Source organism: Spermophilus citellus, assembly GCF_964194105.1.
Source record: "Spermophilus citellus genome assembly, chromosome: 1".
NCBI classification, from domain to species: domain Eukaryota; kingdom Metazoa; phylum Chordata; class Mammalia; order Rodentia; family Sciuridae; genus Spermophilus; species Spermophilus citellus.
The window spans coordinates 228,733,142-229,021,499 of record NC_138182.1 but is presented as its reverse complement, the minus strand read 5'-3'; the positions used below and the strand labels follow the sequence as shown (position 1 = coordinate 229,021,499).

The window sequence follows — 288,358 nt, the reverse complement described above, 5'->3', positions numbered from 1 at the left end:
AAAAAAAAAAAAAAAAAAAAAAAAAGTTTGTTTTGAAGTCAGACATGGTGGTGCATGCCGTAATCCCAGCAATTTGGGAGGCTGAGGCAAGATCACAAGTTCAAGACCAGCCTCAGAAACTTGGTGAGTCTCTAAGCAACTATCTCAAAAAAAAAAAAAAATCAAAAAGGGCTGGGAATATAATTCAGAGGTAAAGCACCCCTAGGTTAAAAAAAATAAGGTTTATCTTGACTGAAAATCACATAAAATAATGAGTCATAATAACAGAAGCATTAAAATCTAAACATTTAGATGCTTAGATGGTGACTGACAGTGTGACCATATTAAATACTATTATCTTAAATAACAGGAATCAACAAACTACAGCTATAAGGAATCCAGGCCTGCCACTTTTCTATAAATAAGACTTTACAGGAACACAGCCACATACATTTGTGTGCACATCATCTTTGCTTGCTTTTGTTCTAGAACGGGGCCTAAGTAAAGAACCATTATGGAAAAAAGTTTAATCAACTCATGATAATATTTTGACTTTCAGCAAATCTGAGTCTTTTCTGATGAATTATGCTCTAAGTCAATTTCAATAATTTTAATGTCAAATTAAGCAATTTTTTTCAGAATATATATATTAGATCAATAATATAATTATTTTGCATTAAAAAATTTAATCAACGGGCTAAGGTGTAGCTCAGTGGCAAAGTGTGCGCTCAGCATGCACAAGGCCTTGGGTTCCATCCTCAGCAGCATCCCACACACACACACACACCCCATACAAATTTCAATCTGATAATAAATGATAATTATGAGTCTTTAGTAAATTTTCTTTCCATATTTATTAAAACTTTTATAATCATAAACAGATATATTGAAAAACTAAGCAGCCAGGTACAATGGCACCCACCTATAATCCTAGCTATTCCAGAGGCTGAGAAAGGAGGATCAGAAGTTTGAAACCAGCCTGGGCAACTTAGTGGGACCCTATCTCAAAAAGGGTCGAGGATATAGCTCAGTGGTAGAGCACCTGTAAGGATCAATTCTCAGTTCTGGAAAAAGAAAAAAGAAACTAAGTTGAATTGTGATCAATAGGATCAGGAATGCCTTTTACAGGGTTGTGTAGAAAAAGTTAGCTGAATAGTATTAGAAATCATGCAGCTAAATCCTGAAAAACAGAAATTTCCATTTTGCTTGCTCCATCTAGAGGTGAAAAAAAATAATTCCCTGTATACCCTACAAATCTTTCACATCTTTCCCTTTTTAGTTCATGAAGTTGCTAACTGTCTTAGACATATTTAATTCTCTTCGAATTCTTTGGAGGGTAGAAGGTCAGTACTGTGTACCGTTTTGGTCATTTGATCTCTATTTGTAGACACCAAAGCCATGGGACAAGGTTGGGCTCAGTGGCAACAGAGCAGTGCCATCAAAATGAACACCTCGATTGCTAAATTGGTGATATATATTTCTTTACAATTTTTAAATGTAAGGCTGTTTATTAAAATGGACAAACCATAAGATGAAAATGAAGACAATGGAAAAATACAACTTTCCACAACCCAAAACATTAGCACAACCTTAAAAATAATTTAGAAGAGTGTTGTAAAGATATGTGGCAGATTTGTATTCCATTAATCAAGGTGATGTCAATTCATGATTCTAAATAAATCTTCTTAAAGTATGAGATTAAAAAGTCATTTTCAGTGTGTTTGTAAGTAGTTTTATCACACTTTCATTCAACACTAACTTTGGAAAATGGGTCATTTAAAAAGACAAAGCAATTTTCATTCTGTAAGTTTCATTCAACTTTACTTAGGACTGAAGACACATGAAATGTATTTTTAAAAGTCTGTTTTAATTGTAAATGGACACAATACATTTATTTTTTTTAATTTTTAATTTTTATTTATTTATTTATTTTATAGTGCTGAGGATCCAAACCAGTACCTACACCTGCTAGGCAAGCGATCTACAAATGAGCTCCAACTCCAGCCCCTGAAATGTGCTTTTATTTAATATTTAATTTTTAGTTGTAATTGGACACAATACCTTTATTTTATTTATTTTTTATGTGGTGCTGAGTATCGAACCCAGAGCCTCACATGTGCTAGGTGAGTGCTCTACTGCTGAGCCACAACCCTGTCCCTGAAATGTGCTTTTAATGCATAAAAATCACAGTGGATAGCCTCAAAGGACTGAGGGTGGGGGGCATTAAGGAGAATCTGTTAATTCACAGTGTGATTATTCTGTACACTAATGAAAGATAACTCACACTTCTAGAACCTCAAGACATCCCTTTTTAAAGAACCAAAATAAACCCAAGACACCTTGCAGACAGTTCTCCACCCTAAATAAACTGATGACTCTTACACATGAAACTAAAATAGTGAGCTGGGGCTGTGGCTCAGCCATGGAGCCCACCTAGCACATGGGGGGCCCTGGGTTCAATCCTCAGCACCACATAAAAATGAATAAGTGGAATGGAGGTGTTGTGTCTAACTACAATAACAACAACAACAAATATATATATATATAAACCACGGGGCTGGGATTGTGGCTCAGAGGGAGAGCGCTTGCCTCGCATGTGTGAGGCACTGGGTTCGATCCTCAGCCCCACATAAAAATAAATAAAGATATTGTGTCCACCTATAACTAAAAAATTAAATATTAAAAAAAACACTAAAATCTTTATGGCAGCAAAAGATTCTGATGGCTGGCTGGGGTTGTGGCTCAGTGGTAAAGCACTTGTCTCCCATGCATGGGGCACTGGGTCCAATCATCAGTACCAAATAAATAAAATAAAGGTATTGTATCCATCTATAACTAAAAATAAATAAATAAATAAATAAATAAATCTGATGGCAATGAAAGTTGAAAGTTGTAAACTGTATATCAATATTTCAATCTCTTTTTCTTCTGTCATTAAACCCACATATAAATTGGCATAGCATACATGACTACAGAAAATAAGCTGAGTTCTGTTTTCATGTGGCCTGCATTGTTCTTTTGTTTACATGTTTTATCTGTGATTTCTTTAGTTTAGTCAACATTTTCTTGGGTAAACTTGATTGTACAACTAATTTTCATAAATGAACTAGATTATCTTACAATGTTAAAGTTAAAAGTTTTAAATTGGGACTGGGGATGTGGCTCAAGCGGTAGCGCACTCGCCTGGCATGCGTGCAGCGCTGGGTTTGATCCTCAGCACCACATACAAACAAAGATATTGTGTCCGCCGAGAACTAAAAAATAAATATTAAAATTCTCTTTCTCTCTCTTTAAAAAAAAAGTTTTAAATCCATTTGAATAAAAAGATAAGATTGGTTAAAAAAATGAGGAGTGCTGGCGAGGATGTGGGGAAAAGGGTACTCTTGTACATTGCTGGTTGGACTGCAAATTGGTGCGGCCAATTTGGAAAGCAATATGGAGATTCCTGGGAAAGCTGGGAATGGAACCACCATTTGACCCAGCTATTGCCCTTCTCGGACTATTCCCTGAAGACCTTAAAAGAGCGTACTACAGAGATACTGCCACATGGATGTTCATAGCAGCACAATTCACAATAGCTAGACTGTGGAACCAACCCAGATGCCCTTCAATAGATGAATGGATAAAAAAAGGGGGAATTTATACACAATGGAGTACTACGCAGCACTAAAAAATGACAAAATCATGGAATTTGCAGGGAAATGGATGGCATTCAAGCAGATTATGCTAAGTGAAGCTAGCCAATCCCTAAAAAACAAATGCCAAATGTCTTCTTTGATATAATGAGAGCAATTAAGAACAGAACAGGGAGGAAGAGCAGGAGGAAAAGATTAACATTAAACAGAGATATGAGGTGGGAGGGAAAGGGAGAGAAAAGGGAAATTGCATGGAAATGGAAGGAGACCCTCATTGTTATACAAAATTACATATAAGAGGTTGTGAGGAGAATGGGGAAAAAAACAAGGAGATAAATGAATTACAGTAGATGGGGTAGAGAGAGAAGATGGGAAGGGAGGGGAGGGGGGATAGTAGAGGATAGGAAAGGTAGCAGAATACAACAGTTACTAATATGGCATTATGTAAAAATGTGGATGTGTAACTGATGTGATTCTGCAGTCTTTGTAATGTTTTGAACAACCAATAAAAAAATTAAAAAATAAAAATAAATTTAAAAAATGAGGGCTGAGGTTGTGGCTCAGTGGTAGAGTGCTTGCCTAGCCTGTGCAAGGGACTGGGTTTAATTCTCAGCACCACATATAAATAAATAAATAAAACAAAGGTCCATAGACGGTTAAAAAAAATTTTTTTTAAATGAACACCTTGAAACAAGCTTGTGAATGTAATAGTCCCCTCTTATCCTCAAGAGACATAGTCCAAGACATCCCAGTAGGTGTGAAACAGAGAGTCCTGTACCCTTCATCTACTATATTTTCTTCTGTACACACCTACCTGGAATAAACATTTACCTTTTCACGTAAAGAAAGCTCTTTGTGACTTCTCCTTGGCATATCTGAATTGTCAGCCTCACATCCTTTGGGGCCATTAAATTTAAAAACGGTTTGAACACAAGCACTTCGATAACAGGACAGTTGATCTGATAACCCAGATGGCCACTAAATGACTAACAGGCAGATGGTGTGTATGTTGTCATGTGCTCCATAAATTCATCTCCTAAGTGAGATGGATGGGACACACAAAACTTCATCATACTCTCAGAATGGCTATGCAACTTAAAATATGAATTGTTTATTTCTAGAATTTCCCATTTACTATTTTCATATTGAGGTTGACTGAAGCCTGAGAAAGTGAAATCCAGGATAAGGGGGAACTACTGTAGAAGGATGTTTATAGCAGGATCCTGGAGGTACTGAGATTCTAATGCTGCCATTATTGTTACATTTGTTACTTTTTTATTATTTATATTTGTTACTTTTCTGGTGTTGTTTGGTCTTAGAGTCTGTTTTGTCTGATACAAGCAGCATCACCCTGATCTCTTTGGGATTTACATTTGTGTGGAATATCTCATTTTTCACTTTCAGCCTATGTGTGTCCTTAGATGTAAAGTGAGTCGTAAAGTGATCTTTTAAAAATCCACTCAGCTAATCTATGTCTTTTAATTTGGGTTTGATCTGTTTACATTAAGTAATTACTGAAGTGTCCGACAACCGAATGGATAAGCAACATGCAGCATATACACACAATGGAGTATTATTGAGCCGTAACAAGATTGATCATTCTGAGAAACTACAACATGGATAAACATTGAAAACATTATGCTAAGAAAACTAAGCCAACACAAAAGGGCAAAGATTGCAAGATTCCACTTAAGACAGGTATCTTCCAGGCAAATTCAGAGGCAGAAAGTTAAATAGCAGTGGGTTGGCTGGGGAGGGGAAGTGGGGGGTACTGCTTAAAGGTCACAGAGTTTCTGTTTCAGGTGATATGGTTTTGAAACTAGTGATAGTTGACATAACATGATGAATGTGCTTAATGCCACTTGAAATGAAGACTTGAAAATAGGTGAGCTGGGCCTGGTAGTCCCAGCTACTCGGAAGGTTGAGATGGGAGGATCATGTGAGCCCAAGAGTTTGAGACCAACCAGGGCAACACAGTGAAAATCCATCTCAAAAATAAAAAAAAAGAAAAAGAAAAGAAATAAAATAAACTTATATGCATCAAGTTATGTATAATTTGTCATGACATTTAAAACAAACCAAAGCAGAAATTTGGGGTCACAAGGGAGAAGCAGATCCCCTCAAGATAGCCCTAACTTCAGCACTTACTCCAGGACTCCCTGGGCTCCTGCCCTTCTTATATTTCCCTAACTTTTAATCTTCTCAGACATACATTAAAAAAATATATTTTATTTAGCACTTATGTTTTAATAGGAAAAAATACATTTTGGGATATCAATTTATCATATTGCCAGAAATTCAAATTTTTCCATCTTATTTTTTTAAATTATACTAAAGTCTCATTATGTTAAAAATGAAAAAGTCTAAGCCTGGCATGAAGGCACATGCCTGTAATCCCTGTGGCTCAGGAGGCTGAGGCAGGAGGATTTCAAGTTTAAAGCCAGCCTCAGCAACTCAACAAGACCCTGTCTCTAAATAAAATATAAAAAAGGGCTGGGATGTGACTCAATGGTTAAGTGCCCCTGAGTTCAAATCCCAGTGCAAAAAAAAAAAGAAAAGAAAAATCTACTAGACATCCTGTTAGATTTTTGTTAAAATTACATGACACCAAAGAGTATGTATATAGTGTGTTCTCACTTGCACCTTATTAAAAGGGGACAGATGTGTGCTGGTATTCATTAATATCAGTAAAATGTCATTGGAATACACCCACGACTGCCAGTGTAATTTCCTTTGGAGATAGAATAGAGGACTAGGCCTTTTCACATTGCTGGGATATTTTACAGTGTGTATGTGTGTGATGTCTTAATACAAAAAGCTCAAATTTTTGAAAGCATGTCCACCTTCTAGTTTTCTACTGAGGATTCATTAAGATATATATTTTGTTATAAGTTGCAACCTCACTGCTTTAGTTCTATTCAGCCTTCTCCTTTAAAGAACTCACTAACCTGCTTCCAGTTTTAGGCTTCTCAAAGGGGAGCCCAACAAGGTGCCTGAGGGTTTACCAAAGTCATGATCAAAGGTGAGTGAGCTGCACATTCTTCCCTCTGTCTCTCTCTGGTTCTCAAGCACCATAGCTCTTTATAAGATAAAATATTCTCATTAAAGAGGAAGTGACATATGCAAAGAGAAGGGGAAAAAAGAGGAAATGACTCATCTCATTATTATACTTATCTTCTTTGATGGAAATAAATATTTCCCCTGAAAGGATGTATCTGAGTGAACTGATAGGTAACAGTACATTTTCTGTTTAAAATAATAATCTCTGTCTCTAAAGTTAATATTCAAAAAAAACCAGGCATGGTAGTACACTTCTGTAATCCTGGCAACTTGAGAGGCTGAAGAGGAGGATTGCAAATTCAAAGCCAGTCTCAAGCAACTTAGTGAAACCCTGTCTCAAAATAAAAATTAAAAAGGCTGGGAATGTGGTTCAGTGGTTAAATGCCCTGGTTTCAATTCTCAGTACCAAAACCAAAATAATATAAAACAAAATTAGTATACATTTAAATTAGTTTGAACTATAAATGTTAGCACAGAAATATCTTAAAAAGATACAATGAGAAAAGCTACTTTTAGAATAAGAATAGAATGTCCTTATGTCTCTAAGTTTAAGAATGTTAATCCTAAACAAATGTTTCCTAACAAGAATATATCCTTATTTACTTGTTTATATTTTGGTAAAACTTGTATTTTGGTAAATACAGAAAAGTTTAAGGAGAAAATTTGAAAAGTACTACTAAATATTTCCCGCAGAAATAATACTTGTTAGAATTCTGGTAGATCGCCTTTCCTACCTTCTTTTTTTTTTTTTTTTTTTTTTTTTTTTTTTTTTTTTTTTTAATTTTTTAGTTGTAGATGGACACAGCATCTCCATTTTTATTTATTTATTTTACCGGGTGCTGAGAATCAAACCCAGGGCCTCACTCTACTCCTGAGCCACCACCCCAGCCCCGCTGCTGTCTTTCTTTAAATTTTCTTTTTTCTTCTGTGCAGTGTGTGTGTGTGTGTGTGTGTGTGTGTGTGTGTGTGTGTGTGTGTTGCTCGCTGTGCGCTCAGAGATACTATTAATATAGAGTCGCCACCAGAGGGCCCTAACACACAAATTATATCCAAATCTGAAGACAGGATATGGGTCCCAACAGGATCTCCACTAGTGGACAAGTTTATAATTCTGTCAAACACTTGCCTCGTCTGTATAAGAACAAAGATACTGCTGGGTGTGGTGTTGCATGCCTGCAATCCCAGCGACTTGGAAGGTTGAGGCAGGAGGATATCGAGCTCAAAGTCAGCCTCAGAAACAGACCACAGCAGGACACGGTGACACAACCCTGAGTGATAATGGTTCTGGCAGAGCGAAGACTAGAATGCAGGTCTACTGACACACGGTGCATACTGCAGATTTGTGGCAGGCACCAAGGGGCTGGTCACCGACTGACTTCAAGCCTATCTTTACCCTGTATTCTAGCCTCATTGTGCCGACATGCTACTGTCATTCCCTGTGGCTGTCCTGGCTGTCTCATGTAGGGACACTCAAGTACTTCCTTCCTTTCCCTATCTTCCTCCTCATGGGAGATTGCTCAGTCTCCCATTGTGCCTTGTGGGGGAAGCCCCATGCGTGGTATAGAGCAAAGGTGCCTCCTGGTGGAGAAAGCGGGGAAAGCCCTTCAGCCCAGGACCACATCTGGATTCATAATGCCAACCCACCACTTTTCACAGTATTTTCTACCTGCCCTCAGAGCTGAGGACCACAAAGAGCCCCTGCCCATAATCCATTGGGGAACCTCAAGCCAATAGGTTCCTGCCCTCATCATCCACAGGATGGTTCTCACTGCCTGACCCTCTATCTCTACCATCTGCCCCATGGTCTCCAGCTCACCCAGCCCCCAAAGTACCCATCAACTCTCCCCCAGGGGCTCATTCTATGAGCTGCTCTGAGGTTTGGGCAATAGGCTGGGCCAGGCCCCAGAAGCAGGGCAGCTCATGCCTGCTCCTTCACTTTTGTAAAGCCAACCCTTTCACCAGAATAGTATTAACTCCTGGTGCTGTGGACTACTTACTGGTTCAGCTGCCTTGGGCGCCTTTTCTATATTAATAAAGAAATGAGTATTTTTTTTAAAGCCTAAGCAACTTAGTGATACTCTGTCTCAAGATAAAATATTAGAAAGGGCTGGGCATGTGGCTAAGTGATGAAGTGCCCCTAGTTTCAGTTTCTGGTACAAAAAAAGAAAAGAAAAGAAAAAGAACAGAGGTGTACATTTTGTGTACATCAGGTACACATAATTTTGCTTTGCATTTCCATTAAAGATATGTGAAGTCAGATTTGGGCTGCTGGAATGTATTATTTTCTGAAATGTCTGTTCAGGTTCATTTTGAAAGGGTAAAGTTTCTAAGCTGGAAAGTTTGAATTAAAATGTAAAAGATTAGGTACTATTAAGTTCCTCTGTTACACCCAGATTCCATTCAGCCTAGGGCCCTGTGCAGTTTGTCACAGGGCCCGAACCAATCAGTTTGAATGTGTACCCAGTTTGGAAGTGACCAATCACCCCTGCCCAGCCTGTTCCCGCCAATGAATGGACTAATCATGTATCAGAGTTGTTGTTCAATTTTCCCGCGCCTCATGATGATTTGTTCTGATGTATGCAAAGCCCCCCACCCTCTCCAAGAAGTGTACTTAAGCTCTGCTTGACCTCTGCTCTGGGCTCTGGGCTGCTCTCCCTTCTTGAGTGAGCACAGAGTCCCAGCACGCTGGAACGGATCCAATAAATCCCCCTTGCAATTGCATGAAGCTAGTCTCGTGGTCTCTTTCTCCGACATTTCGCCGGACCCTTACATTTGGTGCGTTGGCCGGGAACTGCGCATCGCCGGACGGGGAGACCTAACGAACTGCTTCGGGGGTAAGTAAGGTGCCTCTCTCTCTCTCTCTTTCTCTCTCTCTCTCCCCTCTCCTTCTTCTCCTTCTCTCCCCCTTGTTCTTCTTTCGCAATTGCTCAGGTGCGATCGCTCAGGTTTGGCTCAGGTGTGATCGCTCAGGTTTGGTCTCTGGCGGCTCAATGGTGGGCATAAGTCCCCAAAGGGCATAATCTCTCAGAGCCTCGGGTGGGGTTGGCAGTGTGTGTGTGTGGCTGTCCGTGGAGAGCGTAAGCTCCCCCTGGCGGTGACTGGCAGACGTGCCTCAGGAGTCACAGGCCACGCCCCCAAGGGACGCTTTGGGGGACTCGGGGGGACGGAGGTGCTCCCCATCAGGTAGAGGGGCGGATGAACCCTCGTCGGTGTATTTTACTGCCAACCCGTCTGGTTTTGCCGGCAACTCTTTCTGTTGAATTCACTGTCTGTCTTTAATTTTTGCTTCTGAATTTGTGTTAAACGTTTACTGTGTGTCCGCGTTTGCGTCACGTTTGTGTTGTCTCCCTGCGCTTCAGAGTGGCCCACCCTCGGAGTTGAATGGCCCCCAGGAGAGTCCCTCCCGTTTCAGCCAGGGCCGCATGGCCATCCAGATCATGGTGATCTAACCTTTCAGGACCTCTGCGAATCTCCTCCTGTATGGGTGGGGTCTGCGCAGTCTGCCGGGAGGATTCCGCGGTATGGCGGATTCATCCTGTCCCTGTTCCTCCTGGCCCTTCCACCCATCTGTCCTCTCCGCCCGTGGCCGTCTCCCCTGGGGGGGGGAGGGGGAATGCTCCCGCAGGTTTGGGGGATGGGCGGACGGAATCGGGGGTGAGGTCCGCGGGGGACCGCCCCTCCTCCCCCTCCTCTGCCGGCAACCAGTTGCCACTGGGCCCATTCGCACCACAGCAGAGCGGGCGGAGTTGGCGGGGGATTGCCCCCCCCTTCCGTCCTCCCGGCGAGCAGAAAAAGCGGCTCTGGAGTACCTGGCCCTCTCCCTCCTTCATGGGGGTAGAAGGGACCGGGTCCCCAAACCCCCCCCCCCCGAATGTTACAGCCCTCCCCGGCTGCAATCACCAAATCCCGGCGCAAAAGAATCGAATGGGTCTTCCTCGAGTCGGGCTGCTTAAAAATGAAGCCCAAAGCAGATGATAGATTCCAACTAAGGTTAATACTGAGACTAGGAAAGCGATGTTTTCTCTCCCTCCCGTAATCAGCTTGAGTGCAAATAGAGATGCTTGCTGGAGATTTAACAACTTTGACATCTCGCTTTGACTTTTCTCAAAGCCCTGTCCTCATTATTAAATTGGTGTCAATTGGCTTTAGAGATGTTTTATTGGGGAAGCCTAGCACTCGAAATAACTGTAAGCAGAGGATGGGCTTTTTGGGAGCTGGCTACTAAAAAGTTAGGAAAAAAAAAGCCTAGTGCCTAAGGTCAAACCAAACTGGAGGAGCTAATCTTGCAAGTGAAAGGGAAACTGAGGAATTCCCAGCAGCTGCCAGAGCCATTTTCGCTTTGGGGAAAATTTCCTCATAATTTCCCTGCACTTAAGGATTACTCCACCTAAATGCAGTAAAGTCAGTCACACTGAGACCCTTGATTTTACACCTATAGTTGCCCCTATGTGAAAACATCTGGTCCACCTGTGGGAAAGTCTATGGTGCCACTGATGGGAGTCATAATTAAATGAGAGTTCAAAACCTGGAGAGATATATTCTTATCTGGTTGTCTGATTGTTTCTTAAAGATAAACTAGGTTAAATGTGTGTCTAAAAAATAATTTCTTTATTGTAACAATCTGGTATCTGAATGGGTTTCTAAAGCATTGCACTATCTTGCAGTTAAAAGTTGGGTTTAAGCAATTGTTTAGTTTGATTTCAGATACTTCTAAAGAGTTTCAATTTTGAACTGGGTAGTCTAAGGAGATTTCACTAGGTATACAGTGCATTGATTTGGACAAGGATAGTAAATTATGATTTGGTATCTGTTTCTCTGTGTGTAAGATTTAGGAAAAAAGTGTTGAATTAAAACGTTGGTCTAGCTTATTGAAATGACATTAATTAGTAACAGTCTTGGGAATTTTCAAAGCCTAATTTCAGATATGCATGGTAGTGTGTGGTTCTTTCTAAAATTTTTTAGGCAAATTTAATGTAACTTAATGCTACTTTAGGAACTTCAGAACAAGGAAAGTGGCTTAGAGGTCCTAAAGAAATTTCTTCTGATGGTAGAGATCCTATTTCCAGTTTTATGTGAGCAAGTTTTTCTAGTGTAAAAAGATATAAAATTTTGGGAATTGCTTCTTAAATTTGTATCATAATTTTCAACACCCAAACCTGGAAATATGACTTATGGCTAAAATGCCTTAGGCCTAAAGTATCTGTTCAAAATAGCAGTTTTTCCCTGCTCCTTCCAGACCTTAGCCAGGGCTTAAGCTGATATGCACACAGAAGCAGCTTGGAACTCAGGCCCAAGGAAAAAAAAAGGTAAAGGTATCTTTTTATGGGAACTCAAACTAGATTAAAGGACTTTTGCCTTTTCTTAGATTCTATGTTTTTTTTTGAGCTCATGATTTTTATCCTACAGACGTTAATGTTTTTCTGATAAGTTCTATTTTTTGATCAACTGGAGTTTTTTTTTTAAAACATTGCAATGGAGATTTCATCTGCGAAAAACTACGAGGCCTTTATTATTGTTATGTGTGCACACTCTTGTTATGTGTTGTATGTCGGTATGTCTGTATGTGTGTATGTCCATATATCCTGCAGTGATATGACAATTAACAGATGAGGAGCGCTCATAAAAAAATTAAAAATGGATCCAAATATCTTTGATTCACGTGATTCAAATGGTTCACTTTAAATTTGGTAAACAGATAAAAAAGGAGGTCTTAAACTAAGCTTATAAGTTTTTCTAGGTGTTCAAAAAGGCCCTAATAAAATGTTAAATCTGCTTAAATTAAAAAGTTTACAAGTATTGTTTCAAGATGTGAACAGAAGGAGGTTAACAGATAGAAAAGAAAAACTAGAAGGTTCTAGGTATGGATTTAATAGAGGGAAAATGTGTTTTTGGATAAGAGAGTCTATGTGATTAAGTAATTAAGAGGGTTTAAGTAAGTGATAAAAAAGGTCTGTACAAGTTGGTTATAAGTGTAAGTTTTTGAGCAAGTAATCTTAAAGAAATTAAGCAGCTGGTTAAACAAATGCTGTTGTTTTAGAAAATTCTGCTATGTTATTTCTTTAAAAGCCAAACTTGGTTAGCATAAAATCATCAATGTAATTGTGATGTTACTAATGTGTTCATATCTTCCAGGTATACAAGTCTGTAAGGTAGAAGCTTTACAAGCTGGTGTTCTAAAGTTGTATGGTAATTTTAGGTTCAAGAAAAAAAAAAAACAAACATGTTGGAGATTCAATTATATCATTTGTGTTCTATAACTGGACTTGTTATCAATAAGATGGATATGTAAAGTTCTATGTTGCTTTCTACACTGAGACAATTTAAATGTATTTTTAAGTTAATGAGAGCCTAATCTGGGTAAAGGTTTTATTGTAAAACACAAAAGTGCTTTGCTACTTTCCTACAAGAGGTTAAAAGCTTTCAGCCTTTTTTTTAATTCATGTTTTAGATGTGATATTATGTTGTGTTAGCTAATATTCATGTGAACTTGAGCGACAATTTATGTAAGTTTTGTAAAATGATGTCTAAAAAGCAAAGATCAGCTTTAGAACTATAGTATTTAAGACTTATGAAGAGCCCCGCCTTACTTCAGATAAGGCTCTATGTCCCAACTCACTGCGTGTGAAAGTGACTATGAAAGAAGTAGGCCAGATTTCAGTGCATTTAAAGTTGTGTCCAAAAGTTGGTTTTTGTCACGATTGCCAGGATCTCAAACAGGGGATGTACTCTGCCAAAATTCTAGGTAGCTATTACATAGACTAAATATGTTTTTATCCTAGTTAGTTTTGTTTTGAAGTTTGCTTTTAGATGGTCTAAGGATTACCTGTTAATTTTTTAAAGAGGTACTGCTCTAAGAACTCACAACCTGGGTTAACTTAAGATAAGGAGTTATCACCTACAGGATAGAGAGATAGACATATAAGACTGTTGACTTATTTGCTAGATGTTTAAGATTAAGTTTTAAAATTAAAAATTTGGCTCTTGCCCTCTGAGTCAGTCTGAATCAGGGAATAGGGAACTTTTTCAAAGGGCTCTGCAACTCTAGGCCACATAACTTCCCGAGCAGGGAGATTAATGAGACCAGTGGAGGACAGGAAGCCAGTCAGTGCATTTGCTGTGAAGAGGAGGGTCATCAGAAAAGGGAGATATCCCTGATGCTTCCGAGGGAAGCCACATGGTCAAGCAAGGTCTGGACCCATCCTAGCGCAAATGGCACTAGCAGAACTGAGAAGCTGCTGTGAAGTTCCCGAGGACTTCCCAGAGACTCAGCTGACTGTTAACAATAGGTAGAAACAGAAGTCAGTTTGACTTGCTTCATCTTAAACACTTAGCAAAGACAGTCAAAGCCAAAGCACAGCTGTTCCTGGACATCTTAAATGATAATAATAGTTAAATGTAACTTCCATAAATAAGTAGACTGGAGGCTACAAAAGAGAATCTTAGACAGAAATGCCTGATAACTGTCAAAGGGACTGCTAGAGTAGTTTTAGTCTAAGGCCTTTATTTCTAACCAACGCAGGTAGGCTTGATGTTTGCTAGTATGGTTATCCAGCCCTGAGTAGCAAAATTAAAGATTTCTCTATTAGACACAGAGGTCATACTAGTAAAAGGATTTTGCAGGATCAGATGGCATTAAATTATTAGACTATATCTTAAAGGAAAAGACATCTGTAACCCTAAATGTTGTGTTGACATCCCTGACATTTCTGACAATGTGACAAATATCCTTAAAGATTTACATGCTCAGATGGAAGCCATGTCCTCAACAACTTTGTCGTGAAAACAATATCTTAGCTCCTAGTTCTTGGTACTGCCTGAGGGAAAACATTGTTAATCTTTGTCTTGGTCATTATACTCAGAGTTCTTGTTTCTCTTATAGACCACCTATCACTCGAATGGCCCTCCAGCCTATTACTTCTCAATTGGACTTTTAGCATGGACCACTCGATAGACCCGATATTTTTAAGGGGGACTCCAAACTGCTTGCCCCACACCGTCCCTTTTCAGCCTGAAGAAGCCAGAGAGATCCTCTTCGTCCCCCTTCCTCACAGCAGTAAGGAGTTCCCAAATTAGAGGGGGGAATGAAGTCAGATTTAAAGTTAGGTAGTCAGTGTAGTTAGATAAATCGGGGTCTAATACCGAGTGAAATCTAAAATGGAGGCCATGCTAAAAATGATTCCAGGAAACACAGGACAACCCATGGTAATCAGAAGGCAATATGCTCCACTGACAGAGATGAAAAATGAAACTCCCCAATATTCATTACTTTTAAGATTAAAAGTAGTCAGAAAAAGGAGTGGGGAATGAAAGGGTAAAGTTTCTAAGCTGGAAAGTTTGAATTAAAATGTAAAAGATTAGGTACTATTAAGTTCCTCTGTTACACCCAGATTCCATTCAGCCTAGGGCCCTGTGCAGTTCGTCACAGGGCCCGAACCAATCAGTTTGAATGTGTACCCAGTTTGGAAGTGACCAATCACCCCTGCCCAGCCTGTTCCCGCCAATGAATGGACTAATCATGTATCAGAGTTGTTGTTCAATTTTCCCGCGCCTCATGATGATTTGTTCTGATGTATGCAAAGCCCCCCACCCTCTCCAAGAAGTGTACTTAAGCTCTGCTTGACCTCTGCTCTGGGCTCTGGGCTGCTCTCCCTTCTTGAGTGAGCACAGAGTCCCAGCACGCTGGAACGGATCCAATAAATCCCCCTTGCAATTGCATGAAGCTAGTCTCGTGGTCTCTTTCTCCGACGTTTCGCCGGATCTCTTTCTCCGACGTTTCGCCGGACCCTTACAATTTCACATTTTCACATTAATTTGCCCCCTTTTTCTTTTCTTTTTTTTTTCTTTTTTAGTTTTACTGAGTTTATACATATATTTTTAAATACATGACAGAAGAATGCATTACAATTCTTATTACACATATATACCACAATTTTTCATCTCTATTTATATATAAAGTATGTTGACACCCAATTCGAGTCTTCATACATGTACTTTGGATAATGATGTCCATCACATTCCACTTCCCTTGCTAATCCCCTGCACCCTCCCTTTCCTTCCCACCCCGCCTTTTTTCTTTTCTTTTTAAAAATGTATTCATTTATTTAAATAACATATAATTATATATATTAATGAAGTACAATATTTCAGCACATTCATACAGGATGCATGGATCAAATTAGGGTAATTAGCAATTCCCTCTCTTTGTCATTGCTTTATTTTTGGAGGCTTCAAGTTCCTCTCTTCTGTATTTTCATAAAATATATTATACATTATTTTCATAAATATATTATACATTATTCCACACCCCACTGTGCTGTGGAACACCAGAACATATTCCTTGTAGCTATTTTTTAGTTACCCATTATCCAACTTCCCTCTATCCTCCTTCCACTCCATTCTTCTCAAACTCTAGTAATCACTTTCCTACATTCAGGTTGACTTCCGTTAGCTTCTGCCTGTGAGAGGCAACATGCAGTATTTGTCTGTTGGCTTACTTTACTCAACATAGTGTCCTCTTCCAGTTCCGACATTTTGCCGCAGGTAACAGGATTGCATTCCTCTTTATGACTGAAAATATTAAAATGAAGGGTCAGTTCTGATACTGAAAAAAGTTACTGAAGAGAACAAAGGACAGTAGCTCTGTCTCCAGAAAGCATTTGTTTACTCTGTGCCCCACCTGTGCCCTCCTTCACTGTCCCCCACTGAAAGCTCCTATAACTTGATTCTTCCTGTTAGATATATTCACTTCCAAATAAATGAAATACATCACTTCATTCATTTGATCATCTAGTGAATTTTTATTATTCTCTTTATATTTAACCATAGAATGATAGTGAAATATTTGTCAATTATATCTGCTCCCCACCCCCTATTGGGGATTGAACCCAGGGGCACTTAATCACTGAACCACATCCCCAGCCCTTTTTGTATTTTATTTAGAGACAAGGTCTCATTGAGTTAATTAGGGCCCCCCTAAATTGCTCAGGCTGGCTTTGAATTCATGATCCTCCTGCCTCAGCCTCCCAAGTCGTTGGGATTACAGACATGTGCCACCACACCCGACTTTATTTTCTTTTAATTGAACAAATAAATATTAGCTACTATGTGCCACTGTCCCAGATTCTAAGAACATACTCATGATTATCTCATTGACCTGTCCCTTACTCATTCTCCTTACTTCTGTCCTTATAGAAGAAAACAAATGGAATGAACATCAACAAAACTCTCAGCTAAGTATCTATTTCCCATCTTCCTTGCCGTTAGGGGTGGCAGTTAGGGCAAAAGTAGAAATGTACCGGGACTTTCTAAAACAGTTCTGCTTCCCTGGTCAAGGTGTGCCCTCCCTTTTCAGCCCTTCTGTGGTAGTGGACCATAGATGAACCCTTGGAAACTTCCTTGAGCTGCTGCCCCAGCTCTGTACTGCTCATTTTTCAAATAGCTTTATTTTACTTATTTATTTTTATGCGGTGCTGAGGATCGAACCCAGTGCCTCACGCATGCTAGGCAAACTGTCTACCACTAAGCCACAATCTCAGCCCTGTACTGTTCATTTTTTCAGTTGTCCCCACTTAATCTGCATTTTCACTTTCCATGTGGTCAGAAAATATTAAATGGAAAATCCCAGAAATAAACAAGTTATCAGTTTTAAATTGTGCACTGTTCTGAGTAACGTGATGAAGTCTCACTGCCCGGATCCCTCCTGCCCAGGAAGTGAATAATTCCTTTGTCTGGGTATCCAGGCTATGTATGCCATGCACCCATTACTCAATAGCTGTATGTGTCATCAGATCAATGGTTTCAGTACCACAGTGTCTGTGTTTAAATAACCTTTATTTCACTTAATAATGGTCCTGAAGTGCAAGAGTAGTGAAGCTGGCAATTTATCACAGTATTGTAATTTTTCTATTTTATTTGTTATTGTCAATCTCTTACTATGTCTAATTTATAAATTAAACTTTATCACAGTTATGTATGTATAGGAAAAGAACATGGTATATGTAGGGTTTGTAACTATCTATGGTTTCAGGTGTCCACTGAGGGTTTTGTACATATTCCCTGTTGTAAAGGTATTAAGCTCCTGTATTTGGGTTTCTGTTACACAATCCTGATATGACTATTATAATTCAGGTAAAGAAATAATGAGAACATGATCGCCCACTCTGAAAGGAGGTGACAGGTTTGATTCACAAGCTACTAATGAGCAGAACCAATAGGACTAGGTGATTAACTGGATGTCAAGAATTGGGAATTATCAATTATCCTCTGAGACTTAGGATCACATATTCCACTGCCTTCCCTACTAGCATCTTCTTTTTCTCCCAGCACTTCTTCTTCCTCATATCAAGAATCTTGCCAGGCTTTTATGTGTCCCTTTTCAGGGGCTTTGTGTACTTGGATCTCCGAGAGATCCGGTACCTCTCCTGGCCTCTGTTTTGAAAAATCTGTATTCATTTTGGGATTGCTGATCATTCTCCAGGGAGTGTAGAGTTGCCATTCACTGCCTTCAAGCCAGGAACCACACCCCATGAGAGCAGCTGGAGGGACACCCTGAGACCAAAACAGGGATAAGGGGATGTGTTCTCTTCTGGTGTCCCTGCACCAGTGAGGGGCCCCAGCCAGGAGCGCAAGCCCCCAGTTTAGGACTTGTCCTTGACTTGTTTCTCTACTGTGATACCTCCCACATTTAGCCCATCCCCTGGTCTTTTTTATTTTACTCCATAAATATCTCCTGTGTCCTTCCATTTTTTTCTAACTCCGTTGCCACAATTCTAGTCCAAATGAACATCATCTCATCCCTGGACTGCTGCAAGTATCCAGGGTATCACCCAACCATATTCCATAAAATGGTCTTTTTAAATCTGAAATAGTTTATAAAGGAGGAAATATTTTAATAGCTTCCCTCTGCACCTCACATGTCTAGATCACCAGCTTTCTCTCCCCACTTTCCATTCTCTGCCCAAACTCCAGCTGTGGTGATTCTGCAGTGAGTAGAATGTTCTTCTCAAGACCCAAGCACCGGGCTGGGGATGTGGCTCAAGCGGTAGCGCCCTTGCCTGGCATGCGTGCGGCCAGGGTTCGATCCTCAGCACCGCATACAGAGAGGGATGTTGTGTCCGCCAAAGACTAAAAAATAAATATTAAAATTCTCTCTTTCTCTCTCTCTCTCCCTCTCTGTTTAAAAAAAAAAAAAAAGACCCTAGCCACCTTTTCCCTGCCTGATCATGTCTACTGAACTGCCACGTCACCCTGTGTGCACACACAGGCCCTGGCTAACTTCATCCTTAAGATTTCAATCCCAATGACATTCTTCCGTAACTGAACCAAGAGCTGATTTTAAGTTGTGGCCATCTTTCATAGCACTTTTCTTCATTATGTCTTTGTGATTATACAATTGTTGTGTCCCCTACCGTCTATCATAATTTCATATGAGAACGATGCACTTGTATTGTCCCTCCAGAGTCTGGTAGTATACCTGTCCACAGTGGGCATTTGGTGCAAATTTGCTGAATTAAAAAATGAAGGGAACAGAAGGAGTCTAGAATGGACTTGGGTGTTTGGCAAAAGCTTAATTCATTCTAATTCTTCATGATGTGTGTATGCATGAGGAAGTGATTTGGAAGTAGTTCAATCTCCTCTGGTTCTCTAAGGATTCCCACTGGCTTCTCTGTGAATGGAATTTGCCATTATATTACAACATGTATGCTATAGTTTGCATCTTAAATGCTCCGCTCCCTACCCCAAGCTGGGTGCCTGTAACCCCAACAGCTCAGGAGGCTGTGACAGGAAGATCCTGAGTTCAAAGCCAGCCTCAAGTAATTCGAAGGCACTAAGCGACTGTCTCTAAATAAAATACAAAAAAGGGCTGGAGATGTGGCTCAGTGGTTGAGTGCCCCTCAATCAATTCCCAGTACCTCCCCAAGAAAAAGTCCCCCCCAAAACCCATATATTAATGCCTTTGTCCTCAGCTTGGCTCTGCCTCAGCTTGGCTCAGTTGGAAGAGCCAAGCTCACCTCATCCTGAGGCCTAATGGGAAATCTTAGTTCACTGGGAGCATGCCGTTGAAGAGGATTGTGGGACACCAGTTTCTCCCTCTTTGTCTTCTGTTGTGAGGTGAGCAGCTTCTTTTGCCACACTGCCACAGGCCCCAAAGCAGTAGAACCAACTAATCATGGACTGAAATCTCAAAACTGTGAGGTAAACTAAGCCTTTTTTTAATTTTTAAGTTTTTTTTTAATCTCAGGTATTTGTTACAGTAATGGAAAGCTGTCTAACACAGTGTTAAGGCAGAATTCTGAAAGAGCAGGCTGTATTGGTTTATTTAGTGGGATGGTTTTTACAGATAGACTGTATCTAATAGAACAATACCTAGAAGTCAAAGTATTGAGACTTGATGAAGATGACAACTAGTCAAAAATCATACATTATATAGATTTTGGGTGATAATAAGGTGTCAGTGTAGGTGCATTAATTGTAACAAATGTCCTAGTCTGATGCAGGACATTGATCATGGTGGGGGGCGGTGTTTCTGTGGAAGGGGGACAAAGGGTGTATAGGAGTTTTGTACTTTCTGCTCAATTTTTCTGTGAACCTATAACTGCTCTAAAATAACTAAAAACCAGTATGGTAAAGATAATTTACTTAAAAAGGAGGAAGTTGGAGCAGTGTGGGAGGCTGAGGCAGGAGGATCACAAGTTCAAAGTCAGCCTCAGCCTCTTGGTGAGGCCCTGAGCAATTTATTAAGACCCTGTTTCAAAACAAAACAAAACTGGGGATGTGGCTCAGTGGTTAAGCAGTCCTGGGTTTAAAAAAGACGAAGTCAGTTTTGATTCTCATTCAGAAAAAGGTGAACATGTTAAAGATTTTATTATACTCAGAATTAGGGAGTCAGGTAGGTTTTAAAACTGATTCAGGGGCTGGAGTTGTAGCTCAGTGGTAGAACTGAAAGAATTCCCCACGCAAAGACACGTCACAGGGAGAATTCCAATTTTATTGCAAAAAGCTGTGTGCTTATATAGAACTAAAGGGGAGATGGTAGGGCTTAGATAAATGGCAGGCCACCCGTTTATTGGCAAGTTCTTCCAGATATCAGCTCCCGCACCCAGGAATTAGCTCTCATTGAAATTGGCGGGAGAGTTCACAAGGGTGGGAACTTTTCTGCGCCACTGCAGAGAAGAAGAAGGTAGGAAGAAGTCCTTAGGCGCCATGTTGGGGTTTTTTCTCTGGGGTACGGCTGCCGTTTATACTTTTCCCAACAAGAACACTTGCCTCATACTTGTGAGGCACTGGGTTTGATTCCCAGCACCACATATAACTAAATAAATAAATAAAGGTATTGTGTCCAATTACAACTAAAAAATAAATCTTAAAAAAAAACTGATTCAAAGAAGTCAAAGAACATTTTCATGTTAGGAATATTGCAATGAATATGCAAATGAGGTAAAACTAACCTCTTCCATTGTGGGAGAAAGAAGTCAACTGAACCTTTGCTGGAGAGGACATTATTTGCCTATCTATAGCTAAGAATCATTTTTGTATTTCTGTTACCCATGAGGTACTGAGCTGTAAAGCAGCTCCCATGGAACTAAATTCTGTAACACAGAAGGATTTGCCATGGAAGCCCACATTTTTTCCTACACATACATATGGAAAACCATTAAGGCAAGATGGCTCCACACTGAGGAGAAGTCACTGTACCTGCCCAGGCTTGGTTCAGTCCTATGTGAACTCAAGTTCTCTGAAGAAGAATTCTGAAGAAATGGTTCTCTGTGTGATTGCCACCTGTGTACTGAAGATCCTGCAAACTGTTCAGCTGACTACAACATCATGGTTATAGACCTATGGCATGTTGCAGATCAAGAGTCAAGGGGCTAATGTTAGCCCCTTTCAATAGGCGTACTACCAACCTCTATATCAGACCTAACATCCTCATGAACACTAGGTAAAGCTTTTGGAATATATTGTTAAGCTTCGCACACCTCTAGCCTCTACCAACCCTAAAGCCAAGTGTGTTACAAGATAGCATCTGAAACCTACAGAAGACGTCCCTACTCTGCTGTCTCCAGCCTACCTGAAGTCCCCACCAATGTATTTGGCAAATGTATTGATTTATAACTTTCCTTTATTTTGTGACTATGAAGGTTCATATAACCTCTTCTATAATAGAACACATTATTCAGGATAAACTAAATCTGTGTTCCTGGGCCATTGTGACTCCTATTTGGCTCAAAAAACTATCTCTTTTCCCCTTTGGAGCAAGAGCTGCGTTTTGCATTGACACCTATCAGGGTTGCTTCTTGGGTGTCCCATAGAACAGCTGTCTCACATGGTCAGATAGATGTAGGAAAAATGAATAGTGCCCAGACCTTCTTCTGAAATATCATGTTATTCCCCGGTGGTTTGGATATAAGGTGTCCTTCAATGCTCTTATGTGAAACAATGCAAGAATATTCAAAGGCAAAATGATTAAATTGAGAGGTGTAACCCAGTTAGTGGCTGTAGAGAGGTACAGAGAGGCTAGAGGAAGCAGGTCACTGGGGTTTGTGGGTTTATATTTTGTCTTTGGTGAGTGGAGCTCCCTGTTTCCTGATTGCCAAGTCCTGAGCTGTTTTCCTCCACCATGCTCTTCTGCTATGATGTTCTGCCTCACCAGGCCCAGAGCTATGGAGCTGACTGACCATGAACCTCTAAAACTGTGAGCCAAAATAAACTTTTCCTTCTTTAATTGTTCTCATCAGGGTCTTTGGACAAGCAAAAACGAATTAAAACATTCAGGAAGCAGCAAGGCTCCTACTTTTTTTGTTCTAATCTTATTTTTTTAAATAACATACCATAAAATTCATATATTTTAAGTATACAATTCAATGATGGTTAGCAAATTTGCAGTGTTGTGCAACCATTGAATTCCATCTTTAGAATATCTTCTTCCCCCAAAGAAAACTATTATGCCCACTTACAGTCAACAATTGTTCCCACTCCAAGCCCAGGCAATCGTGAATGTACTATTTTTTTTCTCTTTAGATTCATCTTTTCTGAATATTTCTATTAAAAAATCACACAGCATGTGGTCTTTTGTGCCTGGCTTCTCTCATTTTAGCATAGATATTTATAGGCTCATCCATGTTTTAGCTTCTGTCAATAGAGCAATCCTTTTATCTCTGAGTAAGTATTCTATTGTGTGGATATAGCACATATATTCATTCACCATTCAATGGGTATTGAGTTTTTCTACATTTTTGGCTATCATAAAGAATGCTGCTATGAACATCTATGTGAAATTATCTTTTCACCTCGTTTGGATAAAAACCTAGAAGTAGAATTGCTAAATTGCACGGTAAATATATTGCTTTAAAATGGTAAGTATATTGTTTTAAAATGTTGTCTTTATATTTATTCAGGCATGGTGAGACCAACAGATCAGGAGATGACTATCCTTGAAAAGATAGTTTGTTGCAGTACGCAAGAGGAAGGGGCATCCTTTACTGGGCAGGGTGACGCAACAGTGTTGGTCAGGAGGAGGCAGCAGGAGGACAGGGAAGCTAGAGCCCTTTTTGGTGGTTTCCATGAGAAAGAACAGGTGAGGCAAGTGAGCAGGTTTAGGACTTGGCTATTTCTAATTATCCTGCACCTAGTCCTGGAGCCATTAGGACAAGGGAATAGTGGTTCCCTGTGTGATTACTAAAATCAATTGGTAATTGGGTTTATGGATTGGTTGGTTGTATATGAATAGTCTACTGGGTGAGTTCATTATCAAGTTTAGGAATTGGCTAAACTTGGGAGGGGCAGTGAAGTCTATAAACCCCAAAGGTCAAAACCTCACAATAAAAAGACATCCACCATGGTGGGGGGTAGGGGAATAGAGAGAGGGCTGACAGGAGGATCAAGAGTTCAAAGCCAGCCTCAGCAACAGCGAGGTGCTAAGCAACTCAGTGAGACTCTGTCTCTAAATAAAATACAAAATACGGCTGGGGATGTGACTCAGTGGTCAAGTGCCCCCGAGTTTAATCTCTGGTACCAAAAAAAAAAAAAAAAAAATGAGAGACATCCATATAACTTGAGTACAGAGAGAAAGAGAAGGAAAGTCAACATTTAACTTTTTCAGAAATAGCCAAATTGATTTTCAAAGTAACTATTTTATATTCACCTCAGTAATATATGAAGTTCTATTTTCTCCTCAGCTTTGCAAACAGTAGCAACTGTCTTTTTGATTACAGCTTTTCTACTACATCAAAAGTAGTATTACATGGTGGTTTTAATTTTCATTTCTCTAATGATGGGTATTGTTGGGCATGTTTTCATGTGCTTATAAGCCACTCCGTAGCATCTTTGGTGAAATGTCTATTCAAATATTTGCCCTTTTTAAAAATGGAGTTGGTTGTCTTCTTATGGTTGACTTTTAGGAGTTCTTTACCATGCGGCCTGCGCAGTGGTTTCATTAATGAGGTTCTAGGCATAAAGTTAGTTAGAAGAGATCGAAATAAAACACACAGACCAGTTACCTTATTTATATTGCTAGGTCCGAGATGGCTCACCTCTCTGGTTCCCACCTCTAGCCGCCCAGCAGGGCAGCGAGGATTACTCTGGGCTAGCAGGAGAGAGAGAGCAAACACGCCTGGGAGTAGCCCTTTATTGGGGAACAAGAGATTCAGGGGAGAATTCCATCCAATGAAGGTTGGGGGGGGCTGCACTCCAAGGTCAGGGTCAGTGATTGGGTCCCTGGGGTCAGTGGTCAGGCACACCCCCACACGGATGGGCTCTCTCATCAGGAAAGGGTCGGGAAAGCTTCGACAGAGCCAAAGCGCCTCAGGCCCTTAACGGGAGTCACCCAATCACGTGTCAGAACGGCTTCCCACACTTTACATAAGATATGTTATTTGCTTCTTTATAACGTGGTACATGGATTCCAAGACAGAGAATTCCAAGAGGCAAAAAGTAGAAGCTACTGGTCCTTGTGGGTTCTGTTTTATATCCCAGAATGTCATTGGTTGGAATGTGCCCTGAAGGGTTGTTCCTCCCTGTGCCCCTTCCTCCTTCTCCCTCTTCTTCTCTCTGCTTCCTGACCCTGTCAGCATTGAGCAACTTTCTTCTCCATATCCTTCCTCCATCATGGGCTGCCTTATCTTCGGCCTAAAGCAATACAGTCAGTCATCTATGGACTGAGGCCTCTGAAACTGTGATTTCTGTAGGGAACGGTGGAAAAGCTCCATAAACTCAACAAGCCAAAACAACCTGTCCGAGATTTTATTAGCATGACCTTAGTGGCCAGTCGCAGAAGAGAAGCAGGGAAGGAGGGAGGTAGGGAGAGGGAGGGGGAGGGGGAGGGGGAGAGAGAGAGAGAGAAGAGAGGAGGAAGAGAGAGGGGGAAGAGAGAGGGAGTGAGAGGGAGAGAGAAGAGAGAGCAGAAGGGGAGAAGTGGAAGAGAGAAAAGAGAGGGAAAGAGAGAGGAGGGGGAGAGTAAGAGAGAGAGCATGAACAGGATGTTGATATTTATGGGCTTAATGCAGGATGAGGAGGAGCAAGGTGAGTGGGCTGTTACTTCTTCATTGGCTGAGAGTTTGAGCCACTTCAGGGATTGGAGGTGCGCCATTCAAAGTTCTAGCCATTCACAGGGATTGGAGGTGATGGTTTGTGCACCATTCAGTGCGTCATGGACCTGAGCTCCAGGAAGAGAAGCGCTCCAGGAAGAGAAGCGCTCCAGGCGCCATCTTTACCAACAATCTCCAAATAAACTTTCCCTCCTTTACATTGTTCTTGGGTTATGCTCGAATTCGGGACCCCCAAAAGACCACCAGAGACCAAGATCCATGTAAGCAGCAAAGAGGTGTTCATTGCGAGCTAGCTCCGTCCTCCATGTGCACACAGCAACTGGTGAGGCTGAGAGGCCCCAAGCCCAGGGTTTGCAGCAGTTTTATACACTCTTTGGGGAAGGCAGGGACAAACTACTGGGAATCCCAGGTATTTCCCTGTCTCATGCTGGAATCACAGGTATTTCCCTGTCTCATGCTGATTGGGGCTGCTAGGGGGTTGCTATGGGTCCCCACCTAGCCTGAGTCAGGGACACCTGATGCAGGGATCTCTCCTGTTATTTGTAGATAAACAACTCAGCAGGGTGAGTATGTGCCTAGGAGTGCTCTGTGGGTCTTTCCAAGGACAAGGGTCACGCCCCCCTTCCTTGGACAGGCTTTGCCCTGAGGTAGAGGCGGGTTTCTCACTAGTTGAGTATTTTGGTCACAGCAATGATACCGCCAGTTATCAGTGAGGAGTTCTGATTCCTCAAATCTCAAATGTTGAAGTTTGAACATTAGAGAAGCAGCGAAGCAAGCCTAGAAAGCAAGTTTGATTTAAAAAATAGTAACACAGACTTCTCCTGGGAGGGAGAAGAAGGCTGTGGCTGGTGTCCTGGTATCCCAAGAAGTGGAACATCCTGCCCCTTTTATACATTTTAGTTTTTTGTTCTCCTCTCCTTTCTCTATCCTGCAGGAATGCCAGTGAGATACCTAAAGGTGTGAAGTAAAAAAGCAAGGGGGAAGGACCAAAGGTGGAGTGATCTCAGTCACAAGGAGCAGCCCCGGAGGCATTAATTAACAACTTTGACAGCTCCCTGCAGGGAGGAACAATTCCTGAGACTCCTTCTCACCTTAGCAACGGGTTGGAGCTGGAGCAGGTTATCTTGGTGAGGGTGGAGGAAGGGCTCTTGGGAGGCATTTTTAATCTCCTAGAGACTGCTTTCAACTTCCCAGACCCAAACTGGCCTCCATCTTTTCTCTCTGACCCACTTACCTATCTACACTGACAGCCTGTCTTTCATTCTTGCTTCAGCAACACAAAGCTCATTGACACAATCTTCCAATTTGACAAGTTTGCTTAAACATCACAAATACTTTAATTAATTAATTAATTAATGATTTTTTTGTCTTAATTGTAAGGAAAGAACCAAATGAGGGAGAAAGAAGAGGTAAACCTGTGGAGGGTGGTCCCAGCTGAAGCTAAAGCCCATCTTCTGCTTACAGCCTCAGGAAGTTATAAGGGAGTGAGGAGTGGGGGATACTTTGCAGTTAGGCCATTGCTAGGCAATTGTCAGGGAAAGGTCCTTGTGTTCATTACCATCATTCTTTTTGGTGGTCACTATTTCATGTCAAATAAGGTGTTTCTCAGGATTTCAGTTCCAGATAGCAGTTCCCTTTCTTTGCATAATGATGGGGTGTTGTCTGGAGGTTAGGTCAGGCTGAGTCAGTTACTGTAATGCCGGATTTGGGGGTACCCAGAAAAACCACCAGGAGCCAAATCCGATGCGATCACACAAGAGTCTTTATTGCAAGCTCCAGCTGGTGTTAGACCAGGACGCAAGAAAAGACCACTGACTCCAATTAAAATCAAATTAAAGCAAGCTTATTATTTCGACTGGCCGGGCTGCCTTTCCCTCCCAAAACGGGGGGAACAAAACAGCATACCCCACCTTTCCTACAGCCCAGCTTTATAGCCCAGAAAGTTACACAAAAGGGGGGTTACAGATAACAGAACTCTGACAAGCATCACACTAATGGTAGTTTACATTTTTTTTTCTGGCCCCAACATCAGAATTTATGAAGACCATTAGAGCCTCAGAGAGGGTCGTTGTCTGGCCAGGAAAGGCCAGTATTTATGAGGTGTCACTAAAGTTTCAGAGAGGGCTGCTATCTGGTCAGAGAGCCAGGCATGGGTGAGTTCAAGGCACGGGCAGGCATTCCAAGCAGGTTCAGAATTTGCAGTAATTTATAGTAAAGCAGAAATTAGCTTTTCATGGCTTTGTGGCAAGATGGCTCCCAATTTTAATAAAAGATCAGGTTGGGTCTATCATTCCCCCCTTTTCTTATGTGTCCCTTTCAAATCTTTGATAGGGTAGGGGAAGAGCACTGAGGGAATTTTAATCCCTCAGGCAACAGTCTCTAAATTTTTAGAACTCACCCAAAACCAGTCTCCCTGATTTTACCTGACTTAATTAATTATTTGTATTGATAATTTATTTATTTTTGGCTCCATTGTTGTAAGAAGAGAGGCGTCACTCATTTTGGCTTCTTCTGAGCTGAGAGAGGGTGACGTGAGGGGGCACAGCGTGAGGGACATGAGTTGCCTTTTAGAAGTCAGTTTGGTTTGAAGTCTGGTTGGGGAAGAACAGGTTGTAAAGTCATCTGGGGATGGGTGCTTCTATGAGAGAAACAAAAAACATGAGTACTGAGTACTGAGTAATGTTGCTGCAGCTGGACCGTGTCACTGTATAGAAGTTCCCTCACCAGGCTTTAACATCTCCAGTTATCAGGACTGTAAGCATAACATTTAACTTTTAGTGTTACAGATGTCCTTCCCCATAATATACAGTTTAATAATTTAATGTCATCTGATCTTGCAAAATTATGAGTATGAGCTCTGTGTCTAATAGAGAAACCTTTAATTCTGTTACTCAGGGCTGGATAATCATACTAGCAAACACGAAGCCTACCTGGAATATCTGTAGGCCTTAAACTAAAAACTTCTGTCTCTGGCAGCTCCTCTTGATAGTCTCTTTTTATAGTTATCAGGCATTTCTGTCTGAGAATCCTTCTTTGTAGCCTCCAGTCTTACTTATTTTGGGAGGCTAACATAAAGTGTATACCTTAAATTATTATTATTATTATCATCATTATTATTTAAAATGCCCAGGAATGGCTGTATTTTGGTTTTAACTGTCTTTGCTAAGTGTTTAAGATGAAGCAGTCAAACTGACTTTTGTTTCTATCTATTGTTAACAGCTGAGCTTTTATGGGAGTCATTCCCGGGGAAACTTCTCAGTTCCGCTAGTGCCATTTGCGCTAGGATGGGTCTAGGTCTTGCTTGACCACGTGGCTTCCCTCGGAAGCGTCAGGGACGTCTCCCTTCTCTGATGACTCTCCTCTTCATAGCAAATGCACTGATTGGCTTTCTGTTCTCCAGTGGTCTCATTAGTCTCCCTGATCGGGAGGTTATGTGGCCCAGAGTTGCAAAGCTCTTTAGAGAAGTCCCCTGTTCCCTGGATTCAGACTGACTCAGAGGGCAAGAGCCAAATATTGGTTCTTCTGGCCCTTTTAATTTAATTTTAAAACTTAATCTTAAACATCCAGCAAATAAATTTTAACAGCCTTATATTAAGAGTACTGGGCTTTAATGTCTATAACTTTATAATTATTCATCTTTTTATTAATTGGGATCTGTATTATCCTATCTGTCTTGTAGGTGATGGCTTATTATCTCAAACTAACCCATGTTGTGTTCTTAAAGCAACACTTCTATAAAACACTAACAGGGAATCTTTAGATCACTTATAAGGAAATTACAAAATAAAATTAACAAGAGTAAAAACACGTAGTTCGTGTAACAGCTACCCTGAATTTTTGGCTGAGTTATACATTATATCCCCTGTTTGAGATCCTCGTAATCTTGACAGAAAAAAACAACAAAAAAACAAACTTTTGAACATAACTTTAAATGAACTAAAATCTGGCCTACTGCTTTTGTAGTCATTCTCACATGTAGTAAGATGGGACACAGAGCCTCATCTCAGGTAAGGCAGGGCTCTTTATAAATCTTAAGTGTTTTAGTTCTAAAGCTGATCTTTGTATTTTTAATTATCATTTTACAAAGTTTACATAAATTGTTTGAGGTCACATGAACATTAGCTAACACCATATGATATCACATTTAAAACATGAATTAAAGAAAGGCTGAAAGTTTTTAACCTTTACATAGATTAGGCTCTCATTAACTTAAAAATACATTTAAATTATTCCCCAATGTAAGAAGTAACAAAACTTTACATATCTTATTGATAACAGGTAAATAAATCCCTAATATATTTTTTACCATATAACTTCCGAACACCAGCTTGATATAATGTTCTTTCAAAGTTTCTACCTTACAGACTTGTATACCTGGAAGATATGAGCACATTAATAGCATCACAATTACATTGATGTTTCTACATTAACCAAGTTTAGCTTTTAAAGAAATGGCAGTACAGTGCTCTAAAATAACAGTTCTTATTTAACCAGTTGTTTAATTTTTATGGTTGCTTGCTCTAGAAAAAAATAAAACTTAATAAATGCAATGTTATGGGTAAACTTATGTTTTAAGAAATTTTTGTCTCTTTAACACATGACTGATTTTTAGAATCTTATACAGACTTTAGTACAAACTTATACAGACCTTAGTAAATCAATCAGATATCTAACAAAAGTACTCATGAATGAGTAATCCCATATCAAATTTACTTTACTTATTTATCAAAATATTAGACAAATGTATTGAACAGTGTAAACCATCTTTTTGTTGAAGGAAAAGTCCTAGAACCAAGGCATATTAGACATTTTATAGACATTAATATTTTATGAGTTTTTTGAACACCTAGAAAAACTTGTAAGCTTAAATTTAAAGACATTTATTTTTATGTGTTTATCCAATTTAAATTGAACTATTTAAATCACATGAATTAAAGATCTTTGGATCCATTTTTTAAAATTTGTTTTTATGAGCGCTCCTTATATATGTTAATTTGTATATCATATATATGATATACGGACATATGTATATATAGACATACAACACATAACAAAAGTGTGCACACATAATAATAGTAAAGGCCATTATAGCTTTTCTCAGGTGAAATCTCCATTGCAATGTTTCAAAAACTCCACAGTTGGTCAAAGATAGAACTGATCAGAAAAACATTAACCTAGGTCTGTAGGATCAAAATCAAGAGCTCAAAAAAATACAGAATCTAAGGAAAAAACAAGAGTCCTACAAAAAAAAAAAAAAAAATTCTGGCCAGTAATTAGTAAATACCATACAATTTACTTTTTTTTTTTTTTTTTTTTTTTTAGGCCTCAGATCAGTCTCCTACTGAGCTTGCAGGCTTCTTTCATTTGCATTTCAACATAAGTCCTGGCTGAGGTCTGAAGGAGCAGGGAAAAACTGCTATTTTGAGCAGACACCTCAGGCCTAAGGCATTTTAACCATAAGTCATAATTTTCAGGTTCCGATGTTGAAAATTATGATACAAGTTTAAGATACAATTCACAAAATTTTATATCTTTACATCTTGTTTTGTCAACAGATACCATACTATGATTTACTATCCTTGTCCAAATTAATGCACTGGTACACACAGTAACATTTTCCCAGGCTACCCAATTCAAAATTGGTGAAAAAAAGACTGAATGATTGGGAAGTTACTTGCCAACTTGGAAGTAGAGTTCTTTAGTTTTCCATCCTAAATATTTAAGTTCTCTGGCATGAATTATCTGAAATCATAAACTAAACAATTACCTAAACCCAACTTTTAACTGCAGCATTGTGCAATGCATCAAAAACCCATTCAGATACCAGATTGTTACAATAAAACATCATTTTTTAGACACACATTTAGCCAAGATCATTCCCAAGAAACAATTTATAATATCAACACACTATTGCACATGTCTTAAAGGGTCAGAAACAAAGACACAGGACAGACAGAGAGGAGCTCCAGACTATGGCTGACAGACAGAAACCTTTAAAACAGAGCAGATAAGAGAAAAATCTCCTACACCAGTGGCACCATAGATGTCCCCACAAGGGGACCAGATGTTTTCACAGAGGGGCAACCTGAAATATAAAATCAAGGGTCTCCATGGCGACTTTACTGCATTAAGTGTCTCCTTTTTCTTTTTCTCTTTTCAAGAAGACAGAGGTGGCATAATCCTTACAGTGCAGGGAAAGAAGGAGGGAATCCCCGAAGCAACAGGGCTTCGGCAGCTGCTGGGAGTCCCTCAGTCCCTCCTTTTACTTACAGGATTCCACCCCAAGCACGCTCCATCTCCTAACATTTCAGTAGTCAGCTCTTAAAAAGTTCCGGGGGGGGGGGGTATCAAAATTTGTAACTGAAAGTTCGGTTCCTGACCTTAGAGCCAATTAATGCCAATTTAATAATGAGGCAGGGTTTTGAGAAAAAGAAAAAGGGAGTTTTATTGCTTTGCTAACAAAGGAGAAACACCGGGGACTCTGCCCAAAGGTTGTGACTCTCTGGATCTGGAGGGACAAGGGGTTTTAAAGGAGTCTCACTTGTTAACCTGGGAGATACTCGGTTCTTAGATCCCAGCAGGCATTGCCCTCTGCAGTGGGTGTGCTCCAGTAGCCAGCCAGGGGCTTCTCTCCTCCTGCTTAACAAAGGGGGGTAAAGTTCATCACAGTTCCTTAAAACACAGTCCAAAGGGGTGTCAGGCTGACTTGCTTTATTACCCATTTTCACGTCCAATGTCCTTAAGTTTTCACCACAGAAATCACACAACAAAACGCACAAAAACAAACAAACAAAAAACATATAGAACACAAACACAAGAAACACAACACAAGAAAACAGAACAAAACACAAGAAAACAGAAACCCGGCGCCGAAACAGAAAAACAGAGGAGCAATGCAACCTCTTGCCAAAGCTCCAGGGTAGGAGCGCGTGCGTGCCCGTCGGCACCTCTCTACCCTTCCAGAGGAATTCCCTACAGAACAGAACAGAGGACAGAACGATTTCTCGTTACTGTCCGGACAGGAGTATATGTGAGCCTCGCCAGGCCACCTCTCTGTCATCAGAAGAGATCTCCCTTAACCGGATACCAGATGTTATAAAGGCGCCACTTACCTATGGAGGCCTCCTCCACCAGGTGCTTGCTGATAGTTTTAGTGCTGCAGTTCACTGCAGTGCTCTGGGGACCCAAGGCTCACTCCGAGGCCTTGGAACGTCTCAAGTTGCGCACCCCCTAGAGTGGCTCTCCAGCCCGGAGCCCTGGAGCGAAGGCCGGCTTCAGAATTTCCAGCAGTCTGGTCTTGTGGTCTGGTCGGGCAGGGTCATCTCGCTGGGGAACTCCAAAATGTTAGACCAGGACGCAAGAAAAGACCACTGACTCCAATTAAAATCAAATTAAAGCAAGCTTATTATTTCGACTGGCCGGGCTGCCTTTCCCTCCCAAAACGGGGGGAACAAAACAGCATACCCCACCTTTCCTACAGCCCAGCTTTATAGCCCAGAAAGTTACACAAAAGGGGGGTTACAGATAACAGAACTCTGACAAGCATCACACTAATGGTAGTTTACATTTTTTTTTCTGGCCCCAACATCAGAATTTATGAAGACCATTAGAGCCTCAGAGAGGGTCGTTGTCTGGCCAGGGAAGGCCAATATTTATGAGGTGTCACTAAAGTTTCAGAGAGGGCTGCTATCTGGTCAGAGAGCCAGGCATGGGTGAGTTCAAGGCACGGGCAGGCATTCCAAGCAGGTTCAGAATTTGCAGTAATTTATAGTAAAGCAGAAATTAGCTTTTCATGGCTTTGTGGCAAGATGGCTCCCAATTTTAATAAAAGATCAGGTTGGGTCTATCACTGGACTCACAACCTTTCTCGACACAGCGGTCCCAGGGAGTGAGTCCTGGTCCTTTGTTCAGTGAGATTTAATAGGTTTGGGGGGATACTCTATGTGTCACAACATCACACAGAAAATCATTCCATACCTCGGGAAAGTCAAAGGACAACTCTTAATGAAGCCAGATTTAAAGTTAGGTAGTCAGTGTAGTTAGGTAAATCGGGTCTAATACCGAGTGAAATCTAAAATGGAGGCCATGCTGAGAATGACTCAGGGAAAACAGGACAACTCATGGAATGTTAATGAAGTCCTGAAAAGGCCCTAGGCCAAAGTCCACCTCAAAGAAGTGTTAATGAACAGCCCCCAGCAAACTTAAAGATAGCCCATCACAAAGAAGTGTCCCATCCCTCGGGCCTTCCAACCTACATTCCATCCCAAAACTATAAAAAGGGGAGACAACCGCACTTCCAAGGATTCCACCTCTTGGGTCCCCTTCTTCCTCGGGAGAAGTCTTTTCTGCTGTCCTTTAATAAACTTCTAATTTCTACTCTGACCTTGCCTCGGCGTGCTTCTTTGGTGTTATTCTTCAACTTTGGGGAAGCAAGAACTCGTCACCGGTCAACAGCGGTAACAGCAACAGTCTTGGGAATTTTCAAAGCTTAATTTTGGATATACATGGTAGTGTGTGGTTCTCTTTTGGAATTTTTTTCAGATGATTTAATGTAACTTAATACTACTTTAGGAGCTTCAGAACAAAGGAAGGATCACATGTTTCTCACCCTTACACAATACATATATATTTTTCCCATTCGCTGAACTTGATCATTTGGTATCAATTTTTCCCCATTTTTCAGGTCACAATTCATGGACATATTTAAAAGGCATCTGTCTAGATTCTGTATATGAAATACTAGAAGCAAAAAATACTCAATAAAAAATTTCCAACCCGAAGGTTAGAACAAAAGAGAAAAAAAAAAAGAACTTGATGGAAGCAAATAAGAATAGAAGAAAACAAAACAACTAGCAAATAATCTTCTTGGGAAAATAATTAAAATGTTTATCCATAAAGTGAGGGAAAATTATTATAAAAAATAAAAACCAGGAAAGAATACTTGGAAATTTAAAAATATGAAAGCCAAAGTAAAACATCTTAAGAGTTGTGAAGTTAAGGTTGTTTTCAGTCAATGGGATGAAAAGACACAGACAAAAGCAAGCAAATGAACAGATATCAGAAAAGGACGGGTTACACGGACACCAAGAATCAAGCCAGGAGATCAAGAGATTCACAGAGAAGAGAAAGAGCATGGACTGAACAGACGTGTCCCAGAAGAAGAAATATGATCAGTCCACAAATATATGAAAAAATGTTCATCATCTCTGGCAATTAGAGAAATGCAAATCAAAACTACACTGAGGGCTGGGGATGTGGCTCAAGCGGTAGCGCACTCGCCTGGCATGCGTTCGGCCCGGGTTCGATCCTCAGCACCACATACAAACAAAGATGTTGTGTCTGCCAAAAACTGAAAAATAAATATTAAAATTCTCTCTATCTCTCTTTCTCTCCCCCTCTCTCTTTAAAAAAAAAAAAATCTACACTGAGATTCCATCTCACTCCATTCAGAATGGCAATGATCAAGAATACAAGTAACAGTGGCATGTGTGAGGTATTGGGTTCGATTTTCAGCACCATGTATAAATAAATAAGATAAAAACCTATCAACAATTTAAAAAAGGAATATAAGTAACAATAAATGTTGGTGAGGATGTTGGAGGGCGGGGTGGGGGGGAAGGCACACTCATACATTGCTGGTGGGACTGAAAATTGGTACAACCACTCTGGAAAGCAGTATGGAGATTCCTCAGAAAACTTGGAATGAAACTATCATTTGACCTAGTATCTCATTCCTTGGCATATACCCAAAGGACTTAAAATCAGCATTGATGCAGCCCCATCAATGTTTATAGCAGCTCAATTCAAAATAGCTAAACTCTGAAACCACTTAGGTACCCTTCAGCACAAGAATGGATAAAGAAAATGTGATACATATACACAATGGAATGTTACTTAGCCATAAAGAAAAATGAAATTATGGCTTTTGCCAGTAAATGGATGGAACTGGAGACTATCATGCTAAGTGAAGTAAGCCAATCCCCAAAAACTAAAGGTTGAATGTTTTTTTCTGATATGTGGATGCTGACTCACAATAGGCATGGGAGCATGGGGGTGGGGTGTCACTGGATTGGACAAGAGAAAGTAGGAGGAAGGGAGAGGGAATGGGAATGGGAAAGACAATAAAATGAATCAACGTAACTTTCCTATATTCATTTAGGAATACACCATCAGTGTAACTCCACATCACGTACAACCACAAGAATGGGATCAAAATTGGAATGGGTTGTACTTCAGGTATGTATAATATGTCAAAATACCCATTACTGTCATATGTGTCTAAAAACAACAAATTTGGGCTGGGATATAGCTCAGTTGGTAGAGTGCTTGCCTTGCATGCACTAGGCCAACCCCTAACACCACAATAAATAAATAGATAGATAGATAAATAGGTAAATAAAATAAAACAAAATAAAAACAACAAATTAAAAGAAAATAGAAGTTTAAAATAATTCCAGAAAAATAAAAGCTCATACAAGATAAAACATATCATTAATAGGAGCATCACTAAGCCCTGTTAACATAGCCATACTGATACAGTGACTATTGATTTATCTGGAATTTTTATATAGGGGAGAAGAAAAGGGAAAGTGGGAGTTGGTAATACAACAGATTAAGTCATCATCTACTTAACAGGAAGTTAATACTTTCAAATTGCTAAATAAAAATCAGTATATATTTCTTAGAAATACGAAGATAAATCACAGGTCTTTAAAAATATTTTGTTTATTTAGTTGTAGTTGGACACAATACCTTTATTTTATTTTTATGTAGTGCTGATGATAGAACCCAGAGCCTCACATGTGCCAGGCGAGCGCTCTACCACCGAGCCACAATTCCAGCGCATAAATCACAGGTTTTTAAAAGCTAAATTCAATGAAAATTGTTGATTCTGGGGAGAAGGGGGCAGATATTTTCTTTTTAAAAAAATTTTATGGGTTGGGCTGCCGAGGTTCAGCCCAGGCTGGAAGTAGTGGGGTTCCAGGGGTCCTGAAGGAGGAGTGGCGTCAGTGAAAGATGAAGAGTTGGGACAACACGTTGCAAGTTATGAGCAGCCTCCAGAAGAAATCTCCACTGCTCCTGAAGGGACCTTTATTTTTATACCTTTTATTAAAAAAATATTTATTTATTTATTTTAAAATATTTATTTATTTTTGTTTTCTGCGGACACAACATCTTTGTTTGTATGTGGTGCTGAGGATTGAACCAGGGCCGCACGCATGCCAGGCGAGTGCACTACCGCTTGAGCCACATCCCCAGCCCCAACCTTTAACTTTAAAGCATACTTATGACTATTGGTAATCTTTCTTACTTCTAAATTAAAATCCCAGAAAAACACACTTAAAGTAGTGAAAGTCTATTATTTAAAAGCTTACTATTCTGAAGTGCCTCTAAAATATATCTATGTTAATTTTACATTATTCTATTTTTAATTTTCAAGGTAATTTCCTTTTTTCATATGACCTATTCAACTGCTTTCTTAAAGAACTTCCTTGATCCTTGGTCAAAGCACACCTATTCTTATGTCTTTGTAATCTTTAACTAAAGGGCAGGCTTTAAACCTCAACCCATTTGTCATTTATATTAACTATATGTTTTCCATTTTCATCATAAGTTTCTGTGTAAGGCAAAGGAGGGTCTATTGGTTGGTGAATGTATTTTTAATAGTCACTTGTCCTCAAAGGGGATACCATAAGCTAAGTAAGGTGATCCTTGTACTTTTGGCACAGCAATTGTTTTTCTATAGCTAGGGTGTTGTACAGGTTGTGGCTTTAGGATGTTGGGGGGGGGGGCTAGTGTAGATTGTTAATCATGGGATAAATATTTCTTCTTGTTTAGGCTTGAGGAATAACACATTATTTGTATCCTGATGTGGGGAGCCATTCTGACACGTGATTGGGTGACTCCCGTTAAGGGCCTGAGGCACTCTGGCTGTGTCGGAGTTATCCCGACCCTTTCCTGATGAGAGAGCCCATCCGTGTGGGGGTGTGCGTAACCACTGACCCTGGAGACCCAATCACTGACCCTGACCTTGGAGTGCAGCCCCCCCTCAACCTTCATTGGATGGAATTCTCCCCTGAATCTCTTGTTTCCCCCAAATAAAAGGCTGATCCCCGGCGTGTTCGCTCTCTCTCCTGTTAGCCCAGAGTAATCCTCGCTGCCCTGCTGGGCGGCTTGAGGAGGGAAACAAAGAGGCGAGCCGTCTTGGACCTAGCATTAAAATAAGGTACTGTCTGTGTGTTTTATTTTGATCTCTTCTAACTAACTGAATGCCAGAACCTCATTAATGAAACCACTGCGCAGGCCGCGTGGTAGAATTGGCGCCCAAGAGGGGGGCATTCTGAATTAGTTAGATTGAGTGGGAGCACGCGCTAAAAAGATTAAGGGAAAAAATAAAAAGGAAGATAAGGAAAAGAAATAAAGAGAAAATAAAGGAAAGTAAGGAATAAAGAATAAAGAAAAGAAAGAGGTGACATTTGGGTCACAAAAGTAATAAAGAGGATAAGGAAAATAAGAAATAAGATAAGAGAAAGGAAAAAGTGACATTTGAGTCACAAAAGTACCGGGAGATATTGAAGGAAAGAGACGTTAATTTACTTAAAATGGGAAATTCTACTTCTTCGGATAAGGAAATGTATCTAACTATTTTAGACAGTATAATTAATCAGAAAGGAAAACAGATAAAGAAAACTCAGTTATTGCAATTCTTAAAGATTGTAGGTGAATATTGTCCTTGGTTTTGTGACCAAGAGTCTCCAAATTTACTTACTTGGGAGAAATTAGGAAGAAAGTTACAGAGAGTTTGTCTTTCTACTGAAATACCTGGAGGCATAGAGAATATACAGAAAACTTGGACAGCCCTAGAAATTTGTCTCTTTGAATACATGGACCAGAGTCCGTGGCCACCAGAAGAGCTTCTGAGAGGTATTCAAAGAGCCATTAGGTCTATTCAAATGGAAAATCAGCCTGAAGCTAAATTAATTTCCTTTCCTTTGAGCCGTTTTAAAACAAAAGCGCTAGGAGCTAAAACAAAGGTTAGAATTGTGCAAGCTAGCCCGCAGACAGATTGTACAGAACAGCATGATAAAGAAGAAGCATCTCTAATCTTGGAGAGCCCTCCAGAAGTGGTAACCAATCTTCCTGGAGAGGAAAATACAAAGGAAACTCCTAGTGAGGCTCAGGTTTCTTCTCAGCCACGTGAGTTAGAAACCCAAATTCCAAATGGCGATAGTACAGAGTCTGATAGCAGCTCACAGTCTGAGGAAGAAGAATTAGACATAGAAACTCAGGACTTAGAGAGAAATTTTAATAGATTGCATTTAGCACCACCTGCCCAAGCTTTTAAAATTCGGCCGATACCTGCTAGAAGGACCAAATTTAACAGGTGTGCTGAATTAAAGATGACTTTTCTTACCCCAGTTCAGCAAGGTATTAAGAAGGCTCAAGAAATGGGAGAGGATACTACTGGTTTTCACCTCTTTCCAGTTTTTGAGCAAACTAATGAACAAGATCAGAGAGTTAGAGTTCATGCTGTAATCCCTTTTAAAACTATCAAGGAATTGAAAAATGCATGTGAAACGTACGGCCCAAATTCGCCTTTTGTTCAGAGTCTAATAGAAAATATTTGCTCACAACCCCTTCCTCCTAGTGATTGGATTTTTTTAGCCAGATCTTGTCTGAGCGGGGGAGATTACTTGCTTTGGAAAACTTACTGGACTGATTTTTGTAATGAACAAGCAGAAAGGAACAGGAGACAGGGCATAGAAACGCCAGTAACGATGTTTTTAGGGACTGAAGATTTTGCTGATTTAGAAAGACAGTTAAATTATGATTTTGTAGTGTACAATCAAATAACTGATTGTGCAAAACGTGCCTGGAGGCAAATTGTCCCCAAGGACCAGTCCAATTTAGTTCTTACCAAAATCAGACAAGGTGCCAGTGAGACTTATTCAGATTTCGTAGCCCAACTATATCAGGCTGCGAACAGGTCCATCGGGGACCCAGGAGCTAGCGAATTTATTGTTAGGCAATTGGCTTTTGAAAACGCAAACAAAATTTGCCAGGATGTTCTCCGCCCCCATCGTAAGAAAGGAACAATTTCTGAGTATATTCGCTTGTGTTCTGACTTAGATTCCACTCAGTTGCAAACGGTGGCCTTAGCAACAGTATTAAAGGAAACTTTGGGGCCACAAAATTCAGTTCAGAAGTCCCGCGGCAAGTGTTACGTTTGCGGAAAACCCGGTCATTTCGCCCACGAATGTCGCCAACGCAAATTTAGGTTTAGGGCTCCATCTACTGGCGATAATAGATATTACAGGACTCGGCGCCACGTGGTTGATTCGGGTGGCGCGGATGAGCCCGCCTTCTCGCCACAAGTATTTCCTCCTAGCGAGGGGACAAAAAACTTCCGTTCGGCCCCTCCCCGGGCCCAGAAACAATATGGGGAAACGTCGCACAGTGTGACGTCACTAGCAGCGCCGACCAGGACAGTCCGCGATTTTTACCGGAACAGAGACATGGATCACAGACAGTTTTCTTAGGACCTTCAGAGACAGTTGAATTAGATCCTGAAACGGGACCGACACAAATCCCTACTGGGATTTTCGGGCCGCTTCCTGAGAATACTGTAGGTTTAATTTTGGGGCGTAATAATTTAAAGGGAGCTATTGAAGTAATACCTGGTGTGATAGATTCAGAATTTAAAGGGCAATTATATGTTACTGTAAGATCCAATTATGCCCTAAGACTCACCCCAAAGGATATTTTTGCTCAATTAATATTATTGCCTTGTGTCTCAGAAAGGCACCTGCCGGCAGATTCAGTTTCTAAACCGCCAGACAGAATATATTGGTCCCAGTTAGTGCGACAAGAACGCCCTTTATTAAAACTTAGAATTAATAATAAAAATTTCCTAGGAATAATTGACACAGGGGCTGATAGCTCAATATTGTCCAGCCGGTTTTGGCCCAGGACATGGCCTCTGCATACAGCCTCAGCTAATCTAGAAGGAATAGGACAAGTTTCACAGCCTGCTCAAAGTGCCAACTATCTCCGTTGGGAAGATTCTGATGGGAACAGTGGAATATTTAAGCCTTATGTGTTAGAGTCTTTACCAGCTAATCTATGGGGAAGAGATATCTTAGCCAAAATGGGACTACTACTAGTCACCCCAAATTCTATAAGGTCAGTTGAAGAAATTAATCAGAGGTATTTTCCTGGAGATGATAGGGAAACCTTTCAGGAAAAATATCTGTTTACAAGCCAGTCTCCACGGCAAGGATTAGTAAATACTTCAGGACAAAATTTTTACTAGGGGCACTGAGTACTTCCCCGATCCTTAAGACAGCTGAAAAAATTACATGGCTCACAGAAGAGCCTATTTGGATTTCTCAGTGGCCCATCTCAGGGGAAAAGCTTAAAATAATTCATAGATTAGTTGAGGAACAACTTCAAGCTGGTCATATTGAACCAACACTTAGCCCTTGGAATACACCTATTTTTGTTATTAAGAAAAAGTCAGGAAATTGGAGATTACTACAGGATTTAAGGGCAATAAACCAGGCAATTCAGCCTATGGGATCATTACAGCCAGGACTTCCCTCCCCCACAGCCATTCCTTTAGATTATAGCTTGATGGTAATAGATTTAAAGGACTGTTTTTTCTCTATAAGGTTACATCCTGAAGATTGTGAAAAATTTGCTTTCACTGTCCCAGCAGTTAATTTTAAGGAACCTGTTAAAAGATACTGCTGGAAAGTCCTTCCTCAGGGAATGCGTAATAGCCCTACACTGTGTCAAAAATATGTTGATCAGGCAATAGATCCCATTAGAAATAGCTTCCCTGATGCATACATTATTCATTTTATGGATGATATATTATTGGCCCATGCTAATCCAGAAATACTTTCAGAAATTTTTACTCAGTTAGAGGCTTCCCTTACAGCAATGGGTTTATGTCTAGCTCCTCAAAAAATTCAAAAGGTATCTCCTTTTCAATATCTAGGTCAGATAATTCAAGGGAGTACAATCCGTCCTCAAAATCTTCAGATAAGAGTTAAAGAGTTACATACCCTTAATGATTTTCAAAAACTATTAGGAGATATTAACTGGCTAAGACCATCCTTAAAGTTAACTACTTCTGAGTTAAGTCCTTTATTTCAGATATTACAAGGAAATCCTTCTCCAACCTCTCCACGTCAACTAACTTTGGAGGCCAAAGCAGCCTTAAGGAAAGTGGAAATTGCAATTAAAAATGCACAGCTTACTAGAATAGATCCTAAAGAAATACTGTATTTATTAATATTTCCAACTGAGCATACCCCAACAGGAGCCATATGGCAAAAATTAGGAGTTATTGAATGGATCTACTTATCTCATTCCCCTCAAAAAACATTACTTCTTTTTCATGATTCTATAGCTCAATTAGTAATTAAGGGTAGAACTAGGATTTTACAATTAATTGGATCTGAGCCTGATATCATAATTATTCCATTTTCTGTTCAACAGACTAATTGGCTTTTTCAAACTTCTACTTCATGGCAGATAGCTTTTGCAGATTTCCCTGGGCAGATAGATAGCCATTATCCTCGTGATAAGATTGTACAATTTGCATCATTAACATCACTTATTTTTCCAAAGATTGTACTTTCCCATCCAATAGAGGGAGCTTTATCAGTGTTCACAGATGGTTCCAGCTCTGGTAAGGCAGGTTTCTTCAGCCGTGTTCACACAGAGGTAATACAAACTTCTTATACTTCAGCTCAAAGGGCAGAACTTCAAGCCCTGATTTTGGCCTTAGATTATTTTTCAAATGAGCCTACTAATATCTATTCTGACAGCTTATATGCAGTCAGAGTTACCAAAAATATTGAAACCTCAGTTACTGGGTTTACTTCATCACAAGAGTTATTTGAATTATTTCATAATTTACAAAAGACAGTGCTAATGAGGAAGTACCCATGTTTTATTACACACATCCGTGCACATGCTGACCTCCCTGGACCTTTGGTTGCAGGTAATGATAATATTGATAAATTAGTAGCTTTTTGTCAACAGATGTCTTCATATGACTGTGCCCTAGCTTCCCATTCCTTGCATCATCAAAATGCTTCTAGCTTATGTAAAAAATTTAGTATTACCAGAGAACAAGCTCGTCAGATTGTAAGCCAATGCCCTAAGTGTGTTATTCACACTCCATCTCTGCCATCAGGGGTAAATCCCCGTGGATTAAAACCAAATCAGATATGGCAAATGGATGTAACTCATATTCCTCAATTTGGTAAACAATGTTATGTGCATGTCATAGTGGACACTTATTCTAGATTTATTTTTGCCACAGCACGTACTAAGGAAAATACTCAACATGTAATTTCTCATTGCTTAGCAGCTTTTTCCGTTTTAGGGTGTCCTATGCAGATTAAAACAGATAATGCTCCAGCTTATGTAAGCTCTGCTTTTCAACAATTTTGCCAAGAGTTTAAAATTAATCATAAAACAGGAATTCCTTATAACCCCCAAGGTCAAGCCATTGTAGAACGAGCTCATTTATCTATTAAACTTCAATTATAAAAATTAAAAAGGGGGGATAAGATAGTGACTCCCCAAAATAGCCTTAATCATGCCTTATTTGTTTTAAATTTTTTAAACTGTGACACAGAAGGTCACACTGCTGCTGAGAGGCAAATGTCTCCCTCGGTGACAGGCCCATTAGGCAGAGTTCTGTGGAAAGATTTACAGACTGGTCAGTGGAAGGGCCCAGATCCGGTAATATCATGGGGCCGAGGGCATGCTTGTATTTTTCCAGAAGGTGCTTTTCGTCCTATCTGGGTGCCTGAACGTGCTATCAGACATGGAGGAGATAGAACCCAGACTCAAGCGACTGAGGATAGACACGGAGGAGCCACAACCCAGAAGGAGGAGATATCGGAAAAAGATGAAGAAAGACCAGATTGAACCAGCCGAGAAGCTGATTTCATGGAAAGATGTGAAGAAACTGACAACCCAGGCTTCCCAAATACTTCGACGCCTAGGAAAGAACAGGACCCCAGTCTTGATGGTAGCGACAGTAATTGCCCTACTGGGCTGTCAGGTAAAAGGGAATCAAGTAGACACTTATTGGACATATTTCCCAGATCCACCCCTGGTACACCCAGCTGTGTGGACTGGAGAATCTATTCCAGTATTTACTAATGACTCATTCATGATGGGAGGATTTACAGATACTCATATTACTCCCAATCATGTGACTAGATTTAATTATTCTGGCTACAGTGCCCAATTACCTTTATGTTGGTCACGTGATAAACATGCTGGCTGTCTGAAAGTATCATTTGAAGAAAAGACAGCGATTGGTAAACCTAGACTGACAAATAATTCTATTTATGGAGACTTAAAACCTAATACTAGATCAGTAATTAAGATGGGACTTTCCCATAACAAGCCAGTCATTTCTGCAAAACCTCCACCGGTACCCCACTGTCCAAATAGTTCTATAATTGAAATTGGCACCTTTCCTAAATGGATGGATTGTGTAAATACCTTTCCTGTACAACATAAGGTGTCTAAAGCTAGTGGGTATATTTTAGACTGGTCTCCAAAAATTGATAAGAGACAATTACGAAGAAATTCTGCTATGACACCTGCAGGATTTGTTAGTAATATTTTGACTTATAGTGAAGGAGGCATTCAAAGAGATATTTGGCGTTTAATTGCTGCCTCAGAATATTTACATTTTACAGATAAACCTTTACCAAAATTTGTCGGCAAGAACTGTAAAGAGGGATCTTGCTATGGCCTAAGAGCCTGTGTCCAATCTCCTTATGTTTTAATTATTGGAAATGTAAAAGTTAAATGGATAGATGATAGATATTTTGTTACTTGTAATAAGTGCAACCTAACTAATTGTATTTCTAGGTATAATGGAGGAAAAGGAGTGCTGATACTTCATCAGCCCTCTTTTGTTTTATTACCTGCTAATATTTCAGAGCCATGGTATGCTGATGCTGGTTTACAAGTCCTGCAGCAAATTCATGCCCAGCTAACAAGACCTAAACGTGCTATTGGAGTCATAATTGTTGGTGTCTTAGCACTGGTCTCATTTATTGCCTCAACCGTCTCTGCATCTCTGACATTGTCTCAGAATATTCAGCATGCAAAATTTCTTAATAATTTAGCTCAAAATACTTCCAAGGCTCTGCGTAATCAAGTAAATATTGATGAAAGGATTGAAACTAAATTAAACGCCTTAGAGGCGACTGTTATTAACATTGGTAATGAACTTTCAGCCTTAAAATTTAAGGAAAGGCTTAAATGCCATGCTAATTATAAGTATGTATGTGTTACAGCTGCCAAGTACAATGCTTCTCTCTGGGATTGGGAGAAAATTAAAAACCATTTATTAGGTATTTGGCAAAATAGTAATAATAGCTTGGATATTCTGGAACTTCATCACCATATCCAAGACATTCAAAATAATAGAGCTAATTTTTCAGATCCTTCTTCTTTGGCTAACCAAATATTGAAGGAATTAAATGGATTCAACCCTGGTAATATTCTTAAACACTCCGCTTGGTACCTTATTGGATTATTCTCTTTGCTGTTAATTCTCTTTTGTATTGTAACTATAGGATGGCGAGTCTTCCAATCAAGAATCCGGGGACTCCAGAGAGTGAACCGCCGCCTCATTGTTAAGAATAGAAAGGGGGAATATGTGGGGAGCCATTCTGACACGTGATTGGGTGACTCCCGTTAAGGGCCTGAGGCACTCTGGCTGTGTCGGAGTTATCCCGACCCTTTCCTGATGAGAGAGCCCATCCGTGTGGGGGTGTGCGTAACCACTGACCCTGGAGACCCAATCACTGACCCTGACCTTGGAGTGCAGCCCCCCCTCAACCTTCATTGGATGGAATTCTCCCCTGAATCTCTTGTTTCCCCCAAATAAAAGGCTGATCCCCGGCGTGTTCGCTCTCTCTCTCTCCTGTTAGCCCAGAGTAATCCTCGCTGCCCTGCTGGGCGGCTTGAGGAGGGAAACAAAGAGGTGAGCCGTCTTGGACCTAGCATTAAAATAAGGTACTGTCTGTGTGTTTTATTTTGATCTCTTCTAACTAACTGAATGCCAGAACCTCATTAATGAAACCACTGCGCAGGCCGCGTGGTAGATCCTGAGAGATATTGAAATGCACCTCATGACATGTCTCAATTGTATCCTTAGTCTCATTCTGGGAATTTTCCTGCAATCTCAGGCAATACATACTTTTATTATTGATTGACATATGCCCTGTTATCCATATCATGAGAATCATAAACAACACACTTAACATTCCTAATGGTTCTGGTTTCTAGATGGTGCGGCCCTGCCGCAGCATCCCCCACACTGTGACCCTGTCAGAAAGTGGGTGCAGGAACATATTCACCATTGGGCATGGTAATTCCAGCAGCTTGGAAGGCTGAGGCAGGAGGATCACGAGTTCAAAGCCAGTCTCAGCAAAAAGAGAGGCTCTAAGCAACTCAGTGAGACCTATCTCTAAATAAAATACAAAATAGGGGTGGGGATGTGGCTCAGTGGTGGAGTGAGCCTCACTTTTGTATATACAAATACATCTAACATTATAGGAGTGAAGTACTTTGACCTATTTTACAAAGAGATTGACCTCTTAAAATGTTCTTCATATTCAGTCGCAATGGCTACTCCTGCCATCCTGGCAACTTGAGAAGCCAAGGCAGGAGGATTGCAAGTTCAAGGCTAGCTTCAGTGACCTAATGAGATCTCTCTCCAAATTTAAAGGGCTGAGGATGTGACTCTATGATTTAAAGTTCCCCTGGGTTCAATCCCTAGTACCTCAAAAATAAATAAGGCTTCAATGGATAAACTAAAATATCCTCATTTCTTGAGTTGGTGTCTAACTATAGGGGAAAGTACAGAAAATCCAGAACCAAAGTATAGAGTCATCAGAGTCAGGAATTGCTATTTGTTTGCTATTGAAAATGGCAAGTTCCGGCTGGGGCTGGGGCTCAGTGGTAGAGCGCTCGCCTGGCACATGCGAGATCCTAGGTTTGATCCTCAGCACCACATAAAAATAAATAAAAATAAAGGTATTCTGTCCAATTACAACTAAAAAATAAATATTAAAAAAAGAAAATGGCAAGTTCTTCTTCAGCCTCTTGAGGACCAGAAGCTGTGAACGTGCATGCTCTGTACCACCACAGCGCTGTGGGAAGCTCTGGAAAGATGCAGAGATGGAAAGCAGGAGAACAAACCACACAGCACTAGGTCTTCACTTTCCTCATCCATCCTCCCCTGTGTGCTGAGATTTTGCAGCAGGAATTCCTAGGAGATGCCAGTGGGCTGGTTTAAGGATTTTACTTTGAGTAGTAAAGTGTGTCTACGTGCTCAAATAATATAGTCCTGACTTATAATGATTTTACTTATGATTTTTCTCCTTTATAAGGATATGCATATATGCATCCCGTAGAAATCCTTCTCATCGTTTTGAACTTTCTCCGGGCTAGCAATAATGCAGTACCATCCTCTCCCTCATAGGGGTGGTGGCCATGCAGGAGCAGTAAGGAGGTAAGCTCCCCATCAGCAGGGTGATCATGTTACCATATATAAAACTGATTTGTGTTAGATGATTTTGCCCAGCTGTAAATTAATGTTGGTGTTCTGAGCATGTTTAATGTAGACAGGGCTAAGCTAGGATGTTCAGTTGGATGGGTGCACTTTTTTTTTTTAATCTTCAGCATTTTTATTCAGACATATATAAAAACAAAACCAAAAACTTTAATGATGCAACAGATACTTTCCCCAATTTCCATCCAAGAGGACAGAGGTCTGAAGAGGGGTACTCTTTCTATCCCATCTGGAAGCTTCTCGTCACTGGATAAGAATAGTGCCTAAAACTGGGTCTTGGGGACCTTTGTGGATCTGCTCATAGGTACTGAAGATCACTGACAGCACATGTGGGCTGTGGTTTACACAAAGCCATGTGGTTCCTTCTCCTTCTGACCCTGCCTCCCACTTCTTGAGAACAGAAGTCTGTGCGGAGGAGGAGGCTGTGGGCTGGGTACACTTTTAACTGGAGATATTTTTCAGTTCAGCACAGGTTTACTAGGATGCCTTCAGCTGTGGAACATCTGTATCAGATAAAATTATTGGCTCTGCAGAACCCAGGGATCCGATTAGTGGGCAGAGAAGATGAAGGTGGAAGAGATGGGTGTGGCCATCCCAGGATCTACTTAAGTCTCCACGCTGCTCTTGCCACTTCTTACTGAGGGAGCTGAACAAAGGAACACAGGAGAGTTCCAAGATTTCGGGTTCACAGGCCCCTCCTGAAGGTAAACTAGAGGTCTGAGGACTGAAGAGGGAGCTATGGACAGCTCTGCTGGGATTCAGGCAGGGAGGACAACGCTGCTGTGGCCCTGCTTCATCCTCGTGGGTGTGAGCAGATTCAAACAGGGAAACCCAGTTCTGTCTTTGAATTCCCAATCTTCCTCCTTGTTAAGTGTGTCATAATTCCATTGATCCTGGATGTTCCCTCTTGAGTAAGGATGGCCCTGATGCTGTATCATGCCTCCGTCCAATTTCAGAACGTCAAGTTTGTTCTCCAACCTTCAGTCCTACTCCTCTCGACTCCTTATAGTTTTGGAGGCTCCAAGTCCAGCGTTGATCTGGCCAGGTCACCTCTGTCTCATCAGAGCAAATGGCAAGAGAGGCTGCTACAGGAAGCGATCACCCCAGGGCAGCCAGGCCTTGAGGATTTTCCAGGAATGCCTTTTTGTGCCCCAGCTGGAAGGGTTTCAGACCAGTGAGAGAAGATAGCCAACCTACCAAGAAGAGATGAGGGAATTCAACTTCCAGATTTGCTGCCCAGTCTCTGCATCCTGACTCTGGGGCAGATATTTTCATTAAGAACATTCAGTACTATTTGAATACCTACTATATGCCAGGGATACATCTCCTTCCTGAGAGCCCCATCATCAAAGCCAGCTCTCTCCCAAAGATATGCATGGTGATGCCTTTCATGACACCCCCAGAACACTGCTCCACCCATGACTGCTTCTTTCAGGTCTTTCCATCAGGTCAGTCTCTTGTGTTCTAGTGGCTTCTTTCCCTTGGCTTATAATCATGTCCAAGAACTTCCCACTTGGCAAACTGACCAGCCAACTTTGGCTTCATTCCTGGATTCTGATCTCATTCTTGGCACACAGTGTCATTGGAATGCTACCCACTACTAATGAGCCCTCTTTGGGCATGGCTCCAGGACCTCCCATATACTGGTACTTGTCAGGTACTCTGTATACCACAGCTGGGGACATGTGAAGCCAGCCCTACCCACACTGATGGGCACTTAGGAGTCAGAAGTGTGACAACCGTGAAAATAAGATGAATAGAGAGAGGGAAGAAGGAAGAGTCAAGCAAAGGGTGGCAGGGCCATACTGACCCTGGAAACTCAGGAGCAGGGACATTTGGTGAGGGAGGTAAGGAAGATGATAAATTCAGCTTTAAACAAATTGAATTTGAAGCTTAATGGAATTGAGGAGTAAGACAAAGCAGGCAGATTAATCATGAACCAGAAACATTGAAATATCATGGGAAAGGCTTTTATAATATATATGAATATTTAATATATATATTAGAATTGTAATCTGGCTCTGCTAGTGACTAACTGAATGACCGAACAAGTTACTTAACTTTGTTTTCCTGATCTTCAGGTTTTATGTCTGTAAAATAGGGGTTGTATCTTGAATAAAAAGGATGCATGACAAATTTGAGGTATCACCAGGGAAAGGCCACATGGATAAAAAAGTACAACTTGGCTATAGTGTGAAGACTAGATTAGAGATATCAAGTGTACAGGACAGTCCATGTGTGGTGGTGCACTCTTGTAATCCCAGCAACATGGGAGGCTGAGACAGGAGGATCACAAGTTTGAGGATAGCCTCAATAACTTAGCAAGGTCCTCAGTAACTTAATGAGACCCTGTCTCAAAATAGAAAATAAAAAAGGGCTGGGAATGGGGGTGGGGTTGTGGCGCAGTGGTAGAGCACTTGCCTAGCATGTGAGGCACTGGGTTTGATCCTCAGCACCACATAAAAATAAATAAATAAAGGGTGGGGCACAGTGGCTCAGGAGGCTGAGACAAGAGGATTGCGACTTCAAAGCCAGCCTCAGCAAAAGCGAGGCCCTATGTAACTCAGCAAGATCTTGTCTTTAAATAAAATACAAAATATCAAGTGTACAAGACAAGGACATTTGGTGAGGGAGGTAAGGAAGATGATACATTCACTTGGCTTATAAATTCCCTTGGGATGTGGTTCAAGTGCCCCTGAGTTCAATCCCCAGTATCAAATAAACTTTCTAATAAATAAATAAATAAACAAATAAAGGTATTGTGTCCATCTACAATTAAAAAAAAAAAAGTTTAGGGATGTAGCTCAGTGGTAAAGTGCCCCTGGGTTAAATCCCTAGTATCCCCCAACCCCCACTCCCCCAAAAAACAGTAAAGTACAGGTCAGTATCCTTGTTGCAATGGTCTGGAAGATCATCAAGGATGATAGGTTTAAGGGGTACTTGTGAGGAATGGCAGCTGGAAGATAGAGAGAAATGGAATAACTTAAGAAATGTTTGGGGCTGGGGTTGTGGCTCAGTGATAGAGCACTCACCTAGCGTGTGCAAGGCCCTGGGTTCGATCCTTAGCACCACATAAAAATAAATAAAATAAAGGTATTGTGTGCAACTATAACTAAAAAAGAAATATTAAAAAAAAAAAAGAAAGAAATGTTTGGGACATAGAACTAGTAGGGTGATGTGATTTCCTGGATTGAAGGATTTGTGAAGCAGATGTTATTAATGCTCCATCTTTATGCTTCCAGATTTCTCTCTTGTTTCCATGCTGTGTCTTCACTTCCAACAGCCAACATCTTCAAGGAGAGCCAGAAACATTTAAGATTTGTGTGTTCCTGGAGAGAGCCCTAGCAAATGACTTCTAATACAGACCTACAAATATTCCAACTTCCTTCTTCAGCCAGACTGCTCTAAGGTAGTATGACTGCCTCCAGAATTCCTCTGTGGGATTCAGCCTACATTACTTCTATGAGACTTTGATACTGACCACATGCTTGGCTTCTTCCTCTTTCTCTTACAGTTTTTTTCATAGTGACACTTCCTAATGGATCATTTCACAAGAATCCTCAACTCAAGGACCGCTTCTGGGGAGTCCATCCTAAGACAGCACAAGAGTCACTAATGCTGCTTATTCATTTTCTTCCAGCATAGGTACATGGTAGCATTGTAATTCCTGGCCACCTATGCTTGTGAGGAGGGCAGAGTTAATAGCACTAGCAGAAGTGATAACTGTCATTTCTGGGATGTGTATCAAATTGCCAAGATAAAACTCTTTAGAGCTCTTTTTCTTCTCTTATGCTGACATATAATGCTGCAAATTGTGGCCATTCTGTCATCCTAGATCCTAGAATTCATTTGGCAAAGTAGAGCAGGGCCTCTAGCTCTAACTTAATAGAGTACGAAATAAGCTTCTATTCTTTGAAGTCACTGAGAATTAGGGATTGGTGGTTATTGTAGCACAACCTAGCACACCCTGACAGATGTAGATAGTTAGAAAAAGAGAAGAATCAAGGATGACTAACATCCTATTTGGGCTATTGGATGGATGGTATTAACATTTTGGAAGATTACCTATACTTTGGAAGTGGGGAGAAAAGAGCTGGGTTTGTTTTTGTTTTTAGGTGGGAATTTAAATGCAATTTTAGGCATTTTGAGTGTGAAAATGAATATCCCAATAGAAATTTTGAGAAGACAGTTGGTAAGTGATTCTGAATCTTTAAGGAGTGATCAGGACTGGAGATAGTCATTTGATACATAAATATTTAGTTAGGAAAATGGAGATAGAAAATCAGGTCCAAGGGAAAAATAGAATGTATATATGCTACTGGTAAACATTACAGAACCTATGAGTGAAATTTAAGTTGGGAGTTGAGCTTCCCGACCAGGGAAATATAGTGTATATATATTCTATTATATGATTTTCAGTTTTGGAAATATATAAGAAAATACATTCCTTTATGAAATGTCCCCTTCCCATTTCTACTAGAGAAACTTCTGAATAATACTGCCTTAGTATAAGGATTTCATGACCAGACAATTTTTGGAAAACTATAGGTAATCTTCCCTGAATTTTACTTCTTTAATACTGGATTTCTGATATAAATTGAAGGGCATAAAGTGCTACATATATTCTCTGAGGAGGACTTGGGATACAAACATTCTTTGTAAATCCCAAGAAATTTATCCAGTTTAATCATGAGAGCTAAAATGCTTAATCAACATTCCTGCTGGGCAAAAGACCAGTGGAACTCCATGGAAAAGGGAGTCCCAGGGCTACCTAGGCCAACCAGGACTCTTCTCCATGAAGCAGCTTTGGAACTTGCCCAGCATTTGCTTTAGCTATCTAAGTTGTCCTGTGTCCGTGGCTTACAGCACATCTTGATCTCCATGTGTTTGGACAGGGCTGCTCTGTTGCCAGCACTTTTATTGTAGTGTGACTATGTCTCCTTTTGTAACCATGAAGCTTTCCCAACAAGTATAACAATGTCCTCAATAGAGCAGAAGGGGCCTGGAAGTGATTTTAATCACTACGAGTGACATTGCAAGATGACTACAAACTTAGCTAATGTGATGTGTAAGGTTTTATTTCACAGAATAGCAAATCAGCTCAGTTCACTTGAACAGACATGGTCTTTGGTAAAACAATCATTCATGTGTTGGGGCCAGTAGCTTTGTGAGAGTGAAAGAAAAATAGTTCTGGAATATGTGTAAATATCAGCATTTAAAAAAAAAGAAGTAGAAATAGGAGGTAGGAGGGAGGGGGAAAGTGCTGGGGAGTGATATTAGCCAAATTATATTGTTATATTGTATGCATGTACTAACATGTAACAACAAATCCAATCTGTATGTACAACTATAATGTACCATTAAAATGTGGGGAAAAAATAAAATAAAACTGTGTAAGAAAAGAAGAAGTTTGGGCTCAGTGGCCCACGCTTGTAATCCGAGTGGCTCGGGAAGCTGAGGCAGGAAGATCTAGAGTTCAAAGCCAGCCTCAGTAACAGTGAGGCACTAAGGAACTCAGTGAGACCCTGTCTCTAAATAAAATACAAAATAGGGCTGGGGATATGGCTCAGTGGTTGAGTGCCCCTGGGTTCAATCCCGGGTACCAAAAAAAAAAAAAAAAAAGAGGAAGAAGAGGAGGAAGAAGAAACAATCATAAGAAAGAAAATGGGGAAAAATAAATAACAAAAATTAAAATATAATTTAAGGTTTGTAGTGCTCTCTGCATGTTAGGCACTATTGTTTTGTTTTGCTGCAGTACTGGGGATTGAACCCAGGGCCCTGTCCATGCTAGGTAGGTACTCCATTACTGAGCTACATTCCTGCCCTTTTTATATTTTTATTTTTTGTTACCAGAGATTGAACCCAGGGTCACTTAACCACTGAGCCATATCCCCAATGCTTTTTTATAAATTATTTAGAGACAGGGTCTCACTGAGTTACTTAAGGCCTCACAAGGTTGGTTTTGAACTTGTGATCCTCCTGCCTTAGCCTTCCCAGTAGCTGGAATCACAGGTATGTGACACTATGCCTGGCTTTGCTTTTGTGTGTGTGTGTGTGTGTGTGTGTGTGTGTGTGTGTGTGTGGCAATGCTGGAGATCAAACCTAGAGTCTCAAGCATGCTAGGTAAGGACTCTACACTGAGCTACACCTCCAGCCCTCCATAACTATTTTGAGTTATATATACTTGTATGTGTATGTGTATGTGCAAGCACACATATACTTTGATAATCTTCATTCTACCCATAAGGAAACTAAGAAAGTAAAATAAGCAAGCCATGGACCAGGAAAACATATCCTCTCCGCCAACACAGAATTCCGGCAAAATAATACATAGAATACTAAGAACTCGATAGAAAAATGGGCAAAGTATATGAAAAGAAGAGGAAACTCAAGTGGCCAATAAACATAAAAAGAAAAATGGGAAATCTTACTGCTAATCACAGAAATAAAAAGTAAAATGATAATGAGATAGTATTTCTGTTGCATCTGACTCTCAAATATTTAAGTCTTACAATATCAAGTGCAGAACAACTTGAACACTATCACATTGGTGGTGGCTGTATTAATTGCCACAACCACTTTGAGGAGCAATTTGCCCTTCTCTAGTAATGTTGAATGGACTCACACTTTATGTTTCAGTAATCCCACTCCTAAACATACATCTAGAAAATATGAGCTTGTGAGTACAAGGACACCTGGACAAATGCACATACAGCCTGTTTATGATGGATAGATAATGGAAACCCTCTTAATTTGTACTAATAGAAGACAAATTATAATTGATTCACATGCTAGGATAATTTATAATAATGGTAAAAATTAATGATGTGTAATTTTTCAACCTGCCAACCTTTGCCTCTATGTTCCCACCCATTCTCCATCCCACTCCCTATGGCCCTTGGGTTTCCTGGACGAATTGTATATGGTATTACTGTAAATAGGCCAATGTAATTAATTATGTGTCTGTTTGCTAAATTACAGTTATTTTCATCCCTGTTCCTAAGATTACCCAACATCACTCTCTCTTTTTAATTTGAGAGCTACTATATGATTCAGTCACATATTTATACACAATTGCTTGGTTTTCTTCTCCAGAGGACTAATTCCACTAAACCGTGGCCCATGGTTTAGTGCTACATCTATATCACTGCGTGACATTTTACTGTGATCTCCATACAGAAAAAAAAAAAACAGTTTTGGAAGCTGGGCGTGGTGGTACATGCCTCTAACCTCAGCAGTTCAGGAGGCTGAGGCAAGAGGATTGCGAGTTCAAACCCAGCCTCAGCAACTGTAAGGCTAAGCTAAGCTACTCAGTGAGAACCTGTCTCTAAATAAAATACAAAATAGAGCTGGGGATGTAGCTCAGTGGTTGAGTGCTCCTGAGTTCAATACCTGGTACCAAAAAAAAAAAAAAAAGAAAGAAAGAAAGAAAGAAAGAAAGAAAGAAAGAAAAGAAAGAAAGAAAGAGAAGGAGAGAATAAACAGTTTTGCACAACCTCAGTTTTGAAAGACAATCAGAGTTTGCCTAGCAGATCCTGGCAGTTAACACCTAACCAGTCTGAGCAATGAAAATATCTAAAAGCACAGAGATGTGAAACCACTGGGATTGTGCAAGGACAATTGAGCCATTTGTAAAGCTCTCAATGACTGCAGCAGTGTCAAAGCAACAGGAGGGAGTCCACCTGGGAGGGGTGGTCTTAGTCTCTGGGTAGTGGGGGAGGGAGAACTGACCTTTGATTCCCTCTCAGCATGGTTACACTCTTGCTTTTGCATTGCTCCCCTGTGGTCTTTTTGCTATCACCCTGAGGAGAGTCAAGTTGACATATCAATCTTAAATAATAATAATAATACTGAAAGGATTCCAGTTTGTAGGAAAGTGTGCAGGAAGAGCATGCTTTCTCTGGCTCCCCCTATTGTAGATCCTTCTGAAAAATGGCCAGAGTGGCTGAAAAGGCTGCCAGAGATGTAGGTAAGTAGAGGCCTGAGCACAGAGGTTTGTACAGCAGGTGAAAAGCTAGCACCTAACGGGGAATGTGATGCAGAGGAAGCAAAAGGTGCTACTCAAGGAGCACTTCAATTTATGAACAAAAGAGCATGTTTGAGAGCAAACACACAGCTCCCCAATAGACACACTGTGTGTATATATATATATATGTGTGTGTGTATAGCTAATAGATATATGTGTGTATATATATATATGTGTGTATATAGCTAATAGACACACTGTGTATTTAGATATTATATAGAAATATTTTCAAACCTACGCATAAACAATTGCTTAGATCACTCCTCTGAGCTGAGTGTATATATATTATATATATGTGTGTGTGTGTGTGTGTATATATATATATATATATATATATATATATATGCATACCTACAATGTAACATATGTATATATAAACACACATGCATATATGAATATATATATATATATATATATATATATATATATACAGTCTGGTGAGTATGTATATACAAAAATGTGATATACATGCATGTGTATACATATGTGTGTTTGCCTATAATATACATATATTATAGAGAGAAATCACCACAGAGAAACAGAGAGAGATAAAAAACCTGAATGGATACTTCCCCAAACTAAATCTGATACAAGAGTACACATTAATTTTATTATATAAAAAACTCAGCCAGCTTTAGTAGCATGGAAGGCTAAGGCAGGAGAATTGCAAGTTCAAAGACAGCTTCAGCAATTTAGCAAGTTAGCAAGACCCTGTCTCAAAATAAAAAATAAAAAGGACAGGGGAAGCACCTTGGTGGTAAAGTGCTTCTGGCTTCAGTCCCTTGTACCAACAAAAAACAAAAAAACTCAGAAGTATAAAAATTTAGGGACTATTATGCAGATTCAGGTTTAATAAATTCTGTAATCTTAATGAAATGTCCAATGTTTTATGGAAATCTGGGAGCCATGGCAGCAGTCTAGGACTGAGAATGGCAGCGAGGGGCTGGCCTGCAGGAAGGTGGAGGGGAGATCAGGCTGGAGTTCCTTGCAGTAGATCCAGGAGAAAATACTGTGTGGATTGTATGCACTCTTTCTTTGCTGAGCCTTTGCGCAAACCTGGAAACTGCCCACTGCCTCAATTTCTTCACCTACTGAAATACTGCTCATCCTTCAAGGCTGAGTCTGAATCCTGGTTTCTCCATAAAGCCTCCCCATTCCTGGCCTCTGCTAGAGTTAGCTCCTCAGTGTTCCCAATCCACTTTGTTTTAGGGATGGCATTTCTTTTTGACCTGTTCTATCCTTTGTCAATTATATTTCTTAACTGGACTGAACAACTTTGAGGGTAAAAGCCCCTTAAAAAAAAACTCACAATTTTAGCACAAGACTACTCTTTCATGGTATATATAGATTCTTTTTTTTTTTTTTTTTTTGTACCAGGGATTGAACCCAGGGGTGCTTAACCACTGAGCCACATGCCCAAACCGTTTTTTCAGGGTCTCACTGAGTTGCTTAGGGCCTGGCTAAATTGCTGAGGCTGGCTTTGAACTTGCAATCCTCCTGCCTCAGCCTCCAGAGCTGCTGAGATTATAGGTGTGTGCCACTGTGTCCGGCTTATAGATTCGTAATAAATGAACATTGAATGAAAATCATTCAAAGAATCTTATTGTGGGATAGATAGCTTTTTAGAACTATAATTGCTGAACATAGTGGAGTATGCATGTAGTTCCAGCTACTACTTAGGAAGCTGGGGTGAGAGGATTGATTGAATCAAGTAGTTCAAGGCCAGCCTGGGCAATACAGGGAGAGTCTGTCTCAACAAACAAACAAAAATAAACCCAACAAAACAAAACAAAAACCCAAACAAGCAGAAACCTGTAATTCCTTTTTCCCCCCTCTGTTGATATCACTTGTCATAAAGCTATAACTTTTCCCTAATTTCATTGTACTTAATTTTTTAAAAAAGACTGGTAATAATGACTGCATGCCAAAAACAAAAACACAACCAAAAAACTTATTTTCCTAAATAGTCTTATTTGATGTTCTGTACTACTTTGGGGGATTTCAACTTAAATCTGCCTATAAGAATCACCTAGAGAATTAAAAACAAAAACAATTCTCACAGCCACTTCCAGAGATGTTCACTCAATTGGTTTGAAGTGGAGCCCAGCTGTACTTATTTTTATTTGTAAAGTTCCTCAGGTGATGTTAGCAGGCAGCTAGGAGAGAAGATTTACTGATGGAGTTCATTGACTTACACCCCAGGGGCATTTCCTTTGACCTTTCTTTTAACAGGAAGATCAAGATTTCCTAGGGATTCATTGGTAATCAATCTCTTTTGGCCATCTGGCTGCCTCCCTGGGTCTTCCTCCAAAATTCTAGCAATATATAAATGTCTCTACCCCTGACACTGAGAATTTTACCCTTCACTTTCATCACTTTTTGAAAAACTATCCTTAAAGTTTTACAAATAATAATTTTTTTGTAATTTTGCCTTTACGGCTTACTATAAATGTCTTTTAAACAATCTTTCCAAATTTACTGTTTAATATTAAATATATATTTATATTATACATATAAACACATATATTGAATGATGAAAATCATTCAAAGAATCTTATTGTGGGATAGATAACTTTTATTACACATTGCAAATATATAAGGGCACACACACACACACACACACACACACAAGAAATTGACAGCCGATATATAGAAGCATAAACCCAAATGGCCAATTAACATGCGAAAATATTCTTAATCTCATGGTAATTAGATAAATACACACTCAAATAAAAGTAAAAGTGTATCTTGCATCTTTTGTCAGAAGTCTGACAAAGGACCATGAAAGCTATGGGAATGTTCAAACACTGCTGATTTGAGGATAAGTTGGTACCATCACTGTTGAGAACAAGTTGGCAGCACTGAGTGTATTAGTTAGCCATTGCCATAATAATGGTGTGTAAAAATCATGCCAAGGAAGCAAAGATTTCTTAAATAGGACACAAGAGGGGGGAAAGAAAAGGAATGAAAGAAAACTTAATGAAAGAAAACTTAATGAAAGAAACTTCTAATAAATTAAACATCATTAAGTATTCATTAACACCATTAAAGAAATGAAAAGACTCTTCAGACTAGTGAAAACATGAACAATACTATATTGTACATAGGACTTGTATCCAGAACACATAAAGAACTTCTACAAATCAATAAGAAAAAGACAAAAAGAAATTAAAAGAAAAATGTGAACAGGTGCTTCAAAAAAGAGGATACAAAAAAGAGGATACTCAAATGTCTAATAAGTACATTAAAAAAGATATGCTATTAAATACCAAAATAAAAGTAAAAGGATTAAAAAAGATACTATACAAACAACAAAAGGGAACAAGAAAGGCTTAAATGTCAAAGTAGACTTTCATATAAGAACGTTACTAGAGGGGCTGGAGTTGTAGCTCAGTGGTAGAGCACTTCCCTAGCACATTTGAGGCACTGGGTTCGATTCTCAGCACCACATAAAAATAAATAATAAAGGTATTGTGTCTACAATAATCTACAACTAAAATTTTTTTAATTAAAAAAAGTTACTAGAGATAAACAGACAATTTTTAATGATAAAATGGTCAATCAGTCAGAAAACTATAACAACCATATACATACATCCCTAAAACGGAATCCTAAAATATAAGAAACAAAATCTGACAGAATTGAGTAAAGAAATAGACAAGACAATGACCATGGATTTAAATATCCCACATTCAATAATCCAACAACAGAAAAATACACATTCCTCTCACATGCACATGCAACATTCTAAGATAGACTATGTTTTAGGCCATAAAACTCATTTCAATAAATTTTAAAAGATCAAAATCATACAAACTATATTCTCTGATGGCAATGGAATGAAACTAGAAAAATAATGTACAAAAATTCTGAAAATTTGTGAATATATAAAAATTAAACAGGCTCCTAAATAAATAAGGAGAGAGACATTACTATTGTTTTTACAGAAATGAAATGGACTATGAAGGGATACTATGAATAATTGTACACCAATATGTTAGATAAACAGATGTTTTTAATGATAAAATGGTTCATTGTTCAGAAAGATACAATAATTATATACCCCTAAAAATAAGTCCCAAGATATAAGAAGCAAAACCTGTTAAAACAGAAAAATTTTTATTTATTTATTTTTTTGAAGTGAAAGTCAGCCCCTTGGTGGTTGTTTATTGCTTTATTAGAGCAGAGGAAAGTAATACCCATTGCTTTTATAGGCTTCTGTGAAATTATATGCATAGTCTTCCAAATTATCACATTAAAGTAACCTCTGTGTTTAAGTGCTTTTACTTTGCAAATAACTACAACTTTTTTTTCTTTTTTGGTATTGGGAACTGAACCCAGGAGCACTCTATCACTGAGTTATACTCCCAGCCTTTCTTGAAAATTTTTGAGACAGGGTCTCACTAAGTTGCTCAGGTTAGCCTCAAACTTGCAATTCTCCTGCTTCAGCATCTTGAGTAGCTGGGATTACATGTGTCACCACACCCAGCTATAATAATAATTTATAACTAAGAATTTCACATATTATCAAAAAGGGCTCATCCTTCCCTCCAAGTCCACTTATAAATAGCATGACTGAAAATCTACTCTAAGATTATTATTACTATTTCCCTTTCAAAACAGATGAAATTCCTAAGTACAGGTACTAAGAAGACAGTAGCAGCCCTCCTAAAACGGTGAGAATTGATGCCCATGGGGACAATTTTGCAACCCTGTTTCTGGAAGCCAGAGCTCAAGAGATTTGTCTTAGTGATGAATGTATATTCCTCTGCCTTCAGATAGGAAGACTGTCAAAATAAGGCTCTGAAGTCCCTTGTTGCTCATCAATGACATAAAAATGGAGCAGAGGAGAACAAGGTCTTGGTTTTCCCCAACAATGCTCAATAGGACCGCAGTGGTTTGGCATAGATTGGTTCCAGGATATGATGAGTTAGAACCAAGAAGAGACCTTCAAGGAAGACAGCGCTGAGGAAAGCCAGCAGGACATAGCGCCCAATGAAAAAGGCATCCACAATCTTCGTTTCGACCTCTGGGGCTGGAAATTCACTGGCTCGGGGAAAAAGTAACAGAACAGACGTGATGATCACAGCACCAAGGAATACAAAAATGACAGAGAACCTAGCTATCCCGGAGGCTCTGGATAACAGCACACACAGCAGCAGCACCAACACCCAGAGCAGGGCTAAGATGAACACGCCAGCACCCACTCCTAGCACCGTGCCAGCCATCTGTCCGGGACAAATATGGACTCCGTAGAGGGTAATAAAGCTTAATAGCTGCTGGTGATGGGTGATACCTCACCCATTGCCCGATTTTCACGTGGACTCAAGCCCTCAATGTCCTGCTGGTTCCAGTCCCCCGAGGCTTTGATCCAGAAAAATTTTTTAAAAACACACAAACCAGCAATAAATAAAATAAAGATCTATCAACAACTAAAAACATATATATATTTTTTTGAGAGAGAGAGAGAAAGAGAGAGAATTTTAATATTTATTTCCTAGTTTTTGGCGGACATAACATGTTTGTTTGTATGTGGTGCTGAGGATCGAACCCTGGCTGCACGCATGCCAGGCGAGCACGCTACTGCTTGAGCCACATCCCCAGCCCCTAAAAACATATTTTTAAAAAATTAGTAATCAAAACTACTTGCAAAATAGCCCAGGCACAGATGACTCTACCTCTGAATTCTGCCCTGTTTAAAGAAAAATTAACACTAGATCTTAAACTAGTGTTAATTTAAACTGCCAAAAAACAGAAGAGGGAATCATTCTCTGAGGCCAGTTTTGCTCTGATAACAAAGCCAAAGACACCACAAGGAAAGAAAGCTTTATGAAAATAGGTGTAAAAATGCTCAGCAAATACTGGAAAACCAAGTTTCTTTCTTTCTCTCTGTACTGGGGAATGAACATGGGGTACTTTAAGAGTGAGCTATATCCCCAGACCTTTGTATTTTTTCCTTTGAGGTAGGGTCTCACTTAGTTGCTTAGGACTTCATTAACTTACTGAGGCTGGCTTTGAACATTTGATCCTCCTGCCTCAGTCTCCTGAGTCACTGGGATTACAGATGTGTACCACCACACCCTGCTGGAAAACCAAATTTCTGTATCATATAAAAAGCATCATATGGGGGCTGGGGATATAGCTCAGTTGGTAGAGTGCTTGCCTCACATGCACAAGGCCCTGTGCACCAAAAAAAAAAAAAAAAAAAAAAAGCATCATACCCTTTGATCAAATGGAATTTATCCCACAAACACAAGGTTGGTTTAGACACTTAAGTTAGTCAATATAATGTAGTTTATGAATAGAGTAAAAGAATAGACAAGGAAAAATCCAACACATTTTCATGATTAAAAACACACAAAAAATGTTATAGGAGGGAACTTACTTAACCTACTAAAGGGATCTGTTAAAAACCCAGAGCTAACATCATAGTGAAAAACTGAAATAGACACACACACATACACACACACACACACACACAAAAAAAAAAACAAAACTGAAAGCTTTTCCCCTAATATCAGGAACAAAATAAAGATGTTGGGCTGGGGATGTGGCTCAAGTGGTAGCGCGCTCGCCTGGCATGCGTGCGGCCTGGGTTCGATCCTCAGCAACACTTACAAAGTTGTTGTGTCCGCCGAAAACTAAAAAATAAATATTAAAATTCTCTCTCTCTCTCTTTCTCTCTAAAAAAAAAAAATGATTTAAAAAAGAAAAAAAAAGATGTTTGCTCTCATCATTTCTATTAAATTTTGTACTAGATATTCTAGTCAGAGCAAATAGGCATAAGAAAGAAAAGGAATCAAAATTGCAAAGGAGAGCCAGGCACACACCTATAATCCCTGTGACTCAGGAGGCTGAGGGAGGAAGATTGCAAGTTCAAAATCAGCTTCACCAATTTAGCAAGTCTGTAAGCAAAATGAAATATAAAAAAAGCTGGGCTGGGCGTGGTGGCACACACCTGTAATCCTAACAACTTGGGAGTCTGAGGCAGGAAAACCATGAGTTCAAAGCCAGCCTCAGAAGATTAGTGAGGCACTTAGCAACTCAGCAAGACCCTGTCTCTAAATAAAATATAAAAAAAGGCTGGGGATGAGGCTCAGTGGTTAAGTACCCTGATTCAATTCCTGGTACCAAAAAAAAAAAAAAAAAAGATTGCAAAGAAGGAAATAAAATCTATATTTGCAAGTGCAATGATCTTGTACATAGAAAATTCTAACGAACAACACACACAAATTTTTTTTGAGGTAATAAATAATAAAAATTTCGGAATAAGAGATCAATATTTGCCAAATATGATGGTGCACATTTGTTGTGTCAGGGACTGGGGAGGCTGAGTCAGAAGGATCTCAAGTTCAAAGCCAGCCTCAGCAAAAGTGAGGCACTAAGCAACTCAGTAAGTCCCTTCTCTAAATAAAATACAAAATAGGGTTGAGGATATTGCTCAGTGGTTGAGTGCCCCTAGGTTCAATCCCTGGCACACAAAAAAAAAAAAAAAAAAAAAAAAAAAAACAAAGAAAAGAGAAATCAATATTCAAAAATCAGTTGCGTTTTTATAAACCAGCAGCAATAAACAACCTGACAATTAGACTGAGAAAACAATGTCACATACAATAGCCTCAAAAGGATCAAAAGACTTAGAAATAATCTGAAGGAATTTGCACACTAAAAACTATAATACTTAAAAAAATAAGTAAAATGCAGATTTTTCATTTGTATTCTAGATCTCTTGGTTTGGAATCTTTAGAGGGAGAAGATATAAAATTCTGAATTTTAATTATTAATACATACTAATTATAGAAATTAATGGGTTTATTGGGACATTTCAGTATCACACTTTCAATACATCAAGACTCTGAATTTTTTTCCCCCCCAGTACTGGGGAATGAACCCAGCGTAAGTGATCTACCACTGAGCTACATCCACAGTACTTTCTGCAATTTTATTTTGAGACAGAGCCTTGCTAAGTTGCAATGGCTGGCTCCTAACTTGTGAACCTCTTGAGCCTCAGCTTCCTAAGTAGCTGGGATTTACAGGAGTGTGGCAGGAGTCTGAATTTTAATACTGAAGTTTGCAATATGTCTGGAGAGGCAAGGAGGCAGGCCCCTCAACGAAGGCCTCTTTCCACTCCATCCCCCACCCCAGCTCTAATCAGTTCTCTGGGAGCATTTTCAGAACAAGGACAGGCTGAAAAATTGAAAGGCATTGTGCATTGTTTCAGCCTTGGTATGGGGGAAGCAGGAGACTGTCCTTCCGGAACCCTTGACAGGACAGGCCTTTCTCAGTGGGGTGTGTTTTGTTTGCCTTGAAAGTTCATTTCTGTTCTTGTCTATCCTTTTTGCTCCTTTCCAGTATAAAAGGATTCAAGTGTGTTGCTTGATGTTTTTTCTCCCCACTAGTCATCCTTGTAGATCTGGAGAATTCAGTTTCACGGGTTTTTGTGTGTCTGACTGATTTTGTAGTTGAAGTCAGAGTCAATGAGTCTTTGCTTTGTTTTTTATTGATTACAGCATCTATTGCTTCTGTATGCAGATTTTTTACTTTGAAAGCATGTTATATTAGCTACAAGACAGATTTGGATGTTAATCTAATCCTTTGTTTGGGAAACTAAGTGACTTGAAGGGGTCAGCCAGTAATGTCGCTCCCTTCTGCATTGCAATATTTTTTAAGTTAGTAAATGAAGCTGGTGCAGGGAATGTTGCCCAAAGCTTGGTCCTTGTCCCTGATGCCAATTCAATAATGAGGACATGGTTTTGAGAAAAAGGAAAAAGATGGTTTATTGCTTGACTAACAAAGGAGAAGCACAAGGGATTCCTGTCCCAGAGGTTGTGATTCTGCCCATCAGGGGGAACGGGTTTTTTAAAGAGTGATTCAAAGGCTACATTCCACATGTTCTCTGTCCTGAGTTGTAATTCACATAGTCATTTCTGAGATCTTCTGGTGCTATCCCCAAGCCCGAATGAATTACTTTTTCCTGTAGTGGGTATGTGTTCAAGGACAGATAACTCTGCCTAGGATGCCAAAGAAAGGTAATCTTGTTTCCTCTGGGATTAGGGATAAAGAGAGATTAGGGAGGAGGAGAAAGTGAGAGAAAACAACATGCCCTGTTTAACAAAAGTCTCAGTGGAAGGGCTATATTTAAAGTATAGGGCTGAGGATATAGCTCAGTTGGTAGAGTGCTTGCTTTACATGCACAGGCCCTGGGTTCAATTCCCAGCACCACAAAACAAACAAAAAAATAAAGTATAAAGTAGCCCACTGTTTCAGGGGCATTAGAGGGATAGGGAGAAGGATGAATGGGAGAGGGGTGGGATTATAATGTTTTTCAAACATTAGTAAACACACGTGTTTATAGTACATATGCTTTGGTTAAAGGGGTACTTGTATAAAACTTTCTATAACAATGTTATAGCACATTTTTTTCAGGTTGATATCTAGTTTCTATTAAGTATAATAAGTAATCATTGCATATTATGTGTTACATATCATAAGTTTCTTAAATAAAAAAAATTACAATTTTTCTTATTAAAAAAAGTATAACAGTGACCCAGCTATCCCATTCCTTGGTTTATATCTCAAAAACTTAAAATCAGCATACTATAGTAATGCAGCCACATCAATGTTCGTAGCAGCCCAATTCACAATAGCTAAACTGTGGAAGCAACCTAGATGCCCTTCAATAAGTGAATGGATATAGAAACTGTGGTATATATATATATATATACACACACAATGGACTATTACTCAGCATTAAAAGAGAATAAAATTATGGCATTTTGCAGGTAAATGGATGGAGTTAGAGAATATCATGCTAAGCAAAGTAAGCCAACCCCTAAAAAACAAGCCTAATGTTCTCTCTGATAAGTGGATGCTATTCCATAACGGGGGAGGGGGGGAAATGAAGGAACTTCGGGGAAAGGGAGGAAGGATAGGGAAAGTGCATGGGGGCAGGAAAGATGGTAGAATGAGATAGACATCATTACTTTAGGTACATGTATGACTGCACATATGGTATGATGCTACATTGTGTACAACCAGAGAATGTAAAGTTGTGCTGCATTGTGTACAATGAATCAAAATGAATTCTGCTGTCACATATACTTAATTAAAATAAATAAATTAATTTTTAAAATTAATTTTTATTTATTTTTTTAGTTTTAGGTGGACACAATTTTATGTGGTGCTGAGAATCGAACCCAGTGCCTCACGCATGCTAGGCAAGCATACTACCACTTGAGCCACATCCCCAGCCCTTAATTTTTTAAAAAAGTATAACAGTGGTCCACTGTGCCTTTAGAATATAGCCCTTGATATTAGATATAGAAATAACAAACCCCCAAATAGTAAGGCCTGGGAAAAGAGTGTGAGAAAGAAAGCCATACAATGAGGGCATTGATCTTCTCCCAATACATTCTTTCCCAGTGATACAGTGATAAACCAAATCCTAGGGAGGAGGTGTCCATCAAACCTAGAAGGGCAGTCTCTGGGAAGAGGCCAAAGCATTGATCCTTCCCTAAACAAATTCTTTCTGGATATCAACCACTGATCCCAGGCCCTCCACCTAGTCTTGAATAAAAGGCTGAGATGATCCCTGAAGTTTGTGTAGGGCCCAGTATTTATATGCTAACACTTGCTGCTTATTTTTTTTTAATTGGTTGTTCACAACATTACAAAGCTCATGACATATCATCTTTCATACATTTGATTCAAGTGGGTTATGAACTCCCATTTTTACCCCAAATACAAGTTGCAGAATCACATCGGTTACACATCCACATTTTTACATAATGCCATATTAGTGACTGTTGAATTCTGCTACCTTTCCTATTCCCTACTATCCCCCCTCCCCTTCCCTCCCATCTTCCCTCTCTACCCCATCTGCTGTTATTCAATTCTCTCCCTTGTTTTTTTCCCCCTTTCCCCTCACCATCTCTTATATGTAATTTTGTGTAACAATGAGGGTCTCCTTCCCTTTCCATACAGTTTCGCTTCTCTCTCCCTTTCCCTCCCACCACTCATCTCGGTTTAATGTTAGTCTTTTCCTCATGCTCTTCCTCCCAGCTCTGTTCTTAGTTGCTCTCCTTATATCAAAGAAGACATTTGGAATTTGTTTTTTAAGGATTGGCTAGCTTCACTTAGCATAATCTGCTCTAATGCCATCCATTTCCCTGCAAATTCCATGATTTTGTTGTTTTTTAGTGCTGCGTAATACTCCATTGTGTATAAAGGCCACATTTATTTTTATTTTTAAATTTTTTTATTGTTGGTCGTTCAAAACATTACATAGTTCTTAATATATCATATTTCACAGTTTGATTCAAGTGGGCTATGAACTCCCATTTTTACCCCGCATTCAGATTGCTGTATCACATCAGTTACACTTCCATTGATTTACATATTGCCATTCTAGTGTCTGATGTATTCTGCTATCTATCCTATTCTCTACTATCCTCCTTCCTCTCCCCCCCTCCCCTCCCCTTTTCTCTCTCTACCCCCTCTACTGTAAATCATTTCTTCCACTTGTATTATTCTTCTCTTACCCCTCCTTTCCTCTTATATGTAATTTTGTATAACCCTGAAGATCACCTTCCATTTCCATGCGATTTCCCTTCTCACTCCCTTTCCCTCCCACCTCTCGTCCCTGTTTAATGTTAATCTTCTTCTCAAGCTCTTAGTCCCTACCCTGTCCTTGGTTACTCCCCTTATATCAAAGAAGTCATTTGGCATTTGTTTTTTAAGGATTGGCTAGCTTCACTTAGCATAATCTGCTCTAATGCCATCCATTTCCCTCCAAATTCTATGATTTTGTCATTTTTTAATGCAGAGTAATACTCCATTGTGTATAAATGCCACATTTTTTTTATCCATTCATCTATTGAAGGGCATCTAGGTTGATTCCAGAGTCTAGCTAGTGTGAATTGTGCTGCTATGATCATTGATGTGGCAGTATCCCTATACTATGCTCTTTTAAGGTCCTCAGGGAATAGTCCAACAAGGGTGATAGCTGTGTCAAATGGTGGTTCCATTCCCAGCTTTCCCAGGAATCTCCATACTGCTTTCCATATTGGCCACACCAATTTGCAGTCCCACCAGCAATGTACAAGTGTATCCTTTTCCCCACATCCTCACCAGCACTTATTTTTTTTTTTTAGAATTTTTTAATATTTATTTTTTAGTTCTCGGCGGACACAACATCTTTGTATGTGGTGCTGAGGATCGAACCCGGGCCGCACGCATGCCAGGCGAGCGCGCTACCGCTTGAGCCACATCCCCAGCCCTCACCAGCACTTATTGTTGTTTGACTTCATAATGGCTGCCAATCTTAGTGGAGTGAGATGGTATCTTAGGGTGGTTTTGATTTGCATTTCTCTCACTGCTAGAGATGGTGAGCATTTTTTCATGTACTTATTGATTGATTGTATGTCCTCCTCTGAGAAGTGTCTGTTCAGGTCCTTGGCCCATTTGTTGATTGGGTTATTTGTTATCTTATTGTTTAATTTTTGAGTTCTTTGTATATTCTGGATATTAGGGCTCTATCTGAGGTGTGAGGAGTAAAAATTTGTTCCCAGGATGTAGGCTCCCTATTTACCTCTCTTATTGTTTCTCTTGCTGAGAAAAAACTTTTCAGTTTAAGTAAGTCCCATTTGTTGATTCTTGTATTTAACTCTTGGGCTATGGGTGTCCTATTAAGGAATTTGGAGCCCGACCCCACAATATGTAGATAGGAGCCAACTTTTTCTTCTATCAGACGCAGAGTCTCTGATTTGATATCAAGCTCTTTGATCCATTTTGAGTTAACTTTTGTGCATGGCGAGAGAAAGGGGTTCAGCTTCATTTTGTTGCATATGGATTTCCAGTTTTCCCAACACCATTTGTTGAAGATGCTATCCTTCCTCCATTGCATGCTTTTAGCCCCTTTATCAAATATAAGATAGTTGTAACTTTGTGGACTAGTCTCTGTGTCCTCTATTCTATACCATTGGTCCACCCGCCTGTTTTGGTACCAGTACCATGCTGTTTTTGTCACTATTGCTCTGTAATATAGTTTGAACTCTGGTATCGCTATACTTCCAGATTCACACTTCCTGCTTAGAATTGCTTTTGCTATTCTGGGTCTTTTGTTTTTCCATATGAATTTCATGATAGCTGTATCTATTTCTACAAGAAATGCCGTTGGAATTTTGATTGGCATTGCGTTGAACCTGTAGAGAACTTTGGGTAATATCACCATTTTGATGATGTTGGTTCTGCCTATCCATGAACAGGGTACATTTTTCCATCTTCTAAGATCTTCTTCTATCTCTCTCTTTAGGGTTCTGTAGTTTTCATTGTATAAATCTTTCACCTCTTTTGTTAGGTTGATTCCCAAGTATTTTATTTTTTTTGAGGATATTGTGAATGGGGTGGTTTTCCTCATTTCCATTTCAGAAGTTTTGTTGCTGATATACAGGAATGCCTTTGATTTATGCGTGTTGATTTTATATCCTGCCACTTTGCTGAATTCATTTATTAGTTCTAGCAGTTTCTTTGTAGACCCTTTTGGGTCTTCTAGGTATAGGATCATGTCGCCCGCAAATAGTGATATTTTAAGTTCTTCTTTTCCTATTTTTATGCCTTTAATTTCTTTTGTCTGTCTAATTGCTCTGGCTAGTATTTCAAGGACTAAATTGAATAGAAGTGGTGATAGAAGGCATCCCTGTCTTGTTCCTGATTTTAGAGGGAATGCTTTCAGTTTTTCTCCATTTAGAATGATGCTAGCCTGAGGCTTAGCATATATAGCTTTTACAATGTTGAGGTAAGTTCCTGTTATCCCTAGTTTTTCTAGTGTTTTGAACATAAAGGGATGCTGTACTTTGTCAAATGCTTTTTCTGCATCTATCGAGACGATCATATGGTTCTTATCTTTAAGTCTATTGATGTGGTGAATAACATTTATTGATTTCCATTTATTGAACCAGCCTTGCATCCCAGGGATGAATCCTACTTGATCATGGTGCACAATTTTTTTGATATGGTTTTGTATTCGATTCGCCAGGATTTTATTGAGAATTTTTGCATCTATGTTCATTAGAGATATTGGTCTGTAGTTTTCTTTCTTTGAAGTGTCTTTGTCTGGTTTCGGGATCAGGGTGATGTGGGCCTCATAGAATGAATTTGGAAGAGCTCCTTCTTTTTCTATTTCTTGAAATAGCTTGAAAAGTATCGGTATTAATTCTTCTCTGAAGGTTTTGTAGAACTCCGCTGTATACCCATCCAGTCCAGGGCTTTTCTTGGCTTCTTCTATTTCTTCCTTTGTTATTGGTCTGTTTAAATTGTGTGTGTCTTCCTGACTCAATCTGGGCAGATCATAGGACTTAAGAAATTTATCGATATCTTCACTGTCTTCTATTTTATTAGAATATAGGGTTTCAAAATACTTTCTAATTATCTTCTGTATTTCTGTAGTGTCTGTTGTGATATTGCCTTTTTCATCCCATATGTTAGTAATTTGGGTTTTCTCTCTTCTTCTCTTCGTTAGCATGGCTAAGGGTCTGTCAATCTTATTTTTTTTTTCAAAGAACCAACTTTTAGTTTTATCAATTTTTCAATGGTTTTTTTTGTTTCAATTTCGTTGATTTCTGCTCTGATTTTAATTATTTCTTGTCTTCTGTTATATTTGCTGTTGTTTTGCTCTTCATTTTTTAGGGTTTTGAGATGTAGTGTGAGTTCATTTATTTGTTGTTTTTTTCTTTTTTTGAGGAATGAACTCCAGGAAATGAATTTCCCTCTTAAAACTGCTTTCATTGTGTCCCATAGATTCTGGTATGTTGTGTCTGTATTGTTGTTTATCTCTAAGAATTTTTTGATTTACTTTTTTATGTCTTCTGTAACCCATTGATCATTCAGTAACATATTGTTTATTTTCCATGTGATGCAGGATTTTTCCTTCCTTCTTTTATCATTGATTTCCAGTTTCATTCCATTATGATCAGATATGGTGCATGGTATTATCACCACACCTTTATGTTTACTAAGAGTTGCCCTATGGCATAATATATGATCTATCTTTGAGTAAGATCCATGTGCTGCTGAGAAGAACGTATATCCACTTGATGATGGTTGATATATTCTATATATGTCGGTTAAGTCTAGGTTATTGATTGTATTATTGAGTTCTATAGTTTCTTTATTCAGCTTTTGTCTGGAGGATCTGTCTAATGGCGAGAGCGGTGTGTTGAAGTCACCCATAATTATTGTGTTGTGGTCTATTTGACTCTTGAACTTGAGGAGAGTTTGTTTTATGAACGTTGCCGCACCATTGTTTGGTGCATACAAATTGATAATTGTTATGTCTTGTTGGTGGATGGTTCCTTTTAACAGTATATCATGTCCTTCATTATCCCTTTTGATTAACTTAGATTTGAAGTTGATTTTATTCGATATGAGTATGGCCACTCCTGCTTGCTTTCGAGGGCCATGTGAGTGGTATGATTTTCCCCAACTTTTCACCTTCAGCCTGTGTATGATCCAGGTTACTAGCTTATGTCTCTTGATTGGTGAGTTTAGGCCATTAACATTTAAGGTTACAATTGAAATATGATTTGTACTTCCAGTCATGTTTATTTATTTATTTATTTTAGTTTGGCTAGTTTTTACTTTTTGGTTATTTTCCTCCCCCTTTACTGAGATACCTCCCGCTGTTAGTTTGGGGCACTATTTTTCAATTCCTTTTCTTGTAGTATTTTGCTCAAAATGCTTTGCAGTGCTGGTTTTCTGGCTGCAAATTCTTTTAGCTTTTGTTTATCGTGAAAGATTTTAATTTCATTGTCAAATCTGAAGCTTAATTTTGCTGGATACAGTATTCTTGGTTGGAATCCATTATTTTTCAGCGTTTGAAATACATTGTTCCAGGATCTTCTCGCTTTCAAAGTCTTTGATGAAAAATCAGTCGTTAACCTAATTGGTTTGCCCCTGAATGTAATCTGCCTCCTTTCTCTCATAGCTTTTAATATTCTCTCCTTGTTCTGTATGTTGGCCATCTTCATAATTATATGTCTTGGAGTTGGTCTATTATGGTTTTGAATGTTTGGGGTCCTGTAGGCTTCCAGGATTTGGCAATCTATTCCATCTTTCATCTCTGGGAAGTTTTCTAGAATTATTTCATTTAATATTTGTCCATTCCTTTGGTTTGAATCTCAATGCCTTCTTCTATCCCGATGACTCTCAAATTTGTTTTTTTTATGACATCCCATATCTATTGAATAGATTGCTCGTGGGATTTAAAGCAAATATATGATGTATGGCACCTTTGGTTGTAAAGTGACGCCAGCTAGCCACTGAGATATGATTATGTTAAGATTTACATTCATATGCAAATTGGGCTCCTGCTGTTCACCTTGGCCTGCTACCGGACTCAAGTTACGGGACTCCTGGAGAGTTCCCATTGGTTGGGGAAGGATAGTAGGAGGAAATTCCGGGGGAGGTCCGGGCCCCCCGGTTCCGGGGTAACGCGCGCCGGGAGAGGCCCGCGTGGGAGGACCGGGTTTGGCTTGCCAGCGCCTAGAGAGTATCGGCGGCTTTTTCAAAATAAAGTTTTGTTCCTGCTTGAGTGGCTTGTGATTCTGTGCCCAGCCAAAACTGCGGCAGGTTTGAATCTCAATGCCTTCTTCTATCCCGATGACTCTCAAATTTGTTTTTTTTATGACATCCCATATCTCTTGAATAGATTGCTGGTGGGATTTAAGCATCTTTTCTGTGTTGACTATATTCTTTTCAAGTTGATAAACTTTGTCTTCATTATCTGATGTTCTGACTTCTACTTGATCTAGTCTATTTGTAATATTCTCGTTTGAATTTTTAATTTGGTTTATAGTTTCCTGCATTTATAGGATTACTGTTTGATTTTTTTATCTCTATCTCCTGGTAAAGCTCTTCTTTGCCATTTGAATTTGTTTGTTTAATTCATTTTCAAAATATACTTTTATTGCTTGGACTTGCTGTCTCATGTCTTCTTTAATATTCCTTTCCATCTGAGTTAGGTATGCCTTGAGTTCTTTCCCTCTCCATGCTTTTGATGCTTCTACGTCCTCCTGTAGATTTAAATTGTCCTGCATTGTTTGTACTCCTTTTTTCCCTTGTTTTTTCATGATATTCATGTTACTTTCCAGCTCTGTTTGACTGCTGTGTTTTTGCTTTCTCCTATAAATTTGTTTTGGCTTTGTATATCTCTGTTGTCTCTCCTTTGTGGTGGGAGATTATGCCTAGAGATGTTGGGCTTTATTATACTTTAAAGCTGATTCATTCAGTTTATAAAGGGCTTCCGGATTCTGTATGCATATAGTGATTTGTTGTTTGTTCTTAGGACTTTATGTTTAGGTTAGGTGGTATGAAGGTATAAGGGTTAGTATGTCTTGGCTACTTTAGAAGGTTGCTCTACTGAAGGGGGATACTAACCGTTGATTGGATCAGGGTGTTGGTAGTAGCTAGGTATTTAGGAGCCCTATAGACAGCCTTGAAACATTCACCTATTTGCATTTAGACAGTTATACATAATGGAGGACGTAATGCTTAGGATGAAAGTTGGGGGGAAGGGGAAGGAAGGTGCTCTTAAAAAGAAAGAAGGAGAGGGAGATAGATAGAATAGAGGAGAATGGAAAGAACAATAAAACTTGAAAGGGGAAAGAAAGAAGGAAAAGGGGAGAGAAAAAATAGAATAATATAAAATAAGAAACTAAATTAGGTCTCAGAGATCCATTTTCTTCTCTTCCCGTAGGCAGAGCTGTGCCCTCCGAGCTGAGTTTTGCCCTCTATGTGTCGACAGTAATCCCTGTAAGGTGGCTCCTGGGAGTCTCTCAATCCTGTTTGTCCAGAGCCGTTTCACTTATCTGGCCCTTACTCCCCTTCCTCCTCCCAGCCAGCCGGTCCTGCTCACCAGAGGCGGTTCCCCAAGGATCTGGTTACACTTTCAGCCCCACTGTGTGCCCTATTTCCCGAACGACTGAGCACTCTCTCTATCATTCATCTAAGCCCCAGTGCTGTGGAGCTGTGATCTGGGAGTCAATAGTTTAATTTTTCCGGACCCCTTTGATGGGCACGCCCTCGGAAGCTGGCGGCTAAGACCTTGGGTGTGGCCACTGGTGGTAATGTGAATTGGGGGTGGGGAATCCCCTCTGTTTCCCTCAGCCCCTACAATCACGACCACTCCGCTGGCGGTAGGAGGAGTTGGGGGTCAGGAGTGTCCTCTGTTTCCCTCCACCCCTACCGTCACATCCTCTCCGTTGGCGGTTGGGGGAGTTGGGGGTGGGGAGTCTTCTCTGCTTGCCTCCGCCCCTAGAGTCACGCCCACGTCACTGGTGGTCGGGGGGAGTTGGGGGTTGGGAGTCCTTTGGCCCTTACAGTCACGCCCACGGAGAGATTTTTGAAGTTTCCCGGTTGTTTGTATCTTGTGTGGGTGGGAGTCACACACCTGCTAAAGTAGATGCCGCTGAGAAGGAATCTCGTTGGCCGAACTCTGGTGACTTCCCCTCTCTGCTATGGCGGGCCCCTGGCTCCTTACCGGAGTGTCCGAAGGGAAGGGTGGGACTGGCTTGTCTCTGGTCTGACTCAATCTCTGGTTTTAGTTCCCAGTTCGCTATTTCATAAAGGCTTGGTTAGGGGCTGGGGATGTGGCTCAAGTGGTAGCGCGCTCGCCTGGCATGCGTGTGGCCTGGGTTTGATCCTCAGCACCACATACCAACAAAGATGTTGTGTCTGCCGAGAACTAAAAAATAAATATTAAAAATTCTCTCTCTCTCTCTCTCTCCCCTCTCTCACTCTCTCTTTTAAAAAAAGGAAAAAAAAAGTCTTGGTTAGAGTCCCTTCATGTCTCCTCCTGCGCTGGGCGGGCGGGAGCTATTCACCCAAGCTGGGCGGGGCGGGGGCCGTTTGCAGCGCCGGGCCGCCGGGGGCGGTTCACAGAGCCGGGCCAGCGGGGGCCGTTTGCAGAGCCGGGCAGGCAGCGGCCGTTCGAATGTTCGCCGCATCGGGCGGGTGGCGGCCGTTCGGCGGCAGCCAGCGGGACTGGACATCTGCACCGCGTGGCCGAGATTCACTCGTCTGGGACAAACTGACACCTCCAATAAACTTACCAATTCCTGGCAGGTCTCCTTTCAGCGGAATTTTGCTAGAAGTTTCTCAGCAGGTAGAATCTAGGCGTATTAATGGATCTCTCTGATCCCGTTACTGTGGAGGTATTGAAAGTGCTGCCTCCTCGCCGGCCGCCATGTTGGGTCCACTTGCTGCTTATTTTGAAAGGGACTTGTTTTATTCTCTTCCTTTTGAAGCCAGATTTTTTTTTTTTTTTGGCAGTTCTGGGGATTGAATCTTGTGCATGTGAAGCAAGGATTCTACCAACTGAGCTATATCCCTAGCACTTGAAGTCAGATTTAAAGGCAGGTTGTCAGTGTAGCCAGGTAAATCGGGTCTGATGGAGAAAATGGAGTCCAATTACAGTCCAGGAAATTGGAAACAGCCCCTGGGAGAATGGAATATAATACCTCTCCCCAAAACTTTGTTAATGAAGCAACTCCTGAGCAGACTGCGAGCTGCTAATCTATACCCCCTGGGCTGCGGAGCATTCCACCTAGGCCCCTCCAGCCCACCTGCTCATCCCCTGGCCATTCCACCAACATCCCCCAGTCATTAAGCAGGATGAGGGGAAATGAACCAGATAAAGGAGAAGAATGCAAGAGACTAAGGGAAACTTTACAGGTAAAAAAAGGACAGGACTTCCTCATCCCAGGATTCTGCCTGTGGGTCCCCTTCTTCCACCAGGGGGAAGTCTGGTTTACTATCCTTTAATAAAGCTTTTTTTTTCTTAAGCTTCTTTTTTTTTTAATATTTATTTTTTAATTATCGGCAGACACAACACCTTTGTTTGTATGTGGTGCTGAGGATCAAACCTGGGCCGCACGCATGCCAGGCGAGCGCGCTACCACTTGAGCCACATCCCCAGCCCAAGCTTCTTCTTTTCTACTCCACACTTGCCTTAGTGTGCTTCCCTGGTGTTATACTTCAAGACTTGAGGAAGCAGGACAAGGTACTGCACTGTTCCCCTCCCTAACCTGGGAGTGGGGAACAAGACAACCTTGAGTTATCTGTTCTCCATAGGAAGGAGATGTCACCAGAAGAACAAGGAAATGACTATGTCCCAAATTAACAAGTTAATTTCAACACACCATCAGGGTGCTCCTGGGATGCCCTGTCAGAGCACACCTGAAATGTAGCCTTTGAAGAGCGTCTTTAAAAGCTCTCAGGTTTTTCTGATGGGTAGAATCACAGCCTCTAGGACAGGAGTCCCCTGTGTTTCTCCTTTGCTAGCAAAACAATAAAACTTCTTTTTTTCCTTTTCTCAAAATCATTTCCTCTTATTAGATTGATGTTGTGGACAAGGACTGAAATTTCAATAACAAAAGGACAATATAGAAAAAGGAGAAAAATATAATAAACAAAATACCATCATCCACCCAGCAACTCACTACCCTATCTTGCTTGTTTCTAATCCATCTCCAACTTCTGATGTTAAGATTTTTATATAAATCTTTGTGATCTAAATATTCTGTGAATATATCTGCATAATTACGCATAATTTTAAAAGCAAAAGTGGAATCATTATTTTTAAATGGATGCCTTTTCTCTTTAACATTTTCCCATGTCATTCTTCAGAAATATGATTTAAAGACTGTATAACATTCTATGATATGGATGTTCCAACATTTATTTAACAACTGTCTTATCATTTGGTTTTCCCTTCCTTTCCTTGCCACGAATGTTTTCTCATTACAAACAATATTGAAATAGTCTTGCAGACAAATCTTTGTGTTTATCCTTAATTAGTTCTTTGGACAAATTCTAAAAGGAGCATTTTACTCCATTGAGGACTTTGTCCCTCTTTATGTATTCCTTCATTGGGCCCTTTTAGATTTTGCTTGGGTCTGTGTTTTCTCCTCCTTCCTCTTTAAGCAAGGTCCCTTATTCCATGGCTTCAGTTACCATCCCTGTACTGATGACTCCCTTTCTGTATGCTTTAGTCTGGCATCACCCTTGAGTGAGGTCCTAAAGACTTCACTATATTGGATGTCCCACCCAGATGTCCCATAAGTACATAAAATTCTACATAAACAAAAGGGAATTCATGAATTTAACTCCCCTCCCATTCTCCTTCTAAAGGAATTCCTATTTCAATAAATAACAACACTATGTATCCAGTGGCTGGAGCCAGAAATGTAGCAGGCTTCCCTGTTACATTGAACATTCTGCCAAGTCCTTGATTTGACCTTCTACTTTTGAGCTCTTTACTTTTCTCCATCCTCACTGTCACTTCTAGACCACACTGCCATTTCTTTGCTAACATACAAATGTGGTCCTATCACTCTGAAATTTGAATTCCTTAAATGGCTCCCTATTGTCTTGGACTTATGTCCATGTTCCTTACCATGGCCTATCAGGACTTTTAAAAAGAAGATAACTGGTCTTACTGGTCATGGTTGCTCACTCCTGTAATCCCAGCAGCTCAGGAGGCTGAGGCAAGAGGATTGCGATTTCAAAGCCAGCCTCAGCAAAAGCAAGGCCCTAAGCAACTCACTGAGACCATGTCTCTAAATAAAATACAAAATAGGGCTGGGGATGTGGCTCAGTGCTCAAGTGCCCCTGAGTTCAATCCCTGGTACTGAGAAACTGATGTGACTCCATTTTTGAGAAACCAGCTTCTACCTCAAGGCCTGTCCTCAGGAAAGGGGCATGACTCTTGTCCTGGGAAAAAAACACAGAGCACTCCTAAGCACATACCCACCCTGCTGAGTTGTTTGTCTGTAAATAACAGGAGAAATCTGCTGCACCAGGTGTCCCTGAATCAGTTAAGCTAGGTGAGGACCCATAGCAACCCCCTAGCAACCTCCAATCAGCATAAGACAGGGAAAATACCTGGGATGTCAAATGACCCCCCAGTAGTTTATGGTGGTTGATAACATGTTTGGAAACCATGTAGTTTAGCACGTATACCCCTTGTGGCCTAAACCAATCAGTTCAAAGGAATCCCCCTCTTGAACTAACCAATCACCCCTACCCAACTTGTTTCCGCCAGTGAATGTGCTAATCAATGTTAAGTGTTGTTGTTTGATTTTCCTGTGGTATGGGATGATTTGCTGTGTGATGTTATGATGCATAGAGTATCCCCCCAAACCTATAAAATCTCACTCAACAAAGGACCAGGACTCACTCCCTGGGACCCTTGTGAATCCAGGCTCGAACTTGCAATAAAGACTCTTATGTGATTGCATTGGATTTGGCACCTGGAGGTCTATTGGGGTCCCCCAAATCTGTCATTACAGTACCAAAAACAAAAAAAAACAGATAGATAATTGGTCTCGCCTGTTTCTCCAGCTTCATTTCTTGACATCCCACACTCTGCTATAAGCCATCATTCCACCGGCCAAGTTCTTATTGGCTCTACCCATCCTGTTCATCACATTATCCTAGCACAGGATCTATCCATCTAGCATAGTGTCTGGCATAACAGACATTTCAAAAGCCATGTGTTTAAAAAAGCAGAAACATAGTATGGCAATGTTTTAATATAAATACTTTCTAGAAGCTGGATATGCAATGGTTGAGAAACTGTATAGTTAAGCCAATAATCCAGTCTCTAAAAGTGTAGAGTAATTCAGAACAAGGGTCAAATTCCTTCTCCACAAACTTAGGTCAAATTCTTTACCTCTATAAATCTGTTTCCTCACCTGTAAAATGAGGATAATATACTCTACCTTAAATTAGACATTTTGAAGATCAACTAAGATCCCTAACCTAAGTGCAATATTTAGAACCTCTGGTATAAAAGTGTTTGATAAATGTAGTCCAATGATCATGACAATGGTGATCAGGATACATCACCTCCATACAGGGGTTCTGCTTTACATACCAAACTGTTACAGGGTGCGTAGTTTTTCCAATAAGACTTGCAGTTTGCTATAAGCAATTTTTAAAATGCCTCTGGTTGCATGCAATAATATAGGTGAGATTTTTTATTTCTTTGATTAATAGCAGTATACCTAATATAATATATTCAAGGTATTTGCACATTTTGACTTTCTTTTGAAAAAAGTTCCAGTGATATCTTTGTGCACTTAACTTTTTTTCTTCTGACAAGATTCCTTTGAATAAATTTACAGGAATGATATGATAGGTAATATATTTGCATTTTCATCATTTTCACATGTATTGCCAGGTTTCTGTCTATAATATAGACTACGTAATTTTAGAATCCAGTCTACACTCTGATTCTTTGTCTTGCTTTTAACTAAAAATGAAAGGTGTAGCTGGGTGCAGTGGTGCATACCTGTAATCCCAGTGGCTTGGGAGTCTGATCATGAGTTCAAAGCCAGGCTCAGCAATTTAGTGAGGTCCTAAGCAACTCAGTGAGACTTTGTCTCTAAATAAAATGTAAAAAAAGGATGGGCTGGGGTACTGGCTCAGTGACAGAGCACATGCCTACCATGTCTGAGGCACTGGGTTCAATTCCCAGCACCACATATAAATAAATGAATAAAATAAAGGTCCATCAATGTCTAAAAAATATTTTTTAAAAAAGGGGGGCTGGGGGGCTGGGGATGTGGCTCAAGTGGTAGCGTGCTTGCCCGGCATGTGTGCGGCCTGGGTTCAATCCTCAGCACCACATACAAACAAAGATGTTGTGTCCGCTGAAAACTAAAAATAAATATTAAAATTTCAAAAAAAAAGGGGGGGTGGGCTGGGGATGTGGCTCAGTGGTTCAGTGCCTCTGGGTTTAATCCCCAGTACCAAAATAAATAAATAAAGGTATAATTACATTTTTTTTGGTTTATTCTTTATCTACTTGGTATGGTGATGACTTATAGTAACTTGTTCTGGACTCTTGCAGTCATTTGAAATCCTTTCTCCCAGTAATATTGGAGACTAACTGAAGCAATGTCTGAGATGAATAATGCACTATGCGAAGAACCAGAAGATATTCTTTTCATAGACAGAGATCTGTATGTCTTCATCAAACCCTAGGTAGGTGAGGCAAAGGGCAGTTGTCTAATATAAGAGCAAAATCAAAGGATACTATGTGTGTAGGACATAGATACTACAGAAGGGTGCTTTTCCCCCCCCTTAGCTATATGAAGAAACAGTTTTAAACTTTGAATATTAGCTAGGATTGCAATTGCTAGCAAGCAACAAATAGGACAGCAGGTCCATGATATCATTATTGTCCCAGGTTCCCATCTCTGGCCTCCAGCATGCTTAGTAGATAAATTTCATTCTCAGGATCACAAAATGGTCACTCTGCTCCCAGACCTGGTAGGAAGGAGGAGAAAGTACAAAAGGCAGTTATATGCCACTTGAGTCCTTCCATCCATCCTTCCTTCTTTCTTTCCAGGAAAGCAAAAACTTTCTTGGAATCCATTCTAATCACCCTTTGCTTACATCTCATTGGCTAAAATGACCATATTGCTATCACAGTTGCAGGAGGAGCCTGGGGAGGAAAACAGTCTCTAAGTGGGGCACATTGCCACGCTGAATGAAATTGAATGTCTTAAAAAACAGGAGAAGAGATAACTAGATAATTTGTAGTATTTATAGTGGATGTAAATCTGAATGTAATTTTTTTATTAGTAACATGGAACGTACCATGTTCTTTCTCTTCAACCCCAACTAAACTTACCGGGGCTGGGGATGTGGCTCAAGCGGTAGCGCGCTCGCCTGGCATGCCGCACGTGCGGACCGGGTTCGATCCTCAGCACCACATACCAACAAGGATGTTGTGTCCGCCGAGAACTAGAAAATAAATATTGAAAATTCTCTCTCTCTCTCTCTCTCTCTCTCTCTCTCTCCTCTCTCTTAAAAAAAAATAAATGTTTTTTAAAAAAAATTAAAAAAATAAACTTACCAAGGACTCTGTCCTTAAACTTTCTTCAAAGGCAAAAGAAATAAATGCAGCTGGGCTTCTCAAACCTGTTATTTTTCTTGTTTTTCAGATTCTTCTTCTCCCATGCATAGTATTACTCAGGAATTTGAAATCTGAAGATATTAATAATTGACAGAGAAAACCAAGTCAGAAAACTGCTTTGAATCCTGAAAGTATTACTGTTTCCTTATACAATAGGGGAAGATATAAAGCATTCTTCTTTTAATGCTAGGAGAAATGATTGTTTTCTCGGTTTCTCATTACCACCACTGAGAGTATTAGTTCATTAGTTGGTTGATTGGCAGATAATATAGATCTAGAAGTCTCTGGGCTGCCTCAGTCATCAAAACTTTCTTAATGTGATTTTAAGAATTTATTTTTATTTATTTATTTATTTTTTAAAAGCATACTATCATTTATTTTATTTTATTTTTTAATTTTATTGTGTGTTTTTAATATTGTAGGAAACTAGAGGGTTATTTTTTTTTGAGAGAGAGGGGAGGGGGAGATAATTTTTTAATATTTGTTTTTTAGTTCTCTGTGGACACAACATCTTTGTATGTGGTGCTGAGGATTGAACCCGATCCACAAGCATGCCAGAGGAGCGCGCTACCGCTTGAGCCACAACCCCAGCCTGATTTTAAGAATTTAAAACATATATAAAGGATCCCAATTCTACCCTATTATGTTTCAAAATAATAAATAAATAAATAAAAGGGCTGAGCATGTAGCTCAGTGGTTAAGTGCCTCTGGGTTCAATTCCCAGATTCCTCCCCCTCAAAAAAATTAACCATGATTTTAGTTATTAGGAATTCCTCATCCCCAGTATAACTAAAGGGCTCTTTTTTGAATTATCTGTATAAACACCAAAATCCAGTGTTGTGACAACTCTTATTTAAGATGGTTCCATTGTTATTTAAACATATAATAAAAATGCAATGAAAATTCTTAACATGTTTCCTTCTGCTTACACCATAACAATTAAAGCAAGCATATGCAAAAACAAACAAAAAAGCAATAACCTTTTTCATCCTTTACAAACTTTTCAGATGAAAGCCTCAAAGCATTTTTCAAAATATTTAGATAGTGATTTACAGCATGTAATAATCTGATAAAGACCCATTTTTTAGCCCCTCCCCACTAAGATTTAATATATCTCAGGCAAAGAGGGAAGTAAATGGTGACTTTTTTTTTTTTTTAAACTCTTAAAGCAGGGTCATGTTACAAGTAGAGAAAAGAGGATTCAGATAGTGCCCTAATAGAAGATGGGTCGTTGATTCACATAGGCAAGAGAGAGAACTTCTTGAGTAGGTCTAAACAGGATGGTTGCTCTAGGAAGGGGGCTGGGTTTAGCTACCCTGACATGTGCTGTTGAACCCAGTCTTTTGTCTAGCTGGGTGAACTAGTTCTGAGTCCTACTAGAGGGACCAGACATTTGGGAGCAAGGTCTGCAGGGGACAAATTAACAAAGGTTTCTAAAAGAATGGCTAAAAGCCAACCACATATTGGCATTTCAAACTTTATAAACAAGGCACATTTGCTAGCTTTACACTAAGACCTGAGGTTTCAAAACCCACAGGGAATAGTTTACCTGCCAAAAAACCATTATCTTTCCAAAATGGCAATTGTTTGGGATTACCCAGTGAACTCCTTACATACAGCTTTAGAAATATGTTCAGAAATTATGTAACTTCATTCTTCCATGATTAGCTGTGGATAGAACTATTCAAAATTCTTGTTCAATTATGTCTAGCTCAGTTACGCTACACTAAAAATGGTAAATGTTTGATGTGTAATATTCAAGATCTCTAATTAAATATTACACTTTAAACACAATAGCTATAAGGTTGATTCTTACGTGCAACTAGGGGCAGAAAGCCCATTTGTAAAAACAACAACAAAATTGGAGACAAATATGGCTATGTCAAAAAGTATTTTTTGAGATATTTATTGATCTTACTGATCAGTAAATTTGTGAAACTTTGGCGTTGTGATTGCTGAATATATCCTGAGAATGATAAGCCATTTAAAACTTTTATATGGATGAACTGAAAATAACTCCATGGCCCTTGGACGATTAATTTTTTTTCCCCAGAGTTTATGTGTAAGAAGTCTTAAGATTATTCAAATAGAGTACTTTTTCTCAGCACATTTATTTAGTTAAACCATGCGTTCATTGCTTAAAGAAAATTGACCATGCTTTCAATGCTTGCCAGCTTATTTTTCCTCAGTGGGAGTGTAATTAGCAAAAAGGCCCTGGACCTCGTGGTGAAGTGAGGTGGGAGGATTAGGGGAGTAAACAAGAGTGGAGCCTTTTCTCCAGTCTAAGGATCGTTTATATTCATTAGGTTCTGAAATAGGAAAGGTCAACGTCGAAATTGATGGCTCCTTATCTCAAGATAAAGTCAGGGGTGTAGGACTTCTCCAGATTGTGACTGGAGTCCATGATATATTCTCTCCCTTGAGAGTTGCTAGGTGGCAGTGGGATGTTTAGGAGGGAGGTGTTGGGGCGGAGGGAGGTCCGGGGTCCTAGCAGGCGCCCTCAGCATCCGCGTCCCCAGGCCTTATCAGGCCCAGATGGCCGCGCCCACCAGGGGGAAATTTCTCGAGGTCCTGCTTGGGGCTGGAGGCGGAGTCGGCAGGGCTGTGCAAACGGGATTCTACAAAGTCTGACAATAAAGAAATACGCAAATTCAGCACCGTATCCCCCGCGGCTTATCGCATCTATTTTTATATAAGAGCCAAGGTCATTCTTTAACGCCAGGCCGTAGCCCTGAAGGGTAGCGCTGCCAGGTGACAGCGCCCGACGCGGGGAGGGGGTCACCTAGTCGTTCCCGGGCCTGTCTGGCGCACACCTGCGGGGCGGGCGCCTGACAGCCGGCCCGGAGGGAGGGAGGCTGGGCGGCGTCCCCGGCGCGGGGGAGGGGCCTCGTCGCGCGGGCTGACGGGGGGATTCGCGGTGGGCGCGGCTGCGAGGGCTGGAGGCGCTGCGGCGCGAGTGCGTCACGCCGGCGGAGGGCACGGTGGGCTGCGGCCGACCCGCGACGAGGAGCCCGGCGTCGCGGGCTAGGGGCAGAAGGCGCCGTACCCGCCCTGGCAGCGCGGCCGGGAATCGGCCGGGGGTCGCCAGCGAGCAGCCGCAGGCTCCATTCATTCGCGCGGCTCCGCCTCCTTGCTCGGGCACCGGCGGCTCGCAGGACGCGTCAGAGGTGAGTGCGCTGCCCGTCCCGGGGGGGGGGGCGAGTGAGGCTGAGTCTCCCGCGCCGACCCCACGTCCCCGTCCGCACCCGACCCCGCGCCCACCGGGCGGCGACTCAGGCCGCGAGCTGCGGGCGCCTCGCGGACTCGGTCCGGCGCAGGCCCGCGCGGCCGCCCGGGCCTGGGGCGCTTGTCCAGCTGGTGGCTGCCGGCGGGGGCCCGCAGGGTCGCGTGGCGCCCCCAGGTGCGCCGGCGTCCGCGTCGGCGCCACCATTTTGTGTGAGGGAATGCCTCCCTCGCCTGCCTTCGCTCGGCGGCGGTCGCATTCCGTGTCGCAGCTGCTGCTGGCGGAGCCCCCTCCCCTCCTACGCTTCCCACCTGGAGTCCGTGCGTTTTCGCTGACTGCCTGGGCGGGTGGAACGCAGAGCTGGTGAGGTGCGGAGCTTACGCGTGTGGGCTCGGGGTCTGCCGCGCAGGTGGCCTCCCAGGATGCTCTGACCACCCCCTTACCTTTAACTACTCTGCCCTACCGAGGTATTGTATGGAATCTGCCCCCTCTGGAATTCGGGTCACTGCAATCTTGTACTAATTTCGTTCTCAGCGGTCCGGTCCGTTATGCAGTTTTTGCAGAGGCCTATGCCTCTGGAAATGGAAGGATGAAACCTTGAGCCCTGGATGGTTTATGGCCCAGGGGTCTAGATTAGATTTGATCCCAGTATTGTCCTTGGGGAGAAATGATGAGACATTTCATCATTTCAGCTTCAGGAAGTTGGTTTGGGTATATAACCAGTAGATTCCAAGATAACCACCTGATGCAGGCCCCCTCCTCCTCTGGGAAATCCTTTCGAAGCCCAAATTTAAACGCTTCTTGTGGATGTTTGAGGGGGTTGGGAAGTGCTGAACGGGCTCCTAGAGGAAAAGTTTGGTGGTGCTCCCAACTGTTACACGATTCGTCATTGTCAAGATTTCTGAGAATTTGGTAATTCTTGTTTTGGTTCGTTGTTTTCTTGTGAACTTATTACTTAAGTACTTAGTGGATTATGTCTTCCCCATTGATATTTTATCTCTGCATCACAGACTGGGATTAACATCTGGAATGGAGGCTGTTGCATAATACCTAGATTTGAGCTCTGGAGGGAATTCTCCAAAATGAATTTGGGTTTGGTGTACCATATTTTTATTAATTTTTTTTTTTTTTGCGCATTGTAGGATGTAAAGGTAATCTTGGCGAACTCTGTTATTTTACAATGAAGTATTTACAAGAGGAAAGACTTTTAATGACTAATGTAGAATGGACCACACTCATTTGTATTTTTTTTTTTAAACCTTGTTTGGGGTTGGAGATAAGGAGTGAGAAGCACCTGGAAAAGCCCATTTGTAATAAGACTTTCAGTACAAACAGAGGTAACAGTCTTTCACAGGAAACTTGTAGTTGTTATAGTGTATTGTTTTTAAAATTTATGAGCTCATCAGTTTGGGAACTTAGAAATAGCTTATTTGAGTAGCGACATGGATTTTCCACGTGAATGATCATAAATTAGGATGTTTTGCCCATGGATTTTAGATTTTCAAAGGTTTCCTATTAGTCTGACTTTCGAAATAGTATTCAAATTGTTACAAGTAGTATCATTTCTTTAATAAATATATATTTTAAAAATATGTATTATTGTATATTGTTATTATTATTTAATAAGTATATATTAGAAAACTCTGAATTGGAGAAAACAAAGTATTTAATAATTGAATGCTTTTGAGTAAAATTATCACATTACTCTCCTTATAAAATTATCTTAACCTTTTTTTTTTTTCCTGTTCAGTCAGGGACCCTCCCATTAATTTTGTCTACAAACAAGTGATTGCATATCCTTTACCATCCATGGCATAATAAATACCATGCTTCCCATTAATGATATGTTTGCTCCATAGGGAGGATTACTGACTGTGGAAGGGTCCTTGACATTTAGTGATGTCTTGATATAGGGAATTTAAATAAGCAAAGACTACCTGCTCCAGATTGCCAGTGATCTGTCTGGCCCTATTGTAGGTCCTTGGGGAATGGGTTGTTCTGGCAAAGGCAGCTTGGAGTCAAACACAACTCTTACACCTTCACAGTGATTCTGTTACTATGGAAGTCAGAGAGGTTCATTGACTTGGAACAATTGTATTTCATTGACTTGGAATTTGGAAATGATGTTGGTGTTCTTATTATTTTTAAAGTAGGTTGAGATTTTGAGCATTATTTTACTACTTGAGAAATTGGAAGAAAAAAAATCTAATATTTTTCTCCATAAGCTCCTACCTAGATAGCTCTTCAAGTCTTGTTATGTTCAGTCCTCTGCCTAAAAATACAAAAAGATTTACTTTAAAAAAAAGTAATATGAGTATAAAATAATTAAATATTCAGGTGGAGGTTGAGAAATCTGTCAATGATTCTGTAGAAAGGATTGTTGGTTGGGTAGGAAGTTAAATGAGTATTCATATTCTGTCTTTTTTCTTTTATGATTCTAAGTGAAAAAAAAGGAATGGAGTGATGATTATTGTGTTCTCTTCACACACTGTTAGGCTTCTGCTTTGTTTATCTGGCCTTGAAATTTAAATTCTAAATTTGGTATGCCTCATTGGTAGAGGGATATTTCACAGTTCCTTCAAAGACAACAACTTAATGTAGAGTTCCATGAAGGGAAATATGTGCTTTAAAGATACTCAGGGAAAAACTGACAATTTACTAAAGACAGCATAAAATAATCATTAGACAGATGGAGTTTTAGAGCTGGTATATGAGGGCAGAGGTTGTGGCTCAATGGTAGAGTGCTCGCCTCCCACATGTGAGGCCCTGGGTTCGATCCTCAGCACCACATAAAAATAAATAAGTAAAATAGAGCAGGTATATGATACCTTAAGGTTAATGTACTGTAAATAAGGATCTTTTATTCATCTAGCTTAAGGTATTACAAAATTTGTAACTACCTGGGTTTCATTCACATGGACTTTTTTTTTCTTTTCTTTTTTTTTTTTTTTTGTACTGGGGATTCACAAATGCCAGGCAAGTGCTGAGCTACATCCTCAGCCTCTGTATGTTTTTTTTTTTTTAATAGTTTTTTAGTTGTAGATGGAGACAATACCTTTATTTTATTTATTTTGATATGGTGCTGAGAATCGAATCCAGTGCCTCACACTTGCTAGGCAAGCGCTCTACCACTGAGCTACAACCCCAGTCCATGTACATTTTTTTAAGACTCATTTTGTTTAGTTTTATGCTAAGCCAAAGGTTGTATTTATTTACTCAACAAACATATGTTATAGGACACAAAGAAATAGGCCTTTCTATCATGTCTGTTGTTTAGAGAAGTAGTGTGGATTAAAATGTTAGAGGTTTTCTTAAAATTGAAATGTACAAAGAATTTTGAAAAATGAATGGGAACAAATCAGTTTTGTAAATTTCATTTTTTAAAAAAGTGTCAAATTGCATGTTGTCGTACTTTGTTACTTGTGAGGTATGAAAAGATTTTAATTTGGAAAATTCATTCTAGTAAGATTTTTTTTCTTTTTTGGTATTGGGGATTGAACCCAGGGGCACTCAACCACTGAGCCACATCCCCAGCCCATTTTTGTATTTTATTTACAGACAGGGTTTCCTGAGTTGCTTAGGGCCTAGCTAAATAGCTGAGGCTGGCTCTGAATCTCCACCTGCTCCCTTAGCCTCCTGAGCCACTGGGATTACAGGTGGGCACCACTGCACCGGCCTCAAGTAAGATTTTAACGTGAGCCAGACACTCTTGGTCTGGGGATCAAATCCTGAATGTGCTAGGTAATCTAGAAATTTGCTCTTATATGTGGGACATGCATTCAACACTCTCTCCTGTGAATGAACTTATCAAAGTGATATGGACATGGAGAAAATGGGTGCATTAATTCTGTCTGAATGAGTCCGGAAGGGCTTTACAAAATAACAGTTGAACTTGGTCTTGAACAATAGAAGAATGAGAATTTTCCAGAAGTTTTTGGAGGTGTGGGACATGATGAGAAATGGTCCCAGCAAACACTGTAGCAGTTACAACTGGTTTCCTTCCACAGCATTGAGGTCCAATGGTGGGTTGGAGCCTGCTTGTGAATAGATGTGTGTGACCTTATGAGTTTTGCTCAGCGATGATGGGAACCACTGATGGATTTTAGAAGAGTTGACAGGATTTTTTCTTTTTTAAAAAAATCATCCCAACAGCAATTGAAAGGCTATATTGTGATGAAGAAACCAGTTAGGAACTCTTGTGATCTCTGTAAGGCTCTGAAACAAGGCAGTGGCAGTGATAACAGGAGGGGCTAGTTCTAAGAGACATTTGCTGAAGTAGGAAGGCAGCATATTTGATGGAAAGGGCTGTGCTTAGGTGTCAGAAAAATTGGGTTCAAATCAGGGTATCAGGGTCCTGCTACTTATGGTTGTATAAATGTGGGACAGTTAGCTATGCTTTTTTGAGACTTGACTTTAGCTATAAAATGAGTGTGAGACATCCCTTGTAAGCATTTTCTAAAAAACTTTCTTTTGTACTTGCAGATGGACAGAATGCCTTTATTTTATTTGTTTATTTTTATGTGGTGCTAAGTATTGAACTCAGTGCTGTACACATGCTAGGCAAGTGCTCTGTTACTGAGCTACAGCCCCTATCCCCCACCCCACTTTTCTTTTCCTTTTTTTCACATATGAGAGAAAATATGTGACTCTTGACTTCTGAGTTTGGCTTATTTTGCTTAACATAATGTTCTCAAATTCCATACACTTTCCTGCATATGACATAATTACATTTTTCTTATTACTGAATAAAACTCCATTGAGTACATACACCACATTTTCTTTTATCCACTTGTTCTTGGACACCTAGGCTGATCCTATAATTTGGCTGTTTCGAATTGTGCTATTATAAACATGGATATGTATCACTGCAGTATGAATACTAATTCAGTAGAATAAATACTGAGGAGTAGTATAGCTGAGTCATGTGGTGGTTCCATGTCTTTTGAGGAACCTCCATACTGATTTCCATAGTGGCTGTACTAATTTACACTCCCTCCAACAGTGCAAAAGTGTTCCTTTTGTCTCTACAGTCTATCATTTATTATTGTTTGTATTTTTTTTGGGGGGGGTTATTGGGCATTGAACTCAGTGGCCAAGTGTCTCTGAGCCACATCCCAGCCCTATTTTTTGTATTTTATTTAAAGACAGGGTCTCACTGAGTTGCTTAGCACCTTGCTGAGTTGCTGAGGCTGACTTTGAACTTGTGTTCTTCCTTCCTCAGCCTTCCCAGCTGCTGGGATTACAGGCATGCACCACAGTGTCCAGCAATAGGCAATAGCTTATTTCTTTTATGCACTGAGTATTATTATTTATCCATTAACTGAAGGATATTTTAAGCAACTATGAATAAAGCTTCTATAGATAACTTGTTCTTTGGCTCTTTTAATGAACAAACTTTATTTTGATTCAGGGTATGCTGTCTTTTATATGAAAGTATGGCTAATGAGCTACTCTTGGCAGTAAAGTGGACATTTGGACTGCAATACACATTCTTTTACATAATTCACTTTTGGAAACATGGTCTATATGTTTTTATCATGTAGTGGCTAGAGATGTGGTTTCATGGTGTTTCAATGGTTTATCTGTAATTCTGAAATCCAAAAAGTTCTCGAAATTGTAAGCAACAAGTGATCCTCCTCCCAAGCCACTGGGATTATAGGCATGAGCCAGGATTCGTGGCTATTGTTTATATTTTTAATGATTGCCATTCTGACTAGATTGAGATGAAATATCAATGTAGTTCTGATTTGCATTTCCCTTATTGCTAATTATGTTGGACATTTGCTGGTTATTTGTAATTCTTCTTTTAAGAAGTGCCTGTGTAGTTCAGTTGCTCATTTATTAATTTGATTTTTAAAAAAGTTTTTTGAGGGCTGGGGATGTGGCTCAAGCGGTAGCGTGCTCACCTGGCATGCGTGTGGCCCGGGTTCGATCCTCAGCACCACATACCAACAAAGATGTTGTGTCCGCCGAGAACTAAAAAATAAATATTAAAAATTCTCTCTCTCTCTCTCTCTCTCTCTCTCTCTCTCTCTCTCCCCTCTCTCACTCTCTCTTTTAAAAAAAAAGTTTTTTTGAGTTCTTTATATATTCTGGATATTAGTCCTCTATCAGATCAAGTATATTGAAATGATTAGAAATAACATAATAACTCACTGCCTGACATCTGTGATCTGTATGTAATAATAACGTCATCAAATTTTGTTTATGGTGATGATAAATGGTTATGATCATAAAGGAAAGGAATGATTGAGTGTAGGATGATTCCAACAGGTCTTAGCATACAGTAGGGTCAATATATGTTTAGTTAACGTAGATTGTGGAAAGGGGAAGAAGAATTACGTTTAGAGAGGGAGAGATTCAACTTTGACATTATTTAGCATTTTCTGAGGAAGAATCTAGGTAGAGGTATGGAGTGAGCTGTTGCAAATAGAATAACTTCTGCCTGATTTATCTTTCTGGGTCTCAATTTTCTCATGTGTAAAAGAATAGTTAGAATCTATCTGAAAATGTTATTGACAGAATTAAATGTGATGACATATCTAAAGGAGAAGCTAGTATTATCTGTGACATTAGGCTACTTCTTAGAATCTAGTTCAGTGGTTCTCATCTATTTTTCTCCCTTTTATTAAAAAAATATTTTTTAGTTGTCAATGGATCTTTATTTTATTTATTTATATGTGGTGTTGAGAATCTAACCCAGGGCCTCACACATGCTAGGTATATGCTCTACCACTGAGCCACAACCCCAGCCTCTTTTTCTCCCTTTTGTTATCTCCTCACTACCACCCCATGCACAACATTTTGTTGAGGTACATTTCTAAGTAGTATTTTACTTTCTCATTTTAAAAATTAAGCTTTTGATGTGCATGAGAATGAAGTGTGGGGATATAGCTCAGTTGGTAGAGTGCTTGCCTTGCATGCACAAGGCCCTGGGTTCATTCCCCAGCACCACCACCAAAAAAAAATTAAGAAAACCTTTAGTCATTGCTATTGTTTATGTTAATATAGGGGAAATGTACTTTATTTGAAAAATTGAAATAATTCATGTTAGTCCCTTAATATGTATCCTCAGATAAACAGCCAATCTTATGTTAGATTTGGTACTGTTTTTTTTCACTATTTCTACTCATGAATGGAAAATATACGCAAAGTAGCAAAAAGCACTGAAATTTTAGGTGTTTTAATATTTGGCTTTGGAACATATAAAAATATTGACATTAATTTCATGAGAGAAGAAATTAAAACAATTCTGGAAAAATTTTGTCTGGACATATTAACTTTTTGTATCAGGGTGGCTTTCAAGAGTGGGGGAAAAAGCACATTTTATTTTATAATATGATTCATATAGTTTTACAGTTTCATGTACAAGTGACCTCAGTTGAAGTCTAGGGATTCTTGGTCCTGCTTTTCAGAACTGTCTCATATTGGCTTGGATGGAGTCAAGAGAAGTTCTTGTGCTTTTGAGAATACTGAAAATGGGAAGTTTCTCTGATCCTAGTTGGAAACAAACCAGCTATAACTAATAGTATTTCTTGCCTAGCTACTGGTTGGTCTATGTTTTTATGTAGTGTGATTCATTTGTGGGTGAAATCAGTTGTTGGGAAGTGCTAGTTCTCTTATGTTTTAAAGATTGGTAGAATATACTTTTTTTCATTTGCATATTAATTCTTCAGATATTTGAAGGGTAGCTTTCTTGCTACCCTTCAGCAAGAATTATTTTTCCCAATTTCTGTTCTTCATCTATAGTGCCATGGTTTAGAGCTTCTTGGCCACCTTGGTGTTTTCCATTGGAGGCATTCCAGTTTTTCAGTGTTGAGTTCTCTTATAATGTATCCTTGAGAAGGGGGTAAATATTGCAGAACTGGATCATCATAACACTGATAATGAAGCTCAATTCTGTATTTATTTTGCCTTAATTTTAAAAAAATTTGGTTATGTTTCATAATGAATCTAGTATCACTAGATATCAAGATCTTCTTTAGTAGTGGACATTTAAAAGACCAAATGAGGTCCTATGATGGATGCCTGTAATCCCAGCGACTCAGAAGGCCGAGATAAGGATTGTATTTTCAAGATGAACCTCAGCAACATATTGAGACCCTAAGGAGTTAGTGAGACCCTGTCTCAAAATAAAACATTAGGGCTAGGGATATAGCTCAGCTGGTAGAGTGTTTGCCTAGCATGCATAAAGCCCTGGGTTCAGTTCCCAGCACCACAAAAAACAAACAAACAAACAAACAAAAAAAGCAATAAAAAAGGACTGGGAGGGAAGCATGGGGCAGAGGCTTGGGGAGCTGAGGCAGGAGGATTGTGAGTTCAAACCCAGCCTTGGGAATTTAGCAAGGCCCTAGGCAATTTAGGTAGCTCCTGCACTAAATAAAACATAAAAAGGGCTGGGTATGTGATTCAGTGGTTAAGCACTCTCGGGTTCAATCCCTAGTTACACCACCCCCAAAACAAAAACAAAAACAAAAAAGCAAACCAAAAAGAAGCTACAAGAATTATAGTGAATTCTATTGTTTTCCTTAGCCCTTTTTATTTATTTTGGGCGGGGGGCTACTGGGGATTGAACTCTGAGGCACTTGACCACTGAGCCACAACCCCAGCCCTATTTTGTATTTTATTTTAGAGATAGGGTCTTGCTGAGTTGCTTAGTGCCTCACAGTTGCTGAGGCTGGCTTTGAACTCGTAATCCTCAGCCTCCTAAACTGCTGGGATTACAGGTGTGCACCACTGCGCTGGCTCTTTAGCTCTATTTTGAAGTAACTTGTTACGTATTTGGTAGGCATTTTGCTTTCTCAGATTTTATGTTCCCCTTCGTTTTTTAAGCTTAAGGGTTAAGATACTTGGCCTTGTTTTTGGTTGCCAGTTTGGGAGGTGGAGGTAAGGAAGATTGCCAAGTTCAAAGTTAGCCAGCCTCAGCAACTCAAGGCCCTAAGCAATTTAGTGAGACTCTTTCACAAAATAAAAAAAGGGTGGAAATGTGGCTCAATGGTTAAGCATCCTTGGGTCAATCCCTGGTACAAAAATAAATAAATAAATAAAATTAAAAAAAAAACCCTCAGAAAATGTATCTAGTGATTAGACTGATCAACAGTAGACAGTCTGAAGAAATTATTGCAAGGTTTTAAAAATCTTAACTCCTCAGGAGTTAGATTGGTTGTCTTCTATAATAATTGTATTTCACTTAGATACATTATGGTTCATATGACTTTTGGTTTTTACGGGGGAACCTGCACATCAGGTTAAAACTTACTGGAGATAGGTCTCTTAGGTTCCGAGCCTGCCTCTGCCCCTTGGGCAGTGTGCTTAAGTGCTCATCATCTGGAAAATGAGCATAGGAATGCCTGTCTCATAGGCTTGTTTTGAGGAATAAGTGAGATATGTAGGATGTTCAACCCTATACAAGGTAAGCAATCAGTAAATGGTGCTTCGCTTATCATCAGAACATACCTTCTGAGTTTAAAAAAATCCTTACAAATGAAATTTTGGCCCTTTGTAAATTAAGACCTTTCTTCCCAGCTTCGGTCTCTAAATAAGCTATAAGTGCTTTGAAGGAAAGTAATCAAGTGTAGAACTCTGTTATTAATTAGAAAGGAAATCAGAGATCATTCCTACTTTTTACACGTGTGGAAAAAAATGGTTTTGCTTTCCTGGAGTTTGAGCTTTGTAGAATAGACAAAAATGAATCACAGTTTTGTGTGTTAAGTATTGGTACATGATAAGTATATTAAAAGAAGTGTAGTCCACCCTCTTTTTCTATGGGTTCTGCATCTGCCCATTCAACCAAACTCCAGTCAGCAATATTTTGGGAAAAAATTTTGTCTATTGAACATGTACAGACTTTTTTCTTGTCATTTCCTAAACAGTATAATAAAACGACTATTTACATAGCTTTTAAATTGTATTCAGTATTTTATAATTTTTGTGGTGCTGGGAATTGAACCCAGGACCTCACAAATGCTAGGCAAGCGCTTTGCCACTGAGCTACACCCTGGTCCTTTATTTGGTATTACAAGTAATCTAGGGATGATTTAAAGTGTATCAGAGGATGTACATAATTATATGCAAATACCGTGCCATTTTATGTAAGGGACATAAGCATCTGTGGATATTTGGGATGGGATTGGGTCTGTGAACCAATTGACTGGACACTGAGGGACAAGTAAGTGTGGAGGGTCCTTAATGCCATTCAGTTCTTTCTGTCCATCCATGCTATACATGACTGCTACATAAATTGTCTTAAAGCATACTCTTGAATGTTTCTTCCCTTCTCAAGTTCCATTAACAGCCTTTTGCTTGTATAGCAAATAAAACCCAGATTTTTTTTTTTTTTTTTTTTGGTACCTGGGATTGAACCTAGGGGTATTCAATCACTGAGCCACATCCCTAGCCCTTTTTAAAAAATATTTTATTTTTAGATGGGGGCTCACTAAATTGTTTAGGGCCTTGCTGAGTTGCTAAGGCTGGCTTCAAACTTGCTATCCTCCTACCTCAGCCTCCCAATCTGCTTGGATTACAGGTGTGCTCCACTATGCCCCAAAAGCCCAGACTCTTTTAGTCTGGTATTCTTGATCTGCTGTCTTCTGTCCTCAATTTATTTTCCTTTTATTTCTGCTACTATTTGTCTTTTTGTAAATCCAATGACTAACCATTCTCAGTATGCTTTCTGGGTTTCATTTATCATCTTCCCTCCTTCCCTCCTTTTAAAGGGCTTCCCCACTGCCGAAAAGCCATCTGTTGCTATTTATCTAACAGAAAATCTTTGTTCATCTGTAGCAGCTCTTCCTCCTAGTACCAGAATGGTTTATTTATTACAAAATTTTATTTGTTCATTCGTTCATTCATTCATTTTTCTCAGCATATATGTTTGGAATTTAGGAAATCTAGCTCTCCTTTTGTTTTGTACCAAGGATTGAACCTAGGGGCACTTTACCACTGGGCTACAACCCCATTCCCAGCCCTTTTTATTTTTATTTTGTGACAGGTCTTGCTAAGTTGTTTAAGGCTTCACTAAGTTACTGAGGCTGGCCTCCAATTTGTAATCCTCCTGCCTCAGCCTCTGAGGTGCTGGGATTACAGGTGTGTGCAGTGTTGGAGAGGTCTGGAAAGGAAAAAGAAATGACAAAACTGTGCTTCAGAGATTGCTGTTTTTCCAAATTGGTGTTGTACTCTGCAGATAGTGGTAACCCTGGTTGCATTTCTTAGTTAATGTGTTAAGTAGCTTTGTATTGTTGTGACAAAATGCCTGAGATAATCAACTTAAAAAGAAGAAAGGTTTATTTTGACACACAGATTCAGTAGTTTCATTCCATGGTTGCTGGCTCCCTTGCCTTTCACTTAAGGTGGTATATCATGGTGAGAACTAGCAGAATAAAGCTGCTCACCTCACGTGAGGTTAGGAAGCAAAGAGAGAGGAAGGAGTTGGGCTCTAATGCCCTCTTCAAGAACTGCTTCAAGTGACTTAACTTCCTCTCAAATAGGCCATACCTTTCAATTCCAGCACTGCCCCCATATCACCATAGGCTGGCATCCAAGCCTTTAACACTTGGGCTTTGGGGGGAAATTATCCACACCATAACAGTTACCCAGTAGAAATGGTAGAAATGAGGAATGCAGTCCAGTGGTGGTGATTGTGACTAAACAGATTCTTTTTTTTTTTTTTTTTTTTTTTTGGTATGGGGGATTGAACTCAAGGACCCACATCCCCAGCCCTATTTTATATTTGTTAGAGACAGGGTCTGAGTTGCTTAGTGCCTCGCTTTTGCTGAGGCTGGCTTTGAACTCGATCCTTCTGTCTCAGCCTCCCAAGCTGCTATTGGGATTATAGGCGTTTGCCATAATGCCCAGCTCTTTTTTTTTTTTTTTTTTTTTTTTGAGGCAAGATCTCACCACATTGCCTGGGCTGGTTTTAAACTCCTGGGCTCAAGGGATCCTTCTGTCTCAGCTTCCTGAATAGCTAGGACTATAGGCAATGAGTGCTATCATGCCCATCACAAATGCAAACTTTTTTAAAAATATTTTTTTGTTGATTTTTAAATTTTGTTTATATATGCGGTGTTGAGAATTGAACCCACTGCCTCACAAGCCAGGCAAGTGTGCTACTGCTGAGCCACGTCCCCTAGCCGCAAACACTTTTAATATATATTAGCAATTAGTTGCAGTTTACTTCTTTCTCAACCTGAAATCTTTGCTTCTACTTAAAAAATTTTTTTTATTCGTTCTTTTTAGTTATACATCACAGTAGAATGTATTTTGACATACATACAGGGAGTATAATTTCCTGTTTTTGTGATTGTATATGATATGGAGTTATACTGATCCTATATTCATTTATGAACATAGGAATGTTATGTTCCATTTATTTTATTGTCTTTCCCATTCCCATCTCCCCTCCTTTCTCTCCACTCCCTACCCCCATTGTGAGTCAGCATCTGCATATCAGAGAGAACTTTCAGCCTTTGGTGTTTTGGGATTGGCTTATTTCACTTAGCATGATAGTCTCCAGTTCCATCCATTTACTGGCAAATTCCCTAATTTTAATCTTCATGGCTGAGTAATATTTGACTGCATATATGTACCACATTTTCTTTATCATTTGTCTGTTGAAGGGCACCTAGGTTGGTATCATAGCTTAGCTATTGCCTCCACTTGTTCTTGTATTGTCCAGTAATTTGCCCCCAATCACAAAACTAGTAATCCTGTCAGTTTGGCTCAAGAGCACACAACCTTTTATTTTTATTTTTTTTTACTTTGAAAATAATATAATTTATAAAAGTTATTTTGTAAATTATATTTGGTTACAAATTTCAGAATGTTAATTATGACAAGTTTCAAAGACTTTTTAAAAAGCTGTTAAAACTGAGTAAATAAGACATTTTCTTAAAAGTTGATATTTTGGGCACTAATTATTTTAGAAGGAAGGCTCTTTTGTGAGGGCTTGTAGTTCATCATGAAGAGCACACACACCCTTAATGAGCATTTTATACTACCTTCACACCTACAAAATCCTATGTCATACGTCTCTGGATTTTGTTTTTGAAACTCTATAACATCAAATGCTCAGTACATATATATTTAAATGGTTTCTTATCTAAAAGGGTTTATCTGGACATGAAGAGAGAATTAAAGCTTTAGTTAGAAAAATCACCTGCAAATGCCCTTTGAGAAATATTAAGCAATCTTTAGCCATCCTAGGGCTCCTAAAAAGCTATGCTTTTAGTTGTACCATTGTATCAACAGAATAGATATTGGAGTTAAATACTAGCTCCACTGCTTACTAGTTTTGTACAAGTTATTCAACTGCTTTGTGTCTTAGTTTCCTTGTCTGACAAGCGAAAATAATTAAATTACCCACCTCATGGAATTGCAATAAAAATTATATCAAGGAATTCATATCAAATGTTTAGAGTCTGACACATAGTCCACTATTGGATTAGTGATTATTACTTCAAAAGATGGTTTTGCTTCCTACTTGAATAAAAGAAGCAACCTTTTTTTTTTTGAACCTTGTGTAACTTTCCCATCTTTTACCTACAAACTTATAGAGAGTTTTCAGCTATATATAATTAAATCTTTTTCCCTTCACAGAGAGCAGAAAGAGATTGCTGACGAGGTTGAGACCTTCCTGAAATTTGGATAGTTGTAGCAGTCTGTTCAGTTACTTCATTTTGGTCATACTCAACCTCAGCTCAGAGTGGAGGTGAGTGGTTGGATGAACCTAAGATTTGGGGCCTTTTATCTGACAAGAGGGCTAGATGAATAAGAGGTAAGTAAGATGAAGAGATGAATTGATATATTGCAGGGCCTACATTATAGAAGAAAATGTTAGGGGGGAAAAGGAGAGGAATTATAGTAAAGGTTCAGAAACAAGCTTTCTGTGTAAAGCTTGAGAGTGTTGCTGATTGTGTTGCCTGAATACCTAGCTTGTCCCCCACAGTGGAGTAATAGTCCTTAGAGGTAGGATCACGGCTTGAATTGGTCAAGATCATTATATTTTTTCCGAGAATCCTTTCAGCTCTCCAATATTCACACGTTTGTTTTGGATCTGTTCCTCCCCTTAAATAATCCCAGACAATAATCTAGGGAATTGTGCAGGAATTTAAGAACTGAACATATAGATTCCTCTTTTTAGAATACAGTTGACAACTAGTAATCAACAACAACAACAAAAAGGTAAAAATAAAAAAATAGCAATTTATTTCCCAACTCTTTTTCATGTTATTTTTAGAGCATTCTTTTTTTTTTTTCAAATAGTTATAATTCCTGGGCAAAAGGGGTGAAATTATTAAAAGATGGATACAATCAGCTGGTGCTAGTGGTGCTGTCAGGTTCTTATATAAGAGGTCTGCTTATTACGTTTTTATACAGGTTAACCAGGATTTAATGAGCATACCATTTGCTTAATTTATAAATTAATTTGGACACTTTTTACACTTCGATATCCATTCTGTGTCAATTTTTTGATGAATTAGGTGGCTTAAGGCTATATTAAGCTTTCTCAGCTATGTAGAATGTAGTTAGGCCTTTTGCTTTATCTCAGGGGCAGAGTATACAGTACTTGACAAAATTTGATCTGACAGCTTTATAGTTACATAACCTAGAAGAGAAGTTTAAAAACAACAAAAAGAGGAAGAATTGGGAATTTATCTTGGCAGCGGTATCTAGAGAGAGATCTAGACTTTATACCCTTCCCTTGCCTCTCTAAACTAGGGCAAAACCATCATAAGTCTAATAATTTACATAGTCTTAAGTTCACCAAGATTTAAAGAACCAATTATCCTAAAGAGGTGAAAAGGTCTTTAGGATAATCCTGTCCAGTTGCATCACCTTACCAATGAGAATACAGAAGCCTAAAGAGTAAAGAGGGTAAGTAATTTGACTGCAGTCATAAAGCTGGTTAGTGGCAGAGCAGACCCAGGACCAAGGTCACAGAATTCTAGTTCTAGTGTTCTTTCGGGTAATATGTGAATAGAAGATCTGTTAATAAGATAATTATTAGAATATTTTACAAAAATAAATTTTATATAACCATAACAAAATACAATAATATTTGATTTTGCATATTGAATAAAAATATTTATATTAGAAAATGTATCTGACTACCTAGGTTCATATTCTTGCTTCACTAGTGGTATGATATGGGTCAACTTTCTTAAACTCTAAAGCTGAGTTTCTTCATCAATATAATAGAGCTAATCAAAGTATTTTGTTATATGTTAAATGTAAAAATCTCCTTAAAGCGTGGCATATGGACAATTCTCAGTAAATATTTCCTGATTTTGCTACTGATACATAATCATTTCTAGTTCTTTCAACATTCCTTTAAATTTAATAAAATTTAGCATTGAGAATGACTGGTAAAGAAAATAATGGTGGATATAAGGACAGATTTACCTTTTTTCCTTCTAAAATATTTTAGAAGGTAGGTGTGTGTGGGGGTGGATTTAGACTTGAAATTAGGGAAATATTTTTTTGTATTAAGAACTTAGGATGGATTTTTTTTTTTTTAGAGGGGGGGAGAGAGAGAGAGAATTTTTTAATATTTATTTTTTAGTTTTCGGTGGACACAACATCTTTGTATGTGGTGCTGAGGATGGAACCCGGGCCTCACGCATGCCAGGCGAGCACGCTACCGCTTGAGCCACATCCCCAGCCCGGATTTTTTTTTTTTTTTTGTACTAGGGATTGAACCTGGGGTACTTTGCCACTGAGCTATATACCTACCCTTGTTTCTTTAAAAATTTTTTGAGTGAATGATCTGTGTTGCTTAGGGACTTGCTAAACTATTGGGGCTGGCCTTGAGCTTGTGATCCTCTTGTTTCAGCCTCCTGAATTGCTGGATTACATGTGTGCACCACTGTGCCCTGTGATATGGTTGTTTTTATGTATTCATAACTTTTGTTTTTTCCCCCAGTGCTCTTCTGTATGAGAATTGAGGGTATCTAAATTCCAGACTCAAGAAATAAGTTATTTCTATCTAAAAACAAGTTATTTTTCTACTTTAAAACCTTAATCTAGGGCTGGGATTATAGCTCAATGGTACTAGCACATGTATGGCATTGATTCAATCTCCAGCACCACATTAAAAATATAAATAAATAAAACAAAGGTATTGTGTCCATCTCCAAACAACTAATATATATTAATATATATAATAAATGCTTAATCTACAAAGATTTAAGAATGAAGGATAATGAGTTGTTTTCACACTTGAGGCACGGTTCACTTACTTTTGACCTGTGGGAAAGTGGAGGGAGAGAGCTGACTTGTGATGAGCAACCTCATAGGGACAGGGCATTGTTTTCTAAAATGTGCTGTTATTCACATGATGTAGTGGTTTAGGAGGTGTTTATAAATGGTATTTGAGTGACCATTTAAATTATGGTTAGGTCTTTTAATGCCAGTTAGGAAAGTTTATAATATATCAGATTGGTTGTCATAGGTCTTAATATTTAAGGAGCATACAATGTTTCCAAAAAAAGCAAATTGAAACTCTGATACACAATATCACATAGATGGACCTTGAAAGTGTTATGCCAAGTGAAAAAAGTGTGTCCATTTCACTTTTTGTATGATTCCACTTGAAAGGTTCTTAGAATAGTCAGATTCATAGAAGCAGGTTATCAGAGGCTAAAAAGAGGGAGGAATGGGAAGTTACTGTTTAATGAGCACAGATTTTCTATGTGAGGTAATAAAAAAGTTCTGGAAATGGATAGTTCACTTACTTTTGAACTTACTTTTGGTGGTTGCAAACATTGTGAATGTACTTTCTGTGAATGAATTGAACACTTTAAATTGGCTAAAATGATACATTTTGTTATGTATACTTTACCACAAGGGAGATAGCATTATGATGAGATGTGTATGTGTGTATAGATTATTAAAATAAATGGTTAAGAAGAATATTAAATAGTGACATAGGCACTTGGCAATAGAAAAAGGTTGAGGTAGTACGGAAATTATCGAAGTTTGGGCAGCACTGGGATAGAGATCAGTGGACTGGGGAGACCTGTAGCCTATGTCTCCAGTCTTCCCCTTGCCATGAACTAGGAAGGTGGGCCTATATACATGACTTACATACACCATATTAGTGAGAAGCCAAGACCTCTGAGATTGCTTGGTATCCTGAAGTTCTCTGATTTTTGTGTTATGTCGTTGAGTTCTTTATTCAGAATTCCTATTTTACCTATTTCATAGAATTTTGTCCTTTTTAATAAAATTTAAGAAAGAAATGCATATTTAGAACTTCAAATGTGGTATTAGCATTTAATCTCTTAAGAACCATAATATTAAAGCAAAACATGAAAAAGAGAAAAATCATGTAAACTTGTTTGGTTGCACTTTTTTTTAAAAAATATCTTTGTTTATTCATTTATTTTTTATGTTGTGCTGAGGATGGAACCCGTGCCTCACATATGCTAGGCAAGTGCTCTGCTGCTAAGCTACAGACCCCGCCCCCTTGATTGCACGCTTGTTACAGTGGGTCCATCTTGTATTTCTTGCTTAGGCTGCCATATTGTTGTTGATTTTTTTTAAATTTATTTTTTAGTTTTAGGTGGACACAGTATCTTCATTTTTTATTTTTATGTGTTGCTGAGGATCTAACCCAGTGCCTCATGCAAGCTAGGCGAGCACTCTACCACTAAGCCACAACCCCAGCCCCCCATATTATTTTAAAATATATATTTAGTTGTAGATGTACACAATATTTTTATTTTATTTATTTTTATGTGGTGCTGAGGATTGGACCCAGTGCCTTACGCATGAGAGGCAAGCACTCTACCACTGAGCTACAACCCCAGCCCATGCCATATTGTTTTTATGTGGTGTAATCAACTTTGCTTTTTAGACTTTGGTCTGCAAATATTAATTTACAGTTCACCCTTTAGATTATAATCACTCTTAGCAAATGAAAATCTTAAATGTGTTTAAAATTTAAAATTTTTAAGTAAAATTTTTAATTTTAAACATGTACCTTATTTTGGTAGGTGTTATTCAAGTGAATCTTGTGAATTGTTTTAATATTAATCCTCTTGTGCTTTATGTAGTCAATATAGAATATTAAACGCCTCAGTATTTTACTAGGATATTTGGATCTTTGTTATAAATATTTAGGCAGTTGGATATTTGATATTTGGAATCCCATCTATAAGAGGGGAGAAACACATAATAACATTCTCTTAACTAGGGTCCTAAACAGTGCTTCTTTTTATCTGCTGTTGGCCATTTGTTCTATGTTTATGGTTTCATCTAAAATTTCCGTCAATTGCTGGATCTGACTCTGGAACATAATGTGTTTCCTTAGTTTGCTTTCACATATTGAATTTATTTTATTTATTTTTAACCTTCTTTTTAGTTGTAGATGGACACAATACCTTTATTTTATTTATTTAGTTTTATGTGTGCTGAGGATTGAACCCAGTCAAGACTGAGCTACAACCCCAGCTCCACATGTTGAATTTATGATTCAGATATGAAAGAGTTGCCCAGAATAACACTTAAGTTTCTTTTACCACGGACCTACTATTGCATTTTGTGTCCTTTCCGAACTGATACATCTTACCTTATCCACACTTCTGCCATGCTCCTGCTCTCTCTTGAAATTCATTAGTGTTTTCCTTTTCCTTCTTCTTAAAATTTGGCTAGAAATCTTGTTTCATAGGGATTTCCACAATCATTTAATAAATTTGTTTGTTTGTTTGTTTCCCCTAAAAGGGAAAATTTAGACATTTACATTTATTAACAGCGGGACTGAATTTGGGTATTTTGACTTTACGTTTTTATATCAAGGTATTTTAGCAAATTGTTTCCAATTTAGTATATTTGCAAATAGTAATGATAATTCCTTCTTCCCTGCTGCCCCACCCTATCCCCTTCCATCAATCAGTACTAATTGCTTTCCCTTGTCTGGTTGCATTGGCCAATACCTACATAATGTTCTGTAGTGGCAGGGGAGTCTGTATTTTTCTTAAATTTATAATTTTCTTTATCGTAGTGCAAAAGCCTATAGTGTTTCCTCATAAAACTAAACTATAAAACATTCCAAAATGAAATAAAAGAATAACAGGTTGGTTTTGTGTGTGCATGTTTTTATATATATTTATGAGATATAATTTTCATACAATATTTATCCACTGCACTGTACAATATAATTAATTTTTTAGTACATTTATGGGGTTGATTTTTTTAAAAAAATATATATTTTAGTAGATGAAAACAGTATTTTTATTTTATTTTTATATGGTGCTAAGAATTGAACCTAGTACCTCACACATGCTAGGCATGTGCTCTAATAACTGAACTATAACCCCAGCTGTGAGTTTTTTGAAGTAAGTCTGTAGGTTGTGTAACTATCACCACAGTCTAGTTGTGGAGCATTTGCATCATTCCACAAAGTTTCCATGTGTCCTTTTACATTGACTTATGTTGAAGGGTATAAGAGGATATATTTACATGGATATTTTTGTGTGTATCTGCATATTGTATGTTTTATACCTGTGTAAATCATTTATTTTTATCATTTAAGGTAGTGTCCAATAATTTCTCTTTCATTGCCTGCTTTTAGTTAAAAGGAATAACATTAGACAGTTTTCTTTTTCACATACATGGTTAAATCATGTGTATCTTGTTATAGTGAAATAGGAGGGTTTTGTTACAATAAAATGTGGCAGTATTACAATAGAATTTGTAAAGGAAAGTGGCATTTTATATTCTGAAATGTGTTGTTCCATGTTGTTTGTTAAAGAGGATGGCATTCCCTGTGGATTTACTGAATAATTGCAGTCATGAGGAATTGGAAAATGCTGCTGAAGATTACATGTCAGATTTAAGGTGTGGGGACCCTGAAAATCCAGAGTATTTTTCTTTTCTCAATATTACGGTAAGGCATTTTGCAGTGATTTTTTTTTTTTTTTAATCAGTCTTTTCAGTCCAGTTTTTACATGACCTCAATATCCTTTTTAAAAAGATCATTTAAGAGTTTTAATCATTCGGTTTTGTCCAGTAAAATGTATTAACATTGGTTGATTAATAGAGCATCATGATCAAGTTTGGCTTTTTTTTTTTCCTTTGATATTAGACACTGAACCCAGGAGTGCCCAGCCACTGAGCTACATCTCCAGCCTTTTTATATTTTATTTTGAAACAGGGTGTTACTAAGTTGTTTAAAGCCTCACTTAGTTGCTGAGGCTTGCCTCAAACTTGGGATTCTTCCACCTTAGCCCTCCTAAATTGCTGGGATTACAGGTATACACTACTCAAGTCCAGTGATAATCAGTTTTTTTGGTACCAGGGATTAAATCTATGGGTGCTTAACCACTGAGCCAGAACCCCAGCCCTTTTTTTGTTTTATTTAGTGACAGGGTCTTGCTGAGTTGCTTAGTGCCTCATTAAGTTGACGAGGCTGGCTTTAACTTGGGATCCTCCTGCCTCAGCCTCCCTAGCCATTGGGATTACAGGTGTGCGCCACTGTGCCTGGCTATGATCAGTTTTTAAAAGACAAAATCCTCAGGTTTTCACAGGTTATTGCTTAATGTTTTTCTTTTGATCTTTAAAATCAAATGTAAGAAGTTTATCAATTTTGCTTAGAATGGTTATCATATTGGAGCTGACTCAATTAAATTTACTTTAGATTTAGAATTTGTGAGTTTAGACATTTGTTTATAATTAAAAGAATCAGCAAAGTCAGCATTGGTGATAAATTCCTGTAATTCTAGCGAATAAGGAGGCTGAGGCAAGAGATCACAAGTCCAAGGCCAGCATTAGTAGAATAGTGAGAGACCCAGTCTCAAAGTTGTAGATAAAATTCCCAGTACAATAAAACAAGACTGGAAAAAAAATCAGGAAAATACTACATTACATTATTGTGTAATGAATCTTTTCTTCCTCTTTTGAAAAATAGTAAAATCAGATTTTCTTGTCAGTAAGCCATGGTACATTATGACACAAAGATCATTAGACTTTGAATCATTTGAATTCCATTGTGAACTGAGGTAAGCAGATTCCTTTAATCTCTGCACCCCAGTTTTTCCTTCTGGAAATAATGTTGATTTAAAGGATTTGTAATTCTTCCCTACCATCATAATGATCAACATTGAGATATTCACTTTAAGTGAAGAATTAGTGTTAGATTAATGCAAACAGAAAAATGTAATTATATGTAACTTGCTGAAAAATGAATTACCAAACTGGTTTATTTTACTAGAAAATGAAATGTATCCCCCTGATGTAGTCTATTTTAAATAAAGATAATAAATTATCTTTATTTAATTATCTTGATTTTCAGTGACTTTTGGGGGCCTATTGTATACGGCTTTTGTTTTTATTCAGTGATATGACTAGAGCCTAGTAATATTTATTGAAATAAATTTTTGTTTTTATTCCCCCAAGACAATATAATTCTTTCAAAAGGTATTGATTTTACTTTTTTTTTTTTTTTTTTTTTAAATAAGAGACTAGGAGGGGCTGGGGCTGTGACTCAGTGGTAGAGCGCTCCCCTAGCATGCATGAAGCACTGGGTTCGATCCTCAGCACTACATAAATGTAAAATAAAGATATTGTGTCCACCTAAAACTAAAAAAATAATGTTAAAAAAATAAGAGGCTAGGAATATTGTCTTCTGTCAAATGAAATTATATAATTAAAATTAATATAAGAAAAGTTTGATACTTTGATGAACACTTTGGTGTTTTTGTCATGTATTTTCTTAACAGACTTTAAAAAAATTCTTTTCAGTTATACATGACAGTAAAAGATATTTTGATGAATTATACATACATGGAGTACAACTTCCCATTTTTCTGGTTGTGCATCTTGTGGAATTACATTGGTTAACAAACTCTTCACTAATCTTCTCTCAATTGTCATTTCAGATACCTATTAGCCTGTCAAACGTAGGCTTTGTACCTCTTTATGGTGGAAATCAGACCCAGAAAATTCTTGCTCTTTTTGCACCTGAAGATTCACTCACAGGTCACTCTTTTGCTTCATTTTTGTAAATCGAGGAGTTTTTCAACAAACTATTAGAAATTTATAAACATGATAGTGTCATGAAGGAATTTGTTTTTGAAAACTTGTTTCAAATTTTAATTTTAGAAAAATGTAACTCTTAATTGCTTATAATTAAATAAGTGTTTAATGGATGAAATAAAATAAATGGCATAAATTGGACTGTATTATGTTATAAAGTAGAATGTATGGGTCTATTTAAGAGTATCTATAAACCTTATCAGATAATAATATTATAGACTTTAACACTTAAAATTTAAATGTTCATGATTGTTTATTCTGTTTTAGCTGTGGCACTTTACCTTGCTGATCAGTGGTGGGCTATTGATGATATTGTGAAAACATCTGTCCCTTCTAGAGAGGGTCTTAAGCAGGTAATGATCCTGTAAATCAATATTTTCTATAAACAGTGCTTGTTTTTGAAGTTATGGAACTCTTTTCCATTTTAATATAATCTGGTTATATTAAGACCTTAGAGTTTTATTTTATGATCAAACCAGCACTCAGGTTGGGTTTCTTCTATTTTATGTGATTCTGAAAATTTCTGTGAATTGGGTTAGGGAGACTGAATACCTGTGGGTTAGTTGAGCTGTGGCATTCTTTATCCACTTTAGTTTCTGATTTTCTTATTTGGAAGAGGAAAGCCTAATTCTTTTCATGTGGTTACTTTACTTCTCTGACTCTAGGAGACATTGACCAGGAAACTTGTTCTATTAGTTGGGCCTCCTCTAGTGACCTGTTTCGGGTTCTGAACAGTGGAGTAACCAGGCTCTGGTGAGAACAAGCTTCAAAAGCCTCTGTGGGGTGTGGAGTATAGGCCAGCCAGAAGCCATCCACTGCAGTGTTTGTTACAGAAGGAACCCTGGCTTGCATGCTGGTGTTGAAAAGGTTTAAGAGACATTTCAGGTACTATGGTTTTTAGAAGATAACTAGGTCAGGAGGGGAAAGTCCACAGACACCAGTTGTAAAAATATTTGAGGAATCAAGGTCAAAGATTGTAGACATGTTTGGTGGCTGGAAGAGTGCCATTTACAATGAAAGAGAAGAGGCCCCTTCACTGGCTAAGGTACATCAGACCCTTCTTACTTAAGGAGAATACTGACTTTATAGGTAAGCACTACTATTCAATAATAGGTACAGAGATCCTTGTTAGTTATGCCTAAGAGGAAGAGAGTTTTGCTGAGAGGAATGAAGTTAACATATACAAATATGTATCCTGATAATTCTTCCTTTAGAAGGTTTTTAGGATAGGCCAAGTGTCTAAAAACTTGTCAAATCTGGAAGGTGTCAGCTATTTCTGTTTACTTTTGTGGGATCATTGGACTATTCAGAAGAAACAAGGAAAGCATGAAAGCATGTCAAGAAACTTCAAAATCTGGGAAAAGAAAGCAAGAATCTTGCAGGTTACTGAGGTGTTCTCATTTCTTCCTTTTGGGTTTAAAATTTTTTTTTTTTCTTTTCAATATTGGGGATTGAACCCAGGGTACAGTACTACTTTACTACATTCCCAGCCCTTTTTATTTATTTATTTAGAATTTTGAGATAAGGTCTTTCGAAGTTGCCTGGGCTAGCCTTGAACTTGTGACCCTCCTGCCTTGGCATCCTGCTTAGCTGGGGTCATAGACATGCACCGCTGCATCTGGCTTGAGATTACAGCTTTGAAAGTGATCACGCTTGTGATTGTAGGAGGAGTATAATACAGTCAGCATTTATCCTTTTGGATATTAATTTTTGAATTTGTCTTGAAATTTCAGAGCAATAGGCACCTCTCACAAAAGCTGGGAGAATGTGTATACGTGGGCATCTGCCAGTCTGATAAAGAACTTTGAACCAAAAATGAAGGGAAGGAGGGAATTCATAACCTGCATAAAGCCATCAGATGGAAGGAGTAGATAGTAATAGAGGAGAATAATTTCTTCTCAGGAATAGCCCCGATAGATAGAGGAAATGTACATGTTAAGAAAGGTGTATAAAAACTTGACTGAAGTTTGACATATTATACAGGAATGTTAAAGGCTGGAGAAGGGGAAATCTTACGCAGACCATGTAGCCTCTCCTACACAAGTAAAGAAACTATGAAACCTTCAGGTATGAATTGGATTCCTATAGTAGGTTTCCTCTAACCTAATTACTTTATGACAGCAGCATCTTTTGAGAAAGTAGGAACATGAGTGAAGTAGCACTGCTGCTGTTGCCAAATCCTGACCACTATGGAAAAATAGGTTGGTAAAGTCACAGGAGGGCATAATCGTTGTTTTTAATGAACTCATGACCTCAAGTAAATGACTTTACTTGAAAACTAGGAACCTCATTTCCCTCTGTCTCATATATTGTGGTAAAATTAAATGGGATTATAAAGATCATAACTCTGTTCCTGAAACTAAGTGCTCATTTATATGAAAAGGAAGTCTTCAGTTACATACTGCAAAAGTTTGTCCCTTTTTCTGTCCTAGTCATCATTACTGGGAGGAAGACATAGGTGGCATACTTATCAATTCTGCCTGTCACAGCACCCGATAGGGGATCTAACCTTTGAAAGGTAGCATTAAGAAACACAGAGAAGGGGCTAACATGATGAAATTAAATAGGAAAATATGTAAAGAAATACCTTAGTTTAAAAAAAAATAAGCTATGTATACACACCATGAATACCAAATTGAAACAGCAGCTCATGTGAAAAAGACTTTGGCTTTAGTTAATTAGTAAAATGAAGCTAGCAGAAACCTTAAATCCTATTGCCTCACTGGCATCTTCAGTATTTATTTCTACAGTTCCTGTGTGCCAAACATGAAGAGAGATTTAGGGATATGGAGCACTTCCAAGAGAGGACTAGAATGGCAGAAGTACCACACATTGTATTAGATTAGCTTTTTCCTTTAGTTGTTCCATTGTGTAGCTTTGGTGTGAAAGTTAGGGGAATATCATGGCCATCTTTAAATATTGGTGGTCTGTATGGCTGCAGAATAACAAAGTATAGTCTTTGGGAGCTAGATTTCAGCTTAGTATGGGAAAGAATTTTGATCAGAGCTGGGCAAGGAAAGAACAGGTTGCTGACTATGTTAGTGTTAGTCAATGCTGTCATTTCTTGTTGTTTGGTATGGGAGATCTCCTGCCAGGGATATTTTTGAAAGTAGTGTGTGCATATGGTTAATTCTTTCTTCTCTTCAATTGACTAATCAGAGGATGAACTTGTTCTTATTTAAGGAGACTTAAGGGAAAGTAGACTTTATGTAGAGAACTCTTTTGTTTTTAGCATGAAGTTCTATGAGGGGTGGTGAGAAACTGACTCCTTTATGTTAGAAGGTTGTTGGTATTATTAGGGTACCTGTGACCATGTGGTCCTGTGTGTATGAGGTGAGGCTGTTTCCATTCTGTCTTTGCCCCAAGAATGTTTCACTGGATGTTTTTGGTGTTAGTGTCCTCACTCATCTGGTCTAGGAGAGGGACATGGGGAGTGGTATGGAATATTCTTACAGTTACAGTAAGAAGAATTGTTAAATGAACATTCACCTGGAACAGGTGGGACAGATGTCTTTCCCAAGGGCTTAATTATGGCTTCCTTCATCAAATGAGGTAATTGTTCTTAAAATCTTTAGGGAATAACACTTTTTCCCCCCCTTTTTTTTCCCTTTTTCCTCATTTTATGTGGAGGATGGAATGGGGTAAAAGGGTTGAAGCAGGATATATTGGGGGAGGGGGCTGCAGTTAGGGCTGGGAGACCGTGGATCTGCGTGGCTGGAAGCATAAAGACAACACTGAGCCCTGAAAGAGATGCTGGGTGTTTGGTGTGTTGGGAACCTGTTTTGCCTGTTTTAGAATTTGCTAAGAGGCTGTATTCCATGCATAAAATGTGTCTATGAAAATAGATTGTCTCATCTCTGTGATATAAAATGTTTTATAAATTGTTTTAAATGTATTTGAGGTGCTCTGGATACCAGTGTGAGATGTGGGAGCAGGAGCAAGGTGACTAGCCGTACTAATGGCTGCATATTGTAACTGCTGTGCCTGCTGTTTGACTTTCTTTGTAGGTGAGCACTCTTGGGGAGAGAGTGGTTCTATATGTTCTGAATCGAATTATTTATAGAAAACAGGAAATGGAGAGAAATGAGATCCCATTCCTGTGTCATAGCAGTTCTGATTATGCTAAGATTCTGTGGAAGAAAGGAGAGGCCATTGGGTTTTATTCAGTTAAGCCTACAGGTGAGTCTTTATAAGTTATTTAAATGTATATAATGGAAATCTCCATTTTAGAACCCTACTGTGTCAGTACTGTTAAATTAGTTTCTACAGTGCGAATTGAGGTGATTTTATTTAGTATTTATTTCTTGGGAGTGCTTTGATTCTACTATCCCATCAAAGTGAAAGTTATTGGGAAAGTCTTTTGGAAAAATAAATAAATAAAAATAAACATTTGGTAAAGGAGGGACAGTTTTTCCACATACACAGAGAAAGGGGTGTAGTTGAGCCTCAAATTTTTCTTTCTTACCCTTGCACTTCCTTTCCTTCACAGGTGGTTTTTTACTTTGATTTCTGCTGCTGTGACTATTACTGGCTCCTTCTAAAACCCCTGGGACCTAACTAAATGCATTGTTCATTTCTGCTTAGAATGATTCATTCAGTTTGACATATTAATGAACACCCTAATTGTCAAGAGAAACATAGGGTTTTAAAATATATAGAGGATATAAACAGCTTCAAAGTTGTCAGTCTCCTAAAACCCAGCTCTTCCCTGCTGTTGAAAGCCTAGTGTGGCTTCACACTTGTTCATTCAGTTCCCTCCAGCCCCTGAGCAGGAAGGTTGAGTCTGTTTCCTCTATGTGCATGTACACCCATGCTTTCTTACCTCCAAGTCACCCAGTCTACCTTGTTCTGTCTGCACCTTGATCAAAAGACTGTTTGCAGAGATCAGTTGTTAGTTTCTTTCTTTTTTTTCATTACCAATATTCCAAATAGAGCTCTTCTGGTCAGATCCAGTCTAAAGATCATACTGAATTAACTGCTGAGTTGAAGGACAGTTGTGACTAATACCTTAATCCCATAATCACTACACATGTGTGACTAGAGTTAACATTTAAAGCAAGGCCACTTTTTTCCAATAATAAACTATTGTGATTATAATTTTAAATGTTCTTTGCTTTATAGTAAATACTTTGAGTCTCTTTTATATGTTATATTATTCTTGTGTACCTTTGAAATAAACCAAGGATTTGTGGAACTTCAAAATAATATTGAGTATGCACGAGGAAACAAGAATGTTGAATGGAAGTATAGTGCTCTTTTGGACAAAAGGCATCGGTTTAAATGTTTTAATGGTTAGAGTTGAGGTGTCATTTAATTGCTTTATGTTTTATTTTATGTGAGGTAATTCCTATGGGAATTGGAGGTTTTTTTTTTTTTTTTTCTCCTTTACCCCTAATAGTGGCTCTAGGGGTTTCCTACCTGAAATCAGCTAATAGACATTTGGAACACAGATTAGTTTATACCCTTTTTTATTGAGAACTTGCTTTCTATGCAAAACACACAGTTAACTAGTATTTCTGATCAGTATTTGACTCCAGAAGTGTGTTTCTCTTTGTTTCATGTGAATATTGGGCTCCTTCTCTTTTGGGATCTGACCTTTGTTCCATGTTATGATAGTTTACTCCATTTTATATCCTGGAGCTTCCAAGCATTTTCCATGCTTTCTTCTAATTGCCTTATATTCTTAGTTTTGTCTCTCTGGACCAGGTAACAATAGAATTAGGTATGCTTGTATTAGTCTTTGAATCATTTTCCTAAGACTGATTTGTTTTCTATTTGTTGCCAAATGTACATTGTATTCATTAAGTCATATACTACTGGTACAAAGGAAAGTAATAACGAGATTCCCTTCCTTAAATAGACAACTAAAATGACTTTCCAAAAGATAACCTAAGTCAGGCGTGGTAGCACATGCCTGTAATCCCAGTGACTCAGGAGGCCAAGACAGAGGATCGAGTGTTCAAACCCAGTGTCCACAATTTAGCAAGGCCATAAGCAACTCAACAAAACCCTGTCTCTAATAAAATATAAAAAAAGATGTGGATCATTGGTTAAGAAATTGTCTTTTTATAAAAATCAAGATTTAACATGTAGAACACTTGATTAGTTTCCAATAGATTTTGGGTTTAGTTGTATTGCTGCTATTTTGTAAGTTGTTACAGTCTATTTGCCTTTCAGTTTTATCCTTTAAGATATTTGGATTGACCAGGCTCTGAAGTTCTTTGAATCTGCAGTTAGAAGTTGGAATATCCATGGGCAGAAATCCATGGACTCAGGGCTGCCTTTAAATGAAAAAGCTGAATTTAAAAGAAATATAGTTCAGACCTTAAAGTTGAAAGACTGTGTTGGGAAAGGGTGAGTTATTTCCTGTAGTCTTGTGAAGAGAAGGCTCATCAAGAATAAATGAAGAGCTGGGCATGGTGGTGCACGCCTATAATCCCAGCTTCAGGAGGCTGAGACAGGAGGATCTCAAGTTCAAAAGCCAATCCCAGCAAAAGCAAGGTGCTAAGCAACTCAGTGAGACTGTGTCTCTAAATAAAATACAAAATAAGGCTGGGGATGTGGCTTAGTGGCTGAGTGCTCCGGAGTGCAATCCCTGGTTACCTGTGCCCCCCCCCCCCCCAAAAAAAAAAAAAAAAGGAAATGAAGAGTGTTTCATCATCTAAGCTCCAGGGCTTGACTGTGAGGCCATTCTAGGGTGAAGGTTACTTCTCAGTGGGCAAAGTTATGAGAACAGCCTTAAAGCTTTTCACCTACTCAGATTAACATTTAGAGTCAAGTGCTTTCTTTAACTCATTTCATTTTCTTATATTTTATTCTCAGTAGTTAAAACTCAGAAGTTAGGGCATTCTCTTGGTTTTACTTCCTATATGTAGACTGACCAAAGTCTAGATTCCCAGACATTAAAAAAAAAAAAAAAGAAGTAAAATAGGTCTGTAGTGGGAACCCAGTCTGTGTCAAGCTGGGATATATACATTGTTTTTTGAGTAATATTTCCATGGCTAAGTTAATTATTAAGCCTAATAATAAGCAGCAGTTTTTCATGTACTTTACATAATCTTCTATGTCTATTGGTACAGCCCTTACAGACCACTTGGATAGTATTTGTTTTCTTTCTGTATCTGTCATTATTACTTATTGGGATAGATCACATCTTCTCAGCATCTATAGTTATCAGTGCCCTCTGTTAAGTTTGGTTTTGATTATGCTTGTCCTCTAACAACAGATCATGAATAGCAATAAAAGGTATTTATCGAGCTCTGGACTAGGCACTTGGGAATTAATTTCTTTCATAGCTGCACTATAGCGTACATCCACATCACAAAGGACTTCTTTTTCTCTTCTCATGCTATCTTGTGGGAGGGGTTCTTATCTTGGTAAATGGAATTATTTAATTTTTATAATATTGTGCTTTTACCTTTTTTCAAAGGGCCCAATACATACCAAGTTGCTCCAGCATTTACCATGGTATTAGAATACTCATAGTGCTTTCTCCTCAGAGATTAACCATCAGACCATCTTCATTTTCTTTCTTAATGACTGACAATGTGTCTTTGGAAATTCTAAAAGGACCAATTCCTCTTTCTTTCTGGTTATCAGCAATAGATTTTAATATGTAGTTTACTCTAGTTTTACTGCAGGGTCTCTCATGTGCCCTTTAGAGTGCTCTGAATAAAGTTACTGTGATGTAAAAGCTACAGTGCCATAGACTCCCATCATCATCTTAATGATTGTGAATTTTTTAAAAGCACATGTTCTGTTTCCTTACCTTCCAGTTTCCGGAGCAAATTCAAAACAGGCGGGCATTTATTTCAGTGTTAAATCCAACACCACTGATTTCTTTTGTCTTAGAATAGGTGTTTATAGGGGTTTCTTCATGAAATTTAGTAATCTTACTTTGAAAGTTTAATTTTAAACCATGTATTATCAAAGTAAGCATATTTGCAATGTATCATATTAAAACTTACATTATATTTTAAAATCCTAAATTCTTAGAAACCTTATTTTCCCACTAACACCAGTCTAGCTATATGCACAGACCTTATATTTAATAGGTAATGATATTAGCAATAATGATAATATTTCAGAGCATAGATGTTGCCACTATGTAAATGGTCTTAATTTCTTGATGTTTCACAGTTTGACATTTTTGTTCGTAAATAATAATTTTGTCAGTCTCTTAGTTTTTTAAGTATGATTCCATTGTATATCTGTAAGTACTATATTTTTTAAGTTACAATTCCAAATTTTTGGAAGTCATCTATTTATAAAATAATGTACCTAAGGAGCAACCAGAAATTTAATTTAGAATTAACTAGAAAGAGTAAGAATTGCTCAAGAAAAGAATAAGAGAAGTTAAATTATTTTTCTTTATTTGGTACCAGAGGTTGAGCCAGGGGCACTTAACCACTGAGTCACATCCCCAGACCCTATTTTTATTTTTTATTTTGAGACAGGATCTTGTTTAGTTACTTAGGGCCTCGATAAGTTGCTGAGGCTGGCTTTGAATTTCAGCCTCCTGCTTTAGCCTCCCAAATTGCTGGGATTATAGTTGTGTGCCACCACACCTGGCTACAGAGGCTATTTCTTAAGTTAGAAAATTTTATATCCTTGTTGACTTTATTTTCCTTCTTTTGAGGATTCAGAAGGAAAATAGTGTATCTCTATTTTAAATGTTGGTATCAACATTTAAGTGGAAATTTAGAAAAATAAATATGGAAAAATAGGCTAAGAAATAAAGATGATTACATATAGTGGATATATGAATATTTAGCTTTCTTTTTTCAAATATAAATATATTTGAGGTTGGTGTTGTGGCTCAGTGAGGGAGCATGTGTGAGGCACTGGGTTTGATCCTCAGCACCACATAAGTAAATAAATAAATAAATAAAATAATTATGTCTATCTACAACTAAAAATATTAGTATATGTTTTAGTATTTTTAGTTGTAGATAGACATAATTATTTTATATGTCTATATTTGGAAACTTAATTCTATTAAAAGAATTATTATTCCACGTTTAAAAAAATTATGGTTTGGTGGACAAGTTTGTTTACTTAATAATATTGTTAAAGGAATTATTATTACACATTTTTAAAAAATTATGGCTTGATTTTATTTCTATTTTATTGCATAATTCCCAACCAGCTTTTTATCATTGTGAGGATTATTATTAACTTTAATTTTTAATTAGTAGACTGTAACCTGTAATTATATCACTGAAATATATTATGGTTGTTTTGTTTTCAGTCAGTTGTAGGGCTCACAGACTAAAATTATATTTCTTTCTTTTTTTTTAAACAAAACAACAAGCAGATTGGTCAAAAATAACAGTTTACCACAAAAAGATGTCTGAGAAAATACATTCTCTTTTGTTTTTAGAGATAAATATATTAGTAATATCTTCCAAGTTTAAAAATGTTTCTTATAATAGAGGATTCTTTTAAAAGAACAGACACTCCCCTAACATTAAGAAAAATATTGCTTCCAAATGAAGAGCAACCAAACATATTTTCTACATTTCAAGTCAAAATCTGTGATTGACTTGAAATGTAGAAAACAAAACAAAAAACAAAACTGCAGACTACTTTAAGCTTGTAACTTTTTTTTTGGTGGGGGGAGAGGTACCGTACCAGGGATTGAACTCAGGGACACTCGACCAGTGAGCCACATCTCCAGCCTTATTTTGTATTTTATTTAGAGACAAGGTCTCACTGAGTTGCTTATTAATGCCTCACTATTTCCTGAGGCTGACTTTGAACTCAAGATCCTCCTGTCTCACCTCCTGAATCCCTGGGATTATAGGCATGCGCCACTGCCTTCGGCTTAATGTATTTTTAAGATAATAATTTTTACAAGGATTCATTCATAATTAAAAACATTCCACTGCAAAATACTAGTAAAGTCTTCAGGAAGCTAGACCAAACACTTGTTCTCTGACTTCATATCTTCCCCAGATGCCTACAAGATTTTATTTAAACAGTTTTGAGGGACAGTAAGTTTTCCTGTCTCTGTTTAGATATATTACAAATTTATATTTAGGTTATCTTTTATATTTTTTTCCAATTTTTATTTATTTATTTATTTTTGGTACCAGGATTGAACCCAGGGACACTTAACCACTGATCCACAACTTTTTTAAAATATTTTTTTTAGAGATAGGGTTTTGCTGAGTTGCTTATGGCCTCGCCAAGTTGCTGAGGCTGGGTTTGAACACTCGATCCTCCTGTCTAGGTCTCCTGAGTATTTTTCATGGGTATTAACTTTCGCTGGGATTACAGGTGTGTGCCACCCATGCCTGACTTAGGTTGCCTTTTAGAAAGTCATTTTAGTTGTCTATTTAAGGGGAGGAATCTCATTCTTACTTTCCTTTGTACCAGTAGTATATAACTTAATGAATACAATGTACATTTGGCAACAAATGGAAAACAAATCTGTTTAGGAAAATTAGATTACTACCTTTCCTGAACCAGTACGTTCCCTGGTATTCACAGTAACCATAGATGCTAAAGCCACAGGTAACATTTGTCTTGGACTTGTCTTTGGCATAGTACTGAAGAGTTAAAAGAAGGCACTTAATGAAAAGTAATTGAAAATGCTCCTGCTTGCAAAATCACACACTTTGTAATCTTTCCATTTGGGGGTTTGTTATGTGATAAAAATCTGTCTGCAACAATAGTTTACAAAAGGATAAAAATTGCAGAAAAAGGTTTCTTATGCCAAAGAAAGAGTAAAAGAATTCTAGATCAATGTTAATATTTTTAGCTCATGCATGATACCATTCAAAATTCATTCACATGAGGTACAGAACTTTGTATTCAAAGTTTCCATCCAAGTTGCATTTATAACTGGGAGTTGAGACACATATCTTAGTCATATTCTGTTGATAATAATACCATACTGCAGAATGAGTAAATTTTAAAGAAAAGATGTTTTTTTTGGCTCACAGTTCTGTTCCAGGGGTTACATCAGGTGATGGAATAATCCCAGGGTGGCACAGGCATTACATGGTGAGAAACAGGGAGCATGAGAGACTTATCCTGACTGGCTTTTTTTTTAAGCAGACGCAACTCTCAACCCATTAATCCATTCATGAGGATAGAGCCCTGATCACCTCTTAAAGGGTCCATCTGGATCCACCTCTTAGTATCTCATGGGTATTAACTTTCAACATGAGTTTTGGATGAGACATATTATCCTCAAACCATTGCAACCTCCTTTTTTTTTTTTTTTTTTTACAAACTCAGAAGAGTTTTATAGTTAAAATTTATATGCTGGCCCAGTAGTAGAGCTTATGCCTTGCGTGTATGAGACCCTGGGTTCAATCCCCAGTACTACAGAATCAAATCAAAACAAATAAAGAAAATTGGGTGGCATGTTGAAGAACTTTGATTGGCAGGGCATTGGGTCAAGATATGACTATAGTGATGATGCTTTGGTTAAAGCTGAGGATTGGTTCTTCATAGAACCAAGTCTTAAAATTCACTAGGAACATTAAAAGACACAGAACAGTGAAAGCAGTACTGAGCAAGAAGAGCAGTGGTGGAGGCATCACAATTCCTGATTTCAAAATAATAGTAATACAAAAAAAATAAAACAATATAAAAATGTTAAAATATATAAATACAGTAACAGAGCTATAGTAAAAAACAGCATGGTATTGACAGCAAAACAGACATAAAGACCAATGAGGGATAGAATAGAAGACGGAGACCCACATGCTTACAGTCATCTGATACTCAACAAAGGTGCCAGAAATATATGTTGGAGAAAATATAGCCCTTTAAACAAATGGTTCTGGGAAAACTTGATATCCATGTGTTAGAAGAATTAAACTAAACCTTATCTTTGACCCTGTACAGAAGTCAAATCAAAGTGGATCAAAGTACCTAGTAATTGAGCCAGAAACTATTGAAATGCTAGAAGAAAACAGGGCGAACATTCCCAACATATTGATTCAGGCACCAACTTCCTTAACAAGACATCTAAACCTCAAGAAATAAAAACAAGAATCAGTAAGTGGGGTGATATCAAATTAAAAAGATAATGCAAAGGAAATAGTTTAGAGCATAAAGGGAGAGTCTACAGAGTATAAGGAAAATCTTTGCCAGCTGTTCCTCTCATAGGAGATTAATATCCAGAATACATGAAGAACTCAACACCAAAACAAACAAACAAAACAAAACAAAACCTCCTCATCTAATTAATAAATGGGTAAAAGAGCTAAAGAGACATTTTCTTAAAAGAAGAAATAAAAACAGCCAACAAATACATGAAAAAAATGTTCAACATCCTTAGCAGTCAGGAAATGCAAATGAATACTGCATTGAGATTTCATCTCCAGTTAGAGTGACAGTGATAAAAATACAAATAGTAAATGCTGGCATGGATGTCGGATGTGAGGGAAAAGCAATACTCATACATTGTTGTTGGGACTACAAATTAGTAGGATCACTTTTTTTTTTTTAAGAGAGAGAGATTTTTTTTTTTTAATATTTATTTTTCAGTTTTTGGCGGACACAACATCTTTGTTTGTATGTGGTGCTGAGGATCGAACCCGGGTCGCATGCATGCCAGGCGAGCCCGCTACCGCTTGAGCCACATCCCCAGCCCCATAGTAGGATCACTTTGGGAAGCAGTTTATAGATTCTTCAGAAGACTAGGAATAGAACTACTGTATGACCCAGCTATACTACTTCTTAGTGTTTATCCAAAAGAACTAAAATTAGCATACTTCTGTGATACAGGCACATCAGTGTTTGTAGCAGCACAACTAATAATAACCAAGTTATGGCACCATCCTAGGTGTCTGTCGAGATGAATGGATAAAGAAAATGTGGCATATATACACAAGAGAGTTTATCCATAAAGAATAATGAAAGTAAGACATTTGCTGGGAAATGTGGACCTAGAGAACATTGTGCTAAGTGAAATAATCCTGATTCATTTAAGGGTCAAATATTTTCTCATGTGGAAGCTAGAGAAAAATAAGGAGAAAAATGCATGTGTGTGGGGGGTATACTGTGAATATAGGTGAAAGATCGGTACTAGAGGAAGGGTATTATGGGGGGAGGTAGGAGGGTCAGGAGAAGGAAGGAATTGTGGAATGAAATTGACCAAATTATTCTGTTGTACATATATGAATATTCCATAGTGAATTCCATCTTTGTGTATCTGTAAAACACCACTTTAAAAAACAATATATTTGAAGGAAAACCAGTAGAGGAGAGAAGTGAACAGGGGGAGGTTGGAGGGGAGGAAAAGAAGAAGTACTAGGGACTGAAATGGAGCAAATTATATTCCATGCAGGTATGATCATGTCAAAATGAGCCCCACATTATATATAACTATAATGCACTAATAAAATAAGCAAAAAAAAAAAAAAAGGATGGTGTTTTGAACACATGCACCATCCTCTGTTCCCATTTTCATTACCACTAAAGAGACAACAAAAACATAAAGGAATATTCATTGAGGGCTGTGTTACTTTACTTGAAGGAATTATCAAACTGAACTCTGTAGTGCAGTGTATTTTCATGGTTCTTTATTGCCCTTTGTTATCAATGCCTTTAAATTCTATTAAAAGGAGTTTACATGGACATCTTGAAACATGATTCTGAGACTCTCTTTAAAAATAGAACATAAACAGCATAAATCCAAAATGGCATAGTGAAAAAGAGGGTAGGTGTAACAGCAAATATTATAGTCTGGGAAAAGGTTAAACTTGTGGAAATGGAATGCTGAAATCTGAATCTGGAAGTCCGGAAGCAACCAAACTTAAAAAGGTTTCTGCAACAAAAAAAGGATATTAGTGGAAAATTTGTTGAAATTCGAATAAAGTCCATAGTAAATGGTTTAATATCAGCTTTCTGGTTTTGATAATAGTATTTGGCTATGGAAGATGTTAATATTAGGGGAAGTTTGGGAACAGAGGTCTTTGTAATAGTTTTGTAATTTTTGTGAGTTTAAAATTATCTTAAATATATTTTCAAAAAGTTAATATTGACAATATGCAAAAATTTACATCCTTTGTAATCATTGAAACTTAAGATGGAAATGTTAGATGTGTGAATATGTGATATTTAAATTATTTTAATGGTTACATGACCAAAAAACTTTCTTTTGAGGAATTTGACAAGGTTAAGAAGAAAATAAAAGTCTAAAAATATTAAGTGCTTCTGCTGGGAAAGGCCCCAGGGCCAGATTAGCCTGCCTTGGTGCTCATGGTCAGTATGCCCCACTATACATTTCATGAAAATGAAAACAAGATATATTAAAAGGATGTTCATTGACCTCTTGGATATTAAAATTTAATGCAAAAATCAGGTGCACTGGTGCAAGCCTGTAATCGCACCAGCTTGGTAAGCTGAGGAAGGAGGATAGGGAATTCAAAGCAGCCTCAGCAATGGTGATGTGCTAAGCAACTCAATGAGACCCTGTTTCTAAATAAAATACAAAATAGGGCTAGGGATGTGGCTTAGGGGTTGAGTACCCCTGAGTTCAAATCTTGTTACCCAAAAAAAAAAAAAAAAAAAAATCAGTACAAGGAAGATAAAATTGAGCAATTAAGTAGAACAGAGAGCAAAACAACAATAAAGCCCTAAATGACGGACCATACAAAAGAAAAAAATAGAGGAACAATGTGAATAATAGATGTTTGAAGAAGAGAACAGAGAAACTAAAAGAAATTACCAATGAAATAATTTAAGAAAATTTCTCAGAATTATAGAACATTAGAACATTTCCAGATTGAGCATCCATCATGATGAAGAGCAGTAGACCTATATTAAGATTATTATAAAATTTCCGAAGATTTGGGATAAAGAAAAGACAGTGGGTTTCCAGAGAGTGAAAGATTTATATGAAAGATCTAAAATCAGAATAATAATAATTTCTCAAGTGCAGCACTTTAAGATATTGAGAAAATATTTCTAGGGTAATTCTGTGCCTCAAGTTTCAGTGAAGTGTGAAAGATAAAAATTTCTAGTTGACCAGTCTCAATAATTTAGCCTTCATGCATTTTTCTTTTAGAAATGAGTAGGGTTTGTGCTCTACCAAAATAAGAAAGCAATAAAGAAAAATAGAAAGATTAGGAAACTAAGGAGAGAAAAGGGACCCCCAGATCCAGAGCTGTGATATAATTCTGGACCTGTTGTTTCCAGTGTGGCCAAATGCAGCTTTACATGGCAAATGCAGAAAGGAAGAAACAATTACAACACATGGCTTAGTTGTCTGAAGTATTTACATAGATATGACTAACTAAAATTAGAAATTACTATTTTGGAATGACTGTATAGGGGCATGTGTAGGAGGTATGTTTATGGTAGAGCTGAGATCAGGGTCTGTGAATCTATTTAAGAGTTAAGTTCTCTTCCATACTGGGAAGTCAGTTGATTTTGCTTAAAATGAAAGAAGTAGCAGCAAGTCATTGGGAGGGGTTGATGTAAATAAGAGAAAGACCAGGTAAGTATCTGGAGGATAGGAAGTATATTTAGGAATCTGGATCAGAGAGGGGGTTGGGTCACAGAACAGCTTTTTTTCCTAAAAAGTGTTCTAGGGCTATTGTACCTGTGTAACTTTAATTAAAATAAGACCTAAATATTTTCTTTTTTAAATTTGTTCTTTTTAGTTATACATGACAGTAGAATCTGTTTTGATATTTATGCAAGTATGGAAAACCAAAATCTTTCAAAAGATGGAACTATGCCCAGAGTCTAATCAATGTCTACCACAAAACTCGCTGAACTTTAATAATAATCTTCAGCCGTCCCATTAATTACGAGGGCTGTTAAAAGGGCTATGCTGACTAGAAAACAATGAAAGTCTTATATTGTTATTAATACTAAAAATCTCACTTTTGAGATGGCTTTCATATTCTCTTTGAGTGCATAATTCTTGCTTTCCTAAATTTTACGACTTTTTGCCTTGTCAGGAAATGTATAAATAATATACATTCATATAAGCTGACACCACACTTTAATGTGGACAAGCTGAGAGAAACAAACAAAACCCCAAAAACCAAAATTAGCATTTTGGAAATTCACTTGATTATTTGGCTTCAACTGAACCATTTGGATCTACTCTGAAGACCCATACTTTGGGGAAGCACAATTCAAACAACAACTATTGTAAGGTTAATTCACTAAAGGGATTTGTAATTGGAACTACGGGTGTACTTGTTCGTTTTTTGCCAGTTTTTAAAAATATGTTTTTAGTTGTCAGCAGATTATCTATCTATCTATCTATCTATCTATCTATCTATCTATCTATGGTGCTGGGGATTGAACCCAGGGCTTCACACATGCCAGGCAGGTGCTTTACCACTGAATAGCAACTCCAGCCCCATGCGTTTTTTAAATAGTTTTGTTTTTTTTTTTTTGTATTTGGGCACAACACCTCCATTTTATTATTTTTATGTGGTGCTGAGGATCGAATCCAGCGCCTTGCACATGCAAGGCAAGCACTCTACCATTGAGCCACAACCCCAACCCCAACCCCTTATTTGCTTTCTGTAGTCTCCATTTGAAATACCAAATATAATGGAAGTGCTTTTCCCCCCTCCTCATCTGAGAGTCGGTTTTCCTCATGACTTTTGGTCTTTTTTGAGGGAGATTTCCCGTCTTCCTATATTTTTGGACACATTACTTACTTTCTGTTTACTAAAATTAAGATTTCTGGTCTATTTTAAGATTATTTTTATATTGAATGATAGACTGATGATACAGCTAAAGGCAAAATGTAGCTGAAGTTTATTGGTGGTTATATGTTAGGGACTTAGCATCTTCCCAGGTCATAGTCATTTTCCTAGGGAATAGAGCAAGCCAAGTGGGAGTCTGGGGCTCCTGAAATGTGCTGTTAGAAATGAAATAGGTTTTTTATTCAGGTAAAGATCTAGCTATCTAAAAAGCATACCTCCTTTAAGGGCTTTGTTTATTGAGGAGATAGTATTGAGACACAAAGATGACCAACTGGTTATGGGTTCATCCCTCAAAGTACCAAAAATCTAGTGAGCAAGGCAGAAAACTTTAGTCAGTAAACATCTAATTACAGTCCAGTTTGTTAAGTGGTATGTTTGAGGTGTCAATAATAGCATTCATTGAAGAGTTAATTCTAGCTGGAGAAATGTGTCACTGAGAAAATGATATTTAAAAGGGATAAGTAGGTTGTCAATAGTTAGAGAATATAGAAAGGGAAAGAATAGTCTTATTAAATAAACACAGGCTATTTCTATATAAAGTCATGAAAGTTTAGGGTGTATCTGGGCAACACCTGAATAAGCTGTGAGACTAAAAAGTAAGGGAGGTATAGATGAAGATTTCATTGTGAACAGTCTTAAATGCTCTAACATGTTTGGCAATTTATTGGCAACCAACCTCTCAAAGAATTTTATATATGGAGAAACATGATTGAATATTTTGGGGACATAATTTTTGTAGGCCTTGGATGATGAGTAGAAAAATTGTCTTTGGAAGTCAAGGCTGTCATTAGCAGTAGGAATAGAGATGGAAACAGATTTTTCAGTGGACAGTACAGTGACTCCATTGCCTGTGTGTGGGGAGGGAGTGGTGGAGCAGGGTTATCTAGTTGATTTGGCGTGGGTACCTAGGTATTGGCCATTGATTAAGACTGGGAGTACAAAAGGAGGAGCAGTTTTGGTGATATTTGTGTTCAAGTCTGACATGGAAAGGTCAGTGTTCCTGTGGGACATGCAGGTAGACATACATACTTGGAAATGTAAACTGGTGGATGTGGGAGAGGCATGCATATGTATGTGGACCCCAGAACTCAGTATAATTTTTTCAGTGTGGATGAGCTCAGTCAAAACTATTGATTAAAGGGCTGGGACTGTAGCTCAGTGGTAGAGCGCCTGCCTCACATGTGTGAGGCACTGGGTTCGATCCTCAGCATCACATAAAAATAAATAAATAAAGATATTGTGTCCATCTACAACTAAAAAAAATATGTTAAAAAAACACTATTGTTTAAAGAGTGTGTAAGTGTGAATATTGATGTAGGGATGTCAGTTACTGAAAACAGCCTAAGGTTAGCAGACATAACCAGGAAATGGGCTGGCAAAAGGTACTCCCCTCAGATGTGATCATTGATTTTCTGAAAGTTTAAAAGGAAATGTTAATTTGCTGACAGATTAAAGTCACCTGAGGCTGACAGGAAGTTAGAAGAGAGAGCTAAGAGGGAGAAATTGAGAGATAGTAAAAATTTCATAAGCTCTGTCCTTAGGAAATTTTAGATTTTAGAGGAGATAGCAATGAATGGACAAGCCGATGATATTCTGTCAGGTGCTATGAAGAAAAGTCTAGTGGATTAAAAGATTAGAGTGTGTATGAGTGGATATCATTTTAAAAATAATGGCTAGGGAAGCCTTTCTGAAGGAAGGAAGTGACAGAATAATGAAATGTATGAAATTTCAGAAGAGACTTGCAGATAAGAACTAATGAAGAAGCCCTGAGGCAGAGATAAGTTTGGAGTGCTTCAGTAATAGGGAGAAGGCTGGTGTGGTTAGAGTACAGGGAATGAATGACAGGGAGTTGGAGAGAGTCAGGAGCTGTATCCTGAAAGGTCTCTAGGCCAAAGAAGGAGTTTGAAATCTGTCCTGTGGATGATGGGAAACCATGAAGAGTTCTAAGAATGGGGGTGGAATTATCTTATAACCCCAGCCCCCAAAAGGTCCCTGGTTGGGGGCTGGGGTTATGGCTCAGTTGTAGAGGCACTGGGTTCAATCCTTAGCACCACACAAAAATAAATAAATAAGGGTATTGTGTCCAACTGCAACATATATATATATATATATATATATATATATATATATATATATATATATTTTTTTTTTTTTTTTTTTTTTTTTTTTTTTTAAACAAGGTCCCTGGCTGCTGTGTGGGAAACCAGGTGAAGGCATGCAGAGATATGGCAGGTTGAAAATTCGGTTGGTTGTTGTGGAAACCCTTAGTGAATGGTGATGGTGAGCTTGGGCAAAAGGAGTTAGGATAGGAGTATTGTTATTACTTCCTCAGACTTTCTGATAGATGTACATGGACTGGAAAGGAGTCAAGGACGGGTTCTAGACTTTTTGCTCTGGGTAACTAGGCAAATGGTGGTGAGGTTTTCTGAGAAATTGGTGAACTGGTGGAGGAACTGTTTTTAGAACAGTCTATGAAAAATCTGACTAAAGGGTTTATTGGAGTCACGTGTATAAATTGCTATTTTGTTTTATTAACATCTATGATGGATTTTGAGACATTCATATATGGCACCATTTGCCCATTTAAGGTGTATGATTCAATTTTTTTAGTGCATTTACACAATTGTGCAACTGCTACCACAACCAATTCTAGGTAGTTTTCATCACCCCCAAAGAAACTTTGTACTATTTAGAACATTTCAAATAAATGAAATAATATAATATGAGCCTAGTTGGGTCTGAATTCTTTTACTTAGCATAGTGTTTTCAAGTCTCATTTGCATTACAGCATGTATCAGCACTTCATTCCTTTTCATGATTAAATAATATTTTCTTATATGATTCAACAGTTTTGTCTTTAATTAGTTGATTAACTTTTTGATTTTAAAGCTATTTTGAATGGTGCTGCTGTGATGTTTAAAGATGTGTACATGTCTTCATTTCTCATTCTATTTTCAGTTACTATCTAATTCCAGAGCATTTTCTTTCTTCCTTTTTTTTTTTTAATTCTTAATGGGGATCCAATCCAGAATCACGTGCCGCATTCACTCACTCACTCACTCACTCACTTATTTATTTATTTATTTATTTGGTGCTGGGGATCGAACCAGGGCCTTGTGCTTACGTGGCAAGCACTCTGCCAACTGAGCTATATCCCCAGCTCCCAGAACATTTTCATTACTTGAAAAAAAGAAAAAAAGAGAATCCTTGTGTTCATTAGCATTCATTCCCTTTTCTCATACACACAGTCCCTGGAAATAGCTAATCTAGTTGTTGTCTTTGAGTTGTAAGAGTTCTTTAAGTATTTGGAATACAGTTATTCTGATATGTAATTTGGAAGTAATTTTTCCCATTCTGTGGGTTGTGTTTTTATTTTCTGGATGGTTTTCTTTGAACCATGTAAGTTTTTCATCTTGATACGGTCCATTGTATCCACTTTTTCTTTTGTCATTTGTGCTTTTAGTGTTCTGAGAAGACTTTGTCTAACTCAAGGTGATGAAGGCTTACACCTTTGCTTTCTTCTAAGATATTTATAGTTTAGCTCATTAATTTAAATTTATGGTCTGTTTGCTGTTATGATTTGTATATGGTTCAAGGAAGGGTCTAACATCATTCTTTTGAGTTTGTGAACATTCAGTCGTTCTGGCACTGTTCATTGGAAAGACTTCCCTCTATCAAATTGTCTTGTTCCTCTATGGGAATATTAATTGACCATAAAAGAGTGTTTGTTTCTGTACCCTCACTTCTGTTCTGTTGAATCCTGTATCTATATTCCTGCCATTAGTGCACTGTCTTGATGACCATAGATTTTTAGTAAGTTTTGAAATTGGGAAGTTTTTTGCCATAATTGTTCTGGTATTTAGGATCTTTTTTATGTCCATGTGAATTTTTGGATTAGCAAGTTAGTTTTGCAAAGAAATCTAGCTCAGAGTTTAAACCTATAGGTCAGTTTGGGAAATTTATTTTTTATTTTTAATTTTAATTTTTTTTTTTTTAGTTGTAGATGGACACATTACCTTTATTTTTTATTTATTTCTTTTTATATGGTGCTGAGGCATGAACCCAGTGCTTTATGCATGCTAGGCAAGCGCTCCACCACTGAGCTACAACCCTAGCCCAGTTTGGGAAATTTTGACATTTTAATGTCAAATTTTCTTTTCAGCTCCATGTGCATAGAATCACTTTTCTTTTACTTACGTGTTTTTGATTTCTTTTAACAATGTTTGTAGTTTTTTAGTTTTCATAGTTTATTAATGGATTCCTTAATATTTTTGCTCATACAAAATTATATCATGTACATGTAGGTAGTAAGAGTGACCATCCTTGTCTCATTTCTGATTAGGCAGAAATATCTAGTCTTTTACTATTTACTATGATGTTAGCAGTATATTTTTTGTAGGTTATTGTGAGTATTTTTATCATGGTTATTGGGCTTTGTCATGTTTTTTTCCTCTGGCTGTAGAAATGTTCATGTGTCTTTTGCTTTCTTTACATTTATCCTGCATTGTAGAAGTTAAAGATAGACATTAGTGTTTGCATAAATGGCAGAAACCTTGGGAATGGATAAGATTACCCATAGAGAGCATTTGTAGAGAGGAGCTCAAAGATGGAATTTTGAGGAATGCAAATATTCAGTTTATCATATGTGCTATGAAATTTTATTTAAGTTAATAATTAAAATGAAATCTTCACCTGGTACCACAGGTTGTGTTTTTTTTTTTTTTTTTTTTTTAACTAGGTAATTATACTTTCTGCAACTGTTGATATTTCTGGTAACATGTACATTGAACCCTGGAGAGGTTTAAGTATTTAAAGTATAGGCAAATGAAGAGAACCAGAATGCTATTTTTAAGATGAACATGTATGTGATGAGTTGATAGTAGTAAGAACTTTAAACTTCATGAACACTATAAGTGAGCATTTTAGATTGAAGAATTTACCTTTTCTCACCTAGAAGTAATATTAGTGTGAAATAAGACAACTTATAGGAAAGTTCCTTCATGTAATTAGTATTCTCTTAAAAGAAACTCAAGGCATACACAATTAACAATTATAGATCTTTGGGTTTTGTATTGAAAACCAGGTAGATAGTGCCTTTTCTTATTTGTCCTTCTTGTGTACTTTGAACTTGAACTGCTACTAATAATAATGTCTCTTTTGCTATGAGAAAACTCTGTTTTCAAGGCATTAAAAACTAGTAATGGTCATTTAAGCGTGTTGATGGAACTACTTTTAAGTTAATGTAAGATACTTAGTCCCCTAGAAACATTCTAAGTCCATGTTGGTAATTAAGATCTAAGTATATTATAAAATATTCATTATGTATTCTAAATTTATTTATTGTTTATTTATTTTTTAAATTTTTTTTTAGTTGTAGATGGACATAGTACCTTTATTTTATTTGTTTATTTTTTTATGGAGTGCCGGGGATCGAATCCAGGGCCACATGCATCCTAGGCAAGCGCTCTACCAATGAGCCACAACCCCAGCCCTCTACATTTACATTAATTGATTGTCTTGGAGATTGTTATAAGAAGTTATTGAAATTCTCCAATTAAATCATAAATCATAAATTAAATCATAAATAATTCAATATTATTTGGTTGAACTGTAAAGTCTTGTTTTATCAGTCAACTCATCAAATGATTTGATTGGTAGAAGTCAGTGAGATATTATCTGACATTTTGTTTCTTATTGGAACTACATTGTTAGAATTTTCCAAAATACTATGAATTAGTTTATTTGAGGCAAGAGGGAGAATATTGATTTTTTTAATTATGAATTCTAAAAGTAATGGAAAGTGGGAAACCGTGTCATCTGTCCTCAACTTGCAGACTGTCTTCATGCATATTAAAGGAGTTCAGATATCCATTTGGGGTGGTAAGAACCCAAATGTATATACCAAGATTCTTAAAAGAAATTAGCCATACTTTACAATAGAGACATACTTGGAGACCACAAATTATTTCATGACATATAAAATGTATTTAGAAATATATTCACAGAAAAAGTTTGCCGACTTAGCCATTTCTAATGTCCCCAATTAGTCTAATTCAGAGTTCTTTAAAGTTTGAGAACTGAATATTTTCTGTCATTAACAAGTAGATCAAATGAGATGATACTCATTAGGGAGAAAGTGAAGGGCAGTGTTGAATGTTCAGGTTCTAAGGTTTGAAGTAAATACTTAAGGTTACAAAATCATCAAATACTGTTTTGAATTTGAAATTTTGATATTTGAGTCTGAAAGTTGTATGTCTATAGACAATGATAGTACATATAGTACATATAGTCAAGTATACTGTTGACTATATGTATACTGTTTACATGTCAGTAAACAGTATTTATCTTATGTTACATAATGCTGTTGGCAAAGAAAATACATAGTTCTCCTTGTATGTATACATTGTGATAAGTAGTAAAAGCTGGAAAACACGTTATAAAATTCATACATTGCTTTAACCTTCTTGATGTAGAAAAAAATAAATGTTTTTGGGAAGATTGTTAACTCAGTTTCACTAAATATATATGTACTTTTTAATGTGAAAAATTGTTGGGTTTCTGTTCTTACTACCACAGGAAGCATATGTGCCTCATTTCTTACCCAAAGTTACCAACTACCAGTTCTTGATACAATGTTCATAAGAAAGAAATTCAGAGGCAAAGATTTTGGGCTTCATATCCTGGAGGACTTCGTAGATTCCTTCACAGAAGATGCACTTGGTTTGCGGTATCCACTGTCTTCTCTCATGTATACAGGTCAGTGGAGTAAGTTGAAAAGGGTGAGCTGGTCTTATTGTCACTTCCAGCTTGTTTCTCCTGAATGTTATATAAGTGTATATTAGCAATATTAAATAGATTTGGAATTTTTTACTCTTTTAATTTTATAAATGTGCCTTGATCTCAGATATATGACTTTTGGGGATTGTGGAGGCTCATACCATAAAGTTCACCATGTTAACATGTACAATTCAGTGATTGTTCACAGCTGTGCAGCTCTAAGTACTAACTCTAGAACATTCTCATCACCCCCAAAGAAACCTTGTACCAATTAGAAGCCTTGCTGTATTCCCCTCAACCCCCCTTTTTTTTAACATCCCATGATAGGCAACCTCTTATCTATTTTCTGTCTCTGGATTTAGCCATTCTAGAGATTTCATTTAAATGAAATCACGTAGTATATGACCTTTTGTATTTGGCTTTTTCTTAGCATAATGCTTTCAGAGTTCATCCATGTTGTAGCCTGAATTTACTTCATTTCTTTTTATGGCTGAATAATATTCCATTGTATAGATGTACAACATTTTGATCCAGAATGATTGCAGTATTTTGTATTTCCATAAACAGTATGTGAGTGTTTTAGTCAGCTTTTTCATCACTGTGACCAAAAGACCTGACAAGAACAATTTTAAGGAGGAAAAGTTAATTTGGGGGTTCATGGTTTTAAAAGATTGTCAATCCATAGATGGCTGACTCCATTCTTCATGGCCTGAGGCAAGGCAGAACATCATGGTGGAAGGGTGTGGTGGAGGGAAGCACCTGGGAACATGACACCTGGAAGTAGAGAGAGAAAGATACTGACAGAGACAGACATAGACAGAGAGATATCACTTGCTCTGCTCAACTAGGACAAAATATATACCCTAAAGGCACACAACCTATCTATCCTCCATTACCACTCCAGTTAATCCTTGTCTAGGGATTAATTCACTGATTGGATTAATGCTGTCATGCCCCGATCATTTCACCTCTAAATTTTCTTACATTGTCCCATGTATGAGCTTTTGGGGAATATTTCATATCCACATCATAACAATAGAATTGCGTACATTCTCTACTCTTTTGCCAACATTTGTAATCTGTTTTTATTACTGTCAGCCTAGTGAAAATGAAATGGCATTTTATTGTTTTGATTTATGTTGAGCATCTTTTCATGTTAGCATTGACCATTTATATGTCATTTTTAGAGAAATGTTTATTGAGATCTTTTGACCATTTTTTTTCCCCCATTGGGTTATTTGTCTGTGGTATCTTTAAAAAAAATTTTTTTAAAGGTGTAGTTTGACACAATACTTTTATTTGTTTTTATGTGGTGCTGAGGGTTGAACCCAGGGCCTCACACCTGCAAGGCAAGCGCTCTACCACTGAGCTACAGCCCTAGCCACTATCTGTGGTAACTTTTTAATGAACAAAAACAAAATTCCAGACATAAAAAGGTACAAAGAGGGCTGGGGTTTGGCTCAGTGGCAGAGTGCTTGCCTCACACGTTATGAGGCACTGGGTTCGATCCTCAACACCACGTAAAATAAATAAATAAAGGTACTGTGTCCATCAAAACTAAAAAAAAAAAAAAAAAGTATAAAGAATGAGGTAACAAGTACTCATACACCTTTCAGCATTTACCTTTCATGAGAAATGCATTGTTGCTACTACACTTGAAGCCTCTTGTTCACTCAGTTGAACACATTCCCTTTCGTGAGACAGGTGCTATTCTGAGTTTAGCATTTACTTTTTCCATGCATTTCTTAGACCTTTAATACGTATGTGTGTATTATCAGACAATATATTATATTGTTTTACGTATTTTAAGACTTTATACAAATATATATTCTGTGAATTCTTCTGAAATTTACTTCCTTATTCATCTTGTAAGTTTGTGGAAGTCATTAATGTGGATTCATTGTAACTGTAATAATTTTCAATATTGTTTAGTTTCTATTGAATAAATATACCATTTGGTGATGTTTTAAAAACCATTAGGTGATTTAAGCCCATACAGCTCCCTTTTTTTTTAATGATGTAAGATTTAATCCTGGAAAATAATTAATTTAGAAGTATAAAATATTATTTATTACTGATTTTTTTTCAGTCCAACATCCGATGTTTATTTCCACTGAAAACCTTTTTATTCCAAGTCCTCCCTCCCACTCTAATATCAAAAGTGATCCAAAAAGCTGGATGTTACCTGCCCATTTTGAATCATTTTCTCTCTAGCTCCATTCGGGGGAGTAATATGGGCATTGCATGCCCTAGGATAATTCTGAATTAGATTATTTTAATTACCCCTTTACTGAATTTGGGAGAGGAATGCAAAGACATCCCTTGCAGGTAGATTACCTTCTTAGTATTAGTCTTTTCTATGATTTTGTAATGACAAGAAGAATGAATTATAGATGAGTATTTGCTGATTTCTGTCTTTTTGTGAAGTCTTGATGAGCTTGAGCTCTTAATTTTTCCTTCAGTTTAAATAAGAGAGTTTCTCACAGTGTTTTATTGATATCATCTATATAATTTTATAAGAATTTGAAATCTGAAAATAATTAAAAGTATAAATTTTATTGGCACATTTTAATTATACATAAGAGTAGTATTCATCGTGACATATTTGTACATACTCATAACATAATTTGGTCATTTTCATTCCCCACTGTCTCCCCTTTCCCTTCCCTTCTCCTTCTTCCTTGTCCCCTCTCTGTCTTCTTTTTGGTCTTCCTTCTAATACTCCTATTTTAATCTATGTGGTCCCTGCATCACTATATTTCTCTTTCTGACACTGTTGGAAGAAACAGTGCTTACTACATTTGAAAAGGTAGATTTCATTCAATTTTTATAAACTTTATTAGTAGTTCCTTCATGTTGCAGTTATGTCCAGTAGTTCTTTGGTGATTTCCAGTTGCTTCCAGTAATACTTTTGGATGTTTTAGGAATATTGAAGTGTTTTACATTGCAAGTTTTTTTTTTTTTTTTTTTTTTTTTTTTGTACCAGGGTGCTTAACCCCTGGGGCCACATTCCCAGCCCTTTTTTATATTTTATTTGGGGACAGGGTCTCACTGAGTTGCTAAGTGCCTTGCTAAGTTGCTGAGGCTGGCTTTGAACTAAGATCTCCTGCCTTTGCTTCCTGAGTCACTGGGATTACAGATGTGTTGTGCCTGGCTACATTGAAGGTTTTTAAAGAAAGAGATAAATTTGTTCACTCTCCAAATAGGTAGTGAGTGCCAGGTGTGGGAGGGGGAGTTGATCTAGAGTAGATGATCACCTTCGTATATGAAATTGGTTTGCATAGTACCGTAGATACATGAAATAAATAGGCCAAGATTTTCTACAACTTAGTTAATGTATGATTTTTTAAAAATTTGGAACTATTTCTGCTGCCAAATAGAGTCTCTGACTTTTCACCAATTAAAAGAAGTTTTGTGGGCTGGGGAGGCTCAAGCGGTAGCGCGCTCGCCTGGCATGCGTGCCGCCTGGGTTCGATCCTCAGCACCACATACAAAGAAGTTATGTCCACCGAAAACTAAAAAAAAAAAAAAGAAATAAACATTAAAAAAAGAGATTCTCCCTCTCTCTCTTTCTCTCTCTCTCTCAAAAAAAAAAAATAAATAAAAGAAGTTTTGTAAATACTTATTGAGATTATTACTAATTGAGCATCCCTACTCTGAAAATCTAGAATCTGAATTACTCTAATATTTGAAATTTTTAAAGAATTGATATAATGCCACAAGGTGAAAATTCTACACCATGAAATTTTTTCATGCACAAAATTATCTAAAATGTTGTGTAAAATTACCTTCAGGTTATGTGCATAAGGAGTATATAAAACATAAATGAATTTTGCATTTTGACTTGGGTCATATCCAAGATATCTCATTATGTATATGAAATATTTCTACCTCTTTGTTCTCCCAATATCTGAAATTGGAATCACTCTGGTCCCTAGCATTTTGGAAAAAGGATACGCAACTTGTAAATTACATTTTCCTTTGAGTGACATAATGCAAATTGAAATAGCTGTCAAGAACAACAACAAAACAAGTTAATACTTTGAATAAATTTAAGGGTTATTAAGATTAGAATGTCACATATCCAAAATCTACCTTAGTTCATCTTATCCTATTTTTATTTTATTTTATTTTTTTGTCCTGTCAGTTTTTTTTAATATTTTTTATTATACATAGTATAACTTCTCATTCATCTGGTTGTACAAGACACAGATCATGTAATCATGTGTACACTATATGGTAATAGTAGATTCATTCTGCTATCATTCCTACCTCTTTGCCCCCTCCTCTCCCTTCACTTCCCTCTGTCTAGTCCAAAATACCTCTATTCTCCCCCCACCCCATTTTGAATTAGCATCTGCATATCAGAGAAAACCTTTGGCCTTTGGTTCTTTAGGATTGGCTTATCCTATTTTTAATTTAACAATAATTTTTATATTTATGTTAATTTGTTAAAAATTTTTGTTTTAAATATTTATTTTGATCACATTTTGTAACTTAATAACTGAATTATTTCCACTAAATAGGAAGTACAGTCAAAAAATGTAAGATATGAACGGTATTTCAGTAAGAAGTTTACCATTTTGTCCTCTCAATCATCATTTCTGCTCCTGAGGCAAATAATATTGCCAGTTTCTTATGTATCTTTGCAGACATACTTCTGTGTATACAAACTGTGTACCTGCATAAATGTTAGACTTCATACAGCAGACCTTATTTAAGCAACCTTACTAAGCAAATACATTATTTACTTAATGTATTTTATTTCATATGAGTGATAAAGGGCGTCCTCTCTCTAGAGAATGGGGAGTGGGGCTGAAATCTCCAAGCTTATTTCTATCATGGCTTTACTTTCTGGTGACCAGTCTCCACCAAGAGTTGCTGTTTTGGAACAGAAAACACTCTTATCACCCAGGAAATTCCAAGGAATTTAGGAGCTCTCTGTCAGAAACAGAGGTTAGAGACCAAATATTAGATCAAAGGATTCTCTGGTCACCTTTATTCACAAGGGTGTTAGGAGCTGTGTTTCAGGAACCAGGGCAGAAACCAAAAGGTTTTCTTTTCTTTCTTTCTTTTTTTTTTTTTTTAAATTTTTTTCAATATTTATTTTTTAGTTGTAGTTAGACAAAATACCTTTATTTTTTATTTTTTTTTTAGAGAGAGAGAGAATTTTTTAATATTTATTTTTTAGTTTTTGGTGGACACAACATCTTTATTTTACTTTCAAAAGGTTTTCTTAATAATCACATCACTCAGGAAATTACAAGAGTTTTAAACAAGTGTTATGTTTAGATGTGGGTCCCAACCCCAAGATATCTCAGTGTGCGTGTGCAAATGTTCCAAAATATGAAGCAAAGCCGGAATCCAAAATACTTCTGTCTGAAGCATTGCAGATAAGGGGTATTAGATCTGTAATACCCAGAACATTGCCAGTGAGTATGTACAGATGTATGTGTGAGCTTCCCTCACTCAAAAGTCCGTTGCCCCTTAGAAACCTCTCTTGTAACAATCTATGGGCACCCTCTTTGTGGCTTGAAAAGAGGAACAGGAAAATGCCCAGTTACATCTCAAGCTGAACTTGGGGAGGCCTACAAATATGAATTTCCACTAGACGTTTATAATTATTCATATAATAGAATAGTATACTAGGGTCCATTCATCCAAGTATACAGATTTTTAAAATATTAAGATTTTTGCCTAGTTGTTTTAGTTTATTTTTAGAGAACTAAATACAGTTTGGGCATCCTTAATCTGAAATAAATAATGCTCTGACATCTAAAACTTTTTTGAGTAGCTTTGGGCTCTAGAAGTTTTGAATTTGGAATTTTTAGTTGAGGGATGCTTAACCAGATCAAATATTTTAAATTGCAGATAGCTCTGAAATCTGGAACATGTCAAGCATTTTAGATTAGGGATACTCAATCTGTTCAACATCTGTTGTAGATGCCATTGATTTTCTCTTTGAAGCCTTCCCTCCCTCTTTCTCCTTTTCTTCCCAGAGGTAATTGTACTCCTGAAGTTGGTATGTATCCTTTCTGCTCATGGTTTCATATTTGTGTTCAAATATTGTTTTTTTTTTTTTTTCAACCAAGAGATTTTATTGGCGGGCTGCCTGAAGAAAAGGAGAGGCAGAGAGAGGAGAGGAGGAGGGCAGAGAGAAAGAAGGGAATAGTCAAATATTGTTTATTGTAATTTTATTTTTTATTTATAGTTGGACACAATACCTTTATTTATTTATTTATTATGTGGTGCTGAGGATCGAACCCAGGACCTCACACGTGCTAGGCAAGCGCTCTACCACTGAGCCACAACCCCAGCCCCATTTATTGTACTTTTTAAATTGTTTTTTTTTTTTTTTGGTGGTGCTGGGGATTTAACCCAGGGCCTTGTGCTTGCAAGGCAAGCACTCTACCAACTGAGCTATATCTTCAGCCCCTTTTGAATTTTTTTCCTCCCAAGTTTTTTTGTTGTGTTAAATATATGTGTAAAATAAAATTTAACATTTCTTTCCTCCCTCTTTCTTTTGGTACTGGGGATTTAACCCAGGGGTGCTTAACCACGGAAACCATATTCCCAGACTTTTTTATATTATATTTTGAGACAGGGTTTTGCTAAATTGCTGAGGCTGGCTTTGAATTCCCTCACTCTGCAGTTGTTTCTCCCTTGTGGTTATTGTGTATATTGTTGTTTTGAACATTTCTTTACAAATATCTGAGTTTCTGTTTTCAGTTCTTTTGGATATATATACCTGAGAATGAAATTTCTAGGTCATATGTTTAACTTTCTGAGGAATTGCTGAACTGTTCCATAGTGGCTTTAACATTTTTGTTTCTTTAGTTTTTTTTTTTTTTTTTCTTGTGGTACTGAGGATTGAACCCAGGGACTCATGCATGCAAGGCAAGCAGTCTGCCTCTGAACTATATCCCCAGTCCCTTTTTAGTGTGTTTTTAAACTTTATATAAATGATACCATTTTGACATGTGCTGATTGTTGTTTTCGATTCATCAGTGTGTTAAAACTTTTGAGATTTTATAGGATTTTTCTGGAAATTTTATAGGATTTCTCCTTATGAGACTGTTTCATACTTTTCTTGAGTTGCTTTGGTCATGTTTTGATATCAGGGTTATTCTAGCACTGTTTAGCAAGCTTATCTTTGATCTTCTGTTTTTCAAAACAATTGATATTTGAGATTTCTAGAAAATTCTAAATATTTTTTTCAGCTTGCAAGCAATACTTTGAAAAATATCCAGGAGACCACGAACTTATTTGGGAAGTAGAGGGTGTTGGACACTGGTACCAGCGAATACCAGTCACCAGAGCATTACAGAGAGAAACACTTAAAATTACAGGTGAGAGTGTTTTCAGCTTGAACACAGTTCAGTTTAAAAAGAAGTGTCTTATAATGGTGGTGTCTTACAGTCCATAGTAATGGTGTGTTACAAGATCTTTCTAGTAACAAACCTTCTTGTCTGAATTTTTATTATACATTGACTTTCAAGTCACCAGTAGTGAAGGGACCTAGAAGAGCCCAGCTGAATGTAACAGCCCAATAGGAATTGATGGGTACAAAAATGAACACAGATTACTGAAACAGCATAGAATAGGCTTCTGGGGGCCAAAGTAGTGTGTCATCACAAGCATCTCTTCCTAGCACCATTAAAACGTAAGGTAACTGAGAGTCTTCATAATAATAATTCATTATAAGGTGCTGTAGAGGAAACATTTGCATCTAAATTTTTAGTACCTTTCTGTTCAGATTGCTTTTAAGAGTATTTATGAAAATCAGTACAAACAGTATTCTATAAAACCAAATATTGATTGGGTTATAATTCAGAAACTTTCTGCACACAGTGGGTTCTCAGAATGAAGCCAAAAGATTTGTGTCTGGAGAATATGGTCTTGCAACTGTTCCAGAGTATGAAGTGGGAACTGAGGAAAATCAATCCAGTGAGATGCAGCTAACTGTAGGTACATTGTATGTTCATTAAAGGAAGTAATAGTGATGTTTCCATTTCTTTAAAGCAGATTAAGTTTACATTTAGTGTGGGTTTGTTTTTTTTTTTTTTTTTTTTTGATACCAGGGATTAAACCCAGGGATGCTTAACCACTGAGCCACATCTCCAGTCCTTTTTAAAAAATATTTTTTATTTAAAGACAGGGTCTCACTGAGTTGCTAAGTGCCTTGCTGAGTTGCTTAGGCTGGCATTGAACTCGAGATCCTCCTATCTCAGCCTCCTAAACTGCTGGGAATATAGGCAGGTGCGTCCAGCTGTATTTAAGTTTTAAATGTTATAGTTAATTTCTAGAAACTTAGATATTTCATCTTCATTAGTTTTCTTGGCACCTTCTGTGTATTGTTTATTAAGTACTTAATTTGCTTTGAAAAATACTGCTAATCATGTTAATACTAATTTTACAAACTAATTAAAGGAAACCTAGAATAAATAAAAATAATATGGAAGACAATAATAGTACAATCCTGCTGCTCAGTTATAGCGCTGTTATAATGTATACTTATTAGTATACATTATCACCATGTATTTATATATATTTTTATAAATATATTTATTCTCTTAAATAATTCTAGTTGCTTTGTTATATTAATATTATAAGCATTTTCCATGGTTTTAAAACATGAAATAGCACACTATATTCTTTTATGTAATATAATAGCATTTTTAATTTCCTTAACATAGAACATTTAAGTTTTTAACTTTTTAATTGGTTCAGGAGCAAAAACATTTATACATGAATCTTTGTGCAGATGTAATTATTTCCCTGCACATAGGAATTTCTAGAAGTGGAAATAATAGTAGGTTAACGATTATGTAGTTTTTTTTTTTTTTTTTTTTTGGCAAGTTTGAGGCTATATGTGCTAGGTCTTTGTAGAAGGGATATACTTTACAAATGTTAGGTATGCTGCAAGTAGAACAGGTTTCATTACTGAATTCATAGGACTTAGCAGATTCTTGTCTAGAACTGATGTTTTTGGTACTGCAGAAGAAGTTCCTGTTCTTTTCTGTTATAGTCCTAATTCCTCAGATACACAAAGGTCCATTTAGTATTTGCCAAATATAATAAACTCAAAGAAAGTGGAGTCTTCCTTTTCCATAAATATATTGAAGGAAATTATTTATTTTAATATTAAGTTAAGCAATTTTAAATGTGTGATTTGAATGAGAATACATTGTAGTGATATTTTGTCTAAGGTTGAAAGCATAAGTTTTCTTTCACTTTAGAAATTCTGATTCTTCATATTAGTTTAAGGCTTAAATAGTTCAAGGAAAATATTTGTATCTCTTTAGCTTTATATTTAAATCTCTTTTTATCAGTAACCACACGGGGATGTAGTTATTTACTACATGATTTATTCTGTAGGTGATGATGGTGTTTTTATTTGCTTTTCCTTATTGAGATACATAAAATACTAAATGAATTGCTTATATATCTTTTCGTATCTTTTATTTATTCATCTTTATCTTTTCTAGTTGAACTATAGACTTTTTGAAGACAAGATTTTTTATCATACCATTTGTCTCAGTTATTCCTTTGTGTTCTATAAATATACTAAATATCTTTAGACACAAATAATTTTACATATTTGTGGGGTACAGTGTGTATACATGTATACAATGTGTCATGATCAAATTATATTATATGCATCACTTTAGTCATGTGTCCTTTCTATGTGTTGGTAACATTCAGATTCCTTTCATCTAGCTATTTTGAAACATATTATTCATTACTCTCAACCATAGTTTAAATAGAGCTTCTGAAGTCTGCATACCTCTTATATGGTAGGATTTCAATAAGTGTGACATGGAGGAATGAATGGATGATGGTTAATAATGGAGTAGGTGTACTTGGGCATACAAAGATATGGTTCTTGTATACATGGGAAATAATAATCCATTGTTGAAAACAGGTAAGTAAACAAATATACTACAGGACAAAAATTGTCTTCATTATTTGAGCAAGTGATTAGAGGTATATATCAGGGGAAGCCTTTAAAAGAACATATGGGAGTTCAGTGCTAAAAGTTCTTATGGCATTTTGGAAGATATCATGTAAAAAAAAAAAGAAACCACATAGATGTGAAAGAAAATGGCATGTTTAATATAAAAGAGATGTTTGTTACTGAAAAGTTTGCAAGTTTGTATTCTGTGCAGTGACAAACCATTAAAGTTTTAAAATTACTATTTTAAGCAAAGCTGTGACATAGTTTGTAATTTGGGACCATCATTCTGTCATTGTGGTAGAAAAAATTAGAATATTATTAGAACAAGGTATACCAGTGAGGAGGCTGTTGGAATAGTTCACATTAAAGATAATTAAGGCCCATATTAAAATAATGGACAGGGTAGTTCTGAGATATTCAGCCACAATTGACAGGCTTTGTGATTGACTGATTGATTGATTGAATGAGGGATAGGAAGAAGGTAGTCCTGTTTCATAGGTTTCTGGCTACAATGATTGAATTGCTATTACCATTAGCCTCCATAGGGAGTAATGTTGGGAAAAGATAAGGTTCATTTTGGGATAGACTGTATGTGAAATTGGATGGGCTGTCCACACAGGAGATAATTCCTTTGGAAATAGAGATTTGGAAATCAGGGTAGAAGATGGGGAGCTTAAGTTGTATATTTAGATTCATTAGCAAATAAATATTAAGATAAAGATAGGTAAAAAAGTGAGGTGGCTGAGGACAGAATACTGGGAAACTCCACCTATAACTTATTAGATACTTAGGTTCTTAGGTTCATAATAAACTGAGGCTATAACATAACATTTTCACTTTCAAAGTAACTTTAATGAAAAGTGCTAGTTGAAAAAGTTAAATTTTTTTTCTTTCAAACTGAATGAAAATAAATCCATAGGAAGAAAAAATAATTTCAAATGTTAGATTTTAATCTATATCTCTATTTTAGATTGATTCTCTAAAGGAGACCTTTGCAAGCACATCTGAAGGTAAGAAAATCATCTGATTCATCATAAGTGTTTGAGATACTGAGGATCAGGCATGTGTGGGACTAGAAGTGAAGACTTACACAGCTCTAAGATCCACATCTGGGTCCTGAAGCCATTGCTGCCCCCGGTTTTGCTGTGTATGAGCACTGAGGATGCTGTTACACCTCTCTCTTCCTTTTTTTCTTACCTGTGAAATAGGGACTGTAATGTATGACAGTATCTCCCAAAATCATTTGGAGAGTATGTAAGAGAATATGCAAAAATTGCTTTCAAAAGTGAGGGTAATGTGAAAATGTGAAGAATAAATATTCACTAAGTTATTTTAGATAAAAACACCTTGTTTTCTTAGCTTTGTTAGGAAAGGGTAAACTTGTGCCGCAGTGGGGATGTATGTAAACTATCATAGTTCTTAAACTTTTGTGTATTTTAATAGATAATCCTTCTGCACAGCCCCAGTTGAGTACAGTTTGCCTATTTTTAACTCAGGTCATGAAAAAACACCTGTTTCTACTCGTACTCGAAGCAGTCATCTAAAGCGGCCAAAGATTGGAAAGCGGTTTCAGGATTCTGACTTTAGTGGTTCTCAAGGGGAAGATGAAAAAACTGCCCAGACCTCACTGACAGCTTCAGTAAATAAGTAATGAATTGTTTATTTTACTTCCATTATTATTATTTTATTTTTTTCTTTTACTTCAGGTGGGGACTATTCATTGTGAGCAAATGCCTTTGGTGTGGGAGTTTATCTTTGGATTCTTCTACAGGATTATTGATTATGCTTCCCAGAGGTGTTTCCTTGACAGTGTGATAAGAACAATTGCTAGTAACAGAGAATAAACTCTATTGAATAATCTTTCATGTATGAAAATAAAGAATATTTTAGTCATTATATTATCCCAGCTGTCATTATCACCATTTTGAATTCAATGGTGTAGTTTTTAGTAATGACTGAAGCTTAGTCAACTTTTAAAAACCCTCAATTTTCTTTTTTCAGGGGGTGGGGGTGCGGAGGGTACTAAGTGTTGAACTCAGGGGCACTCAACCACTGAACGACATCCCCAGCCTTATTTTGTGTTTTTATTTAGAGACAGGGTCTCACTGAGTTGCTTAGTGCCTCACAGTTGCTAAGGCTAGCTTTGAACTCATGATCCTCCTGTCTTAGACTCCTGAGCTACTGGGATTACAGGCATGCCTGGCTAAAACCCCTTAGTTTTACTTTATAATTCATCCATTTTATTGGGCTATTGGATATAATTTCTAAGTGATAACCATAAATAATGCAGTCAGTTCTTCACAAACTTAGTAGTCAACTGAATCAACAGAACACTTTGGTGGAAATGGTATTCTCTGCCTTCCTTGTGTCTTAATAAGATTTTAAATTTTATAATAAAATTAGACTTCAGCTTGAATAGATCTATCAACCATTCTGGAGTCAACCATTTAGTTATTTCATAGCTTTGTTCTTTTTGCTGTCAGATTGTTTTGTTAGATAGAGGATTCTGTAGTTGTGTTAATTTCATTATGTAAAGAATTGGAAATTTTCGTAATTAAGTATTTAAAGGTGTTATTTTAGTAAAGAATCTACAATGTTAAAGGCAATATTTAAATCTAGTAATTAGTGAAAAGAATAAGACTTTAGACAACCCCAGTGTTTTGTCACTGAGCAGTGTTTTGATGTAGTACCCTTTTAGAAGGGAATATAATAGTGCATTTTAAATTGAATATCAATTATTGTGTAATTTGTTTGCTTTTCATAAACAGAACAATAACAGTAAGAATAAACACTCAGATGCTACTTTAGGCATAGTGAGGAGTACAACATCATCTTTGCCCTTGAACAATTTACTGCCTCTTGGTAAAGACAGACATGTACATAGCTAGGAGCACTACAGGCTGGATTGTGATAGAGCAATAATAAAACTGAAGAACGCATGGGATGCAGAGAAAAAAGGGAGTATATTCAGTTGAGGGAATGAAGAGATTTGGCGTTTGAAGTGAGGGTTTCAAAGATAAAAAGACAATCAGCAAAGTTGGGAGAGAAGACTTTCTAATCTAAAAGTTCACCAACTATGATCTGCAAGCCAAATTGCCACTGGATTTTTAATTTTTATTTATTTATTTATTTTTAAACTACTGTAATTTTCTTTCATTGCTGGGAATCAAACCCAGGACTTTTGCACATAAGATATCCATGCTCATTAGGTTTATGAATCTTTTATTTTGATTGTTTTTTGGATTCCGATTGCAGAGTTGAGAAATTGGAACAGAGACCATATGGCTCACAAAGATTAAGGGAAAAGTTACTGATCCCCTGATACAGACCAGTGCTGTCCAATAGAACTTTCTGCAATGGGTGGCGATGTTCTCTAGGTAGTGTACCACGAAGTGTAGTTAGTGCAACTGAAGAATTGGATTTTTAAATTTCGTTTAATATTAATTAATTTAAATTTAAAAATAGTGACTTCTCTTATGGCTACTGTACTAGTACAGATCCAGACTAAATGCACAAAATTAGGAGCACTGTTGAGTAGGATAACTGATACATAAGGTGAATGATAGCATCTGTTTAGTAGGAAATAAAAAATAATGCTCTGGTAACCTTAGGCCTTGAGAGGAGGAGATACACTTTATTGAAAGAGCTTGTAAAGAGCCCTCCAAGTTTTGCTTTTTCTTTTCTTTCCTTTTTCTTTTTTTTGTAATAGAGATTGAACCCAGGGTCACTTAACCACTGAATCATATCCCCAGCCCTTTTAAAAATATTTTATTTAGAGATAGGGTCTTGCCGATGTGCTGAGAGTGGCTTTGAACTCAAGATCCTCCTGCCTCAGCCTCCCAAACTGCCAGGATTACAGGCCTGTGTCCCCAAGTCCAGCTACCCTTCAAGTTTTCTAACCTGGTCTGTCACAAGTAAAAATAGGTATATTAGAAAGACAACTATGAGAGCTTTGATGAAGAATGCTGCAGGTCCAAAGTTGAGTTGAGAAGTTACAGTGATCAACAGAGAATTGGGGATTGAAGCAGAGCCTTGAAAATGGCAATAGAAAGTGATATTCTGGAAAATCATTTTGGAGTTAGTATTAAACCATTATAACTTTTTATCCATGCTGATATGTTTGAGTATGACAGGGATGTTATTAGTAATTGGGCTTGGGTTGTTGGTCAGTGGAGCATTTGTTAAGCATGCAGGAGGCTCTGGGTTAGATCCCCATCACCACAAAAATATATAATAATAATGCCAGTATCCATAATTTTGGACTGTTCAGATAAACTTGGGATACATGTTCATTCTAATAGAAGGAAGAGCTGATAATATACAGGTAGAATAAAAGATAGGTCTAATTCACATGATTGAGAAGAACAATAATGTGGGAAAGAGAACAAATTTATGAGAAAATGAAGAGATTAGTTTTCTCCCCGCAAGTTTTTCCATTTGTTGGTTGGAGGATACTGTTTGAATCTCTGAAATGTTACTTTGTTAAGAAAGGATTCCTGGGGGTCCCAGTGGCTCAGGAGGCTGAGACGGGAGGATCAGGAGTTCAAAGCCAGCTTTAGCAATGGCAAAGCCAGCTTCAGCAACGGCGAAGCACTAAGCAACACAAGAGACCCTGTTTCTAAATAAAATACAAAATAAGACTGAGGATGTGGCTCAGTGGTTGAGTGCCCCTGAGTTCAATCCGCAGTGTCCCCCCCCCCCCCCCAATACCAAAAAAGAGAAAGGATTCCTTAAGTTTTTTTTGGAGGGGGTGGTACTAGGGATTGAACTCAGGGGTACTCACCCACTGAGCCATATCCACAGCCCTATTTTGTATTTTATTTAGAGACAGGGTCTCACTGAGTTGCTTAGTGCCTCCCGTTGCTGAGGCTGGCTTTGAACTCGTGATCTTCCTGTCTCAGCCTCCCAAGCTGCTGGGATTAGAGGCATGCACAACCATGCCCAGCAGGTTCCTGAAATTTTATACTGATCCTTAAGAGAACAAGGAAGAATGGTTTTCTTTTGTGTTCTAGATTAGAGTCTACTACACGCCCCTCCGAGAGCTCAGAAGAATTCCTGGAAGAAGAACCTGAGCAGAGAGTGAGTGAATTTGAGGATGAAAGTCGTGATAAAGATACACGTCCTGCACCTGAAACCCAGCTACGAATAGAAAAGCAAGATGGTGAAAAGGTATGAGGTCACTTGTGAAATAAGATGAATGAACATAAAGTAAGATTTTCTTAATCATGTATTGGTAGAATAATATAATGATATATTTTAAATAAGTTATGGTTAGTGTTAAGAAGCAGATAATAAATAAGGGCACCCAGGTGCTACACTTGGGAGAGAGAATAAAGTTACAAGAGTAATTTATTTCAAGCTGAGTTTATAGAAATTTGAGTTGTATCACATATGTAGGAATAATCAAGTACTAAGATGCTTCAGTGTACTTCAAAGAAAGGAAGGAAGGGCTTGGGATGTAGCTCAGTGGTAGAATGCCTGTGGGCTCAATCCTCAATACTACAATAAATAAATAGATAATAACATGTAAATTGATTTGTGGAATTAAATACACTGAAGAAGTACACAATTGATGTGACCTTACAGACCAGTTAGAATGCTTTTAGGTCCAAAATGCTCTTAGTTGCATCCCTATTTTGGATAGAACTATAGGAATCAGTTATCCAAAAAAAAAAAAAAAAAAAAAAAAATATTTAACCATGATGGATCTTACAGATTCCTATAAAAATAACCTTTTCCCCCCTAAAACTGGAGAAAACAGGCAAAGCCTTTATAACTAGTTTAACTATTTATCTGCTTGATTTCTGTTGTTCTTCAAATATTCTTATCCTCTTTTTTCCTCCTGTTTCTATTCTCTTCTTTTTCCAATAGCTTCAATCCTTTCCTCTCGACAGATTCCTTATTTCATATGTATTGGAGTTTCTCAAAAAAAAATCTTTTAAATTGTTTTCCAAATCTGTATATCAGGTTAATAACTACATAACTGATTTTATTTTATTTTTTTAAGATATTGCATCCACCTATAACTCTTATTTTTTTTTAAAGAGAGAGAATTTTTAAATATTTATTTATTTATTATTTTTTTTAGTTTTTGGCGGACACAACATCTTTGTATGTGGTGCTGAGGATCAAACCCAGGCTGCACACATGCCAGGCGAGCGCGCTACCTCTTGAGCCACATCCCCAGCCTTATTTTATTTTTTTAAGACACACCAATTTAGCTACTACTTCTTCATAAAACTATATTTTGTTCATTTATTTATTTTCAAAACTATATTTTTAAATAGCATTTTTATTATATGAAATTGAGAAAATAAGTAAAAATACATATGGAAAAATAAAGAAAAGCACTTTTGAAAAACCCAAGATTTGTATGCATCTAAATGATGATAGAAATAGATATTTTGTTTTCTTCTCCTCCTTTAAACTCTAGAATAAACTGTTGTATCTACAATCTACTGTACCTCATATAACCTGCTTCATTCACTCAGCAAGACATTGTCATCAGTGACAACTTCCTTTTTAATGCAGATGGCTTCCCTTACCTGGATTAACTACTTTCCCCACCTAGAAGTTCTCTGGTTCCCTGTCTTTATAACACTCATTTTTTTTTTTTTTAAATCTCTGCAGTTTTTTTTTGTAGTTATGTATGTATGTGTGTATGTATGTATGAATGACTCCTTTTTACTTTGGTCCTTATTATGGATATTCTAGAAAACTCAGAAAGATTTAGAAAACTGTATGGTTCATGGTCTCTCTTTTGAAAGTACATTCAATCTAATGACTTAAACTGTTACCTCTATGGGGATGGTCAGTAACTCTAGATTTAATATTTATTCAGATTCTGGTCCCATAATGCCACTTGCCTACTGAATATTTCTATTTAGACAGATATCTTCTGTCATCTTAAATTAAACTCAAATCTCTCTCTCTTTTTTTTTTTTTTTTTTGTTGGTAGGAGGGGATATTAGAGGTTTTGCCCAGAGGTGCTTTACCACTGAGGTACATCCCAGCCCTTTTTATTTTTTATTTTGAGACAGGGTATCTTTAAGTTGTTCAGGTCCTCACTAAATTGCTGAGGCTGGCTCCAATTTGCTATCCTGCTTTCGCCCCGTGTACCTTGGCTTATGGGTATGTGCCACTGCACCAAGCTCTAGTCCTTTTTTTTTTAAATTATTATTTCTGTATTGAACCTGGTTTTCCTCGTTTTTATCTTTCATTCTGTTTTCAAACTTAAAATTTAATGGACTGGCCTTTTCATTTCTTACTTTCAGTTACCACAGTTTATTTTTTTAAGCATTTGATTTATCTAATTTTCTTCCTTTTAACATTCTCCCACTCTGGTTGGTCCTTTTATTAGTTTATTGTAATTACCTTATGTGTGCATCTGATTCTGTGTACCACCTGGTATAATAATAAAATATATATAAATTATAGAAAAACTTTTACTTTAAGCTGGTCATGGTGGTGCCTGCCTATATAATCCCAGCTGCTCAGGAGGCTGAGGCAGAAGGATCATGAGTTCACAGCCAGCCTCAGCAATTTATCGAGGCCCTAATAAACTCAATGAGACTCTGTCTCTAAATAAATATTTGAAAAAACGGGCTGGGGATGTGGGGATGTGGCTTAGTGTTTAAGTGCCCCTGGGGTCAGTCCCTGTTACCTGGTAGTAAAAAGAAAGAAAAGAAAACTTTAGAAAAAAAATTTTTTAAATATTTTTTTAGTTGTCAATGGACCTTTATTTTTATTTATTTATATGTGGTGCTGAAGAGTGAACCCAGTGCCTCATACCTGCTAGGCAAGCGCTCTGCCACTGAGCTGTAACCTCAGTCTTAGAAAAAAAAAAAATTTATAGAAAAGATAAGTCTCTGACTTCAACTTCTCTTTAGAGAACTTTCCTTAATATGCTTTCAGAAATCTTGTATTCTATTTCTGAATACTCAAATGTATTTGTTTTCTAATTTTTAATATGGTAACAAAATTTCTTCTAATTATTAGACTTGTCACTAGAATTAATTTGAAATATTTATCATTAAATAGAAATAAACTGATAAACACTGGAAGAAGAATTTCAGAAATTGGAGGATTTGTGTTATCAGATCACCTTCCCATATTTTAATGTGATGCAAGGAGCCAGATTGTTCAGAAATGATCCTGGGTTGACTAACAATGAGCTAGCTGAGAATGGGGTTCTCTTTTTTTCCCAGTAAGAAGCAGCACCCAAACTCCACTTTCCAGGAGACTTTCACTGGCAAGATAAAATAATTTCCAACAGGTCCCAAAGATTCCAGGTGATGAACCTTAAAAAGTCTAGGCTCCCTCTGGTGCCTTTTTACTGAAAAAGTTCCTCTCATGATTGTCAGGCAAGAAAGAAGAGCAGGAAAGTTCAGGGTCTTTTCACCAAATTTTAGACCCATACTCCTGCCCCATCTCCATTAGAACACTGGGAGTATGAGCTATTTATGGGTTCTTTATTGACCTTTCCTCATTAGTTTCCCTTTTCCTCCAGTAAGACTATTACTGAAAGAGGGTCAAATAATAGTTCTGATACCATATAATGCTTTAACTCCATCATGAGTCCTGAAGGATGATAGGAACTGAGAAGGGATGAATCTTGCATACCAAAAAGTTTGTTATAAGGTCTCTGCTTTTCCCTCCTGCTGTAGGACTCTGAATTAGAGCCTATGAATGGTGAGATAATGGATGATACTCTTAAGACTTCACTTACAACGGAAGAAGAGGACTCCATTAGTGAAGGTTTAGAAGAAGAATTAAAAGCACAGTCTTGTAATTCCAGTGAAGACACTGTAAATCTCGTTCCACTGGTGGTAGAATCCTCAAAACCTCCCGAGGCTGTTGCACCAGATAAGGTAAGACAGAAATAACCCCATTTTTAAAAAAAATCATTTAAAGTGTGCTATTGTAAATGCCATTGAGGATAGAGGGGATTGCATACTATATTTTCCTCCAGCTTAACTTGTACAGTATCTGCCTTCTGATTTCAATCCCTAGCAACTGCCCCCGGCCCAAAAGGCATATCTGCTTTATGATAATGAAATGAATTTTTACTTTATTTACTTAGGGAATGCTTAGAAAAGTGGATAAACATGATTTACCAAATGTCAAGTATCCCACCTGCTTTCATAGTTTATGACCAATATAATTTTAATTAATGAGGCAGAATAGATTAGTGGGAAGAAAACCATGGTGTAGTATTTGAAAAGAAATTTCTTTTACTTTTAAATATTCTAACTTAAGGCTAAAATATTATATTACACTGATTTACTAGTCTGTCAACCTAATTGCTGAATAAAACTTACATTGCCTTTACCTAATGAAACCATAATCAGATTTAGTGGAGTAGCATAGTGTTAAGCAGTTCTTGGTTCTGGCTCTAGTACCACCAGGAGACTAAACTCTTGGAGGTAATTCATGGTTTTGCAGAATCCTGGTATAAAATTTTAAAATGTCAGGCTGGGGTTGTTGATCAGTGGTAGAGCACTTGCCTTGCATGCGTCAAGCCCTGGGTTTGATCCTCAGCACCATATGAAAAAAAAAATAAATAAAAGTATAAAGATATTAAAAAAACTTTTAAAAGTCCTAAATACTCTTTGAGGTAAAATAATTATTATATCTAATAGTGTATTAAAATTACTATGAAACAATTTTTGAATAAATTGTATTTGGAATATGCAGATATTAACAAAAATAATGTATACTGAATTCTTTTAAGTTGTAGTTTATTACAGATTAATGTGAAAATAATTCATTTTAGAACTATATTGCAAAAGATTTGCAACTATATTGAACTATATTGCAAAACACAAAAACCAAATTTTGTGTTTTCAGACTCCACATATAACTGATACAGAAATGTTGATAGACCAAGGCCCATCTGATGACAAAGGGCACACCGAAGAGAAACTGTCTCCAGTTTCAAGAAAGAAAGCACATTTTGGAAGTTCAGACAAGGTTGACAGTATCTCAAATGAAGACCGATCTGACAGTGGTTTTCCAAACTCCGTGATAGCTGAATTTTCTGAAGAACCGGTATCTGAGAATTTATCACCCAACACTACTTCCTCACTTGAAGATCAGGGTGAGGAGGGGGTGCCGGAGCCCCAGGAAACATCTACTGCTCTTTCTCAGAGTTCTTTGATAGAGGTTGAACTTGAGGATGTGCCATTTTCACAGAATGCAGGACAGAAGAACCAGTCAGAGGAGCAGTCTGAAGCATCTTCTGAGCAACTGGATCAGTTTACACAATCAGCAGAAAAAGCTGTGGATAGCAGCTCAGAGGAGATAGAAGTGGAAGTGCCTGTAGTAGATAGGCGGAATTTAAGAAGAAAGGCCAAAGGGCATAAAGGACCTGGTAAGAAGAAAGCCAAGCTGACCTGAATGAAGAAGAAATGTGTATGATAAATCCTCTTTGTAAAATAATTGTTGTTTTTAAAACAGTGATTAATAAACAGCATGGGGCACAGGACAAAAATTTCTAAAATTTCAATTTGAACTGGAATTTATGATGCAGTTTTTCTCTCCCTTTAGGACCTGTGGTTCAACATTCTTTTTAATTTTTCAGACTATTTTGTGTAAATAGAATTTTTTATTTTTATTAACCATATTTCAATTTTGGGAAACCAGATCATATTATATTTTTCTTTAGCAGGTGGGATACTTGACCATAAATATTTCAAAAAAATATAAATTTAAAAAGTGAGTAGTCGGCTTTCCATTACTTGTAAGGATCACAGAAATCTTTTATACTAAGGGTTTTAATAGTAAAACTTGGTGAAGGGTCTAGAAGTTTTATCTTGGATATCAAAACTAATTCCCATTTTTTAAAAAGTTGGCACACCTAAACAAAAATGGCAGTATATTAGAGTAAGTAAAACCTTAAGTAAATTACAGCCCAGAAATAGAAACTTATGTCACAGGTTTATCAAGATATTTTGGTTCTGTCCTTTTAATCTTAGTTGGGATGCAGTTTCTTCCTTTGACTTCAATGTTTGCAGAAAGCTACATACAAAATATACTTTTGACTCTGATAGTAACAGAATTGCTAGGGATTTAACTAGCATATGGGGAAATTTTTAAAATTCCATTTGAAGTAGTAGTTTGTTGTAATTTTTGTATTACCTTTAATCAGGGAAACATCCTAACTATAGAATTTAGGGATACAGTTTAATTTGGGCTATCTAGTCTTTATTTTTTAGTTGTAGATGGACACAATATCATTTTTATGTGGTGCTGAGGACCGAACCCAGGGCCTCGCACATGCTAGGTGAGTGCTTTATTGCTGAGCCACAACCCCAGCCCCTATCTAGTCTTAACCTAAGATAAATGACCAAAAACTATACGTTTGTTCCTACCCAATTAATAGCTATACTTCAGAAGATCCTTTTCTGAGCTTTATCCTTAATTCAGTAACCCTATTTTTCCATCAGCTTTCATCTGGTCCTCTCTCATTGTGATTCTTCAGTCAAAAGATCTGCCTGCCTGTCAGTTTATGCCCTTGGTATCCATTTTTGTGTAGAATTGGAACTGTACCCACAATCTCAGGCCTAGATGGTAGGAGAAAAGCTGCCTTGGGAGCTGTAGGTACAATAGCTTAAATCAAATTGAAGGGTTCAGTTGTCCCTTTGGTCTTGCTCACTTTTAGATTTGTTCTGAGTATTGGTTGCAAGATAGCTTCTGTATGTACTTTGTGGTGCCACAGCAAAGTCATTTATTTGCTTAAAAACACTTGGAGGGAAAAAAAAATCCCTAAACTTAAGTTTTTGTATGGCAATTTGTTTTAAAATAAACAAAATAGTTACTCTTAGAATTGAAAGAGAATCTCAAAATAGATCCCACTCTTTGAAAGTATTATGTGAACTTCAATTTGCACTTTATGTTGAGAATGTTTTGAGATCCTTTCAGTTTGTTCTTGACAGTTTGTTGATTCCTGTGTGAAACATGTTATGACTTTCTGTCATGATTTGAGGTGCTATGGATTTATGTTGAAAGTTTATATAGTCTTAAGTCAGGTGGTCTGATGTCATGTCATTAAATTTTATTTTGGAATATTGATATTTTAGATCAATTAGTTAAATTCTTAAGCAGGCAAAACAGTAAGCCCTTCCTATTCACATAAGATCTTGAACACTTGTGTTCTCTATTTTCTTTAATTAGTGGTCAGAGGAAATTAGATAATTTTATTCTAAGTGAAAATGAAAGTACTTGGTCATTTGTTTTCTCAGCATATAAGTGTGACTAATGCTAGTGAACCTATCCAATATTCATGCTATTTTACAGTTTAAGAAACTTGTTAATATCACAACTAGGAAGGTAACTTAGATCCTGTTAAGATCCAGAAAATTCATAGTTTCCATCTTTCATTTCTTAAAATAGACTTAAACTTTTAGATAATTTACTGATTTACTTTTTTTTTTTTTTGCTCATTGCCGTCTTTACTTTCTTTAAAACTGGTATAGTTTTAAAAGAAGATTGTACTCACAACTCTTGGTGTGAAGTCTCTTATTCTTGTATGATCACTGGGGACTAACAGTGTAAACTTAACACTTGTTCAAATCTTTGCTCAGCACATGAGAAAATGTTATTATATCTATGATAGTTAGAAAATGTTATTTTTGGGTTATAGATCATAGAGCAAAAAGTTAGATCACATGGAGAAACCTAACTTTTCTTGTTTAGTAATTTATGTTGATATATACAGTTTATAACAATTTATCCTGAATAGAGATTCTAAATAAACTTAATCAGATACTTGTAGTTTTTGCAGCACATTAGAAAAACTTTCAGAATTACAGTAGACTGTAATGTGATTTCAACCAGCTAGTCTAGTTGTTGAGTGTTCAGTCACATTCTACATAGTCCTTTGTGAACTGCTATTTTCTATTCAGATGTCTGCCAAGAAAGGAATTGACTTTTGTGTATATACGTATATATTTCCTTGTGTAATATAAAGCAGATGGTTATTAGCAAAATTTTAGTTCTTTCAAGTATAAATTATTTAATTGCTAGACCTCACAGAAATTAGTATATTTAAAAATTAACAAAGCTCCTCTACAGCTTTTAAAGGTGAGAGGCTCTATTACGATTTTTTTATAAAATCAAACAGCATGACTTAAAATGTATTCATGGTGTTTCCATACAGCGCAGAGGTGGTAAAGATAACATCTAGTTATTAATGGTTTGCTTTTAGCAGATTACTGTAACACTATTTAAAATGGTTTTAGTGACTTTATAAAAAGTGTCTTGAAGGTTTATGATTGAGTCTTTACCTAATATCTAAATTATCTGCTCTTATGTTCCACTTTATCCTTGGGGGTTATCTTCTAAGGTTAGGTCACACCAGCAAACTGCAAGATTTTAATGTAAATAAAGAATTTATACTGACACTACTCATCTGTGTAACAATATTTTAGAAACAGATTTCTGCCTTGTATGTCCACTAGTAGCAACATGGTGTTTCAGGTGTGATCCAGTCTTTTCACAGGTGATTTATTACAAATGTTATGCTTGTTTTCATACTGAGTATCAAACCTCCTTTTTACAAGATAATTTGTTTAATTTGGGTCTAAAAATTGAGCAAACGTCCTTTCTGTAGTATTCAGTTATTACCTAAAGTTAATTTTTTCCCTCTTCTAGAACTTAATTCACACATTACCCATTTTTATTAGTGGCAAAATCATTTGTTAAATTCTAATTTAAGAAGGGTTCAGCTTCTGTCAAATGATTCTATTCTACTGAAACATCATTTACATGGAACTAGCCTTCCTTTTCCTATGTGTTCTAGAACTTCGATTATGTTTATAGAACTTACGAAAAATGAAACATTATTCAGAATAGCAAGTCTTACAGAATACTTGTTTTTTTTTTAAAGTTTGAAAATAGTTATTAATATATTTTGTGATTGTTTTCTGGTCTGTTTTAAAATTCTTTCACTTTACCCCTACTTTCATTCATGAAAATGTGTTTAGATACTGAATTTGTTTAGATATTCAGTTATTTTGTTAAAGAAATAATCACTATTGGCTGTACTTTGCAGACTTAAAAATAAAACAGAATTTAAAATGTTGTGGTGATTAATGTAGTATATAGATACCCTAAAGCTTAGAGTCATGACCATGTAATTCAAACCACGGAATTGAATTAGAACCCTAAAACATGACCTTTTTATTTACATTAACCAATTAATTGCAAATAGTTTTCATTAATGCCCTAAAGAGAAAATTAAGTGGAATTATCCAAAATTTTTAGTACCATTCTGAAAGCACAAGTATATATATAGAATATAGAAAATGCTAACATAAAAACATACGTTAATTTACTTACTGAACAAGATCACTGATGAAAAGATGTATCTAAGAGGTCTGAATTTTTTCTACATTGTATAGCCTGCTTTTCTCTTAGATATTTTTTCAGTTATACTGGTGGTTTTTTCAGAAATGACAGATCTGCATTGCTGAATATCCACTCTTTAATGCAGATACTGGTATTTATGGGTTTGCTTTTTCAATTGTTGAATCTTAAAAACATGTAAACCCTTAACATAAACCCCCAAATAAAGAACAACCTGCAAACTCCCTCATTTTAATGTTTCTTTTTTTTTTTAAAAAGTTTAATATATAGTTCTCTTAATGACTGCAGATACGTAAGGCTGTTTGGTAGTATTCAGAACCATCACTGTACTGTAATGGTGGTTTTCCTGATTGATTTGTAGTCTTATAATAATTCCAAGGAGTGTAAAACTGTTGTCAAACAAGTAAGACCGCATTTATGCATCCGTCATTTTCAGGATTATTGGTAACCTGGGCATATTTCCCTGATGGGGAGAAAAAAAAAAGATGTGAGAAATGTTAGCTAATAAAAATTAAATATAATTTCACTTTGTGGTGCTGGGGATCAAACCCAGGGCCTTGTATATGCTGGGCAATTGCTCTAACACTGAGTTATATCCTAGCCCCCAAATTTAAAAAATATAAAATTAAACTCTTAATTATAATATTCCTAAAATACATCTAATAACCACTTTTATTAAATATGAATAGAATAAGATTTTTAAGTCATTCAAGACCAAGTTGTGTTCTGAGTATAATTTTCTTAAAATATTTTTTTAGTTGTCAATGGATATTTCATTCATCCATCCATCATCCATCTATTTTAATTGGCTCTATTCTATTAGTTCATTGCATTAATATGCCTCTACTTTTCTGACTCTTCCTTAAAAATGCACCATGTTGAGATCAGTTGCCAACATGAATTATGAACCAATTACAAGAATTTCAGGTATATTCTTCCCTTTTGAAGAACATCACAGTTTAAAGGTACTTTAAGCACTAAAAAGAGTTTAAAATTGCTGCATGACAAATTACCCCTTATTTAAATGAAACCAATAAGCTCAATTTTAAAAAAGTGCAGCATAACTTGCTCTATAAAGTAGTGTTCCTAAAGATTTACATAAAGTTTTAGCTCACATAGCTCTTCCACATTAAAAATGTGTGCTGTGTACTATCAACTTGAAATGTATTTCTATTAGGACTGTAGAACACCAATAGCTCCATATTAAAAAATTGACTTACCCCAAATCACTTTGCCTCCTTGTGTTACAAGGCCCAACTCGCTGACATTCACCTCAATGACTGTACCTTTGGTAATAACACCCAAAGTTGTATACAGTGGGGATGAAGGATTCTTTTTCACACCAAGTATTGGTAGGCAAAAGGTGGCTTTCAGTTCAGGATGTGTTACATGGGCCTTCTTGAAACGTAAGCCCTAGTAAGCAAACATAAGCTATGAGTCCAAAATGTTAATGATGAGTAGTCCTTTTTACTTATCTTTTGCACCATCCTTTGATGGTTCAAGCAAAGGGGAAGAAGGGTGCATGGGGGCAGGAAAAATGGCAGAACGAGATGGACATCATTATCCTAGGTACATGCATAACTGCACATACGGTGTGACGCTACATCATGTACAATCACAGAAAGATAAAGTTTTGCTGCAATTGTGTACAATGAATCAAAATGCATTCTGCTGTCATATATAACTAATTAAAATAAATAAATTAATCATTGGTTCAATAAATGTCAATTCTTTCAACCTTTCAAATAAAATACTATTATTTCTAATGACTAAAAAATTAACAGGATAAATGTGAAGAAAAATCCTACATATATACTCCTGCAAAGTTTTTACTATGTAACAGTTACCTAGAAAAATACTCCTATTTTGACTTTGTCTAGTCATCTGCACTTATTGAAAATTTGGTACATGCCAAGCACAATGCTAGAGCTGATGATACATGATAACCTTACCATATGCCCCTCCTTTCTTTCTGTTAAATGATGAAACAAGGGTCAGCAGTCTTAATGACTGTTTCCTGATTAAATGAGCTGGGCGTGGTGGTGGAGGCCTGTAATCCCAGTGGCTCAGGAGGCTGAGACAGGAGAATCCCGAGTTCAAAGTTAGCCTCAGCAAAAGCAAGGCACTAAGCAATTCAGTGAGACTCTGTCTCTAAATAAAATACTAAAAGGGCTGGGGATGTGGTTCAGGGGTCGAGTGCCCCTGAGTTCAATCCCAGTACAAAAAAAAAGAAACCTGATCAAATGATGGAAAGGGAGATAAATGAAATCAATCAAATGTAAATGTCCCAATTCTAAGTCTCCATATACCTTAGCTACCATGCATGATACAAAAAGGGGTGGACTGTCAGTTTTCTTCAATGATAACAGTTACAAGAGTGGAGAGCACCCAGAGAGGCTTTGTTACAAATATGGAACCACCCAGCTATATAGATAGGATCTTTTGGAGTGTAGTATTTATGTCACCATACTTTGTAGTCTTTATTTTTACCTATATGGTGGGAAGGGATGATATTAAATCAGGTTCTTAGTAATAGATTCTTTAAATATACTTATAAGAATAGCCTAATATAGTGTCTCCCTATTGAACTCATGTTGCCAAAACATTCAGAAAATTTTGAATATGAAATTGAAAACAAGGGTAGTTGATGATATAATCCAAAAGTAGATGAATAAAGTAACAGTAAACATTTTAGGCTTTTCAAGTCATATAGTCTCTTGCAACTCTTCAAGGGTAGGGTGGGTATGCAATGTATACACAAACAGGTGTGACTATGTTCCATTAAGACTTAGTTTAGGGCTGGGGATATAGCTCAGTTGGTAGAATGCTTGCCTTGCATGCACAAGGCCTTGGGTTTAATCCCCAGCACCACAAAACAAACAAAAAAAACCCAGTAAGACTTAATTTACATAAACAGACTGCCAGTGTTTTACTTAATCCATTAAACAATCACCCTGAGCAAGAATTAATACTACCTTTCTGATTCCTTGTTTTAAGCAGGCTGGTTTTCAAGGCATTTTACAAAAATATATTCAATTATATTTTTCCTGAAGCAGGGGTGGGCAGATGATGATTAGTTTGGGGGCATATTAACATCACTGACATCATAATAAAGCTACTTTTATAGCTATATTATATGGTAGTATTCAGAAACTACTACTAATGGTAGTTGTAGTTTGTAGTCTTGATTGATTTGTAGTCTTATAATAATTTTAAGGAGTGTAAAACTGTTGTAAAACCAGTAAGACCGCATTTATGCATCCATCACTTTCAGGATTATTGGTAACTTGGGCATATTTCCCTGAAGGGGGAGGAAAAAAAAGAAGTAAGAAATATTAACTAATAAAAATTAAATTAAATTTTACTTCGTGGTGCTGGGGATGCCAAGCACAATGTATTTTTTTTTTGGTCTCTTTTTGCAGTCAGTGCTGGGGAACATGCTAGCAAGTGCTCTACCACTGAGCCTCACCCCTAGTCCTCTTCTCTTTTTATAATGATTACATACTGAATGCTTTCAAAAGCATTATTATATTTCCCTGACTAAACCAGAAGTGACTCAAAACTGTCCTCAAATTTTCTAACTGATCTTAAAGACGTGTTTGAGGCCTAGCAGTGTCAGACATATAATAATCACTTATTGAATGAGTAGAGTGTAACTGTGTGGATAGAGAAAGTTCTAATATATCATGTTTCAAGGAATTCGATAAAGGTGTCTATTATGAAAATTCTTTTTCACTTGAAATCTCCATTTATGAAGTTAAAGACAAGATTCTTGATTATAGTGGAAAAAGTGCTAAGTAATCACTCTCAGAGTAACAAAAATAGCATAAAAACATTTTTTAACCTGTTTTTCAAACAAATTTTAGGAATTTCAGGAAGTTGTAATATACTTTATCCAGTTTAACAAGGACTAATATTTAGGTGACTACACCCTTGCAAAGGACTTACCATTGGCCTAATGAATCTTTCATATTTAGGTGGTTTTCTTGTAAAGCCATCTCCAACAAAGCAGACTTTAGTAACCATCCTCTTCCAGGCCTTCTTTTTTCTCTTTCCTGTTCGAATCACTTTTAATACTTCTGTTTCTCCCTGGGCACGAACCTTGGGAAGAGGGACTTCCCATTTTCCCTAATGATACACCGGAGTTAAAATATGTATTGTAAGTAAAAGACTATAGCTTAAATATGTTTTTAGTTGTTCAGAGCTGTAGATTCACTTTTTTCCTTAACCATTCGCCTATGGTTCAGTTGTTTTTTAAGTCTGTATTCATGGGTATGTTAAATAATTGGTTTGTTTAAGCTAAAAATCTTAATGCCCTGTTATGGGTAAAAAATACCATCTGTAATAAAGTAGTGACTTCTATAGAGCATATATGCATTACTACTAGTTTGTAAAATTGGAAGACTGTTTCCATTTAATGTATCTTTGCATTTCTACTGCAAATGGATATTTAGATTGTACAACTCTAGTGAGATAAAAGTCCTTCACTAAATGTTTTATATCTCCTTAGAATACAAATTCATGTGCATGTGTATAAACATACATATACATTAACATGCACACACTAAATATATAAAACATTATATAACACACACTGTAGCAGTATAAGGCAGCATAAAGAATTGTGGACTTATTTCTGAGACATGGACAGGTTCTAGGAGCAACTCTACCATTTTATAGTTAAGTGACCATGCAGAATGATTTATCATCTTTTGGAATCCAGTTTCTTTATCTATAAAATGAAAGACTTTAAGTAGATAACCACTAAAGTTTCTTTCACTGTTAAAGTCATGCCATTCTAGTTTTGGATATTTACAAATCCACCCCCCCCCCCAAAAAAAAAAATAAGGCATAAGACTTAAAAAAATCAAGTCTGGAGACTACAAACTCTTCTAATACAGATACTGCATATTTTTGGGTTTCTGTCAACACATTTCACATTTATTTATTTATTTTTGAGAGAGAGAGAGAGAGAGAGAGAGAATTTTTAATATTTATTTTTTAGTTCTCGGCGGACACAACATCTTTGTTGGTATGTGGTGCTGAGGATCGAACCCGGGCCGCACGCATGCCAGGAGAGTGCGCTACCGCTTGAGCCACATCCCCAGCCCACATTTCACATTTAAAAATATCTATGCCCCCTTTCACAGAATTTTATGTTTCTATGGCAAAAGTAATCTGAATTTTTATTGAAATCAAATTACTTAGGGAATTTGTAATTATTTTCCATTTGAACCTGTGCTGGCACTGCAGAGCAATAAAACCAAAAGTAGTTGTGTTTACTCTATAAGAGCATAGCATTAGGAGCATTCAAGTACAGGAAGTCATTAAATATTGAATTTTAGATTTATTCGTTATTCGCTTAATTTTTTAACACGAAAGATATGACATTCTAATACATTTTAAAAAATCATTAATATCTAAAAGCCGGTAGTAAGTCAATTTTTAAATATAAAATTAAATTTACAAAATTTTTAAAGACTTTTAACATCTAAATAATGGTAATAATACTACTTTCCCTTCATGTTTCAAATTAAACTGAAAAAATAAACTAAGAACTTCAAATTTAAATAATTCTCCTGAACAAAAAAGAAATAGAGACTTAAATATTTATTGCTTACCGCCTTTTCTTTTCGCTTTTGTTTAATCATGTTGGAAAGTACTTTTGCTCTAGTCTGTCCTTCTCTGTCCAGGAGATAGGCAGGCACTGCTCCCTGTGGAGTCTTTTCATCATTCTTTTGTTTGGTGTTTCTCTTTTCATGCATCTTAATACTATCAAGAAAGAAATATATTCAAAATTATCTGTTTAATGACTATTATCCAAAGAATATTAACTTGTTATAAGAAATAAATGGGTTCACTTACGTCTTTTTCATTTGTATTTTCTCAGCATGGCGCTGTTTATGGTAGAGCTTAGCCTTCAGGCCAATCATTTTTTTTGCCTTCTTTGAACGTTCATGAGCCTCTCGACTTTCCTTCTTTCTCTTTTTCTCATGGTAATCCAAACGGTATCCATAACGTTTACGGTGTAATTCAATGTATTCATTTTGTGGCTATAAGTATGCAAGAAAAGTTAATTTTTTAAAGTAATGACAAGATTACTCCAAAATTATTTTACAGCACATAAAGTACACATGATGTCATATCATCCAAATGTTCTTGTGTAAGTGACTCTGGTATTATTAAGTTTATCTACATGATGTAAGTTAAATAAATTTAGCTTAGATGATATGAAGTAGAATTTACATCTGTAATAATCTCAGTGACAATTACTGTTCACTGAAGGGAACTGTCCAAAACCCACTGGACCACTAAAACGATGAGCTGACTACATGATTTTCTATTGGTTTTTCTCTGACATAGGTAATCTGTGAACTCAATAACATTACCATTATTTTGTACTTTTTATTTTAAAAATTTGGACCATTAACACCATAAGCTTGCCCTTTTTAGGTGTAGGTGTACAGTTCCAAGTTTTGAGCAATTATTCAGTCTGTAATCACTGTAATAAAGATAACGAATTTTTTCATCACCCCCAAAAGTTCCCTTTGTATTACTTTGAAATCAATCCCCTTTCCTAACCCCCAATCTGATGTCTATTTCTACGGTTTTGCCTTTCCCGGAACAGAGTGCTAATGGATACAAGGAATTTGATTTCAGTCCCCCTTCACCCTCTTTTCCTCTCTCCCCACTTTCTCTTTACTGATCTTCCTTTCACACCTTTCTTTATTTATTTTTGATTGGTACTTTCTACATATACATAAAGGGGAAATTCCTGAATCTGGCCTCTTTCAATCAGAATAAGAATTTTGGGATTCATTCACCTTGTATCAGTTCTTCAAACTCTTTTATTGCTAAATACTATTCCATTCTATGAATGAAACACCATTTGTTATTCAATGACCAGATGATGGATGTTGAATCGTTCACAATTTTTGCTAATCAGGAATAGTTTAATAAACAGTTATATGCTGGTCTTGTCTGTCTACTGCTTTACCAAAGTTGCTTGGGAGTTATATATGGGCTCAATTTTGCATTTTAAACAACAGTTGTTTAAAACACATAGCCAGAGTCTATCTGGATTTTAAGACTGAAAAAATAATGATGCAAAGCCAATTCCAGCTCAGAGAACAAATTTAAGTTAACAAAAGTATTGTTTTCAACTGCTATCACATAAACTTTGCATAAACAGGGAAGGATGAGGAATTTCATTTTAAACAGAGATGCAGTCGAAAGAGAAATGATTTGGCAGTTAAACCCAGCTCCGTAGTTCATTCGCGATCTAGCCTTTGACAAGGACCCATCGGTTTCCTCAGCAACAAAATGGGATGGCGCGATTAAAACCTACAGTGGAGTCTTAACACAAGGCTCAACCACATTCCAAATGGGCCCTGGCACTGGTGACCACACATGTGTTGAAACCAGGAATTTAACAGAATGAAATCTATTTCGCTCCAAGACTCGTATTCTGGCCAATACTTCACTATTTCTCAAAGGTAAAGTTTCTTTTCCCTGGAGCTTACTCCGCGGAGGCTACCCCTCTTCCCTTAAAGCAGCATTACGTCTCCGCCTGCCACTTCTCCCTCCCCGCCCCATTACCGTGGGCTCCGAGGCTCCACTTACTCAAATGCCTTACGCCGCGAGCGCCAGAGACAACTTCTTACCATGATGATAGCCGCAGAGCTCCTGGGTGCAGTCTCCGGGGTGAGTAGAAACTCTCAATCTTTGGGTACTCAAGACCCAAAAGCCGACTCCGCGCAGTGCGGAACCGGAAAGAGCTACCCTTCAAAGCTGCCGAGTGAAGAGCACGCGCGGCGCAACCGTTCCGAGCCTCTCTTCACTTTAAACGAGAAGGGCGGAAGTTGCTGGTAGGCGGTATTTGGTTGATGCACCGCCGGAAGTGCCGAAGAGAAGCTGCCTGAGGAGTCAGAAGGATAGGAATCTAGGTTCTCTGGTTGGTAAGAGGGTGGACGCTGAGTTGGTTGAAACGTGGGGCCATTGCAGACTTGAAAGTAGTCGGTGCCTCTTGCTCCTTACAACCTTTCGAAAAGAAGGTGGCCTCTAGTGCACGACAGAGTGCAAGGTGGGTACCGCCCCGAGAGACTACGTGTGTCTGTGACCCTGCCCGGCGCTGGGAACTGCTGACCTTCCTGGCTGCTTCTGACGGAGCCAGCCACAGAGATGGACGGCAGGGCCTCTTGCCCACCGCTCCTAGATTTCTCCTCATTTATGGACGTTTTTTCCTCTATTCTTCAGCGAGGATGACTGATGTTTCCTCCTGTCATTATAATGTATGTACAATTAAGGATATAGAATATAGAAGAATGAAAGTTTATTGTATGGGAAAGTAAAATTATTGGAGTTTATCAACTGCCAGAAAAGAAATAGACTATTGGTTTTCTGGAATTTCAGGACTAATTCCGGAATTTTCTGAGACCTTTTGGTGCATTGGAGGAAGACCTGGGTGGACTTGCTTTGCAGTGCCCCTTCAGTAACACCAGGGAAATAATTCACAAGAAAGTACATTTAAGAACGTTGTTAGTTTTACCTTTTTATTTTGCACCGAAGTTCTCTTAATTAGTCTATAGTTTGAAACCTTTTTCATTTATTGGAGGAAAAATAACTGTACCAAAGGAGAGTATTCATTTCATTAAAACAGTGCTTTGGATGTAAGGCTCCATCTTCTTAATGGAATCTTACTTTAAAACAGACCTAATACTAACTAGCTTAAGTGTATTTTCACGTGCAATAAATTATATAATCCCTCTACTTTGAGTATGCTTCCCTTCCCATTGCCTTCCCTACCTACTTTAGGTCTTTGCTTAAATGTCATCATTTTAGTAAGAACTTTCTTGACCTTACAGTTGTGCTGGAGTTCCCTTATCTTGCTTAATTCCACCTATCACCATAGAAAATACTGTGTATTTTATTTATTCTCTTTGTTTATCTGCATCCCTTGAGTACAATAGGGGCAGTATGAAGACACAGCTTATTTGCTTTTGTTCATTGCTTTAACCCCAACACCTAGAAGGCAAAGGTAGACAGTTCTTATTGAATAAGAATTCTTAGGCCAAATCCTGTGGTGTGCTGTGTGAAATACTGAAGTGCAGAGATTTTAAGTGATTTATCCAAGATTTTAGAAGACTTGGGACTCCAGCAATATCTCTGATTCTAAACCTAGTTTCAATCTTTTTTTTTTTTTTTTTGGTAAGACTTTTGTAGTGTAACAATGTGGAAAAATGTGTATACTGTATATGAACATTTCAGTGGGTTTTTAAAACCCGAACATATTAGTGTGGGCGGCACCCAGATCAAGAAATTACTTTAACTTGTGTCCCAGAGCCTACCTCTTCCTTCTTTCTGGTTATTAGCACTCCCAAGAGTAAACACTATCCTGATTTCTAACATAATGGATTAGTTTTACCTATATATTCTTGACATAATTGAAACCAGATGGGATAAGTTTGTATAGATTTTTTTCCCCTAACATTTGAGATTTATCCTTATTGTTTTCTGTTGTTATAGTTCTTTTATTAGATTGTGGAAAATTTAATTAGTTGGTTTAAATTAATATATGTTTTCATTTATAATTTCCTAAATCATTAATTACCTTTTTCTTTCTGAATCAGGAGGAGAAAGTAAGTGAAGTTTTAAAGGATGAGCAATTAGCACTCCTTGATTTGTATAAAATAGGGAAGGCAAAGATATGGCTATGTTGTTTATCATTTGTTCTTACTTTCATCTATTATTGTGGGATAAAAATGGGCCAAACAAATCAATGCTAGCAAAATGTTCTCTTAAAAAACTATTTCCTGGGGCTGGGGTTGGAGCTCAGTGGTAGAGCGCTTCCCTAGCTCGTGTGAAGCACTGGGTTCGATTTTCAGCACCACATAAAAATAAATAAATGAAGGGCTGGGATGTGGCTCAGTGGTCAAGTGCCCTGAGTTCAAAATGAATGAATGAATGAATGAATGAATGAATAAATAAAATAAAGGTATTTGCCTGTCTATAACTAAAAATATTTTTTAAAAACAGTATTTCCTGTATATGTGTCAGTAATCAAATTGGATTTCATCACTATTTTGTTAAGTCTACCAAAAGTATATAGTAGATACCCAGTCTTGAAATTGTGGTGATCAAAAGCATATAATGATATTGATGTATGGTTGGAAAAGATGAGTATTTTAATGGCCTTTGCAAAAAATTGTGGACATCTTTGATACTATTTTAGACTTTGACAAATAATAGTTTCATAAAGATTAGTTACAATATAGAATCAAATTATATTAGTGAATCTTTTGTGCTCTTTTGTATTTGTGTCTATTGTATTTTAGAATAGATCTTTTATTCAAGCATGATTTTGGAAACAATGTATTGATTGGGAAATCTCTATTTACTGAGTTATGAAACCTTCCAAATACACATATCATTAAGTCATATCAAAAAAGTCAATTCATTAGTATCACCATTGATTTCTTCATGAATATCTTTTAAGTTAGGCTGTCAAGCCTACAGTGACAGATGCCAGTTTTTCAAGGTTCTGTTATCATTTGAAAGCTTGAACTTGATCACTGGCAGTAAATACTATCAATTGCTTCCTTTGAAGTGAATTATCATTTTAAAGAAAAAGTCTACAAAATATCCAAGTTTGAATAGCATTTTTTTAAATAAATGGTGTTCAGTGAAAAAAAATTAGCAAATGCAGCTTGCAACTGCATTTTGTGCATCCTATTTGATTTCCCTATCAAATAGGTACCCTTGAGTGTGTTTTCAAGGGTTGAGATATAATAAAATTAAGAATTTTTACTGCCTCATCAAGGATATTCTTAATTGAAACTTTTATTTTTATTTATTTATTTATTTTAAAGAGAGAGAGAGATTTTTTTAATTGGTTGTTCAAAACATTACAAAGCTCATGACGTATCATCTTTTGATTCAAGTGGGTTATGAACTCCCATTTTTACCCCAAATACAAATTGCAGAATCCCATTGGTTACACATCCACATTTTTACATAATGCCATATTAGTGACTGTTGTATTCTGCTACCTTTCCTATCCCCTACTATCCCCGCTCCCCTCCCCTCCCACTTCCCTCTCTACCCCATCTGCTGTTGTTCAATTCTCTCCCTTGTTTTTTTTTCCCCCTTTCCCCTCACAACCTCTTATATGTAATTTTGTGTAACAATGAGGGTCTCCTTCCCTTTCCATACAGTTTCCCTTCTCTTTCCCTTTCCCTCCCACCACTCCTCTCTGTTTAATGTTAATCTTTTCCTCATGCTCTTCCTCCCTGCTCTGTTCTTAGTTGCTCTCCTTATATCAAAGAAGACATTTGGCATTTGTTTTTTAAGGATTGGCTAGCTTCACTTAGCATAATCTGCTCTAATGCCATCCATTTCCCTGCAAATTCCATGATTTTGGAGAGATAGAATTTTTAAAATTCATTTTTTTTAGTTTTCGGTGGATACAACATCTTTATTTTATTTTTATGTGGTGCTGAGGATCGAACCCAGCACCCTGCGCATGCCAGGCGAGTGCACTATTGCTACTTTTTTAAAAAGCCGATTGTTTTATGGTGAAGAATATAATGACTAGCAGTATATTTTGCTGCCAGTGCCTAGATTCATACCAAGGTGTCCCTGTTTTACCCATTTCATAACCAGTGCAAATGTCAATACTGTGAAAAGACCCATCTTTTTCTTTTTTTACTTTTATTTTATTTATTTATTTTTATGTGGTGCTGAGGATCGAACCCAGTGCTTCCCACATGCTAGGTAAGTGCTCTGTCACTGAGCTACAGCCCCAGCTTCCTGAAAGACCAGTCTTTTGGCATTATAATGAAAATAGTTTTGACCTTTGAAAAGTCTTAGAAATCTTAGGGGTTCCTAAATTGTAGGATTTTGTAATACTGGGATTTGGACCTGGGGCCTCAAGCATGCTAGACAAGCTCTCTACCACTGAGCTACATCCCAGCCCTTTTGAAAAAAGGAAAAACATATATAATTTGTTCTAATTAGTCCAGCCCTTTTTAATGTTGAATTTTTGATAGGGTCTTGCTGAGTTACCAAGGCTGGTCTTGAGCTTGTGATCCTACTACCTCAGCCTCTCATAGCTGGGATTACAGGAGTGTGCCACTGTACCCAGTGAATAGTTTGAGAATCATTGATTTGCAAGGTGTCTCAGCTTTGACACAATTGACATTTTGGAGCATATAATTCTTAAGTCAAAGGAGACTGCCCTGATTGTAGGATATTTAGCAGCATCTATCTACTGGAATATTAGGCCTCTACCCACTAGATTCCAGTCTTTTTTTTTTTTTTTTTTTAAGAGAGAGAGAGAGGGAGAGAATTTTTAAAAAAATATTTATTTATTTATTTATTAGTTTTCGGCGGACACAACATCTTTGTTTGTATGTGGTGCTGAGGATCGAACCAGGGCCACACGCATGCCAGGCGAGCGCACTACCGCTTGAGCCACATCCCCAGCCCGCCTCCTAGTCTTTGGAAAGCAAAATAATTGCCAGTTTCTCCTAGGCAGGGGTGGGTACAAATTATTTTTATACTTCATTCTGTATATTTACATAAAAATGTACTTTGGTTGGTATGGTGTTTTTGCAATTTCAATAAATGGATTTCAATAATATCTCTATCTTTCCTTAAGAATTAAAGTGTATGAAAAAATAAAGATCATTTTAAGTTTAAGAATCTTATTTCTCTGGCTGGAGTTGTGGCTCAGTGGTAGAGCGCTCATCTAGCACGTGTGAGGCCCTGTGTTCAATCCTTAGCACCACATAAAAATAAATAAATGAAGGGCTGGGATAAATAAAATAAAGGTATTGTGTCCAACCACTTCTAAAAAATAAATGTTTAAAAAAATTTTATTTTTTTATAATGAGGGTGGGAGGAATGGAGGAACTTTGGGCGGAATGGAGGAACTCTGGCTAGGGCAATGGGGAGGGAGGGGTCATGGGAGTAGGAAAGGTGGTGGAATGAGATGGACATCATTATCGAAGTACATGTATGAAGACAACAATGGTGTGACTCTACTTTGTGTACAATCAGGGAAATGAAAAATTGTTCTCCATTTGTGCACTATGAACTGAAATGTATTCTGCTGTCATGTATAACAAATTAGAACAAATAAGTAAATAAATAAAAATTTAAAAAACGAATCTTCTCATATTTAGTCAGAATTTTAATTTTTGAATGATACATTGAGTTTTTGATACCTAAAATCATTCCTATTTTCTAAGAGTAATACATTTTTACCTTATATAAGACTTATATGTCTTACAGACTTGTAATATATAAATTTAGTTTTATGATTTTGTATATTTTTTTCAGAGAATAACAGAGGATCAAGATGTTGGCCTACTTGAGGATATTTGCAGTGAATCATCAGAAAATATCCAGTTTGCACATTAATGTAAGCTTTTCTTATAAAATTAAATGTAACAATCTCAGTTATTTTACTCCTAAAGGCCCAGTATATCTCATTAGTTTTTTTAAATTTTTTTATACCTTTGTTTTATTTATTTATTTATTTTTTATGTGGTGCTGAGGATCGAACCCAGCACCTTGCACATGCTAGGTGAGTGCTCTACAGCTGAGCCACAACCCCCGCCCCTGTCTTAGTCTTTAAGCTCCGATTTAACTTCTGAATTCCCTTCAAAATACTATAAATTATTTTGTAAACTGGCGTATCTTTAATATACTTTAGAAATGTTAATCCTCAAATGAAACTATACTCTTTATTAAACTAGATAAGAGACTGAAATTTGTCTGACTTATTTCTCTTCCAGCAGTGACTAAACAGGAAGTATAGGAGAACCTTTAACATAGAAGAAGCTTCCTTATCATTAGACTATAAATTAATTTTTGCTACTTTAAAATCATCTTTGCAGCATTTAAAAAATAAATCTATATTTGTACACTTTTAATGTCAGTAAGTGGCTCAAGGAGATGCACAGTTTTCTTCAGTATTTTTATTGACTATACTTTCAGATTATGTACCTTGAGACATGTAGTTGCTGAATCTTCTTATCCCAGTTATTATGCAGTAGAAATTTAAATAGTATTGAGTTTGTGCTCTGAAATATTTTCTTAGGATAAAAGTGTATTATTACCAGAAACTCAATAAATAATATAGAAGGCACAGGTATTCATTCCACAGTAGCATAAAAAGCAGATTATGTGCTGGACTTGGTGATGCACACCTGTGTTCCTAGACTGAGGCAGGATGATCTCAAGTTCAAAGCTAGCCTCAGCAACTGTGAGGCGCTAAGCAACTCAGTGAGATCCTGTCTCTAAATAAAATACAAAATAGGGCTGATTTTGTGATACTGGGATTTGGACCTGGGGCCTCAAGCATGGTAGACAAGCTTGGCTCAGTGATTGAGTGCCCCTGAGTTCAATCCCTGGTACAAAAAAAAAAAATAAAGCCCCAAATCATTATACATTCTAATAGTTCCCAATATATTGACAGCTGTTAAGTCTGTCTCTAGTAGTCTAGGGGTGCATTAGGGTGGAGAATATCCATGTTGACTTGAGAACATTCCAAGAAGAGAAGGGAAACAAATGCTTTCTTGGTCTTATGTAGATCTCTTCCAACTCAGGGATTTTCCGTTGCAGTGCTGCCCTGGGGAAACTTGAAAACATGCTACTGCCCAGTTACCCCAACTCTCCTTTCCTTTCTGTACCCAGTGTTTTCTAGGTGATTCTCATGTGTAATTGCTATTTTAAATCCTAAAAACAGCAAATGGTTTTGAAGTTCATGACTCTCCACAAACTCCTAGCAGCTATAGAAGAGAACCAATATTTATCCAGGGGAAGATAGATAACCTTTTAAAGTATTTTTAATTCCTTTATGTAAACATAAGTGTCCTGGTTTTCAAACTGTAGCTATCAGAATTACCCAGAGTGCTTGTTGAAACCAGATTGCTATATCCTGTACACAAGAGTTAGATTTTCTTGTCTGAAAGAGCCTGAGAGTTTGCATTCCAGATAAGTTCCTACTTCATGCCAATGATGAAGGTCTAGGAGAACCATTGTTTTAAGATCAGCTAAAAAGAGTAAATCAGTTTTAATTTATTCCTTATTCTTTTTTGTAGTATAAATTTGGGTCATTACTTTTTAAAATAATTGGAATTAGTAAATTGGCACTATAAGGTGATGCAAAATATTTTCTGGCAAAGCATAGTTACAAGGATAAACCACTGTAATAATAATTTGTAATGCTAAAATAAAATTAATATCAAGTTTCTTTTTCTTCTTACTAGAATATGTGCTGCTGTAAAAGAAGAGCAAGTTTAAAAAAATCAGAACTGCATGTACTTTTTGGAAGAAATTACAGTTCCTTACCAGGTACAAATGTTAGAATTCTCATTTTACCTCAGCTGCTTGCTTTCTCTGTTCTGTTTCTGATTATCTTTCACTTTCTTTTGTTTGTAAAAATCTCCCTTTTTAGGGGTCTCCAATTATTATTTACTTTTCGGCTATTTTCCTGAGATTATGAGGAATAGGAGTATTCTGATAGATGAGAGGAAGGGTTACCAGCAAAGTTGTGCTCCTCAACTGCTGGACGTGATGATGAGCTGAGCAAAGGGAGGGTTGGTGGCTTTAATAGCTAGCAGATAAGTTTAGCATGTGAGCCTACTGTAGAGTGCCTTTGCCACAAAATATTTATTTTCTAGTTCATTTCTGGTTTTTATGCAAAGATGTTTTCTGTCAGAAGAGGCTTGTAGGTTCTTAGAAGTAGTTCTTATTAAATATTTATCTAGAATAGCTTAGACATATGGCTATTAGAAGCTGGAAAGCTGAGGAGGTAATTAACTCCTAATGTCCTTCCTATGTTTGAAATAAGCAAACAAGGTAGACTCCATAACACTAGTATAGTGTTGCTGTTCTCATTACCTCTTTGTTAGGTGAGAATAGAGTAAAAATACTGATTTGTTGTTGACTTACAAGGACATGAAAGTGTAATGGCTACATTATTTGTGTGTATAAAGGATTTAGCAGAATAGATTTTCTTTTGATCTTCAGACTGCGATGAGATTTGAAAAATAATATAAATTCTTATAGAAATTTGGAAGAAGTGGTTTAAATAGCAGGAAGATACAGATTAAATTTACACATTTGACTGTGTTGTTGCTTTAATATTACTTACTAAGCTTTCATAAGTATGAAATTGGTCATTATGTACTTTATTTTTTTATGTAAAATGCTATTTGGCTTTTTAGAAGTATTAGATTACTACAGCTTCTGTTCAGTGATATCTCCTAAGCCATCCTTAAAGGTATATGATTCCTCAAGAGAGGGATGCCCTCTCTCACCACTTCTATTCAACATAGTTCTTGAAACACTAGCCAGAGCAATTAGACAGATGAAAGAAATTAAAGGCATAAATATAGGAAAAGAAGAACTTAAATTAGCACTATTTGCCGATGACATGATCCTATACCTAGCAGATCTAAAAAATTCAACCAAGAAACTTCTTGAACTAGTAAATGAATTCAGCAAAGTGGCAGGACATAAAATCAATACCAATAAATCAAAGGCATTCCTGTATATCAGTGACAAATTCTCTGAAATAGAAATGAGGACAACTACTCCATTCACAATATCCTCGAAAAAAATAAAGTACCTGGGAATCAACTTAACAAAAGAGGTGAAAGAGCTATACAATGAAAACTACAGAACCCTGAAGAAAGAAATAGAAGAAGACCTTAGAATATGGAAGGATTTACCTTGCTCATGGATTGGTAGAATTAATATTATTAAGTTGGCCATATTACCAAAAGCACTTTACAGATTCAATGCAATTCCCATCAAAATCCCAATGACATTCCTTGCAGAAATAGAAAAAGCAATCATGAAATTCATCTGGAAAAACAAGAGACTCAGAATAGCTAAAGTAATTATAAGCAGGAAGAGTGAAATTGGTGGTATTGCAATTCCAGATTTTAAACTATACTATAGAGCAATTGTAACAAAAACAGCATGGTACTGGCACCAAAACAGGTTGGTAGACCAATGGTACAAAAGAGAGGACACAGAGACAAATCCACAAAATTACAACTACCTTATATTAGACAAAGGTGCTAAAAACATGCAATGGAGAAAGGATAGCATCTTCAACAAATGGTGCTGGGAGAACTGGAAATCCATATGCAACAAAATGAAATTGAATCCCTTTCTCTCACCATGCACAAAAGTCAACTCAAAATGGATCAAGGAGCTAGGAATCAGACCAGAGACTCTGCATTTAATAGAAGATAAAGTTGGCCCTAATCTTCATCACGGGGGGGCAGGCCCCAAATTTCTTAATAAGACACCTATAGCACAAGAGTTAAAACCAAGAATCAACAAATGGGACGAATTCAAACTAAAAAGTTTTTTCTCAGCAAGAGAAATAATATGTGAGGTGGATAGGGAGCCTACATCCTGGGAACAAATTTTTACCCCTCAAACATCAGATAGAGCTCTAATCTCAGGAGAATACAAAGAACTCAAAAAGTTAAACAACAAAAAAGCAAATAACCCAATCAACAAATGGGCCAAGGACTTGAACAGAAACTTCTCAGAAGAGGATATACAATCAATCAACAAATACATGAAAAAATGCTCACCATCTCTAGCAATCAGAAATGCAAATAAAAACTACTCTAAGATACCATCTCACTCCAATAAGAATGGCAGCCATTATGAAGTCAAACAACAATAAGTGCTGGTGAGGATATGGGGGGGCGGGGCGGGAAGGTACACTCATACATTGCTGGTGGGACTGAAAATTGGTGCAGCCAATTTGGAAAGCAGTATGGAGATTCCTTGGAAAGCTGGGAATGGAACCACTATTTGACCCAGCTATTCCCCTTCTCGGACTATACCCAAAAGACCTAAGAAGAGCATACTACAGGGACACAGCCACGTCAATGTTTATAGCAGCACAATTCACAATAGCTAGAATGTGGAACCAACCTAGATGCCCTTCAATAGATGAATGGATTAAAAAATGTGGCATTTATACACAATTGAATATTACTCAGCACTAAAAAATAAAAGATCATGGCATTTGCAGGCAAATGGATAGCATTAGAGCAGATTATGCTAAGTAAAGTTAGCCAATCCCTAAAAAACAAATGCCGAATGTCTTCTCTGATATAAAGGGGGGACTCAAAATGGGATAGGGAGGAAGAGCATGAGAAGAAGACTACCACTAAATAGGGAAGAGAGGTGGGAGGGGAAAAAGAGGGAGAAGGGGAGTTGCACGGAAGATGGAAGGAGAACCTTATTGTTATACAGAATACATATATGATGTTGTAATGAGAAAAAGAAAAAAAAGTGTGTCACATTAGATTGGATAGAGAGAAAGGATGGGAGAGGAGGGGGGAAGTAGGGAGGATAGGAAAGCAGCAGAATAGAATTAACAATATGATTGATGTATGTACATTCCATGTGTGTATTATATGTCAAAATACATTTTGCTGTCATGTATGACTAAAAAAAAATAAAAATAAATCATATGGGTAAAAAAAAAAAAAAGGTATGGTTCCTAAGATTATTGAAGTAAGGAAGGTTCCTCATTGTACAAACATTAATTATCACCTCACATGAGAATCACTCTGGCCTCTTCAAGCCTTAGGAAATGCATCTAGGACTGGGCATTTAAAATTGTTTTTTGATTGAGGATCTACTAGTCCCTTACTGTTACCATTATGAACACTAATTCCAATTGTACAATTCTATAAATAGAGGTTTAGTAGGTGACAAAGAGTAAATCTGTATTTTTTTAAGAATATGATCTAGAAACTGATGTTTAAAAACTTTTACCTTGTACAATTGTAAATTACCATAGCTTTTTCTTTACCAGTTGTAGGAATGTAAATTTTAGTTATTGAATTTTATTTGGCTTGAATTTTACTTTATTTACAGTCACAGTATTTATTTAAAAATTTTTATTTGTAAATTCAAGGAAAATTTGATTTTTAACAATTCAATTTTAATCTTCTTTTCATTAGGCTCAATAGGAAATGATATCAAATCTCTTCATTCAGTCATTAATCCTCCTATAGCTAAGTAAGTACTATAATTGCTTTTTTTTCTATAAGCTCTTGAGAAAAGTTACAAGTTTCTTTGATGGGCATTATTCATGCACACTGTAATTTCTATGATTTTCTACCCTAGCTAGCTATAAATAGTTGATATATATCTTAGAAATTATTTTCTTGCCAGGTGTGGTGGTGCATGTCTGTAATCCAAGCAGCTCTAGAAACCGAGGGTAGGAGGATTTCAAGTTCAAAGCTAGCCCCAGCAACTTAGCAAGGCTCTGCGCAACTTAATGAGACTCTGTATTAAAATAAATAATAAATAAAAAAGGAATGGGGATATGGCTCAGTGTTTAAGCAAACCTGGGTTAAATCCCCAGTTACCCACCCACCCCCAAAAAAGTGATTTTTTTTTTCTCAATTTAAAATTTTATGAGTAACAACAGTACACTTTTCATAGAAATGAGCATAAGGTATTCTCAAGGTTATAGCTGGCCCTTTTGTTATTTAGTTGTTTTACCAGATAATGTTATAGAATATACACTAAATCTGTTTTTCATTTTTCTAGTTTTTCTGTAATTATATGTAATTATATAAATAATAACCCACTTTGCTAGGCTTGGTGATGCATTGTAATCTTAGCAACTCAGGAGGGCTGAGGCAGGGAGAATCACAAGTATGAGGCCAGCCTCTGTAACTTATACCTTCTCACAAACTAAAAAATTAGAAAGTGCCAGAGGTATAGCTCTGTTATAAAATTCCTCTGGGTTCAATCCCAGTACCAAGAAAAGAAAAGAAAAATACTAACCAACTTTGAATTTTGCATAGCATAGATATTTTGATTTTACAGTTTTATTAAAGTACACTTCATAATGCCTTTTTAAAAATTCTTTTTAAACAGAATCCGTAATATTGGAATTATGGCTCATATTGATGCAGGCAAAACTACCACAACAGAAAGAATATTGTACTATTCTGGATATACAAGATCACTGGGAGGTTAGAATGGATTCCTCCTCTCCCTATCCCTATTAGCCAAAGCATCAATGGAAAATATTTTGATTAAGAAGTCAACATAGAGAATTTGAGTATGGTATGGAGTCACTGATGCCTAAACCACAACATGAAGATAAGGTAGTTGCAATACCCACTAAAGGGTCTTTTTAGATTCAGTTAAACATTCAGACTCACAAGACTGTTTTGAGTCCCATCTAGTACTGATCTACTTAAAAGGATATAAGACAGAAACTGTAGCTTACCAACAACATGAGTTTTTCTTTCTATGAGAGCTACCCTAGTTTAGAAAACTCGTCCTCCATAAGAATGAATATCTCTTGTTACAACTCCATAGGCAATTTCCAGGTTGGAGATAAGGGACATGCCATACGCCCTTGGGCAAGCTCAAGTTATTTATTTCCAAGTAATAGTTCTTCTCAATTCACATTTAGTTTACCAGTCAGAAGTTATTTTTTTACTGTTTCGCCTAGTAAGTTGACATCCTTCTATTATCTGGTTTCTAGAAGGAAAGAATTGGAAAGTTAACCAAAGATTCTCATATATAAAAAGAAAGGATTTTGTTTATTATTAACCAATAATAGTAGTATTCATCTAAATGTAGAATTTATTTTGTAATTGTAACGTGGAAATTGTGGTTCTTGGCTAGGCATGGATCTTCATGTAGAACTTTTGTTTGTTTGTTTGTTTGGTTTTTAAATAATGATTCCCTAACCCCTCTCTGGAACATTCAGAAGGTCTAGTTTATAATATGCACCACATTGGGAACTATTTCTCTAGACTCTTGGCATTGGCTGAGACTTAATATTTATGGAGGACTCAAGAACTCCAGGATTTGAATGTTCTTGATGATAGGTTGCTAAATGTGCAGCCATTCGAATTTCTCATAGAATTTCTCTTATGTAAATGGACATACGACAGAAAAAGTGGAACCTTGCTAGGTTTCCTCCATTGTGTCATAAAACTTTTAGTAATCCTTCCCTCATATCCTCAGACTACCTACCTGTAGTAAGGGTTGATTTTCAAATCGTCATTTTTTAAAAAATATTTATTGATTTTTAAGTTTTAGGTGGACACAATATCTTTATTTTACATTTATGTGGTGCTGAGGATCAAACCCAGTCCTCGTGCATGCTATGCGAGCACTCTACCACTGAGCCACAACCCCAGCCCCTGTCATTTTTTTAATTGTAAAAAAGTTTCAACAATTTTTGGGTGTAAAATTCATGACATTTTAACCACTTTTTAAAAATTTTTTTTTGTAGTTGTAGGTGGACAGAATGCCTTTATTTTATTTGTTTATTTTTATGTGGTGCTAAGGATCGAACCCAGTGCCTCACGCATGCTAGGCAAGCACTCTGCCACTGAGCTACAGCCCCAGCCCAAATTTTAACCATTTTAAAGTGTACGGTTTAGTATAGATTATGTAGATTAAGTATTCCTTCTTCAAAATGTTTGAAATACCAGAAGTATTTCAGAGTTTTGTTTTTTTTTTTTAACTTTGAAATATTTGCATGGACTCTCTTTTTAAAAAAGCTTTTTCTAGAATGAGGATTTACATAGAGAAAGATGAAGAGCTCTATATTAATAAGCCAAATATTTGGGAAAAGATTTTTTCTTAAAGCAAATTAAACTGTGTAATTAAAACTAAACTTATCATTAAAACTAAACTATGACTTTTTTTCTGTTTAGATGTTGATGATGGAGACACAGTGACAGATTTCATGGCTCAGGAGAGAGAAAGAGGCATTACTATTCAGTCAGCTGCTGTTACGTTTGATTGGAAGGGGTATAGAATCAATCTGATTGATACACCAGGTATGGTACTGTTTTTACCAGTACAGAGACATTGCATCATTTGGGTTTTTTGGTGTTGAGGTTTTTGTTTTTGTTTTTATTGTGGTAAGAAATATATAAAATTTACTATTTGAACCACTTTAAAATATATAGTTTAGTAATGTTATGTATATTCACATAGCTGTGAAAAAATGTCCAGAACTATTTTATCTTACAGAACCAAAACTTGGCACCCATTAAACAATTTCTCCCCTTTATCTGTGACTTGACTACTTTAGTTAGTTCAAATAAGTGGAATCATATAGTATTTGTCCTTTTGTGCTGGATTTATTTCACTGAGCATAAAGTCCTCAAGGATCATCCATGTTGTAGCATGCAACAGGATTTCCTTCCTTTGTAAGATGATGTAGTATTCCAGGGTATGTGTAGTTGTCCCTCAGTATTCATGAGGAATTGATTGTAGGACCCCTGCAGATGCCCAAATCTGCAGATGTTTAAATCCCTTATATAAATTGCATAAATTTGCATATATCCTAAATATATCCTCTCATATACTTATAGCTAATAATATTGTAAATACTTAATAAGTAAGTAGTTGTTATACTGTGTTGCTTTGGAAATAATGACAAGGAAAGAAGTCTGTACATGTTCAGTACAACAGTTTTTTCTTTCAGAATATTTTCAGTCCGTGATTCATTGAATCTACAGATGCATGTGTATGTCCATATATACATATGCATATATATATGTACACACACACATGTTTGCGTATGTATATATGTGTATACAGACTTTTCTTATTGGTATATGTATGTAGGCATATATATATTGGTATGTATTCATGCACACACACTTTTTTTTTTTTTTTTTTTTTTTTGGTACTAAGGATTGAACCCAGGGGCGCTTAACCACTGAGCTACATCCCTAACCCTACTTATTTATTTTCATTTTTATTTTGAGACAGGGACTTGCTGTGTTGCTTAGGGCCTCATTAAGTTGGGATTGTAGATATGCACCACCATGCCTTGCTATTTTTGTTTTTTAAAAAGAGTTTTAAATAATTCTCATTTTTTTCTTAGGTCATGTGGACTTCACATTGGAGGTTGAGCGCTGCCTTAGAGTGTTGGATGGTGCAGTCGCTGTATTTGATGCCTCTGCTGGTGTAGAGGTAAAAAATATTGCCAAAATGAAGATAGAATACCATGGTGTAAAAAAATATAGACTGTATTGGAATTAGTTAACTATAATCTTTTATTTGATGTGTTCAAATAAATCAAAGGAAGTTGGAATTTCATATTGAAATGTGATCTGTATGTGATCTTGGATCTTTCATAGTGGAAGGAGAGTTTACTTGTAGGAAATATAATTAAGTGTCAAGAACTGTGAAGGGCAAGTGGGGCACATGCCTGTAGGCTCAGCTACTTGGGAAACTGAGACAGGAGGTTTGCAGATTCTAGGACAGCCTGGGTAATTTAGTGATGTTCTATCTCAAGAGGAAATTTAAAAAAGGGTCTTGGAATGTAGCTCAGTAGAAGAGTGCTCGTTTACCTTGTTTGAGGCCCTGAGTTCAAATCCTATTATTGGGGGAAAAAAAAACTGGGAAGGTCCTGAGGTTCCCGTTACTTTCAAGCTAACAAGTTAACCTGCCCTAGTTTCATGATTGGCTGAAGACAAAAGATTCATGAGTGGTAGAAAAAGGATGTTTTTAGTTACAGAAGTAGGAACGGCCAGGGTATCATCATTTACTTGTGCTGATTTCTCAAGTACCAGTTTCTAGGGAGTGACATGAAAGGAGTTAGGAGGCAGCTGCACATGTAATGGGTTAAGAGGATTCCTGTGCTTAGAGAACAGAAATATTTTATATAATGTACAACAAGTAGTCCTACTCTTTGCTTTGCAGGGAGACATTATTTTTCAAGGTTATAAGCAAAACTGCCTTTTGCTATAGAGGGAGACACTATCTATATCTTTTTTTTTAAATTTTATTTTATTTTATTGTTGGTTGTTCAAAACATTACATAGTTCTTAATATACCATATTTCACAGATTGATTCAAGTGGGTTATGAACTCCCATTTTTACCCCGTATACAGATTGCTGTGTCACATCAGTTACATTTCCATTGATTTACAAATTGCCTTTCTAGTGACTGATGTATTCTGCTGTCTATCCCATTCTCCACTGTCCCCTCACCCCTCCCCTCCCCTCCCCTTCCCTTCTCTCTCTCCATCCCCTCTACTATAAATCGTTTCTTCCACTTATATAATTTTTCTCCTACTCCTCCTTTCCTCTTATATGTAATTGTGTATAACCCTGAGGCTCACCTTCCAATTCCATGCAATTTCCCTTAACTCTCACTTTCCCTCCCGCCTATCATCCCTGTTTAATGTTATTCTTCTTCTCCAGCTCTTCGTCTCTACCCTGTCCTTGGTTACTCCCCTTATATCAAAGAAGACATTTGACATTTGTTTTTTAAGGATTGGCTAGCTTCACTTAGCATAATCTGCTCTAATGCCATCCATTTCCCTCCAAATTCTATGATTTTGTCATTTCTTATTGCAGAGTAATACTCCATTGTGTATAAATGCCACATTTTTTAATCCATTCATCTATTGAAGGGCTTCTAGGTTGGTTCCACAATCTTGCTATCGTGAATTGTGCTGCTATGAACATCGATATAGCAGTGTCCCTGTAGCATGCTCTTGTTAGGTCTTTAGGGAATAGACCGAGAAGGGGAATAGCTGGGTCAAATGGTGGTTCCATTCCCAGCTTTCCAAGAAATCTCCATACTGCTTTCCAAATTGGCTGCACCATTTTGCAGTCCCACCAACAATGAACAAGTGTACCCATTTCCCCGCATCCTCGCCAGCACTTGTTGTTGTTGGACTTCTTAATGGCTGCCAATCTTACTGGAGTGAGATGGTATCTTAGGGTGGTTTTGATTTGCATTTCTCTGACTGCTAGCGATGTTGAGCATTTTTTCATGTACTTGTTGATTGATTGTATGTCCTCCTCTGAGAAGTGTCTGTTCAGGTCCTTGGCCCATTTGTTGATTGGGTTATTTGTTATCTTATTATCTAATTTTTTGAGTTCTTTGTATACTCTGGATATTAGGGCTCTATCTGAAGTGTGTGGGGTAAAGATTTGTTCCCAGGATGTAGGCTCCCTGTTTATCTCTCTTATTGTTTCTTTTGTTGAGAGAAAACTTTTTAGTTTGAGTAAGTCCCATTTGTTGATTCTGGTTGTTAACTCTTGCGCTATGGGTGTCCTATTGAGGAATTTGGGGCCTGACCCCACAGTATGTAGATCATAGCCGACTTTTTCTTCTATCAGACGCCGTGTCTCTGATTTAATATCGAGCTCCTTGATCCATTTTGAGTTAACTTTTGTGCATGGCGAGAGAAAGGGATTCAGTTTCATTTTGATGCAAATGGATTTCCAGTTTTCCCAGCACCATTTGTTGAAGATGCTATCCTTCCTCCATTGCATGCTTTTAGCCCCTTTATCAAATATAAGATAGTTGTAGTTTTGCGGATTGGTTACTGTGCACTATCTATATCTTTCTCAAGATTGTTTTCTATACAAACATTTTTGAAAATGTAGTCCAGAACAAGGGGAATCAGTGTCTTTTCTAACATAACATGAGAGACCCATTGATAATTGTTTCTCAACAGTTAACTTAAAGGTTCTTGGGCTGAGGATGTAGCTCAGTGGTAAAGCCCTTGCCTAGCATGCATGAAGCCTTGATTTCAATCACCAGTATTGCATAAATAAATAAGTTCTTGAATTAATTTTGAAAATGGATTTATAATAAATAATATATTGCTAGTGGGATGAGTTATATCTTCTTTATAGCTGGTACCTCCTTCATCTTATAATGTCAAGGTCAGCTTCGTGTTAAATGTAGAACCCACATTAGTTCTTTAAACCTTAAAATTATTAATTGTAATATTATCTTTATTAAGTGGTCAGAATTAACATTCCTTAAAAACAGGACACATCAACACAGTATAATGCACTCAGAAGCATATAGCATTACCTGCGTAGTATTCTTGCAAGAAAGAAAAATTAACCTGTATCTAAGCATGAAATCTAAATGAAAAGACATTCTGGAGGTTGCGGGGGAACAATTGGCCAGAACATTTTGAAATTTGGAAAAAAAAAAAAAAAACAATGCAAGCATTACAAATGTTTGGGACAGTGGTAGGGGGAGATGAGATTAAAGGTTCTAAAAAGCCGAGAAAATGTAATTTATGATTCTTGATTGGATCTTGGATATAAAAAAAAGTTCCAGAGAGCATCATTACCATTGGGATGGTCAGAGAAATTTGAACATGGACTAAAGGTATTAGGTAAAAATGTATCAAATTTAAAATTTTCTAAATGTGATCCATAATTGATTATTTAGGAGAAAGTCCTTATTCTTTGGAAATGTATGCTTGAAGTATTAAGGGTTGATGTGTCACAGTATCTGCAACTTACTCTCGTGATCCAAGCCTCATACATACCTGATATTAATTTGGGTCTTTGGGAAGGTAGATGCCCAGATATATGGGAAATTTTTGGAGGAAATGCCTATGAAGATCGAGAGAGAAGAATAAAGGACGAGCACTGAAACCACAGTGCAGGTCTGACATCTATAAAGGAAGCTGGAGGAAGAATTGGACAGGAAGAATCTCAGACTGCCATAATGGTTCCATAAAAGATTGATCAGGCCAATGTGAAGTCCTTGAGCCAAAGTTACTTGTTAGAGGATTACTATGTATAGCGGGAATAGGTGTATATTAATACCTGTGCTGTGCTCAAGGCTTATCTGGGAATAGCTTGGCCTTGACAGGAATATGGCATTAGATCCAGAAGGTCAACAGTTTGGGCCATCAATCAGTTGTGTTCCTTATATTGTAGGTGATCTGAAGTGCATTTGCATAGGTACCACATGCATAAACACATGTGCACACATGTTGATAAAGACAGAAAAAGTAAATATGGGAAAATTTTAGTATTTGGGGAATCTAGAAGTACATGAAAATTTATTCTTTCAACTTTTCTATAGATTTGAAATTTTTCAAAATGAAAAGCTAGGGGGAAATAATACAATTACTAAAATCCTCATCTGAGAGCCCTGGCAGTGGTATTTACTTGCTATAAAGACTGACATGTTTAGCCAAATCTATAGCTTTTAGAAGAAAAAAAAATATCTCCTCAATCTTAGTGTAGGTAACAGTTTCTTAGATCATATAAGAAGCATAAATCATAAAAGGAGAAACTTGATTCATTTAACCTTATCAAAGTTACATCTGCACATTTAATAGCAAAAATAAAAAAAGAACAAGCCTTGACTATGAGAAAATTTGTAATGTAAGTATTATATAAATGTTAAATTTCCTGATTGCAAAATATAGTGTTGTTTATATAGAAGAATATTTTTGTTGGGGGGAAATATGTACCAAAAATTTTATAATACATATGTAATTATAAAATACAAGAAATTATATACAGAATTTTTGAAAAACTGCAATTAACTAAACATATCCCAGTAAAAAAAATGGGCAAAAGATTTGAGTGAACATTTTACAAAAAACTTTTGAAAGATCAGAAAGCACAATTTCATTATTCATCAGGAACATGTAAATTAAAGTCACAAAGAGGTAACCATTTTATAATCCATAAAAATGACTGAAATTTAAGAACGTGATAGTGCATACCTATAATCTCAACTATTGGTAGGCTGAAGTGGGAGGATAGTTTAAGGCCAGCCTGGTCAAAATAGAGAGACCGTGTCTCAAAAAATAAATATGTAAAAATATAAAGAGTGATAGCAAACATGCAAGAGTGTGGAGCAGTTAGTACCCTTATGTTGTTGATAGGATTGTAGTTAGTACCACCACTTTGGAAAACAAATATTTGGCAGTTTCTTTTAAAGTCAAATATATACCTACCTTAAAACCCAGCAGTTCTATATCTTATTCAAATGAAAACATTTGTGCACCAAAGACTTATTCAGAATGTTTATAGCAGCTAAATTCATAAAAGCTCCAAACTAGAAACAGCCCCAGTGCATATCCACAGGTGGATAGAAAAAATAAACTGGTATGTTCATATAAAACAATGAGCCAGTGTATCTAAAAAGGCGAATGAATATCACAAGCATTGTGTTCAATGTTTGCTTCATGTCTGTTCATTGTGTTCTGTGTTCAAAAATAGGCAGAATGAATCTGTGGTGGCAGGAATCAGAACAGGTTGTTTATGGAGAGGAAGAGGCATGAGAAAAATTTCTGATGAAAGCATGTTCTCTATCTTGATTGGGGTACTACTTACATGAATGTCTCTCTGTATCAAAACTCTTTGAGCTATATACTTAAAAGTTTATATATTTTATTGTATGTAAATTTTACCTGAACAAACAACAAGTTGGCTTCAATTATAACTAGTATCAGCACATTCAGCTTTTTATATTTTGCTTAAAAGCTTTCAGATTCCACAGGCACAGATGTTTTAATAGACTCAGACTATATTTATATTGTCAATATGTATAAAAATTAAAATAGTAGAAAAGCATATAAGAATTACACCTTTTGAATACAGGTATTGGTTTCTTTATTCCTCTTAAATCCTCCTCAGTTTACGTGAACATTCAAATACTAATGAAATATGTTGTTTTTAATCATAGTAGCAATTATATTTGTTCTTTTTAACTCACATCAGTTGTCTGAATTAAGGCTAAATTTCCTGTATCACACATCAGAAAACCAACATCCAAACAGTTTAATATTGTGAAATGTACTAGGAAAGATGAAGCCAAACAAAATATAGATTTTCCCATTCTTACCTTTATCCTCTTTCCATGACTTGATACCTTCCAGGTGTTAATTCTCTTTGTATGGAGCCTAGTTCACCCAAAATATTCTCAAACCATTTGAAACACATACTTTATCACATTCCCAGCTATGTTAATTTAATAGCAAAGGAGTGACCTTAGCATTATAAGTACAATGGTATTAATTGTTTCTTTAAATTAATTAATTTATTTTAATTATGTATATGTGACACTGCATTTTGATTCATTGTACACAATTGCAAATACTTTACATTTCTATGGTTGACAATGGTACTAATTCTGTGTTAGAGTTAGGTGCAGTCCATGTTACCATAGGTTTTTGTATCTACTCATTGCATGTCTACTGACAGTTATTTTTGTCTTTTGTGGGCATGTGTATATTTGTTTTACCTCTTCTTCTTTGCTTTAGGCCCAAACTCTCACAGTGTGGAGGCAAGCTGATAAACACAAGATACCTCGAATTTGTTTTTTAAACAAGATGGACAAAACTGGAGCAAGGTATATAAAATGTGTTTCTTTGGCTTATCAATGTGAGAATATAATTGGAACTTTTCATGGACTACAGACTTAAGTTTAGCAATGGCAGTTCTTTCCTATAGGGTATAATTAGTCTTTAGAATACTAATTTATTCCCATAAAAATAACTTCAAAACAGCATAAGTTTGAATAACAGTTTAGAGAGCTGATAGAAGGTAAATCATCTGTGTCTAATGTAGAGAGGCTGAATTGTATTTCCTAGGATCCTAATAAAGTGGTGTTTCGCTGATTCATTTTAGAACTGTACAGAGTAGTGCCTGTATTGCTGAAGGTGACCATGCTCCCTATTGTTGCTAGAGGTAGAGAGTAGAGAATTGTTTCCTGCAGTTGCCTATCATAGTGGCATTCTTCCTTGTCTCCTGATTTTCTTTAGCTACTAGGTATCAAGTTCTGAATAAAAGGAATTGGGAGGGGAGAATATACTTGCTGTAAGACTTGCATATAATGTAAAAGTGAGTTAATGCTGAGATGTACTGGTTATGCTTATTGACTTATAGAGTGGTGATTTATCATTCAAAATGGATACATTGTTCTGAGCATGCATTTTAGAGAATCAAGAACATATGAAGGATTTGGAAAAAATGTAAAAGAGAAATCAAGAGATTTTTGTTGTTTTTTGCAGTGCTGGGATTAAACACTGAGCCTTGCACATGCTAGGCAAGTGCTCTATCACTGAGCCACATCTCCAGCTCTGACAATCAAGAGTATTAAGAATTGGGGGAAAATATGATAGGGAGATATCCTGGTCTATTGTGGGAGAATGGAAAATAAAGATGTAAACTCTCCTTCCCCTAAGACGATCATATGCTTTGTATTAATATAACTCTTCACTAATTCTAAGGCTATTTGTTTAAAGGACTCTTGATTAGTAATAGCACAGCAGCTTTTAAAATGTGCTAGGCTTAGGTTCTGACCCTTCCTATTTGGTATTCCTTCTTGTAGATGGAAGTTTACTGACTTTGTTGAAGTTGTTTAGTGAATGACAGTGCCTATGGTGATGGGGAGGGAAACACCTGATTAGTAGGCTGGTTCTCAAAGACATTGGTGCCTGAGTGGTCTGCCTGTTTGTATAAATAAGCTTGTGTTTCAAAGATGGTGTTTGTGCCATAGTAGCCAACTGTAGTGTTAGTATAGAAATGAGTAGTAGAGCATATGCTATGAAAATGCCTAAGATAGGACTGGGGAAATATCTCAGTGGTACTTGTCTAGCATGTATGAGGCCCTGAGTTCAATCCACAGTACTGCAAAAGCAAAGAAAGAATGCCTAAGGTCAAAGTAAAGAAAAATCAGTCAGTTTGGGTCTTGGAAGAAAGCTGGTAACCTGTTGTGGTAGCAAACACAACAGTTATAGAAGAAATAATCATCGATTCAAGTGAAATCTTGCATTGAATCTTGAGATTATTACTTGTGTAACTTTAATTCATTTAACTTTAATCTCAAAGTTTAATTATGTGATGTTCACAGTAATAATACCCTAAACTCCTGTGTAATAGGCTTATGTAGATATTCAGTCACTGTTATCTGAAATTGATATTGAAATTTATTCAAGTTACTGTACTGTAGCAAACTGTTAAATACTGAACATTAGGGAAAATAAAGGGGTTATTTGAAAGAACATTCGTAAGCCTGTTTTAAGAATTTTTGACTATATTTTTAACCATGATTATTTTGCTTTCTACAGTTTTAACTATGCAGTTGAAAGTATCAAAGAGAAGTTAAAGGCAAAGCCTTTGCTTTTACAGGTAAATTGATTAGTAACATCAGCTCCTTCTTGAGTTTCCTTAGCAATTTATTTGTTGCAATATATATATTTAAGCTCTTTAAAATTCTTTTTATAAAAAGTTGGTGTATAAATAAAAATGGTTATAGATTATGGTAAGAATGATAATTAGCAGTTTGGTCACAGTGGTGTAATTAGATAAATTTTAACACCAGTGCAGTTAAGTGAGTGACCATTAATAATGCTAGTCTCATTCTGTCTTATAGTTACCAATTGGTGAGGCTAAAACTTTCAAAGGAGTGGTGGATATAGTAAATAAAGAAAAACTTCTATGGAATTCTAATTCAGATGATGGAAAAGACTTCGAGAGAAAACCCCTTTTGGAAAAGAGTGATACTGAATTGTTTAAGAAGACAATTGAAGCAAGGAATACCTTAATTGAACAAGTAAAATAAATATTTCAAGTTTAAAATTATATAAGTGTTTAGAAACTTTTGAACATTTTATTTATTGTGAAATTTTATGTAAAATTACTTTTGGGATATGTAAAGTATAATGAATAATAAAAGAAACACCAATATGTTTACCACCCCCATGCATAAGTAGAGTGTTAGCAATATCTTTGAATTTGTGTGCCACTTCCTGTTCATATCTTTTTCCTACTAATCTTCCTGTTCCTGTAGCCAACATACATACATACATGTGTATACACACACACATATATATACACACACACACACATATAACATTTATATATTTTTATCTTGATCCTGGGGAACCCAGAGCCTTGTGCATGCTAAACATACACATACCAGTGAGCTGTATCCCCCATCCCCCAATGTATTATTTTAGTATTTATCTTTATTTTCTTTATAGTTTACTGTAAATATATATAATACATATATATTATACGTATATACTTTATGTATATATTTTATATATGGTATATATATTATATATCATAGTATATGATATATACATCTCTAAAGAACTTAGTTTTGCATATTGTGAAGAGTAATGATACTATTTGTATTTTATTGCATTGTTTCATGTTATGGAGATTCATCCATGTTCTTATGTGTAGTTCATTAACTTTTAGTCTTGTATAGTGTTTCAATATGTGATTATATCAGAGTTTGTTGTCTTTTCTCCTGTGAATGGACTTCAAGGTTTTTGTTTTTTTGCTCTTAGAAGCAGCATTGCTGTGAACTTCTTTATATTTCCTATGCATGTGTGCAAGAGTATCTTGAGGGTTGAACTTTAGAAGCAGAATTGCTGGGTCAAAGTATTTGCCTATCTTCTATTTTACCAGATGTCAATTATTTAGAAAAATTTAAAACCATCAATTTTATACTTAGTGTAGCTCTGGACCTCATCTGTCTTCAAATTTGATAGAAAAATATCAAGATTGTTAATACTTGCAATATTTTATTATTTTGTTAGCGTATAGGGCAATAAGTAAAACAAACCTTAGACTCACTGATTTTTTTTTTTTTTTTTGGTACTGGGAATTGAACCCAGGGATGCTTAACCACTGAGCCATATCTCCAGTCCTTTTTATTTTTTACATTGAGACAGAATCTCCCTGAGTTGCTTAGGGCTGCAGTAAGTTGCTGAGGCTGACCTTGAATTTGTAATCCTCTGCCTTAGCCTCCTCAGTTGCTAGGATTATGAGCATGTGCCACCAACGCCCAGCAGACTCAGTGAATCTTAGAGCAGAGAAAAATATGAGTTTGAGTCCTTTGATTTTTCACTTCTAAATTGAATTGGTCCAAATTCTGTCAACATTTTTTTTTTGGTTGTAGTGGACACAATACCATTATTTTATTAATTAATTTATTTTTATATGGCGCTGAGGATTGAACCCAGTGCCTCACACGTGCTGGGCAAGTGCTCTACTGGCGAGCCATAACCACAGCCCTCATCCATTTTTGTAGGTAGTTATTTTTCAAGTATTTATAAAATACAGTTATCATCAACTTAATTTATATTTTTATTAGAGACTAACAGTTATTAAAGGCCTGTTTTAGGCTTGGTTAAGTGTTTATTATGCTATTTTCTTTAATCCTTACAGCAGCCTTTTATTGTGTCTCCATTTTACATGTGAGGAAGCAGAGCCTTAGAATGCTTAAATGAGTTGTTACACAGCTAATAACATGGCAGAACTAGAATTCAAACTCAGGTCTGTCTCAGTTCAGAGCTAGAGGTTTTCCCACTTGTTGTACTGTTTCTCTAGGTTAGCAGGGCATAGAAAGAACAAAAGTGGAATTAACATTAATCAGTAACTAGATGCATGATTGGTTCCTCATTAACTTTTTTTTTTTTAATCTTAAAAGTGCATAGGAATAAAGAAGGCTCTTGTAATCTAGTGGAGGAGCCAGTACACACTTGTACATACTATCCCATCTTCTAGGATATGATAGTATATGATGGAATAAAGGTTATCAGTAGTTGTTAATAGGTGCTAATTACAAGAAATACATAAGTGTTTAAAATTTAGAGAACAAAACCCTCTCACATTTACTAAGATGCTGATAATAATTTTTAAAAAACAGGGGATGGGGTTGTGGCTCAGCAGTAGAGTGCTCGCCTAGCACATGTGAGGTGATGGTCTTGATCCTCAGCACCACATAAAAATAAATAAATAAAGGTATTGTGTCAACTACAACTTAAAAAAAAATACACATAAAAATAATTTTAAAAAACCTCTGAAAATTTGTGTTGGCAAGGATGTAGAGAAATTATGACCTTGTGTATTATTAGCAGGAACATAATGTGCAATTGCTATGCTTAAACACATGGAGGTTCCTCACAATTGGAAATAAAATTACTATGTGATCTAGACATTTCATTTTAGGTATGTACCCCAAAGAAGTGGAAGCATGATCTTGTGGAGATATTTGTACACCCATGTTCCTAGCAGTGTTATTCACAGTAGCCAAAAGGTAGAAGCAACCCAAGTATCCATTGGTAGATGAATAGATGGACAAAATTCAGCATATACATGCAGTGGAATATTACTGAATCTTAAAAAGGAAGGAAATTCTGGTACAACATGAATAAATCTTGAAGACACTATGCTAAGTGAAATAAAACAGTAATGAAAAGACAAATACTGTATGATTCCACTTTTATGAGGTATCTAGAGTCAATTCAGAGAAGAAAATAGAATGGTCATTATTACCAAGGTCTCAGGGAGGGGAAAACGGGAAGTTGATTAACACCTGTAGAGTTTTTAGTTTTGCAAGTTAAAAGGTTAGGAGATTGTACTATTACCAACTTTCAAAACTATTATCAGCTAAATTATCATATTTCTTATAGGTACATGGTTATGAAAAGAACATGAACTAGATAATTTTATTTTTACTATTGAAGTATTGCCAACACCTCTCAACGTAAATATTTCCTTATCTGGTGATCATTCAGAATGCTGGAGGGACAACACCAAATGAAATTTTCTGTGAACTTAAACTCTCAAATTTATCTAAAAGACAAGTATTGCATTGTATATAAATTGTGCCTTTTACTTCTTTTGCATACTCTTAGTAGGTAGTGCTTTATTGAGGTGCTTTATCAGACTCTGACTTTCTTTGAATTTAGGAAATACATCTTCAATTTCAAATTTACTTTTCTTTGAAAAAAAAACCATCTCTTTAAAAGATATGAAGAGTTATTTGGCCTCTGTAAGGTAGATCATGTAGCTGTCTCAAAACATTTTAATAATGAATATTTGTGGTATTTAGAGAAGTTTCTTATGTGAAAATTAATGCAAGTTATAAAACTTTAACCCTTTCTTTATAGGTTGCAGATTTGGATGATGAATTTGCTGACTTGGTTTTAGGAGAATTTAGTGAAAATTTTGATTTGCTACCAGCTGAAAAGGTATTTATATTGTTCTGTTACTTTGACAAAGTTTTTCTAATTGGATATAATTTGATTTCTTTGTCTTAGATGTTTTTTTTTTAATTTTGCATACTGTTAGAAAATCCTCTTTAAAAAAAAGGTAAATCGCTCTGAATATAGGTACTTAGACAATGCCAACAATGTACTGTTTCCAGATATATTTTGCAAAATTAGATTAAATCTTCTTTACTTATGTAGTTAGGATCAGTTAATTGTTAACCTTCTCCATGATTTGACAAATTTTTTACTTTGCTTTATGAAACACAAAAGTGTCAAATGAATGTTGCTTCCAAGTGGTAATCTGTAAAATGAGACCAAAGATGAGCCCAACAGATTCACTTAAACTGAGGCATACTTTTAAGTCATGTGAAGTTAAAGATAGGAAAAAAAAAAGTGGTCTCTTTTTCTTTTGAATGAGATGCCACCATTTTTGAAAAATTTTATTTTGTATTTGAATGTTTAAACATGATATTTATTATGGTCCTTGTCATATAACATGAAATTTATTTTTAGAGAGCTCACAATCTAAAGTAGAAAATTGCCCTACCAGTTTTCTTGTTATCAACACACTAATCTTTTCTTGATTTTTGAGAATTAATTTTTTTTTTTTACTTTCTCATTTTCCTTTGGATTTAAAAAAAAAAATTGTAGTTGTAGATGGACAGCATACCTTTATTTTATTTGTTTATTTTTATGTGGTGCTGAGGATCGAACCCAGTGCCTCAGACATGCTAGGCAAGTGCTCTGTCACTGAGCTACAGCCCCAGCCCCTGGATTTTGTTTAATTTGGACCTTAATTTGGAAAAATTCTAACTCACATTTATATATTTTTATTTCTGACCAGTCCTCTGTTAGACTATCAAGGTTGAATCACAAGAATATCAATTTATTTATTTAAGAAATATTTTTACACAACATCTATATCTTAAGCTTTTCTGGTTTCTGGGGACTTAATGGTATTTTTATGGGACTTACTGCATGCTTATAAGGGATTTTATATTTTAATGAACAAGAGGCAGGTAATAAATATGCAGCTGGACATGCCAGATCTTTACAATAATTATCATTATAAAGAAAAAGCCATAAATAATGGTGGAAGTATGGTGAAGAGTGCCACCGTTTTACATGGATGGTTTGGGAAGGCCTCTTATTTAGAGAGATTCTGGCAGAATCAGTATATGCTACACAAAGTTAATGCTTGTTTATATTTCTGCTTTGTAGTTACAGACTGCAATACACAGAGTAACAGTGTCTCAGGTGGCTGTGCCTGTTCTTTGTGGAAGTGCCCTGAAAAACAAAGGTGTACAGCCTTTATTAGATGCTATTACTATGTACTTGCCTTCACCTGAAGAGCGCAACTATGAATTTCTGTAAGTAGCAGTCTCATAGATTAAATTCCAAGTCTTGAAAACACAAGTAGACCTCATCAGTGGTGAAGAGTATCTTTGAAAATAACATAACATAGAGCCATAGTAACTTTTATGTGAAAGGGACATTTGTCATCATCTCTTCTATTCCATGTTTATAAATGGAGCTAGGTTGTGGCTTTTCACTGTGTATGTGTTTAAGTGTTGACCTTGTCATCTTAGTTTAAAAAAAAAAAAAGTTTGTTAAATAATCAGTAGATACATTTATATACATCTAGACTTATGAATTTTTCATAAGCTCAAAATGTTTTGTGGCTATAAGGAAGTCATTGTTTTACTCCTATTGCAATTAACAGCATTATACTTAGGTAATAAATTCTCTAAAATCTGAGCGAGCATTATGCAGATGACAGAGAAGTGGGCTTTAATTTACTAACTAGGACATTCATTAATAACTTTTCTTTTTTATTGATTTTATTATTTTTTTAATTAATAACTTTTCACATCTGTAAATTTGAAGGGCATAATGGTAAAGTGCTTGTGCATGGAATATGTATTGTTGGATTTAAATCCCAGCTCTTCCAAGTTGCTTAACATCTCCATTTATAAAATCAAAGAACAGTATCTACGTCCTAGGGTTCTATCAACTCAGTGAATTAGTGTTAAGCATAAGAACAAACTGGTATATATAGTAAGTACTCTAGATTAGTATTTGTTAAATTGTAAGGAATAGGAGTAAGATTGAAGAACTCCTATAATAGAAATGTTTAATCTATTTTGAGTCATGTAGACTTCTTTGAGACTAATAAAAATGGTCTCACCTCAGAAAGATGTACCTATGTGCAAAATTTGGCAATTTTGGGAAAATTTGGACTTTCTAAAAACCCATCAATAAAGAATTTAAGAACATAATTCTGTAAGAACGTTGGCTATATAAACAAGTTCATGTATGTACTGTAGATATTTATGGTTATGCAGGTAACAAAAAGTGAGGGAGAGTGAAAGCAATAAAGGGAAAGAACCCATTTGTTCACCCTGTGTGGGCTTCTTGAGAATGGTATGATGTTCCCAGATATGCTTTTTGAAAGAGAGGTCTTAGCAAATAAATTATTTGCAAATAGAGGTAATATTTGGAAGAGAATTCACTATTTTTAGTTTCGAAGAATTAGTGGTAAGATCTCCATTAAATAATTTAGTCAGTGGAGGAAGAAAGGTGCATCACATCATTACTTAATAGACATAGATAGCTCTACTCCAAGAATATGACGGATCTTTGGAAGACATTAAAATTAAATTTCTGCAGTGATTCTGGTTTGCTCTGTATAGATATGTGGGAAGGATATTTTATAGACCTTTCTGTAATATCCTCTTTCTTTTATAGGCAGTGGTATAAGGGTGACTTATGTGCACTGGCATTTAAAGTTCTTCATGACAAGCAGAGAGGCCCAGTAGTTTTTATGCGTATTTACTCGGGAATGCTAAAGCCCCAGTTGGCCATCCATAATATTAATGGAAACTGCACGTAAGTAGAAGCTTAGGTTATTTTTCAAAAATGTACTCATTTCTTTAAAAGTACTTGACTAACATAAATCATGGTTTTAAAGGGAGAGAATAAGTCGTCTGCTTTTGCCATTTGCTGACCAACATGTAGAAATCCCTTCATTGACTGCTGGTAACATCGCTTTGACTGTTGGGCTTAAACAGGTAAATGACCAAATGATTTCTCTAGAAAATAGTAGTTTAAATATTTAGTTACAAGTATTTTTTAATAGCAAAAAATTTATAAAAAATCTAAATGTCCATCAGTAGAATAATGAATATTGTGGCATATTAATTAACATGGTTGACTATCATTCATTTGACAGAAAAGTAAATTATAGAAGGTAACAGGATGGATTATATACATATAAAGTTCACATCCAAGTAAAATATTCTATTTATGGATACATATATGTCTTAAGGTTGTTTAAATATTGCCTTTTTCCCATTGGGTTTTTACCTGTCTTGATCATACAGAAAATTTAATCTAACTTTATAATTAGATAATAACTAAAAGATAATTTGCTAATAAAGGCTCCATAAGGGCAAGGGTTTTTGTTTCTTTTGCTCACATTTCTACCACAGTCTGTAGATCAGTGATTGTGTATAGTAGACAGTATGAAGAAATTTTTAGGATGAATGGATAAAAATACTTGATTCTGATTATATTTTGGGTGGATTAAAACTAAGGACATTTCCTTTATGTGGATTAAGTCAGGTAGAGTTTTATCATTAAACTTTATATCTGTCATTTGGAACGCTTCATGATTGATTGCAAGTTCAGTATCCTTTAGTAAAAAATTCTCATAGTGTGGATATTAGATTTCTGGTATTAAAGTGTCCTGTGCTCCTTGTTTGTATTTAAAGGAACTCTAAAGGTATTTTTGGAGTATTGTATCAGTAGGACTGTCCTTAATGAGAAGGAAACTGGCTTAGAACTTCATGATATAAAAGGTTAAAAGTGAAATTTTAGTTTTAAAGAGTAACTGGACTCTTAACTATGTAGACACTATCAATTCTGGCTGGTCAATGGTATTCTGGTTAATTTTATACTTAATAGGCAATTTTCTGTAAAAAAAATTCTTACTGATGTTAAAACACTGTAAGGGACCTCTACTTAATCTCTTTTTTTGTGATTGAAAATGTAGACAGGTACATTTATTTGTTAAAGAAATGGATTTTGAATATGAGGTGTGTGTTTGTGTGTGTGTTTTATTGTTTATTAAAATTTATTACTGCAATATTTTGGATAGAATTCTTATACCAGTTGAGTTTTACTTATGAAAAGTTATAATGAACTTTCTGAATTTATTTCTCCTAAGTTCTGATGAGAAAAGTCAAGATTTTTCTTATTAATGATTCTTAGTGGGAGATGAATGTTTTCCAAGAACCTGTTTCGTTCCAGTTGTTCTGTTTGCTTGCAGACTGCCACTGGAGACACCATTGTCTCATCCAAATCCAGTGCATTAGCTGCAGCTCGTCAAGCCAAACGGGAGGGAGAAAAGAAGCATAAACAAAATAGGGAAGCAGACAGACTTCTGTTGGCTGGAGTGGAAATTCCAGAACCTGTTTTCTTCTGTACCATAGAACCTCCATCAGTGGCTAAGCAGCCAGGTACAAATAGTCTTCATATATCTGTTAAATAGTGTTCTGATGACTTACATAAAATGGTTACAATATACCCTAAGGAAGTGTCTTATGTGATTGAATTAGATTTTATTTGTACTTTTTTTCTTTTATCTTGTCCATTTTTTTCTTTTCATATTCTTCCTTACTCTTGTTCTTGTGCTATCTGGGATTTCAAATAATTGGCCTTAGACCTTCCCTTCTAGTATATTAGATTAGATAGTAACTGATTCATAACTAATTAAGTTTCTTGTGTATAAAAGTGCTGTTTTACCTTATGTTCTAATCAATCTTTAGAACCCAGTGAAAATATTAATATTTACAATGGCTAATATTGCTTGGGCTTTTGAGAGTTATGTACTTTATTTGGCATATTAGCTAAAAATTCTTCAGTGGTTTCTTATTACTTATCACACAAACTCCTTAGTGTGAAATATAAAGCTCATGACTCCACCTATATAATTTCCAGTTAGATTGTCTTAATAATATCAAAATTTATTTTTCTCTCTTGTGAAAGATTTGTTAGTCCCTTGGTTAGAGGATTGCTCCACAAATCCCTAGGGCACTTGGGCTCCAGTTTTTCTGCTCCACTGTCTGCATGCATAGTTCCTATGGTGGCTGGTAGAGCCATGTATATCATTGTGGAGCTTCTGAGAGCAGAAAAGAGTAAGAGGGAGGAACAAGCTATACCCACTTACCTCTTAAGATTTCTTATATGGGGCTGGGGATGTGGCTCAACTGGTAGCGCGCTTGCCTGGCATGTGTGCGGCCCTGGTTCAATCCTCAGCACCACGTACAAACAAAGATGTTGTGTCTGCCAAATACTAAAAAATAAATATTAAAATTCTCTCTCTCTCCCCCTCTCTCTTACTCCCTCTCACTCTCTCTTAAAAAAAAAAAAAAAAAAAAAAAAGATTTCTTATATGTCATTGGCCAACACTGATCTCAAGGGAGACTGATAAAGGTCTTAAGTAGGGAGCCACAGAGTGGAGTGGAAGGCTAGCAGTCTCTGCCGTAGCCTTCTTGCCTGCCCTCATTTCCTAAAACTTTCTCCTTTTTGTACCCTCTTTTTCCACTCAAACAAAAATAAAAATAAAGTGAGTGCTTATGTCTTATGCTTCTTTGGTAAAGTAGATCTGATTTCCTAAAGATGTTATGTTCTTTTTACATTGCTGTGTTTTTTTTTGTGTGTGTGTGTGGTATTGGGGATTGAATCCAGGGATGCTGTACCACTGAGTCACATCCCCAGCTTTTTTTATTTTTATTTTTTTCTTTTGAAATTTTTAAAAAATAATTTTGAGTAAAAATAATGATGAGTTAGTTTGTAGGAAAAAAATAAGGAATATATTAGGAAGCCAGGCACAGTTGCGCATGCCTGTAATCCCAGCAGCTCTGGAGGCTGAGGCAGGAGGATTGTGAGTTCAAAGCCACCCTCAGCAACTTAGCGAGGCCCTAAGCAACTCAGTGAGACCCTGTCTTTAAATAAAGTATAAAAATGGGCTGAGGATGTGGCTCAGTGATTAAGTGTCCCTGGTACAAAAAAAAAAAAAAAAAAAAGAAAAGTGAAGAAAAATTGTGAGATGGCACCCTTATGATTGAAGTTTGTAAACACTGTGTGATCTCATTCTTTAATGTTCATAGGTTCATCTAAATCCTCTGAGATCATCATGGAAACTGAGAGCAGAATGTAGTTACTAGGGGCTGGGCAAGGGTAGAGCAGGGGAGGATGTTGGTCAAAGGGTATAGAATTTTGGTTAGACAGAAGAATAAATTCAAGACATCTATAGTATAGCATAGTGACTGAGTTAATAACAATATATTATATACTTGAAAATTCTAGCCCTTTTTATTTTGAGACAGGGTCTCACTAAGTTGCCTGAACTGGCCTCCCTCAGATCCTTCTGCATCAGCCTTCTGAGTTGCTGTAATTACAAGAATGTACCATTGTGCTCGGCTATTTTCACATTAGGATGGTAACCCCCGCATGTATCTCCCTGTAAAGTGTTTACTTTTTCTCTATGTCTGAAATCAAGTTGTGCTTCTTTATCAAGCTCTCGGTGAATTGCTGTATTAGACTAAGGACAGACCTAGTTTTTTTTCCCTGGACTTATAGGATATAGAAAAATAAAAACTTTATTTCCTTCCCATATCTTATGGAGGATACAGTGGGAAAAGAAAGAGAAAATCCTAAGCCATGAAAGGGGTTCAGTTCCTCACCTACCCAGGTGTAGTTCACATGAAAAAAATCTAAGTGTAGATTTAAGAAAGCCCCAAATATAGAAGGAAACTGGGTCTTTTTTGTCCAGGTGGTGAGGAAAAGCATTTAAATTAAGACAGGTATAGCAGCAACTTTCCTGGTACCTTAAAATGCCCTCAGGCCAGTAGGTGTAGTGTGGACTCTGATGGAGAAGGATCATGTAATGAAGAATCCTGCTGGGCTGGGGTTGTGGCTCAGTGGTAGAGCTTTTGCCTAGCGAGGCCCTGGATTCGATCCTCAGCACCACATATAAATAAATTAAAAAAAGGCATTGTGTCCAACTACACCTAAAAAAATAAGTTTAAAAAAAAAAAAAAGAATCCTGCCACTTGTTACATCGAAGTGGGCACACCTAGTTATTTCAGGATTGACCTGGTGTTTAAGGGATGGGTTGCCTGAAGAAAGTAACGTATGAATTCTTTTAAATATATATGAAAGTAATTTTAAATTTCAAATGTAGTGTAAGGACCAGAACTTAAGTTTCAAGATTGCAGTTAAGTTGCTCCAGCCAATTTTATATCTAAGAACCCAAACCTTTAATTGCTTTAGGAGAAATAGTTTTGTGTCCAAAGAAGGTCTTATCAGTGGGCATTGGCTGGAAAGTCCTAGGCCCTGAGAGCCGGGGACTTCCTGGGACTCCCTGGGACTCCCTAACTTTATTTTAAGCAGATATACATGTTCCTTTTTCTGTACTCCTGTTATATTTTCTCAATAGTCTTGTTATAGGACTCAGTACCTTTTGTTATAATACCATGTTTTCATCACAATAAGCCCTCCAGAGGGTAAGTCTTTTTAACTATTTTTGAATGAATTTATTTTATAATAAAGTTTAAAACTACCTTTTCATTCCAAAAACCAGAGTCATACATAGTTATTGAGTATCTGTAGGTATTTAAAATATTATCTAAAATAATGCTTCTTAATCTTGAATGTGTATGCACATCTCTTTGGGATTCTTGTTAAAATGTAGATTCTGACTCAGTAGGTTTAAAACCTCAGTCTGCATTTTCCTCAGTCTCTAGGAGATGCCAGCGTTGCTGGCCCTTAGGTCCTACTTTCCAGTGTCAAGGGTCTAAAAGCATTTTCTAGATGGGGTGAGGTTGTAGCTCAGTGGTAGAGGGCTTCCCTAGCATATGTGAGGCACTGGGTTTGATTCTCAGCACCACATAAAAATAAATAAATAAAATAGAGTTATTGTGTCCATCTACAGCTAAAAATTTAAAAAAAGAAATTAACATGATCCACATATGTAACTCAAAATTTCTTACAGCTGAATAAAATATTAGTTTTAATAATATACTTCATTTAATCCAGTATATCAAATACAGATTGAGCTTCCCTAACCTGAGAATCCAAAGTTCTCTGAAATCTAACTCTTCTGGTTCCAAGTATTTCAGACAAGGGATATTCAATCTGTATTTTTATCATTTCAATATGAAACCAATATTTTAAAAAAGTATTGATATTTTACATTCTCTTTTGTATTAATTTTTATAAACTGGTGTGCATTTTACATTTATTACAGCATCTACTAGTTCAGACTAATAATACAAATGGCTAGTGACTTTTGTTCATATAATACAGGTCTAGAAGTCCTGTTTTATATACCCAAGAACACTTTGAATGTGTGACTGATAGATTAGCTCATTAATCTGTAGCTTAGTTTTTTGTTTTTGGGTTTTTTTTTTTTTTTTTTTTTGTGTGTGTGTGTGTATGTCTCAGCTATACTTTATATCTAAAGAAATAAAGAAAATAAAGTTCTTTTATAAAGAAGAAGTATCAATTGTATTATTGGTTGTATCAAAATATCACTTCACTTTAGATGCCGTGTTTAATGCAGATAGTATATTCCCATTTCTCCTGTGGTTATGATAAATCATCATGGAGGGATCATATCAGTATCTGGTTATTCATGATTTAATTTTGTCTTTTTTTTTTTTTTTTGCTAGGTTCTTATTATTGCCACTCTTCTGAAGTCATTTTGCATTTTTTTCAGCTCCTAGATTGATTTTTGTAAAATATAATCAGATAATGTCAAGTGTCCCCTTTAAGTGCTTCCAGTGACTTCACAGTGTAAACCCAAACTTCTCACCGTGGTCTGTAAGACCTTTTATGATATGATCCCTGCCACACATCTTCCTTTCACTGATACTACTCTTCATTTTACCCACATATCTTTGGCTGTCAGCCTTCTTGCTGCTTTTTTTAAACATTGAATCATTCTTTGCACCACCATTCCCTCTATCTAGAATTCTTCTTCTTCTTCTTTTTTTTTAAATATTTATTTAGTTGTAGATGAACATATAGTATCTTTATTTATTTTTATGTGGTGCCGAGAATTGAACCCAGTGCCTCACACATGCGAGGCAAGCACTTTACCATTGAACTACAGCCCTAGCTCCCCCTTTTTTTTTACATAAAGATTTTGCTTATAGCTTGCTGTTTTGTTTTGTGTCTTTACTTAAATTATCCTGGAGATGCCTTCCCAGATTATCCAATGTCAAATAGCCTTCCCTCACTATTATATCTCTTTGGTTTATTTTCTACAAAACATTTATGGCAGTTTGAAAATTCCCTCGTTCAACAAGTTTCCCCAGTAGAACATACAGTAATTATATTAAAAAAAATGCAATATAAAGATAACAGTTGTTTATTCCCTAGATTTGGATCATGCATTGAAATGCCTTCAGCGTGAAGATCCCAGTTTGAAAGTAAGGCTAGATCCTGACTCTGGACAAGTATGTACATTATTACTTAACCCCTGAAGTGCTTCAGTGAGTGTGTGTGCACATGTGTGCATGTGTCTAGAATGTTGATTGATCTGTGCTCCTGAAAAAAATAGCTTTTTTTATTTGTAATATAAAATTCTGATTATTTATGTTGATTATTAAGCTGAATAAACAAATTCTCCTTAATTCCCTATGTATAAACTGCATTTTTTGACCTTCCATCAAACCGCATTCTGTGAAATTTTGAGTAAAGTTTAACTTTTAGGGCAAAGCCTTGAGCCTCTTATACTAAGAGTTTTTTACTAGGGGGTCTGGAAGGTGCTTTAATGACACTAGCACATGTAAAATGGATGGGAATGTCAGATACAGTCTAATAACTTGGGAGGACATAGGTTCTAAAGTAGGTGCTGATATGGCACTGAAAAGTAGGTGTTCCTGATTTATAAAGAAAAAAATTAAATAACTTTCTGCACCTCCTTTTAGGAGGGCAGGGCAAAATTTATGTGAGGTAATTCCTTTAAATATTATAAATTTGTCTTTAAAAAGAATAAATTGATTTAATCCAGAAAATATGGAATATTTCATGTTCCCTCATGCCAGGTAAAAGAAGTGGTCATTTAAGTTGATCCTAAAGACCACAATAACAGGAACTAAAACAGAAAATTTTATTCAAAAAACAGTTTATCTAAAAGATGGTAAATAATTTTTTTTAAAATAGCAAATAATGTGCAGTGTATGAAGTAAAGAATTAAAGTCCCCCTCTCTGTCCCTTCATCCCATTTTACACTGGAAATCACTGTGGAAACTTGATGAATGCCTTTCCACTCTTTGTTCCCAAGTATCTCTTTTATAACTGGGCTATATTATTCAGCACAGTATAATTTTTTCCAAATATATATGTACAAATACATATTACTCATTCTGTTTGTATTTATACACAACTTGCTTTTTTCCTAAGTAATTTGCTTTTTAACTTTGTATTAAAAAATAGCAATTATATACCAACCAGTCCTTTTTAAAAAAAAAAAATTGGATTACAGTTTTACTATAATGAAAGGATACAAATTAGAACCAGCCAAAGGAAGAAGACACATGGAGCGAGTCTGGGAGGGTTCTAAATGCAAAGTGTTCTTCATCCTTCATCCTCAGGAACATGTTATCCTCTGGCTGAGTATTGCCAAACAAAGATGCTCACCCAAGAATTGTGTGTTCAGAATTTTTATTAGAATTTGATACATACTGCCTTTGTGGTTGACCTTTAGTGTCTAGGGCTCCTATAGTTTTGAGCTAATAGTTTAGTCTCTAATTTTTCTAAAAGGTAGAGTTGTTAGTATGGGTTCATTCCAAAGTCCACATCATAAATCACATTATTAGACTGTCTGATGGGCTAACCCATGAGATATTTCTATAAGGTAGGACTTTCCAAAGGCTACCTCCCAGTAGCCAAGATCAAAGGCCATGTCTCTCTGGGTGTAGTACACAAATGGCATATGAACAAAAGCAAATACATACACCTTGCAATGTGTTCTTTCTTATTCACAAAAGACTTTATTTATGTGTAACTTTCATTGTTGAGAAGAAATGATTACTTCATTGATTTTGCTGCCAGTTTGGTTGTTCTAACAAGAACCCAAAAAAATGTTGATTCAGAAAAGTGAAAGTTTCTCTGTCACATGAAGATTCAAATGAGTTTGGAGGTTTTGACTGTTCATAAAACTGTAAGGTACCTAGGATGGTTGGAAAATGTTTTGGGAGAAGGCTGTCTTCTCTGTTCATGTGGTATTGCCCTCAACCAGTTTCAGCACAGTTGCCTACTTCATTGATTAGAAAAAGGGCTTTACCCTCCTCTTAAAGGCATAGTCCAGAAGTTATAAATATTATTTGCACTCATGTTCCATTGACTAGAGCTTAGCTTTGTTGTCAGGAAGTGCAGTTCTAGTTAGATGCAACCAACTCAGATTATAATTGAACTGTCATGGAAGGAGAGAATAACCAAGTGATTTGATTTATTATTCTAGTCAGAAAAGTAAAAAACTTTTGATGTAGGAGCCTGCCCCCCCACTAAAGAAATTGCAAAGGAAACTGAGTTTATAATTGATGAAAAATTACTTAAATACATATTAGTATCATACTTTTTTATAATATTTTACAATACATATCCTTTTTCCCTTGTCATCTCAGACTATCCTATGTGGTATGGGGGAATTACATATTGAGATTATTCATGACCGGATCAAGAGGGAATATGGCCTAGAGACCTATCTAGGGCCTCTCCAGGTGGCATACCGAGAGACCATCCTAAATTCAGTTCGTGCCACAGGTAAAAAATAAAAGATTTAGGTCTTGATGCTTTTATTTTCTCCTCTTTCTGTTTAATTGCTTAATATAGGGTTCACAGTCACTACTGTCTTCCACAGTTTTAATGTTATAGATCTTTTCATTTGTTTTAAACAGACTGTCCTGTGTCATTACCATAGACAACATCTACTGGATGAGCCACTCATCAAACTGATGTGCTCTTCAGTGGTCATAGGGCATGATAAGGCAGTGAAATGGGTGGCTTATCCCAATCTTCAGCACCAAACAAGTATAAGAATTTGAAGTCAGTGTGTTATTTTTACTCTAAAAGTGAAGGGAAAAGTCAATTCTACTTTAATAAATATGGAAATCTTTTACTGATAATATTCTTGAGAAAGTATAGTTTTTATATTTTTCATCTGAAATGTGAGAACTCATGGCTTTTCTACATATAATTTCAGATTGGTTCCTTTAAGCAAAATAACAAAATTATTATTGCTACTCAACCCCAAGGGAAAACATAGGTTTGTGAAATAATGTAGAAAAAAGATGTTCAGTATAACCAGGTACTTTTAAGTACCTCAATAATTTGTGAAGGCTGGGCATGGTGGTGCACTCTTATAATCCCAGCTATTCAGGAGGTTGAGGCAGAAGGATCAAAAGTTCAAGGGCAGCATCAGCAACTTTGTGAAACCCTGTCTCAAAATAAAAAATAAAAAGGGTTAGAGTGCTAAAGCACCTCTGAGTTTAATCCCTAGTTACAATAAATAAATAAATAATGAAATGTCTAGGTGATTGTATTTCACTAAAGTTTACAAAATTAAACTATTGGAACAAATGATGCAAGAGTTCTGTTTTTGGACTGTATACCTGGAACAAACAGAATGTCTGACCTAGTTAGAATGTAACAAATTTCCAGAGACCAAAAGGAAGAGGAAACAGATATCGAATCTCTTATCATCTGTAACCCAACAGTGGAGAATCACATCCTGATAGAGTTAACAATGAAAAATGTCCAAAGAGCTTAGAGCAAGGAAACATGGTTGTCTCTGAAGATAGCTGCAAAATTTTTGAGAATTTTTAATTATAGGCTTCTGATATGGGTTTTTAGTCTAATTCACAGTATCAATATGACCTAAAAACTCCGAACGGAATTTACTGTTAAGTGTTCATTGTTTGGTAGCATCCCAGGGAAAAATCAAAAAAACCTCTCCAGAGAATGGTAGGTCTTCAACCCAGGCCTCAAATTCCCAGAGATAAAGGACTATAAACTCAGATTTTCTTTTTTCTTTTTTCTTTTTTTTTTTTTTAAAGAGAGAGAGAGAGAGAGGACAGAGAGAGAGAGAGAATTTTTTAATATATATATATTTTTTTAGTTCTCGGCGGACACAACATCTTTGTTGGTATGTGGTGCTGAGGATCGAACCCGGGCCGCCGGCACGCCAGGCGAGCGCGCTACTGCTTGAGCCACATCCCCAGCCCTCAGATTTTCTTTTCTTTTCTTTTTTTTTTTTTAAATCATGAAACTGAGAAAAAGCTCAATGAGGAAAAAAAAAAAAAAAAGGGCAGTAAAAATAACAAAACGTCAGTCAGACCTGCTAAGACTTTGGATATTGGAATTAACAGATGGGAAATACAAAATTTATTATTATTTTTTTTTTTTTATGAAATAAAAGGGGGTAGGAAGTATCAATAAGGAGCAAGTTACTATCAAAAATAAGCAGGCAGTGGAACATTGTGATATGGGAAGAAGAAATGTTCAAAAAACTAGTGGTGGGAGCATATTACATTATGATTTTGAGCTTGGAGTCACTGTGTTACATGATTCACTTAAATACCTCATAGTTTTTGTTTTAGTTAAATATTTGAGTTTGGTAATAGCTGTTGGCTGTTGAGTTTCGTAATAGCTGTTGGTTGAGTTTGGTAATAGCTGTTTTTAGTTTTATAAAAAACATTTTTACTTATTTTTTGTGAAGGAAATCATAAACAATAAGTACATAAAATATTGATGAAAGAATATATGATATTGAACAGTTTATAGGTAGGCAGTATTAAAAGTTTTCATTAGCTAGCCTTTTGCATTCTTTAATTTTTTTTATTATTTCATTATTACGTTTTAATAAATGCTTTTAATTTAAAGAATTTCCATCTCAAAAGATGTTTGGGAAGTTTAAAAGTATAATATCATGTGCCTCAACATATTTTCACACTAAGGCATTATTAGCAAGTGGTTCAGAGCAGGTTTTTAGCGGTGGTAAACATGAAAGAAGAGGCTTTGTATCTGGTAGAACTATTTACCCTGATTATTATTTCTTAATAGTATTTATGGTATTTAATACCATTATTAAATCTCTCCTACTTTATCTTCTTTGAGACTGTGAGCTTACTGATTGTAATTCTGCCAATTATAACACCTTAATACCTTTCCAGAACAATTCTCTGAGATCATGTTCAATTTGTTGTTAGATACCTTAGATAGAATTTTGGGAGACAAACGGCATCTTGTGACTGTAGAACTAGAGGCAAGGCCAACTGAAAAGCCATCTGTTGTGCCAGTGATTGAGTATGGTGAAAGTGTCAGTGAAGACCTTTTGAAGGCCTCCCAAGAGGCCATTGAAAATGGAATTCACAGTGCATGCCTTCAAGGTAAGATACTTCAGTGAAGGTAAGCATATAGTATTCCACCTGACCATTTAGTCATCGTTTTTCTTTTTTCTTTCTTTTGTTTATTTTTTTCACTTCTCTTTCTGGTGCTGGGGATGTAACCAGGGTCTTGCACATGCTAAGTATATAAGGTACCACTGAATTATACTCCCAGCCTCCTAATCATTGCTTCTATTAAATTATTTTAGTTTTTTCCTAACTTCACTAGTGTTTTCTGTTTCTTTGCACTTCTGCTCCTCCTCACTACATATTGAGTACTAATACAGTTTTCCCTCTTTGTATAGGACCATTGCTTGGATCCCCCATTCAAGATGTGGTAATTACTTTACATTCACTGGTAATTCATCCTGGTACCTCCACAACTATGATTTCTGCCTGTGTCTCAAGATGTGTACAGAAGGTATAGACTGTCTTAATCCTTTTGCTTTAACTTGATTACTTAGTGTACCACTGATCTGGCAGGCAGCTGTGCTTACAGAACCTGCCCTTCTGTTCTTTCCTTCGAGTCTTAAAGTTAATAGGTGTTGTTATGGAGAATTTTTGGTTTCTAAATCACAAGTTTTATTTGAAAGAGGAGCTTAGAAATTACTAGTAACACAGATTGGAATTAAAATATTCTCTTGATTTTGGGGAAAGAGATAAATTTCCTTAAGTGGTATTCTGTGCTTTTCCATCCCTGATATGAGCCTTTGGAGACAAGCTGGTTGGTAGGTTTGTATAGAGGACAGATGTGGGGTTAATTCAGCTCTGGACAATAATCCAAAGGACACTGAAGATCAATATTGATTCCCTCCAATTTTACAGTTCATGTTTATTCAAATAAGATTGCTCTCATCAAGAAACCAGAAAAGTCCTACTGAATAACACATTTAGGATGTGTTCCCTTCTTAAAGCATCAAGCCTGTGGCCTTAGTATGGTTATCTGGAGCAATGTCCTTGAGTGTTACAGATCCTCTTCGTCTTGCCTCAGTGACCCACCAGAGCTGGATCAATAGGAGTGTGGTGTACTGAATGCTGATCTTGTGTGTTCATTCTAAAAGTTGACTGTTTTTCAGACCTCATTTTCTGTGTTTTCTATATTTGGTACTGGGGATTGAACCTAAGGGTGTTTAACCACTGGGCCGTATCCCCAGCCCTTTTTATTTTGAGACAGGGTCTTGCTGAGTTGCTTAGGGCCTCAGCAAGTTGGTGAGGCTGGTTTTGACCTTGTGATTTTCTCAGGCTCCTAAATCACTGGGATTATAGGTGTGCACCACTGCACCAGGTTCTCTGTACAGTTTTATTTGCGTCCATACTTATAAACACTCCAAGTTCCTGACTTAAGAAGGCTGAGCTTACTGTTTTTTTTTATGAGTTCAAATTTGTGGGGTATTTTTTGGTTTGGGGATTGAACCCAGGGCCTCATGCATGCTAATAAGCATATACTTTACCATTGAGTAACACCCCTAGACCCTAAATTCATACTTCTTAAAAAGCTTTTTTTTTTTGACATTTTACATTTTATTCAATTTTGAATATGTATTCTTATTTTCATTAAGAATGTCAATAGAAATAAGAGGCAACATCATCTGGTTTTCAAGCTTAGTTCTTCACTATTTCAGTCACTTTGCAATCCATTCTAATTCTAATCCATTCTAATTCCTCCTTAAAATCTGTTCTTAAAAGGCAACAAAATGAACAAATAATGATTTAGTTATTACAAAGCTTTCTAAGCCATTCTTTTTTAAATATTTATTTATTAGTTTTACTGATTTTATATATTTTTTAAATACACGACAGTGGAATTCTTTACTGTTCTCATTACACATACAGAGTACAATTTTTCATATCTTTGTATATAGTGTATGTTCACATCAATTCATGCCTTAAAAAGCTTTTTGATTTTAAAAAGAAAAAGCTATGCTTAGAAAAGTTAAGACTAATTTTTTTTTTTTTTTGGAGGGTGTCACCAGGGATTGAACCCAGCCATACTTAACCACTGAGTTATATCCCTAGCCCTTTTTAAAATACTTTATTTAGAGATATGATCTCACTAAGTTGCTCAGGGCCTTGCCACGTTGCTGAGGCTGGCTCAGCCTCAGCCTCCTGGGCCACTGGGATTACAGGTGTGTGCTACCGCACCTGGCAAGACTAAATATTGTTCACTTAAGAGTAAGAAATGTCACTTGCAGTCATGATTTTATTGTTGAGAACATTTACCTTCAAGTAAATTTTAAAGTTCTCCTTAAATTAATACTGAAATAACAGTAATTAAAAAGATGCATGTTTCTAAATTAACATTAACCCTATTATATTGTCCTTTAAAATGTAATATGTCTTTAAAAAAAAGGTTCAAGTATTTCTGATTAGCCTTTTTATACTGGAAAATGAGAATTAATTTACAGAGCATACATTTAGATGTTAATTTATTAACTAGAGAAATCTTTCTATTGAAGTTTTCCTACCTTGTTAATCTTCTAGTAAAGGACTGCTTATGAGAAGTTAATGGTGCTTCATAGTTATTGAGCCATCTATAGTGTGCTTATAGTTCACTGGTCATGAGGACACAAATAGGACAATTTTATTATTTCTCCATCTAAAGGAACTTGTGATTTAGTAAGGGAAATAAGTATGCCAGATAGCCAAAGTATTATAATAGGTTGAATACCATAAAAACTGAGGAGGAGAGAATTAAGGAGACTTTTTAGAAAGAACATAGTATCTGAGCAATGTTGATTTGGAAGGATTTGGACACAGAGGGGATTTCAGACAGAGAGAAAAGCATTCCTTTAGGTAATGTTACAGATGAAGGGAGTAGTAGTACAAACACAGTGTTGGAAAAGTAAAATGAGGTCACTGTAGAGAAACCTTTATATGCTGTATTAAGGAGTTTGAACTCTGTTCTGAGAACAGTTGGGAATAATGTGTTTGAAGATAGAATTATAATTAGAGTACAGAAGGGATCGAAATAAGGAAGAGATTATCTAGGTCAGGAAATAGATGAGGTGTGAATTAGGATACCAGCAATGGGAAAGGAATTGTTAACAGCTTACTGGGAAAAGGAAGTAGAAGATGCATGTCCAGTGGGGGCTATGGTGCACACCTGTAATCCTGGTGGCTTGGGAGGCTAAGACAGGAGGATCACAAATTCAAAGCAAGCTTCAACAACTTAGTGAAGGTGGTAAGCAGCTCAGTGAAACCCTGTCTCTAAATAAAATACAAAAAAAGGCCTGGTGATGTGGCTCAGTGGTTAAGTGTCCTGAGTTCAATTCCCAGTACCAAATTAAAAAAAAAAAAAAAAGCATGTCCAGTTGATCAGGAATCTGGTGATGTCATCAGCAGAAATGGACAAGCTGCATACTGTAATCCCAATGGCTCAAGAGGCTGAGGAAGGAGGATCACAAGTTCAAAGCCAAACTCAGCAATTTAGTGAGACCCTAAGCAACTCAGCAAGACCCTGTCTCTAAATAAAGTAAAAGAAAGGTCTGGGGATATGGCTCAGCTGTTAAGCACCCTTGTATCAAAAAACAGTATCAAAAAACAAAAAAGAAACAGGGACAAGCAGAGGAGTATTTAGAGAAGAAAATGACCTGAGTTTGGGGTACATGGAGAAGCTTCAGACATTGTTCCAAAGCTGGCCATTGGAGCAGACTGTGCACTGGCAAGTATTTTTGTGGAAGCTGTGCAGAAGGTGCTTTTAAGTTCTGCAATTAGGTAATACTGTTAAGGAAAAGACTCTGAACTAAGAGTTCCATGGGTACAGTATGTCCCCTTTAGTTATAGAGTTGTCTTTAGTTTTAACCTATTTCTTCTTTTCACCTTTTCCTGCTACATCCTTTTATCCTGAAGGACATTTTCTTTATGTGGTACTGAGGCTCAAACCCAGTGCCTCAGGTGTGCAAGGCAAGTGCTCTACCACTTAGCTACAGCTACAGTCCCTGAAAGACATTTTCATTTTCCATGTTTTTTCTTTATGTGCTTGTTCTTCTTGACCTTTGAAGTTTTTTTTTTTTTTTTTTTTTTTTTTTTTTTTTTTTTGGGTACCAGGGATTGAACTCAGGGGCACTTGACCATTGAGCCACATTCCCCAGCCCTATTTTGTATTTTATTTAGACAAGTTCTCACTGAGTTGCTTAGGCTGGATTTGAACTTGAGATCCTCCGGCCTCACTATCCCAAGCCACTGGGATTACAGGCATGCACCACTATGCCTGGGTTGGCCTTTGAAGTCTTAAGATTCTGAACAAAGTGTTATACAAGAAAGGGATCGTTTAAAATGATAATGTTTCTATTATCTGTTAAATTTCTTGTATTGCTTTTTTAAGCTCTCCTTTATTTGCCCTCCTTGATTGCCCTCTCTGGCATGTGGCTACTAGTATGTATAAGCAAATACTGAAGTCCTTGACTTATAAAACATGATCTCTATGGATAGAGAGTTAAAACAGGCAGGTTTGCTAGAGCCCTTGGTTTAAGAGTATGAGCAGTATTTCATTTTGTATGAATCTTCCTTTCTTCTTTAGCAGAAACTTGATTTCCAGTTTATGAAAGAGGGGTTAACATTCCTTAATCTCTTTAGGCTCTGAAGAAAGCCGACAAGCAAGTTTTAGAGCCCCTGATGAATCTTGAGGTTACAGTGATTAGAGAATACCTCAGCCCTGTCCTGGCAGATTTAGCACAAAGGAGAGGGAACATTCAAGAAATCCAGACTCGCCAGGACAACAAAGTTGTTATTGCATTTGTTCCCTTAGCAGAAATTATGGTAAGTACTTTTAAAAAAAATATAGATGTGTTCACCAAGTAAAAAAAACAGTACTTTGATTTAGAGAATGCTTGTTAAGTTTCAACCATCAGAACTGGATAGGACTGGGGCTGGGGTTGTGGCTCAGTGGTAGAGTGCTTGCCTAGCACGTGTGAGGCACTGGGTTCCATCCTCAGCACCACATAAAAATAAATAAATAAAATAAAGGTTAAAAAAAAAAGAATGCTTTACCTTAAAAAAAAAAAGAAAGAAAGAAAAAGAAATGGATAGGACTTTAGAAAGAACCCCTGAATTACTACAGTCCTGGCTTCTCCCAGTTTAAATCTAATCATAGGACCACAAAGGTTGAGATGCGCTCTGGCACCTTTTTTACTTTCTATGCATGCATTTCCTTCTGCCATTGGTTTAAAGCCAACATCATTCACTTGGGTACCAGTAGAACAGTAGGAATGGCAGTCATCTCACCAAATACCAGAGACATAGTTTCTGCTGCCTACCTAAATGTGAAGAAAATACTGTTCTCCACAGTATTTTTTAAAATATATATATTTTTATTTCTAGATGGACACAATACCTTTATTTTAATATGTTTATTTTTATGTGGTCCCAGGGATTGAACCCATTGCCTCACTCATGCTAGGCAAGCAGTCTACCACTGAGCCACAACCCCAGCCCCTCTCCACAGTATTTTTATATCCAATATTTTTCTGAAAAAGGTGCTACGGTCAAGCCTCATCAGCAACATGTCAACTTTCACTTGTGTCAAAAGATAATACAACATAAAAATAAATAAACAAAATAAAGGTGTTGTGTCCAACTACAACTAAAAAATAAATATTTAAGAAAAAATATTTTTTAAAAAAGATAATACAGTAACAAATTATTTTGATTAGGGTTATTCAACTGTGCTTCGAACGCTTACATCAGGTTCAGCTACTTTTGCCATAGAATTATCTACTTATCAAGCCATGAGTCCTCAAGACCAACGTACACTGCTCACCCGGAGAAGTGGTTCATCCTAAATGTTTTTGGTCCTTGGAAGGAAATTCAGTAAGACCAGTTTTTTATTTTATTTATTGGACAAATCACTGTTTCGGTACATTCAAAAAACTGGGACTGGAGTTGTCCATTCTAACTTAAATGAGAATGTGCTTTGTTTATAGTAAATATACCTGAACCATGTTGTTTCTCTATGAAGTTATATGAAGATTTGTTGTAAGGTTTTTATTCCTTTGTTTAACTTCTCTCACAAGAAAGATGCCAATTTTCTGTATGTAATGTAATATAAGAGATTGAATCATAAAAATAATTTATTTCAAAAACAGTCCCATAGATCTTAATTTACATGATTTCAAAATCAAGTTGATTGTAGTACAGATTGTTGTGGTCTTTTTCTCTCATGTTTACATGGTTACAGCTTGTTCTCATGGTTAACAATATCCAGTAAACAGCGGTTCTGCTGCTATTCCACGTCTGTAGGCAGATAACATGAATAAAATATTTTTGTTAGAAGCTTTTTTCCCAGTTATTAATGCTGTAATTTAGCAATTCTCAATTATTTAATCTACTTTTTAAGATGGCAGATAAGTTACACTAACTTTTATATACTTATAAAATATTTGTAAAGGTCCAAATATATCTTCTTATAATGTATTCTCACCTAAAAATGTTCCTTTACATTAAGTCACCACTTCTTAGTTGACATTGCTGTTTATAGCAAAAACAACACAACACAATCCCAGAAACTAGTTAACAACAAATAATGAACTTCAAGGTACCCTAGCTGGAAAAATATTTGTCTTACTTGACCATTCTGCAGCGGTGCCTTGTTAGTCTAGCATAAGCATCACCAAGGTCCCTGATATCTCCACGACTCCAGAGTCTTTCACCAACAGCACTTGCCCGAGGCCTGAAATTTAAACCATATGTCTCCCAAAGCAGTTTGAATTCATGTTTTCTTAAGTTACAGATTGGAGCAAATTCTTAATTGTTTCCTACTTGCACAGGGAAGGAAAACTAAAGCATCTTAAATCTTTTCACTTAAATTCCTTACCATAATCTTGGAGTAAGGTTAGTTGCATCCACATATTCTCCCCAAAGACATGCTTCTCCACCAAGGATAAGTTTTTTCTGTTTTTCAGTACCTGCATTAAAATCATTGAATTGATATAAGTTGAGCAGTTGCAATTCAAAGTAAGTACAGAAGCAATACTCCTCTCATGTAGGCAGCAGGACCTTTATAACTTCACAGTGCTTATTAGCATACATAGACTAATGTGGTGGGCTGGTATTAAAGATACTTTTTCATTATGGTTTTATACAAATATTTGGATAGCAGAATCCATCTTTCCCCCATTTTCTATTAATAGTTTCCCAGGAAATACAAGTTGGACTATTTTTTTTTTAATGGGCTATGATCTACCTTTAATTTTTAACTCATGATATTATAGGGAGAAAAAAACAATGCATACCTAATAATGTTTTTATAGTAATTTTGATCCTTTGATTCTCATTAAATGCAGAGTCATATCATTTGTCAGATCTTTAAAATTTAATAGCAAAACCCTTTTTCAAAGGAAACTTTATACTAAAGACTAATGTACAAAGGAGAACTGTTCATGAGGGGGGTCTGAGAGTGTGAAGCTACTGCTCAGACATCCCTTTCCACTCCCTTCCCCTCCCAAGATACCTATTTCCAGGACCCTAGGACTACACAGCCTGAATTTCATGGAATAAATGTCTTAAAAGGTAACAGTCAAACATCTTCAAATATAGGAAGCAAATGACAAGACTGATCAGTGAAAATGGACGTAAAATTTAAGGGTATACTTTTAAGTTTTTATTTAAATAAGTACATGGTTTCTTTTATAAAGTTTAAAATGATACTGAATCTTTTTTAAATGAATAAACAAAATCAAGCATAAAAGGAAGAAAATTAAGTTTTTGTGGGTGGGAGGTTAAGGAAGAAAACTAACAAACCAAGGTAATGATGCTTGTTTCACTAACCTGAGAAATTAAGAGGTTCCACTGTATAGTATTTTCTCCAATCTTGCCCATAACTAATCCAATCCAAGTACCAAGGAGCAGAAAGGATTACAGGGAAGCCAGCTGCTGTGATGAGCCTTAATTTCTCAAAATAATTTAAATCTTTCCACACTTCAATTACTGTACCTGGAATAAGCTATTAAAGTCACGATTGCAATATACATTATTAAGTCTAGTAAATACAATTGATGACAGTTTTAACACATTATGGCTAGGAACATAACTTTATAAGGTTCTTGAAAAACATTTTCTTTCCCCTTTTCCCTAAGATTAGTGCAGTGTACAGCTATTTACTCTTGTGCATTTCCATCACTATTCACATTTCATCAACTGCAAGACTGGATACTTAGTTTTTTAAAAAATATTTTTAGTTACAGATGGACACAATACCTTTATTTTGTTATTTAGTTTTTTTATGTAGTGCTGGGGATCGAACCCAGTGCCTCACACGTGCTAGGCAAGCGCTCTACCAATAAGCCACAACCCCAGCCCTGGATGCTTAATTTTTGCCTATAGAGGACACCTGTGAGTGCAGTGAACTGAGATGTGCACTGTAGTCCATTTTTTACCACACTACTGTTTTACTTACTTGCAAATTCCTAGTTGCCCCAAGGAAAATAAAGAATTCTGAAAGATGATATATCATGAGCTATGTAATGCTTTAAATAATCAATAAAAAAAAATTTAAAAAAAAAAGAATTCTGACACTCAGAAAGTACTATTTTTTCAAAAGTTCACATCAACAATACTACCTCACAGATTGTTTCTTTTGCTGAAAAGAAACTTTTTAGTTTGATTCCATCCCATTTATTGATTCTTGTGCTATAGGAGTCTTATTAAGGAAGTTGGGGCCTAATCCCACATGATGAAGATTAGGGCCTACTTTTTCTTCTATTAGACACAGAGTCTCTGGTTTAATTCCTAGGTCCTTGATCATTTTGAGTTAAGTTTTGTGCATGGTGAGAGATAGGGGTTTAATTTCATTTTGTTGCATATGAATTTCCAGTTTTCCCACCACCATTTGTTGAAGAGGCTATCTTTTCTCCAGAGCATGTTTTTGGCACCTTTGTCTAATATAAGATAATTGTAATTTTGTGGATTAGTCTCTGTGTCCTCTATTCTGTACCATTGGTCTCCCTGCCTGTTTTGGTGTCAATACCATGCTGGTTTTTGTTACTATTGCTCTGTAATATAGTTTAAGGTCTGGTATAGCAATACCACCTGCTTCACTCTTCCTGCTTAGAATTGCTTTAGCTATTCTGGGTCTCTTATTTTTCCAGATGAATTCCATGATTGCTTTTTCTGTTTCTATGAGGAATGCCATTGGGATTTTGATTGGAATTGCATTAAATCTGTAGAGTGCTTTTGGTAGTATGGTCATTTTAATAATATTAATTCTGCCTAAGAGAAAGGTAGATAGATCCTTCCATCTTCTAAGGTCTTCCTTGATTTCCTTCTTTAGAGTTCTGTGGTTTTCATTGTATAGATCTTTCACCTCTTTTGTAAAGTTGATTCCCAAGTATCTTTTTTGTTTGTTTGTTTGTTTTTTTTGAGGATATTGTGAATGGGGTAGTTTTCTTCATTTCCTTCTCAGAGGATTTGTCACTGATGCCTTTGATTTATGGGTGTTGATTTTATATCCTGCTACTTTGCTGAATTTATTTACTAGTTCTAGAAGTTTTCTGGTGGAGTTTTTTGGGTCTTCTAGGTATAGAATCATATGGTCAGCAAATAGAGCTAATTTAAGTTCTTGTTTTCTTATATATATCCCTTTAATTTCTTTCATCTGACTAATTGCTCTGGCCAGTGTTTCAAGAACTATGTTGAATAGAAGTCGTAAAAGAAGGCATCCCTGTCTTGTTCCAGTTTTTAGAGTGAATGCCTTCAGTTTTTCTCCATTTAGAATGATGTTGGCCTGAGGCTTAGCGTAGATAGCCTTTACAATGTTGAGATATGTTCCTGTTATCCCTAGTTTTTCTAGTGTTTTTAACATAAAGGAGTGTTGTATTTTGTCAAATACTTTTTCTGCATCTGTCGAGATGATCATATGATTCCTATCTTTAAATCTATTGATGTGATGAATTACATTTATTGACTTCCGTATGTTGAATCAACCTTGCATCCCTGGGATGAATATGTATACTCAGAAAAATGAGAAATTATATCCCATCTATGTATGATATATCAAAGTATGTAAGTACATTCTACTGTCGTGTATGATAATTAAAACAAATCATCTCTGAAAAAAGTAAAAAAAAAAAAGAGCACTTCAGATTATAAGTGAAGCACAACCTTTACGGGGGCGGGGGGGGGGGTAGCTTGACTATTCTAGGCAGGCCCGTAATGTTATAGTTAGATAGGATGAATGAGTTCTGCTGCTCTGTTGCACAGCAGGATGACATTAGTTAACAATGTTCTATATTTGCATGTCTCAAAATAAAGACACGATTTTAAATGTACTGAGTATAAAAATGATAAAATTTAAGGTGGATATGATAATTACCCTAATTTGATCATTACACAATGTATTCTTGAGTCAAAATATCACATTGTACCTCATAAATGTGTACCATTACTATATAAAAACAATATATCCGCCCCACACACACACAAAAAACCAATACAACTTACTACAAAGCTACCTTAATAGCCATAAAGAGTCATTTGTTTTTATCTGTTCTGCCCTTCTGAATAAAAAGGAACTTAATTCAGAATACTTCACCTTTTGATTAATGAGATAGGGGAAGAGATGAGAAAGAGGAAGCATTAAATCAAACATATCATCAGGACCAGATAGTTTCACAATTCTTACCTGTGCATTATTATCAAAAACTTCTTGCCAGACGATGGGTACTTTGTTTAGGGACGCAATAATATTCAGAAGCCTAGCATTACAAAAAATTTACAAAGTTATTTCAGATTACAAGTTTAATAATATATTTGAAATGTGTACATTCTCTACCAAGGATTACTTGCAACATTGAAAGATATCTTTCAGTATAACACGGCTATACAAAATCAGCTAAAGTTGCACAACGACCCAAGGACTTCCTTCTTTCTAGCTTATGGCACAATAATCTAATGTAATAGAGGGAATTAATAGCCCTTTGCTATGTATGAGTTAAGTATGCCCCTAAAATACAAAGAAGTGGCCTCAAATTGAATTGGTAGCCAACTTTCAGGAAAGTACAAACAGTACTTTCTGGTAATTTCATGGTATCTTAGAATAAAGGACACCATCATCTAGCCTGTCGTATCACCTAAATTATATTCCACTGTTGGCTGACAGTCCACAAATACTGCATTTAGGCAGTACTGCAGGATAAATGGGAATGCATCTTGTAGAAGGCTGGATAGGAAAAGGCTGGAATGTGGCCGTGCCAAATAAATGATACAGAGCAAATTACTGCCTGCAACCTGTTCTTGTATGACTCATGAGCAAAGCATGAGTTTTACATTTATAAAGTATTGTTTTAAAAGAGGATGTGCAACTAAATGTGGCCCATAAAGCCTAAAACATTAATTCTGGCCGATTCAATTAGTAGTTCAGAGCAACACTGTCCGGTAGAAATTTTGCTGTGGTGGAAATATTCTATATTTGTATTATTTACTGTGGTGGCCACTAACGTGATCTAGCTGTGGAACACTTGAAATGCGGCTAATATAACTAAAGAATTGAATTTTTTAACTTGAATTTTAGAAACAAACAACTGTATGTAGCTACAGCTACCATATTGTATAGCATGGGTAAAAAGTAAAAGAGGTGTTCTAGGAATTAATAAGAGGGAAATGAATTCCAGGACCTGCATGGTGGTGAAGATTTTGCAGGTAGCCAAGGGCTTTGAGCTGAGCTCTTAACAGATGATTTCATTCCTGTATTTCAACAGTTATTGCAAAATAATTAAGTCACCATGTTAGTGATTAAAAAAAAAAAAAAAAGCAGTGTACATTACTTCTTTCTTCGGTGGCTGTTCAAACATCTAGACTTTGGCAAAGTGTGGAGACAAAATGAAAAAATAACACATAGTACTAAGTAACTTAAATTTTTACAAAAGCATTGATAGCAATAGGCATTCAAATAACTTACTTTAGTGTATAGAAAGATTGTAGTTTTGTATAATCTTCACCAAAGCCTTTTTTCTTCATGAAATTTTGGATTTTGGGATTCGATGCCCTTAAACAAAAATGGTGATTAAAATTTCACTAAAATTTTAATATACCCAATTTATTTATTTATTCATTTATTAATCTTAAGTGCTGGGGATTGGCTCCTCAGCCTTTGGAATCCTCCTGCCTCACCCTCCCAAGGAGCTGGGATTATATAGCTACCGATCTATTATTTAAGTGCATATATCCCTAACATCAATATGCAGGCTTAAAGTTGGTAGGGGAGAAAAGAAGCCTAAAATATTAATTATGAGTTATTTTAATTTTCCATTGCAATTCTTTTTCTAGAAGCTGACTTCCCATAAAAAAAAAAACACCCCAACCGTTTTCCCTACTCACTGATTTCCTTTAGCTAGAGCTATTTGCAAAATCTAAGAATATTTGAAAAATCCCTCATTTAATTATTGCCCTCTTAAACTAAAGGTATTCTTATTCACTAGTCTCTTACTATTTAATCTCCATGATCTTTAGCAACTTGATTTCCTTCCTAAGCTTTTACTTTATAGTACTACCCAAATTTTCTTCAAAAATCCAAGTCAGGAGTTGTGTTGCCCAGTACATACTTCAGAAAGCAGAGATACTGTACCCCAAATATTCCCTTTTCATGTGGCGCCCTATACACCTACTTCAAATTCAACACTAAAAAAAAAAATAATAATAAGGATTTAGAATAGCCATACCAACATTCAAAATTCACTTCATCTCCTCCCAAATGAATGAACTGATCTGGAAACACTTTACTGACTTCGGTGAAAATTGAAGTCAAGAATGTATAAGTTGTATTTAGAGTGGGGTTAATAGGCCCAACACCTTGTATACGTTGCTCTGGGCTATAACATGCAGTCAGGAGGTTTTTCTGACCTAGAAGAAAAGACAGATTCAGTTTTAGAAAAGAGTATTCAATCTCAAAGACCTGGTTTTATGCATCATCATGATTTGGATGCTTCTTCATTTATGATGGTGTTACATCCTGATAAACCCCATTGTAAGTCGAAAATACTGTTAAGTAAAAATTGCATTTAACCCAGCTAACCTACCAAATATCACAACTCAGCTTCATAGTACACTGTGAGCATGGGTTGTTAATTCTTGTGGTTGCTGAACTGGCCAGGAATTGGGCTCCTTAAGTGCCCTTTCTATTGAAGCAAATCAGTGATCTAGGAAAACTTCAAAATTCAGAGTATGGTTTCTAATGAAAGCACATCACTTGACACCATGGTAAAGCAAAAAGTGTTAAGCAGAACTTTAAGTCAGGATCATCTGAACTTTATTTTGTTAAAGCTATAAGAATTTTTCAAAAGAATTTTTTTTTTCTTTTTAAACTGGGGATTGAACTCAGGGACACTTGATCACTAGGCCACATTTCTAGCCTTATTTTGTATTTTATTTAGAGACAGGATCTCACTGAGATGCTTAGCACCTCACTTTTGCTGAGGCTGGCTTTGAATTTGCAAGCCTCCTGTCTCAGCCTCCTGAGCTGCTGGGGTTACAGGCGTGCGCCACAGCCGCCACAGCACCTGGCTAGAGATTTTATACAGAAGAGATAAGCATGTTTACCAAAAGTTACTATGGAAATTTCTATCAAGTAAAACAAGGGAGAATTGTTTCTTGAACACTCTTTGTCTCTGTTTCCCTTTCCACCTGGTGTCTGAGATTTTATTCACTGCAGATATCAATGATTCCCAAATCTTCAGCTTCTTACAACCCTTTTTCTCAGGCTCCAACCCATATTTCAGATTTCCTGCTTGATACTACTTGAAAGCCTAGCTGCACTTCAAATATGATCTAACAAAAGCCAAATTTTCCATTCCTGTAAGCTTATAATAGAACCTCTTTGAAATTAAAAGCCCCAATTGTTTTTTGCCCTGCTTCTTGACAAATGATTTTTTTTTTCCTTTAAATTTCATCATGTTTAGAGAATAGAGACTGAGAAATTTCTCCTGTCCTGACAAACAGAAGTTGTGGCATATCCTCTGGCTAGCAGTTTACCTAGCTAACTCTACTTGCTAGCTTATGTTTCTGTAAATTGTAACCTCTTCTATAGGACCAGGGAAAACAAATTAGCTGCTTTTCTCCAGTTTTGGAAAAATTCATTTTTCCTTTTTACAATTTTTGTTTGTTTATTATGCAGGAAGACTACTGACTCCAACCAGCAGGGATATAGTTTCTCTAGTTTGGATGACAAGCTCCCTCTCTAGCTTCTGATTGTCACTTCTAGTAAGGAGATAACCAACCAGTATAGTTCATTTTCCTGGAGTCAATCAGTTGCAAAGTTCTGTTAGTTATATTTGTGGAATATTTTTCCATTACATTTCATTTCCAGTATCACCCTCCTGGTCTAGAACCTCAGTCTCTTCCCAAGCTATCACTTTTTACAAAGTTTTTCCCCAAATATGGCTTCCATCATGTTACTTCTCTGCTCAGAAACTTTACACTGGTGTCCTGATAAAGCTCACATTCCTCAACCAGGGCCTTCTACCCTTTCCCAAATATATTTCTCACTATTCCTTATGTTTGGCATAACAACAACAGTATTTATTGGGCAGTGGTAAATGCCAGGTACTGTAAGTTTTATATTCCACAAAAAAGTTTTATATTTGTTATTTAAACCTCCAAATAATTACATAGGACTTATTTTTAATAGCCCCATTTTACATAAGGGGAAACAGAAGATGAAATGTTATGTAAGTTGCCCAAAGTTTACCTTCTAAATGCAGAAGCAGAATCCAAACTCAAAACAGTGTAGCAACAGAGCCCAAGTTCTTAATCACTGCCCTCTGTCGCCCTCTACTGTTTGCCACACTCTACTCCCATGAAATTCTTGTTGACATCTCACTCTTTGCATGCCTCTCCTCATGCTATTCCACCAGAAAAATGAATGTATTCTTTGATTTCTCAAAAGCATTTTAAGTGTTTCTTCATCCATGAAACTGTTTTTTCTATTTGCTGTAGTCATTTTTTATGTTTTCTTTTTCCTTTAGTTTTTTACTTTAGGCAGTATCTAGACAAAGTGATTTGTTCACAGTAGATATGTAATAATTACTGAATCACATCTGTCAATAGCACTACCACTGTGCAAACCACAATTAAGGAAAAAATGACCAAACAGCAATCTATAAATGAGAGATGTGAGACCTGAAATGTTCGCTTTTCACAACTTACAAAACACAAATGGCTTACCTTTTCCCCAAGACTCTGTATGGCCGGGGCTATCAAATTCTGGTATGATTCGAATCCCTCGTAATCGGGCATATTCAATCACCATATGAACATCATTTGGTGTATAAACATGAGATGAAGAATAGCTTCCCTATAATATTCAAGTTAAAATGTTCAAAGTGGATTTGGACTTGGGAATTATTAACAATTCTGTTTGCATTTTGATATTAAGTAGTCCATGAAATGCTGGATGATTCATTTAAAAATAATAAAGTGTTAGTTTCAGGAGTAGGAGATCTATAGAAAACAGCAAATGTTTGCTAAATCACACATATTCAAAGGACAACCATCATTTGGGGGCTTTTGTTAAATCATTTTACCAATATGTTCTTGGAACACTTTGGATTAATCCCATATTTACTGATTGCTCTGTCTCCACCAGTATTCTAACTTCATGGAACCATACAACAAAACAGAAACAAAAAGTTTGTCTCCAAGTTGAAACCTCTGAAAACACTACCCTTATCAATTTTAGAATTGAAATTTACCCATTATAACAAAGCCTAGCTTTTGTCTGTCAAAGCTACTTTAATCCATCTTATCCCATTATCACAGGTGCAGAACACCTATAAAAATATAGTAATTGACATGATTATATAACATACTATAATTATACAATATTAATATTGAAACTATGATTTCCAGCCTATTTTAGTGCATCTATGTCAATTTCATTGAAATATTCACAGAATTGGAAACTTGGGACTTAATGGGCTAATTACTATGTACTTAGAAAAATTCCGCCCTAGAGTCTGAGTGACCCAATTGTTTTTAAAGAATACCTCAGTCCCATTTGTATCACTTGAAAAATTAGAACTCCATGTTGGTTATAACCAAAGATAAGGTCCATTAAAAGGCATTGCTTAGCACCTTTCTCAAAGCATAGGCCATAAATACTCAACTTGTGAAAAATAGTCTTGAACCTCCACCCCCTATACCAAATTTGTATCTAATCTAGAGTACATCTGATTGTCAGTTTACAGTTAAGTACAGGGGAGAAGTGGGGAAGCAGTCAGCAAAGCCCAGACTGAGGGAAGCTATGGGGCAAACATCTCAAGTTTCTTCAGCCACAATTTATAATGGAAAAAAAAAAAAAAAAAAAAAGAGAGAAAGAGAGAGAGAGATAATTAGCAGGTGTATTAATTGGCTACAGTGTCCGGACCTCACCTATATTTCAATGCAAATAAATAAAACTTTTTTTTTTTAATTATAAAAAAGGAGCTGGGGTTGGTAGCACACACCTATGATCTCAGCAACACAGGAATCTAAGGCAGGAGGATCATTAAGTTTCAGGCCAGCCTCAGCAATTTAGTGAGCTCCTGGGTTCAGTCGCCAGTACCTGTCCCCTGCCCCCCTTCCCCAAAGAGGAAAAGATACTTGGGTAAATGTGAACACTGAGTATCTAAATTATTAATTTTTTAGCTGCAGTAGCATATTGTTATTTTTTTTCATAGTACTAGGGACTGAACCAGAGCAATGAGGGGTGCTCTACCACTGAGCTACTCTTGCAGCCCTTTTTATTTTATTTTATTTTACTTTTTATAACCTTTATTTTATTTTTACATGGTGCTGAGGATTGAACCCAATGCCTCATCCATGCTAGGCAAGCACTCTACCGCGGAGCCATGACCCCAACCCCAGCCCCAGCCCTTTTGAGACAGGGTCTTGTTAAGTGCTGAGGCTGGCCTCAAACTTGCAATCCTCCTGCCTCAGTCTCCCAAATTGTTGGGAATATAGACATGCATCACTGTGCCTGGCTATGATTATGTTTCTTTAAAATACCAGGTCTTTTTTCAAATGAGATGATGTCCAGAAGTGGTGAGACAGTCTGCAGAATACAAGTGACAGATTGCCATGTACATGATTGAAGCCGGGTGATGAAAACAAGGGAATTCAATTACTCTATTTCCGTATATGCTTGAAATGGTCTGTCATAAAGGGTAAACCAAAACAAAAATACAAGTGCTGCTAGCGTTTCAGCCTAGACTACATCATAACATTGGAGAAAGTTTTGGCATTGTGGCTAGAGGACAGAATTTAGAGTACTGGCCCTGTTCCTTCCTAACAGCACTAAACTCATCTTCCTTGGCCTTTGTGTCTGCCTTATTGCAAGGCAGAGAATGTCTCTGTGTTGGCTGCTTACTTTGTATTATAGGGGGATTAAACTAGGTGACACCAAATATCTCCCCAACCCCACTTCCTATAATAGTCCAGTCAAATACTTCCAACAGAAACTACCAGTTTTCTTTGAAAAGGCATTCATCTCTAAAATTCTCTACTTCATATGGGTTTTCAGAGAGAAAAAATAACCCATTGACACAGTTCCAAACAATTCTGTTTAAAACAAATACATTGTTGGACTACTTGACAAACCTTAACTATTGATATTTGTGAATTATTCATGTTTCCTACATAAAGTTTTTAGAATTTTATTTGTATTGCCCATAGAGATTACTCACATTTACAATAACATAATATTTTCAATAATAATAACAGGAACATAAAATCCCCAGCCCCAAAAACATTTTAAACCATAAATCTTTTACACTTAAATGATAATTAATAAGAAAAAACACCTATGTTATAAACTTCTAAAGAAGCTATACCAGAGATTTTTATAAGACATGATACAGTAATATGAATGACTTACTTTATTGCTTAACTGAGGAAAAGTGGTGCTCTGATAAGGGAAAGACTGGTCATCCACTATGTGCCAGTGAAGAACATTAAACTTATTAAAAGCCATGGCATCCTGCAAGCAAAATATGTTACAAATTATATACCACAGATTCAATATACAATATAATGCACAAGATAATTACATATCTACATCTAGGTTTGCTTCCAATAAGTCAGCCTCCTTTGAAGATTTCTTTTTCGGTAAAGAAAGAACATGGAAGAAACATAAAATCTTTATCGTACATGGCTTACACAACATTTCAATATTCAAAAAGCCTACACAGACTATTTATTCTTGACAGCTGTAACACTGCTCTATGGGAAGAGAAAAGGCCTATGAAATTCCTAGTACTTAGGGATCTGATGGGAACAGAAAATAGTTCTTGGCTGCTATTGTGTTTGGGAATTGAGCAGAGGGAAATAGGGCATTCATATAAGTATGAAGGCCGATAATCCTATAATTAAATATATTGAAAATATATGATTTTAGATACAATTAATTCCAATGACCACCTTGTATCTGTATCTAAAATCCACAAGTTTGTACTGATACAATTAATTCCAATGACCACCTTGTATCTGTATCAGTACAAACTTGTGGATTTTTTTTTTTAAGAGAGAGTGAGGAGAGAGAGAGAGAGAGAGAGAGAGAGAGAGAGAGAGAGAGAGAGAGAATTTTTTTTTAAATTTTTTTTTTTTTTTTAGTTTTCGGCGGACACAACATCTTTGTTGGTATGTGGTGCTGAGGATCGAACCCGGGCCGCACGCATGCCAGGCGAGCGCGCTACCGCTTGAGCCACATCCCCAGCCCCAACTTGTGGATTTTAATATAGATCAGAGATTACCAAACTTTACATAAGGGTCAGATGGTAAATATTTCAGCTTTCAAGCCATGTAGTTTCTCTTGCCACTACTCCACTCTGTAGTTGTAGAGTTAAGACAGCATGTAATCAAACTTATGTAGTTGTATTTCTGTAGAACTTTATTTGCAAAGATAGAGGGTTCTGATACTATGATATATATATTTTTTGGTTTGGTTCATGGTTTCTGGCTCATAAATCCCTCTCCAAGCAGGCTATAAGAAATCAAAATTTCTCTTCCCCATGGTGAATCATGGAAACTCTACTCTTCCTTGGCCTTTGTGTCTTAGAGCCGGCCATAAAGAAATTCTGTGACATACTCTTGTTGATAGTAGGTTTTAAGACCTTCCTCATTCCAAAGGGGTCCTACCCCATATCCTGGAGGGAGGAATGCTGCACAGACAGGCCAAGAAAAATGCTAATGTAGACAGGCCTTAGTGGGTTACCCACCCAATCTGTTAGCATTAGGTCATACCCTTTCTGTCTACTACATTTCAACAGAGTTGTCCATACCTCCTTCATCCCTGTGCAATGATGTCTCCAAAAAACCCAAAAGGACAGGGTTTGGAGAGCTTCCAGCCTGCTGAACACAAGGAGGTTCCTAGAGGTGGCACAGCGAGAGTGGATCTCTTTCCCTATGTCCTTTGCTGTATCCTTTATAGTAAAGTAAATGCGTTTCCCCGATTTCTGTGAGTCATTAATTGAACCCAAGGAGGAGAAGGGATATCTGGTCAGTCAGAAGCACAGGTAAAACAACCTGGAGCTTAGGACCAGAGTCTGAAGAGGAGTCCAGAGAGTAAGCGCTCAACCTGTGCCATCTGACACCATCTCCGGGAGGATAGTGTCTGAATTGGATGTGATCAGAGGACACCAGCTATTATCTGTTGCAGAACTGATTGTTTGCCATCCAGTGGGAAGAAATCCCCACATCTCTTAAGGTCACAGAAGTTTTCTGTGTTGATTGTTGTGTGGCAGAAAACAAACAAACAAAAAAAAACACCACCACATTTTGTTCTTCCTGACAAACAGTGGAGAGTTGGATTCAGCCCTTGGCTTGTGGTTTACCAACCTCTGATACAAAGAAGTAGGCACAACACTTAAATCTGGGGTGTCTTGGTAAAAAGTACAAGTTTTTGGTACTTTTACATAAAATTACTTTAAAAAAAGAAAAGCAAAAGACAAAATTTCTACAGCTTTAGAAACTAAAGCCATCTGTACTGGTGCAAGAAGATAAACTAGTAAAGACAAAGTTAAAAAACTGACTTGTTACATTTATGGGAATTATTGAAAGCAATGGAGAAATTATAGACTGCTTAAAAATGATGTTAGGATTACTGGGTAACCATTTGGAAAATCTAAAATTAAAATATCTATCATTATAATACACTAAAGTAAGTTCTAACTGAATCAAGAATTTAATAGGAACTAAAACACTAAAAGAAAATTTCAAGTTATTTTTATATTTATACCCCTGTCATGGAGAAGGCCTTTCTTGTATACCTCCAAAGGCCAAAACAACTAAAGACCGAACGATATTACTTCATAAACGAACTAAAAACCTCTGTAGGCAGAAGATATAATAAACACAGTTTAAAAAAAAAAGAAAAATTTTACAATAGTATATGAAAAGCATATAAAAGTATCAATGACACATCTACACATATAACATTGAAAAGGAAGGCATTAGCATTCTAGGAGACAGAATGAACAAGGAAGTCCAAATTAAAACCAGGAGATAAAACTTTATCCGCCAGCAGAGTATGGCACAGATGTGCCTGCTATTAGCCAAGCATATGGTATAGAGAGAATAAGGTCCTTTAAATAGGGAGAATAAGCATACCACATACTTGGCCAATAAAAAGATGAACCAAAAGACATAATATGCATCTTTAAGCCTAGAAGTTCACTTCTAAGACTTAATCCTCAAAAATAATAATAATCTTGACAAGCATACAAATAAATACATGTCATATATGTAAGAATGTTTATTCTGCAGTTCTGTTTATGATTATAATAAATTCAACCTTGATGTCTCAGCATCAGAGAGCTTAAATATACAAAACGGAATATTCAATTCTTGAAAAGGCTGCTAAAGTACAATCTCATTTCGGTTTCTTAAAAAGTCACATCATAGGGCAGGGGACATAGCTCAGTGATAGAACACTTGCTTAAAATGTGCAAGACCCTGGGTTTGATCCTCAGCACCAGAAAAGTCACATTGAATTAACATTTTAAAGTCTAGAATAAGAGACATAAAAGTTAATGTTGATATCTTTGGTAAATGAAATTATGGGATGACTACTTGTTCTGCCTATTTTATGCTTATGTATAGTTGGAAATTTTTACACTAAGAATTTATTTCTTTCATAAAAGTGACAATGTCTCTGGGAAAAGAATGCCAGGTATTAATATAAATGCAGAAATAATTTTTAGTAGCATGATATATTCATAAATCAAGTGAAGTTGCACAAAACATGAGAGGAAAATCCCTACCCCCACAAACTGGCAGGTAATGGTGATGATGACCAATAAAAAGTCTGTGTGAGAAAACTGTTTTGAGCCTTCTTCCTAACTCCCATTATGAGGTTCCATGTTCCTTTGGAATACTTCCCTAGGTATAAAGAAGCGCCTAGTTCCCTTTCTATGCCACTTTTTAAAAAGTAGAGGTCACAATATCAAAGAACAGTAATTAGAAGTATGATAGCCTGTATTTCAAACCAAAAATTTAGCACGATTTGACAAAGGAGGTACACATAGAGGGCCAGTGACAGCAGTCAAACTATTTTTTTTCTTAACCAACTTCGATAAATGCATGTTGTCTGTGATCCTCCAATGAAAACAGGAGGGTGATCCCTGAAGAGAGCCTTCACTTCACAGCTGAGGAAATACACTACCTAAGGAGGGAGAAGAAAGCCCAGTGGTGGGACTTCTTACAAGAAAACAAATCCTGCTCTCCAACCTGCATGGCAACGTAATTAACCAGCATAAAATCAAAACACCAAGGGGACATATCTCCCAATGGACAGTGGAGAAGAATAAAGTGATTACCTACCAGAGTTTTAAGAATAGTCTTAACGGACAAGTAGTGTCTGGATGTATCAATTAAAATACCTCGATAAGGAAATCTTGGAGAATCAACAATGCTGGATTCATTGATGGTGAACTATGAGACAAAATAAAAAATAAAATTTTGATTTAGCTTTAAGATTTGGGTTTAATGAAGATTATATTCATCTATACAAGTACTGGATACAAGATTCATTTACAACAACAGAAAATGAAATTTACATTCACTAAGAACTATTTTGGGAAAAGAAATTTCAGGAAGTTACTGAAGCTAAAAGCTGAACAGGTTACATTTTTCTAATAGTAACAGTAATTTTTAGTAATATATGATATTACTAAATAATTTTTAGTAATATATAATAATACTTACAGCCCCAAAAGAATCTTCATAAACTAGCTGGCTAAAGGTCTCTAAACCTGAGAAAAGTAAAATTTATTGCATTAACTTATAAAAACAATAAGTTGAGACCAATGTTATACCATCCAAACAGACTCTTAAGCAGGTAAGGCAAATAAAATTAAATGTAGTTATACCTATACCCTCTAAAAGGTAGTGTTGCATCTAGGCTCTAACATATTCTCTAAAATCAAGGCTTCCTTGTGGTGTTTTATTTATGGCTGCAAAGCTTTCTTCCTGAACATCTTTTACTCAAGTGGATTGTTTCTAGTTCAGGCTAATTCTCTGGCTAGACTTGACTTTATCCAGATTCATTCTAGCTGACCACTACACAGCCAGGGAAAATTTTAAACTTAGTTCAGTCATTTTTGCTATTCCTTCTCAACTGATCCTCCTTAAGTACAAGTTTGGGAAGGATAACTACAAAATTTCCCCTTAAACGACATTCTACTCAATTTCAGTTTAGAGTATATTTCTTTGAAAGTCTGATAGTAAGGAGAAAATAAAGACTCTTTAGGATCTAGTTGTTACATATTCTCTAAAGCTCTTCACATTGTTAAGGATCATGACAAATAACAATAAGGATCTGTTCCCCTGAACAGACCCCAGATAAAGATCCAACTAATAAAAGCTTAAAACCACATACTATTATATATAAAAACTCCAAGTGATTATGATCACAGTAATATTTGTAGTAATATCTACAAATATTTTCATTTTTTATTTTGAAATAGGATTATATCATATGGCTATGGCTATAAAAACACATTAACAATGTTATTTTAGATAACCCGAATCAAATCCAAAGCTTTTTTAAATTTTAATTACTGCAACTTTGGTTGGTTAGCTCATATGAAAAATTTCCTTTTAAAAAAACCTGTTATAATTGGGTGTGGAGACACATGCCTATAATCAAAGCTACTGTGAGGCTGAGACAGGAAGATCTCAAGTTTGGGGCCAGACTGGGAAACTGAGTGACTGTCTAAAAAGAGAGAGAGAAGAAAAAGGGCAGGAAATGTAGCTCAGTGGTGGTGCATCCTGGGTTCAATGCCCAGAGTTGCTTAAAAAAACAAACAAAAAACTTGGTATTTAGAAGACAGAACAGTATCTTTCTTATCTACCTAGAAGAGGAGGTAAAAGAAACTTTGAACAGTAGAAGTAAATGTTCCTAAGCCAAATTTTCAGGTTTGGATCATGAAATTCATAGGAAAAGCTTTCAAGGTTTCTCCTTGCCAACTGCCTGTACCTACCTCTAGAGCACATTTTTCTTTTTACATTGTTCCTATAAACTTGGTTATATTTATCCACAGGAATTTAAAACTGGGGAAGAGTTTGCTTGCTACTGAAGACAGCAAGAAATGATAACTGACACAAAATCCTTTAATCAGAACAGATTGGAGTCTTTTATAGCCTTATACACATTACAGTCCCAGGAGCATCAATGAATAGCAGCTCCACCGGAGTATAATAACACTCACTTTTTAAAAAAATTTGTGTGTGTGTGTGTGTGTGTGTGTGTGTGTGTGTATGTGTGTATAGACAGTACTAGGGATTAAATCCAGGGCCTTGTGCATGCCAGACAAGTATTCTACCATGAGCTACATCCCTGGCCCAACCCTCATACATTTTTTTAAAAGGCCAAATGAGGTTTCTTTGTGCTTTAAGTATTGAATCTTTCACAGAATTCATTTTGGAACTATTCAATAAAGCATTCTGTAACAGGTCCAAGGCAGCAGTTTTGCTGTGCTTGATTTCACAAAGCATCAACTGAATATGTTCCTTTACTAGAAATTAACAGTGAAACGGTGTAGAACTTACCTCTCAATACTCCCCAAACTCTGTTGGCCTTGAGGACAGCCACTGGTTCTTGCACAAGTAAAGAATCTGTGGTGGCAGGGGGTAACTTCTGTTAATCCCTCAATAGTACACAATATATTTGTTAAACATATCATTGATATTTCTGCACCATTCTTTTCTCTGAGCACCAACTTGCTTCTCTAACTGCCTTCCATACATCTCCACTTAAGTGTCCTAAACTTAAGTTCTTAAGCTCTACCTGCCTAAAAGTGAGCTCTTTACTTCACTGTATTTGGCTTTTGCATTTCCATTTCCCTTGGTCCCAGCATCAGCATGCACTCTGTTGAGTTGCTCCAGTCAGGGACTTGGGAGACATCACTATGATACCTCATTTTTCCCTTCAGGAGAGTTATGCTCTCCAATTGTGCCTCCAAGGTGTAGAGTCCTAGTTAAGCTAAGGTTTTGGGGTCAAAAATAAAAACATTCCTCAATGCCCACAATTCCTTGGTCACTCGAAATTTCTACTCCCCTTAAGGCCAGAAAGTTATCTCCACTCTTTTCCTTTTTCCCATTTGTCCTTAACCCAGCTTCCCTCAATAGTATCTGAAATCTGCCTTAAGACTCTTGTTAATTCCCTTTAGCTTAATTCAGCTTTGTCCCCTTCTATAATGGGGCTCTCTTTGGCTGCCTCTGGGCAAAGAGGGGCTCATCTCTCAATTTTTGAAATCCTACTCTGCTAAGGTTGACCTAATATTTGTTTCATCTTTCAGAGAGGTCTGGGGAGCCAGGAGGGTACACAGCTTAAAAGCTAAAGGGCATGACAAATGTAGACTTTGCCTTAGGGAAGACACTCAGGGCTGGAGGTTAATGATTTGATACTGCATCCTCTGGTCTGGATCATTACCCTCTATCACCCAGACTACTGTCACAAGACAATTGGCTGCAGGTAGGGAAAAGAACTGTATCAGTCAGGTGACTCTCAACTGAGAGTCTTCTGACAGCAACCTTTTCCATTAGAGTTAGCAAAACACAGGCGGTATTGGTACTGTATTGCTACTCTGAGTACTGCCATACCCTTTCCTCTCTAGATAGCAAATTCTTAATCGGCTACTATCCCCCACTGACATTGTAACTTCACAGTCTCCTAGAAGTAGTACTAAGAGTCAACTAGAAACATGAACATGTTGGAGTACTTGATGACAATCATTTTTCAAAAGCTGAAGTCTAGATGATATGAAAAAAGGATTCTAATTCAACTCACTGGAAAAATAACACTTATGGTAATTAGAAGGTTTGGTTTTCTAAACACATGGATATACAGCTATAGAATTTCAATTTTTATTCAAAAACCAAATTATTAATAATTATCATCTCCCTGATGAATAGAAGCAATATCTTGACTCTTCAGTTACCTCCTTCTGTACCTGTCTGCATATAAGTATTTTTGTTTTTGGAAGGTTCATATACAAATAATATCCAAAATATTCTCTAAAAATAAAATATTACAGATAAGGCTGAAATCCCCTTTGAGATGTCTGACTAGCTCTTTCTACCTTCCTCAGAGGAAACACTAGTTCTTTTCTTGGGCATGTACATACATGTAAACAAGAAAATGTATTGTTTTATGTGCAAGTTCCTGTGTGTGTTGACATATAAATAGTATCCTCAGGTATATATTATACAACTTCCTTGTTAACTCAGAAGTTTATCTTGGCAGCTCTGCCTGTATGTTCTTTATAATACTTTTTCTTTATTCTTAACTGTTGAACCTTAAGTGTGGAAAGACTTGATAGCCATTCCTCTGTTGATAGATATTTAATTTTTTTTCCTGTAAACCTTTTTTTTTGATTAGAGCTTAATGGTTAGACATTTAATTTTGTTTATAAATCCTGATTATTACAGATAAACTGCATTGAACATCCTTGATGTATGTAACTATGTTTCTATAGCAAAAACTAGTTCTTAGGGTATGCCTGTTTTTATTTTTAACTAGATAGTACTTGTTTGGTTTTATTTTAATTTTTTTTTTTTTTTTTTACTTTTTTGCAATGGAGATGGAACCCAAGGCCTTGTATATGTTAGACGAGCACTCTTCACAGTGAGCGTCATCCCCAGTACCTAATGCTTTGACACTTGTCATTTCTTTTAATGTTTCCTTACATTCTGGACATTTACTATCTTGTTATTTCAATTCATATGTGTTACTTTTATCATTATCATCAACTGATATAAAGACTTAAAACTAGTCTATTCTTCAGACTGGAAAAATTCACAGACATCTATCTGAAGAAGCTTCCCTTTCAGATTAAAGAGTCTGCAGAGCTGACTGAAAGATAAGCTATGAGATTCCATTCCATTTCCACAGTCCATTTTCTAGAACTGACAGGCTGACATTTGTATTGTTGATGTTAATAAGACAGAAAAGGTTCCTTGGCAACACACTGGCCACTTCTGTCTCAATTCAGACTGCGAAAACTACTTCATGTACCCTCTGAGCGCTGAGTACCCACTGAAATCACATGGCTGATGTTGGTAAATTATCCTGTTACTCTCTGGAGAATAGTTGTAGAACTAAAAAGAAATGAAGCTGTTTTTTCAAAGGGATGCATTAAGAAATCTCATCTCTACCAGGAAGATGAAGACCTGCACTTAACTGTCTGTGGAAAGAATTCTGAGAACAAAGAATATCGCTCTTTTCTAAAATATTTGCTAATCTTTTTCAAATAAATTTTTTTTCTAAAATATTTCTATCTTTACATCCAATTCCCCACTGTGGTCTCTCTTGCACTAATCTTATATTACATATATTCTCACATTGCCCCTCATTGATTCCTTAGTGCAATTCCACACTATTTCTAGGTAGCACATCCCTTAGAAAAGGCATGTCTCATTGTTTATACCTTCCAAACAATTTAGGAAGAGTCCTAGGGAGTAATATTCTAGTAACAACAAAAAACCCATAGGGCAGATGTTGATTATATTGTCATATGAACAGCTCTAATCACCCCAGCCCCCAATTGTTTTATATATGTAAAATCAGATTATAAACAGAGATCATGCCTATAAGCACAGATTGTCTTCAAAGACCAAAATTATTATGAAATTATGTCCCAAAATAAGAGTTATCAGCAAGAAAACTCATCAATACAATGATAGAACATTATTGAGCCATTAAAAATGAGGTCACAAAAGAATATTTAGTGACATCCTAAATGTTTATAATATATTATTATACAAAAGAATACAATAGCAAATATCCTAAAAGAAGAATCCACATGTACAGAATTACTCCTGTTTTCAAGGCAATGTTTATGTGCTTATATTTACATCTAGGTACATTTAAGTTTTGCACTGCCAAACAAAATACACACACACACACCTGAAAAAACTGGTTAATTCTGAGTGCTGCATTTATTGTATATATAGATTTTCTACTGTATTTATATTACTGTTATAATAGGTACTTACAGGACTCATCTGAAGTCACACTGGGGAAAGCATTACACTCTGACTCAAGGACAACTGAGACAAGAAGTTGATTTAATTGTGCTCCAGTTTTAAATTTAGTAGGTCGACGCTGCTGCTTGTAGGGACCAAAAATATAGTCATGGTATCTGTGGAAGGAAAAAATTTAAATAAAATATAAAAGCGTTTTAGCCAAATTTTAGGTGCCTATGAGCTCGTGGACACTGTTGTCAATTCTCCAATTTATGCCACCCACTCAGTCCAGCTAGACATTTTTACCCCAAATTGCATATATTTGCCTGGGCCACTTTTAAAAAATCCTGATGTCTAGACCTTCAGAGTCAGAATTTCTGAGAATGAAATTGTTACAATTTAGATATGAGGTGTCCCCTAAAAACTCCTTTATTAAAACAGGAGGTGAACCGATTAGATTATGAGACCTATATCCAAACCAATCCATCCTTGTTTGAATAGACTAACTTGGTGGTAACCTAGGCAAGGTGGGGCATGGCTGGAGGCAGTGGGTCACTGGGGATGTGACCTTGAAGGGCTCATCTTCCCTCCACCCTCACCCGCTGCTTCCTGGCTGCCAAGAGGTAAGCACGGTTCCTCCATGAGGCCTTTCAGCTATGATGTTCTGCCTCATCTTGGGCCCAGAGCAATGGAGTCATCTGACCATGGACTGAACTTTTGAAACTGTGAACCCCAAAATACTTTTCTTCCTCTAAGTTGACTTGTCAGGTATTTTGGTCACAACAAGGGGAACCTTGACTAACTGACTAATTTTTTCTCAGGGTCTCATTAGTTGGTTAGGGCCTTGCTAAGTTGCTGAGGCTAGTCTCGAACTTGTGATCCTCCTGCCTCAGCCTCCTGTGTTGCTGAGATTATAGGCATGAGCCACCATACCCTGCTAAAAACCATTTTTTTTTCCTCCTGTACCAGGGATTGAACTCAGGGACACTTAACCACTGAGCTACATCCTCAGTCCTTATTTGTATTTTATTTAGGGACAGGGTCTCACTGAGTTGTTTAGGGCCTCATTATATTGCTGAAGCTGGCTTTAAACTGATCCTCCTGCCTCAGCCCCACAAGCTGCTGGGATTACAGGTGTGTGCCACTGCGCCTGGATAGAAACCAATTCTTAATAGTTATGGGGCACATATGTGTGTTCCTTTCCAGAAAAAAACACAAGAAAACTCTTGTGATGCCTGAGTCAGTTGCAGTTATCCTAGAGATGGCAGAGAAGAAATGGAAAGAATATGGCTCTGTGGTGACACAGTTGAGCCACTTAGTCAGCTAGCCATAAATTCTCTGCTACCTGTGGACTTCCTAATGTGTAAGTAAAGTTTTCTTGTTGCTTAAACTAGATTGAGTCTGGGTTCCTGTTACCTTTCAACAAGAGTAATGTAGCTGAATAAGATAGGTGATAGGTAACTCCAAAAAGTTCACACCCACCAGCCCACAGAATTCTCACCAGAGCCTTTAAAATGTGCCTTATGTTAGCACATATCCGAAAAAAGAGAATATTAAATAAAAATTTTAAGGTGCTGAAGAATAAAATCAGATAGGTTTTAGAGCAATGGTTTAAATATTTTATAAATTTTGATAAGTCAGAGGTTGTATATGCTAAGCATATGTAAGAACATCTTGTAGCTAGGCTCAGTGGTGCATGCCTATAATCCCAGTGATCAGGAGGCTGGCAAGTTCAAGACCAACCTCAGCAATTTAGTGAGGTCCTCAGCAACTTAGGGAGATACTGTCTTAAGATTAAAAAAAAAAAAAAAGTTTTTTAAAGGGCTTGGGGATGTAACTTAGTGGTAAAGCACCCCTGGGTTAAATGCCTCGAATCCCACCCGCCCCCCCATCTTGTGCTTTTCCAGAAATGGAAGGATAGGGAGGTGAACCAGTGAAAAAATAGAATGGCTGAACTTTCTCACTGGAAAACCTTGACATACTTAAAAGAAATTAAAACCATAAAACATATAGTTAAAAATAAGATGATAAATTGTATATGTATTTTGCCACAATTAAAAATAAAAAAAATTTAAAAAGAACTTAAAGAAGTTGAGAATAAAGTTAGTGGTAAAGCACTTGCCTAGCATGTGCAAGGCCCTGGGTTCGATCCCCATCACCACAGAAAGTGAGGAGGGTTAAAGCTGCTGGCCATCTAACAGCCAAACTCCCTGACTGTGAACAGCATCCTATTTCAAAGCAAAGTGTGTAATATAGCTCAAGCTCTTCAGAGATAGGAGCCATGCAATTCAAAACTCTGGAATCTGGGCTGTGTGTTCCTGACCACCTGGAGCTTTCTGAACACCCCAAATCTCCAAATCTTTCCAACCCCATTATGCTTTTACTCTTGAGACAAAACCTGCTGCTCCTGAGCTCCTAGAATGCTTGTCTGCATGTTTTCAAGTCTTAGCCATGCTTTATAACTTGCTTCCTGACAATGGCAGGTATAATTATTAGCTGCTTCCTATACAGGTCATGAATTAGTCAGGCAAACTTCAGGTAATAACATTTATACCTGTCTTACAATACCAAGCCTTGTTTTCAAACCATCTCACAGCCGATTCAAGTCCTGGTTATTTATCCACCATTAACTTACATCACTTAATGCTTTCTTGCCATACTCCTATCACCATGCAAAATGAAAATCCAATTTTACAACCTGAACCCCAAAGCATAGTAAGGGTGTATTTTAGAGATTTCCAATCCTGGTCATGATCTTCTTTTAGATGACCTTCTAGTAAATTTTCATACAATCCTGAATATCCCCAAGACAAGCAACCAGATTGGTTTTATATCTTCACAGTGGCCACAGCATTCCAAACTCTTAGCAGATTCAATACCAAAGACTCATTAGAGCACGTCTTCTTCAACAGGGTGCCAACATCCATTTAGTTGTATAAAGCAAAAGGAAAATATGAACTTTCTTGTGGCAGAGAATGTGCCATTTCTTCCATTAACATCTTGGGCCTTTCTGAGCTCCCTTAAGCTGGTTTTATGTCTTCCCACCAGCTATTTGGTGTCCTGCTGGTGAAATTAACTATACTTTTATCTATTAGGCATAGAGACAGAATCTGGGAGTAGAAGAAGGCAGAATCCTTCAGGGCAGTTCCACCTACATAGGTCTCACGATGAAGGGTCAGCAGTTGGCACATTCAAACATATCCCCAAATGCAACCTGTATTTGCAAATTGTGTGGTTAGCAAGCTAGCTCTATGTGCTGCCCTCCCTGGATTGGAGAAAATGGGAGGTTAAATAAATGAAAGATTTGAGGGGATCTGTAAAAGAGGAAGCAGAACAAACACATGACTGGTGTTACGAAACAAAAAGTAAAGCAGATATTGCCGAAGCACTGGCCACAACAACTAGATTAGAACATCTAACATTGTATACGGAAACAGAGTTGAAGAGGAGTTTTCTGCAGGCAGCGGGAGAGACCCCCGTACATGAAGTCAACTTTGGGGAATCCCTGGTCCTTCAAACGGAGCTTGTCTGAGCCCTGCCAAATGCACTCATCTTGCCATAGAACTCCCTTCAACTAAGCTGTCACTTCCTGACAAAAAGCGGTGTCCTCATCCATCTCATCTGCCCTTCCAGGGTGAACAGGGCGACTGATTCTGGACAACTTACACGTTCCATTTAGTATCCTGCACTCAAAACAGGGTACCTGAGCACCCCGGGCGTCTCTCAGGAGGCAGAAAGGGGAAGGAAAGCGATTTTCCGTCCCCGCCCTGCCATTTTGCACCACTGAGACCTAGGTCAGGTCAACTAGAGTGCTCTGGGACAGGGTCCTCGCCTCTCCCGCCCCGGGACGGATCCCTTCCCCGCGGGGCCGGAGCGCTCACCGCCGAAAGGCCTCTTGCAGCAGGGAGCAGGAGGGACCCGCCGTGGAATTGGGGCCGTGACCGATGGAGAATTCCTTAGGGGCTAGGTGCAGCTGGCGCTTGAAATCCTGCACCGACAGCGGCAGGGGCCACAGCGCGGGTCCGGGCTGGACCAAGGCGCGCGGGGTGTGCGCCAGCAGCAGCAGCAGCAGCCGCAGAAGCCCCGGAAGCCCCGGCTTTCCAGAACCGCGCGGCGATAGCTGGCGCTGCTCCATGGCCGCTGGGCTGCAGTCCGCAGCCTCTGCTGAGCCGGAGTCCCGAGGTCTGACTTCCCGCCCAGGCCTTGTGGGAAGAAGGCGGCTGGGCGTGAGTCACAGAGTCAGATGACCCGGGCGCGGTTCGCAGGACTCCGCCTCCACGCGGAGTCAAATCATCCCAGTGCGCCCCTGGCTGCTCGCCAAGGCTACATCGGAGACTGTATTCCCGGGATGTTTCCCTGGTAGCTGCAGAACCTCAGATGCATAATGGCCAAAGTCGGAAATGGACCAGGTTCATCCCGGTGCCAGGGCTTTCAGACTTGGCGCTCCTTCTGGCCACGCTCTGGCTTCTGTAAAACGGGAGAACTCATACCTCTGGGTCACCTCTTTCTTTCCCCACCCCAAATACCAGATAATAGAGATGGTAGTTTATTTGCTCCGAAGTCTATAGACTTTTGTGCCTAGCAAACTAAAACCACAGATCTACAGCAGATATTCAAGAAACGTTGAAGAGCTGCTAGGAAAGACTTAAAAAAACATGATGCGTGCTCAAAGTCAAGTTCTTCCATAAGAGCAAGCCTCAGTGCCATGCTATTTCCTCCTGTTAAACTTAGCATAAATTTGACTTGCAGTACCCACTGTCACTGCCACGTTTATTATCAATTAAAGACTAACAGCAAAATGTTTCCAAGATTCTGATCCTGGTGATTGTAACAATGGTCCACTTCACCTTTTGAATGTAGCCCTCATTGTGCTGAGGCTTATTTTTTAAAGGACTCGTTTTTGGCTGGGGATGTGGCTCAAGCGGTAGCGCGCTCGCCTGGCATGCGTGCAGCCCGGGTTGGATCCTCAGCACCACATACCAACAAAGATGTTGTGTCCGCCGAGAACTAAAAAATAAATATTAAAAATTCTCTCTCTCTCTCTCTCTCTCTCTCTCTCTCTCTCTCTCTCTCTCTCCTCTCTCACTCTCTCTTAAAAAAGGGGGGGGGGACTTGTTTTGTTTTTTCTCTCTTCTCCCCTTCCCCCTCCCTAACAAGCTTAGGGAGACATTGTTATCTTTTCTTCCCCTGGTTAATTTTCCTTGAACACCAAGACCCTGATTCTACACCCACCGCAGGAAGCAGATGTCTGCCAGAGGACCTAGGAAGTGAATAGCTCCCAAATTAACAAGTGAATCCTAACGCACTATCAAGGCACCTGGGCCCTCCCTATCAGGGGCCCTCCCTACCAGAACACAACTGGAATGCAACCATTGAAGAGTTTCTTCTGAAACTCTGTTCCTCCTGATGGGCAGAACCACAGCCCTGGGGACAAGAGTATGCTGTGTTGCTCCTTTGCTAGCAAAGCAATAAACCTTCATTTTCCTTTTTCTCAAAACCATGTCCTCATTATTAAATTGTCATGAACTGGCATCAGGCTTTCAGAAACAAAATTGGCACCCCACATAGGACCCAAGAGCAGATCCCGCTCCAGCTTTCTTTGGCAGGCCTGGCACTCCAAGCAACCACACTTCCATGCTGAGAATGTAAGGTGAACTTTTTTGAAAGCTGACTACTGGAAAGTTAGGAGGTGAGCAAGCATGCCCCTGGTCAAACCAGAGGAGCTATTCCTGTGAGTAAAAGGGAGGGATTGAGAGATGTCCCAGCAGCTGCCGAAGCCCCTTCAGGGAACTCCCACCTTCCTTCCCTGTACTGTTTGGATTGCTCTACTTTGGTCTACTTTCAGAAAAAGGGAACTGAACACAGTGAAGTCGGACACCTTGGCCATTTGGTAAGCTCCCCCAGTGTGCATACCAAGACCCTGATTCTACGCATCTGTTCTCCTTTGTAGGAACATCTGGTCCCTCTTCATGGGAACATTTGTGGCGGGGCTGGTGTAGAAGTCATGGGTAAGTGGGAGTTACAAACTTGGGGGGAATTTTCCCTATGTGATCTGTTTTAAAAGTTCCCGTTAGTGGACCATGGATGGGGGAATCCTCTTGTTATGCTTGAATTTGAGACCCCCAAAAGACCACCAGAGACCAAGATGATGTAAGCAGCAAAGAAGTGTTTATTGCGAGCTAGCTCAGTCCTCCGAACGCACACAGCAACTGGAGATGCTGAGAGGCCCCGAGCCCAGGTTTTGCAGCTGTTTTACACACTCTTTGGGGAAGGCAGGGACTTAACATACATCATAGCATCTCTTAGCAAATCATCACACACCGCGGGAAAATCATAAAACAACTCTAAAACATGATTAGCACATTCACTGGTGGGAACAAGTTGGGTAACGGTGATTGGTTAGTACAGGAGGGGGATTCCTTTGAACTGATTGGTTTAAACCACAAGGGGAGTACATGCTGAACTACATGGTTTCCCAACATGTTATCAACACCATAAACAACTGGGAGGGTCATCTGGCATCCCAGGTATTTTCCCTGTCTCATGCTGATTGGTGGTTGCTAGGGGGTTGCTATGGGTCCTCACTTCGCCTGACTGAGTCAGGGACACCTGACTGCAGATCCCTCCTGTTATTTGTAGATAAACAACTCAGCAGGGTGGGTATGTGCCTAGGAGTGCTCTGTGGGTCTTTCCAAGGACAACGGTCATGCCCCCTTCCTTGGACAGGCTTTGCTCTGAGGTAGAGGCTGGTTTCTCACTCTCTGTCTCTGTTTGTTTATATTTGTTTCTGGCCCTTTAAGACAAGGGCAATATTGTGTTGATCCCATAGATTGTTTCTTGGGAAAGACCTTGGTTGAATGGGCCACCTATAGATATAAACCTGTCTAAGAAAAAGATGATGTTTTACTGTAACAATCTGGTCTTTGAATGGTTTCTGAATTATTGTACAATCTTGAAGTTAGAGTTGGTCCGTCAGAGATAAAATAAGTGAAAAATTCTGTATGTGCAAGAATGTAAACAATTACATAATGAGTCTAAACAGTCAAATTCTAAGTTGGAAGCAAAAAGGTGCTGCCTATAATGTGTGAGTATAGCAGGACACCAAAAGAAAGGATTTAAAAATTTTTTTTAATTTTATTTTTTTCAGTCCTTTCAACCAAAGGCTGACAGTCTTGAGTACTGCTTCTCAGCCTGGCCCCAGGCAGCTGCAACTATCCTGCTGTGGTTCAGGTTCACCAGTCCCCAAAAGGGGGTGGGGTGGGGAATCCCAGGAAAGCTGCCCCATAGAGAAATATGCAGAGAGGACCTGGCCTCTACCCTACTTTCCAGTCACTCTTTGTGCAGGGGAATAAAATTGGAGTTTGGGAACAGGGCTCAGTTCACTGCTTCTGCAGACAAATGAAATCTGTGTGCACTGTCTCTGGGTACAGTTGACAGTGGGAACTCACTTAAATTTGAGGGCATTATGGTGACGATAAGGGAGATTGGTCGAACAACAATACTGTGGTCCAACCCCTTGAGTGCAAACTGAAAGGAAAAAGATTTAAGGCACAGCTTTTTGTGTGTGCCAGACTGTGATCCCTCTCCTGGGATAAAAATTGTTGTGTAAGATGTACAGATAACATCTTTGCCCCAAAGCAACAGCTTCATTTAAAAGTGCCTCCTAGGAAAAGAAAACAGAGCCTGCTCTGCTGGAGGTCCACTAGAAGTGAGTGAGGCCTTTTAGGCCAAAGGGACCCTGAGAAGGTGATCAATGTCATCTTAACCAAAATTTGTTTTAGGAGAAAATAATTTGCCCCAAAGGGAAAAATAACCCCTTACGAGAGAGGCATTAATGGGGATTCATTCTCTTCTGGACAGTTGTTTAAAAGGTGAATTGAGTCCGCTTTGTGCTTTGTCAGATATAAATACTCTGCCTATTCTGCCTGACTCACGTTGATGAATACCAATTTGTGCAAGATTTGAGAGCTATAAAGTATTTATTAAAGTGTGATGTCCATTGCTTTTAGGATTTTTCTTTGTCAGAGAAACAGATGACTAAAAATTTTGAGAAGGCTTGATTTTCATGAATAACCTAAATATAGGTGTATGTGTCTGTGTGTATGTATATGTGTGTGTGTGTAACCAAAATATATGTGTTTATATATATATATGTGTGTGTGTATACATATGCATATATATCTGAAACTAAATGTTTGAGCTTTATCTAAATATTCCGTAAAAGTTTATAAAATGAAAGTTCATATAGGCTTGACCAATAAGTGCTATATTTTATAAACTGCAACTGGCATGAAAGGGTCACACTACCATTTGAAAAACCAGCTTGTATCTGTCTTCTTTGACTAAGCCTAATTCTGATCATTAACACTGTTTCCTAAATGTATAAGAGATTTAAAGCTATCCTTGATTTTTGCTAGTATGACTAAACTCTACAAGCTTGTAATTATCTGTGGATTCTGAATTTTACTGTGAGAATTAAACCTAGTTAATATAAGGACATCTGTGTAATTGTGACACTATTAGTTCTTCTTTGTATATTAAATATATTCATGCTCTTCCAGTATATAAGTTTTAAAATGTAAAGCTTAGGAAAACACTTTATCAAGCTGGTATTCCCAAATTAAAGTTTTGTAATGGTAATTTTAGACTTATAGAAATAGCAGGTTTAGTTGGGATTTATTTATATCATTTAATATTCTGTAATTGGACATGTTATCAATAAGATATATGTAAAATTTTGTGTTACCTTTCACACTGAAATAGGAATTTAAAAGCATTTTTGGAAGGTAATAAGGAGAGTCTGATCTGTTTAAAGGTGACATTATATATGAAAGCATTTTGCTACTTTTTTCACAAAAAACAGAGTTAAAAGCTCTCTTAGCTTTTTTTTTTGATTCGTGTTTTAGATGTAATGTTGTATTATGCTATATATGAAGAGCCCTACCTTACCTGAGATAAGGCTTTGCCTCCTAACTTACTCCATGTTAGAATGGCTCCAAAATAGTCTAGACTTGAGCTCATTTAGAGTTGTGTTCAAAATATCAAATTTTTGTTATAAAGATTACTGTGATCTCAAAATAAACAGGGGATATTTAACTATGTAAGGTTTAAGATTATGAAAATTATGTTTCTTAGAAAACAGCTATTATATAAACTGAATATGTTTTTACTATTGTTAATTTCATTTTGTATTTTCCTTTTAAACTTTATAATTGTTGCCTGTTAATGTTTTGCAGAGGTACTCTTTCTAATAGAACAGCCTGACTAATTTGAGATAGTAAGCCATTATCTACATGACAGACAGGATATAAGGCTGCCAGTGCTACTATTGATCCCCAATTAAATGGAAAGGGTAACTTTAAAATTAAAAGCTATTACTTCCACTTAAAGACTGGTTAAACTGGTCTGCTGGGTGTTTAAAACCAAAATCTTGTAGACTAAAGTCAAGGAATTAAAAAGGTCAAGGAAAAAGCAGCCTATATTTGGCCCTTGCCCTCTAGGTCATCCAGACCCAGAGAATGATAGGACCAAGCTTTTGGTAATGTGATGATGAGAATCAATCAGGGCTGAGTTCTGTTTTCCCAGATGTGAAGATTGAAGACCCGAGAAATGCTGAGGAGGCAAGTGTGGAAAGCAAGTTTTATTTAAAGGATAGAAGAGAGATAAACCTTCTCCATAGAGAAGGGGACCCAGAACTTCTATCCAAAGAAGTGGGGGTGTCCTGCCCCTTTTATACATTTTAGATTTCCTTTGTTCTCATGGCTTCTCTTCTCCCATCCTGCATACATGACCAGTGGCCAAAAAGGTGGGCTAAAAAGTGAAAGTGGAGAGATCCTAGAATTAACTATTCTTACAGCTCCCTGCAGGGAGGAACAATTCCTGGGAGGCAGATCACCTTGGTAACAGGTTGGAAGGGGAGGGAGAAGAGCATTTGGTTTCCTTTCCTTTGGAACCAGCCTTCATCTCCCTGATGGGACCCAATTATTTGTTATCTACACTGACTGCCTTGTGTCCCTGGCTTCAGTACCCCCTCTGAGAATGCAACTCTAGCTGCTGTTAGAGGAAAATGGACCATGACTTCTCTGGCTCTTTCAAGCTGAGATGAGGTGACATGGGGCAAACAGTTTGGGTTTCCCTTTTAGGAATGTTTTGGAGGGGTCCATGGCAAAAGTCTGTTTTGGAAAGAATTGGTTATAAAGTCATCTGGTGGGGGGCGGGGTTTGCTTCTATGAGAGAAACAAAAGACATAAGTACTGGAATGAGATTAATACAAAATAAATGTTGCAGTATCTGGAACATGCCAATGAATGTCATGAAGATGATATAAATCATTAATCTCTCACCAGGAGGTGCAAGAGCTAAGAAATTTTTTCCATCACAAGACTGGTGAGGACAAGGCCTTTATTTGGGAATATAAATCTTTTAACATTGCCAGAGTTATCACTTAGTTTTTATAATGTAAAAATGCCCCCATAAGATGTAGTTAAGCTATCTAATGTCATCTGATTTCTACAAAATACCTTTTTATTGCATAACCTCTGTGCTTAGTAGAGATAACTTTATTTCTGTTACTTAGGGATAAATAATCATTCTATCAGATACTAATCAAGCCAACCTGTTTAGAAGATTACGAAGATTTATAGGCCTAAAAGACTTTTCACTCTGATAGTCTCTCTTTTCATACTTATCAGGCACTACTGTCTAAGAATCCATCTTTTATAGCCTCCAGTCTTACGTACTCTTGGTGGGGTTGACACAAGTAGACACCTTAAGTTACATTAAAAGAACTATTGTCTTTCCTTTTAAATGCCCAGGAGTGGCTGTGCTTTGATTAGACATGTTTTGCTAGGTGTTTAAGACCAAGTTGGTCGAATTGACCTTGTTCCTATCAATTGTTAAGAGTCAGCTGAGTTCCCTCAGGGGTCACTTTTGGGAACTTGAAAGCAGCCTCTAAGCTCATCTAGTGCCATCTGCCAGGATAGGTCAGGGTTTTGCTGACCATGTGGCTTCCTTTGGAAGTATCAGGGATGTCTCCCTTCTCCAATGATCCTCCTCTTTTGCATCGGGTGCACTGGCCAGCTTTCTATTCTCTAGTATCTCCCTGATTGGAAAGTCATGTGGCTCAGAGTTGCAAAGCCCTTAAAGAAGTTCCCTTATTCCCTGGGTTTAAGCTGACTCAAAGGGTAAGAACCAAATGTCGTCTGTTTTCTTTCTTGGCTTTTTTATTCTTTAACTTCAATCTCTAAGCTTTGGTCTTAAATATCTAGCAAGCCAGTTTTACCAATCTTAAAGTAAAAGTACTGGGTTTTAACTTTAATGTCTATAACTTTATAGTCATTTACCCCTTCTATTTTATTGGGGTTGGTATAAGTACTGGAAGTTAGCCTAACATCCTGTCTGACTATAGATGATGGCCTATTATCTCAAATTTACTCAGGTTGTTATATTAGAAGTTACACTTCTATAAGGCAATAGAGTTAAAGTTTACAAGAAAATTATAAAATGAAATTAACAGGATTAAAGTTTATATATTAACTGTGAACCAAGAAATACTATTTCCATAATTCCAAATTTTTACTTTAAACCTTAGTCTGAAGAACAATAGGTTGGTAAAATGTTCTTCTAAATCTTATATTTTAAAGACTTATATAGTTGGAAGATATGACAAAGAAGCCACTAACAGTTTTATGATTACACTGATGTTTTAATATTAACCAAATTTAGTTTTTAAATAAAAATATGGACTGTAAAATAGTGTAATACTCTAAAATAACAGTTGTTGTTTAATCAGATTTGTATAAACCCTAATTTCTATAAGACTAGTTTTTCTAAATAATAAAACTTAACAGACACAAGAAATTATTTTGATAGATAAGAGCAGATTAATGTTTTAAGAAATCTTTTGTTTCTTTAACCCATAGAGGATCAAACTTTGGTTTATATCAGTACATTAATATTTGACCTTAGGAAAAAGCCTTAAATAACTTTGACTGATTATGCTAGTTATATATGTAACCAATTTAGTTACACACAAACTTTGAAGTTTTCCATCCACAAACTTTTCACAACCTGTTTAGACATTCTGCAACTTTAGTTTACCACACAAAATACTTTCTCATCCAGAAACATTTCCTTTTTTCTTCTACTTTTCATACTAAAATATATTTCCATGGCTAGAATCTTCTTATCTCTTTCCTAGCTATTGAAACTTTTTAAAAATTCACATTCTGAAAAAAAAACCCTTATGAAATTTTGAATTTAGACAAATTACTTCACTTTAATAAGATGAAATACTTTTATATTTTTATGGTACTTTAATTGAAACACAGCTGAAACTTTCCATTGATGTTAAATCTAATTTACTCATCTTTAACTATAAAAACCAAGACATCAGACAAGTGTACTTAATAGTACCAGCCATTTCTTCCCCATTGAAGAAAAATCCTAGAAGCAATGGATAATACATTCTACTCATTTTTTAGAAACCAACTCTATATTAGTTGTCTGACCACTTAGAAAAACTTGTGAGTTAGTGCTTTTAAAGACATATATACTCTCATCTGTTTAACCTAATTGAGCCCCTTTATTAAGTCACATGAACAGAAGGTATTTGGATCCATTTTCATTTAAATTATAATTTATGAGCACTCATTTATCTATATGCCAATTTTGATACCATATAAATGATCCACGAACACAAGCACATGTAGACACAACAACACCATACAGAAGTGTGCATACGTACACAAAGCAATCAAGAAACAAAGACCTTGTAGCTAATAGTAGGTAGATCTCCACTGCACTGTTACCCATGTTTATTAAAGCCTCTGTTAAATTTATTTCCAGCATCATCATGTCTATTGTCTACTTAGGATCTTGAAAGAGGAAATTTTTCCAATGTGTTGAAAAATTTTATCTTGAAAATTGGCTAATGAATAAAAACAGAGTGTAAAAACCTCCATAGTTAGATGAAATAAGACTGATCAGAAAAATATTTTAATTTAGGTGTACAGAATCAAACATTAATTCACCATAAAACCATGAACTCAAAAATGTAGAATTTAAAATACAGCAGTTCTAAGAAAAAAAGAAACATCCGTTATGAGATCAGAGTTCACTTTTTGGCTCAGATTAGAGTGAGTTCAGATATTGAAAGGAGGAGAGAGAACCCTGAAATCCTTGAGTAAAGATACTCAAGGTAAAGAAGAGTTGATCATGCCATTTTTCTGTGTGGTAATGTTTAGGGAAGAAGTTGTTAAGAAACAGCAAGGTAAGATAGCCAGCCACAAGTAGCCTGGATTTCCTTTTGTCCCAAGTTGGTTCCTTGCTGAGCCTTGCAAGCCCTGCAAAACCTGCAGGCCTCCACAATTTACATTTAAATGTAAGCCTTGGTGATACAGAGATCTGGCTGAAGTTAACTAGAGAAAGCTGTTATTTTGAGGGCCTTTTAACAATCTTTTCATTTCCCCAGTTGGTAATCAGGCCAAGTTTGGATGCAGAAAATTTTGAGATATCATCTCCCATTACTTTTGAGGACAGGGCTCTCTTCTGAAAAACACGAACATGAACTGAGTAAAAGAGAACAGGACCCATAAGTGCTTGCACGAAGGAACTGTCTCTTTGACTAGGGGATATCTCCCCAATGCCAGAACCTCTAGCTCCTGCAGCCTCTAGTGGTCAGTAGTTCTGCTCCTCCTTCTATGTGTGACCTCTGGATATAAATGCTGCCTTACTAGCTTGGTCATGACCCATGTGCTTTTTCATGGTGGCCATGAAAAGGATGTAAGCCTTCAGATTATCCACCTTAACCATGTGACTTTTGATTCCCTGGGGAGAACATGTGACCTGTTTGAGAAAGGAATTTTGATCAGTCTTTGTTGAGCCTCCCATTAGCTAATAAAATTTTGGAAGGGGAAATTTGACTTCACTTAGAATGGGGGATCATAGCTGAGTCTAATTTACATTTTTGGCATAATTTGGGTTGTTTTTAAACCAGGTTGAAACCTTGGACTATCTCCTTGCTTTTTACAGAACAGGCTGAGCTATAAAATGGTGTTAAAATTTATATTTTCCTCTGATGGCCATGATTCTCTATCAGATACAGAGTTGGTATTGAGACCATGTTTGGGAGCAGAAGAACACTAGGGTTAAAAGCTGGAAGAAAGAGTTTATGCTTGATGTGGGCCAAAGGAATCTTCAGAGGGATGTGGGTATAAATCTCTGTTTTTGCAGTAAAAAACAAACAAACAAACAAACAAAAAAACCAGCAGAGCACATAGGGACAACCATGGAGAGAATCTATACAGGCTTGTAAAGGCTGTGAACAAAGGGAATCCAGGCACTTCCTTATGAACAATTCCATGTCCCTCTCTCTCTCTCTCTCTTTTTTTTTTTATTGGTTGTTCACAACATTACAAAGCTCTTGACATATCATATTTCAAACATTAGAATCAAGTGGGTTATGAACTCCCATTTTTACCCCAAATACAGATTGTAGAATCACATCGGTTACACATCCACATTTTTACATACTGCCATATTAGTGACTGTTGTATTCTGCTACCTTTCCTATCCTCTACTATGCCCCCTCCCCTCCCCTCCCATCTTCTCTCTCTACCCCATCTACTGTAATTCATTTCCCTCCATGTTTGTTATCCCATTCCCCTCACAACCTCTTATATGTAATTTTGTATAACAATGAGGGTCTCCCTCCATTTCCATGCAATTTCCCTTTTTTTCTCCCTTTCCCTCCCACCTCATGTCTCTGTTTAATGTTAATCTTTTCTTCCTGCTCTTCCTCCCTGCTCTGTTCTTAGTTGCTCTCATTATATCAAAGAAGACATTTGGTATTTGTTTTTTAGGGATTGGCTAGCTTCACTGAGCATAATATGCTCTAGTGCCATCCATTTCCCTGCAAATTCCGTGATTTTGTCATTTTTTAGTGCTGCGTAATACTCCATGGTGTATAGATGCCACATTTTTTTTTTAATCCATCAGAGTTAATAACAAGAATCAACAAATGGGACGTTCTTAAACTGAAAAGTTTTTTCTCAGCAAGAGAAACAATAAGAGAGGTAGATAGGGAGCCTACATCCTGGGAACAAATTTTTACTCCTCACACTTCAGATAGAGCCCTAATATCCAGAGTATACAAAGAACTCAAAAAATTAGACAATAAGAAAACAAATAACCCAATCAACAAATGGGCCAAGGACATGAACAAACACTTCACAGAGGAGGACATACAATCAATCAACAAGTACATGAAAAAATGCTCTCCATCTCTAGCAGTCAAGGAAATGCAAATCAAAACCACCCTAAGATACCACCTCACCCCAGTAAGATTGGCAGCCATGATGAAGTCAAACAACAATGAGTGCTGGCGAGGATGTGGGGAAAAGGGTACTCTTGTACACTGCTGGTGGGACTGTAAACGGGTGCGGCCAATTTGGAAAGCAGTATGGAGATTCCTGGGAAAGCTGGGAATGGAACCACCATTTGACCCAGCTATTGCCCTTCTCGGACTATTCCCTGAAGACCTTAAAAGAGCACATCATGTCCCTCTCTCAACCCTAGAGTCTGAACAGCTAGGGTCTGATCTGAGGGGAGGGGAGTGCTCAAGATGTATGAGCATGGGAGAGTGCAGCAAGGCTCATTCGAAGGCATGCATTTGGCCCTTTTGCTCAATGCAGTTTATTGACCAGTCACTGCAGGATACCCCATTGGGGCATTTGGGAGAGGAGTTAGGAGAAGAAACCTGTGGGGTTCATCTGGGAGTGGCCCAGGCCAGAACTCAGCAGTTGTTCCAACCCTTTGTCCATCTCCTTGCATCCAAAGGTAGACCAGGATTAGAGACACTGTGTGTACTCACACTAAATGATATCTGAGCCTGGATAAAATAGTGGGAAGTAGCTTTGGCAGAACTCAATTTGCCTGGCCTACAGAACAGGTGATTTGGAATTGCATAGACTGGGAAACCTCTCACTCATGTCTTGTAGAATGGCAGCTTGCACTAACTGCCCATGTGTGCCCATTATTGTCCTCCAGAAAGAAAGAGTCAGACCTCAGAAAGATGTGGGCTGTGTGTGAGGAGCTTACCTTGGTGATGATCTTGGTGGGACCTCCAAATATGCCATTAGTGATGATGTGAACCAATCAGGGCTGAGTTCCATTTCCCTAGATGTGAAGGTTGAACACTTGAGAAATGCTGAAGCAAGTGTAGAAAGCAAGTTTTATTTAAAGGATAGAACAGAGATAGACTTCTCCATAGAGAAGGGGACCCAGAGCTTGTATCCAAAGAAGTGGGGGTGTCCTGCCCCTTTTATACATTTTAGATTTCCTTTGTTCTCATGGCTTCTCTTCTCCCATCCTGCATACATGGCCAGTGGCCAAAAAGGAAAAAGTGAAGGTGAAGAGATCCAAGGGCCCAGGAGGCATTGATTAACAACTCCCTGCAGGGAGGAACAATTCCCTGGAAGCAGGTCACCTTGGTAACAGGTCGGAGGAGGAGGAGGAGGGGGATGGTCTCTGGAGCTTTTGATTTCTTTTCCTGATGAACTGGCCTCCATCTTCCTGATGGAACCCAATTATTTATTATCTACACTAACTGCCTTTTGTCCCCCAGCTTCAATTCCATCTCCAATTCATGTTGCAATTACCAAATGTGTAATGACAACTTCAATTTGTATATTAATTATCTATTGCTGTGTAACAAATTACTCAAAAAAACCAAACAACTTGAAACAACAATAAATGAAAAGGTAATAAATATTATACAGTTTTTGTGGGTTAGGAATTCAGGAGTCTTAGCCAGGTGAGTCTGGGTTAGAGTCTCTTATGAGTTTGAAGTCATCTGAAGGTACTTTTCTTTTTAAAATTTTGTTTTTATAAATAAACATGCTAGAGTTAGAAACCAAGGCTTTGTGCATGCTAAGCATGTGCTCTATCAATCACTGAGCTATAACCCCAACCTAAAGGTTCTTTTCTATTTTTTTTAATGTATATTTTTAGTTGTAGATGAACACAATACCTTTATTTTATTTATTTATTTTTATGTGGTGCTGAGGACCAAACCCAGTGCTTCACACTAGTGAGGTAAACACTTTACTACTGAGCCGCAACCCCAGCCTGAGGTTCTTTTCTGAAGGTTTGGCCAGTTTGGCTAGTGCTGGACAGTATGCTGCCAAGCTAATATGTGAGTGTTGACAAGACACCTCAGTTGCTTGCTGGCTGCTGGCTAACAGCCTCAGTTAACTCACCAACCACATGAGCCTCTCCTAAGAACTTCTTGTGTGTACTCAACATGGCAGCTGGATTCCCCAGAGCAACTGATGATGGGGGAGGGGGGGAGACCAAGCATGACACCTTCATGTAACCTAGTTTGGTAAGTGACATACATTATATCTACCACATTCTATTCCTTAGAAGCAAATCACAAATTATAGCCCATATTCAAGGGAATTAGGATCCACTCTTTGAAGGGAGGAGTCAAACTATTGACCACAAACTATTTATATTCTTTCCCACATACAAAACACAATCCCTTTCTCCCAAGAACCCTCAAAATCTCATCTCTCTGGTGCATCAGCTTGAAATCCAGAATATCAGCATGTAAATTACATCAGGATGTGGTTGAAACTCATAAAGATGTAGTTCCTGAAATAGAGCGTCTCAAACACAATTCTTCTTCAATTGAAAACCTGTAATCTAAAGAGACAAATTATTTGTCCTCTCCTCACCCCACACACTCAAAATACAATTATGGGATGGGCATAGGATAACCAATGTGGACATTCCTGCTCAAAATGGGAGGGAAATAGAGGTACAAACATGTCTGTAGCAATTCTAATTTAAGCCAGGTGAATGCTGGGGATTCCTTGATCGAATCCAGAGCTTTGTATTAATCAGTTTTCCATCATTGTGATAAAAATACCTGAGATAATGAACTTATAAGAAGGGAAGGTTTATTTTGGCTCATGGTTTCAGAGGTTTCAAACCATGATCATTTGGCCCTGTTGCTTTGGGCCTGTGGCAGCACAGTATATCATGGTAGGAACACATGGTGGAGATCTGTTCACTTCACAATGGCTGGGAAGAAAGAGTGGCAGGAGGGGCCTGGGTTCTAATATCCTCTTCAAGGGTACACTCCCAATGACTTAAGTTCTTTCCACTAGAGGCCACCTCCCAACAGTGCTGCAGGCTGGCAACCAAGCCTTTAAAGCACGGGCTTTTGGACGCAGGAGCTTTAAGATCCAAACTGTAGCATCCTGGAAATAATTCTCTATGACTCCTGACTCCATGCTCTGTGCCATTCTGCTTGCTGAGTCAGTCTTCCTTTTCATGAGGATAGACTGTGTTGCAGGTTTCTCAGTCTTGCCACTTGGAGAACTTTAAGGACAAAGACCTCTTTTTAGTCAATAGTGCCCCTGTACCTTTCAGTTCAAGCTGGCAGTGTCTCTGCTGATGTAATTTTATTAAAAATTTTGTTGGCTCCATGTGAATCTCCTGTGTGACTCATTCCATTAGACAAAAACCACATCCATAGATCTCTTCAAGATGTTCCATATTGTTTGAGAGGATTTGTCAGGATTATTCCTAAAATATTTAGGTGGAGCTGGGGTGTAATTGAGTGGAGAGGCCCTGGGTTTAATCCTAAGCACCAAAATAGTAATAGTAATAATAAAATAGTAATAATAATAATAATAATTAATGTAACAATTTACTATTGAAAGGTGTTTGCTTAACATCTGGACTACCATCTTAAGTGACAGCTGCCATTTTAAGAAAAATTTCGCTTTCCCGCCCACCAGCATATCTGAGAAAGTCTCACCATGCCCTCATACCAACCTCACCCTTTATTACTGCCTGCATTATGACCCACAGGGCTCTAATCTCTGAGCCTGCCCCAAGAAAGTCACGAACCCCAACCCTGTTTTGCCTGTCTCCATCTATGGAGAGATGGCCTTTATCTGTCAACTCTGACAAATAAACTCTTGTGTGTATCTCTGCCTGGTCTCCAGTCTTTCATTTCTTGCTTGCCTGTCTCCCAGTTCCTCGCTTTCCTTTTAATTATAAATTACTATTTACTAATTTTAATATTTACTATTATTATCTTAATATGTACATTATTTAGGTGACTTTTTGCTTGATCAAAAGGTATCCTGTCCAGGTGCAGTGGCGTGCACCTGTAATCCCAGTGACTAGGAGGCTGAGGTAGGAGGATTGTAGGTTCACAGGCAGCTTTGGCAATTTAGTGAGGTCTTCAGTAACTTAGTGAGAACCTGCCTCAAAATAAAAAATAAAAAGGGCTGGGGTTGTTGTTCAGTTGTAAAACACCCCTGGGTTCAACACCCTCATCTGAAAAAAAGGGTATTCTGAGGCACCAGGAATATGTTTCTGAAGTAGTAAAGAATTTCATATGGGGCTGGGGATGTGGCTCAAGCGGTAGCGCGCTCGCCTGGCATGCGTGCGGCCCGGGTTCGATCCTCAGCACCACATACCAACAAAGATGTTGTGTCCACCGAGAACTGAAAAATAAATATTAAAAAAATAAATAAATAAAAAATAAAAGAATTTCATATGCCCAGCTTGGTTTTCATGTTTAGATCTAGCTAGAAATCTCCTTCAACTACCAATTCATTAGGTAGGTGTGTCTACTTTCTGCATGACTTCAGGTTGCTGTGTTGTTAAGCTTTCTGCCATGACATAATAAAGATTTTATTTCCTTAAACTGCCAGTAAGTTTTTCCTTATTTGTGCTCACTCCCCCCCCCCAACCCCCACTCTTTTGGGCAGGGGTGGGGGGGACCAGGAAGAATAGAACTCAAGGACACTTAACCATTGAGCTACATCCCTAGCCCTTTTTATTTATTTTGATTGTGAGACAGGGTCTCACTAAATTGCTTCAGGCCTTTCTAAATTGCTGAGGCTGGCTTTGAACCTGTGATCCTCCTGCCTCAGCCTCCTGAGAAATGGGATTATAGGTGTACACCACCACACCTGGCTTTTTTACTGTCCTTTAAGTGAGCCTTCTCAAGTCTATGCTTCCACTAAAAGTCTTTTCAATGTATTTCACACTTTCTTTATTCATGTCTTCAGAATTTTTCCAGTTTCTATTCACTACCTGATTCCAAAGTCTCTCCAACAATTTCGTTGTTTGTTATGGCAGTACCCTGCTTCCAGGTATCAATTTATCTATTCCAGGTATCATCTAGTGTTGTAAAACAGATAACCAAAATTTAAAGTATGTTTTCAATTAAAATGTCAATAGATAGTACTAAATTTCTCAGCCAAAAAGGGTAACTATATGAGAACATCCTTTCCCCTGCCAATTTTATCTCACAATATCATTCACCTCTTTCAGTAAATGTGTACCTCTTTGATTCTTTGTGAGATTAAATAAAATATCCATGTGATATCTTCTAATAAGAGCCTTTTTATACATTGAAATTGTTTTCTCTAGTGATTCATTTTTTAATTTATTCTAATTATACATGCCAGTAGAATGCATTTTTTTTATAATATTTATTTTTTAGTTCTCGGCGGACACAACATCCTCGTTTGTATGTGGCGCTGAGGATCGAACCCGGGCCGCACGCATGCCAGGCGAGCGCGCTACTGCTTGAGCCACATCCCCAGCCCGTAGAATGCATTTTGACACATCATAAATAAATGGAGTATAACTCCACCAGGCGACCAGTACACTGGTTTCATTAAAGAGGTTCATGGCATAGAAGTTAACTAGTGAGATCAAAAATAAACACACACAGTCTCAATTACCTTTTTCTATGACCAGGTCCAAGACGGCTCTCCCCTCTGGCTCCTGCCTCAAGCCACCTGGTGGGGCAGCAAGGCTTACTCAGGACTAAGGAGAGAGAGAGAGAGAGAGAGAGAGAGAGAGAGAGAGCACGCCAGAGGATGGCCTTTTATTGGGGAACAAGAAATTCAGGGGAAAATTCCATCCAATGAAGGTCGAGGGGGGCAGCATTCCAAGGTCAGGGTCAGTGATTGGCCTCAGGGTCAGTGGTCAGTCACACCCCCACACGGACAGGCTCTCGCACCTGGAGAGGGCTGGGATAGCTCCCACACAGTTTGGCCAGAACGCCTCACACCCAATCAGGGAGGTGCCAATCACGTGCGAGAATGGCTTCCCACATATAACTTCTCATTCTTTTGGTTGTACATGATGTAGAGTCATACCCATTCCTCTAGTGATTCATGAAGGTGATTTTTAAGTTATGGATATTAATCTGTCCTGTATATTGCAAATATTTTCCCAGTCTATCAATTTTTTTTAATCTTTATTTCGTGATAATTTATCTTCCAGCGGTTTTAACTTTTCTGAAATCTGATTTATCAATCTTCCTTCTAGGTGTTGGGATTTGTCCTGATTATGATTCAAAGGTGATAAAACTTCTAATATTTTTATAGTTTTGTTTTTGAATTGGATACTTTATTCAGCTAATGTTTATTTTTATGCATAGTTGAGATAAAGCTATCTCAAGTGGTTAGCCAGTCATCAAAATGCTGTATATTGAACAGGCCATTCTTTCTTCATTGATTTAAAACACTTCCTAAACTCTATTCTAAATTTTCATAAAGATGTATAGTTCTGTTTGAAACTCTCTATTCTATTCAGCTACTTTATATACCTCTTCCTGGAGTAATTGCTATGCTGTCAATACCACATTACTTAAGTCTTTGTAATTTTGGATTGCTTTGACATCTCTTTTTTCTTTTTCTATGGTAGGGACTGAACCCAGGGCCTTGCACATGCTAATCCTGGACTCTACTACTGCGTTATACACCCAGCCACCGTCTGGATACCTTGTAGGGCATATGTACATTGTTTTTACTTCTAAAGTTTCTTGGTCCTTTAAATAATTTTTTCCTTTCATGTGATTGCCAACATAAAAAGCAAAAACAAAAACAAAAGCAATAAGTGAAAAAAACCTTAACTGTTGAACTACTGGTTGGAATTTCATTGACACTGTACATCTATTTGGAGAGAACTGGTGTCTTTGAGATATTGAGTTTTCCTACTTATAAATATTTTCTCTTAATTTATACAATTTTTGTATGCTTGACATTAAAACCTTACAATCTACCCTGTATAAATCTTTCTTATTTCTTGTTTAGTACATCCCTAGGCTTTTTATTCTATTTATTGCTGCTGTTAATAAGATTCTCTTCCCAGTTGCTATTTCCCCCCTAGAAATCATAAAAGAATGAAGAAGAGCTTTAGGTGTTGATCTGGAAAGATCTTTGCTGCTTATTCCATCGCTCTGACTTCTCCCCCTCATCCAGTCATGGAAATAAACCCACTGACTTCTTTTTTTTTAATTGATTTTATTTTTTTAAAATACACAACAGTGGCATGCATTACAATTCTTATTACACATATAGAGCACAATTTTTCATATCTTTGTATATAAAGTATGTTCACACCAATTCATGTCTTTATATATTACTTTGGGTTTTTTTGCATTACAATTCTTATTACACATATATACCACAATTTTTCATATCTCTGTATATAAAGTATATTGACACCCAATTCATGTCTTCATACATGTAATTTGGATAATGATGCCCATCACATTCCATCATCCTTGCTAATTCCCTGTCTCCTCCCTTTCCTTCCCTCCCCTCTTCCCTATCTAGAATTCATCTATTCCTCCCACGTTTCCCCTCCCTACCCCACTATGAGTCAGCCTCCTTATATCAGAGAAAACATTGGGCATTTGTTTTTTGGGATTGGCTAACTTCACTTAGCATTACCTTCTCCAATGTCATCTATTTACCTGCAAATGCCATGATTTATTCTCTTTTATTGCTGAGTAAAATTTTTTTGATCCATTCATCTGCTGAATGGCATCTAGGTTGACTCCACAGTTTAGCTATGTGAATTGTGCTGCTATAAACATTGATGTGGCTGTGTCCCTGTAGTATGCTCTTTTTAAGTTCTTTGGGTATAGTCCGAGGAGAGAGAGAGCTGGATCAAATGGTGGTTCCATTTCCAGATTTCCAAGAAATCTCCATACTGCTTTCCATATTGACTGTACCAATTTGCAATCCCACCAGCAATGTATGAGTGTACCTTTTTCCCCACATCCTCACCAACACTTATTGTTTGTATTCATAATAGCTGCCATTATGACTGGAGTGAGATGATATCTTAGAGTAGTTTTTTTTTTTTTTTAATATTTGTTTTTTAGTTTTCGGCGGACACAACATCTTTGTTTGTATGTGGTGCTGAGGATTGAACCCGGGCCACACGCATGCCAGGCGAGCGCACTACCAATTGAGCCACATCCCCAGCCCTTAGAGTAGTTTTGATTTGCATTTGTCTGATTGCTAGAGATGATGAGCATTTTTTCGTACATTTGTTGATTGATTGTATATTCTCTTCTGCGAAGTGTTTGTTCAGGTGCTTGGCCCATTTGTTGATTGGGTTATTTGTTTTTTTCGGTGCTTAGCTTTTTGAGTTCTCTATAAACCCTTCAGATTAGTACTCTATCTGATGTGTGAGGGGTAAAGATTTGCTCCCAGGATATAGGCTTTCTGTTCACCTCACAGATTGTTTCTTTTGCTGAGAAAAAACTATTTAGTTTGATTCCACCCCATTTATTGATTCTTAGTTTTAATTTGTGTGCTATAGGATAGGAGTCTTATTAAGGAAGTTTGGCCCATAATGAAGATTAGGGCCTACTTTTTCTTCTATTAGACGCAGGGTCTCTGGTTGTATTCCTAGGTCCTTGATCCATTTTGAGTTAAGTTTTGTGCATAGTGAGAGATATGGGTTTAATTTCATTTTGTTGCATATGGATTTCCAGTTTTCCCAGCACCATTTGTTTCTCCAGTGCATGTTTTTGGCACCTTTGTCTAATATAATTGTAATTTTGTGGGTTAGTTTCTGTGTCCTCTATTCTGTAACGTTGGTCTACAATCTGTTTTGGTGCCACTACCATGCTGTTTTTGTTACTATTATAACCACCGAATTCTTTGTAAAATATAAACTAGGTCATGTCACTTCCTAGTTGAAAACATTTCAATGGCTTTCCCATTTTCCCTAGAATAAGATACAGAATCCTTAACATGATCCACACAGTGTGGCAGAAGTTAGCGTCTACATCTCTGACCTTTTGCCCTGGATTGCCCTGCTCCAGGTACTCTGATCTTCAGTTCCTGAATCCTTTAAGATTTCTCCTCTCTAGAAGCCTGATCTAAGGTATTAGCAAAATAGGGAAGGACAAAGAAAGTAGTAAAACCAATTGTTACTCTATGCTAAGAACTTTGACATGTACAAACTGACAAAATCTCTTTTAACCTGAGTCTTTTTGAAAATAGGACTCAACTTTGGCCTCCTTGTTAGGCCCGCATAGTTCATTTGTAGCAAGAATCCTGATGAATCAGTTTAGCAGAAATTCTCCATCCTTGATATCTGATCCAATTCCTTCTCTCTTATCCTTGGCATCTGAGCACTTTGGCCTGTCTGCACCAAGAATCCCTCTACTCTCCATATTTAATCAGTCTTGGTATCAGATAAAAAAACCTAACCCCTCCCTGATTACCTTAGCTTGCCTTTGGCCAGAATCCTATTAACTTGGTTTATCAAAATTCCCCCTACCCTTGTCTCCTGTTAGCAATTTTCTACCTGCTTATTCTACTGGTTTTCTATGAATTTCTAGCTGTCTTTGTGGAATTCACAGTAGACTAATGTGATAGTTTTGACAACTATTGGAATAGGCCTGAATAGTTGTCCTTATCATTTTGATGAATGTCAGAATAATTTTTTTCTTTAACACAATTTAATTTTTTTAAATATATTTTTTAGTTATTGATGGACCTTTATTTTATTTATTTATATGTGGTGCTGAGAATCAAACCCAGTGCTTCACACATGCTAGGTGAGCACTCTACCACTGAACCCCAACCCCAGTCCATAACACAACTCATTTAGATAGTATTTGTGGATTAATTGGCTATGGAGAGTGAGGGAAAGAGGAATTTAGGAAACTTGTTAAATGTCTAGTTCAGACTAACAGGCAGTTTATCAGCATTCAAGGCTTAGTTACAGAGAAGAACATACTCCTGCTAGTCGGAGCAGAAATGAATTAATAACAAGTATCAAGAAGCTCATGGATAGACTCTTTGTGAGGGCTGAAGAACTTAACTCTTGGGCTAAAATTCTTTGAGCAACTGCTTCAGTCATGACTAGGAAGCCACCAACTAGTTTGTAAGGATGGCCTTAGGCCTGAGCCTAAGAAACTCCATTTTAAAACTCCAGTTCGAAACCTGCAGTCTCACCAGGCATGTATGGCTCTCAGGCACAAACAAGTCACTTCTCCCCACACTGACAAACTCAGAGTGAAGTCTCTGGCATGTTGCCCTCACTCAGATAAGATAGAGAAGCAAGAAAATCAAGGTGGGGACCACCAGACCAGATAGTTTAACCTCAGGGCAAATGACATCACGGAGAAATCCAGTGGCAGCTGATAGGGTTTGAAGGGTGGCCAGAAGCTCAAAATTTAGTATAAATGGTGGAACAAACGAACAGACATTCAGCCAGGTGACACTGATGCACACAAGCTAGAGAACCTGATGAGGACCTAGACTGATATCCCAACTCTTCTCATCTACCTGATCCTCTGCGTTGTTCTCACCGCTCTCAAACTCTACAGCAGCCTCTTGACTCTGGTGAGAAAAGGACTTTTTCCTATAACAGCCTCCTCAGCCAGCCATCAGCTCCACTCCAGGAGAAGTCTGCCTTGGTTCCTGATCTGATCACCACGGTCTGAGGTGTGTGCATCTGCTGAACTTAGAGCCTAAGACTTGAGACTTCCGCTCTGACACTTGAGCTTAGCATGCAGAGGGAATGTCTGTCATGACCCTGTCATGATTAAGTGTATTTGCAGTGCTTAGAATCAATCTAGAATTGTTTGCTGTGAATTGATTATGTCTATTGCAGCACCTAGCATTAAGGATTGTCAGTTTCTTGATTAAGAACCTATAAATTGAAATTATATTGAGTGGTTTGAGTGAATAAAGCATTGAAAATGGAAGAAACGCCTGGACATTCTTTATTTCTCCCCCTCTACTGCATAAGTCGCACGTTTTGCCCATTGCGACATAAATGGAGAAACCACTGCTACAGTTGCTAACTCTAGAATTATACCACTTTGGCTCCAATCAGCATGGTAAAAAGGCATATCTCATATCCTGTATTGTCTCCACTTAACTCACATCCAAATTTAAGCCTCAGGTAATTACTCAGTGAAGAACATGGAACCCTAGCAGCAAAGGAGCCTGGGAAATGTAGTTTCCAGCTTTGCTACTAGAAGGCAGTGAGATGGATTGAGTTTGAGTGAACCAATTCAGGTCCTCATGGAAGGTGATATAATTAACTGAGATGGGTGAACAGTTTAGGAACTGGACAGACAAGTGGTCAAAGCAGCTTAACTCTGAACATGTGTGAACAGTCTGTGTCAGGAGGGATCTCCTGAGACTTAGTGTGAATCTTCTCTGTTTCTCTGGTCTCATGGCATAAGCAATCCTACAGAATTTGTGAATTCTGTTGCTGAAATCATAAAACCTGACGCTGAGCTCCATTTGGGAAGGGGCTACTAAACTGGGCTTTCCCATCACAGCAAGAAGAGAGTTTGGAATTAAATCTGCTCTGGCAATGACAACCGTTTCTCTCTGCTTTGCTAAAATTAACCATAGAAATAATTCCAGCTTCCTATTCTGCTACATAGTGCCACCTGGTGTGAATCCATGCTCTTGTTCTCTAACTCCACCCTCCTCTATTGATGAATAATATTTATATAATTTGGGAATTTATTTGATTTGTCAAGGTAGACCAAGATGCTAAAAATGGAAATAAAAACAAAACACACAACAACAACAAAACAAAACTAAATCCACGTAGAAAATTTTTCATGACCACAGGCTGCTGGGATGCCTCAAAATGCAAAGATCCAAAAGCAGCTAAACTCTTAAGGCTTCTAAAACCAAAATCTCCAGACTCGGGGCAAAAGTCATGTTGGGGACTCTATGACTCTCCTGAAAAGTTTCCTTCTTTACCCTGTTCCCACCCTCCACAAAATGAATATAAGATGAAGACAGGAACTGAACTGGGACAGTAACTGAAAAGGGATTTAGATTTGAGGTGTCTGTGAACAAGGGAGAATGAAAGGACACTCAGGTGAACAGAAATGGCACTAGCAACCCAACCCAGTGCAGGGTGTGCCAAGAGGCCATTGCTTTTGCACCCGTGTGTCCTCTTGTCCTGCTCTCCCATGGTGAAGAGGTACAGAGACAGATGGAACTTTGTCTTCTGGGGCAGAACAACATTTTTGGGTTAGGGTTGGCACTGATCTGTTCCCTGCCAGGGGTCTTCAGTGTGATCTGTTCCTTTAGGGATTGGGGGTCCTGCAAGGGAATCCACAAAATGTGAGTTTGATTCTGGGTCATGGACTGAAGGTTCACTTCTCACCAGCATGTGTAGGTAGCAGGCACTGGTTTAAGTGCTGTGTGCAATGTTGGCATGAAGCTGTGTGGTGTGTGTCACAGACCAGAAAACTGAGCTGGAAGTCTCCAGGAGGGTGTGGAAAAGAAATGGCTTTCATTTTGTTGATGTATGCTGATTAGCTGAAGGCCAGTGGGCTGCCTTGCAGAACTGCCCCATTTGAGCAAGGGCCACATTCATACATAACCCTAAAGGGATTGTGCTATGTGCCACAGACAGGGAGATGAGGGGGCACAAGGTGACCCACTCTGATGGTTCACCATGTCCTGAGGTCAGAGAGGGTTGGGAGCAGGGGATGTTGCCTGAGAACAGGCGTCACATACATCAGGATGGTGGCTTCCTGGATCGGGTGGCAGCCTGGGCAGGAATACACCTCATAGACCTCCTCAGCCCAAATTACAGCGTGAGTCAGAGAAGCAGGAAGCAAGCAGAACCAACAGCAAAGAAGTGGCCACTTCCTGTTCACAACAAAATACCAAAGATGCCAGACTTTATATGAGCAAGAAAATACCTTCTTATCAGGCACCAAGGAACCCTCTTTTGAAAGGAGATAGACTCTGAAAACTAGGAAGCATCTCAGTTACCACAGGCGAGGGGTGAGGGGTTTCCAATCTTATCCTGTTTCAGGCTCATCTTGGGAGCTTTGAAAAAATATCTGTGCATGAGTTCTGGCCTAGATCAACTTAAACAGGAATTGGCAGTTGTAAAGCATTTTTTTTTTTGGACAACAATCTTTTTTGTATGGCAATTAAAAAAATCTTTATTGGCTACAATTGACATAATACACTGCATCTATTTAAAGTGTACAGTCTGGTTTTATGTGTGTATCAGTGGAACCATCACCACAATCAAGAGAATGACGTATGTCACCCCTCCTAATGTTTCTGGGAGCTTTTCACCCTCCTTCTTGCCCTTCTTTCCCCTCCCTGCCCCCACTACTCCCATCTCACCTCCCACCCAGACAACTACTGCTCTTTCTGTCACCACAGGTTAGTTTTCATTTCCTAGAATTTTTTAGCAATGGGATCAAATAGTGCGTTCTCTTTTGGAGTCTGGTTTCTTTTATTCAGCATAATCACTTTGTGACTCATCTGTGTTGTATTCTTATTGCTGACTAGTGTTCCATTGTGTGAAGTTTGTTCATGCATTTACCCATTGATGGGCATTTGGGTTGCTTTCCATACTCCTACGGGTTCAGTAAAGGTATGATCACATCTGGGTAAGATGAATGAGGAGATTATTTCTACGGGCCCTGGAGCACTTGGTTAGTGGTACTATTTGACAGTGACATTTCTCATTATAGCTATTTTATCATCAGTGTTGATGTGTACCACCTTTATCCCAGGTGAATACATTCCAAGACCTCCGAAAAGATGCCAGAAAATGCAGATAGTACTGAACCCTATAAATGCTATGTTATTTCCTATACATACTTGCCTGTGATAAAGTTGTAAAATCAGACATGGTAAGAGATTAGCAATTACAACTGGTAATAAACTAGAACAATTATAACAACATATTATATTGAAAGTTGTAAAAAACTCAAGAATTCTGGGATATTCCATTTAATAGCTTAGGACTACAGTTGACCACAGGTAATGAAACCATGGAAAACAAGACTGTGGACGAGTGGGGACTTCTGTACCTTCTTAGCCCTTGAAGACGGAAGTGATATGTTTTACACTGTTTCGCATCCTTTATGATATTGTATGTGGTAAATCTGTCTTAACTGTGGCTCCTTGCCCGTCACATTCTGCACTCCCTGCTACCTTCTCATTCTCCTTGTCTACAGTATCTTTTCTCCCCAGTGGAGATGTCTCCTTCCACCATCCTATAAGGCCTTGTATTTCCCCTTTTCCCTGTTTATGCCCAGGCTTTATTGCTTGCTCCCTCTTCTCTCTCAGCCTCTGCGACAACACCCTTCTGCAGCTCTGCTTATTAATATTATAGTCCATGTGGCACAGTTTAAGAAGAAGAAAACAGATCAATAACATAGAATTGATAGCTTCTATATGGACCTAATTAGAGCTAAGAATTTAATATATACTGGCATCATAGATCAGGGAGGAAGGGAAGTGAAGGGGGACAGATATGAGTGGTGGGAACATGAGGTGAAGGGGATAATTCCATGAACTGGGCCCACTTGCTTCCCTCATATGCTTCCACTTTTACTTGCTACTCCGGCTTAAGTCCACAGGACATATTACATTGCTCAGCAAACCACCTGTTATCTCCTGAGAAATGCAAGTCCTGAAATGTTAAAATGCAGATAAGAAGAACACAAGTTATTCGGAGATGGCAGGGGGGCTTTTGTGACACTTATACATACCAGATCACAGGACCCAAGAAGATAAGGATAATTCCCTCTATTTAATAGGTTCCAATTAGAACCAGTCAGCATGGGCAAAAGTCACCTGGAGTTGTCATGGCAGTGTGTACTTTGAAGTCGGATGTCTTTCTATTGCCGGTCAAAAGTCAAGAAGTGGACCTGGGCAGGACCTTGGGACCCTCAATAAAACTGGAGGTCAGGAGGCCATGCGTCCTTCTGTCTTAGGGGATCTACTCTCTCCCTTGAGAGACCCTCTTTTCCCCTTTCTCATTCCTTCTGATAAACTCATGCCTGTTACTTTGAGCAACATGTCTGAAATCTTTCAGGCTTGATCACAAGAATTGAGGTTTGAAGTAAGGATTTGGGGAGTGTTTTCCTGCTGCCACAGTTTCTCATAAAGCCATTGCCTATACCAGAAGAATTGTCAATAAATGGCATAGGAACAATTGATGAGCTTCTTGGGGGGTAAAAATCAATTTAGATAATTATTTCAGCCTTCCCAAAATTAATTCTAGATTTATCAATGAGCTTAGTTAATAACAACAAAAACAATAACAACAACAACAACAAAAAAAAACTAGAGAAAATTACAAGTGTATATTCAATCACTGGCAGTGGGGATGACTGTCTCCCTTTTATTTAGATTTGGATTAGGCTCATAAAGGAAAAAAAATCAACAGTTTAAAAAATCTATTAAACTTTGAATATCAAAAAATAACTCAAGGGCTAGGGATATGGCTCAAGTGGTAGCATGTTTGCCTAGCATGCATGAGGTACTGGGTTCGATTCTCAGCACCACGTAAAAATTAAAAAAAAAAATAAAGATATTGTGTCCATCTAGAACTAAAAATGAATATTAAAAAAATAGCTCAAATTAAAGCATACTATTGGAACCTTAAAAACATTGTGGTGAATATGGTCATCGAGGGCCTAATGTATTTATTATGTAAAGTGCTCACACACACCAATAAATATTCTATAGAAAAATTGGCAGAGGACATTTGTCCCAATAAGGAAATGTAATTGGTCGAGGAACATTCAGATATAAGTTTAGCCTTCTGTGCTGCACTCAATTTGTGTGCAATTTAAAAAACAATGAGATACAATCCTTTATAGATTAAATTACTCAAGATGAAAGACAATTAGACACATAATGAATTACATTACAGCTACTTATGTGCCAGCATGGCTCCTGTATATTTGTATCTCACTGGGTACTCTGCTCATATCAGGAGACCCCTAGGGACTAAGAAAAGCTAGCCTTTTAACAAGCCAGTTATATACCAGGTGCTTCACACAGAGCACCTCAAACCCTCCTGATAACCTGCAAGATGCCTTGAGCTGATTTTTTTTTTTTTTTTTTTTTACAGATGGAAAAAGTGAGGCTTCCTGAGACACTGCTGGGATGTTTGAGGGTAGGATTTGAACTCCACTTGACCTAACTGCACTCCCTTTCCTCTTCCCACCGGGCCAGTCTGCCATTCCTAAGTGGCTACATGGCAAAGAAAGCAGTAGCTTTTATTATTGCAGAATCCAGAAGGACTGTTTTCCCTGAGGACTGCCCCTCTATCCTGAGGAAATATGAACAAGAAGTTCTAAGAAAGCAGAATGAGGACTGGAAAAGGAAAGCAGAGAAGTCAGCTTCGAAGGCAAATCCTGGCTGGGTAGATGAGGGGACATCCGTTTGGAAACAGAATTGATCTAACTGGATAACATGATTGGAGGAAAAGTAGCAATCTTGGGGATGGAGTGGGGTCTGGGGAGCAAAACAAAACAAAACCCCACTCCCCAGGTGAATGTTCCCTGTGTCCTTCAGGCAATGCAGCCTCCAAATGGATCACAAGGCTGGCTATTGAAAGCCAGGCTCCATCACCTCCAGAAGCAAGAGGGCAGGTGGTCTGTCCCCTGGAGTCCTTTGTCCTTTTCTAATCTCACCCCTTGCGCGTGGTGGATGTTATATAACCTGTTTGGTAATTTATGTTAATATAATCCATTATAAACAGTGTGATGGCATGGTGGCAGTTAGCAGTTGAGGAGCCATAATCAGGAATCCACACTTTGGGGATGATTAGTGAGCTTCTGAAGTGCCTAATCAAGAAGATACACTGCATTTGAATATTTATTTTTTTTTTTAATTTAGCAACAGAAGGTTGGTTAACTAGCACAATGATTGAAGACACTGATAAAGTTCAAGTGGAAATCTGTGGCTGACCAGACAGGTTATGGCAGCCATGCTGCCCTCATGTATGCAATCATGGGAAACCAGATGACCCAGCCCAGTACTTTGGAGCAGCACTTGACCTCTAGACATTCACTTGGCCTCTGTGTCCTGACCCAGTGAGAAAATAGCTAATCCTACCATCAGAATATTGTTCCTCCTTGGAATGAACCTCTCAGACAAAGGGCTGTTGGAAAGCCTGAAGAGAGACGGGACCTTTCTCAAACACAGAAGAATGAACCGTATAATTTGTGTACCTGTTTGATAATAAACCTTGGCACATTTGGAAGAATTTGGTTTCACACTTCCTTTTGTTATAAGATATGTAGCCTGGAAACAAGGTTGTAGGGAAGAAGATTACAGACCTACTGTCTTTAATGCCAGCATTTACAAGAATAACAAAAACAGGGCTGGGGATGTGGCTCAAGCGGTAGCGCGCTCGCCTGGCATGCGTGCGGCCCGGGTTCGATCCTCAGCACCACATACACAAAGATGTTGTGTCCGCCGATAACTAAAAAATAAATAAATATTAAAAAATTCTCTCTAAAAAAAAAGAATAACAAAAACAGCAAAATAAAGAAAATTACTTCAACACTTGCTGGTAGACATTTTGGTTTAGATGGGTTTACAATGTGGCCCTTTTGGCCGAAGAACATATTTTTTTCCTATGAGAAACTGATGTGACTCCATTTTTGAAAACAGTTTCTACCTCAAAGCCTGTCCAAGGAAGGGGGCGTGACCCTTGTCCTTGGAAAAACCCACAGAGCACTCCTAGGCACATACCCACCCTGCTGAGTTGTTTGTCTGCAAATAACAGGAGAGATCTGCTGTGCTAGGTGTCCCTGACTCAGTCAGGCTAGGTGAGGACCCATAGCAACGCCCTAGCAACCACCAATCAGCACGAGACAGGGAAAATACCTGGGATGCCAGATGAGCCCCCAGTAGTTTATGGAGGTTGATAACATGTTGGGAAACGATGTAGTTTAGCACGTACACCCCTCGTGGCTTAAACCAATCAGTTCAAAGGAATCCCCCTCTTGTACTAACCAATCAGCCTCTGTAACAACACCCTTCTGCAGCTCTGCTTATTGTAGTCCGTGTGGCACAGTTTAAGAAGAAGCAAACAGATCAACTTGTTCCTACCCAACTTGTTCCCGCCAGTGAATGTGCTAATCAATGTTAAGAGTTGTTGTTTGACTTTCCCGAAGTATGAAATGATTTGCTGTGTGATGTTGTGATGTATAGAGTATCCCTCCAAAACCTATAAAATCTGACTGGACAAAGGACCAGGACTCACTTTCTGAGACCGCTGCGTCGGGAACCGTTGTGAGTCCAGGCTCGAGCTTGCAATAAAGACTCTTGTGTGATTGCATCGGATTCGGCTCCTGGAGGTCTACTGAGGTCCCATGAATCTGGCATTACACCTACACATATGTATGAAACAAAAAGACAGAGCTGCTAACTCAGGAACTTCAGTGAAGTGAAGCTAAAAAAAATTCTAGTCCCCCCTGGAATCCCTACTACTTCTGCTAAGCTGGTTGATTGACAGGTGAAAAGAACTAGCCTCAGTGAGGTGCCTTCTAATTAGCAGCAGTGACTGTGGTTGCCAGGGCGAGCTCTGCTAATGCCCCTAAGGCAGTTGCTTTGCAGAACAGGCAGGACCCATTAGGGCTTTGAGTGTAGGGGGCAAATGAAGGGAGGGGCACCCTTGTTGGGGTAGGGGTTGGGGAAGAGGCACCTGCTCTTGTTGAATCTGGTCCTGATGTCTTTATGAGGACAAGACTTCTTTCTCTAAGTGAGAATGTTGCCAGCCTGGAGACAATAGAAATCAGGCCTCCAATCACAGCCAAAGGCCATTTTCGACGTCACTGCCAACTTGACCTACTATTATGAAAATTGCTCCAATTAAGTGCATACACATTTGCATGTGAAATAACAACTAAGAGCTTGCCTAAGAGGCAATTTTTGCAAATGAAGCTGGGAATTACAAAAATAGGATGTTTTGTCCTTTGTAGGGATTATTTGTGACCCAATGAGATGACAGCCCCCTCCTCAAGCTTTGCCTTGTGGCCTGTAGTAAATTATTTGTCCCCTGAATGCTTCCTAAGGCTAGCAGAGGAGCCCCTTGAAATAAAGGGGCTTCAATCACCAGTTTCAACAATTCTCCTGTCTCCAAGTAATAAAACATCTGGAAAATTGGGCTAAATGGATAAAACAGTTCTCTGTAATAAGTATCTGGCATCCGTACAACTCTGTATAATGCATTTTTTTAATGACCAGATGTGGTACTTCTGTGTTATGAAGAACAGAGGCATGTTTAGCCATGCTTTTTATTGCATTTAAAATGCAAGGTATATTTTCATAGCTCCCCAGAGAAAGGCTATCCCATTGATTGAGAATTGTTGATGTGTTGGTTTACAAACTTGAAAAGTAAGCTAACCACTCAGAAAATTGCAGATATAATTTAAACCGTCATTAAACTGGACATGAGAAGGGAACTGGCTTCAGAAAAAGCATTTGGTCTATAAATTTTTCCTTCTCTCCTAGTGAATTTGTTCCACAGAGTCTTTGATCTTGCAGTTGTTTATGTTCTTATCTGTCTTCTGTGATATTTATGGCTTTATGCAGAAACGATTTCATCAAACTTGCTATTCACTTCTTCCCAATTTCTCATTAAGAAAGCTTAGCTTGTAACCCACCTGTGCAGTCTCCATTTTTATAGTCCTTTGTGGGGTTCCAACAAGATGTTTTTAACATGTGTGTGTTGGGGGAGGGGTAAGGGAGATGCCTAGAATGTTGTCCACTGGGCTACATTTTAAAAATCTCCCCTGTATATATATATATATATATATATGCATATATACACACACATAATGTGCTTGTGTGTATATATGCTTATACATACACATGTACCATTTTTAAAACTTTCTTTTTTTGTATATAAGTACATATGTAAAGTTCGAAAAACAGCAAATTGCAAAAAGAATTTAAAAATCCTCTGTAAATCTATTCAGTTATAAGCACTGTTTACATATGTACTTTTCATTTTATAAAACTGCAGCCACATCTTCCTAATGGCCGTGCCACTTGCTCTTATAACCTTGAATGCTGTGAACATTTTTCCTTTTCTGAAACAGTCCGTTGAGATCTGAGTTCGGATAGATTCATTTTTATGGAACCCCTTTCTTAGTTTGGGATATTTTAAATATTCATGATGCTAGTCTATGATAAATAAACATCTTGATGCAAGCGTCTTTTTGTAGATCTCTGATTCTTTCCAAAGAGTCGAATCACTGGATCAAAGGGTACGAGTGCTTTCTCTCAAATCTTTATTTCCATGCATGCTGCCCAGGGTGTTCTTCAGGGAATGTGTAATGATGTATGTCGTACTCTCCCACAGCAGGAGTGTGAGTGTCCTGTTTTCCTGCACGCATGCTGGGTCCCCTCATTAGGAACAGTTCCACAGAAAATGTATTAATCCTCTGCCTGCTATGAGTTCTATTGTCTCCCTAGTTTGATATTAGCCTTTTAACCTGGACGATGAGCTGGAAAGTTCTGTTTTGCCATAGTTTCTTTTCTTCCTTTCTTCCCCCCTCTGTCCTTGTTTAGAAGTTTTAAACATTCATTTCTTCAAATCTTTTCCTTTATGGAGTCCTCTTTTGCTTTTAAACTCTCCCAACTTGAAAACAGATGACTTGTTTTCATTTTTCTTGAATTTGTTTTTTTTCTGCTTCATTTTTTATACTTAACACAAATCCATTCAGAACTGACTTGGGCATATTGCAATGCAAGTGGGAGAATCTAATTTATTCTCTTCCAAATGGTTAACAGATTGTTTCAGCACCATTTATCCAGTATTCCATTTTCTTTTTTTTGAGAGAGAATTTTTTAATATTTATTCTTTAGATTTCAGCGGACACAACATCTTTGTATGTGGTGCTGAGGATCGAACCTGGACCGCACACATGCCAGGTGAGCGCGCTACCACTTGAGCCACATCCCCAGTCCATCCAGTATTCCATTTTCAAATAATCTATCTTTCAAAAATTAAAAGAAGAGGTGCTTGTATTCTTGGTCTAGGTCTTTCTTAAATATGCTGTTGTCACAAATTATTCTCTGACATTCTTTCAGTTTTTTCCTTGGTGAACTTCAGTTGTCTGAAAATTGGATTTATCTGTTTCTCTATGGAGAGCCTCAACTCTGCCTGACTTTGAAGTCCTTGACTCTCAGCACTTCTGGGTAGAAACGAATTCTTGAGTTTTTCTTCTATTTTATCCCTTATATTTCATAAAACAAATCTCTAACGTGTGAGCATCTGAAGTCTTAGGCCTGAGATAAAGCGGGCAAAAAAAGGGCTGGGGATGTGGCTCAGTGGTTAAGTGCACCTGAGTTCAATCCCCAGTACCCCCTGATCCCCCACCAAAGTGCTTATCTCAGCCTGGTGTGGTGGTATGCGCCTGTAATACCAGCTACTTAGGAGGCTGAGGCAGGAGGAGCCAGGGGGCTGAGGCTAGCCTAGATAACCTAGTCACACACACAAAAAAAATTATCTTAAATATTACAGATCAATTTAAGGCGTTAAAAAAATCTGAAAAATGTGGTAGTGGGGAAGGAAAATTACTTAAGCAGTCTTCAGAAAGCCTGAGCTGGACTTCTTGTCTTGCCATTTTAATAATTGTGTTGCCTTAGGAAAATGCTTTAAATTCTGCCAGCTCTTACTTCCTCTGAAGTAAAATGAGGTTTATGTCTGTTCTAGGACCAAATCCTTCCCCAAATTGAAATATAGCTGGTTAATAAATTTCTCAAAAGTTGTTTAACTTCAATGATAATCAAATATACATACATTAATACACATAATTGTGATTTTTTTTTTTACCTATAAATCAGCCAGTGTTTTAAAAATGCTTCCTCCATGCTGGTGAGGGTGTGGTCAAATGGACACTTTGAAAGTGTAGGTTGGTACCATCCATTCTCTTGGGAAGCCACTTTGCAATCAAGCACCTTAAAACACATATCCCTTTTGCACTAGTAATTCTTTTTTTTTTTAATATTTTTTTTAGTTGTTGATGGGCCTTTATTTTATTTATTTGTATGTGGTGCTGAGAATCAAACCCAGTGCCTCACGCATGCTAGGCAAGCGCGTTACCACTGAGCCACAACCCCAGTCCTTGCACTAGTAATTCTGACCCCAGCAGTTGATCCTAAAAAAATTCACCTTAGATATAGACAAAGATTTATACATAAAGATATTCATCAGAGTGATTGTTAGGAGGAAAATCTCAGCAATAGAGAGAATGATTAGGTTGGTAGAGTTTATAGTGGCATTAATAATTTACATTTTTTGTTTAAAGGACAAAGACATGGAAGCCCAAACAAGTTGGGCAAAGAAATATTTCAATTATTAGAAATAAGTGCAGTATACTGTGCAGCATTTTGAATGATTCCAAAACAAAGACATGTAAATGTCTGAGGAGATGGAGATAACAACTACCTTGATCTAATCATTATAGATTATTCGATACCTTACCTGTATTGAAATATTACACTGGGTTGGGGTTGTGGCTCAGTGGTAGAACACTCACCTAGCATGTGCGAGGTGCTGGGTTCAATCCTCAGCACCATATAAAAATAAATAAATAAGATAAAGGTATTGTGTCCAACTACAACTAAAAACAAAAAACAAAAAGAAAGAAAAAGAAAAAAGAAAAAGAAATATTATACTGTTACCTATAATTAGGTGTCAATTGAACATATATATTTTTATAATTGAACATACCTATTTAAAAAAATGTCATTTAGTCAGAATAGCTTGATATCCTGAAAAAATATTCATGTTATAATGTGAGGTGACAAAAAAGGAATATTATCTGATTGGTATTATCATGCCTGTACAAAAATAACTTGCATAGCACAAAGACTAAAGAAAAGCTTAAAATCACGTTTTTCTTCAGGGTAGGGAGGATTTCTTTCCTTCTGTTTTCCAACTTTCTGCAATGAACACATAAGTTTTATAGTTAAATGTAAATATATTTTTTAAAATTAATAATTTATTCTTTGAACAAAACCATGATTATGGAAAAAAATATTTGTTTTTCTCATAATCACAGTTGTCAAAAGGACTAACAAGCCTTTGTCAACTATGAAGCACTTTCCACGTTTAAGAACATGTACATAATGCTAAAAGATTCTGATTAATTCAGAGTAAATGTACCAGGAAAGCTCTTTGTATGAAAAATGTCTAAAAATGTAAAATGAACTATCCATTCATAATGTGAATGATCTTTCAATTTGTTTTTTGGTTTCAATTTTTATGTAATGGATTTCTTTTAAGTAGAACTCAGCTTCAAAATATATCATGCTGCTCAGAACAAAGAGAGAAGAGACTTCTTTTAACATATGTATGTTCACTTGACACCTATTTATAGGGAACAGTGTAATATTTCAATACAGGTAATGTATTGAGTAATCTGTGATGATTAGATCAGGGTAGTTGGTATCTCCATCTCCTCAGACATTTACATGTCTTTGTTTTGGAAGCATTCAAACTCCTCTCTGCTGGCTGTTTTGAAGTAATCAGAAGACTTCCTTCGAGAGAAGGGGACATGAGATATCAGTTGGTTTGTCTAGTGTCTCCTCCTTTTCCGGATTTTCACCCTAGGTACACTTGTTGATTTCACCTATTCTCATTTTCAGAGGATAACTCTTGGGGTTAAGGTTGTGGATTTCAATTTACACTCAGCATCTGGAATGGTATGGAAATCTTTATTTTTTTCTCTAGTATTGGACGGAGATTGAACCCACAGGTGCTTTGCCACTGAGCTACATCCCCAGCCATGCTCCTCACCCCGTGCCTTCTTAATTTTAAGCTAAATTGCTGATGCCGGACTTAAACTTGCCATTCTCCTGCCTCAGCCTCCCAAGTATCCTGGATTACAGGCACTAGCACCACCCAGCTGGAATCAGAAGGGCAACTGGCTTTTGCTAATGCTCTGGGCTTATCATCCTAAGAGCCAGGAAGGGGATTTCTCTGTGGCCTTGCAGTCAACACCAACCCTGAGCTGTGGCTGAGTCTGCTGCTGTCGTGTATGAAGGGAGGAGGCCATGCAGATGTGGTTTCTTGCTTCTATTTTCCCTCTACCAGGGCAAAGCAGGTGTGCCTGGCTGCCTTTCCATTTACTACACTCTTCCTTTCTTCAGTTGACCTTTTTTCTTCCAGTCTATGCCTTATCATTTTTAGTCTGGCCATAATTGCTTCTCTGGCTTACTTTGGTTCTTCTCAAACTGCACTAGAAGTTTCTTTGATGGGATCTGTGAGTTCTAAAACAATTTAAAAGTTTTTAAGAGGTTTATTCAGTGGTTTTGCCAGTTAGAAAGGTAAATGCCTTTTGGTGCAGTAATTCAAAATGGAAAGGCATTTTCTTGGAATGTGAGTTTTGTCTCAGGGTTGAGTTCAGTCACTGGTAGGAAGAGCAGACATAGACAGGATAGCTTAAGGGAGCAAATTCTCCTCTTCCCCACCTACCAAGATTTTTGGAAGTGGGCTGTTGCTGGCTTGATATAGTGAGGTAATGATGTCATTGCTTGTGTCTCTGTGGTTTTCTTGTCTTGTCCCTTAGAGCTCCAGGCTGGAAGCCACAGACTCAAGCCTCTTGGTCTGTATTTGAAGCAGGAAGAAGCAAAGAAATGGCATCAACCACATGGGTTCTTTTTAGCAGAAAAGTAAACAATTTCCCAGACACCTCCATAGGCTGCTTTTTACATTTCCATGACACAAATGGACTCATATGGTCATTCCTAGCTAGGTTGGGAAATCACTTACAGGGTAAAGAGAACAGGATTGCCATGGTTGATTTAGACCAATCACAATGCATTACTTAGGTCTGAACAGATTGTTGGGAATAAAATCAGGGTTTGGATATTGAGGAAGAAGGCTGTTGGGCATGAGATGCAGGGCTTCTGTATAATACCCTCTTCCTCTTGCTTCCTTTCCTTTGTTCCCCACAATCTGGGTCTCTCTTTTCCCTTTGCTTCTTGCTGAGTCAATGTAATTTCCTTTTGCCTTTGAGCTCTTCACCTCCTTTTTGATTCTATCCATTATAGATAGAATTTGTCCCCTCAATCTTTTCCTCTTCCCCTGCCCCTTGGGGTGGAAAAGAACATTATTTTTTAAGCAAAGAGTTATGTTTGACTTCCGAGGTATATGATATTTATTAAATTTTAAGTTTTAAATTTCATTCAGCCTCATAAAAGTTCAATATCCTAGGTTGAGGAAGAACATTCATGCTCAGGTGATAATAACTCAATAACAGATTTGGTTGAAGGCCTTTAGTGTTAAGTGTTGGCCACTTAAAAAGATCAGAGGGAGGGCTGGGGAAGTGGCTCAAGCGGTAGCGCGCTCGCCTGGCATGCGTGCGGCCCGGGTTCGATCCTCAGCACCACATACCAACAAAGATGTTGTGTCTGCCGAGAACTTAAAAAAAAAAAAAAAAAAAAAAAAAAAGATCAGAGGGAAAGAATTTAGCAAAACCTTTGATTTATCCCAGAGCAGGATGAGCTGGGTTTATTCTCCAGCCCTTGCCCTTTCACCTCTTCTATTGGACACCCACCCCACTTTTTCTCCATACTCTAGTAAGTAACATCCTGTCCTCTTTATACCTTCTTTTTTTTCTTTCTACTTTCAAGTCTCCTGTTGATCTGAACTTGATTGTTCGCCTTGTGATTTCTTTGAATTCAGCAATGCCTGTGGCATTTCATCATTTCTGTAATTTTCCTGAGGCATACAAATTCCAGGGTCAGCTCTTCACCTACCCTGCTCTGGGGTTTGTGTACTTTCTAGCGTGTCCCCAACATTAATGTGATCATGGTCAGCTGGGCATTGCATGTTCTGTCCTCGGGTTTGCTATGAATGTTATGAGGACTTAGGCAGGTGGTTTAATTTTTCTGAAAAATTCATACTGTATTTGGAAATCATTTTGAAATTTAATATTTTAAAAATACATTGGGTTCTACTGTTTTAAAAGTCCATTTCCCCACTAAAGCTTTAAAATGTGTTACACAGAAATATTAAAATAAAAGTTAATGTTAAGCAGGAGAAAGAAGCTGCATTTTGCAATAAAAAGAGTTTGGAGCAGAATCTCCCATCTTCCCCTGGCACAGACATACCCAAAGTTGACCAAACTGTGAGCTTGTAGGGCACAGTCACCAAGGCTGCCCTTACTTATGATGTTAACTGCAAACCACCCTCAGGTTTAGTAATTGACTAGAAGGACTAACAGAATCCAGTGAAAGCCATTTTATTCATGCTTATAGTTTACAGATGAAAATCAGATCAGCCAGAGGAAGAGACCCATGAGGCAGTCTGGGAGGGTTCTGAAATGAAGCCTTTGTCATCCCCAGACCACATTAGGCCCTGCCATGGGATAACATATGACATCACATAAGAGGTATTACCAACCAGAGAAGCTCACCTGAGCCTTCATGTTCAGAAGTTTTATTGGGCTCCGATTACACAGGCATGATTGACTGATGGCCCATCTGGTTTGTCTCAGCCTGAAGGTAGACTGATATTATGCGACCCAAAGCCCCTACTCCAAGTCACGTGGTTGGTCTCCCTAAAATTAAAGGATGTAGACCATCCTACCCTAAAATCTGGTGGGTCCAGGTCCTGCTCTAAACAAAGAGAGAAGTCAAGGGAAGACACTAACCTTTCTAGGCAAGGTCACATTTTTTACACCATAGGTGATGTTGCTTTTTACTCCTTGTTGACATCAGTGGTGGCTCACCAGAAGATTGCTCTCTGCAAGAGGACATCCTGGAGAAGGCAATTGGGTAGTGGGTACCAGCATTCAAATACAGTTGCTTTAAGGCTATTTTTCTTTTTTCCAGAAATGTCCTCACAGTGCTGGGAGGCACATGTGTGAAGCTCCCAGTGCTGTGGCCTCCCCGCAGCTCACAGACACCAGAATGCCAGCAGGGCCCTTAGTATTTTGAGAAGCCAGTGCCCTGGAGCTCAGAAACAGTTGACATTTCTGGAAGCTGATGACCTGCCGTCAACTAGGTCAAAAATCTGTGAACACCTGCACTGGAGACTTGGGAGAGTAAAGTCTTAGGGGTTTCAGATAGAATGAACTTGAGGCAGGAACTGGGCAGGAAAAGCTAAACTTTACATACACAGCAGGGTGAGATCGCCCTGGGGGGCAGAGACACCCCACAACTTGGGAGGCTGAGTTGACAACAGTTGTAGCAAAGGGAGTGCGTAGGACATAGATGTTTATTAGACAACACGATGACTCAAATCACTGGCACCAAATTCAAAAAAGGAAAGTATGCCTTTATTAAGTTAAAGATTTGTTGGCCTTCCAAAAAGATTTTGATGAATAATTACTATCTATTCACTTATTTAACAAGTATGGATTCATGATTGGCTATGTACCGTATCACATTCTAAGAGCTGAAAATTCAGCAAAGAACAAAATCCACAAAGTCACTCCCCTGGTGGAGCCTGCTTCTTAAGGGGAAAAATAAATAACAAATAAACACTCAACATTGAGATGGCAATAAGTGCTCTGGAGAAAAATAAAGCAGGGTGAAGAGATGGAGAATGGGGAGGTTATCTAGACTGGCTTGCTTAGCATGAGGTATTTGAACAGAGATCTAAATAAAAGGAGGGCCCTAGCCATGTGGTGATTTATGGAAAAATGTTCCAGGCAGAAAGAAAGTTAAATGCAAAGGTCCTGAGGTGGAGGGTGTGTGGTATTGAGAATGAACAAGGCAACCAGCATGGTTGCCACCAAGATGCACTGGTGTGACTGGAGCGGAGAGGGGCCACATAAATGGAGCCTTGTGGGTCATGGAAAGAAGATGAAAGCTGTTGGAGGATATGAACTGTTAGCTTATGAGACTGGGATAACCAAAGTTCTTACACACACACACACACACACACACACACACCGCTGTGCCCATCGACAGCCTGGAGGCTCCATGTTATCTCCTGCTCCCTTTGTGTTGACCAGGGTCACTGTGGAAGAGCCTTACCAGGAGCCAACAAACGGATTCACAATAGAAAGGCTAGATTGACCACTAAAGGAATGAAATCTGGAAGGCACTAGGGATAGGAGCTGCAGAAAGGGGCAGCTCTTAAGTTGAGGGACACTTTGGGGAGAGATTTTAGAATGTTTCACTGTGGGCCATAACACACAGTCCTCTTTTGCTGCTTCTCCAAGAGACTTCTCATATTAAGTTACAGGGCTTTTGCAGAGTTGGATTTGTGTTTCTTTTGGATGCAGCGCTGCTGAGACCAGCCCCAGTGTAGCCCAACTTTATTCAGGTTTCATTTCTGTTTCTAGTGTCCTTGACATGATTAATGAACTAGCTATTGAATAGCCTTTTCTAGTCAACTCTAAATATTTTCTTTTTCCTTGAAGACTTTTTTTTAAAAAAAAAAATCATCTGTTTCACTTGAGAATGTTTATGTGACTGTCATCGTTCAACAGGTAACTTGAGCTAGAATCTCAGATTTGCTCTTGTCACATGAGCTCAGGCATGCCACCTGATCTAAGCACTGGTAGGCTTATCTATAAATGGAAATAATTTTTAGGAGAATTCTACATAGAATTTTTGAGGATTAAATGTCAACTTGATTGTCATGCATGTGAAAAATAACACAAAGGACAATCATTATTTTAACTGGTTACTTTTAATTATGAATTTGGATAACAACATGTTCACTCTATATGTGAAAGAAATTTAAGAAATTAAAATTAATGATTCTGTACAATATCAATTTAACTGGGTATAATTTTTACAGGCAGATCCATTTGACCAGAAAAGATGAAATGTGTACATCAGAGTAAAACAAATTTTATCAAATTGCTAAATTCCCTTTTTTATCCTATATTAATCAGAAAAGACAAAGAAAATGTTACCTCTTTTTCATATTTCAGAGTTTGTAGTATTGAGAATAAATATCTCTTATTTATAATAAAAACAATTTCTCCCAAACTACAAAATATATATCAAGCTATCTATGTTTATTAAAATTGCAACTTAAAAATAAATACCAGGAAGATATATAGGCTCACAGAAACTTTCTGTTATGTAAAGTTTTAGAAAATAACACCTGAAACAGCAAGAATAATCATTGTTACAACATTGACTTTGTCGTGGAAAGGAGATTTGGCTTCCTAAAAAAAAAAACACACTGTGTTTTTTTTTTTTTCCCATGGCTTCAAGTCATTTGCATTGAATGATAGTGCAGTATCTAATTGTGTGATTTTTTTTCACATTCTTTTTTTTATTGGTTGTTCACAACATTACAAAGCTCTTGACATATCATATTTCATACATTAGATTGAAGTGGGTTATGAACCCCCAATTTTACCCCAAATGCAGATTGCAGAATCACGTCGGTTACACATCCACAATTTTACATAATGCCCTATTAGTAATTGTTGTATTCTGCTACCTTTCCTATCCCCTACTATCCCCCCTCCCCTCCCCTCCCATCTTCTCTCTCTACCATCTACTGTAATTCATTTCTCTCCTTGTTTATTTTCCCATTCCCCTCACAACCTCTTATATGTAATTTTATATAGCAATGAGGGTCTCCCTTCATTTCCATGCAATTTCCCTTTTCTCTCCCTTTCCCTCCCTAATTGTGTGATTTACATGACTGATTACTGACTAGTTGAAACCGGCTTTCTTAGACAATAATGAATGTGAATTTTTATAAGTTCTGAGAGATCAACAATCATAGTTTAAAATTTCTATTCCAAGTTAAGAAAAATACTGTTTTAACACTTAAGGGTTGTGCTGATTAATTTTAATTGTCAACTTGATTGGATTAATAGATGCCTAAGATTAAGAGGCTTCTGAGAATCTCAGTGAGAGTGTTTCTAGGAATGATTGGCATGTGGGCTAGCAAACCAATGTGGAAACCCATTCTAAGCACAGTCCAATAGGTTGAGGTCTTTGATGGAATAAAAAGTTGGAAGAATAAGGAAGCAGCAGACACAATCTTCATTCTTTTTGAGTGGGTTCTTTGATTGTTGCTGTGATCACTGAGAGCATCAGACTGTAGCTCCTTCATTCTTCAAAAATAGACTCTAAACAGTGACTCTCCAGTGAGTTGGAGGCCATTAGTTCTGAACTGGGGTTATATCATTGATTCCTCTTGTTCTGAGGCTTCAGCTTCTTAGACTGAGCAGCCACTGGTTCCTCCAGCTTTCCAACCTGTAGACAGCCATTGTGGAACTCGATAGCTTCTGATCATGTAAGCCAACCTAATCTAATAAGTCCCCCTTTTTTCAATCACACACACACATACACACACACAGGATATATATATCCTGTTGGTTCTGTTTCTCTAGAGAACTCTGACTAATACAAATTTTGGTACCAGAAGTGGGGTAATTGCTGTGACTTGCCTGACCATGTGGTTTAGAAGCTTTTGGAGTTTTTTGGAGTTTGCCAGAGGAATTTTGAAAAGTTTAGAGATGCAAGTTGGAAAAGCTTTAGAGTGTTCTCAGTGGAGCTTAATGTGTGATTCTGGTGGGAGTTTAGAAGACCAGAATGCCAATAAGGCAGTAAAGACTGGGCTCATGAGGTTTCAGAGCAGGTGTAGCAGTATTGGAGATTGAACTAGAGGCCATTTTTGTTATGTTCTAGCTAAGAAGTTGTCTACATTTTGCTGGTGTCCTGAAGACTTTTTGTGAGACTGAATTTAAATGTGACAAATGAATTAATCTGGCAGAGGAAATTTCAAGGCAGCACAAGCATTCAGGCAATGGTGTGAATATTACTGGCAGCTTTTAGCCAAGTTTACTGTGATAATCAGGAGCAGAAAGCAGAGCAGAAAACTTGAGGTTTGTCCAGAAAACTGTGAATAAAACTTGGGCTAAGGAAGCTGTGATTGTTAAAAAGAGTACAACTACCAAAGAAATGCTAAATACTTTAACAAAAACAATAGGAAAAATGGCTTGAGGAATTGGCAAGACTACACCTATCTCAGGCTCAAGGAAGTAAAAGTAAAAATTCCTTTGAGAAGAGACCAGTGGTCTCTAGGGGCTAGGGATGTAGAGCGTTTTCCTAGTATGTGTGAGGACCTGAGTTTGATCCCAGCATTGAGAACGAGGTTGGGGAAACACAGTGGGGCACACTACTTGCTCAGGGGGGACCTAGGAAGTTATTTCACCATGATCAGTCATCCAGGCACTCAAAGTATGCAGCGGCTATGGTCCCTGGAAGATTGGTTACTGCTTGAGATGGTGGCAGACCTTGGCAGCAACCATGTGGGGTTAGGGGGTCATGTAGGCTTCCACTGAGATTTCAAAGCAAGGCCTGGGAAACCAGGCATTGTGTAGTAAGGACAAAGTCCCTGCAGACAGTTCCTGAGATGCTGATGCATGGCGATGTGAGAAGGAAACTGAATCTGCAATGGAGACCTCCAAGTTTTAAGAGATGCCAGTACCAAGAAATGTCTCATGAGGAAAGCTTCAGGAAGTGAGCAGAAACAAGCTAAGAAAGAGACCATGCAGGCTGCAGTCAGCAAGTTCATAGTGGCAGAGCTATGCAAGCACTTTGGAGAGAATATCATGATGCTATGTGCCCCAGATACTGGATGTGGAACTTCAGGACTTGTTCGCACAGCTGGACTTCAGTCTTACTCTGGCCCCATCCCTTCTTCCATGACCCTATTTCTCTCTTGTAGAACAGAAATGTTTATTCTGTGCCTTTATATACTGGATGCTTGTAACTTGCTTTTGATTTTTACAAGAGTTCCCACTGAGAGTTTGCTGTGAGTCTCAGATGAGTCTTTGGACTTGGACTTCTGGGCAATACTAAAACTGTTGGAAATGGACTAAATGTATTTTTTATTGTGAGATGGGCATGAGCTTTTGGGGGCTGGGGTGAAATGTTACATTTTTTTTAGTTGTTGATGGACTTTATTTTATTTATATGTGGTGCTGAGAATTGAACCCAGTGCCTTGCACATGCAAGGCAACCACTCAACCCTGAGCCCCAGCCCCCTGTCCCATCCCCGAAATGTTATGGTTTATATATGAGGTGTCCCTCAAAAGCTCATGTGTGAGACAATGCAAGAGTTTTAAAGGTGAAATGATTGGGTTATGAGAACCTTGACTAAATCAGTGCATTAAATCCCCGATAAGGATTAATTGGGTGGTAAACTGTAGGCAGGCAGATGTGGCTAGAGGAGGTGGATCATTAGGGATGTGCCTTTGGGGTATGTATTTTGTCCCTGTTTACTGAGAGCTCTCTTCACTTCCTGATTGTCATGACTCGAGTTTCTTTTCCTCCGTACACACTTCCATCATGATATTTTGCCTTACCTTGGGCACAGAGCAAGATAGTTGCTATCTTTGGACTGAGACCTCTGAAACTATTCCTTCTCTAAAATCGTTCTTGTCAGGTCTTTTGGTCACTGTGGCAAAAATATGACTAAAATGAGAGTTTTCTTCTTGTTGAACAAGGTATCCATTAGAACATCCTCAAAAACTGTTATCACAGTCTGTATTAATGCCAGCCGTGTTATTTGTATCCATATCTTAACAAATACTGGATTCTGTTGCTTTTGGGAAAGGGCACTTGGAACCAGAATGGGGCTTTCTCTATGTCTTACCTAATCTCAACTCTCCCTGAGAGGACTTACCACCTCCATGCCCCGGTCACCATTCCTGTGTGTGTGCGCGCGCGCGTGTGTGTGTCCATGTGTGCACACATGTGTGTAGGGGATATAGGTCCATCAGTGAGCCAGAAACCAGCTTCAGATCCCACAGAGTCAATAGCACTGAACTATTTCTCCACTTGCCCAAAGAGCCCATTGCTCCCACACTGGTAGGTTGCATAGATCCTGCTTCTCTGCTCTCTCTCAGTGCAGATCCTCATCATTTCTTTCATTAGAGTCAAAGCTTGACCCATGGCCCAGATCCCCTCTAGCTTATACCCACACCGCAGTCAGAGTGTTTTTTCTAAACACATATTTCATTATGTCTTTCTAGTCTTACTTTTCAGAGGCTCCTGTGGCTTCATGCTTTGTGTACCTTGCAGAGATACATTCTTTTGTGTTCCTTCCTCTTCTCCTCCCACTCAACTCCTCTCTTTTATACCCAGCTCACAAATCACCTTTCCCCCAAAGCCTTTCTTCCCTTTCCCAGAGAGCCCATTATTTTTATAATGTAACCAATGTTTCTATTAATATATAGGATTCCTTTACAGATGAAGTTTACATCTTTTTCAAGGAGTCATAGTCCCAGGAGTTTGAAAGCCCTTCATTTAACTCAGGAAAATATCTTTGTGTGATTCTATGGTTACAGCTGGCTTCCGTGATACTGTATCTTGTAAGATCACTATACTCAGATGCTGTCTATAGACCAGGAGCACATGGGAGCTTGTTAGAAATGTAGTATTTCTGTCCCTACCCAAGTCCTCCTGCAACAGAATCTACAGCTTCACAAGTTCCCCAGGGGTTTTGTATGCATAGGAAAGTTTGAGATGTGCTGGTGTGAAGAAACACCTGCTAACTCTTGGCAACAAAGGTTTTCAATGAGCTACATGCCAGAGACATGTTGGCTTCTCACACTCAAGTGAGCTGCTGCTTCTGGATCCACATGCATGTGCCTGAGTGAGGCAAAGGAGTGAGGGCAGCTTGCCAGGGAGGGCTGGGTGGACAGTCTATACCCAGGGGCCACTCAAACAGGCATCCATAGGTTAAATTCCACTTTATATTTTAGATGTTTGGAAATTGAGTTGTTTGGCATGTGTGTGGGTGGGGGGGGAAGTGAGTGTGTGTGTGTGTGTGTGTGTGTGTGTGTGTGTGTGTGTGTAGAGGAGAGGCATATCACTGGTTTAGGATATAAAGACTAGAAAATGACCCTATTATTTTCTGAGCTCTTTGAAGGAATGTCTTACTGATCACCATAATCAGACACACAGTAGGCATTCAGTAAGTACGTGTTGTTGGGTTTCAGCTTATGTTGTCTTCATTGTGCCTTCTCATCCTTCTCAGGTCAACCTAATGTATAATCTCACCCAGTTTAATAGAAGCAACTCAGTCACAGTTGTGACCTATAATTTCAGGAACTTTATCAGGGATTGAAGGCATCACATTTAGTCAAAATTAGCTACAACATCAATGTCACCATCACAATAATTCCCACAGAAGCTTCACTTGGTACAATGTAAATTCACATCTGTATATTTAAACAGGGAGAAAAATGTATTGAATGTTTTTTAATTGTGGCCTTGTCAAATAGATCATTGGAAGTCCTGATTCCTTGGCCTGTAAATTTGGCCTTTCTTGCTTGTAATTCAGTTTTTCACATACTTTGACAGGCGTTAGTTGTTTCAGGTAGGAAAGGAATATTACATTCATCTTGCCCAGAAGAAGTTGCCCACTTCATTTATAGTTTTCACATAGCATCTAGTGTTTTAGTATTCACTAAGTCATCCAGGAGTGGGACTATAAACTGAGTGACAGCTGCTCTTTGTTAGGTTTTTCTTTTCTTTTCTTTCTTTCTTTTTTTTTTTTTTTGTAATTTTAGCAAGAACTGATCATCATTTTGTAAAAATTTTATAAAAACTTTACTGATGTAATGTGAATCATGGTACTTGAATGGCCAGTATAACACCTGGTTTCAGTCTCCACTTGCATATTCAATGTGTCTATATGGTGGCCATAAGATTCCTTTATAACATCTTTTAGGGAAGTTGTGCTGGGACATTCACTTCTTTTTTTTCTGCATTCAGTCTTTCTCTATCTCTCTTTTTCTGCATTCACATATTTGAGTGCATATAATTTTATTATAGTTTTCCATTTGTTTCTCCTTTTTTATGGTTAAGGAATTTTACTCAGTCTTGAAGTTATATCTGACAGGTTATATATCTATGAATTCCATTCCAGTAAAGCAAAGAGGGCATTAAAAACAATTGAGGGCTCAGGGGCAGAGCACTTGTCTAGCAAGCCCAAGGACCTGGGTTCAATTACCCACAGCTAAAAACAAAACAAAACAGAACAGAACAGAACCTACACAAATGACTGATATAAAAAGGGACATTGCATCATTAGTGTAGATGTGGATAGGTCCCTGGGGCTGGGACTAAACCTCAGAGGAAGAAGGCTGTGTACTGTGTTCCTGCAGAAAGGGAATTTTGCGGGGCTGGGGATGTGGCTCAAGCGGTAGCACGCTTGCCTGGCATGCGTGCGGCCTGGGTTCGATCCTCAGCACCACATACAAGCAAAGATGTTGTGTCCGCCGAAAACTAAAAATAAATATTAAAATTCTCTCTCTCTCTCTCTCTCTCTCTCTCTCTCTCTCTGCCTCTCTCTCTTAAAAAAAAAAAAAAGAAAGGGTATTTTGCAACCTAGAAGAGCTTCCAGCAGGGAACAGAGCAGCCAGATGGTACAGGGGACTCAATGGGCAGGGAGGTTGGGTGACTGAGGCATCAGGTGGTTACCTGCTGGTGATGGGAAGCAGTGATGCTGTTGTGGGCATATGTGAAATGCTATCGATAGGTGGCCTCTATCCTTGATTTTTTTGGTTCCTCAAAATCACTTTGGAACTTTGACACAACCCTGGGGAAAAGTTGGGGTGAGGGGAACAAGAGATGGAATTTTTTTGTTTTTCCCTCACAAATTTTTAAAATCAGATTTATTTCTGTGTTAGCATATCATTTTTGATACTTCTACGTATGAAACATTTAAAAATTTTTTGAGTGATAACATATAGCCAGAAAAGCACATACCTAAATTGTCAAGTGGATAGTTCAATGAATTTACATAAAGTGAACACAACCATGTAACCAACACCTACATTAAGAAATAGTATGCCACTTGTATTCTGGAAGCTTCCTCATGTCCCTTTCAGTGGTCACCCTCTGAATGATAGCGTACTGTATTGACTTTAACACCATAGATAGTTCTGTCCTTTTCAAACTCCATGGATTTTTTTTGGGGGGGGGGGAGGGGAGGTCTGGCTTCTCATAAAAGTCTATTTGTGAGATTTGAGTAACAGTTTTTTTGTGCATTTTCATTTCTGTATAGTCTTCTACTGAGTGCATATACCACGATTTATGTATTGGTTCTATAGTTGATGGACATTTGGATTGTGTTTAGTTTTGAGCTAAAATAAATAGGGCTGTTGGGAACACTCTTGTACATGAGACAAGTATGTTCCCTTTCCTCCTTCCTCTTTCTCTTTTGTCCCCTCCCCTTCACTAGATTGGCTAGGAACAGAGGAGGCTTTAAAAATTTGGAGGAAAAAATAGGCTACAACAGGATATGATGACATAATTTGTGACCCAATGGAAAAGAAACAATAGATTTGTTAATGTGCACCATGTTCAGAAATGACAAATGTAATTGTTAATAATAGGCATTCTAGTTTTATTCCTAACTTTTTAGGTAACACTTCTTCTTTCTTTCTTTATTCTAATTAGTTATACATGACAGTAGAATGTACTTTGACATATCATATATAAATGGAGAACTTCTCATTCTTCTGGTTGTAAGTAATGTAGAATCACACCAATCATGTAATCATATATGTACATAGGGTTATACAGTCTGATTCATTCTACTACTTTTCTTCCCGCCATACCCTCTTCCCTCACTTCACTCCCCTCTGCCTAATCCAAAGAAACTTTATTTTCCCCTAGCTATGCTCCCCCATTTTGAATTAGCATCTGCATATCAGATCAAACATTTGGCCTTTGTTCTTTGGGATTGGTTTATCTGGCTTAGCATGATATTCTCTAGCTCCATCCATTTATCAGCAAATGCCATCATTTCATTCTTCTTTAGGGCTAATATTCCATTGAAAAAATAATATATATATATTCAATTTTATTTATACATTCATCTGTTGAAGGACATCTATGTTCGTACCATACATAATTTAGCTATTGTGAGTTGAGCTGCTATAAACATTGATGAGGCTGTGTCATTGTAGTATGCTAATTTTAAGTCCTTTAGGTATAAACGGAGGAATGGGATACTTGGGTCAAATGGTGGTTCCATTTCAAGTTTTCTGAGGAATCTCCATACTGCTTTTCAGAGTGGTTACACCAATTTGCAGTCTCACCAGCAATGTATGAGTGAACCTTTTTCTCACACCCTCACCAACATTTGATAATCACCATTCTGATGGAGTGAGATGAAATCTTAGAGTAGTTTTGATTTATATTTCTCTAATTGCTAGAGATGTTGAACATTTTTTCATGTTTGTTGATTAATTGTATTTTTTATTTTGTGGAGTGTCTGTTCAACTCCTTAATCCATTATTGAGTTTCCACCAAGCCAGCAGATTAAGGGCTTATAATAGAAGGTAAGTTCTGTTGTAGAAAAACAAAGTTATAGCATAATTATGTACTATCCAACTATTAATACCTCCTCTATCAATGTAAAAAAGACTTTTTTTTTTTTGAGGATTGTCCACCAACATGAGAGCTGCTAGAATACTAGTATCTATGGACTAAGAAAATCTATGAAGGTAAAATGGTATGGTGTATCTAGGAGCTGCTTGCTTGCTGGTCAAGTGGATCAGTAGGCCTCCAAAATAGGAGAACACAGCTTCCGAATAAGAGAGCCTGGCATCTGGATTCTGCAATTTGCTAACTCTGGGTTCCTGGGCAAGTTCAAAAGCACACAGTAGTAACACAATAAATATTTATAAAATGAGTAATTGAATGGTTTAACAAAATAGAGATAATGACAGTATCCACCTCAGAAGTTTGTTGAGAGGATTCAACACACTATAAGCCATGGTGTGACTGTAACTGGACATTATTATTTATAGATGATCTATGTCTGTGTATTACTCTAACACAAACAGATTCATCAGTTTAGTTTCTGTGTAGACTCTTCACCTCAGAGTTAAGTATTAGACAAAACAAGAATTTTGAATATATAAGGTAGCTGTCTGTAGAACTGAGCACAGACCAAGAGGATTCGTTCTGGCACTTTAGAATGAAGGGCCCACTTCTTACTGTGGATGATAGTCTGCGCTTTCCATTGCCTAAGTCTGATCATGTCTAGCAACCAAGGAATATAGACCAGTTAATCACCTGGAAAAGAAATAAATTAGCTTGCTTCTGACTTGCTCTTTGGGTGACTTAACACTTCTTATCTTGAGAGGAATGGCACAGGGATGCCAGTCAGTTCATACATGAAATTTTCTCAGCTTCAAAGAAGACCAAGTTATCTGCATTTTTTTTTTTCATCAATGATTGTTCTTGTTTAGAGATTTGGGGACATTTTCTTTTTAAGTGATGTCTCTGAATGTGATCCTATCAATGGAATTCTGATTAAGCCAAAAAATGTGGAAATGCAGTTTTCCAGATAACTTAAGGCAAATCATTTGGGTTTGGTCCAAGTTGAACATGTATTAAAAATGCATTATTAGGTCTTCTTGCCTTAGCAAGCATAAAGCAATAAGCATAGTTTTGATACTTCTTTGTGAGGTAAGAGGAAAGAGCCATTCATTCATTTGCTAAACCATTCACTTACTCATTTCATAATATTTACTGAGTTACTAGTGTGTGCTGGGCTAGGGTGGACACTGTGTTAAAGGAGGGAAGCTACTGGTGGCCTACAAAGTCTGTGTTCAGTTGGCAACAAAACTGCTTGGCAAATAACGTGATTCTAAGCAAGATGTTTACTTCTCAAACTCATTTCTCATTAGCAAAATGGAGCCCAATAAGGATACTAGCTTCCTTTCCATGGATATTTGAGGGTTACAAAGCATAAAAGCACTCTAGAAACTGAATTTCTCTATGAGTGGTTATGGTATTCAATGCCTGAAAAACCTGTATTGCTTTTAGAAAATTATTTCAAATGGCCCAAACATTAGATCATTGTAAGAGATGCAGCCGTTTCCCTGTTGACTTTCTATTACATGAAAAAAAAAATCTTTATATTTTTAGATGACTTTAAAAAATTCTTAACATTAATTGAAGTTCTAAATACATGTGGATGCACAATAGTAGAGGGACAGGACCCCTCCCCAGCTCCAGCCCATTCTGCAGGGGGCCCACGGGGCACAGTTTCTGTTTTTGTTCTTCAGCTTCATCTCACATCAACATCGCCCTCTTACTGCTAACTCTTATTTACCAGCTTGAGATAGTACGTATTGATTTGTTGCTTAGGTAGACATTATTTGCTTTTAAAAGAAAGGTCCAACAGGGACATATTCTCTTGTGTTTAGCATCTGTTTTCTGAAAGTTGAGTATAGGGAACATGTTTTCTTAATCATTCTAGTGGGTTGGCTTCTAGACCATTGAAGTTTTACTCTGTTTGATTCTTCAAGGAGTGAAAAGCACCACAACATGCTCAAGGAGGCCCATGCCGACTTGCTGACAATGTCCCTCCCATCTGTAAACCATTGTCCAATAAAAAGATTTCAAATTTTAGCATAATCTGTGTATCTTGGGGTTTTAAACACAATGTCACAGTTGCTGGAGACAGCCCAAAAGTTAAAAGCTTCCTTTATTTTCCATTGTGTGTTCTCTCCAGTTCTTTCTAGGAGGACACACAGAACTCCCCTGGGCCTTTGGCTAGCAGACACTGACATGGGAAGAAGATGTTTCTCTATTTGGGGCTTGATCATGACTGTGGAGACGGTGTTTCATTCCATAGTTAAGAAAGTCGGTCTGAACTAAATTTAAGAGAGCAACTTAATTAGGGCATTCCTTTGCTTGTGAAGTGTTGTACCAATCTCCAGTGGGTACAGTGTGCCAGGTTGAAAGAATTGGTAAGATGTTTAATCAACAATGGTGAAATGGAGAAGTGGATTTTTAAAGAACTACATAATTTTAGTCAATCAATTCCAGCTTCTCATTTGTCACACCTTTATCAGACCTGTCAACATGAAGCAAAATTAACCAAGTAATTCATTTCTTCTCTTTAGTAAACCCACCGAGTGTGTGCCAGGCATACAAAGCTGGCATTCCAAAGGATAGAAAAGCAGGCACCTTAGCTAATTGGGAAGATGGAGGAAGCAATGTAGTTCAATGGTTAAGGACTCAGCTCAGGAATGGAACCACCATTTGACCCAGCTATCCCACTCCTTGGTCTATACCCAAAGGACTTAAAAACAGCATACTACAGGGACACAGCCACATCAACATTTATAGCGGCACAATTCACTATAGCTAAACTGTGGAACCCACCTAGATGCCCCTCAGTAGATGAATGGATAAAGAAAATGTGGCATATATACACAATGGAATATTACTCAGTGATAAAAGAGAATAAAATCATGTTGTTTGCAGGGAAATGATGCAGTTGGAGAATATAATGCTAAGTGAAGTTAGCCAATCCCCCCAAAACAAATGCCGAATGTTTTCTCTGATATAAGGAGGCTGATTCATAGTGGGGTTGGGAAGGGGAACATGGGAGGATTAGATGAACTCTAGATAGGGCAGAGGGGTGGGAGGGAAGGGAGGGGGCATGGGGGTAAAAAAGATGGTGGACTGAGATGGATATCATTACCTTAAGTACATGTATGAAGACACGAATGGTGTGAATATACTTTATATACAACCAGAGATATGAGAAATTGTGCTACATATGTATAATATGAATTATAAGGAGGAAGGAATTGAGACCCACACATGTGATTAAATGTTCCCTGAAAGACTATAGTTAATACTGTTAAAAAAAAAGAACTCACATTTTGTGGGGGTAAAAACCACTTATGTTCTGTTTTCACATAATGGGAATTTAGTGTTTTAGGGTTGTTGTGAGAATTAAATAAAATGGGCATATAAAGTCTTAGTACATGATGAGACTATATAACTATCAAGGTCTAGTTGTCATTAACACCCAGCAGCTTTCAGAACAACTTATATCAGCATTGTGTGCAGAAGGGGCAGCAACATTGGGATGACTGGGAATTGCTGTTTGTGCCAAGGAGACATGACCTAGATATAGGGCAGAGGATCATTGTAAGACTGGCCATCCATTGCAGACCGGCCAGACCCAGATTACATTTCCCATTGCTCATTTAGATGTAGAGTTCTGAGGGGAAAAAAAAAAAAAAAAAAGAGTAGCTTTTTCAAAACAGAAAGATTTGCACAGCATTGTTCACTCTTCTTAGTTGATTCTTCATTGTAGCCAGAAGAGGGCACTGTTACCTCACCCAAAATCTGCACTGTTGTCGCAAGAGTGTCTGCATTTGTGTCCCATTCCTGGCTTTGCTGGGTGACAGTTTCATTTCTTAGGTGACTAGCACAGAAAAAGAAAAAGGAAAAAAATAAATAAAAGCAAACTTTAGTCTGTAACAGGAATATGCAAAAAAAAAAATTGTGATGTGACATGACAAATGGTTTATATTCCGTTAAGCCATGGAAAATTACATATGGAATTTCAAAAATAGACAAACTTGACAGAGAAAATATATTCAGATGAAATTGATGGAGGTTCTGCATGGAAAATCACTGTCTGAAAATAAGAACATACCGTGGTATTTCTGCTCATTTTCAGCATCACGAGTGTCTCAGAAAAGGTATAAAAGGAATTGATGGAATTTGGGGGACCCTGGGCTGTTTCCTCCTACTGTGGCAAACCTGGGAACCTCTTGAAAACAGAAGCCTTTGTTAAGAACAAGGAGTGAGCCACGTTGAGCCCTGCTCCTTCTGCCCATGAGTTCTGCCTTTTCCTTTCTTGGCCAGTGGGACTATGAGCCACTTTACCATTTTTAACAAGCCAATTTTTAATGAGGCAATAATGGGTTTATTTATAATCCATGCATGAAAAATGGTCATTGAAGAGGACCAGTTCACAGCCCAGGCGGTCTGGGATCCCAAGGCTCTCTTGGAGACTAACAGCCTAATAAGAGTGACAGAAATTGAGCTCTTTCTATGTTTATGTTCTTTTCCCTTTCATTCCTCTCAAATTTCCCTATTTATGATTTCTTTCCACAGTTTCAGAGTTAGAAGGAAACACGTTCAAAATGCAAATACAAGTACACGGATGGCAAGCCAAGCCTACATGCTGTAAAATCACAGTGGAAGGCTGGAAAAAGCCTCATGGAACTGAGAAATATTTCCTGCACCATGTATTAATGAGTGACTAATTGGCTAAATAAATGAATCTATGAATAAAACTACAACTTCACAGATAATCGTGGATATGAAAACTGGCAAAACTATTTGAATACACTTAACTTTTAAAAGATCCCATTTCCTCCTGCTATTTAAGTATATCCAAATATCATCAGATAAGGAAATAGCCAATTTTCTACCTTTGATAGGGGAATTTACAGAAAACTTTAAAGTTACTCATAAGGCTCCGAGAAACTTATGCTTGTGTGTATGATTCTATATTTGCTTATGTTGTATTTTCAACATCACGAGGAGAAACACTTGTGGGAATCTTAAAACGTCACGTTTATCAGCATCCCCTCTTTCATTCTTTCTTCATTAAATTAATGTTAATTTGCAGCCTCCTGATTTCAGTCCCATCTGAGGCTGCATTGAGGAAAGTTTGTGCTCATAGACTGCCATAAAATTCTTTTAATAGTTGTTCAAAGGTACAAGCTCTTGGACCACAAAGGTCCCTTCTTCTGGTCCCTTCTTCATGCCCAGACCTGCTCAGAGACTTGGCATCTTGCCTTGGAAGCAGAGCATGCAGGCCAAACAAAACCTTCATTTTCATTGCTTGGAACAACGGTCAATTCTTGAATGTAATTACTTACAACAAATTAAGAGTTTAGATCCAGGAGCCTTGGGGCACTCAAAAGATTAGGGAAAAATAGTTCAAGATTCCCCCAGGCTATACAAGGCCACACCCTCAGAGGCCTGGTGTGATTCTGATAGGTGTGGGTGAGCTTTTACCATGCACACCCTGCAAGATCACCAGAACAGGAGTGGCGCCTATATTTCATATATATGCTCTGTTTGGGTAGGACTGCCTTCTTCTAAATATAGCTAGCTGCTTTCTTTTTAAACATGTGGTTTCTTAAATACTTTTCCCTTTACAGCAGTTTTGTTTTTTAAGGTAATAAAGAGTGAAGAACTATTTTTCCACCATCAATTTCAGACCCATTCAGTATCAGACCCGTTCAAAATGAGAAGACAGTATCCATAAAAGATGGAGGCAAAGGCAGACCCCATGACTTTGAGCTTGTATGATACAAGCTGTTAGCTTCCTGGGTGTGCAGGAAGAGGAGAGACTCACAGAACCCCTATAGGAGACAGATAAGTTCATTCAAATCATGAACGTATCCTCTCACCCAGTGCTACTAAACAGAAGTAGAATAAGAATTTGATAAGAATTTTAGATCTTTAGGAAAGTTACTGGAAATATATATATAGGTTCAGGAATATCATTATTCTTAAACAGTTTACTAAGGAATCATAAAAGAAAGCATTATAGAGGGCTTACCACAAGCCAAGTACTACTGTTCATAATTTATATATTTAATCTGCAAAACAACCTTCTTTCCAGGTACCCCCACATTGTTATTACCCCCCATTGTAGCTTTAGGTATCAAGAATTTACAGTACTTACCCCCAGACACCCAGCTAGTAAATATGGAAACTGGAATTCAAGCTCAGTTCCAGAGTTTCTTCCCTCAACCACTTAACCACTAAAAATAAAATACCATGCAGGCGAAGAAAAACTGGAACTTAA

The 288,358-nt window shown here is 37.5% G+C and overlaps 5 protein-coding genes across 15 annotated transcripts; 2 read left to right on the top strand and 3 right to left on the bottom strand.

Annotated features, from left to right (window-relative positions):
- Positions 1–59,111: 59,111 nt before the first annotated feature.
- LOC308642077 (transmembrane protein 218-like) lies at positions 59,112–60,221 on the bottom strand. The gene has a single exon (XM_081280678.1). The coding sequence runs from the start codon at positions 60,096–60,098 to the stop codon at positions 59,751–59,753; it is 348 nt and encodes a 115-aa protein (XP_081136804.1). The 5' UTR covers positions 60,099–60,221; the 3' UTR covers positions 59,112–59,750.
- Positions 60,222–82,777: 22,556 nt separating this feature from the next.
- On the top strand, positions 82,778–148,934 carry FAM169A (family with sequence similarity 169 member A; the record flags this gene model as incomplete). Its single annotated transcript, XM_081279953.1, has 13 exons — positions 82,778–83,016; positions 102,823–102,957; positions 104,948–105,047; positions 105,372–105,457; positions 109,112–109,283; positions 128,378–128,557; positions 135,799–135,927; positions 136,430–136,542; positions 139,507–139,546; positions 140,033–140,183; positions 143,549–143,705; positions 147,203–147,406; positions 148,386–148,934. The coding sequence occupies exons 2-13, from the start codon at positions 102,826–102,828 to the stop codon at positions 148,932–148,934; spliced, it is 2,013 nt and encodes a 670-aa protein (XP_081136079.1). The 5' UTR covers positions 82,778–83,016; positions 102,823–102,825.
- On the bottom strand, positions 148,792–160,702 carry NSA2 (NSA2 ribosome biogenesis factor). Of its 3 annotated transcripts, none has more exons than XR_014020444.1 (7): positions 160,568–160,702; positions 158,769–158,956; positions 158,525–158,675; positions 156,852–157,031; positions 154,124–154,316; positions 153,234–153,366; positions 148,792–148,930 (listed from the first exon to the last, which is right to left on the bottom strand). XR_014020444.1 is itself a non-coding variant. In XM_081279963.1 (6 exons), the coding sequence occupies exons 1-6, from the start codon at positions 160,568–160,570 to the stop codon at positions 153,299–153,301; spliced, it is 783 nt and encodes a 260-aa protein (XP_081136089.1). In that variant the 5' UTR covers positions 160,571–160,702; the 3' UTR covers positions 153,115–153,298. The 3 variants fall into 3 exon arrangements, 1 of the variants encoding a protein (XP_081136089.1); XR_014020445.1 differs by having other exon boundaries at positions 148,837–148,854; XM_081279963.1 differs by lacking the exon at positions 148,792–148,930 and having other exon boundaries at positions 153,115–153,366.
- A 94-nt stretch (positions 160,703–160,796) lies between these two features.
- Positions 160,797–223,980, top strand: GFM2 (GTP dependent ribosome recycling factor mitochondrial 2). Of its 9 annotated transcripts, none has more exons than XM_081310372.1 (22): positions 160,803–160,986; positions 166,245–166,326; positions 168,179–168,263; positions 171,917–171,974; positions 172,845–172,942; positions 174,650–174,775; positions 175,834–175,922; positions 182,001–182,089; positions 183,810–183,870; positions 184,115–184,294; positions 187,650–187,730; positions 188,973–189,121; positions 190,500–190,640; positions 190,723–190,822; positions 192,082–192,271; positions 197,202–197,278; positions 199,451–199,589; positions 202,034–202,213; positions 202,516–202,631; positions 206,786–206,968; positions 207,862–208,018; positions 223,781–223,980. In XM_081310372.1, the coding sequence occupies exons 2-21, from the start codon at positions 166,264–166,266 to the stop codon at positions 207,988–207,990; spliced, it is 2,334 nt and encodes a 777-aa protein (XP_081166498.1). In that variant the 5' UTR covers positions 160,803–160,986; positions 166,245–166,263; the 3' UTR covers positions 207,991–208,018; positions 223,781–223,980. The 9 variants fall into 9 exon arrangements, with proteins under 9 accessions (XP_081166495.1, XP_081166498.1, XP_081166499.1 ...); XM_081310373.1 differs by lacking the exon at positions 223,781–223,980 and adding an exon at positions 221,440–221,572; XM_081310369.1 differs by lacking the exons at positions 207,862–208,018; positions 223,781–223,980 and adding an exon at positions 221,440–223,752 and having other exon boundaries at positions 160,797–160,845.
- Positions 208,266–233,855, bottom strand: HEXB (hexosaminidase subunit beta). The gene is made up of 14 exons (XM_081310466.1): positions 233,518–233,855; positions 229,667–229,812; positions 226,220–226,285; positions 224,375–224,421; positions 223,991–224,101; positions 220,050–220,151; positions 217,361–217,490; positions 214,861–215,041; positions 214,101–214,187; positions 212,826–212,898; positions 209,975–210,149; positions 209,022–209,112; positions 208,773–208,877; positions 208,266–208,441 (listed from the first exon to the last, which is right to left on the bottom strand). Exons 1-14 carry the CDS (start codon positions 233,769–233,771, stop codon positions 208,399–208,401), a joined length of 1,611 nt encoding a protein of 536 aa, XP_081166592.1. The 5' UTR covers positions 233,772–233,855; the 3' UTR covers positions 208,266–208,398.
- Positions 233,856–288,358: the final 54,503 nt, after the last annotated feature.

Bases quoted from the DNA above. Each gene is read 5' to 3' on its own strand.
- LOC308642077 (XM_081280678.1), bottom strand. From the start codon at position 60,098: ATGGCTGGCACGGTGCTAGGAGTGGGTGCTGGCGTGTTCATCTTAGCC.
- NSA2 (XM_081279963.1), bottom strand. The intron at 154,317-156,851 runs GTAAGTCCTTTG...TTTGCTTACTAG, and splicing joins AAAGATTCATTAGGCCAATG to GGCTTACGTTTCAAGAAGGC. The intron at 153,367-154,123 runs GTAAGTCAATTT...TCTCCCCATCAG, and splicing joins AGGAGGCAAAGTGATTTGGG to GGAAATATGCCCAGGTTACC.
- GFM2 (XM_081310369.1), top strand. From the start codon at position 166,264: ATGTTGGCCTACTTGAGGATATTTGCAGTGAATCATCAGAAAATATCC. The intron at 183,871-184,114 runs GTAAATTGATTA...TCTGTCTTATAG, and splicing joins CAAAGCCTTTGCTTTTACAG to TTACCAATTGGTGAGGCTAA. The intron at 202,214-202,515 runs GTAAGATACTTC...CTCTTTGTATAG, and splicing joins TCACAGTGCATGCCTTCAAG to GACCATTGCTTGGATCCCCC.
- HEXB (XM_081310466.1), bottom strand. From the start codon at position 233,771: ATGGAGCAGCGCCAGCTATCGCCGCGCGGTTCTGGAAAGCCGGGGCTT. The intron at 229,813-233,517 runs GTGAGCGCTCCG...TTCCTTCCACAG, and splicing joins CTGCAAGAGGCCTTTCGGCG to ATACCATGACTATATTTTTG. The intron at 224,102-224,374 runs GTAAGTATTATT...TTTGTCTCATAG, and splicing joins ATGAAGATTCTTTTGGGGCT to TTCACCATCAATGAATCCAG.